Source organism: Bufo gargarizans, chromosome 8 (genome assembly GCF_014858855.1).
Source record: "Bufo gargarizans isolate SCDJY-AF-19 chromosome 8, ASM1485885v1, whole genome shotgun sequence".
Classification (NCBI taxonomy): Eukaryota; Metazoa; Chordata; class Amphibia; order Anura; family Bufonidae; genus Bufo; species Bufo gargarizans.
Genome location: NC_058087.1, coordinates 48,498,449 through 48,733,182, shown reverse-complemented (window position 1 = coordinate 48,733,182; position 234,734 = coordinate 48,498,449). Strand labels below are relative to the sequence as shown.

At 45.2% G+C, this 234,734-nt stretch overlaps 1 protein-coding gene and 1 long non-coding RNA gene across 4 annotated transcripts; one reads left to right on the top strand and one right to left on the bottom strand.

Moving 5' to 3' along the window:
- Positions 1–35,912: 35,912 nt before the first annotated feature.
- HDAC4 (histone deacetylase 4) lies at positions 35,913–212,520 on the bottom strand. 3 transcript variants are annotated; one of them, XM_044302919.1, is made up of 27 exons: positions 212,398–212,520; positions 183,229–183,402; positions 97,571–97,642; positions 86,659–86,903; positions 86,418–86,568; positions 84,761–84,875; positions 76,533–76,654; positions 73,984–74,115; positions 72,745–72,854; positions 72,487–72,603; positions 71,130–71,310; positions 70,817–71,043; positions 68,462–68,710; positions 68,184–68,370; positions 67,593–67,726; positions 67,373–67,478; positions 62,578–62,624; positions 59,847–59,954; positions 59,224–59,279; positions 59,048–59,135; positions 58,847–58,966; positions 57,034–57,131; positions 56,339–56,457; positions 47,548–47,681; positions 45,184–45,268; positions 42,275–42,413; positions 35,913–40,493 (listed from the first exon to the last, which is right to left on the bottom strand). In XM_044302919.1, exons 2-27 carry the CDS (start codon positions 183,248–183,250, stop codon positions 40,454–40,456), a joined length of 3,204 nt encoding a protein of 1,067 aa, XP_044158854.1. In that variant the 5' UTR covers positions 183,251–183,402; positions 212,398–212,520; the 3' UTR covers positions 35,913–40,453. The 3 variants fall into 3 exon arrangements, with proteins under 3 accessions (XP_044158854.1, XP_044158855.1, XP_044158856.1); XM_044302920.1 differs by lacking the exon at positions 97,571–97,642; XM_044302921.1 differs by lacking the exons at positions 183,229–183,402; positions 212,398–212,520 and adding an exon at positions 130,069–130,142.
- Positions 125,074–126,128, top strand: LOC122944529. The gene is made up of 2 exons (XR_006391027.1): positions 125,074–125,440; positions 125,742–126,128. It is a non-coding gene; the product is annotated as an uncharacterized LOC122944529 (long non-coding RNA).
- Positions 212,521–234,734: the final 22,214 nt, after the last annotated feature.

Sequence of the window (234,734 nt, the reverse complement as noted above, 5' to 3'; positions counted from 1 at the left end):
GCATGATGAGGGAGCTGGGGCAGGTGGCGCATTACCGAGGGAGCTGCCGGTCTGTGCCGTCCTAATGCTATACATACGGTACTACAGTAAGTACAGAACAGTGCGGTATACATTAAGATATGGATCGGATTGAATGTACTTAACAGCTGCGGGGCCCGATGTATTAGAGTAGAATCACTGCACCGTGCCCCGCCATGAGTGTCTCCGCCTCCTCCCTCCACACTGATGCATCTGATGGGGGATCTGTAGATGACACTTATGGGGATCTGTAGATGACATAAGTGTCATCCACAGATCCCCCAATAACAGTGCGTCTTTCACAGATCCCAATAACAGTACATCATCCACAGATCCCCCAATAACAGTGCGTCATCCACAGATCCCCCATTAACAGTGCGTCATCCACCGATCCCCCCCATAACAGTGAGTCATCCGCAGTTTTCCTCCTCAAAAACCTAGGTGCGTCTTATCAGGTGCATCTTATAAAGCGAAAAATACGGTATATAGTCAGGTCTATAAATATGGGGACATCAACGCAATTTTAGCATTTTTGGCTCTATATGCCACCACAATGGATTTGAAATGAAACAAACATGATGTGCTTTAACTGCAGACTGTCCGCTTTAATTTGAGGGTATTTACATCCAAATCAGGTGAACGGTGTAGGAATCACAACAGTTTGCATATGTGCCTCCTACTTGTTAACCCCTTAAGGACCAGGCTCATTTTCACCTTAAGGACCAGGCCATTTTTTGCAAATCTGACCAGTGTCACTTTAAGTGCTCATAACTTTAAAACGCTTCGACTTACCCAGGCCGTTCTGAGATTGTTTTTTCGTCACATATTGTACTTCATGACACTGCTAAAATTGGGTCAAAAAAGTTAATTTTTTTGCATAAAAAAATACATTTTTTACCAAAAATTTTGAAAAATTAGCAAATTTCAAAGTTTCAGTTTCTCTACTTCTGTAATACATAGTAATACCCCCAAAAATTGTGATGACTTTACATTCCCCATATGTCTACTTCATGTTTGAATTGTTTTGGGAATGATATTTTATTTTTTGGGGATGTTACAATGCTTAGAAGTTTAGAAGCAAAATTTGAAATTTTTGAGAAATCTTCAAAATCCCACTTTTTATGGACCAGTTCAGGTTTGCAGTCATATTGTGAGGCTTAGATAATAGAAACCTCCCAAAAATGACCCCATTCTAGAAACTACACCCCTCAAGGTATTCAAAACTGTTTTTTCAAACTTTATTAACCCTTTAGGTCTTCCACAAGAGTTGATGGCAGATGGAGAAACAATTTTGAAATTTCTATTTTTTGGAAAATTTTCCAATATAATCAATTTTTTCCAGGAGTAAAACAAGGGTTAACTGCCAAACAACACTCAAAATGGGTTGCCCTGATTCTGTAGTTTGCAGAAACACCCCATATGTGGTCGTAAACTACTGTTTGGCCGAACGGTAGCACATAGAAGGAGGGGAACACCATATGGGTTTTGGAAGGCAGATTTTGCAGGACTGGTTTTGTTTATACCATGTCCCATTTGAAGCCCCCTGTTGCACCCCTAGAATAGAAATTTCAAAAAAGTGACTCCATCTAAGAAAGTACACCCATCAAGGTATTCAAAACTGGGTTTACAAACTTTGTTAACCCTTTAGGTGTTCCACAAGAGTTAATGGCAGATGGAGAAACAATTTTGAAATTTCTATTTTTTGGAAAATTTTCCAATATAATCAATTTTTTCCAGGAGTAAAACAAGGGTTAACTGCCAAACAACACTCAAAATGGGTTGCCCTGATCTGTAGTTTGCAGAAACACCCCATATGTGGTCGTAAACTACTGTTTGGCCGAACGGTAGCACATAGAAGGAGGGGAACACCATATGGGTTTTGGAAGGCAGATTTTGCAGGACTGGTTTTGTTTATACCATGTCCCATTTGAAGCCCCCTGTTGCACCCCTAGAATAGAAATTTCAAAAAAGTGACTCCATCTAAGAAAGTACACCCCTCAAGGTATTCAAAACTGGGTTTACAAACTTTGTTAACCCTTTAGGTGTTCCACAAGAGTTAATGGCAGATGGAGAAACAATTTTGAAATTTCTATTTTTTGGAAAATTTTCCAATATAATCAATTTTTTCCAGGAGTAAAACAAGGGTTAACTGCCAAACAACACTCAAAATGGGTTGCCCTGATTCTGTAGTTTGCAAAAACACCCCATATGTGGTCGTAAACTACTGTTTGGCCGAACGGTAGCACATAGAAGGAGGGGAACACCATATGGGTTTTGGAAGGCAGATTTTGCAGGACTGGTTTTGTTTATACCATGTCCCATTTGAAGCCCCCTGTTGCACCCCTAGAATAGAAATTTCAAAAAAGTGACTCCATCTAAGAAAGTACACCCCTCAAGGTATTCAAAACTGGGTTTACAAACTTTGTTAACCCTTTAGGTGTTCCACAAGAGTTAATGGCAGATGGAGAAACAATTTAGAAATTTCTATTTTTTGGAAAATTTTCCAATATAATCAATTTTTTCCAGGAGTAAAACAAGGGTTAACTGCCAAACAACACTCAAAATGGGTTGCCCTGATTCTGTAGTTTGCAAAAACACCCCATATGTGGTCGTAAACTACTGTTTGGCTAAACGGCAGGACATAGAAGAAGGGGAACGCCATACGGTTTTTGGAAGGCAGATTTTGCTGGACTGGTTTATTTACACCATGTACCCTTTCAAGCCCCCTGATGCACCCCTAGAGTAGAAACTCCATAAAAGTGACCCCATCTAGGAAACTACGGGATAAGGTGGTTGTTGTTTTGGGACAATTTTTGGGGTAAATTAGATTTTTGGTTGCTCTATATTACTCTTTTTTGAGGCAATGTAACAAAAAAATGTAATACTAAAATTGTTTCTACATTCGCTATTTAGTTTTGTGGAACACCTAAAGGGTTAACATAGTTTGTAAAGTAATTTTTGAATACCTTGAGGGGTGTAGTTTCTTAGATGGGGTCACTTTTTTGGAGTTTCTAGTCTAGGCTACATCAGGGGGGGCTTCTAATGGGACATGGTGTAAAAAAAAAAAACTGTCCATCAAAATCTGCCTTCCAGAAACCGTATGGAGTTCCCTTCGTTCTATGCCCTGCCGTGCGGCTATATAGCCATTTACGACCACATATGGGGTGTTTCTGCAAACTACAGAATTGGGGCAATAAATGTTTAGTTTTGTTTGGCTGTTAACCCTTGCTTTATTACCGGCAAAATGGATTTAAATTTAAATTTTGCCCAAAAATAGGTGTTTTGGCACCGTTTTTATTTTATATTTTTAACACCGTTCATCCGAGGCGTTTGGTAAAAAGTTATTTTTATAGCGACGACTTTTACGCACGCGACGATGCCCAATATGTATGGCTCTCAGACTTTGGAGACACTAAGCAGGCATCCTAAAACTGCGGCCCTCCAGATGTTGTAAAACTACAATTCCCACCATGCCCTGATGATGGCTGTAGGTTGTCTGGGCATGCTGGGAGTTATAGTTTTACAACATCTGGAGGGCCGCAGTTTGAGGATGCCTGCACTAAAACTAATATTTTTTGGGGAAAGAAAAATTGTTTTCGTGTCTCCAAAGTCTGAGAGCCATAGTGTTTTATGTTCTCTAGTGAACTGTTGGGGATTATAAAAATTTAGTACTCCATGGAAGTGTGATACTCCCTGAAGCAATCGATAATGCAGAGGCCCGGATGATCGGGGCACGTGTCACATTGAGTTGTGGTGTCCTTCCGTATCCCCCTCTTGTGACACACTCTGCACTTTTTTTGGGTTCGTCCCTTCTTTCCAGTATGGGGGACCACACCTGGAAAGTGTTGGCCAGGGACGATCCGGGCGCCTCCAGTTCCCGAGGTACTCCGGCCTGCTCTTTCCCGGTCCGAAAAGATCAGGTCTTTGAGGACTGCCTCATAGAATTGGAGGAATGTCCCTGTGCTGCCAGCGCTTCGGCATAGTACAAAAGAGTTGTACATGGCAACCTGCACCATGTAGACCGCAACTTTTTTGTACCATGCCCGGGTTTTGCGCATGGCGTTATATGGCGTGAGGACTTGATCAGAGAGATCAACTCCTCCCATATACCGATTGTAGTCGACGATACAATCGGGCTTGAGGACCGTTGCCGCGGTACCTCGCACAGGGACTGGGGTGGTGCTGTTACCGTGGATTGTGGACAGCATAAGGACATCCCTCTTGTCCTTATACCTGACCAGCAACAGGTTTCCACTGGTAAGTGCACGGGTCTCACCCCTGGGGATAGGTACCTGGAGGGGGTAGGCAGGGAGGCCGCGTTGATTTTTCCGCACGGTCCCACAAGCGAACGTGGATCTGGCGGCAAGGGACCTGAACAAGGGAATGCTGGTATAAAAGTTGTCCACGTACAAGTGGTAACCCTTATCCAGCAGTGGGTACATAAGGTCCCACACGAGTTTCCCGGTAACACCCAGAGTGGGGGGACATTCTGGTGGTTGAATCCGGGAATCTCGCCCCTCGTACACACGAAATTTGTAAGTGTACCCTGAGGTACTCTCACAAATTTTGTATAGCTTCACGCCATACCTCGCCCGCTTTGTGGGAATGTATTGGCGGAAACTGAGTCTCCCCTTGAACGCAACGAGAGACTCATCAACCGCGACCTCCCTTCCAGGTACGTAGGCCTGCTGAAATGTGGCCCCAAAGTGATCGATGACCGGCCGTATCTTGTACAGCCGGTCATAGGCAGGATCACCTCGGGGGGGACATGCTGCATTATCGGAATAATGCAGACATTTCCGGATGGCCTCAAACCGGTGACGTGTCATGACCATACTGTACAGTGGGGTCTGGTATAGGACGTCCCCACTCCAGTATTGCCTGACACTGGGTTTTTGGACTAGACCCATATGCAGCACGAGGCCCCAAAATGTCCTCATCTCGGCTGCACTGACCGGCGTCCAGCCACCGGGTCTAGCCAAAACTGAGCCTGGGTTTTGAGCGACGAACTGTTGGGCGTACAGATTCGTCTGCTCCACCATCAAATTCACCAGTGGGTTACTGAAAAAAAAACTAAAAAAGTCTATTTCAGTAAACCCCACTGTGGGAATCTGGATTCCAGGATTGCCAGCGAAATCCGGAATCTCAGGCTCAAAGTCCACTGGGGGACACCAGCTAAGTTCATCGGCAGGGGGCTCCGGTGAACTTATTTGGTGGGCCGGGAAACCAGTACGAACCCCAGGGCGGCTCGTACTAGGGTGGGCCACAGGATCCCTAGCATGTGTGGCCCCTGGCTCCGCCTGGCGGCGTCTCCGCTGCCTTGGTGGCTCATCGTCATCCGATGATGATGAGGAGGATGCGGATGACAAAAGGAACGTGGGGTCATCCTCATCCTCACTGGGGCTCTCAGAGTCGGAGGCAATCTGGGCATATGCCTCCTCGGCTGAGAACACCCGGCGGGCCATGGGTGTGTGTGTGTGCGTGTGTATGTGCGTGCGTGTAAACCTTTATTCTATGTGCGTGTGTGTGGGGGCACGGGTGTTCACGTACTAAAAAGTCCAGGCAAAAAAAATGTGTTAGGAAAAAAAAAAAAAAAAAAAAGTTCAAACTTGCTGATCTGCGGTTCAACGCTGATCAGCGGTCGGTGGGGTGGTGGGGTGGGCGATGCGCTAACAGTGGACGGACGCTAAAAAGTGCCGGCCAGTCAGCGCACGCAGAAAAAAAAAAATGTGGTGGTGGGGGAAGGGTCTGGTGGTGGGGGAAGGGTCTGGTGGTGGGGGGAGGGGGTTGGTGGGTGGGGGGGGGGGGCTGGTGGTGGGGGGGGGGGCTGGTGGTGGGGGGGATGCGGGGGGGGCAAGTGGCGTGGGGTCTGGGGTCTGAAAGTTGTAAAAAAAAAAATTTTGGAATAAATGTGTTTTTTTTTTTTTTTTTTTTTCTAACTTTTCCCTTCTTTCCCTGCCTAACGGTGCCTCTCCCTCACTGACCCTAACCTACCTGGGTGGCGATGGGTGCAGGAGGGTGATGGATGCCGATTTAGGGGGACACAGGAGCTGGTGCTGGACGATGCTGCACGGTCAGGGTGCTGGACAGGAAGAGGAGGGGAGAGAGGAGCGCAGGAAGTTTGAATCTCGCGCCTCTCTCCCCTGCACCAATCAGCACCCTGGACAGCGGCGTTCAGCACCAGGGCCAGCTCCGCCTCTGCAAATCCTCGGACTGCGATTGGTGGTGTAAAATTACGCCACCGATCGCAGTCTTTTTCCGGTTCATCGGGTCACAGGACACCCGAATGGACCGGAAACGCAGAAAACCGCAGGTCTGAATTGACCTGCGGTTTTCTGCGATCGCCGATACGGGGGGGTCCAATGACCCCCCCCTGCGTTGTTACGGGATGCCGGCTGAATGATTTCAGCCGGCGTCCCGTTCCGATTAACCCCTGCGGCGCCGGAATGCAGATTTTAAGTCAGGACGTACCGGTACGTCCTCGGTCCTTAAGGACTCGGGAAATAGGGCGTACCGGTACGTCCTCGGTCCTTAAGGGGTTAAGGGACCAAAAGTAATGGGACAATTGGCTTCTCAGCTGTTCCATGGCCAGGTGTGTGTTATTCCCTCATTATCCCAATTACAATGAGCAGATAAAAGGTCCAGTGTCCATTTCAAGTGTGCTATTTGCATTTGGAATCTGTTGCTGTCAACTCTCAAGATGAGATCCAAAGAGCTGTCACTATCAGTGAAGCAAGCCATCATTAGGCTGAAAAAAAAATCAAAATCATCATAGAGATAGCAAAAATATTAGGTGTGGCCAAACAACAGTTTGGAACATTCTTAAAAAGAAGGAAAGCACCGGAAGACCACGGAAAACAACTGTGGTGGATGACCGAAGAATTCTTTCCCTGGGGATGAAAACACCCTTCACAACAGTTGGCCAGGTCAAGAACACTCTCCAGGAGGTAGGTGTATGTGTGTCAAAGTCAACAATCAAGAGAAGACTTCACCAGAGTGAATACAGAGGGTTCACCACAAGATGTAAACCATTGGTGAGCCTCAAAAACAGGAAGGCCAGATTAGAGTTTGCCAAATGACATCTAAAAAAGCCTTCACAGTTCTGGAACAACATCCTATGGACAGATGAGACCAAGATCAACTTGTACCAGAGTGATGAGAAGAGAAGAGTATGGAGAAGGAAAGGAACTGCTCATGATCCTAAGCATACCACCTCATCAGTGAAGCATGGTGGTGGTGGTGTGGGCATGTATGGCTGCCAATGGAACTGGTTCTCGTATTTATTCATGTGACTGCTGACAAAAGCAGCAGGATGAATTCTGAAGTGTTTCAGGCAATATTATCTGCTCATATTCAGCCAAATGCTTCAGAACTCATTGGACGGCGCTTCACAGTGCAGATTGGCAATGACCCAAAGCATACTGCAAAAGTAACTAAAGGAGGAAAGAAGTGGAATGTTATGCATTGGCCAAGTCAATCACCTGCCCTGAATCCGATTGAGCATGCATTTCACTGGATGAAGACAAAACTGAAGGGAAAATGCCCCAAGAACAAGCAGGAACTGAAGACAGTTGCAGTAGAGGCCTGGCAGAGCATCACCAGGGATGAAACCCAGCGTCTGGTGATGTCTATGCGTTCCGGATTTCAGGCTGTAATTGACTGCAAAGGATTTGCAACCAAGTATTAAAAAGTTTAAGTTTTATTTATGATTATTATTCTGTCCCATTACTTTTGGTCCCCTAAGTGGGAGGCACAAATGCAAACTGTTGTAATTCCTACACCGTTCACCTGATTTGAAAGTAAATACCCTCAAATTAAAGCTGACAGTCTGCAGTTAAAGCACATCTTGTTCGTTTCATTTCAAATCCATTGAGATGGTGCATAGAGCCAAAAATGTTAGAATTGTGTTGATGTCCCAATATTTATGGACCTGACTATTTTTGTAGGAGAGGATTCAGTTAAACCTGTAGTTTCTGCTGTTCTTTCTGAGTTGAGTTGTACACAGGGACAGTCTGATCAGTGACTGACAGCTGTCTATATGAATACACACAGGCTACTTTCACATAAGCGTTTTGGCATTCCAGTTTTGAGACCCAGCAGAGGATTTGTGGCGACAGGTTCTCTTAATGTTGCAGGTCTTAAAAAAAACAAAAAACTTATGTATTTATACTAAAACAATTACATCCCCAGGAAATCTATTAATGATAGGTCCTGGTACTATTGCTGACCTGCATGGAAACTGTTCGAACTATGGCTGTATCTCTGCAATCATGTAGTATCCGATATCCTACACCTTCAGTGTTTTACATTCGTTTTGGCACAGTTCCATTGAGATGGTGAAGTTACGTCAGTGACAGAGCTGTTGGTGACAGCTGCCCCGTCTGCTGTTGGCATCTCATCAGCTGCTCTTGACTACATCTATTGTGGGTATCAGACATCTATTGAACAATTAAGAGAAATCTTGTCAATCTACAGAAGAAATTCTGGTCTGTTCTTCAGGTAGCACAGAGATAGAGTCATGGTTTATCCCAAATATAACATTTTCATATATATTTCCATATATTTTCCAAGTCATTAAATTGGTTTTCACACAAACAACATTTATCACCTGTTCACAGGACAGATTATGTATGTATTACTTGGATCACAAGAACAGTGGGGTACCCAAGTCCCCAGCGATCATTAATTTTTTTTAACCTATTTTGGGACTAAATGTTTGTTTTTGGGGAAAACCCCATTAACTATAATTTCATTTTCTACCATCTTAGTGCCCTTTTTTTTTTTTTTCCTTTGACAAATGTGGAGTTGAAAAAGTTCAGACACAAGTGCACTTCATTGTACACTTCATTATCCCTTAAAGGGATATTCCAGTTAAGTGACTTTAACCCCTATCTGCATTAGAGATTGAATTTTTTTTTTTTTTATAAACAAAGGATATTTCTAAAGTGAAAGGAGGCATACGCCAAGCATACATTTAAATAAATTGCAGATGTGAACATGAAATGATGTACAAATGAGGAATGGACTCGAGCTAGTTAAACAATCTCTTCTAACATTTTCTTTGACCCTCAAAGGGGGGGGGGGGGGGGGTCATTTGTTAAATACACCTATATTAGCGACTTCACCACGACACAGGTCTAAAAATGTGGTGTCAGCAGGCCTGTCTCATATACCATTTTCTATGCCTGGTTTAGGTGTAGAAAATGGTCTAATTGTAGGACAGCAAGGAAGCTGCCTTACATTTAGGCTGACGCCGATGCCTCTTTATAACTTTGGCGGATCCAACGCAAGCCCAGGGGCTTAAGACCTGCGTCTAAAACGCAGGTCTAAATAAATGTGCCCCATAACTTTTACCTGCATAGTCTTACTGTAACAAGATATTTAAAAGGGAGATATATTCAGCACTAGAATTGGGAAAAGGGCGGATGATCGAAGGGAGTAAATAGAAAGAACATAAAAGTGAAGGCGTTTTAAAGGGAAGATAGAGGACCCTCAGATTACTGGTATAGGGTTGTGAATCTCAAACCTTAGTTTTGGCTGGATTGACCTGTGTGCTCCTGAGCTTGAGGTGAGTTTTGGTTGAGTTCACGAATTGGATCAAGTAGAACTACCCTTTTTCCACTGCGGAGGAACGTTACTTGTTTGGAAGGTCAAGCAGGCAAACCATTGTGTAATAGAGCGCTTGTGGACCTTGAAGGAGAGGGGAGATACATGCCTTGTCTGCATTGAGCAAGTGACGTAATAGGGAGTTTTCAGTAATTGTATAGCAAAATACTGCTATAATGGAGGAAGACGAGCCCCAGGTCTTCAGGAAGGGAGTAACACGTTTGCTCAGAAGTATTCCTGCGGATTTTCCTCCAGAAAAGTGCCTAAAGCTTTACAGGACCTAACGGTGTGAAGGATAGTTCCCTCTTCTGAGGGTGAAAGAGGTGAAAGAATGTTACTTAGGAGGAACCAGTTGATCAATAATTTATAATTTGTTTCTTTAAAATAGTTAACATTTTTATGAGCTAGGGTCATTAGTCATGTTTTTTCTTCTGTTGTCCAAGTGAACTAGAGGACTGTTTCCAATTTATAAAATAAACTTGTGGACCAATTCTGAGAGTCTGTGAGACAGCCATAGGTATTAAAGAAAAATGTTGCACTGGATCCAAAGAGAATAGTTCTATAGTGCTTATAATTAGAGGAAACCATGTCCTTTGGGGCTAGAAGGGTAGGGCTGCTATCACTGTTGTTTTTTCTTACATTATTTTCTGCAAAAGATGGGGAAAAAATATACACCACTTTGTCCTATTGACAGGTCGACCATCCAGAGCGTAGATTGGTCTCATCAACTGAAGTAGCAGGTTTTTTAACTTCCTACTGTTTGCCTTTACATATAGATCCAGCATGCTCCATTTCTCGGTGATCTGATGAAAACTTGAGGACTGAGGTTCCATTTCCCTGGATAAACTAAGGCAGTCTTCCTTGACATTCACGCCTCTCCTAATATGGACTGCTGATAGGGATTTTATGTTGCTCTATGCCCAGGTCATGATCATGCTGCATTCTTGTGGCCAAATTCCACGTGGCTCCCTGTTTATTAAGATAAAAGACTGATTCCATATTGTCCGATTTGACCTTTCAGTGAGCCAAGAGCCAACCCTAAATTGAGGCCTTCCTGAAGAAAGCCAAGAGGATGAAAATGATGGCATTTGCTCCAGTGAAAAAAGGATCTCCATGTGTTATAGTATATCTGAGAGGAAGAGAGCTTCCTAGTTCTTAACATAGTCCTTAAAGATAGTGGTTTCAACCACCACGCCGTCAAATGAAAAGTGTCCGAATGCAGGTGGAAGAGTGAAACTTGTGAGTGCAGATCTTCTCTGAGAGGTAGGGGCCAAGGCGTGTCCGCTAACAAAGCCATCAGATAAGCACACACGCCCATCTTGGCCAGTCCGGGGCAATGATGTTTGCCGGTACTCACTTTCTTGAGCACCCTGGGGAGTAACGAAAGGGGGGAGAATATGTACATGAGCCAGAACTTGTTCCAGGGAATTACCAGGGCATCGCTACCACTTGGAGGTCTCAAGATCAGGCAACAAAGCAGGTTACCTTATTGTTTAATCTGGAAGCCATGAGGTTGATGTCTGGCATTCCCCATCTGGTGCAGTCTCCAGGATCCACTGGTTACCTGCTCAGGAAGTCTGCTATCCAGCTGTCCATACCTGGTATGTGGACCACTGGTACAGTCTTCTCTGGCCACTTAAATATCTGCACCATTTCATCCATCGAGGCCTGGCTGCGAGTGCCTCCCTGTTAGCTTAGGTGGGCCACCGCAGTTGCGTTGTCAGAATGAATACTGACTGGAAGTCCCATCAGAAGTTGAGTCCATTGGCTAAGAGTCAGCCGTATTGAACGAAGCCGCTTAGACTTGCGTCTGTGGTAAGGACCGACCAATTGAAAAGAAAGGATCTGGCCCTGGAAAGTTTGGGAAGGTGGAGCCACCAGCGGAGGGACTGGCAAACTGTCGCCGAGAGAAGCTTGGGACGATCCAGGGAGGACACTGTTTTGTCCCAAGTTCGGAGAATCGCCTGCTTGAGAGATCTAGTGTGGAACTGTGGGAGCAGCACTGCCTCCATCGAAGCCACCATAAGACGTAGAGAGTTCGCATACATTTGTGGATTGGGACAGGATGGCAAGGAAGAAGGGCCTGGACCACTGTCCAGAGAGACCACCGCTTTTGTGTACAACAGCATCCCCAGAAAGGTTATTTAAGTGGCCGGGCAGAGACACTTTTTGTGGTCGACAATCCAACCGAAACGAACTAGAGTGTGTAACACAATTTGGGTGCTATATGAGCTAGCCAACTGTATGCATGCTTTTATTAAAATGTCGTCAAGGTAAGGGATGGCCTTATCCCCCTAGAAAGGAGAAGAGCCATGACTGGCACTAGAACCTGGTTTAAATGACAGGCACTTCTTTGTCTCCTGGGTCTGCCTTCTAAAGAAAGTGGCAGGGCGACAAAAGGAACAAAAACGCAACCTGGGTGCCCAATAAGATCTTGACCTTGTGAGATTTGCTGGGGGCAGTAGTACCTCAGCAGTTACATGCATGAATAGACCAGGGGAGGGGGTATCTATTATAGTCACCCAACTCCTGTTCCCAGATGAATAGTGGCCTGTCCGGCCTCGAATCCAGCAGGCTCCTTCAGCCTCCAGGTCTCTCCCTTTGGTGGGGGGAGGACTGGTGACAGGGCATTGAAGGTGTATGGCTGGGGGGGCTCTGGAGGATTTAGTGGTCCTCCACGTCACAGCTTCTTCTGTTTAGGCTGCTAGGGATGTTAGGGGGAATCCCGCTGCACGCCATGGGGTAATCGGGGGATAATTCCATCCTATATAAGATTTTCTTTCAATAAAAAAATGAAGGACGGAACCTGCAGAGCAGATGTCTGCCTCCTACGGACACTAAACAAAAACCAATGAGCTCAGTGCCCACTGGAGGGTTAATTCACTTAAAGAATTAAATAAATAAAAAATGTAATAAATTAATAAGATTTTTTTTTTTTTTTTTTTTTTTTTATAGCAATAGTTACTAGTATTAGCAATACTATAGCAGACTACTTACACACCCATACAAACATCCTGCCTCTTTTTCGTAAAAAAAAAAAAAAAAAGGTAAAATATATATATTTATTAGTTTTAGCAATATAATACTGGAATGTGTGTGTGTGTGTAAAATATACAAACATACACACTTATTTAAAAAATCTAGGTATTTGTGTTAGCTATATTTTGTATAGCAGTTTTTTTTTGTGTAAAACATACAAATGCACCTACATATTAACTGAATATTTTAGGGGAATAACATAAAAAGTCAATTTGAAGGGGGCATGTAACGTTTTGGCACTGTAAAAGATTGTTCTGGCAGTACAGTGCTAGAAGAATCAGCAATAGAAAAATAGGCCGCCAAAATCCCAAAACGTGCTCCAGTCTTTTAAAGTCTTCCAGCCAATAGATAAATTACATAAATAGCATCCATTTTAGGGATACAATTGTACGTAATGGTTTAAGAAATGTTTTGTCTTGAAACCTTTTGTAATAGAAAAAAATTGGATAAGAAAGGAAAAATATATTTTTTCATAACTTAGTTTTTTCTTAAATATTTTAAAATATTATATCCATTGTCTAATAGCACAAAAGAAAGGACTAAGGTTGTGTAAGCTTATTCATTGTATAATCTTTTGAATTCACGTTAGGTTACAAAGGTGTCCCATGAAAAATAATATCAAATACATGTAGGCTTGCTCAGAAATAGGGTACTTTCACACTAGCGTTTTTCTTTTTCGGCACTGAATTCTGTCAAAAGGGCTCAATGCCAGAAAAGAACTGATCAGGCATATCCCCATGCATTCTGAATGGAGAGTAATCCGTTCAGGATGCATCAGGATGTCTTCAGTACAGTCATTTTGACTGATCAGGCAAAAGATAAAACCGCATATGCTACGGTTTTATCTCCGGCCAAAAAAAACTGAAGACTTGCCTGAATGCCGGATTTTCCATCGGAATTTATTAGTGCCGGATCCGGCATTCAAAATAATGGAATGCTGGAGCCGTGAAAAAAATAAATGCTGGATCCGTTTTGCCGGATGACACCGGAAAGACGGATCAAGCTTTTTAATGCATTTTTCTGAGTGATCAGGCATTTTTAAGACTAATCAGGATCCTGATCAGTCTTACAATTGCCATCAGTTGGCATACGTTTTGCCAGATCCGGCAGGCAGTTCCGGCGACGGAACTGCTTGCCGGATCACTCTGCTGCAAGTGTGAAAGTACCCTAAATCAGTTAATTGCAGTTAGATTGGCCCTTTGCTACACCTGAAAATTGGCCTGATAAGGAAGGGGGATAAACACCCCAGCAATGAAGCTGGTAAAATATTTTTTAACAAAATAGGATTTAAATAATAGGTAATTTTCTGATGACACACTCCCTTTAACAATCTACTTCTGTAATTCAATTTGGTAGTGAAATGTGGGGCTTCGTTTGAAAAAAAAATTACTTTTAGCTGCTCTGTTTGCAGCTGTTTTGGTGTGAGCCAGTGCTGCTTGGCTTACCTCAGATTGTGCAAAGTAAGGAATGGACAAAGGGGCAGCTCTATATTGTTGAATTTTGTATACTTAAGGCGTCTGAATAGAAACCAGTAGCTTTTATGGAGGCAGTGGGATCAGAGTACAATGCCATACAAATAAGTTGATATATGTTTCAGGGATTGGGCAAGGACTTCCCATTCCCCCTATCAAAATCACTTTAACCATGAGTGAATAGGAGAAACATTGGGAGGTTATGGGTGTGGGCTGCATGTTCAGCTTTCAGTACTTCTATGGTACTGTCCCTTGCCTCTAAGAAATTCCACTTCATGTTTATGGAACGCCAATACGTTTGCAGTTTATATACAAATCTAGTAAAGATATGGACTAATAACTTGCACATTGCATATGATGTTCTGATCTTTTGCATTAATAAGTTGAGTGTGAATTAAGTTTTGTGAGAAGGTATGATCTTCCATTAAAAGCACAAAGAAAGCTTTGAGAGAAATATTTTAGAATATTGCAGTCTAAGGCCTTCTAGACCTTGGGACAATACTTATCCGAGTATAGCAGGGACAGGAGCTTCTGCGCATGCGTGCCGACGCATTGTCCCATAGTCCCTGCCACCAGAGAGGTCGGTGCTTTTCCCTATAGTGTGCAAGCATGATTACCAATGCTGGATTGCGGCGTTGTTGTAACCCCTGGATACGAGCAGTGTGTGAATTGATGGAAAAATGAATCAAGTCAGCAAAGGAGGCAATATGGATAATAACAATACATTAGTAAGTGCCTTGTATTAACTTTATCTACATAGAAACATAGAATGTGTCGGCAGATAAGAACCGTTTGGCCCATCTAGTCTGCCCAATATACTGAATACTATGAATAGCCCCTGGCCCCATCTTATATGAAGGATGGCCTTATGTCTATCCCATGCATGCTTACTGTATTTCACTGTATTTGCAGCTACCACTTCTGCAGGAAGGCTATTCCATGCATCCACTACTCTCTCAGTAAAGTAATACTTCCTTATATTACTTTTAAACCTTTGCCCCTCTAATTTAAAACTATGTCCTCTTGTAGCAGTTTTTCTTTTAAATATTCTTTCCTCTTTTACCTTGTTGATTCCCTTTATGTATTTAAAAGTTTCTATCATATCCCCTCTGTCTCGTCTTTCTTCCAAGCTATACATGTTAAGGTCCTTTAATCTTTCCTGGTAAGTTTTATCCTGCAATCCATGTACCAGTTTAGTAGCTCTTCTCTGAACTCTCTCCAAAGTATCAATATCCTTCTGGAGATATGGTCTCCAGTACTGAGCACAATACTCCAAATGAGGTCTCACTAGTGCTCTGTAGAGCGGCATGAGCACCTCCCTCTTTCTACTGGTAATGCCTCTCCCTATACACCCAAGCATTCTGCTAGCATTTCCTGCTGCTCTATGACATTGTCTGCCTACCTTTAAGTCTTCTGAAATAATGACCCCTAAATCCCTTTCCTCAGATGCTGAGGTTAGGACTGTATCACTGATTTTATATTCTGCTCTTGGGTTTTTATGCCCCAGGTGCATTATCTTGCACTTATCAACATTACATTTTAGTTGCCAGATTTTTTACCATTCCTCTAGTTTTCCTAAATCCTTTTCCATTTGGTGTATCCCTCCAGGAACATCAACCCTGTTACAATTCTTTGAGTTATCAGCAAAAAGACACACCTTACCATCGAGGCCTTCTGCAATTTCGCTGATAAAGATATTAAACAATATGGGCCCCTGAACAGATCCCTGAGGTACAGCAATGGTAACAAGTCCATGGTCTAAATATACTCCATTGACTACAACCCTCTGTTGTCTGTCTCTCAGCCACTGCCTAATCCATTCAACAATATCGGAGTCCAAGCACAAAGACTGCAATTTATTGATAAGCCTTCTATGTGAGACAGTATCAAAAGCCTTACTACTGCACCTCCGCCATATATTATTTTAGTCACCCAATCAAAAAAAAAAAAAAAAAAAAAAAAAATCTATAAAAGATTAGTTTGACATGATCTCCCTGAAGTAAACCCATGCTGTTTTTCATCTTTTAATCCATGGGATTTTAGATGTTCCACAAGCCTCTCAAGTATGGTTTCAATTAATTTCACCACTATTGATGTCAGGCTTACTGGCCTATAGTTGCCCGATTCCTCCCTACTACCTTTCTTGTGAATGGGCACAACATTTGCCAATTTCCAATCTTCTGGGACGACTCCTGTTACCAGTGATTGGTTAAATAAATCTGTTAATGGTTTTGCTAGTTTACCACTAAGCTCTTTTAATAGCTTTGGGTGTATCCCATCAGGCCCCTGTGACTTATTTGTATTTATTTTAGACACCTGACTTAGAATCTCTTCCTCTGTAAAGACACATGCATCAAAAAGATTCATTAGTCTTCCTTCCCGAGGTCCTTTTCCTTCATTTTCCTTTGTAAAAACTGAACAGAAGTATTCATTGAGGCAGTCAGCTAGTTCTTTATCTTCTTCCATATACCTTCCTTTTGTTTTTAATTTGGTAATTCCTTGTTTTAGTTTCCTTTTTTCATTTATGTATCTGAAGAATGTCTTATCGCCTTTTTTCACTGACTGAGCCAATTTCTCTTCTGACTGTGCTTTAGAAGCTCTTATAACTTGTTTGGCCTCTCTGCCTAATCTGAAGTGAGACAACTCCTTTAATTTTGCAAACTGTGTTTTCATGTTAGAGGTCTCTAACTGGCATATTTTGGAGAGCATATCTTGGGATTGCCGAGTGCATTTTCGTTTTAGCTATGCGCTTTCAGCTATTAAGATACTGTGACTATAGCACTTGTATGCTTTGCTAATTAAAAAAGGGTTTAGAGGGATATCTTTGTTAATAGTTAAAAATCAGATAGTTCAATTTCAATCTTTGTGAAGAATCACAACCCATGTTCCCTTAGATTTATTTTTCTTTTGCGTCTCCTGAAACATTGGTCCTGTTCCTAGAGAAGAGACTTTTCTGAATATCACCTTCTCTGACACCATGAAGTGACACTTCTGCAAATGCTACTTTTAATATGAACATGCTCCATACTGTTTTCACTTAGGCATGATTAAAGTTAATAGAAGTGAAGTTGTTTGCAAAATTCAGGACAATTTCCATGCATAGAGGTTGTGATCCCAATTACTGAGAGACATAAGAGGCTCACATGTTCCTGACAAGCTCCTCTAAATATCCAATCTCCCTCTGCTATCCAGAACACTTCAAGTTATCTCTTACACCCCCTACCCATGTCCTATACACCCCATCATTAGTTTCAAAGAGAAAGTCTATAGAAAAGCAATGAGATTCATTGACAGGCTCTGAAAAGAAGTTTCATCCTCTAATTAGTTTAGGAAGAACAACAATGACATTAAGAGCCAGTGAGTGGCTGAGGTGTATTTAAAGGCAACTGCTAGGAAATTCTCCCAGACTGGTCTTCTCCATTTAACACTACATCCTTCTTGCGAACACATCACCCCAAATACAATGGAGGATTTTGCGTGGTACCAAGAATCTTCAAGTGAAGAACAGTTGTGGAGCCAGTTAAGCAGTAGTTACCCTTCTGAAATGGACTACAACATGGATTTTGAGGTCTCCACTGAACACTTATCTTCGTGGCTTTCCACCCCTCAGTTCACACCTGACTTTGAGATACCTATGCCTGATCTTGATGCTGAAGAGAGAGGTTCCTGTGAAGGTCAAAGCTTTCAGGGTCCTTCAGAGAAGGTACACAGACACTCAGCCAACATTAGAGAAAGGAAAAGAATGCTGAGTATTAATTCTGCTTTTGAACAGTTGCGTGGTAAGGTACCAACTTTCCCTTATGAAAAACGCCTATCAAAAATTGATACCTTAAGATTGGCTATTGCCTACATTGCTTTATTAAGTGATATATTGGCATCCGGGATCGACCCCAAGTCCTATGTTGATGAATTTGTAAGAAATGGATCTCAAGGGCCTAACAGCATGACCTGGAACACAAGTGGTAAGTTGTATATATCAACATTGTACTGTAGCCATAAGGATTGTGTCTACAGTGAAATTTCAGAAATGCTCACACACATCCGCATTTTTATTTGTTCTCAAATTTCATTCACATTTGTAAACTTGGTCTGTATTAGTAAGCCAAATGTAAAAGTGAAACACTGAAAAAAAAAAAAAAAAAAAGGATAATGAAGCCCTTATTCACGCATATTATATCCTGCTCCACCCAAGTTCTTCTGAACCAAACTTAGAGGAACATGCATCCCTAAATTATCTCCAGGTTCTTAAAGTGTTTAGATTTGTTTTAAAACACTGCACTGTTGGCTAGAAAGCAACTGGTGTGCTTGAGCAACATGCTTAAAATTGTAGCACCATCTCAGTCCTAGGATGGCATATCTCCTGTACAACTAAACATTTGTGGAAGTGGAGGACTTAATTTATTAGTGATTAAAATTGGTCATACAAAAAAATTATAATAATCAGTTATCATTTCTCAAGCTATTAAATGTAAAAGTCTATCGTATGAGTTATGATCAAATTTACATTAGAAAATGGCAAAGTGTGGACCACGAAGGTGATATTGTAAATGTCCAATCAACCAAAAGCTTTACTTTTGCGATTCCTGCACATTGGGGGAGAAATTTATCAAATGTCATACAGGGCATAATAAATGAGGCAGAGAAGTGTTGCAACATTTTTACGCCAGTTTGTGGGAGAAGAGCAGGAACTACTTTATATAGTGGCGGCTCTGCAGGACCCTGCGACTTTTTAACACGTAGTCAAGTCAGAATTTCGCTTACTTCATGCGACTTTTCATGAGCTTATGCTTGTCTGGGGTATGTTTACAGCATCCTCTATATTTGCGCCTGTTCTCTGATAGCACATTCATAAATGTGATGGTGCTAATGCCACTTTATTAACGATGCCCTCTTTTCCTAACAGATTTCCTTGTTGGAGTGAATGAAAACGTATGCATGTGAAATTTGGTGCAATGTAGTTTACATGTAATATTGGCACTTTTTGCGTTACTTTAATTGCTTAGATTGCCAAATCCCCCACATTGTCTTTGCATCATGCAAAGACTTGATTCTTGCACCATATTTGCCAGCCTCCAATGCGAGCACAGTAGTGACATCTTTTAGGTTTACTTTCTTCACTACGGAGTCAGTTAAGTGATCGAGGGGTGAATGTTTTCCAGTTAGTTTTATTTCCTAGCACTTCTTGTAGAATCACTAACGCCTGCCACGTATTCCTTCTTTTCAGATCTCACTGCCCGACTGTCTTGGATTAAATGGGACTGAAGATGCAGTATTTAGCAGGTGCAGAGTTCTCACCATCGACAGGCCTGGGATTTATAGTACTTGCCATTCCCAGGGACTATGAGAATGAAGTACTTAACTATCACACAGCACCTCATGGGAATGCTTCATAGGAACAATTAGTAATTTATTCAGTTTACACAGATCTTCTCCATAAGTGTTAGGAGACACCTGACATTAAAGGTGTCATGTGCTTTGAGTGGACCAACTGTTTGATCTTATGTAGAGCTTTCTAGAGACAGATTATGAATGTTCATTGGTTGCTTTATAAAGTATGTCAACTTTAGACAGTGCAAACGTAGATTACAGTCTAAAAATGTGTCAGATTTACCAGTTGATGCCAAGTGATGAATCTGGTGCATCTCTAGACTAAGTTTATGCCAACTATTCGATGCTTTACTTTGTACCAGGATTATGCACCAAGATTCAAGTGCACATTTTTCGCGTTTTAAGCCACACCCACTTTCCATTAAGCCGTGCCCCCTGGTATGTGGCACAAAGTGTCTATTTAATAAATTTGGTTTCAGAATTCTGCATTAGTATATAAGTTGCATTGTGTCTGACATACAGATAAAAAGGATGGAATAAATAATTTAATTTTTTTTGTAGTTGGATCTACGATTTATTTATTTTTTAACCACAAGCTGGTCCAATATCATTTCAGCCCACTCTAGCCCAACTAATGACACAATACCCTGTGCAGCAGATAAAGTGACAGAAGGTACCAGAGCTCCTCAGAAATGAAAAGTGTAGTATCTGTTCTTATAATTTCTGGAGGTAGGACCGGACCACCAGAATGTGAGGCAGAGAACCACATGGCATCCCTAGGGTGTACGGCTTGGGCCATTAGTGTCCTATGCTGGGTGACCAAGGGCCCTGCCGGATCGGAGCCGAGATGTTTTAAAGCCCGAGGTGCAGAAGTGCCCCAGGATTGGTGACCCTGCGGTGCCTGAACTCACTGGGGGTGGGAGCCCACTGAGTGACAGCACATTTGCACGCACTCACCTATTTTTTGCCCGGCCATTTCACTGTGGGGATGTTGTTCTTTGGGTGATGTGATGTGTTGTGTTTGCGCCAAACAGAGTTTTCTTTGATGGCCGAAAAGTTACATTTTAGTCTCATCAGACCAGAGCACCTTCCTCCATACATTTTGAGAGTCTCCCACATGCCTTTTCACAAACTCACAACATGTACAGATACTCCATTCTCTGCTGTGGAACTCTGCAGCTCCTCCAGGGTTACCTTAGGTCTCTGTGCTGCCTCTCTGATTAATGCCCTCCTTGCCCGGTCCGTGAGTTTTGGTGGGCTGACATCTCTTGGCAGGTTTGCTGTTGTGCCATGTTCTTTTCATTTGGTTATGATAGATTTGATGGTGCTCCTGGGGATCATCAAAGATTTGGATATTTTTTTTTTTTATAACCTAACCCCGACTTATACTTCCCAAAAACATTGTCCCTTACTTGTTTGGAGAGTTCCTTGGTCTTTATGGCAGTGTTTGGTTAGTGATGCCTCTTGCTTAGGTGTTGCAGCCAATGGGGCCTTTAAAAAATAAAATAAAAAAAAGTGTGTATATGTAATGACAGATCAGGTGACACAGGTGGACATCATTTCACTAATTATGTGACTTCTGAAGGTAATTTGTTGCACCAGAGATTTTATGGGCTTCCTAACAAAGGGGGTGAATACATACGCACATGGCAATTTTCTGTTTTCTATTTCAAAACAATAGTTTTATTTATATATATTTTTCTCATTTCACTTCACCAACTTAGACTATTGTGTTCTGATCCATCACATGCAATTCAGATTAACAAAACATTGAACTTAAGGCTGTAATGTAATGTAACAAAATAGAAAAAAGGCACGGCACTGTAAATCGCCAAGTAAAAAAATATGTCTAAACTAGAAATTACAGGTTTTAGGAGTAATAAAAACATAAAGGGATTAAGACTATATTAGATAAATGAGGAACCCTCTGCCTCCTCCTTACTGCACAATTCCTGGAGCAGCAGGAGGTTATTGAAAAAACACAACCATAGCATTAAAAGGAACACGCTGATGAAAACGGGAGTTTAAGTTTTATAAACTCCTTAATGAATAGTCTATGCAATCTTTTCCCATTGAGCTTTGTAAAAGAAGGCAAATCCCCTTACTCCAACACTAGAGTAGAAAGAAGTAATAAACAAATTACTAACTTTTAAACCCCCTTTACTATCACTGTCGGTGGCTCCATAAATATGAAATTTTAAAAATAAAAATTAGTTCTACTGGGGCACTAAAAGGGGGCATTTTTGTACTGGCACACATAAGGCGCATTATTTTGTACTGGCACGTTATGAAGGGAGCATTTTTCATACTGGCACACAAAGGGATATTTTGCACATTATAAGGGGCATTTTCGTACTGGCAGACGCTATAAGGGAGTAATATTTTCTACTGGAACACACAATTACTATTGGGTGGGCATTATGGTAACTTTATTACTTCTGGGGGACTATGGGGAACATGATTACTAGGCTTGAGTGAATGGACCTTCGGATCATAGATCAGAGGTTGATCTGTTTAAATACTTTGATTTTAATGCTGTATCCATACAGTATTAAAATACATTGGCTTCTGGAACCAAAAGTTCGTCCCACCCGAAGTCGAGCAAGACTTCAGTTAATTCTTACTGTATGCATATCTGTGTATTGAAAGTAGGATTTAGACCTACCGGTAAATGTTTTTCCAGAAGTCTGACATAAAAGCAGCACATAGAGGATGTCCTTATTGACCTCTAAGGGACAGGAAGCACAGAGAAGTTAAAAGCCCCCCCCCTCATAGAAACATAGAATGTGTCAGCAGATAAGAACCATTTGGCCCATCTAGTCTGCCCAATATACTAAGTACTATGGATAGCCCCTGGCCCTATCTTATATGAAGGATGGCCTTATGTCTATCCCATGCATGCTTAAACTCCTTCACTGTATTTGCAGCTACCACTTCTGCAGGAAGGCTATTCCATGCATCCACTACTCTCTCAGTAAAGTAATACTTCCTGATATTACTTTTAAACCTTTGCCCCTCTAATTTAAAACTATGTCCTCTTGTAGCAGTTTTTCTTCTTTTAAATATTCTCTCCTCTTTTACCTTGTTGATTCCCTTTATGTATTTAAAAGTTTCTATCATATCCCCTCTGTCTCGTCTTTCTTCCAAGCTATACATGTTAAGGTCCTTTAATCTTTCCTGGTAAGTTTTATCCTGCAATCCATGTACCAGTTTAGTAGCTCTTCTCTGAACTCCCTCCATCACCAGTGTTTTTTCAATCACCACACCAGGATAGATGCAAATCAATTTTTTTTTACATGCAATCCATCACCAAAGAAAAACCGGGAGGGAATAAGGAGGGTGCTGTCATGTCGGTCTCCTGGAAAACCATTTACCGGTAGGTCTAAATCCTACTTTCCAGGACGTCCTTCAATGACAGCACCACATAGAGCAATACTAGATCAATTTTCTTAGGGAGAGACTACGACCTGGCGGACTTACCGTCCAAAGGCCAAATCACTATTGGCAGCAAGGTCCAATCTATTATGTCTGCAAAAAGTATTAACACTGGACCAGGTTGCTGCTCTGCAGATTTGTTCAACTGAGGCATTCACCCAAGAAGTCGCCGTTGCACGGGTAGAATGGGCCGTAACTTTTAAAGGGAAAATCCATTTCTCAAGAAGAGTAGGCATGAAGAATTGTAGCTTTTATCCATCTTGAAATTGTGATTTTTGATACTTGTTTTTGTTTATTCTTCCATGAAAAAATAAGGCCTTTTTTTTTTTTTTTTTTGAAGGGGGAAGTAGCGTTCAGGTATTCCAGGACTGAAGGTCTGACAGAGAGCATGACATTTTTCTTACTAATTCTTTGGCTCTGTACAAAATTAAGGAAGAATTAGTTCCCGATTTCTATGGAAAGCTGAGACTACTTTTGGGACAAAAGCTGGATCAAGCTTAATATTATTCTCTCTTCCAGGATTTTCAAATATGGTTCTCTGATAGATCCTGTATCTCTCCTACTCTTCTAACCGAGCTTATAGCTAATAAAAAAAGCCGTTTTCATAGACAACATTTTTATGTTACACTCATTAAGAGGTTCAAAGGGAGGATTACATAGGCAATTTAGAACAGACATCCCAGGGAGGAACAAACTTCTGCATGGAAGGGCGGATTCTGGATATGGCTCTAGAGAAAATCTTAATCCATCTGTGTTCTGCTAAAGAAAAGTCTAAAAACAAGCTTAATGCAGAAATCTGTACTTTAATAGTACTAGGTCTAAGACCCCTGTCGAAGCCTTCTTGAAGAAATTCAAGAATATTCTACACAGACGGAGAAGAGCCCTGTTGCAAAGAATTATACCAAGAACAAATTTTCTTCCATACCTTACCATATATAGCTGAGGTTACTTTTTTAGGACTATGTTGCATAGTAACAATGCCCAGTCTGAAAAGCCTCTGGCTTTCAGCATCTGTTCCTCAGAAGCTATACTGTTAATCTCAGTCTGTGCACCTGAGGGTGTTTTAGAGGGCCCTGCATCAGAAGATCTTCCTCTGGAGAGAAAAAAATATGGCTCTGCCAAAGTCAGCTCCTTTAACACTGGAAAACATGATTGTTTTGGCCAAAAAGGAGCTATCATTATTAGGGTCACAGGATCCGATCTGAGCTTCTTTAAGACTGCTGGCTTCATATCCCATTTCTGAGAGAGCTCATCCACCGCTACTGGATTGTCCCCCGGTTTAGAGAAAAGAATAGACGCAGTTGCACGTTTTTTTTCTTGTGGCAAACAAGTCTGGGGCTTCCCCCATTTCTTGCACAGAAGATGTCTTTTTAGAGACTCCATTCTCCTGGACTGATCGGAGACCTGCTCTTTTCTGCGGTTCGCCAAAAATGAATAGCTGAAATTGAAAGGACTTACAGTCATGTGAAAAAATTAGGACACCCTTTGAAAGCATGTGGTTTTTTGTAACATTTTTAATAAAAGGTTATTTCATCTCCGTTTCAACAATACAGAGAGATTAAAGTAATCCAACTAAACAAAGAAAACTGAAGAAAAGTCTTTTCAAGATCTTCTGTAAATGTCATTCTACAAAAATGCCTATTCTAACTGAGGAAAAAGATAGGACACCCTCACATGTATTCCCTCTTAAATTGGCTCAGATCTCACACAGGTATATCACACCAGGTGCACATAATTAGTAGATCGTTACTCTGCATGTTGAATGAGGCTTGCCCTATTTAAACCTCAGACATTTAGTTTGGTGTGCTCCTGACTGTTGAAGTGAGAGTGAGCACCATGGTGAGAGCAAAAGAGCTGTCAGAGGACTTCAGAAAAAAGATTGTAGCAGCCTATGAGTCTGGGAAGGGATTTAAAAAGATCTCAAAAGATTTTGAAATCAGCCATTCCACTGTCCGGAAGATAGTCTACAAGTGGAGGGCTTTCAAAACAACTGCCAACATGCCCAGGACTGGTCGCCCCAGCAAGTTCACCGCAAGATGCTAAAAGAGGTCTCCAAAAACCCTAAAGTGTCATCTCGAGAACTACAGCAGGCTCTGGCTACTGTTGATGTAGAAGTACATGCCTCTACAATCAGAAAGAGACTGTACAAGTTTAACTTGCATGGGAGGTGTGCAAGGAGGAAACCTTTGCTTTCCAAGAGAAACATCGAGGCCAGACTGACATTTGCCAGAGATAAAGTTGACAAAGACCAGGACTTCTGGAATAATGTTCTTTGGACAGATGAGTCCAAAATTGAATTATTTGGACACAACAGCAGAGGACATGTTTGGCGTAAACCAAACACAGCATTCCAAGAAAAGAACCTCATACAAACTGTGAAGCATGGAGGTGGAAGTGTCATGGTTTGGGGCTGCTTTGCTGCAGCAGGACCTGGTCAGCTCACCATCATAGAATCCACGATGAATTCTACTGTGTATCAGAAGGTGCTTGAAGAACATGTGAGACCATCAGTTAGAAAATTAAAGCTGAAGCGGAACTGGACCATGCAACATGACAATGACCCAAAACATACTAGTAAATCAACCAAAGATTGGCTGAAAAAGAAGAAATGGAGAGTCCTGGAATGGCCAAGTCAAAGTCCAGATTTGAATCCCATTGAGATGCTGTGGGGTGACTTGAAAAGGGCTGTACGTGCAAGAAACCCCTCAAACATCTCACAGCTGAAAAAGTTCTGCATTGAGGAGTGGGGTAAAATTTCCTCAGACCGATGTCGAAGACTGGTAGATGGCTACAAGAACCGTCTCACTGCAGTTATTTCAGCCAAAGGAGGTAACACTCGCTATTAGGGGCAAGGGTGTCCTATCTTTTTCCTCAGTTAGAATAGGCATTTTTGTAGAATGACATTTACAGAAGATCTTGAAAAGACTTTTCTTCAGTTTTCTTTGTTTAGTTGGATTACTTTAATCTCTCTGTATTGTTGAAACGGAGATGAAATAACCTTTTATTAAAAATGTTACAAAAAACCACATGCTTTCAAAGGGTGTCCTAATTTTTTCACATGACTGTATCTTTCTGCCCAATTCAATATTTGGTCTGTCAAGAACTGAAGGGGCAGGAATTTTGAGCCCCTTGTCTTTTTAGATGATAGACAGTTGTCATTGTCAGACAATACTCTTACAAGGTGACCCTTTAGTATTTGCGCTACTTTTCAAAAGGTCTCCACGAACGCTTTCAATTATCTGTAATTTGAGGACCGGTGAGATAGGTCCTGATTCCAGAGTCTCTGGAAGTAAGTGTCCTGGACTTGCGCACCCCAACCTTTTGCTGGCATCTGTTACCAGGATCTGTGGTTAAAGAGAGCATGGGACACCACTTCATAATTTTTCGGTAATTGTCCACCATGTCAGGCTGTATGTAGATCACTCTGTCTGGTAGTTGTATTTTTAGGTCCAAGGTTCTCGAATCCTTGTTCCTTCTTGTCAGAATTATTTTTTGAAGAGGTCTGGAATGGAATTGACTCCATGGAACAGTCCGTATACAAGATGTCATCAATCCCATTATTCTCATGGCTGTTCTCACTAACCAGATCTTTTTCTTTTGTAGGATGGAGATCTCCCTGCAAATTAATACCCGCTTCTCCTCTGATAGAAACGATCTCTGGATCTTGGAGTCTAGGAGGGTACCCAGAAAGATCTTTTTTGTTTCTGGAAGCAAATTAGATTTTTCCATATTGATTATCCAACCTAACCAAGAAAGGGTTTTCAGAGTGAACTCTAGATGATCTTGAAGGATGGTGGAAGAGAGAGCAGTTACAAGGAAATAGTCTAGATATGGGATGATCACAATTTCCTTTTCTCTCCGTAACCAAGAAACTACTTCTGCCATAATTTTTGTGAATATTCTTGGTGCAGAAGCCAGGCCAAATGGAAGACACTGAAACTGGTAATGCAGTATCGAGGATCCTTCTTGAATTGCAAATCTCAGGAATTTTTAACTTTCTGGGCATATTGGCACATGATATGCGTCCTTAAGTCCAGTGTACACATCACTGCCCCCAGACGGATGAGTTGGATTCTCGATTTTACGGACTCAATCCTAAATCTCTTGTATTTTACCCACTGAAACAAAAATTTTAGATTTAGAATGGATCGGAATGTGCCATTGGGTTTCTGTATCAGGAATATGCTTGAATAGTGACCTGCAAAATATTCTTCTGGGGGTACCGACCTGATGGCCTGGAGAAATAACAGATTGTTGAGCTCTTCTCTGAGCTAGATTCTGATCTGGCTGACCGAAACTGGTCAAGATGAAACTTTTTGGGGCAGAGTCAGAAAATTCTATTCTATACCCCTTCTATATTATCCTGAGGATCTAAGGGTTGTCTGTGATTTCTCTCCACTGTGGGAGAAAACTTTAGTCTCCCCCCCCCCCCACAGGAAGAGTGTCATTGCTTATTTTGGGATGGACTTTAAGGAGAAAGACCCTCCCTTTCCCACCTTTGGGAAAACTCCACCTGTTCATCTTATCCTTCCCTCCTTATGTCGATGACTGGTAACAATGCACTGGTTTCCGAAAGGACCAAATCTTTCTAGATTTCTCGCCTGGAAACCCCTTCTTATCCGTAGCCTTTTCAAAAATGGAATTCAGGACAGGGCCAAACACGTAAGTGCCAGAAAAGGGGATGGTACACAGTTTGTTTTTAGAAGGGATGTCACCAGACCAGGTTTTAGGCCATAAGGCTCATCTAGTGGAGTTAGACAGTACACTGCCTCTTGCTTCGAACCTGATTGACTCTGCGGAGGGATATGCAACAAATGCGGTAGTCATTTTCAAAAGCGGTATTGATTCAAAAATTTCCTCTCTGGAAGTTTTCATCTTTAGGTGCTCTTTTAATTGGGTTAACCATTAAAATAAAGATCTGGCCACAGATGTGGCAGTAATGTTAGTATAGATGAGGGTAAAAGAAGTCTCAAGACTTTAAGATACTGTCCATTTTTCGGTCCATGTGGTGTTTTAGCTGAGAAGAATCCTCGAACGGTAAGGTAGTCTTTATTACTTGGCTATAGGAATGTCAATTTTCGACCCATAATTTAGTGTATTCTGGATTAAATTCCAGACGATTCTTAAATTCCCAAGAGACATGGTAACTGGTCCTCCTGGACATCCTGGTAACTGGTGATAAAAAAATATCTTCTTCAGACTATTTGTTTTATAAGCTACAAACTCTGCAATTTGACACTGCATGTATAGTATGTAAAGGTTAGTTTTTGACTACTGCAGTATTATTTATTCCCTGGGTGGCAGTGTTATTTAGTCAGGAGTGCTATTTTGCCAAACGAGTTAGAATGAGAATTCTATGAACATATTAATATTTTGTCATGTGTTGCAGTACATTAAAGCAGACACTTCAGCAAAGGCGTTACAATTTCTGGTGTATTTGTCCAAAAAAGGAGATTTTTGTATAACTTACCAGTTAAATCTCTTTCTCGCTCTTCCTTGGGGGACACAGACCTTGGGTATAGCTCAGCTCCCTAGGAGGCGTGACACTAAGTAAAACTGTTAAGCCCCTCCTCCATCAGCTATACCCTCAGCCTGGAGATAGAGGCTACCAGTTGCGTGTCCAAGTAGTGAAAGGATAACAACCAATAACGGAAACAACCAGCCAGCAACCCAACGGGGCGCCAGACCATAACCCTGTAACCAAACACAGAAGGGTGGGTGCTGTGTCCCCCAAGGAAGAGCGAGAAAGAGATTTAACTGGTAAGTTATACAAAAATCTCCTTTTCTCGCCCATTTTCCTTGGGGGACACAGACCTTGGGACGTTCAAGAGCAGTCCAAGAAGGGAGGGACCACAAACCCAAGGCGGAACACCACCAGAGCATCAGGAAACCGCTGCCTGCAAAACCAGGCGGCCCAACGCAGCATCCGCTGATGCATGCGTATGCACCCTATAGAACTTTGTGAAAGTGTGCAGAGAGGACCAAGTGGCTGCTTTGCACAACTGTTCAGCCGAGGCCCGATGCCTCTGCGCCCAGGAAGCTCCGACTGCTCTGGTGGAATGAGCAGTGACGCCAAAAGGCGGAGGTCTGCCCTTGGCTCGATAAGCCTCAGACACCGCCAGTTTAATGAAACGGGCAATAGCCACCTTGGAGACCGCCAACCCTTTGCGCGAACCCTCCGGAACCACAAACAGGGAGTCCGTGCGCCGAAAGGACCCGGTGACCTCCAAGTAAATCCTCAACGCCCTGACCACATCCAGACGGTGCAGTTCCCGTTCTCTGGGGTGGGAAGGAGAGGGACAGAGCGACGGAAGGACGATGTCCTCATTGATGTGAAAGGCGGAGACCACCTTTGGCAGGAAAGTCGGGACAGGCCGAAGCACAACCTTATCCTGGTGGAAGATCAGGAAAGGTTCGGAGCAAGAAAGAGCCGCTAACTCCGACACCCGTCGGAGAGACGTGACGGCCACAAGAAAGATGACCTTGCAGGACAGAAGGCGAAGGGAGACCTCCCGTAAAGGCTCGAAGGGGGCTGATTGGAGCGCCGAGAGCACCACATTCAGGTCCCAGGAAGGAACTGGAGGGCGGTACGGCGGAACAGAGTGAGCCACCCCTTGTAAAAAGGTCTTAATTGGCCCTAGAGGGGCCAGGGGACGCTGGAGAAGAATAGACAGCGCCGAAATCTGACCCTTCAGAGAACTGAGGCACAGCCCCAGGTCCAGACCCGACTGGAGGAAGGACAGGATTGTGGGAAGAGAAAACCGGAGAGGTGGGATGCTCCGGGACTCACAGAACCCCAGATAGGACCTCCAAACCCGATAGTAGATCCTAGAGGATACGGGCTTACGAGCCCGGATCATGGTGCGGACTACGTCCGCGGAGAAACCCCGTCGCGTTAAGACGGCGGTCTCAATAGCCACGCCGTCAAACGTAGCGAGCCTAAATGCTCGTGGAAGATCGGTCCCTGAGAGAGAAGGTCTTCCCTGGAGGGCAGTGGCCACGGTGCGTCTGCCAACAGCAACATTAGGTCGGCGTACCAAGACCGGCGGGGCCAATCCGGGGCGATTAGAATCGCGGGGACGCCCTCTGCCGCGATCCTCCGAAGAACCCGTGGCAGGAGGGGAAAAGGAGGAAAGACGTACAGAAGGGAGAATTCGCGCCACGGAAGGACGAGCGCGTCGGCGCCGTATGCCTTCGGGTCCCGTGCCCTGGCCAGGTATAGGGGGACCTTGTGGTTGAATTTGGAGGCCATGAGGTCCACGTCGGGGCGACCCCAGCGAAGACAAAGGGCTTCGAACACCTCTGGGTGCAGGGACCATTCTCCCGGGTCGATGGTGGACCGGCTGAGGAAATCCGCCGCCCAGTTGTCCACCCCCGGGATGTAAATCGCAGATAAGGCCGGCACGTGCGTCTCCGCCCAGAGGAGAATGAGGGTCACCTCTTGCATCGCTGCGAGTGCCTCCCTGATGGTTTATGTATGCCACAGCCGTGGCATTGTCCGATTGGATCCGAACAGGGTGGCCCCTCAGCAGATGGGTCCAGTGTCTGAGGGACAGAAGAATCGCCCTCAGTTCCAGAATATTGATTGGAAGTCTGGACTCCGATAGAGACCAAACGCCCTGGACGGACCGGGGAGGGAAAACCCCCCCCCCCACCCCCGTAAGCTGGCATCTGTGGTAATCACCAGCCAGTTCAGTGGAAGGAAGGACTTCCCCCTTAGAGGGATATGCAACCACCAGCCGAGGGAAGCTCGAGCCAGGGGAGGCAGAAGAAAGGTCCTGTCCAGACTCCTCAGTGATTTGTCCCAGGCCGACAGAATTGCCCTCTGAAAGGTGCGGGATCGGAATTGTGCGAACGGCACCGCTTCGAAACAGGCAACCATCTTTCCCAACAACCGCATGCTGGATCTGAGGGAAGGGCGGTGATGACGGAGGAGACTGCGAACCGACCCGCGAAGGGCCAGACGCTTGTCCGATGGAAGGCGGACCTCCGCCAACTCTGTATCCAGGAGCATCCCCAGGAAGATCAGCCGTCTGGAGGGGGTAAGGGAAGATTTGGGGTGGTTGATAATCCAACCGAACCGCGTCAGGGTCTCCAGAGTGAGTTCCACACTGCGGGATGTCTGAGAGAAGGAGGGTGCCTTGACCAGGATGTCGTCCAAGTATGGGAGAAGAAAAACACTTCTTGAACGTAGAAGGGCCCAGACAGGGGCCAGGACCTTGGTGAACACTCGAGGAGCAGTCGCCAGACCAAAGGGAAGGGCGACGAATTGGAAGTGATCGTCCCCCACCGCAAAGCGCAGGAAGCGGTGATGACATGGAGCAACCGGAACGTGGAGGTATGCATCCTGAATGTCGATTGAGGCCATGAAATCCCCTCTTTCCAGGGAGGCCACTGCGGACCTGAGAGACTCCATCCGGAATCTCTGCAGTCGGAGAAAACGGTTCAGGCGTTTTAGGTCCAAGATCGGACGCACTGAGCCTTCCTTCTTGGGAACCACAAAGAGGTTCGAGTAGAACCCCCTGAACCTTTCCGTCGGAGGCACGGGGGCGACGACACCCTTGTCCGTTAGAGAGTGAATGGCCGCGAAGAAGGCGGCCACTCGTACGGGATCTCGCGGAGGACGGGATCGGAAGAAACGGTCTGGCGGAATGGACGCAAATTCGATTTTGTATCCGCAAGATACAATCTCGAGCACCCATGCGTCTGAGATGTGGGCCCGCCATACGTTCCTGAATAGGAGAAGGCGGCCCCCCACCCGGGTGGGTGGGGGTGCACCTTCAGGCAGAGGGCTGCTGGCCTGTGGGAGCCCGTGCAGGCTGGGACTTGCGCCAGGTAGGTTGCGTCCGAAAAAACGGCTTCTTGCGTCTATCCTGGGCTGGGCCAGAGGAAGAAGAACTGGCCGCGGGTCTAGACCCGGTGGGCTTGCGAAAGGACCGAAAACGGGACGAACCAGCGCGACCACGGGGGGTGCCCATTGGCCTGGACTGGGGGAGGTGAGTACTCTTCCCACCCGTGGCCTCTGATATAAGTTCGTCCAGACGGGTTCCGAACAGGCGGGAACCCGTGAATGGTAGGCCGGCCAAAGAGCGTTAGGAAGCGGCGTCCGCCGCCCAAACCTTCAGCCAGAGTTCCCTCCTGACAGAAACTGCCAGGGCAGAGGAACGGGCAATGAGGGCACCCGCATCAAGGGAGGCCTCACAGACGAATTTTCCGGCCTGAACAATTAGTTGGGCTAAGGAACGGAGGTCCTGAACAGGGACGTCCGACCCTAACTCCCGTTCCAGTTGCAAACCCCATTCAGAGACCGCTTTGCCAACCCAGGCGGAGGCAAAGACCGGTCTAAGGGCCGAACCAGAGGCAGTAAATATGGCCTTGGAGAGGGATTCCGTACGACGGTCCTCAACAGACTGGAGGGAAGATCCGTCCTGTACAGGAATAGTAGTGCTTTTGGACAGGCGAGCCACGGGAGGATCAACCTTAGGCGGGGATGTCCACGTGGTCACAGAATCCGCTGGAAAGGGATAACAAATGTCCAGCTTTTTGGGTGTAATAAAGCGGACGTTAGGCCGAGTCCAAGCCTTGGATACCACAGAAGAAAAATCAGCGTGTATGGGAAAAACCTTGGAGGCCTGTTTGGGGCGGAGAAAGGACACGCCGGCCTGTTCAGAGCTGGGGGGGTCATCGTGTAGCTGAAAGGTATCACGGATGCTAGTGACAAGATGCCCCAACGCGGACGCCAATTTGGACGGAAGCTCTGAGTCCATGTCCACGTCCGAATCCGCCAGTTCTCCCTCAGAAAGCGTATCCCTTTGAGAGGATAGACTTGACTGAGCTCGCACGCATGGCGGAGAGAGCGAAGCATCTGGAGAAGATGTGCGCTCAACCCTTGAACGTTTCTGAGTATGCCGGGCCCTGGAAGATTCGCTGGGAGGCAGGGAACCAGTGGGGGCGGCAGAAACGGTAGTCCCAGCGGGTGCAACAGGGATTGTGGCAGCCTGCGGGAGAGGCGGTCTATCCACGAGACGGCCCACTACGTGTGTAAGGCTTTCCACCGCCTGAGACAGAGACCTAGCCCAGTCAGGGGGTTCAGAGGCACCGGGGGGCGCAGCGGGAAGCGGGCCCTGCACCGGGGCCTGACATGCAAGGCAATGCGGCTCAGATTGCCCACGCGGAAAAAGTTCCTTACAGGCGGTACAGGCATGGTACCAGGGTTTGGGGGCACCTGTGGGATCTGACATGCTGAAGTGTGGTTGTACTCTAATATAGAGACCACAAAGGGTTATAGCAGCTATGACCAGGAGGGTTAGGAGAGGGTTAACTGTCCTACCAGTGCCTCAGAAGAACGTCAGGAGATGGCCCAGATCAGCAGCAGCAGAGAAGCAGTGAACAGCAGTGAGCAGCAGAGAGCAGCAGAGAGCGCCCACAGAAGCCGAGCAATGTACACAGGAGGTTAGAGTCCCCCACCGTGTCCCAGCTTCCTGTCAGGAGTGAGGAAGCGCGGGAAACCTCAGCAGAAAGCGCGGGGAACAAGCTCCGCCCCCTCCAGCGCTTGAAATGTCTCCTGTGAAGGAGAACGTAGCTCCGCCCCCAAAATGACGCGCGGAAGCCCCGCCCCTTGCCGGGACCGCTAAGCCCCGCCCCCCGTTCTCGGCGGGAAGGGGGAGAGAGAGAAGAGAAAAATGGAGTCAGCCCCGAATGAGGGGGAGGGGGGGGGGGGAGAAAGATAGCAGCGTGGGGGGGAAAAGCGTGGGGGTGCTGAGGATGCTGCTGTGCTGCATTGTCCTGCAGATGAGCGCTCAGAATGAGCGACCACGGGTGCCCCCCTTACCCAGAGGGGTAGATGCTGCAGATAGGGACGGGGTATGGGCTGGAATAGCCATCTCACCGTCCGACGTCTTCACCCTCAGTCCTTTCCAGCAGGGTCGCCCCTTCAGCCACTGGCACCGCAGTGGCAGGAAGCTGGAAGAGGGGCTTGGCGTGCGGGCGACCCCCTAGCTGGCGGGATGTAGGGGAGCCATTGCTGCCCAGATCCTCCTATTGCTTCTGTGGGGGAGGCAGCAGTGCAGATAAGTTGGCACTGGCGCAGCTCAACCCCGGGAGAGCAGAGAGGTCTAATGCGTCTCTGGTATCCCTAGGAAAAAATAAAATAACAAAATTAGAAGAAAAAGTAAAAATAACAAGGAGAAAACAGCCCTGCAGTAGCAGGGAGTGTCTTGCCTCCTTGGACACTAAGCTAAAACTGGTAGCCTCTATCTCCAGGCTGAGGGTATAGCTGATGGAGGAGGGGCTTAACAGTTTTACTTAGTGTCACGCCTCCTAGGGAGCTGAGCTATACCCAAGGTCTGTGTCCCCCAAGGAAAATGGGCGAGAAAATCTGTCTCTAACGTGGAGTAGATTTGTGCATCTAAGGTTTTTCTAACCTGCATGACAAAGGAGGGGGTCTTAAGATGCGCCACAATTCTGACATGAAAATTTGCCACTGTAATAAATTTACAGCCTGTCTAAGCTTACGCCATCTTTAGGTTTAGTCAATTTTAGCCATTGTCTCCAAGTATTAATTTAACAATATAATATTGTAAATTCTGAGGTCCTTTCTAAATCAGTAATGCCAATTTTCCTTTGCCTTAGACAATAAACTGATCAGTGGATAGCGTCTTGAACATTACCAGGTTATTGAAGCCCAAAGTTACATAAATAAGTATGCCTGTTTGGATACGCTTGTAATGAAAGGGGTACCTTATTTCTGTCTTTGCACCCCGGTAAAGAGCGCATTTCCGCTTTGTTCACATTGAGCGCCGATTTCCATTTCCTCCACTGCAAGGAAGCAATGCTACGCCATCAGCTCCATAAGTCTGCATCCAACACACGTCTCCTTTCCATACAAAGATCGCCGGCCTATACCATATTTGTAACACCCACTCCCTGCCCATTCGGCTCCCCGTCCCGCCCACAGGTCCAACTACACCCTGCGCCATCTTGGAACTCCCATGGCAGCGATGGTAAAGTGTCAGATTACTGTGGCATGTCCTGTCTCTTTCTTACAAATACATTTTTTATATATCAATGCCCACATTTATAATACAGCATCTCCATATACAATACGTAGCTATACACACATACTGCATAAACATTTTTTGGAGCCCATGTATAGAAATTTCTTTATTCATATGGCTACCCGCCTCATACAGTAGAAGAGGGGACCAGCTGAATGAAAAGATCTATCACCTGCAGTTACGAACAGTGCTGCAGCTGATCTGTTACTTCGCTGGCCAATCGACATGTACGGCTTGCGCATGCGCAGTGCAAGCCGAACATGTCAACAGGGAATAGCAGAGGAGTGGGAGTAAGAGAAGGAAGGTTGACTGGAAGGAGCGGGGGGCAGAGTAGTAGTAAACAGGGGAGGAGCGGGGAACAGTGGGAGTATACAAAAATAGTTGATGGGCAGGACCAGCAAGGGGAGAGTGGAAGCAGCGTTGATGACGATCCGTCGACTTCAGTGCTGGGGATTACGCCGACTCTGTGAAGCAGATGTTATTGAGTAAAGTCGTCTCATGCGTAACGTGACGTTACTGTTATTCAGAGCGTGTGAAAGGGGCCAAATTGAAACAGCAAGTAAATTGCAAAGTTAAATGGGGAAATACGTTAAGGCTATCTAACCAATGTTTTAGGCCTTGGATTACCTTTAAGGCCTGGTTCTCATCACCTTTTTTTTTGTTCTTTTGATCCAACAGAAGAACAGAAAAAAGAAATGGATCCATTATTTTTATCCGTTGTGATTTTTGTCAGTTCCGTCTGAGATCCGTTATTTTTGACGCCATACAGGACATTTTCCCCTCGTCAAAAATAACTAAACTTTGACAGAACTGACAAAAACGGAAGCAAAGTGAGCCCAACGGATGCTTAAAGGATCCATTTAAAAAAAAAAAAAAATTCTGTTCTTCTGATAGATCAGATGAACGGTGAAGTGACCCAGGCCTAGGATCGTTATGGACAGACAAGTCGGAGACAGGGAATAGGTAACATTTCTTTTATTTACATCACAAGAGTAACACGCTGCCATCATGTGGTAGAAAATACTGCACTGCTAAGAAAGTTCAAATCCAACATCCTTGTCACAGAAAAAAAAAATACACAGTCAGTGGAAAAAGTAGATAAAAAATAGCAAACAATATAAAATAAAAAGGAAAAAACAAAATCAGTGTTCAGCTTCTACAGAGGAACAGAAAAGTGGCAGAAAAACGCCCAGATTTCTGTAACAATGGGCTGAAACCTGACAAAGAAAATGCAGGTGAATGCAAAGTGTCCCAAAGGATTCATAGTTATAAAACTGTCAAGACAGATCTGCATGAAAGACCTGGTAAATGATGCATCAGATTCTCTAAAGTTTATAGTTTTATATATATTTATATTATGTATATATAATTATATACACACGCTTGTCACCCTCAGAATATGGAAAGTCACACCCCAGACACATATGTAATCCCTTTTTCCAGTCTGTATGAGAAAAGCTGGCCCCATTCAGGACGCAGCACACAAATCAACTCTTTGCTAGAGGGGTTTCATTTTCCTTCCTTTAAACACAGTGCGTTGGCAGCGTGGGGTGGGCATGGTCACACCCCCATGTAAAAAATAAAAATAAAAAAGGCAGCGATTGCTCCTGCCCGTTATGAGAGGGTCACCTCCGAAGTAAACATACAGTCACAGACAGACAAAAGGTGGCAGCTCATAGCCATGAAATGTCAGGGGAGGAGACGGGCAGGCAAACCTATTCATTGTCTTCTATTATGTCAGGTCATAAGTGTTTCTGATGATGCTGGGAATAATAAAAAACACAAATAGGGAAAAGGGGATGGGGAGACTTGCTGGCACCACCTGAACTAGTCATTCTCATGGTGACAATAAAAGAACATTGGAGTAACATTATCTGTACTGCCAAAACTGCACCATCTCCAAAGGGGCGCACTCCACAAATCACTAGCACCCTATGAACATAGCGATGGTCACTACGACTGGAGAACGCACAGCAGACCACCTTAAGAAATAGGAAACAGCACATGATAGAACAATATGGCAGAGAAGGCGTGCAAACGGATGCAAGGGACTTAAGTATCGAACATGCTCTCTGGCTGCTAAGAGAAGGTGCACAGTGTCTACCACAGGGCCGTAGCCTCTACTACCTGCCCCTTATAGTGTTTTAGTCTAGAAACTCATATATGCTCATGCCATTACAGGCACAAAGTTGCAATACTAATGCAATTCCTTGCACCAGCGCCACCTTCTTTCTATGTAAAATGTCCACTCATCTCCATATCCCTGCGTACATTGAGCAGGAATATGTTTTTTTTTTAATTCATGCCATGTTCAAATATATTTGCAGACAGTTAATGTTTACTTAAAGGGGTTGTTCAGCATAAGAAAAATTGGATATTTTTTTGTTTTAACAGAAACAAAGCCACTCCTGTCTATACGCTGTGTCTGGTATTAGAGCGTATCGGCGGGGTGGTGCAGTTTCTGGAAAAAAACTTTTTTAAAAAACTTTTTTTCCCTACTACTGGACAAACCCTTTTTTTTTATTTAAATATAGAAAATAAAAACACTCAGCCTAACACAATACTCTGAGATTGAGCCACATAAAATAATAAAACAAGTGCCTTTCTCAATATGAGGTACAGTCAACTCCCCCATATTCTCTGCCCTTTCCTTTCCGTCTCGCACAGCAATGTGACCGACTACACAACATAGGGCTGAGCTGTGCTTGATTCATGCAACCTCAAAGTATATAGTAAAATCTAGAAAAATAGATTCATATATATATATTTCTATATATAATTATCTTTATATATATTTTATTTTTTATCTATAGGGAGGTCAATGCCCAGAAATAGGAGTGTGGCCCCTCCCTTGCACACACAAAATGATACATGTGTAAAACATGGAATGAGTGGAAATGTAGCGTGTGCAGGGTATAAAAAAATATAACAAAGGAAATAAAGCAAGGAATGAAATTCAAAGTGAAAGAAAAGGGTAATGTCTAGGAAAGTAGCCCCCGATGCACCTCCGACATCACCAGAGAAACGGACCCACTTTTTGCATGCCAACTGTATGACGCCCACTACGAAACCGGAAAACACTTCTTGGGAGCTTGAAAGATACCCTGTAAAGTTATCAACTATCCGAGCTCTGAAAGATGTATTCGGTATAGAATTTATGAATAATAATAATAATAAAAAACATTCCAGCATAAAGCCTGGTTATGATGCGGTCTCTAGCAATGGATATGACTATTTTGGATGTTTGTGTAATACAAACAATGTGGAAATGTGTTGTCCGGCACATGAATGGACTACAATCAGACACCTGTATACACCTTTCAGAGACAGTCCAGTGTACCCTCTGTCTAGGCGTACATGCCATAAGCATGCGTAATACATCAGGACCTTAAATGCAAGAAATTCAATGCAGAGCAGTCAAAACCTCATGAGCTTAGGTGACATTGATGACAATACTTTGCATGTAGTTTTGGGCTCAGAAGGCAAAAAAAATGGGTGCATATGAAGCGGAGGAGGGGACTGCAAGTACCACACACAGTGAGACCAAAAAAATAAAAATAAAAAGACTGTTTGGTGCAGTGCGGTGCTGTTTTGTGCAGTCACAGGCTGTAGTGTAGTTACAGAACGGCCATGAAATTAATAATAAATACACACAGTAAGGGCACAATGTGAAAGTCCCGACACACAGAGCAGGGGCACTCGGAGGCCCCCTGGCTATCACTCCGAAACATGTCATGTGTTACCAGGACAGGAAACAACATATGTAAAGGTGCAGCCTGCAGCACAGTCCCTGGAGAACCCTTCAAAACACAGCCAAATCCAAGAAGCAGCTGTCGAGGAACACAGGAAAACTGCTGCTGCTAGGCAGCACGGCGCTGTTCCCCTTACGGTAAGGGGGTTCATCCCAGGAATCTGTTAGGCAATGGGTGCGAGTCACATGCTGCTGGAAAATTCAGCCACAACTCTCAGTATGGATAATAAGTGCTATATTGAGGTTATATCCAAGACTGAGAGCACCCTGCTCCCTACATGCAATCCCAGGAGCAAGGCTCACGTACAGTACATTGTTGGTCTCCTTAAGAAAATAAAAGTCTCAGTAACAGCTCTCTGATCTGGTAACAAGTGAGGTAAGGTGTTCCCCCCCCCCGTTACCCAAGTACAACCGGAGGAGCGCTCCTAATCAGTCTTTATGGTCGTCCTTCCATCGCCCCCGACACCATCCCCACATCGCAGATACATACAGGAAGTCTCGGTGGGAAGATCAGAGGGCGTTATTTGGAATCTAAATTATCCCCCGAAAAAAACTAAAAAAAAATAAAAAATACCTAAAAAAAATAAAAATACCACGAGAAACATTCCTCACATTAAAAAAAATTAACGTGAATAAAGCTTTGAATTACTACTAAAAATGAAATGGGAACTGGAAATGAACTGCTTGATGGCTGCGATGAGCTTGCTCAAAGAGTTTTCCCCAACGTGATATAAAAAAAAAAAAAAAAAAAGCCATTTAAAAAGGAATTGGCGCAGGCAGTGCATGCTACCTGCACAGTGAGAGGCCATATCCTCCATCTCCACATGGTGAAATGCACCTAAACAAAATACATCGTCAGTTGCCATTAAAGTTTCTGTTTGCAGAGACCAGTTCACAGGTGAGGACACAGTCCGGTCATCGTATGTTTTTTACGACATGCAACTTGAGAAATGAAAAAAAAAAAAGAATACAAAGACGACTGCCGTTAGCCATCACTACCACGTCATAGCATCGGATCAATGAGAGCACACAAGGGCTCGTGTAACGTTACTCCACATCTTCTGTGGGTTACAGATGTTATATTAAGGCAAGTCCTTCAACTCCTTAGAAACAATAAAGGAATAAAACCATTCAAATGGAAAAAAAAAAAAAGTGTGTTCCATCCATGGACAAGGCACAATCCTTCCTCCCGCTTCTGTTCCAGAGTCAAACGTCCCCCATTGTGATAAACAGGCTCCAGAGGATCTCTTTAGTCCACTGCATATACCCCATTATGAAGAAAAAAAAACATTTGAAAAACAGGCTAAACCGAGTGGTTTATACAAGTGCCCGCGCAGCATGGTCACCCTCCTTTCAGCGCACACCGGATCCTTCTAAATCTGCTGCAGAAAGTTAAAGCACCAAAACTGTTTGTGAGGACACCTGCAGAGGTCACTTTATCCTTGTTTTTCTTTGAATTAGTATTTGTTAAAAAAAAAAAAAATCATGAAGAAAATAAAATATTTTTGGCAAGAGCTGCCAGTGGCTCCTGAAAGAGCAGTGCCTCTTGCATCCAGGAACGGCACAGTGCGGCTGTGCATTGTACAGTGCGCTGCCATTTGTGGTTCTGTGGATGTGATGTACACAGAGTTCTTTACATCCATGTCGCTGCTCGTCTTCCTGCAGACAGAGCACAGGCGGAGAAATTGGAGGGGGCAGCCCCCAACAAATGTACGGAATTACACAACGGACAATCACCAGTCACTTTGCTACAGTGGGGGTTCTTCATCCATCGGTTCATCCTCAGTCCTAGAATGGAAGAAGAAAAATGCTCAGCAAAAGATGTAAATAAAATCGGGCAAATACTCAAGATAACACTTTTTTTCCATGTCCGTTCCGGTTTTTTTGCGGCCCGTAAGAGGAACAATTCGATTCAACGGGTCCGCAAAAAAAACGGAAATTACTCAGTGTGCATTCCATTTCCGTATATCCGCTCCGCAAAAAAAGATAGAACGTGTCCTATTCTTGTCAATTTTGCGGACAAGGATAGGCATAGTTATAATGGTTCTGCAAAAAAATGGATGCAATACAGATGTCACACGGATATCAGCCGTATTTTTTGTGGATCCGTGTTTTGTGGACCACAACATATATTACGGGTGTTGTGTATGAGCCCTTAGTGCCAAATAACACAGTGCTGCCAAACTATAACCTGCTTCCTACAGCTGTGGAGGTGGTCACTTCTGGCAGAGAACAGCCTGCCGGAGTTCACTGGATCCGGCATTGCTGGATTCAACAGATCGCCACCGGATCTGTATTGACTATAATGGGATCCGGCCACTTTCCGGCATAAATGCTGTGTTTCAGGCGGATGAAAACAGTTGCATTCAGCGGTTTTTGGTCTGGCCGTCAGCGGGAACATCTTGATGGAGATGTGAATGTGGCCTTAGACTTTCATTGCATCCTTGTATGGCATTTTTATTATTTTACTGTTAAAGAACATATATTAGTAATGTTTAATTTAAGGGGGTCTGTAAAATGAGATACCCTCCAATCACCAGATCAAAGCAGCTATAACCATGGGCATTTCAGCAAATGAAGGCCACCCAAAATGACATGTCTAAATAACATGTTAGAAGATTAAACTGTATCTCCACAGTTGTCTTAGATCCTCATGTACATTACTTATGTAAAACTTTCCTTCAAAGTTCCTTTCATCTGTGCTGCAAAGCTCCCCTTCCTTGTAATTCATGTACACAAAGCTATGACCGATAAATTGGAGCTGCAGTCCTGTACCTCTCTCTACAAGCCTCCTACAATAATTCAGATTACTCTGGACACTCCCCAGTCTCCTCTTGCACTGCAGAGAGCACCTGCATGAACCAGTGCAGAGGCTGCTGTAATCACAGGCCTTTATTTACCAACAAGTTCTCTGTGCAAACAGACAGCTTGCATTTCCCAGCCTCTCTCAGCAGAGATCAAGAAAAAGGCTGCAGTAATTGAAGTCTCCTCCAACTCTGTCCTTTAGGCCTCATGAACACTACCGTATTTTTGGTCCACATCCAATCTACATTTTTTTGCGGGAAAGATGCAGACCCATTCATTTCAAAGGACCCGCAAAAAAAATGTTGACAGCATACCGTGTGCTGTCCGCAACCATATCTATTCTGCTGTTCCACAAAAAAGAACAGTCCTGCAGACTAGAATAAGCATTTTTAATACAGTGCAGGATGGACATAACGGGAAATTGTGGAACACACGGCCTGTATCCGCGATTGGCAGACTGCAAAACAGATATGGTCGTGTGCATGAAACAGTACCCAAATGAATGGAGCCTGCATCCTGGCTGTGCTTGGTGTTGCAGCTCAGGTCCATTCACTTGACCGATGAATGAGACATCACTGATCTAGGAAGAGACCTCAGCTCTAAAAAGAGCACTGTGACCTCTTCCAACAGCTGATAGATGGGGGTGCCGGGAGGCAGTCCCCCACCAATCAGATATTGATGACCCTTCCTGAGGACAGGTCATCAATGTTCTATGCAGCAAGACAGCTTCATTACTACATACATAAACTTTCTGCAATGCTCACCTTCGCTCTGGATGGACGCCCACAGACAGGGACGCCATCGCCGTCACCGCGTCCGCTTCTTCACTCTCGCATTTCTGAGCCTCAACAAGTGAATATGAGACGGAGGAGGAAAGTTGATGCAGACAAGGCCAGTATTCACCTTCAGAAAATAAAACAAAATTTGTAGGTAAAATAGGGTGCCATACAATAAAGACTTTGGGGGGAAGGCGTTGCCATTATTTGTGCCAAATTTATCAAACATCACATATTGGGGGATTTTTACCAAATTCCAGCCTTTTACGCTTGTCTTTGAAATCTCCTGTGCTGTAGGAGGATGCAAATAATTTATGACGAGGCATGGGACTCGACATAAATTAGACACATCTTCTAGAAGTCCATGTGCCAGAACGAAATCTATGTCAGCTCAGAGCTGCCATTAATTTGTGCACGAATAAAGATAAATGTATCGGGCCCTCGCACCATGCCCTCTTTTCAGGAAAGATGCAAGGGAGGCGCAGAACTGCTATATGCAACAAATTTTGGCACAACTAGCTTTTAAAAAGTTGCACATATTTGGTTGTCAAAAAATGGTGCAGGCAGATAAATCTCCCCACTGTTTGATAAATTTGGTGCATCTTTAAGAATAACACTTCTGTCTAGCGATGTTACTCCACTTTTTATGCCACCCGCTACTAGTACGAGACTGACATTTTGTCACATTTGTTAAAATTTGACATATACCTACTCTCATATCTAACAAGACCCACTTTTCAATAGTGATGAGCGAAAGTCATAAAATGTAAAAAAAATTAACAAAAAAACATGGTGTGCTCCAAAGTTTGCGTCTTTTGTTACTTAAAAAAAAAAACATTCAGTATCGCTAGTAATAAAAAAAAAATAAAAAAAAAAAATTGTCAAAAAATAAATAAATAAATCACATTTTGTCTTATTCGGGCCAGTGGGCAATCAGTGGGAGTACTGAGCAAAGTGTGAGTGTGTCTAATACAGGTTGTAACCGAGAAGTACAGCACTGCAATGTATTTGTTACTGTGTTCAACTTTTAATACAGATCCTAGCTTTAGGGGTCAATACATGAGTAGTTGTGCGATACAGTCACAGAGTGACCATGATAATGGGTTATTTAAAGGGAACCTGTCACCATGAAAAAGCAGTATAATCTGCAGGGGCGACATGTCATAGAGAAGGAGGAGCTGTGCAGATTGATATATAGTTTTAAGGAAAAAGTCCCGAATTTGCAGGAACTGGCCCTAATTTTCAGATATAGTCCCAGTAAGTTCAGGCTTCATACAACTCCACCTGCCTGGTCGGTGTGTCCCTCAGATCGGCAGATGCCGATGTCCTAGGCGGAGTTGAAAGAAGATAGGATATTGCATAGGAGGGAGGCGTTAATTTAGGTGCAAGAGGAGGCACTAGGAAGAAGAGGCTCCTGGAACCATTAATCACTCCCTGCTAGGCACTTTGAGGCTCCTTAGCATACCAAACAAAGTAAATTTTTTGGCGTTTGGAAATATGGATAACCCTAAAAAAGGTACAGTTTTAATTAGGGTAGACAGAACTACAGTGCATTGCCATAGTTCAAATACAGTGGAAGTGGTTGAGAGATTCTCTTTAAAGTCCATGGGAAGACAGCAGAGTGCTGTAACTGGTAATCTACATCAGTCCAATGGACCTGGAATAGGGTGCCAGCGTCCAAACTTCACCGCCACTCCACTAAAGCTCTATTCAATACAAGACCCCCGTTATCTTCTATGTCTCTGTATCTATGTGATTGATGGAAGTCCCAGCAGAGGGTATCAAAGCAGAGAGACACGTATTACCTGAATTCTGTGGATAGGTGATAAACATTTCTCCTCAAAACAGCTCTTTAAATTAGGCTGCCATTGACAGTTTAATGTTCATGGATTTATAAACTTATCAGAAATGCAGCCTGGAGTTGAAGCACCTAACCTGCTCCCACAGCCCAATGTTCTCTTGTAAGGTCTGGATGCTCCTTGTGGAGATCCAACCAGTAGGGAGACTTTACAGTAATGTTCTCCACTAAAAAGTAACATTAGCTCTCCTTCAGAAGGATGGCTACCTTAAAGTCCCTTTCAAACGAGCGAGTTTTCCGAACGGGTGCAATGCGTGACGTGAACGCATAGCAACCGCACTAAATCCTGACCCATTCGTTTCAATGGGTCTGTGTACATGAGCGTTGTTTTTCACGCATCAGTTCTGCGTTGCGTGAAAATCGCAGCATGTTCTATATTCTGCGTTTTTCACGCAGCCCTGGCCCCATAGAAGTGAATGGGGCTGCGTGAAAAACGCATTGCATCCGCAATCAAGTGCGGGTGCGATGCGTTTTTCACTGATGGTTGCTAAGAGATGTTTGTAAACCTCCAGTTTTTTATCACGCGCGTGAAAAATGCATCAAAACGCATTGCACCCGCACGGAAAAAACTGAACAACTAAACGCAATCGCAGACAAAACTGACTGAACTTTCTTTCAAAATAGTGCGAGTTTCACTGAACGCACCCTAAACGCATCTGGACCTAATCCGTCACGCTCGTGTGAACCCAGCCTAAAGGTCAGAAGAACCTTAAAACATGACTAGGGTTATTAGCTAAACCTGAGAGACCCATCGGTGGAAAGCAGAGTTGTGTCAGTACATCGTAGTTGTGTGTGAGATGCCATGTAAAATGCCGCCATGTTACGGTATATGACTGGTCAGGGTTGACAAGGTTTAAGGAAGAGACAGACAGAAGCTGTCCGCTGCAGCCTCCATTCATTTGCCTGACTCCTCTTTATTTCTCTGGTATATTGAGGGGCAGATACTGAATATAATTACTACACCTTTAAAGAAATTCTACAGACATTTCAGACCACACATCATAAATAACATATCTGCCTCATGCAGTTCTATACTTACTCTGGATCTGAATGACTTTCTCCATGGAGCTCACGGCGTTGCCGTTTGGTCTCTGCTGTAACACAGCCTCGGGGAGCGGCTCCAACTGTTCATATACAAGCAGAAGAAAGCTTCACGTTAATGTCTCCTCAGTGAAACAGGGGCCTAAGCCATCATTGCTGCATCATTTTCACCAGAAAAGCCCATTTAAAGGGGCATTCCAGCACAAAGAGAGGGGTCCCGCATTATGTAAGAAAAAAATAAAATAGTTCTACTTGCCTCACCGATTCCCCAATGTTCCCAAGGTCCCAGCTGTGCTCCACCGCCTGTCTTGACACGGCAGGAAATGGCTGTAAATGCTGCTCAGCCAATCACTGACTGCAGTGATGACCTGTCTTAGCTAGTGATTGGCTAAGAGGCAATCCCAGCCACTTCCTGCTGAGTCAAGACAGTAGCAGGAGGAATTGAAGCACAGCGAGGACCACGGGGATAGCAGCGGCGGAGGATCGACAAACATAGCAGATAATATTAGCTCTCCTATGCACGAAGAAGGCAGGTCCTTCGTTCACACTCCTTTGCGTGTTCTCAGGGAAGCCGATTCTGATGAATGAAGTCCCAGGTAAAGTCGGTGCTTACGGATTACCATTTCGTCAGGAAAGTGCTATAATTCTACACAAGCAAGTCCCTGAGAGGAAAGGCCAAGCTTGTGTCAGAAGGGCTTGTCTCAAATTCCTTTTCATATTGAATGGGCACACTGGATAAATGTCTGACAGACGCGAGGCCCACCACTGGGACACTGGGACTTGGCTCTGCTTCTACAATGGGGTCCCTCCAACCCAATTGGGGACACAACAATCACAGGTGGTCAGGAATATGGATAAACAGCCAGGCTGACTGTGCTGCGTAATTTCCATAACTCCCATTAACTTGTATAGGAGTTACAGAAACCGCAGCAAAGGCCACTTGGCTGTTTCCGTCATCCCAACCGCATCCAGGACAAAGTCCTGAGTAACCACATCTACCAGACATTTATTGCATGTTATGCCATAAATGTCTGAGATGGAAATAACCTTTCAAAATGGGATTGCGATTACCCAAAAATTGGCTGCTTGGACACCTAGTAAAAGAGCCTTTATTGCCAGTGAAACAAGCAAAATGCTATTCAGTACCTTAAAAGAAAACTTATCCAGATTTAAAACTTGTCAAAATGATAGCCAAATAACACCTTAATGACATGAAAAAACATTTCAGTTCAAACACATTTTTATAGTATTTTATAGTATTTCAATTCTCTCCCAGTAGGTGGGGCTGCATTATCAGTTCTCCACCAGCAGGTGGCGCTGCATTATTTGTATAATATAACTGCCTACAGCATCAGAATGCTAGTTTGTGATTCTCCTTGGCATTCCTAAATGTCTTTCTACATGATCACATAACCAGTGCAGTGTGTGCACTGAAGAGTGCAGGCGGACTGTAAGCGGATTCAGCCGTACCGCCAAGTCACTAGCTGGTCTGACTCTTTATTGGCATTGTATTGCTGAAGTGATTTAAAGTGCAACTGTTTCAGGTCAGGTGCGCGTTAAGAAAATCAAGGTTGGATTCACACCGGCTCTGTGACATGGGGCCAGATGTAAATTTGTAGTGAAGTCCTATCCACGCAATGTGGCACAGGGCTGCAGATTTTATGGCACGCTATGCTTGGTGCTTTAGTGATGTTATTTAAAAAAAATCTAATGTCACTATCTATATTTGAAAAAAATAAATAAAAAAAATGTTAAATCCTGCAGTTTTTGCACTGGGCTACTAGGCCTAATAACAGGAAAAACTTGGGATGTCATTTAAGACCAGGCGTAGAAAATGGTAAATGAGACGGGCCATCTTCCCCGCCCACGTTTTTAGAAGTGGCGTGAGCGGACAGGGAAGAGTCGCAGATTGCAGCGCAAAGAACTTTTACGCCACATTCTTCGCCAGAAATACACCTCATATAGGCGCATTTCTGGTTAGTAAATTACCCCCTTGGTCTGTACAGATCACTTTTCATCATTAGCATAGGCAGAATAATGATGAGAGATATCCCCTATATATAGGTAACACAGGATCCACCAATCACAATAGGTGATATCACAGCTTATCTCCTCCCTCCTGACCTCTGCACAGGTCACAGAGCGTGCCTAGAAAACTCTCCCATAGAAGTCAGTGAGGTCTCCTCATGACCATAGTGTCTATGGCAGAAAAAATATAGGCGACACATTGCCTTTCATAGCAGCAGTCCAAGACAAGATGCCTAAAAATACACTGGAGCCAGCCGAAAAATATTTATGTATCTGAATATGACTTGGGCATTGACCATTATGTATAGTTAAAGCATTTCATTCTTCATCTTACCTCATTGCCAAGCAAAGCAGACACACAGGCTTCAGAAGCATCACAGATCGCTGTCAGATCATGGCCCCCCTCCAGGGCGAGGATAACACGATCTCCAGCCAACCCCATAAGCTGTTTTGTCAGGTATCCAAAACCTTGGGGAGAAAGGTTAAGTCATTAATGCTCTGCACTAGTGATGATCGAGCATGCTCGGCACATGGCGGTACTGGGCCGACTACCGCATGTGCTCGAGCACCATGCAGTTATGTACTGCCCTCACTGTAATGCCAGTAGCCATGTTGACTACTGGCATTACAGTGATTAGCTGGCCGGAAAGCATCAACGGGTGCTATATAGCATCCGATGACGCATGTTCGGCTCATTGTTAGTCAGGGAGGGCTGAGCATAGGAAGGGACAGAGTGTAGGGAGTGCAATTTAATATTTTGTTTTGTACAAAAACTTTTCATAGACCCAAAAGTCCTTGTAAGGACTATTGTGTGTGACAGCAGCAATATATGTTTGTAGCGCAACCTGCACCGTGTTCGGGAGAGCTGTGCATAGGAAGGGACAGACAGTGTAGGGAGTGTAATAGGAAGATTTTTTTATACAAAAAACTTTTCGGAGACCCAAAAGTCCTTTTAAGGACTATTGTGTGCGACAGCAGCAATAAATATGCGCTAAATACCGTGTAATAGGCCACTGCGGACAGTTAAATTATCAGCGCCACATGTCCTGTGTAAAGTGTGCACATCCCTAAAATATCAGTGACATCCAGTGCAGTTTTTCCCTAGACACTGCGAACTGTGACAATACCTGTGGTACCTGTCCTGTATAACGTTTCCTAATCACAAATACCTTTGTAAAATTTTTTGCGCATACACTTCCAAATCCTACGCTACTGTACGTGTGACATACTTTCAAGCATATATCACATTTAAAATGAAGAAGGTGAGCAGTAAGGGACGGGGAAGTGGCCGTGATGCTGATGGTGCACGCAGAGGCCGTGGCCCTGGGTGCGGAGAAACTGTGCCTGCTGCCAGAGCACAAGAAAAACAATCATTCACGATATCTAGCTTCATGTCCAAGTTTGCAGGGCGGCGCAGGACACCACTCTTAGGCTGGGTTCACACCTGAGCGTTTTACAGCGCGTTCCTACGCGCTGTAAAACGCTTAACAAGCAAGAACCAATGATCCCCCACATAACAGCGTCCTCCACAGATCCCCCAAATAATAGCGTCCTCCACAGATCCCCCACATAACAGCGTCCTCCACAGAACCCCCACATAACAGCGTCCTCCACAGAACCCCCACATAACAGCGTCCTCCACAGAACCCCCACATAACAGCGTCCTCCACAGAACCCCACATAACAGCGTCCTCCACAGAACCCCCACATAACAGCGTCCTCCACAGAATCCCCCACATAACAGCGTCCTCCACCGAACCCCCACATAACAGCGTCCTCCACAGATCCCCCACATAACAGCGTCCTCCACAGATCCCCCACATAACAGCGTCCTCCACAGATCCCCCACATAACAGCGTCATCCACAGAGTCCCTCCACATAACACACATAACAGCGTCCTCCACATAACACACATAACAGCGTCCTCCACAGATCCCCCACATAACAGCGTCCTCCACAGATCCCCCACATAACAGCGTCCTCCACAGATCCCCCACATAACAGCGTCCTCCACAGATCCCCCACATAACAGCGTCCTCCACAGATCCCCCACATAACAGCGTCCTCCACAGATCCCCCACATAACAGCGTCCTCCACAGATCCCCCACATAACAGCGTCCTCCACAGATCCCCCACATAACAGCGTCCTCCACAGATCCCCCACATAACAGCGTCCTCCACAGATCCCCCACATAACAGCGTCATCCACAGATCCCCCATAACTATGTCATACCCAGCCACGTCAGCGGCTCATATGGGAAAATCCAAGCAAATAGACCTCTAGCACAATTCCCTTAAAATATCGCATCGCATATCGTTCTCACAATTTGAAAAAAAAAAAAAACACACAGGAAATAGCTCCGCAGGAAGTCTCTTTTCATTGGACACCTCAAGGCAGTTTTTCATTGGATGCCTCTGTTGTCAATCACACAAACGCCCCAAAATACGCCTCAAAAACGCCTGTAAAATGCGCATACCGAATACGCTCAGGTGTGAACCAAGCCTCAATGTCAGACCAGTGCGACCAGGTGGTCGGTTGGATTGCAGCAGATAATGCTTCCAGTCGGTTAAGTCTTCCACCAAGTCCAGTCTCAGTAGCCAGGAGTCTGGTCAACACAATCCTCACCCTGATCCTCCTTCCTCCCACCATGTAGTCTGGCCAAACAAGTGATCCCACACTCGGATATTCCGAGGAGCTCTTTTCATTACTTGATTTGGCCCTCTCGCCAAGCACGCTTGAAGAGGGACATGAGATCTTGTGCCCCGATTCCCAACCTCTTGAGCATCTACAGTCACAAGAACATGATGGTGGGGATTGGCAATTAGTGTTTAATGAGGTAGATGATGATGAAACATAGTTGCCAATGAGTCAACCGCAATTACTGTCTCAAGAGGTTGATGAAGAGCATGAGACACAGTTGTCAATTACTGAGGTTGTGGTTAGGTCAACAAAATAAGGAAGATTATCAGAGTGAGGAAGTGGAAGAGGACTTGGTAATCGATGAGGTCACTGACCCAACCTGGGAAGGTGGAAAGCCTAGTGAGGACAGCAGTACAGAGGGGGAGGGATCTGCAGCACCACAACAGGCTGGAAGATGCAATGGGGTGGCAAAAGGGAAAAGGCGGGCCACACCAAACAGGCCCGCAACTGTTCCACGGAGCACCCCCTTGCGGAAATCTCCCTTGCCAAGCGGTAGATGTTCCGCAGTATGGCGCTTTTTTGAGGAAAGTGCGGACGACAAAAGAATAGTAGTTTGCAACCTGTGCCATACGAAAATGAGCCGGGGCGTGAACACTAGCAACCTCACCACCACCAGCATGATCCGCCACATGGCATCCAAGCATCGTAATAAGTGGGACAAACGCCTGAGTCCACAATCTGTGTCTGCGGGTCACACCACTGCCTCCTCTTCCCCTATGTTACGTGCTGGCCAATCCCCTGTCAAAGGTACAGGCCCGGATGCCTCCCGCCCTGCACCTGGACCTTCGCAAGCACCATCAGCGACCACATCCACGTCAGTGTCCCAGCGCAGCGTCCAAATATCCTTACCCCAGGTCTTTGAACGCAAGCGAAAATATCCAGCCACCCACCCACAGGCCATAACACTAAATGCGCAGCTTTCCAAATTACTGGCCCTGGAAATGTTGCCATTTAGGCTAGTGGACACTAAAACTTTCCGCAGCCCGATGTCGGCGGTCGTCTGGCGTTACGCAGTCCCCATCTGCCACTATTTTTCAATGTGTGCCGTGGCCGCCTTACACCAACATGTGTCCCATAACATCACAAGTTCCCTGACCAACGCAGTTACTGGGAAGGTCCACTTAACCACAGACACATGGACAAGTGCATTCGGTGAATGTTGTGGAGGCCGGGAGCGAGTTGTACTGACACCAAGGATTGTGGGCCCTACGTCGAACAGGGTTTTCGCCAGCACCTACGTTAGTGGCTCCCAACCCCACTTCTCCGCCTCCTCCTCCACTTCCATCTCCGATTTATCCGCATGCAGCACCAGTCAATCATCAGTCGGTAGCTGGAAGCAGTGTAGCACTGCAGTGGGGAAGCGGCAACAGTCCGTGCTAAACCTGATATGCTTAGGGGACAAACCGCACACCGCCGCAGAGCTGTGGCAGGGGATAAGAGACCAGCCTGTGCTGCGGCTCTCGCCACTAAACCTACAACCAGGCATGGTTGTGTCTGATAATGGCCGTAACTTGGTGGCGGCTTTGAAGCTCGGCAAGCTAAGACACATCCCATGCCTTGTCCACATATTCAACCTTGTGGTTCAGCAGTTTCTCAAAACCTACCCCAATTTGCCTGAGCTACTGGTGAAGGTGCTCCGCTTGTGAGCACATTTCCGCAAGTCATCGACAGCTTTAGCCGGTCTGTCAAAGCTGCAGCAGCGAATGAAATCGCCAGCTCACCAGCTGTTGTGCGACGTGAGCATGCGCTGGAACTCCACGTTCCACATGGTGGCCAGGCTTTGGGAGCAGTAGAGGGCGTAGTGAAATACCAGCTGCAACATGGTCGTTGCCTTTCCAGTCAGCTTCCGCTATTCACAAGCGAGGAGTGGGCATGGATGTCTGACCTCTGTGTGAGGTTTTAAGAAACTTTGAGGAATCAACACAGATGGTGAGCAGCGATAACGCTATTATCAGCGTAACCATCCCACTTCTGTCTCTACTGAAATTCTCTCTGCTCACAATTAAGACCGACGCTTTGCATGTGGAAGACGTGGAAATGGGGGAAGACATTACACAGGGTGATAGCCAGACCACCCTCAGTTCGTCTTCTTAGCGCAAATTGGACGATGAAGAGGAGGAGGAGGAGCAGGAGACGGTTGCCTCCGCTACAGAGGGTAGTACCCATGGAAGTTTAATTCCATCTGTTCAGCGTGGGTGGGCAGAAGAGGAGGAAGAGGATGAGGAGATTGAGAGAGATCCTCCTGGTGACGACAGTGAAGTCTTGCCTGTTAGTACTCTGGCACACATGGCTGACTTCATGTTAGGCTGCCTTTCCCGCGACAACACAGATTACTGGTTGTTCATCCTTTTCGACCCCCGCTACAAAGAGAACTTCTAATCTCTCATTCCTCTGGTGGAGAGGACGAGCAAAAACGGTGCAATACCAGAAGATCCTTGTTGAAAAATTGCTCCAAAAATTTCCATCTGACAACGCTGGTGGCAGAGTGCATAGTTCCTTGGCCAACCAGGAGGAGAGACAAGTGGAACACACAGCAGTTCCAACAGAGGCAGGGCAACACTCTCCGAAGCCTCGGACAGTTTCATTACATCCCGCCAGCACCTCACCTAGTGTCACAAGGAGGGAAAAGTTTTGGAAGACAGTGAAGGAGTACATAGCACACCGTGTCAGCGTCCTCAGTGCCTTACAACTACTGGGTGTCCAAGCTGGACACGTGGCACGAACTGGCGCTCTACGCCTTGGAGGTGCTGGCCTGCCCTGCCGCCAGCGTTTTGTCAGAGCGGTATTTAGTGCTGCTGGTGGCATTATAACAGATAAGCGCATCAACCTGCCAACTAAAAATACTGTCAGGTTGACTTTTATAAAAATAAACAAGGCCTGGATTGCCCCTGACTTCTCTACTCCACCAGAGGAAAGCGGCTGAACATAAAGGGACTTTAAATGTGTTGTTTATAAAGTACTGAATACACTGTATTAGGGCTGCAGTAAACAAATATTTTTGTAATCGAGTATTCTATCGATTATATTTCTCGATTCATCGAGTAATCCAATAAGAAAAAGCTACTTAAAATAACGTACGCAATTAGGTATGTATAAAGTTATTGGTTTGAAGGGGTTAATAACTTTATACATGCCTAATGCCAAGGTGCTTCCATTAACCCCTCCAAACCAATAACTTTATACATGCCCATTGGGTTTGGAGGGGTTAATGGAAGCACCTTGGCATTAGGCATGTATAAAGTTATTGGTCTGAAGAGGTTAATGAAAGTACCTTGGAGGTGCCTTCATTAACCCCTCTCTAAACCAATAACTTTATACATGCCAAGGTGGTGCTTGCAGCCTCCATTAACCACTCTCTCTCCATCTGCCTCCCCCCAGCCTCTGATCTGCTTGCCCCCGCCTCTGATCTGCCCCCCCCCCCAGCCTCTGATCTGGCTCCCCCCCAGCCTCTGATCTGCCTCCCCCCCAGCCTCTGATCTGCCTCCCCCCCCCCAGCCTCTGATCTGCCTCCCCCCCCCAGCCTCTGATCTGCCTCCCCCCCCAGCCTCTGATCTGCCTCCCCCCCCCCGGCCTCTGATCTGCCTCCCCCCCCAGCCTCTGATCTGCCTCCCCCCCCAGCCTCTGATCTGCCTCCCCCCCCAGCCTCTGATCTGCCTCCCCCCCCAGCCTCTGATCTGCCTCCCACCCCAGCCTCTGATCTGCCTCCCCCCCCAGCCTCTGATCTGCCTCCCCCCCCCAGCCTCTGATCTGCCTCCCCCCCAGCTTCTGATCTGCCTCCCCTCCCTCCCCCCAGCCTCTGATCTGCCTCCCCCAGCCTCTGATATGCCCCCTCTGGTAACACAACCCCCCCCCCCCTCCCTCCCTCCCCAGTATTAATCATTGGTGGCAGTGGCCACAGGGTCCCCCTCCTCCCCCCCATCATTGGTGGCAGTGTCAGTTCCGATCGGAGCCCCAGCAGTGTAATGCTGGGGCTCCGATCGGTTACCATGGGAGCCAGGACGCTGCTTAAGTCATAGGTCTGTGCGGCGCATTGCTAATGCTGTAAGCATTAGCAATCCGCCGCACAGACAGAAGGAGCGACCGCCGGCCACAGCGCACGTGGTATCTGCGCTGCTCTCTGCTCCTAACATACCATGGCAGCCAGGACTTAAGCAGCGTCCTGGCTGCCATGGTAACCGATCGGAGCCCAGCATTACACTGCTGGGGCTCCGATCGGAACTGACACTGCCACCAAGGATGGGGGGAGGAGGGGGACCCTGTGGGATATGGCCGGCACATTCATGGGGCGCAGTGGCCACGTCCCTCCCCTCCTCCGCGTCCCTCCCCTCCTCCTCCTACTTGGTCTTCAGCGGCAGCCACGCACAGTGGGGAGGGAGAGACTCCCTCCTCCTCCTTCCTCCGCTGTGCCGGCCGCTCAGTCCTGCCTCTCTGGCTCCGGAGGACACGGAAGCGGTGAGTGAGACGCTTAATTTCACTCCCGCTCCGTGATCTGAACGATTCCTCGATGCAGGGAAACTGCATCGATGAATTTTTTGACTCTATTTAATCGAGTTATTCGAATAATCGTTTCAGCCCTACACTGTATTCCCATGCACCCCTACCATCACAAACAAGGGCATATGGTTGAATCTTCCTTTTCGCATCCTGCTTCTCCTCTTCCATCATATCAACACATGCTTATTCGTAGCATGTAATGCCCTCGCACATATGCCCTTCGCATATAATATTTTACAGGGTCAGCTCAGCTGCAGGCCCTCATCACATATAATTTATTAAAGGGTCAGCTCAAAAGCAGGCCCTCGCATATGTTTTACAGGGTCAGCTCACCAGCAGGCCCTCACCTACAATCTTTTACAGGGTCAGCTCACCAGCAGGCCCTCACCTACAATCTTTTACAGGGTCAGCTCACCAGCAGGCCTTCACCTAAAATATTTTACAGGGTCAGCTCACCTGCAAGCCTGCACCTAATTATACCTAATAGGCAATTTGCGCAGATGCTGCCTTGCTTGGATGTGGTAGCCATAGCTGTTTCTCAGGCTCCCCCTTTGGAATCGAACGCTGATTCTCCGTTACCCATAGTCACCATGGTTTGCGCTGACAATAACATCGAAAGTTGATAGGCCAGACATACGAATGGATCGTCGCCGTCATGGGGCCCAGGTTATCTAGAGTCACCAAAGCGGCAGCAGGCCCTCGCCCCTAATGTTTTAGATGGTCAGATCAGCAGGCCCTTGCTCCAACTGTTTTTGAGGGTCACCAGCAGGCCATCAATCATAATTTTTCAAGGCTGCGTATGATGCCTTCCTTTATGTGTAATAAGGGGTGTATTGGAGTGCCGGTTCCTTGTCATTTTTGGCAGCCCTTTCCCTTAGTGCATAGGCTTTATGAGTGTAGGAGTCCCACTACCTGAACAATTGTACCACAATGTGAATGAGGCCCTCCTTTATGTGATATACAGGTTGTATCGGAGTGCCTCTCCCTTGTAATTTTTGGCAGCACTTGCACTTTATATAGAGGTAAATATACAGTAAAAGAATCTTTCCTAACAATTTTTTTTATCCAAAATCGATTTTATCTTTGGATTTATGCGTATTATTGTCAGTCTGTAAAAGTGGCGTACTACTCGGACTTCCAGGTCGCTGCTGGGAACGATGTTGCCCAAGATGCATCCAGACATCCTCCCCATGCTGTTCCCGAACCATTTTGGCTGGTGTTGAAATCAATTTCTGACCTTTTCCTATTAACCAGGCACCCTCTCCTTGGGGGTGCCTTGTTTTAATGCTCGGGTTCTCCCATTGAGTTCTATTATACTCTGCCCGAGCCCCCAAGTACTATGGTGCTCGATCAACACTACTCTGCATGCAGCGCGTTTTTTCTGGCCAAAAAAAGGACACCTCAGCAGAATCTGTCAAACCCCATTATAAGTCAGTGGGGATCATCGAGTGGAGCTGGTGTCAGTCATGTTTTAAGCATAAGCCACAAAGCAAATGTGACATTGCCTTAACAAGAACATATTCAAGGGGTTATCCCATTATTCATATAAACAAAATAAAAAATAGAGGCAGAGCTCCCCTCCCTTTCATTGCGCTGCGACATTGTCTTCAGGCTGGTATGTAGCTCAGGGGAAGAGTCCTTTCTGGTGCAGGTCTCTGTGTAACAGTCACAGATAGATATGGCTGGTGGCAGTTGAAGGATAGAACTGAGCATGTTCGACCAACTCTGTGGGTGGACGTGCACATTATACAAATTATATACCGGGGGGGGGGGGGGGGGGGGGGCACCATTATAATGAAGAGGTGGAGCATTTTTGTAACAGAAAGTAAATTACAAAAGTCACTATATTTTCATGCTGAATTATGTTAAAATAATAATTGATGTTGGCACTCTCTTTAAGTTAAGACATCATGTCCTCAACAACTTACATTTGGCAGAAACCATGTACCCTCCCAGAGGAGCTGGATGCCCTTCTACAGCATCGAAACCTGCAGACACCAGAACAACTTCTGGGGCAAACTCCTTAGCGATCGGCAGCACCACAGTCCTAAGGGAAAAAAAAAAAAAAAAAAATGTTTTCAAGACGCCCATTTATATATTTTACACACTTATATAACGCTACTATATTCCTTAGAACTTTACAGACATCAGCATCAAGCTATCCCCAAAGGAGCTCACCATCTAAGTTCCCTATCAGGATGTCTTTGGAGCGAGGGAGGAAACCGGAGTAACCCCACGAAAACACGGGGAGAACATACAAACTGTATGCAGATGAAAATAACACTTTGCTACAATGAATACCCAAAAATACCATAGATCTAAAAAAAATAAAGCACATGTTGACATAAAGGTGCCTGCACAATGTGCTGAACGTATCAAGCACTTCTTTTTGTAGCTATCCACTGTGTCACTACATGCCAGCCGGTGTTAGCATCCAGTGACACTCAAACGTGGGTCTACCATTGTCACAGTGGTCCAAAAGAGGGTGACCTAATAGAACTGGTCATATAGCCGATAACTATGAAGTCCACATGGAGTCACAGGCTACATATTAATTAGCATTTTTGTATCACTAATTAACATGGGGGAGCATTTAAAATCAACTCTAACAACTTTATCCTACCTGAAAGCGGCCAAGTACTCTGCATCACCCATGGGTGGATTTAAGCCGCCGGTAAAAGCCATGTTCACATTGAACCCCACACCAGCCCCAGTGCCGACCTGTACACAAAGGAACAAGTAAATACGGTTAATAAATCATAAAAAATATCAGTTCATACTAAATACTGAAGCGAGTTGGTCAAGTACACAATGTGGAGGCAGCTGTTCTGTGGTGGCTGAGTGGGGGGGGATCTGTCAGCCTCCACACACATTAGATCATCAGCAACTCCAAGCAAATAGGACATGATTAATGTGTACGGAGGCAAGAAATATGAAATCAAGAGCTGCTACATTATTTTCCATAAACTTTATTCATTTCAAATTAAAATCCAAAAACAGGTAAATGTCATCAAATGGTACACAGCTACGGCTATAGTAGGGAGCATTCACACTACCATATTTTTTGTGGTCCACAAACTACTAAAGGAACACTAAACCTAGAAATGAATCCTAGAAGCAAAACAGGACCTCACTGTTTGTCAGTGTGCAGCATTTTCTGCAGGATTCTGAGAATCTGCAGAGAACACAGAGGCTAATTTTCGGGCGATCTCTTCCATCTTCTGTTGGTGACTAGCTGAGGTGGAAAGGCTTAACAGTGTTGTTGTCCTGCTGCAGACAGGGCATAGGAGGGAGGCTCCTGCTGCAGACAGGGCATAGGAGGGAGGCTCCTGCTGCAGACAGGGCATAGGAGGGAGGCACCTGCTGCAGACAGGGCATAGGAGGGAGGCACCTGCTGCAGACAGGGCATAGGAGGGAGGCACCTGCTGCAGACAGGGCATAGGAGGGAGGCACCTGCTGCAGACAGGGCATAGGAGGGAGGCACCTGCTGCAGACAGGGCATAGGAGGGAGGCACCTGCTGCAGACAGGGCATAGGAGGGAGGCACCTGCTGCAGACAGGGCATAGGAGGGAGGCACCTGCTGCAGACAGGGCATAGGAGGGAGGGCACCTGCTGCAGACAGGGCATAGGAGGGAGGCACCTGCTGCAGACAGGGCATAGGAGGGAGGCACCTGCTGCAGACAGGGCATAGGAGGGAGGCACCTGCTGCAGACAGGGCATAGGAGGGAGGCACCTGCTGCAGACAGGGCATAGGAGGGAGGCACCTGCTGCAGACAGGGCATAGGAGGGAGGCTCCTGCTGCAGCCAGTTGTCTTACAGCCACGCACCAGACAGTGAGGAGGAGGAGGAGGAGGCATGGCTTAGCTCATGGGACACAGTGAAAATGTCTTCACATATTTCTCATTTTAATTGTAATATGAGACAAATCAGGACCAAGGGAAAGGATGGGACGAAGAAAGGTAACAGTTTCAGCATATTCTCTGTTTAGTGCACCTTTAATGGAAGAAAGTATTAGAACTGCTCATGCAGAAGGGCTCATGCACACAAATGCATACACACACTTTTTTTTTTTTTTTTTACAGGTCCATGCGATACCATTCATTACAATGGGGCTTGAACAAAATGGAAATCACTCCGTATGCATTCTGTGTCCGTATGTCCATTTATAGATAGAACATGTCCTGTTGTCCGTTTTGTGGACAAGGACAGGCACTGTTACAATGCCTCTGCAACACTGACGTCACACGGATGTCATCCGTATTTTTGGAGGATCTGTTTTGCAGACCGCAAAATACATACGGTCGTGTGCATGAGCCCTAAATCTGAACGTATCTAATGCCTATGGAGGCAACTGGCTGTCTGCCAAGTGCAACAGTCATATTCCTTTCACAGTGAATATCTCCTAATAAACATTGATATCATAGATGTCTAAATACCTCATCAGGTGCCCCACTGCCGGGGAAGAAGTTTCCGTCATCGTAGCGATGAAGTGATATGTAAAGGACACTAGGGTCTGCGTAGAAAGCCTGCTGGGTACCATTACCATGATGTACATCCTAAAACATACAAGTCAATGTTCTAACACCAGTTTGTTCCGATAACGTTACTCTGACAGTATAGATTTAGTAGCTGCTCACCCAATCCACAATCAAAGTTTTCCCAACATTGAACCTTTGCTGGAGAAGCTTCGCTGTTATTGCCACAGAATTGAAGTAGCAAAAACCCCTACAATGTAAGTGATACTGTTGAGAAAACAAGGCAATCCAGATTACCCCCGTAACCTTCCAGATGAGATTCTCAGGACAGAACTTACATTGGCGTGCTCTCTTCTGCATGGTGACCAGGAGGTCGAACCACAGCAAAGCCATTCTGCGACAAAGGAGAGAGGACAAAATCTGTTATTCACAGACATAGGTGTGAGTATAATGAGATGGAGGGCAGTAAACTATGTTTTTTCATAACTTTATGATGTTTATAGTGGCATTCTGGTTTCTGGAAAATAAAAAACACACAAAAATAAAAAAAATCCTCTGCTGAAACAGAATAGATGTTCTGGCATTCCGTCACCAGTCTTTCATTAGCATCCCTCAGCACCAGATTGTGACCACTGCAGCCAATCGCTGGCCTTTTCGGTCACATGCTATACCTACTGGCATCATGCCCAGTAGTGTGTGGCAAGTGCCCGTTAACATCACTGACTGGCTGCAGTGATTAGTTCTTGCATCTTGTAAATCAAGACTGACAGTGACTGCTGAAGCCAATGTGCTGTATCGGTGGGATGCTGAAGAGGTAAATAATGTGTTATTCTTATTTTATAATATTTTCACCAGTGGGGGGTTTCATTCCATTTTCTGTTCTTTTGACGTTATATAGATTTTTTTTTTTTATAAAATAACCCCCTTTAGCTCAAAATCACAACACACAACAGGTTCTCACCTTCAACTCTCCAGCTACCACCTTGGAAGCAAGTTCCACAACGCATCCCACTGCGAGTCGAGCGGCCCCAGAGGAGTGGACCTCATTCCAAATGGTATCACTGTCCACCTAAACACATTGAGGCATTAGGACATCTATCCCGTAAAACAGAAAAGTTCTGAAAAAACCTACCATATTTTTCGCTTTATAAGACGCACTTTCCCCCCTAAAAGTCGGTGTGTGTGTGTGTGTGTGTGTGTGTGTGTGTGTGGGGGGGGGGCTGTGCGTCTTATAAAGCGAATACTAGTGAGTGCTTCCATAATGGAAGCGCTCACTAGTATGCATTAGGTAACGGAAGCAGGGAAGAATTGCTGCAAGCGCTTCCAATACTCACCCTGCCTGGTCTTCTTTGCTGGGGCCGGCACTGCCCTGTCCTGACCCCGTACAGCGTCAGGACGTAGTGCGCGCACTATGACCTGACACTAAAAGCTGTCAGGTGACAGGGCAGCGCGGGCCAGAGAAGAAAGGGGAGCGTGACCTCTGCCGGGGATGAAGAGGAGACGCGGTGCAGGAGAGGTAAGGAGTTTTTTTATTTTATTCTGATCTGAGGTCTGATGGGAGTCAGAAATAAAGGGCTTATTTAAGGTCTGATGGGGGTATGACATTAAGGGCTGATCGGAGGTCTGATGGGGTTCTGACATGGAGGGCTAATATGGGGGTCTTATATGATGTCCTGATATGGGGGTCTGATGTGATGTCCTGATATTTATTGGGGTCTGATCTGAGGATCTGATATGAGGTCTGATGAAAAATATTTTTTTCTTTTTTTACTTCTCTAAAATCTGGGGCGAGTCTTATCATCAGGTGCGTCTTATAAAGCGGAAAAATACGGTAATCTCACAACCAAAGGTCTTATGTGCGTGGATACAAATAATGAAGAATGTTGTATTTAAAAATAGGGATGAGCGAACCCAATGTTTTCAGGATCAGCGTTCGGGTGGTGGATAAATTCGTTAGCACGGAATAGAAGGGAATTCTATGGTAGAAGGCAAAACGGAAGCCTTTAAGAGGCATTCCATCATAATAGAAGTCTATGAGCAGCATAATGGATCCGTCTGGTTTCAGTTATGCAGGACTTTGTTTTCTGTCCTGCATAACGGAAATCAGACGGATCCGTTATGCTGCCCAGACTTCTATTATGACAGATGGCCTCTTAAAGGCTTCCATTTTGCCTTCCGTCATAGATACCCTGTTAACGGAATCCATAACGGAATTCTTTCACTGCTGAACATGTTGGGTTCGCTCATCCCTAGTCAAAAACCTTAAAAATTCTGTATCGGAATTAGAAGTCTGGAACACCTGTCACACAATCACTACCTTAATTATCGTGTGCCCAGCTTTATAGGGGCACATTCATAAAAAAGGGATATTACTTTAAAAGCACTATTTACAGAAATCTTTTTTTCAATCAATGCAGCCACGAAGGAGCTGGCCACAGAGAGGAGCAGAACTTAGGTGCAACAAGAGCATAGACGACGCCATCGCTGCACCAAAGGTCTAATCTACATATAAGGCTACTTTCACACTCGATTTTTGTGCGGATCCGTCATGGACGGATCCGTTTAGATAATACAGCCATCTGCATCCGTTCAGAACAGATCCGTTTGTGTTAATTTTAACATAGCCAAGACGGATCTGTCTTGAACGCCATTGAAAGTCAATGGAGGACGGTTCCGTTTTCTATTGTGACAGATTGTGTCAGTGAAAACGGATTGTGTGCCAGGACGGATCCGTTTGGCTCAGTTTCATCAGACGCAGCGTTTTGGTGTCCGTGTCCAAAGCGGAATGAAGACCGAACTGATGCATTCTGAGCAGATCCTTTTCCATTCAGAATGCATTACAATGCAAACTGATCCGTTTTGGACCGCTTGTGAGAGCCCTGAATGGATCTCACAAACAGAAAGCCAAAACGCGAGTGTCAAAGTAGATTTAAAGGGGTTCTGCAGTTTGTTTAAATTGATGATCTATCCTCTGGATAGATCAGCAGCATCTGATCGGCAGGGGTCCGACACCCGGGACCCCCGCCAATCAGCTGTTTGAGAAGGCACTGGCGCTCCAGCAGTGCTGCGGCCTTCTCACTGTTTACCGCTGGCTGAGTGATGTCACGACTAGTATCAACTTGCCTGGGCGCGGATAAGCTCTGTTCACTTGAATGGAACTTAGCACTGCCCAGGCCAGTTGATACTAGTCGTGACGTCACTGGGCCGCCGGTAAACAGTAAGAAGGCCGCGGCACTGCTGGTGCGCCATTGCCTTCTCAAACAGCTGATCGGCAGGGGTCCCAGGTGTCGGACCCCCGCCGATTAGATGCTTATGATCTATCCAGAGGATAGATCATCAGTTTAAACAAAGTGCAGAACCCCTTTAAGAAAGAGCCTCGGATCAACAGAAGAAAACTAGCGTTTTAATCAGGTGTCTATGCAAACAGTTGTATAGGAAGGTTGCCGGCGACAGATTCTGTTTCAAGTCCAAACAAAGAGGAAGTTAAAAGAGCCAAGGCAGGAAGCAAAGTATATGGCGTGACATTAAATTATATCCAGAAAACCATCCACTTCCAAAATTACATGGAATATTCACATATAGGCTGTTAATATTTGATGATATTTCAAGGAAGTGTCCCTTTACCTATAGGTGCCCATGTATTATATAGAAAATGCTGAATGCACTGTGAGCATTACTGAATGACCACTCACCCCAACCCCTCCACATGGGAGACGGACGAAGATGGAGGTCAAAGATCCTGCATGAGGAAAGAGGAATGGTAATAGAAGATCAGTTAGTGGGACACTACAAGAATGCCTCAGCATAGAAACAACAGCACAACCACTACATCCCAGGACGTCACATAGCAGAGGCGAATACAGATATAAAACACAAAAGGAAAGGAACAGTATGCACTCAATACATATAAAGAAGCCTAGAAACACACATTATATGTAGAGACACAAAATGAGAAGTAATATCAGTAAAAAGGGTACATCTGACATTTAAGGGGTTGTCTCAATGCAGCAAATGGCATTCATCATATAGACAAAGCAAACACAAGCCACTTACTAATGTATTGTAATTGTCCGTATTGCCACCTTTGCTGACTTGATTCATTTTCCCACCACATTATACTGTTTCCTGCGGTTACAACCACTCTGCAATCCAGCATCAGTGGCCGTGGTTGCACACTGAAGAAAAAGTTGTTAGCAAGCATGACCACCACTGCTGGATTACTGGGTGGTCATAACCCCTGGAAATGAGCCATGTATAATTTGATGAAAAAAATTAATCAAGCCAGCAAAGGCAATATGTGCAATCACAATACATTAGTAAGTGCATTGTATTAACTTTGTCTACATGACAAAGTGAGACAACCCCTTTAACCCCTTAACGACCCAAGACGAGAATGCTCGTCCTCAATCGCCGGCAATTAGCGCTCGAGGACGAGCGTTCTCGTTCTGCAGTCGTTCCTCCCCCCGATCAGCAGCAGAGATCCGCTGGTTACTGACCATCGAGTACCCGCCACAGCAGCGCGGGGACCCGATGTATGAGGTGAGGGAGCGCAAACCTCCCATATGCCACGGTCAGCGCTGACCGCGGCATATGGGAGGTTTGCGCTCCCTCACACATCGGGTCCCCGTGCTACTGTGGTGGGTACTCGGTGGTTGCCATGGCAGCCCCAAGCCAGTCCAAGGCTTGGGGCCTGTCATGTACGGAAGCCTAAGAGGCCCAGGATCAGACCCTGTATATATAAAATAAAAGTTTCAAGTAAAAAAAATAAAAAAATTGTTAAAAATAAAATAGGGAAAAGACAGACATATTAGGTATCGTCACGTCCGTATCGACCAGCTCTATAAACATATCACATGAACTAACCCCTCAAATGAACACCGTCAAAAATAAAAACTGTGCTAAATAATTTTTTTGTCACCTTACATCACAAAAAGTACAAACCGCAAGCAATCAAAAAGGCGTACACCCACCAAAATAGTACCAATCTAACTGTCAACCTCATCCCACAAAAAATTAGCCCCCACCTGAGACAATCGCCCAAAAAATAAAAAAAAACTATGGCTCAGAATATGGAGACACTAAAACATCATTTTTTTGTTTAAAAAAAAGCTGTTATTGTGTAAAACTTATATTAAAAAAAAGTATACATATTAGGTATCGCCGCGTCCGTATCAACCGGCTCTATAAAAACATCACATGACCTAACACCCCAGGTGAACACCGTAAAAAATAAAAACTGTGCTAAATAAACAATTTTTTGTCATCTTACATGACAAAAAGTGTAATAGCAAGCGATCAAAAAGTCATATGCACCCCAAAATAGTGCCAATCAGTCATCTCATCCCACAGAAATAAAAAAATAAGACCCTATCTATGTATACATATTAGGTATCGCGACAACCTGCTCTATAAAAATACCACATGATCTAACCTGTCAGATGAACGTTATAAATAACAAAAAATAAAAAATGAATAAAAATGACGTGAGGGGCACACCTGCACCTAGAAATCACATGGAAGGCCAGCCAAAATGTATGTGTAACAATGATTTTATTAACACACACTATATGTACAAAATGTATATAAATATAAAATGAGGATCCTCAACTTTCACATAAATGAATACATAGATATTAAAAATGCATAGAAATTGAAGTATCTGTGCAACAATTTAAAATTGACTAAATGGTGCAGACTTGTTATGTTTCGAATGCACAAAGATGGAGGCGCACTGACTCTGTTTAAAGTTCTAACTATGGTCAGTGATAGTATCCAATCCTGATTGAAAATGTTTTCACAGCTTATATGGCTTGCTTTGCTGAAAAACCGCTCTGTGTAGCTGGTGTATAGTCTAATAATGCCGCACCTATGTGGCCGGTAAAGATGTTTGTATGAACAGTCTTTATAGTGAGGTTTCTTCACAGCACATGTCCCTGAAACTGCTGTTAAACCGTACTTAATGTACCCACATTACTCACTGTTCTGATGTGGTACAATACCCGATCCTCCGTGCTTAGCGTAGCGTCCCACGTGTTACAGCATCGGTGGTCTGGGTTCCGGTCCGTTCTTTTTAACTGACGAGCGGATTGTTGGGACAGGATAAGCAGTGATTGAGTGGTCACTGAGGAAGGAGTCACTGCCAACTCCGAAACGCGTCTGGTATCAAGTCTCAACTAAAAAGGAAAAAAGCCGCAGCGGATTTACCTGCGCACCACTACAGAACTTCCGGAAGCGCTTATCCACACATTGGACAGAAAGGAACACAAGCGGTGAAGTGGTGAAGTGCCTTGAACTAAAGACACTAAACAACGCCGAAATCTACATCGGGTCCCGAATACGTTTGACCCCGGCGTCTCAATCACTGCTTATCCTGTCCCAACAATCCGCTCGTCAGTTAAAAAGAACGGACCGGAACCCAGACCACCGATGCTGTAACACGTGGGACGCGACGCTACGCTAAGCACGGAGGATCGGGTATTGTACCACATCAGAACAGTGAGTAATGTGGGTACATTAAGTACGGTTTAACAGCAGTTTCAGGGACATGTGCTGTGAAGAAACCTCACTATAAAGACTGTTCATACAAACATCTTTACCGGCCACATAGGTGCGGCATTATTAGACTATACACCAGCTACACAGAGCGGTTTTTCAGCAAAGCAAGCCATATAAGCTGTGAAAACATTTTCGATCAGGATTGGATACTATCACTGACCATAGTTAGAACTTTAAACAGAGTCAGTGCGCCTCCATCTTTGTGCATTCGAAACATAACAAGTCTGCACCATTTAGTCAATTTTAAATTGTTGCACAGATACTTCAATTTCTATGCATTTTTAATATCTATGTATTCATTTATGTGAAAGTTGAGGATCCTCATTTTATATTTATATACATTTTGTACATATAGTGTGTGTTAATAAAATCATTGTTACACATACATTTTGGCTGGCCTTCCATGTGATTTCTAGGTGCAGGTGTGCCCCTCACGTCATTTTTATTCGTATTTAATTATTCTGAAAGATTGGGGATATCTTTTTTTGGGGGAGCACCCTTGCGTTGTGATTGACAGAGTGAGCCAATCCATCTATTTAAAAAATAAAAAATGTCTTGTTACCTTGCCTCAAAAAGTGTAATATAGAGCAACCAAAAATCATATGTACCCTAAACTAGTACCAACAAAACTTCCACCCTACCCTGTAGTTTTTAAAATGGGGTCACTTTTTTGGAGTTTCTACTCTAGGGGTGCATCAGGGGGGCTTCAAATGGGACATGGTGTCCAAAAGAACTGTCTAGCAAAATCTGCCTTCCAATAACCTTATGGCATTCCTTTCCTTCTGCGCCCTGCCGTGTGCCCGTACAGCAGTTTTGCGACCACATATGGAGTGTTTCTGTAAACTAAAGAATCAGGGCCATAAACATTAAGTTTCGTTTGGCTGTTAACCCTTGCTTTGTTACTGGAAAAAATGGATTAAAATGATAAAAATAGAAATTCTGAAACTTCATCTCTATTTGCCAATAACTCTTGTGGAACACCTAAAGGGTTAACAACATTTATAAAATCAGTTTTGAATACCTTGAGGAGTGTAGTGTGCCCGGGCTACTTGAGAAACCTTGACGTGGTGCCCGGGCTTAGACATGTTCTACACTGTAGGACATGTTGACTAATCTCTCAATTTTAAAATCAGTTTGAGGGTTTAGTGAGACCGCAGAGTGCACCTGTATTTGTTATTGTTTTGTTATATTGATTATTACATCCGCACTTGTTACCTTGTGTGAGATGTCCATTGTGGTACTTGTGGTTCGCCGCGGGCATCCTCCACCGTATGCATTTTGCTGGGGATCGCCATTAGCAACGGGCCACAAGTGCAGGATTTGCTCCCCTATATATATGCACGACTGCATGTGGGTTTGAGCACCTCCTGCTAATGCCACCTGGTCTTTTTGGAGTGTAGTTTCTAGAATGGGTGGTTTCTATGTAAGCTTCACAATGTGACTTCAGACCTGAATTGGTCCTTAAAAAGTTGGTTTTTGAAAATTTCAGAGAAATTTCAAGATTTGCTTCTAAACTTCTAAGCCTTGTAACGTCCCCCAAAAATAAAATGCCATTCCCAAAATGATCCTAACATGAAGAACACATATGAGAAATGTAAAGTAATAACTATTTTTGTAGGTATTAATATGTATTATAGAAGTAGAGAAATTGAAACTTGGAAATTTGCAAATTTTTAGCAAATTTGGTATTTTTTTATGAATAAAAATGATTATTTTTTTTTTTTTACTTCGTTTTACCAGTGTCATGAAGTACAATATGTGAAAAAATAACTATCTCAGAAAGGCCTGGATAAGTCAAAGCGTTTTAAAGTTTTCACCACATAAAGTGACACTGGTCAGATTAGCAAAAAATGGCCTGGTCCTGAAGGTGAAAATGAGCCTGGTCATTAAGGGGTTGAGGCAAGTAAACATCATATTGACATCAACATTTACCCTCCAACTTCTGTCGATTCAAAGGGTTAGTGCCATAGAGCAGAGAGTGTGCCTCCGAGTGGACAGTCTGAAGCTCTTCCAAAGTGGCTTTTCTGCCCCGTATACACTACATGTGAAAATGGATGTAAATAGGAATTAATGCATAGAAAAGATTATAAACATTTTTTTTAAAGGGCACACTGTATAAAGGTAAAACTAAGAACACTAGACAACTGCTCACCTCGCACATGCTCCTAAGACCAGTCTCTTGTAGCCTTGACCAGATGCTTTGTATACGGCCAGCATGCTCAGGATGGCTATTTGTGTTCCCGCAGATGCACTGATGTTTCAGCATCAACGTGTCATAGACAAGGCCTGCAGGAAATGTGAACGTCACATCGTCAGGCTAAGTTAAAGGGGTTCCGATATGTTAATACTGATCTGGATAGGTCATCAGTACTTGATCGGTAGGGGTCCAACACCGTGGACTCTCGCTGGTCAGCTGTTTGAGAAGACACAGGCACTTGCAGTAGCGCTGCAGCCCTCTCGCTGCTTTCCCTAGGCAATGTGACGACATGTTTATCGGTCACATGGCAAACGCACAGCTCAGCCCCATCGAAGTAAATGAGACTGAGCGTGATACCAAGCATGGCCACTATACAATGTACGGTGCTGTGCTTGGTAAGCTGCGAGGTGGTCACGTCATCACTACAGCCAGTAATTGCTGGTGTCTGGTAAACAGATCGGCAGGGACCAGTGAAGCGTTGGCAGGAGACTAGTGTGAAAAAAAAGTTTTTCTGCTAGATCTTCTTAAAGGGACAGAAAAACAAACCTGTAGTGAATCGTGGTTTGGTGGGCGTTTCTTGAACAGACATGGGAAATGATGCAGAAGCTGGAGAAGATTGGGCCCTTGACAGTGGTCTATGTCCGCCAAAATGTACGACAACACCAGCAGCTTCCATGGAGGCTTGATAGTTCCTCAGCTGGTGTATGCGTTGCTGCTCCAACAAAAGCGTTTGCTGCAATGTCAAGATGATGATACGTTTCAATAACATACAGAAGAAGCTTAGAAAAATACTACAAGTCATGCAATATGTATGGGTCACATGCCTGTCTGAAGAGAAGGTCTTGCTCAGCATAAGGTGAACTCTGTTCTAGCTCCTGCGTGCTGGCTTCATCTTCGCTTTCCTCTCTTTCCTGCTTCACACGCACAACACCTCCAAGGTTCTGCTCCTTATGATCAGATCCATGCTCTATATACGAGTCCTCATGGATGGCCTGATGCTCACGCAGCTCCTCTTCGGTTTCCTCAGGGTGGCTTTCATGTTGTCGTGAAACCTCATTGACTTTAGGAATCATCTGAAACAATACAAAATATACAGATCCCATCAGTTCATCTCCATGAAATACTTAAACAAAACTGAAAACACCCTGAAACTTAGAAATAAGACACTTAAAATACAATTACAACACAAACTGAATAATGATAAAAGAGAAATAGGTGGCCATGATGGAGCAGAAGAGAAGACTGACACCAGAGTGTCAAAGGATGGATGAAGAAGTTCTAGAATAAGAATAGGTGGTGGAGGATTTAGAAGCATTACCTTATCACAGAATTTTCATAAAACATTAGATATGTCAGAGACATATCAAAAGTTTGATTGATGGGGTCTGAGTGCTGAGACCCCCCACCAATCGCTAGAAGTGGGGGATGAGAAGTGCATATCCTCCTCACTCTAGGGGACCGAACAGAGACCAGCCCTTACATTTTCTATTGAGTCGTCTCCATTCCACTCCCGCGGCAGCGAGAGAGCGCAGGGTATGCGAGCGGTTCTCTCTACTCATTTAAGACCTCAAAGGGGGTCTGAACACTCCAACCCCACCACCAATCAATATCTTTGATATATCTCTTTGAAATATCAAAAGTTTTATGAAAACTCAGTAACCCTTTAATGACTGTTAGGAAAAAGGACAAAATCCAAGATTTATTTTTCCCTTTTCAGATTTTTTAAGCCAACATTATGAGAAGTTAATTTTTATTAGGCTTCTTTCAGACGTGTCCTGTGCGGCTCTCACACGCTGGGTAAGGCTCCATTCAGACGTCCGTAACGCGTTTTGCGTATCCACAAAACACGGACAGCGGCAATGTGTGTTCCGAATTTTGCGGACAGCACATTGCCGGCACTAATAGAACATGTAGTATAAGGTTGGATGGTACTCCAATATGATAGCGTGGGTAATAGGAGATGGTTCCCAAACCAGATAATGATAGAATTTAGACTCCTGTACTCCACTTGATTTTCAAGAATAATGCTTTATTAGTGTGCGGTTCCAGTCAAAAAAGGTTTTTCGGATTATAGCCTTCTTCAGTACAACCGGTTCGAGCTGCATAGATGAGAGAAAAAGCGTGGAAGTAGTAAGCCCTCAGTGGGTAGCAGGAAGCTGCGTTATAAGGGGCTCTATGGCCCTGTGTGGCGAGCGTTATTATGAGGCAGTAGCCTGTATGAAAAAGCGCCATGGCCCCTTATAATGCAAAAGGCTATAAGCCGAAAAACGTTTTTTGACTGGAACCGCACACTAAAAGCATTATTCTTGAAAATCAAGTGGAGTGCAGGAGTCTAAATTCTACTAATAGAATATGCCTATTCTTGTCCGCAAAATGCGGACGTGTGAATGGGGCCTAAGAGCGTGATTTCTTGTTATAGACACTGCTCGTTTTGCAGGAGTGTATAGCATTATAACGATTTATAATGCTGCGTCTCTGCATGACCTTCTACAAAATTATACTGATGGCATTATGCCGGTAGATACAGGTCATGCAGAGATACACAGAATTATAAATCATTATAATGCCCTGCACTTCTGCAAAACAAGCAGTGTCCATAATGGGAAATCGCGCTCATACACGGAGCAGGATTTCCGCACAGGACACGCTCATCTGAAAGAGGCCTTACGCTCCCATTTGCTTTGCTGTAAAACTGTGTCCGTTTCGCTCTCAAACTATAATGAAGAGAGTCACACGCATGCCTGGCTGTCACCCCACTTTAAATACAAAAAGGCTTGGTGGACACCTATTCTCCCGTTTTTAGTGTTTTTTATATATATTTTTTTGCTTCTTTGCTCATAACATCGCTGTTAAGAATATAACATGTACAGTACAAATAAGTCTTCTGAATAGGACTGAGCTGTAGTACTGCACACAACCACATTCATAAATGGTGCTGTGGAGCATCACACCCCTTCATTCTGCTGATGGCTGGTAGTTCTGGGGAACAAACCCCTCACTAACCAAATACTGATGGCCTATACTTAGGGTAGGCAATTTAGTCCCAAACATTTGCTTTAAAATTATATTTTAAAAAATGTACACTGTGCCCCAAATGTATGCAAATAATTAAGATTAGCTTTCAGAGAGAAGGAGAGAGATAGTTTCTGGGTAAGGGCATGAAGAAGTTGGGCACACACCTTGTTGAGGTGTAGTTGCTGCTGCTGCTGGAATTGCTGTTTGTGCTTCTCAAGGAACTGCTGGTGCTGCTGCTGGATGACCAAGTGCTGCAGAGCGTGAGAATTTTGAGGCAGCGGCGCAGACTGTGTACGGCCCAATGGGCGGTGCTGACGCAACTTGTGGATAGTGGGGGATACGCGATCAGTGGACACTAAGGACTGGGAGTGAAGAGGAAGTGCACCCAACCCTGAAAACAATAAAACAAGTCTGCTAAAGCTGCTGGTGCCGATTCATGTGCAGTTTATAATGGACACACAAGTTTGGGATGATTACCTGTCACTAAGGGGCTCTGCGCATTGGGCTGCTCCAGAAGGACCATATGCTGCAGAAGGGAGTTATGGGAGCTTGCTGCGTCGGCACCAAGGTATGGAGTAAGGTGAGCAGCAGGAAATAAGGAGAGTCGTTGTTGGATATTAGACAGGGAAAGGCGTTCAGAGTCCTGTCCAGAAGCACCCTAACAAAATGGATCGGGGAAGACAAAAAGAATAATTACAACACGGTAAAGCATTGCGTCCATGAATGTATAATGAAATTTACTTGTATCTCAAAACCTTGAAATAAATGACTGAATTAAATGCATTGCTTTAATAGAGACCATTATTAGACTGCTGAAATCCATTCAACTCTATGGGGCTGCCGGAGATGGCTTGTATTTGGCTACCTCCGGCAGTCCTATAGAATTAAAGGGGTTCTCCAGGTTTCCTATATCAATGACCTATCCTCAGGATAGGCCATCAATATCCGTTAGGAGGCTGCCTGACTGCCAGCACCCCCACCAATCAGCTATATGAAGAGAACGCAGTGCTAATACGAGCGCTGTACTCTCTGCACTCGTCACATTGTAGCAGCGAGAAGGTGTAATTACAGCTTCTCTGTCCCAGTCAGTGTAATGGGAAGGCTCTGTCCTAGTCATCATCATTATGGGAAAACCGGACAACCCCTTTAAATGGAGCAGCAAACATGCATGTGTGTCTGCCACCCCATTCAAATGGACAGCATGGGCCACACTGCTGTAATGACCGGTGGGTACCCAGCGGCCAGGAGCTTGCTGATCAACCACTTATCCCATATCGTGTGGATAGGCGATAAGTTGTCTAAATGGGACAACGCCTTTAAGTAGAGAGAGAAGAGTGTATCGGCCACAGCTGGCACTGGTTAAACTAATGATACCGCACTGTTTGGTTGCTCTGTATTGTTAATGACTGCGCACCAACTTCAATGCCACGAGGTCATTAACAATGCAGACTGACTAAACAGTGCGGTCTTCATTAGTTAACAAGAGCCTGCTGTGGTTCCCTAGACCGCATAGAGGCCACATCACTACCGTGACAAGACCCCGCCGTGAGATTGTACCCAAAGTGGGAAGAAAAAAAGCGTGGATAGAAATGCACAGACAATATATATCACAGAGTGGTGGCATAAATAATTTCAAAATCCTCTGACAGTATAGAAAAGACTATGACGTGGCGCATTTGGCCTTCAAACAGTTGGTTGACGGGGTGCTGACAGATAGACCCCAAACCATCTAATACTGAGAACTTATCCTCACAGGAAAGCCCCTTTAACTGTATGACAGGAAGGATATGATCTAAGATGCATTGTGATATGAATGTATGATTAAAACACTTACATTGGCAGATCCACTGGCAGGCAGCCCAAGGGTAATGTTGGGTAAAGATGGTGAGGTATAGAGCGGCAGCTGGGTGACAGACCCCTCTCTGCTTACCAGCCTGTGAGCCAATGACACCTAGGAAAGAAAGTCAGCTATATGTAAGCAATGACTAACATGAGTCAGTGGCATCCTGCAGCTTTATATATCTATATAGCAATCTATATAATGTTTATTTCCTCTCAAAGGATTAAAGTGGGCAAATTTAGCGGTGGATACCTCAGACTGAATGCCTAAAGGCCCAGAAATGCCGTTCTCAGTAGTGATGTTGCTTGAGCTGTTGTTGGGAGAGCTGGGGCCGGAACCAGGAGCGCTGTTACAAGCAGAGTCTACAAGAAAACATATGAGATCTAAACGGATCAAACACAAGGCAAAAATGGCTTTCAGCTTCATAAATTACATTCTAACCCCTGAGCCCACGTCTGGTTTTGCAATTCAATTTTTTCTTCCCCACATTCCAATAGCCATAACTTTTTTAAATCTTTCTGTTTATATAGCCATATGAGGGTTTATTTTTTGCGGGACAAGTTGTATTTTTTAAGGGCACCATTTAATTCACCTCCTAAATGCATGTGAACCCGCCAGCAGTGCGATACTAATAATATTTTTCATCTTGCAGTCCGATGCTGCATAACGTAAACCAAACGGATCCGTTTTACAGGCCATAGACTTCAATTATGACGGAATGAATAACGGAATGCCTCTAAAGCCATTCCGTTATGCATTCAGTCATGGAATTGCGTTATGGTCCGTGGTAACGGAATCCATAACGCAATTCAGCAAATACCACAACATGAACCCGCACACAAACTTAAAAATATAAAATTTGCTCATCCCTACACGCAGTAAAACAGAGACGACACCGGAAAGACGGATCTGGAAGGATTTCAATGCCTTTTCTGACTGATCAGGCAATTTTAAGACTGATCAGGATCCTGATCAGTCTTGCAAATGCCATCAGTTGGCATACGTTATGCCAGATCACTCTGCCACAAGTGTGAAAGTAGCATTAGGAGGCTAGAACCTGGGATCTCTTAGGAATTTCACATGCTCCCTGCTGCGCCCCGCTTTGTGCACAGCTTAGCAGGGAGCTTACCATGGCAGGATTGGTGAGCTTCAGAGGTGTCCAGGCTGCCACTGTAACTAATCGTAGCCCTGCAATTTTTCTGCTGGGGCTCCGATCGGAAGGCAAAGGGAGTAGCAGCCCTCTGCCTTGACTCACAAATGCCGCGATCCACGCTGATAGCGGCATCCGAGTAGTTAAATGACAGGGGTTTGGCGTTATTGCCATTCCCCGTCATTGCGGCCGGGTGTGTGCTGTATGATACCACTGCAGCCCGCTCTATACAAGCCCTCAACTACTGAAGTATCAGTACGTCACAATGGTTGAAAGGGTTAAAGGGTACAGGTAAAAAAATAAGTATGAAAATCATGAATGTGGCTAAAGACGACACTCACCGGATACATCCAGAGGACGCTTTTTCAGAGTAGTGACACCAGGACCATCTTTCCGTCTTAATAAAGGGCTGCTCCTGCGCTCTGCCACCTTTTGTTTCAGTCTTGAGCGCAACTTCAAATTAGGTTCAGATGCTAAAAAGAACAGGAGGAAACCAATAAGAATATATTGTATGAAAATATATAATCAGCATTTTTCTAATACCACTTCCAAAAGCATGGCTTAGGCTTATAATTCTGGGGAAGCTTTAAAGGCGTTTTCCAGGATTCCCATATTGATGGCCTATCCTCAGGATAGGTCATCAGTATGAGATCGGCAGTGCTGCCTGGGAGTCAGACCCCAACCAATCCCATATTGATCGCTAGGCCATCAATATCAAAATCATGGAACACCCCTTTAAAGGGCAATTAATTTTTATTTATTTTCTAAACAGACTCAGCTTGGTGTAAGATAATTAAATAAGCGATACTCCGCTTGCTAGAGCCCAATTGCTACAGTTCTAACGATTCCTAGTTCCTAGTCAGTCTCTAATCCCTATTACTATTACTGGCTGAGGATACTCACTGCTGTGGCTGGACAGAAAATTCCAGTGTCGAGAGGGACCATGAAGGAGAGACCACCGAGCGACCAGGAAGCATCAAGAACAGGAGCGGTAGCGGATTGGTAAGCGGAGCATGATCTATTTTATTTTACGCAGTTTTGAAAAACTTTCATTGACCACACAATCAATTTAAAGGGGTTTTCCAAGCTCCTAATATTGATGAACTATAGAAGCCTATGGGGGTCATCAATATCCTATAGGTGAGGATCAAACACCACACCCTCACCAATCAGCTGTTCACTGCAGATCCAGCAATATGCATGGATCAAGATGCCCAGCTCCGTTCAATACGTAGTGACTGTGCTGGGTCATTGAAGTGAACGGGTGCTGAGCTGCAGTGACCAGGCAATGGCCTCTGAACAGAGCTGTTCTTCCTGCTCTGTTCAAAGTGCTAGTGCCAGAGCTAGAGGCTGCAGAAAAGCTGAATGGCGAGGGTGCGGGGAGTCGGTCCCCCAACGTTCGGATATTGATGACCAATCTTGAGGATTGGTCATCAATATCGGGAGCCTGAAAAACTCCTTTAAGCTACTTCTCTTATGGAGGACGTCACTGAGGCTGGCATTTACGTCACAAAGAGGGGCACCCATGTCTACAAAATGTTTAGGGATGGCATAATCCAGAGACTGTTCCTAACCTGCACAGCACAGTCTAGGTCTGATCCATAAAATCCTCATCCAACAATATGCTTTGAGGTTATAGAGCCGAGATTAGCAACCTCTAGCACTCCAGCTGTTCAGAAACTACAACTCCCAGAATCCTCCTTTCGCTTCTATGAGAGTTACAGGAACAGCAGAGTAAAGGTGAATGCTGGGAGTTGTAGTTTCACCGCAGCAGAGTGCCAGAGGTTGCTGATAGATGTTCTAGAGCCTTCAAGCTCTTATTACAGAGTTTTTAGGTATTCTTTAGTGTTCTGAGCTAGACACGTGGACGGGCACTTTGCTGGTCTGCGTAATCTTCCGCCACACATAACAGCCTCGGACCGCATTAAGCAGGCCATGTTTCACCAGCATTAATAACTTGACACACTGCTGTAAATCCAGGGGGTTCTCACACACGAGTGGCCACTAAGCTTGAATCTCAGCATCCACATTAACTTCAATCGATCGCTCTAATACTGGTAGAAAGCTTCCGCTGGTACCTGCCTTAACCCACGGAACCAGCTCAGTCCACCGCCTGAGAAGACCACATCGAATAAATATACTACTGCCGCATTAATTATTTACAAGCCTTCCTGTAACTACTTGTAAAGCACGCGCAGGGAAATGGAGGCTGTGGGCGGTGAAGAGGCAAAGGGGCCAGGAAAATAACAAATGTATAAATACGGGAGTGGGAAGAGTGAAGGGAATCAATGAGAGCAGTGCTCCGAGGAGGAAAACGCTATTAAATATGTAATTAATGCACTGGCCGACCAGTCTGCACCACATGCACAGTAAAAGCACAGTAAATAAATATAGACATACATGAGCACATAAAGATGTCTACCAGCCACTCAACGTGCACCACAAACTACTCCAGCAGACTCAGGCTACGGTCACATCTGCGCTTCGTATTCCGGTTTTGAGATCCGGCAGCAAAACGTTTCCGTTCGATTTAATACATCAGGATGCATCCGTTCCGTTTGTATTAAATTTGTATTATTAAATCGAAAATGAACAAACCGGATCCATCACTATAAACAATGTAAGTCAATGGGTGACGGATCCGTTTTTTATTTAGAATCCGAAACCATTGACTTGCATTGTTTTTAGTGACAGATCCGGTTTGTTCCGTTTTGCAGACTGGACACAAAACGTACATCGGAACACCACATGATGTACCGGTATGTCATGTGTCCTTAAGGACTCGGGAAACATGCCGTACCGGTACGTAAGACGTTAAAAGAGAAAAAGAAGTTTAATGAGAACAATCCTAGTGTGCACAAGGCATAATAGGATCCTCTTAATTCCTCACCTGTCTTTCTTAATGGAAAGTCATCCTTTGAGTCGTACATTCCAAGAACAGGATGGTGGTATGAGCCGGACACTCCGCCTTGAGGTGGGGGACTCTGGTCCAGAGAGCTGTGCTGCGTCTTCCTGTAGAGTTAGGACATACAAAGTATAAGGACTGGATTACAACACAGACTAAGGGGTCATTCAGACGACCGTATGAATGAGTCCGCACTCGTTCTGCAAAATTTCAATGGGGCAGTAAAGATGCGGACAGCACACCATGTGCTGTCTGCATCCGTGGTTCCATTCAGCAGCCCTGCAAAAAAAGATAGAGCCTATCCTATTTTCATCTGCAATTGTGAACAAAAATAAACATTTTCTATGACAGTAGCGGCCATGTGCGGTCCGCAAATTGCCGAACACACTCGGGTCGGTATCCGTATTTTGGGGATTCGCAAGTTAACCACTTCAGCCCCGCTAGGTGAAACCCCCTTCATGACCAGAGCACTTTTTACACTTCGGCACTACACTCCTTTCACAGTTTATTGCCTGGTCATGCAACTTACCATACAAATGAATTTTACCTCCTTTTCTTCTCACTAATAGAGCTTTCATTTGGTGGTATTTCATTGCTGCTGACATTTTTACTTTTTTTGTTATTAATCAAAATGTAACGATTTTTTTGCAAAAAAATGACATTTTTCACTTTCAGCTGTAAAATTTTGCAAAAAAACCGACATCCATATATAAATTTACACATCTGGTATCGCCGTACTCAGGAGAAGTTGGGGAATGTGTTTTGGGGTGTCATTTTACATATACCCATGCTGGGTGAGAAAAATATCTTGGTCAAATGCCAACTTTGTATAAAAAAATGGGAAAAGTTGTCTTTTGCCAAGATATTTCTCTCACCCAGCATGGGTATATGTAAAATGACACCCCAAAACACATTCCCCAACTTCTCCTGAGTACGGCGATACCAGATGTGTCACACTTTTTTGCTGCCAAGGTGGGCAAAGGGGCACATATTCCAAAGTGCACCTTTCAGATTTTGCAGGCCATTTTTTACACATTTTGATTGCAAGGTACTTCTCACACATTTGGGCCCCTAAATTGCCAGGGCAGTATAACTACGCCACAAGTGACCCCATTTTGGAAAGAAGACACCCCAAGGTATTCCGTGAGGGGCACTGCGAGTTCCTAGAATTATTTTTTTCTTGTCACAAGTTAGCGGAAAATGATGATTTTTTTTTCTTTTTTCCTTACAAAGTCTCATATTCCACTAACTTGCGACAAAAAATAAAAAATTCTAGGAACTCGCCATGCCCCTTACGGAATACCTTGGGGTGTCTTCTTTCCAAAATGGGGTCACTTGTGGGGTAGTTATACTGCCCTGGCAATTTAGGGGCCCAAATGTGTGAGAAGTACTTTGCAATCAAAATGTGTAAAAAATGGCCTGCGAAATCCGAAAGGTGCACTTTGGAATATGTGCCCCTTTGCGCATCTAGGCTGCAAAAAAGTGTCACACATCTGGTATCGCCGTACTCAGGAGAAGTTGGGGAATGTGTTTTGGGGTGTCATTTTACATATACCCATGCTGGGTGAGAGAAATATCCTGGCAAAAGACAACTTTTCCAATTTTTTTATACAAAGTTGGCATTTGATCAAGATGTTTATCTCACCCAGCATGGGTATATGTAAAATGACACCCCAAAACACATTGCCCAACTTCTCCTGAGTACGGCGATACCAGATGTGTGACACTTTTTTGCAGCCTAGATGCGCAAAGGGGCCCAAATTCCTTTTAGGAGGGCATTTTTAGACATTTGGATCCCAGACTTCTTCTCATGCTTTAGGGCCCCTAAAAAGCCAGGGCAGTATAAATACCCCACATGTGACCCCACTTTGGAAAGAAGACACCCCAAGGTATCCAATGAGGGGCCTGGCAAGTTCATAGAATTTTTTTTTTTTTTTGCATAAGTTAGCGGAAATTGATTATTTTATTTTTTTTTCTCACAAAGTCTCACTTTCCGCTAACTTAGGACAAAAATTTAAATCTTTCATGGACTCAATATGCCCCTCAGCAAATACCTTGGGGTGTCTTCTTTCCAAAATGGGGTCATTTGTGGGGTGTTTGTACTGCCCTGGCATTTGAGGGTCTCCGCAATCATTACATGTATGGCCAGCATTAGGAGTTTCTGCTATTCTCCTTATATTGAGCATACGGGTAATGAGATTTTTTTTTCCGTTCAGCCTCTGGGCTGAAAGAAAAAAAATGAACGGCACAGATTTCTTCATTCGCATCGATCAATGTGGATGAAAAAATCTCTGCCAAAAAAAAAAAAAATGGAGGGGAAAGGCGTCTGCCAGGACGTAGGAGCTCCGCCCTACATCCATACCCACTTAGCTCGTATGCCCTGGCAAACCAGATTTCTCCATTCACATCAATCGATGTGGATGAATAAATCATTGCCGGGATTTTTTTTTATTTTTATATATATATACAAAGTGTTTGCCAAAGCATAGGAACGCCGCCTCCTCCTCAGCTCGTATGCCTTGGCAAACGTATCTGTCACTGCAGAGGAGAAAATCCCGTCTTGCAGCGCCGCATACACCGACTTGCGTGTAATCTGACAGCAGCGCAATGCTTCTGTCAGAATGCACATCGGTGCTGCAGCTGGTCGATCGGTTGGTCCACCTGGAAGGTAAAAAAAGAAAAAACCAGGCTGCAACGCAATAATTTTATTAACTTTGCAACAGAACATATAAACGTTAACTTTTTTAACTGAACATTAACGTGTTTGCTTACTGGTGTGTTTTTTTTTTTTTTTTTTTTTTTTTTTTACCTTTATAGAACAAACCTCTCCTTCCCCATGGGTCAATGTGCAAAGCGCAAATCGCCCAAAGATGTGGCGAAGTGCGTTATGCACTTTGTCCCATGTGAAAGGAGACGTTTGCAGCAGCAGTGAGTGAATGGGCCCTAATAGCCCTGTGTGCCTGTCCTGGTGAGATGATCCCTATGCTAATAGTGTACCTGTGAGTGGTACTTCCGGAAACACTCTCCAAAGCATAGGGCAGGGTGGTCCGGACAGTCAGGACAGAAATAGCGGGTGTCACGCCTTATTCCACTCCTGCTACAGACACGACATCTTTTTCGGGGTGACTGTTGGGTTGAGGTACCAGGAACGACATTGGGGAAATGTCGCTCGTGTAGACGGCTAACTACACTGGTGGTTGGGGCCACGGAACCTCCTGGATACAGGAGGTTCTCGATGATCTCTTCCTGAAATTTGAGGAAGGATCCAGTTCTCCCAGCCTTACTGTAGAGAACAAAACTATTGTACAGAGCCAATTGAATTAAATATACAGACACCTTCTTATACCAGCGTCTGGTGCGTCGGGAAACTAAATACGGAGACAACATCTGGTCATTGAAGTCCACCCCTCCCATGTGGAGGTTATAGTCGTGGACTGAGAGGGGCTTTTCAATGACACGGGTTGCTCGCTCAATTTGTATTGTCGTGTCTGCGTGAATGGAGGAGAGCATGTAAACGTCACGCTTGTCTCTCCATTTCACCGCGAGCAGTTCTTCGTTACACAGTGCGGCCCTCTGCCCCCTTGCAAGACGGGTGGTAACGAGCCGTTGGGGGAAGCCCGCGCGACTAGTTCGCGCGGTACCACAGGCGCCAATCCGTTCTAGAAACAAATGCCTAAAGAGGGCCACACTTGTGTAAAAATTGTCCACATAAAGATGGTACCCCTTGCCGAATAAGGGTGACACCAAGTCCCAAACTGTCTTCCCACTGCTCCCCAGGTAGTCAGGGCAACCGACCGGCTCCAGGGTCTGATCTTTTCCCTCATAGACACGAAATTTGTGGGTATAGCCTGTGGCCCTTTCACAGAGCTTATACAATTTGACCCCATACCGGGCGCGCTTGCTTGGGATGTATTGTTTGAAGCCAAGGCGCCCGGTAAAATGTATCAGGGACTTGTCTATGCAGATGTTTTGCTCTGGGGTATAAATATCTGCAAATTTCTGGTTGAAATGGTCTATGAGGGGCCGAATTTTGTGGAGCCGGTCAAAAGCAGGGTGGCCCCTGGGACGGGAGGCGGTGTTGTCACTAAAGTGCAGGAACCGCAGGATGGCCTCAAAACGTGCCCTGGACATGGCAGCAGAGAACATGGGCATGTGATGAATCGGGTTCGTGGACCAATATGACCGCAATTCATGCTTTTTTGTCAGGCCCATGTTGAGGAGGAGGCCCAGAAAAGTTTTAAGTTCGGAAACTTGGACTGGTTTCCACCGGAAAGGCTGGGCATAAAAGCTTCCCGGGTTAGCGGTGATAAATTGTGTGGCATACCTGTTTGTTTCGGCCACAACTATGTCTAAAAGCTCCGCAGTCAAGAACAGCTCAAAAAATCCCAGGGCCGAACCGATCTGAGCTGTCTCAACCCGAACTCCAGACTGGGCAGTGAAAGGGAAAACTACAGGTGCGGCTGAAGTTGGGGACTGCCAATCAGGGTTTGCCAGCACCTCTGGGATTCTAGGGGCTCTACGGGCACGTCTTTGCGGTGGCTGCGACGGGGTCACTACTGCACGTGCCACCGTACCAGCTTCAACTGCCCTTCTGGTGCTCGCTACTTCACCAGGTTGTACGGCAGTGCTGGTACTAGGTCCAGGGAGGGCTGGGCTGCTGGTGTATGCCTCACCACGTAATCCGACAGCACCAGCCCCACTCTGCTGCTCTTGAAGCGGATCCTGCGCAACCTGCGGTCTAGCGACACGGGGCCGGGTACGCCTGGTGGTATCAGGGACCTCAGCCTCCTCGTCCGAACTTTGGGTCAGAGAGCCACTGCTTTCTACAGGTTCGTATTCTGACCCGCTGGATTCATCAGATGAGGGTTCCTACTCCTCATCCGACTGGGTCAGAAGCCTGTAGGCCTCTTCAGAGGAATACCCCCTGTTAGACATGTGGGCAACTAAATTTAGGGGTATTCCCTGAAACTACCCAAGAAAAAAAAAGCAAGCCTGTCTTACAAAGGGGAGGCTAGCGAAGTACCGGAGGCCGCTGCGGTTGATAAAAAATATCAAAACAGATTTTTTTTATCGCCGCAGTGCGTGTAAAGTGAATGTGCAGTGATCAAAAAAAAAATTTTTTTGGTCACTGCGGTGGGGCGGGTGTGGGCGAACGCACGTGTGGGCGACCGATCAGGCCTGATCGGGCAAACACTGCGTTTTGGGTGGAGGGCGAACTAAAGTGACACTAGTACTATTATAGATCTGACCGTGATCAGTTTTGATCACTTCCAGATACTATAAAAGTACAAATGCTGATTAGCGATACGCTAATCAGCGAATAACAGACTGCGGTGCGGTGGGCTGGGCGCTAACTGATCGCTAACTACCTAACCAAGGGACCTAAACTATACCTAAAACCTAACGGTCAATAACCGTGAAAAAAAAAAGTTACAGTTTGCACTGATCACTTTTTTCTTTTCACTTGTGATTGACAGGGGTGATCAAAGGGGTGATCAAAGGGTTAATTGGGGTTCAGGGGGGTGATCAGGGGCTAAAGTGTAGTGTTTGGTGTACTCACTGTGAAGCCTGCTCCTCTGCTGGATCCAACCGACGAAAAGAACCAGCAGAGGAGCAGGCAGCCATATATCAGATCATATTTACTAATATGATCTGCTATCTGGCACTTTGATTGGATTTTTTAAAAATCAGCAACCTGCCAGCCACGATCATTGGCTGGCAGGTTGCTGACGAAATACTGCTGTGCGAAATGCCGGCGCGAACTGCACATGCGCATATTCGCGTCATCTCGCGTCTCGCGAGATGACGCGTATATGCGTGACTGTGCGCAGCGCTGCCACCTCCGGACCGCACATCTGCGTTAGGCGGTCCGGAGGTGGTTAAAGACTGCAAAGCACTACAGTTGTGTGAACGCACTTTAAAGGGAACCTGTCACCTGGATTTTGTGTATAGAGCTGAGGACATGGGTTGCTAGATGGCCACTAGCACATCCGCAATACCCAGTCCCCATAGCTCTGTGTGCTTTTATTGTGTAAAGAAAAAACTGATTTGATACATATGCAAATTAACCTGAGATGAGTCAGAGCTTGAAAATATGACTCTTCTCTGGTCACACAAGTAAGATATGACTCATATTAATTTGCATAAAAGGCGGGAAGTACAAATATTAGGGGTGCACCGAAATTCCGGCAGCCGAAAATATTGGCCGAAAATGCACCTAATCCATTTCGGCCGATATTTGTACATATCGGCAGAAAATAGCGGGGAGGGACTGGGAGGAGGAGCTGGGGGCCGGTGCGTTCACTGTGCTCCGGCCCCCAGCTCCAGTAGTTATAAAAAGTGTGCAATTAATACGGATTCTATTCATGAGGCCCCCTCTGCAGTAGAACATTCAATATAGCCACATCCTACTCACAGGGCTGTTATCTTAATGCTGGCCGGCCGGGCAGACGAGCGGCAGCGTCACGACTGACGTCATGTGCCCGGCCTACTTTCTGAATGAAGGAGGCGGCGCAGGCATGTGACGTCAGTCGTGACGCTGCCGCTCGTCTGCCTGGCCGGCCAGCATTAAGATAACAGCCCTGTGAGTAGGATGTGGCTATATTGAATGTTCTACTGCAGAGGGGGCCTCATGAATAGAATCCGTATTAATTGCACACTTTTTATAACTACTGGAGCTGGGGACCGGCCCCCAGCTCCTCCTCCCAGTCCCTCCCCGCTATTTTCTATTAATTGTACAATGGGGGGGGGGGGGGGGGGGTGTCTGTGGATGGCACTGTTATGGGGTGGGTGGGGGTCTGTGGATGGCACTGTTATGGGGTGGGTGGGGGTCTGTGGATGGCACTGTTATGGGGTGGGTGGGGGGGTCTGTGGATGGCACTGTTATGAGGTGGGGGGTCTTTTAAAACTATTTGGGCAAAAAGGCAGTTTCGGTTTCGGTCAAGGGGTATCCTGAATTTTCGGTTTCGGACCAGAATTTTCATTTCGGTGCACCCCTAACAAATATGCATAATACTTATTGAATTTGTCTGCAAATTAAAAGTGTAATTTATATGTTAAGGGTAACAATAAACATTTAGAAACGCTCAGTGAGGATAGCATAGTAGAGGTGACAGGTTCCCTTTAAGGGACAATTGTTCCATCACCTAGTCATAGCTATGAATGGTCCACTCTCTGGTGGGTCAGCTTGAACCTTTGTCACTTGTCCTAGAAGTATTATTCAGACACCACTACAAAGCACTGGATTTTGGCACTGTGTGCACTGGTACAGTATGTGTTTGCGATATACCACTATGATGTAGTCATTATATGGCAGTATAATTCGGGCACTCTATGCTGGTAATGTTGAAAATGTTAAGATTTAGACGGTATCGGAGAGAAATAGAAGCCTTTAATATTTTTGGCCAAAGAACCATCAAAGTTCTATTTCCATCACTGCAAAGGGTTCAACATGCTAGCCAAGGCTGGTTTCACACTGCCGGCAGGAGTTCTGGCAGGCTGATCCGGCAGAGCTCTCTGGATCTGGCATTGCCGGACGGTACTGGAATGCCCGCCAATCCTATTGACTATAATGGAGATCCAGCCACTACTAGGCAAATATGACGGGATTTAGCCAGACAAATACAGCTGCCGGAAGTGTGATGTCAATGGTCAATACCTTGTACCTACCCAGAAAGCTTCCTTGCTCTCTAATATGCACATCATTGTGCAAGACTGTCCCAACTTCTGAGGTGAGTCTCCAATGCAAAGTCCTCAATCCGCTAGTCCCAGTGAATGGCGTTTTCCTGGTCCGCTAACCCTACCTATTAAAGCAGCATGCGACTTAGTGGCTTAAGTTCAGCCTAGTGGTCATGACTTCAGTGCTAGGGTTGTCGGCCTAAATAAAAACAGGGCAACGTTAATTTTTAAAAAATTTCCAGCGCTTGTCTGGGCTCCCTCTAGGTCAGTGATGGCAAACTGTTTAGAGACCGAGGGTCCAAAGCGCAACCCTACAACCCACTTATTTATCGTAAAGTGCCAACACGGCAATTTAACCTGAGTACTACAGTCCAATATAGTATATCTTCCATGTACTTTATCATTTAGCTATAATAGCCTGCCTGCAAGGGGTTCTCTAATGTGTCACCTATTCCTCAAAAGAATAGTTTTCAAACTGGTAAAAGGATATCAGCATTAGGCTAAACAGGTCTGACAAATGAGGTCCTATCACTTACCAAAAGCGAGGGTCACTAGACATACAGTGATTGAGGCTCCGGTGGGCGAGAGCTTTCTTCTTATTCAGGACAAATTCCTGCAACTTCATTTTGACTTCAGTGCTTGCAACGGCGCCTGCAAATAATGTGCAAGAACTGAAACCATGAATCGTGAACCTGCATCTGAACAAGCAATTTAACAGCAACGCAATCAGTACGCCCCATTCTAAACGAGCACAAGAAAAGTAGTCAGAAATAAAAGGGACGGTCAGAGGATTAAAAACAAAAAACATGGCTTCTTTCTTGTCCATGGGTTGTATCTGGTATTGCAGCTCAGCTCTACTGAAGTAAATGGGAATGAGCTGTAATGCCACACCCAACCTGTGGACAGGTGTGGTGCTGTTTTTCAAAGAAAGTAGCCATGTATTCGCAATCTTGAACAACCCCTTTAATAAAACAAGGCAAACAATATGTAAGCAACAAGCAATAATAAGCATAACCAACAATCATACTGTCTCATCCTAACAACCACTTTCCATATTCCCGGTTAGGTCCATATACAGTTGTAATATCACCTTCCTCCAAGAAGAGTCCCCTAATGAATCAGGACTCAAGGGGGCAGTATAGGGATTGTGTAGGGTGCAACTAGGGATAGGTTCCAGGGTTTCCCCTAACAGAGTGACCTGTAACATTAGGATATCTAGGCTGCAGGTTAGGGCCAGGAGGTCCCTCATCTTTCCTACCCTACCGTACCAGTAAAGCCAGTTTTAATATCCAACATGCATTCCCCTACTGCACCCACAGTTTTTACCTATGGTTCATACCTAACCAGATTCTAGTCCTTTTTTTTTTACCTTTGCTCCCACATTTCCACTGCGGGTGAATGAAACTTGACTACATCTTCCCCCAGCAAAATCATCTGCTTGCGGGGGTATAAGGCCACCTGCACACATCGCGGAATAAGTTTGTTTTTTTCCATGCAGATTCCTATGCAGAAAAACCGTGGTGAATTACAGCACCAGTAAAGTGTATGAGATTACACAAATCTCATGGACACTTTGCAGTTTTTTTTTCTGTGCGGAAATTAACCTGCCTAATGGATTTCCAAATCTGCTGCATGCCAATTATGCTTTTATATAATTTTTAGCTGCGGATTTCACCCTTTACAATGGAAGGGTGAAATATGCTGCAAATCTGCATCAAATCCGCACCAAAAACTGCTGTTAGACATGGTGGATTTTGGTGCGGATATGCTGTAAGAAACGCACATAAATCTGCATGGAAATTCGTGTGGATCATCCGCACCCGGCATTGCTAGTGGAACAGCATTTTCTTATTCCATGACCCCCATTTCTGTCATCTTTGCACGTTGATCAAGACGATGCCATCAATTAATAAGGTTTCTCCCATGAATACACCGGTCTCGTAAACCACGTGTTCGGTGTATTCTCTATCATTCCTTTTCCTAAGCGCAATAATTTGTTGGGACACTTTGGCCAATTCAAAAGCAGACCTGTCCACGTACTGTGCTGCCCTTACACAGGGCAGCAGAGTCTGATGGCAGATCCCCTTGAAGGAGCCTAATACTGAGGTGGAAGAATGGGGCCTACACAAGCCAGTCTGTAATCTCCTGGCACACAGCTTTGCATCTTGAAACCTCAATCTGTCGGCTACTCACTTTCTTTTCCCTTCTCTTTATTCTTTAGCTGCATGAGTTTTTGTTCCCGTTGCTGTTTTTCCATCTCTTGCTCCTGCCGATGTTGCTCCAGTTTCCTCTGGTGCTCCAGAAGCTCCTGCTGATGTTTCATAGCAAGAAGCTCTTGTTGCTGCTGTTAAGTGACACCCCAATCGGGTTAGTGACCAATCAATATCATCAGAACGCTCTCGGGAGTGCAACTCATTGATTAGCCATCTCTTACCTTTACATGCTCGTGTAATTGGGCTTCGTGTTGTCTGGACAACTGCTCATGTTGCCTCTGAAACTCTGCTATGAGAAGCTGCCGCTGGATTTGCTGCTTCTGCTTCAGTGCCAGTAGTTCTTGCTGCAGCTGCTGCTCCCTCCCGATGCCATCTGACCCAGAGATGGGATATTGGGGATCCAGTCGAAGGTCCATAGGAAGAGTGCCGGAAGCCACTTGGAGTGGCAATGCAGCACTTACATCAACTGTAGGGAAAAAAGAGAAAACAAGACTGCATGAAGACCCCGAATCTCCCCCAAATTTATGACCAAATTATCAGATCAGTTGTAACCACTCCATCTTTCAGACCTCCAAGGCATTAGCTCAGGACATTAGGATTTTACCATGAATCCACGAAATATTTGTGCTGTAGCACTTGTCTGATGTCGGCTGCCATGTACGATGTTCCCCTTTATAGAGAACACGGCATGTCCAATATTGCATCACAATTAAGGCTGGGGTTACATGGAGACATGTCTCAAAAAGGTCTTGTGACTATGTCAGAGCTGCAAAATATAGCCGAGACTGTAAAAAAATAAAAAGCAAAAAAAAAAAAAAAAAAAAAAAAAAACACGGAAAAATTTCAGAAAGGTTGCACACATGAGAGGATAAATATAACAAAACTGCGTGCAACTTTCAACGAAAAATCCAACAGGGGTGGACAGTCGTGCCAAGATGCAGCGCCGCACCATAGACAAAAATCACATGCGATGGTGCAATGTGACATGGCGATCTTCATGTCGCCATCCAAGCCAGATGCTCAACCGTGAAAAACAAAGAACCTACCCAATGAAAAACACAATGAAACCAAACAAAATCGTATTTGCTACAAGAACTTTGCGCTTGGTGCCAAGCTGAAGATTCCAGCGTGTCTGTTCTCTGCAAGATGCCAGTAGAACCGGTTGGGACTATTGGCAGAAAAAGTGTTAATGAGAGGAAGTGAAGCCATTGCAGCATGCTGTCCATGTGGAGGATGAGATCAAAGCTGGAAGGCTCCACTAGATGCCAGGAGAAAGTTCACAAAATTATAGGCATTATAAGGGCACGCAGCTGCATAGACATGATGCACAATCAGAAACCATTGTGTTCAGCAGTTGATGCGTCACTTGTGACTCTCGTTCACCAAGCACCCCGAAGAGTAAACTTGTTAGAAAGAGTTGACAGGAAGGCGGGGGTGGGTCAGGCATGTCAGCGGGGGGACTTTGACACTGAGCCCTCCTGAAAACAAAGCCAGCTTCTCTTTTTCCCAGGGGGAGCTCCCCCCAGCTCCTAGTCCCCAAAGCTGCTCTGTTGGGTTGATCTCCCGAGGCTTACGAAAGTAGTTGGAGTGGTGACGTTAACGGGCACACAAAGGATGTATTCAGCATAGCGAAGGGAGCCTTCCGCAGTGTACCATTATAATAGGGCCCATTTCCCCACACCGACTCTTCCCACAATCCAAGACACAGCGGCCTCTCAAGGAAGGATGCTGATGCAGTTGGTGGTTTCTGGGAAACTTAATATGGGAAGAAGTGAAGAACTGAATGGAGACAAAACATCAGTTATCAAAAGTAAATGACCCAAAAACCGTACAAGAGTATGAGAGCAGTGCTGCCTTAGGGAAACAGTCAACATGGAAGCTCGCAAAATAAGTATTCGTTCTGCGGTATGTGCAATGTAACAGATGTGAGAACACGTCACAGGTTACACACATGCAATACAACTGAACTGCACAAATTTTAAGGACATTGTCAGCAGATTTGTAGCTATGACACTGGGTGACCTGTTACATGTGCACTTGGCAGCTGAAGGCATCTGTGTTAGTCCCATGTTCATATGTGCCCGCATTGCTGAGAAAAAGTACGTTTTAATATATGCAAATGAGCCTCTAGGAGCAACAGGGGTGTTGCCATTACACCTAGAGGCTCTGCTCTCTCTGCAGCTGCCGAATTCTCTGCTCCTAGAAGCTCATTTGCATATATTAAAACTTCATTTTATTTTGCAATACGGGCACATATGAACATGGGACCAATACGGATGCCTTCACCCACCAAGTGCACATGTAACAGGTCAGCCAGTGTCATAGGTACAGATCTGCTGACAGATGCCCTTTAAGAACACTAAAACACAGTCTTGCATAACTAAAGAGACTTAGTGCCAAGTTTTACACCTATAAGTCTTATCTGTGGAGTCTGACCACTGAACGCAGACCATGCTGCCCTTCTATCAATCTGTGGGACCGCTGAAGAGGAGTATGGCGCTCGGCAATTTCTGGCAGTGTCATGAAGATGAATGGAGCAGCAGTGCACATGCTTGACCACTGCTCTGTTCATAGTCTGTGGGAGTCCCAGTGGTCAACCCTGTCCTCCATCCTGTGGAGAGGGAGAAGTTTAAAGGGACATTTAAATTGGGCAATGATGGGCCACATGACGAATGGACACTAATTTGTTACTGAACACAACAGTTATGCGCAAAAAAGGAATAGCCGAATAGGATACAAACTGTACGGGGGCGAGCAATCTATTGTCCAAACATACTGACAATAATTGCATCCTGTAAGAGGCAGTAAACGGCAAACAACTTGCTAAATTGTCAATTGCCGCTCGCCACGTGCTGTCTACCTGTGCAAATATGTCCTTGTATGGGTTCACACATGCAGCTGTTTTGAGCCAAAACACAGACATGTATGTGAAAGAAGATGTATCAGCCTTTCTTTACACTGGCTGAGCGACGTCATGTTCATCAGTCACGTGGCCTAGGCAGAGACGGAGCAGAGATGTGATAACAAGCACAGCCGCCATCAAATGTACGGCGCTGTGCTTGGTGAGCTGGGAGAAGGCCATGGCACTACTGCCAGTGCCTTCTCAAACCGCTGACCATCAGGGGTCCTGGGTGTCAGACCTCCCCCCATCAGATACTGATGACATATCAAGAGGATCAGTAAAAATATCTAAAAAAAATTATAAACTTTTGAAGGCTATGGACATCTTTTTGTTTTTTTGCATTCTACTTATTTTGGGCTAAAAATTATTTTCAACAATTGGTTTTCTACAGTTTTCAGTTTCACTGCACTTCGAAGTGAATCCATCAGAGAGCTGCTCCGATGGCTCGATCTTAAGCCCTTATCTTTACTTTCCTAACAGCTCATAAACATTAATTTAAAGAGGACTTGTCACCACTCCCGACATGCCTTATTTAATAGCTTCGTGCATTCCCCACGTACTAACAATTCTAAAGCATCTGTTCTTATGGCTCTATATGTTGTGCCATTCCTTTATTATTTGCAGTATAAGATATGAATGAATTGCTTTCAGCCTTCCGTAAGGGTACAGAGGGGAGGTAACCAGTTGGGGGGGTGTACCTGCACAGCCTGACTCTATCCAATCAGTGCTGCCATTCTCAGACTGTGCAGGTACACCCCCAACTGGTTACCTCCCCTCTGTACCCTTACTGAAGGCTAATAGCAATTGATTCATAACTTCAAGTGCAAATAAAGGAATGACACAACATAGAGCCATACGAATAGATGCTTCAGAATTGTTATTACATGGGGAATGCATGAAGCTATTAAAACAGGCATGTCAGGAGTGGTGAAAGTTCCTCTTTAAGCTAAATTCTTATCAAATTGCTAAGAATTTAGCTTAAACGAGTGTTTATGAGTTACCAGGGAACTAGAAATAAGCGCTACAGACCGAGCTGCAGAGGAAATCTCAGACAGATTCACCGAGAAGGAGACCTAACAGAGAAACCGAAGGCTATAAGGCTGGGTTCAGACCTGAGCGTTTTACAGCGCGTTCCTACGCGCTGTAAAACGCTCAACAAGGAGAAACCAATGATTCCCTATGGGAATGGTTCTCACCTGGGCGTTTTACAGATCTGTAAAACGCGCTGTAAAACGCCCGACGCCCCAAGAAGTACATGAGCTTCTTTCGGGCGTCTCGTCGCGCGTTCCCGTACATAGACTTTCGGGAACGCGCGACAATGGGCGTTCGCTTGTCTCTGTAATGCGCGATTGCAAAACGCCGGTACAATCGCGCATACAGAGCGCTCCTTTCAGAACGCTCAGGTCTGAACCCAGCGTCAAAGACAAACTGCAGAAAATTTTTACTCAAGACCAATTGAAAAATTTAATTCAAGCCCAAAATAAATAGAATCCAATAAAAATTTATTCCAAAAGGTGTCCATAACTTTTAATCATAAATGAATTAACTTTCCTGTTAATTTGGCACAGGGCGATGTTTGTTTCATGCCAGGTTACCAGTATTTGAGGACCATACATACGTACCAAACGTCCGCAATTGAACTCTGCAGTATGTGCACGGCAAGCTCCTATCTGACATGAATGGGACAGTTGCAAAAATGTATTCAATAAATAAATAAAAATTTATAGAGTGGTTTAATTGGCTGCTAACTTTTCACAACAAATAAAATTGTGTTATGCACCTAACCGAGGCTGGATTTCCAGAGTCCTACAAAAACTACAATCACACCAGCGTAGATAAGTTCGGTCTTAAAAGGGTTGTCTTATCTCAGACAATGGGGGTATATCGCTAGGAAAGTGGTGGCTGGAGGACTCCGGTCCGGCCACCACCAAGCGCTTTCCCCGTAGTACTGAATGGGAGCGCACCACGCATGACCGGCCACTGCACCCATTCATGGGCCCGACGAAGTTCTAGACTTCTCACATGAAACCCCTACCGGTTTCTCCTTCTTTCTAAGAGACATAGAACTAGAGTCTAGTAAGAAATACTACACTAGAAGATAAACGGAACGCACTCATTAGTAAAAATATGAGCACAGTAAAAGCCAGACTGTGGGGTTATTTCCGTCAGAGAAAGGCTGCGAGCTCAACCTGTTGTCACCGTATTGGTGTCATCGGAAGCTCATTCATGTCCCCGAAGCAGCCGCCCACTCCAGCCTGTCTTCTGCTTCCCTCATTAGACAGGATAACGTGTTCCAAAGATGCTCCGTATGGTGCTGCACGCCTCCGTCGGCAGGAAGGTGACTCACCACCGCTCGGCAGGTGAATCACACACCCTGGAGACACTCACAGATATGATCCCATCAAGAGCTTCTCCTGCCGCACACCGGTTCAAAACCCATAGACAGAAGCACAATTGGATAATATTTCTCTGCCCTGGGAACAGATGCAACCTGTGATCAAATGACAACTTCAAGTGCTGAGCACAGAGTTATTTCATGATCGGGCACAGGAAGCCATGAATTGCTTCACCTCTAGGCAAGGGTGGACAAGAAAAGCATCAATTTAGGAGCCAGCTTAAGCAAGAAGGTGATATGTGAGGATAAGTGGTGCCCAGTGATGGCACTCAATAAACTCATGATTTGCCTGGGTCAGGACGTGTCTGCTGTCAGCAAGTACCGGAACTACAATTAAGTGTGGATAAATGGGTCATTTTATAAGCTGGTAGCTGTCGATTAACAAATTCTTGCTACTTCTGACGCTTTTCTATCAAAGGCATGCCAGAGGATAGTATGGGTAGAGGTCTGGGCGATGGGCCACCACAGAGAACAAAGGAGGGTGCTAAGTGCCTATTCACCTCATAGATAACTCCAAACTAATGGCATCAGAACAACAACTGAGTTTTTTATAGTCCTTATAGTAATTTAGTTTGTAAGGGGGCATTCACAGGACCCTAAGTGTTTTGCGGGCCGCATAGAGCGATCCACAAAACACAAATACCGGCCACATGCACGTGACATCATAGTGCGGACCCACTGACTTCAATTGGTCAGTGGTTTGCATGTCGCAGTGAAGTATAAGACATGCCCTATCTTTTGCGGTGTGGCAGCTGATGGCATATTGGGGGGGCTGATGGCATGGAAGGAGCCTGATGAGTTTTTATAAAGGAAAACGTTCTTTTAATTAGTTTTTTTTTCTTATTAGAGCACTCGATTAATCGTTGGATGAATACTTGATTACTAAAATAATTAATAGCTGCAGTCCAACTTACAACAGATGGTAGATTAGCGGTCTATAGTTTCCAGGCTCTGTTTTTGACCCCTTTTTGAATATTGGCACCACATTTGCTAAGCGCCAATCCTGTGCGACAGATCCGGACATTATAGAGTCCTTAAATATCAGAAATAAGGGTCTGTCTATGACAATACTTAATGCTTTTAGGAAACAGGATTGGGTATGCCATCTGGATCCAGTGATTTGTCAATTTTAATCTTAAGACGCTGCTGCATTTCTTCCTGGGTATGACAGGCCACTTTTTTGGTACTATATTTTGGTGATAACAATCATAATTTTACAGCTTACAGTAAATTATAGCAATGCCTTAATATCAGTATACTGAGCTATAGACATGTATTACTTATAATCATCATTCATTATGGTTTTCTGGTTTGTCTGTAAAAAATGTTGGCTGTCCGGGATTTTGGGATAAGTTGTCCAGAAAAAAGAAAAAGAAATATTCTGGTTGGCAACTCTGGTTCCCGATGCAGTCCCTTCTAAACGTAGACACCATCCTGATGGAAATATAATCCATCTGGAAGGGGCCTTTTTGGTTCCTTTTCGTATATTTACACGTGCCCGAGGCCGTAGGCAAGTCCAACACGTATTATCTATAGGATCTGCAGCAGAATTCGGAGATATGTAGTTTGATGCCCTTGGATCCGATGAGAACGAGTCAGATTTTTAGGGGCTAAACCACTCGCTTTCCTGTGTGGAATCTGTTAATGAAGCAGTATACTACTTAGAACTCATGCACACGGCCGTGTTTTGAAGTCCGCAAATTGTGTATCAACAAAACGCGTATCCCGGCTGAGTACATGCCACCAATTATTTTGGTAGAAATATCCTATCCTTGTCAGCATCTTTAACGACCCCATTGAAATAAATGGTCCGCATCCCATCCGCAAAAAATGCAGGTCGGATGCGGACAGAAACTACGGCCGTGTGCATGAGCATTTATTCTCATGGATTTCATTTTCGGAGGTATGGAAAAAAAAAGTACACAAAAAATTTTATTTTATTTTTTCCTGGTACATGTGAATGGGTTACCAAAAAACTAAAACAAAAAAAAAAAAAAAAAAAAAAAAACACCCTCTCTCATGCACTGGATGTGAATTGTCAGCAGATGTGATAACGTGGGTGCCTTTAACAGAAAAGGAAAGTCATTCCAACATGGAAGTACCGTCCATAGCTCACTTCCATTACATTTCCAAAAAACTAAGAGGTTAATACTAATTCTATATAGCAGTAACGAAAATAGCAGGACAACTGCAGTCACAGTCGTCAGATACTCGCCTGATGAAAACACGATAGAGAATCGAGATTACGGTTTGGCAGGGAAAGTGCGCTGGCACAGAAAAATAATAGCAATCAAAAAACCAATCTGGTCATAGTAAGCTTATCTGGGGTCAAAGTAACCTCGCCAAGAAGATATGTCAGTCATTGATAGCGTTAAATAAAGTCTCTTGCTATTTCACAAACGTATCAGATCTCTCCCTTTATAAATTCCTTCATGCAGTCCGGGTCACCACGCACGCCATTGCATTGTTATTTTTAGGTCCCAAATTCTGCGCCAGTGAATGGTGTCGGCCTTGAAAAAACAAAACCCTTTTCTCGTCTGGTCTGCTTAGCCTGTATCTTTCAGGTTGAGTGGTAATCTTTGTGTAGGGCAGCAGTGTTGTACTCGAGTGTGTCCTACATGCCATGTGCAACTCATCCAAGAATTGCCATAGTGGAGGCTTATGGATGTACATGTTCATTTAAAGAAACGCCTTCCATATGTTGCATATCATTCAGTGGTTGTACAAACCGTATTATGTCTATATCCAGTGGCTGCGACCACTTCATTCTACTTTATTGTACTGGATCCTGCTATATTTTCTCGTTAAAAGATTTAATAAAAAACAATGGAATCAAAAAGAAACACCTTCCCGCTCCAGCCAAAAAAAAACAACGAAGAATACATGGTTCGGTGCGGGTGGCAAGTGAATGTTCGCACATCTGTCTTATAAGAAGTGGGAAGGAATTCATGTGAAAATTATCTCAGCAGGCGCACGTCAGCAGAACAATGCTAACGCAAATTTACGAATACTGTCTAATATAGTGTAAACCGACTAGGCGGTCTAAAAATGGGCCAGCTTCATCTTAGTTGGCTGAATCTGGATGACAAATGTGGCGTTCCTTTCGCGTGAACTGGAGCTGAGCTGAAGTACTCCAGGACGGCGCTGTGTGTTCCAGCTATATATACAGTTTACATCCGGAGCCACAGCTGATTAGCAGAGGTGATGGGAGTAGTCCCCTCCACCAACGGCTGCATACTGATGACCTATCTTAGCGATAAGTTAGTTTCGGAAAACACCTTTAATGTACAGAGTACGCAAGGAGCTCCTAGCTCCCCCTAGTGGTGGCCAAATACAAGCAGAATTTTATCATCATTCACAAGGGGTATATTCCCACCTTGGCCATGCATAGTTGTGAATCCAGAAGGTATTAGTGTAGTCTGCTAAATAACGGACATCACTGCAGGTCCTTAGGCAGGCTCTTAAACCGCTTTTTCAGTTTATGCCAACGAGAGATATTGATGGCATAAGTCTACCATCAGATGTGAAAGTCTACCAATGGAAAACCAAAAGCACATACAACTACCCTTACTAGCTTCTGGTCATTAAGCTCTGTTAAATAGCCCAATAGTTGGTACTCTTAATCGGTACCTCGAATTATACAGAAAAACAGCTATATTACAGACGTGCACAAAATAAGATGGAATAGTGGATTCTGCTTCCAAATAGAAGCGAGGACCACAGCCACGGATTTCAGGAAAATCTGCATCAAAAATATGCACGTGAAACTCCAACTTGTGACGCACATTTGCATGTGGATTTTGCACACAGATTAGCTCCACTCAACTTTAATGGTGCCCAGTTTCATCTATTCAGCTCAGAATCTGTCCATGGAGCATAGAATAAAAAAACTATTCATATGCATTGCTGGCAGAGTTGCAGGGGATTCTCTCTGGATTCTGGAACAGAATATGTGCATAAATCCAGACATACTCCACAATGTTGGAACAAGACCTTAACATTTTAGGCCTCGTGCACTTGACAAAACTGTGGGTCCGTGTCTGATGCGCATTTTCTGGGAATCACATGTGGAACCATTCATTTCCATGGAATGAGTGGAAAGGCCTCTTACACATTCAGTGATCAGAAATGTATATTCATGGGATCGTTCACTTGGCTGATCACCGCCCTTACCAACACTCCACCATCAGTTGACTATTGTGCGTTTGTGCATTAAAGTAGCTTTACACAGCCCGCTTGTTAGCGATTATGAAGGGGTAATGGGCAGCCGATTACCCGATGAAAGGGCGAAACCCTCGTTCATCGGGAAATATGATAGTTTGTGAGGTCGCCTAAATAGCTGTTCGCTGGCACAGATCGTGCCGTCTAAACAGCCTCTGCTTTCGGAAAACGAGTATGGGGACGAGCGATGGCCTTCTGATCATTTCTCCCCATACTGTGGAGGAGACCGCTGCATGTAAATACAGTGGTCTCCTCCACTTACTAGCAGGGACGCTTCCTTCTCGACAGCTTGCAGCGGTTTTGTGTCCAGTCACAATATGGAACACTACTGGAATGGAATGCATCCTCAATGGAGCATGACCCATTCAGAATACATTGGCCCTTAACGGAACTATTTTGGCCCAGTTTTGATAATGCAGGATCTCAAAACTGGAATGCCAAAACGCTGGTGTGAAAGTAGCCTAATGCAGATTTTTTTCGAGCAATCGCAGTCGATTTGCCACAAATTTCTCTCTCAATTGCAAAGGGTTAATTCCCGGCAGATATCTGGTACATAAATTGATAGGGTGTGGATTTAAAGTGTCACTGTACTTTCACACAATTTAATTTCATTTAATAGAGAAGGGTGTAAATTTCTATATCACGTCATTTGAAAAATCTGCCTGCATCCACCTGAAAAAAATCTGTAAAGTCATGGCCACTAGGGGTCTCACTTCCATCTAAGTTGCAGTCCACTGCCTGTTGTCAGGCAAGATCTGTCCCTGGTAATAGAGACTGAGAAGACAGTTCACAGGAAGTGGGAGCGTGTCAGAGTTAGCTGAGCTTCTGAGCCAGATAAAAGAACTGTTTCTACACAGCTTGTGATCACCACAAGAGCCTCCTGCTTTTAGTTAAGTGTGATTTATCACTCCTTATGTGTTCTATGAGCTCCGGAGCTGAAAACATAGTGGGAAGTAAGGGAAAGGATGTCACAGTAGTACAGGGCTGGCAGAAGGGAGAGGCCCCTTGCTTCTGAGTGAAATCAATCTAGCTGTGCAGCTGAAACAGGGAATAATATAACTGAAAAAAACACTATGGATGCCCATATATAACTGTTCCTTCAGAGTTATGATTGTACAAAGAGGCATAGCCATGCAAACCTTTTCTGAAAACCCAGGAATGCTTTAAAATCCTCACCGCATGTCAGGTTATGTGTGGATTCTGGTACAGACATTTTCTACAGTGTGGATTAGATGTGGGAAAGGCAAGATCACCAATGTATAAGAAACCACAATTAAATGGGAATATGACAGGACTCCCTGGCTACTTATACCAATCTCAACCGATTTCTATTAATAAATGGATAAGTACCCATAGAGAAATAGATTCGGGTTACAGAAATTCTACATAATGCCCACATTCAAACATCTACTAGGCAGTCTTAACAGTTGCCTCCAGCTGTTACCCTGAGGGGGGAGATAAGTTGCAGTTATGATTTAGAAATAGTCTCTCTTCAAGCTCTGAACCATCTTGAATTGCCGATCAAGCAAGGCATTTTTCTCTGTGGAAATGCTTAGAAATATGCCAAAGAGTCTCAATATCGCTGCTACCGGCAGCGTACACCGCTCGTACTCACCAGTGCTTGGCATGTGTTTGGCACGAGTCTGCGTTAGAAGCTCCACTGGTTGGTCCCGACCAGATATTCCATCTGCAGAGAAAAAGGAGAGGGTGTAAGATCTGCAGCTTTAAGTCACGGCATAAGAAAAGCAACCGACACAACAGCGATCTAGAGGAAGAAAAAGACTGAAAACGTATGAAAAAAAAAAGCTCACAAATCCTGTCTGAAGTCTAAGAGCAACCCTTGAGTGAATCTGAAGGGCTTGATCGCAAAAGAGATGACTCTAGGCCAGAGGTACCTTAGACGGAGGAGAGTGCAATGTGCCAAGGGTCTTGGAGAGGGTCGAAAATTCAGGGGAGCGTGAGGAGAGCCCCCTTCCCTAAGCTTGAGGTGTTTAAGGATTCAGCATATGAATTTCATGCAGTCTCGGTGGAACACCTGCCTCATCCAAATAATTCATATATGTTTATATAAAAAAAAAAAAAAAAGGATCTGGTTGTTTTGAATTTGGAGCGGAGGACCTGCGGTGAACGAGACCCCTCTAGGAGGAGGGGGGAAAGAAGCAGAAAAGGCTATTCATTCCGGGGCAGTTTGATGACAATACGGTGCAGCTGCCGACTGGAATAAAAACCCAGGAGGCGGAGGCTATAAATAGCTCAGAAAGACGGCGCAGGGAGCCGACAGATTAAAATGCAGGAGCACGCAGAGCGAGGAGAGCGCGCAGTTCCCAGGTCTTCAGAGAAGAAAAGACAGCCAGTGTAAAGGCGAGAAATAACATAAAGCTACAGGAGGAGGAGGAGGAAGAAATGGAGAGGACGGTGGGAAAATCAGTCTGTAAGCAGACCTCGTCTGGTCAGCAGCACTTTTATTCTGGGCATCTACATGTTAATGTTATGGGCGTCCAAGTAATGCTTTCAACTCCAGCCAGGGATCACGACCCCATCTTCACTTTCATACTGGTGTAAATATATGGACGTCTGGAGAGCACGGCTATACGACTAGAGGCGGCAACGCACCTGGTGTAGTAAAGGCAATTACAGTAGATCACCACCAAATGCTAATATGAAGCCTCCGGTCTAAGGACGGTATTACACTGGCCAATGGTCGGCCAAGATCATTGCTACCGGGCGTTAGTAGGAAAGCTCGTTAGAGATGATCTGGCTGTGTAATACAGTCCTAAAAGTGCCGCCAATTACCCTAAGAAGGAACACACACTTGGTTATCACGCAATCGCGATTTTTAGGCAGGCTTAAAAATCATTGCTTGGTGGCGACAGATCGTGCGGTCTCATCACACTCTGCTGTCGGCAAACAGTGATTCTGCATGGGGACGAGCGATGGCATTAGCCATCGCTTCTCCCCATACTGTGGAGGAGATTGCTGCATGTACTAGCAGTGGTCTCCTCCACCAATGAGCAGGAGATTGCTCGTTAAAACGCTTTATTCCCGACAAAATCTAATACAGCTCTAAAGGTGGATTTAGATGGGCAGAATGAATGTTCCCTATAACGCTGGTTTCCGACAATCTGTCCATGTAAAGGTGCGGCTGATCACCCGATGAACAAGCAAAACGCTCGTTCATCAGGTGAAACTGTCCTTAGTGCAGGCACCTAAATTATCGTTTCCGGACAGCAGATCATGCGGTCTACACAGCGATCTGCTGCCCAGAAACAATGCAGCTTGAGTGATTGCAATAGCGACCGCACGTCCTCATACTGGGGAGGTGATCACTGCATGTAAATGCAGGGCTTCACCTTCACTTAATGAGCAGGCAACTGTCGGGAAGGTAAGCTTCCTTCCAAACAAAATCTGCTGCTGCTCGGCGCCTTTAGGCCTCCTGCGTGTTTTGGTCCACATCCGAGCCGCAGCTTTGGCGGCTCGGATGCGGACCCATCCGTTGCTTTCTTCCGTGGCCCGCAAAAAAATATAACCTGTCTATAGGCAGTTATATTAAAGGCTGTCCGTGCCGTTCCGCAAATTGCTGGACGCACACGGACGCCATCACTGCGGATCAGTGATTTGCGGATCGCAAAATACACAACGGTCATGTGCAGGTAGCCTTAGAATTATCGAGGAAAAAAATATGGCTGCACTTTTGCCAGGTAAATTACATTTGTTTCACTTGTAAAAACTGCAACAGCAAATAGAAGCGATAAAATGTTGGTCCAGCACCAGGATATTGAGAAATCACATTAAACAAATTCCTGTACCGCACTGCCAGACACCGTTTCTATCATAAAGTTGATACCAGGGGTGTGTCCCTACACAGTGACACTGGAGGCAATGATAGGTCAGTTTCAGACTGTGCAAGGACAAGCCCCAAATGGTAACACCCATCAGGACCTTCACTGCAAACTGCTAGCAATTCATTCATAACTTCCAGCAGAAATAGTAAAGGAATTGCATATCCGAGTCAATAGAATAGATGCTCCAGAATGGACATTACAAGGGGGATAAAAGTAGTTTCTAAAACAGACAATGTCAGGCGAGGTGACAGCTTTTCTTTAAGCTCCGGATGCAGCATCACATACGAATAACCCCATCGTTTTACCCGATTTTCCATTGTAAGCAGCACATTTTCAACTACTCTCCTGTCTGGTTGGGTCTCATTAGCATAGGGTTCGTTCATACCTCTGGTGTGTGTTGAGCAGAGGAACAGACTGACGAAGTACACCGGCATAACCGGACACCGCTGGGCACTATAATGTGATCCAGTGTGTTTACCGCATAAATGGCGGCTTTCTGCTGGAGAAATACAGCTGCATGTATTTATGTGGGAAATACGCCGGATCCCATTATAGTGAATGGGGATCCGGTGGTGCCAGGCTATGTTGGATACGGTAACTCCGGTAGTCTGTTCCTCTGCCAGAACAGACTACCAGAGTACACACCAGATATGTGAACCTAGCCTTATCGGGAGACTCATGGTTCATGAATACAACTTAAGAACTACAGTGAAGACTGACACTTGGGCACAACAATGGCTGTGCGAAAAGGAAAGGAACAGATATTTGCCAAATCAACCTCTTTCAGCCATGGTAAGACAGAGTCACATTTGTTGTAGAAAGTTCTGCAATCAAAAATCAGTCCCATTTACTTGAATAGGATCGGTATGGCGGCGGTGCCGAAATCCGGTGACATCACATGAATTCTAAATAACAATACCGCTGCGAATTACTGCAGGGACATTGTGCTGATAACATTTCTGCGCAAGTTCTTATGAAAATTGGAAAATCACGGGCAGAACCTTAATAAATGCATTCAGCCGAGTGCGGTGATGACCCGCACAAGCAGGGCAGGACCCACAACCACCTGCCTCGTCCCGGGCGCAGGCCGCTGCAGTGGATGTCTCTTTCTGGAGGCTGTGATCTCCGCATCGCTCGGGCGGAAGCTGCTCTGCTATTTATAGAGATCCCCACAGACTGGACATCACGTGCTCCCTGATGGCATTTTAATAAGCCTTGCATCAGAATACAACCTGCTTCGTAATGCAGAAAAAAGCTTTTCACATATAGGGCACAGCTGGCGCGAGGATAACACTCTACCTCATGTGCACGGTGAAGAGCCTCAGTCCAAAAATACATCTGCAGCTTTTCTATTTTTACCCGCGGATAAATCTCCTGTGGACGCGTATCAGGAATTTCCTTATAGCACACGTGGGGCGGTCTTCTGCGTCGTCGCTTGGTTCAGGATCTGAGACATCTCAGACACAATGAAGGGAGCCTGATGCAACTGCAGCCCCGAGACAGACTGCACCCGCTCACCTAGCGCGTGTAAAACGGTGCAGAGAGGGAATAAAGCGTCCGGAATATCCGAGAGTTAACACAACTAACAATGCATGGGCACAATGGGATTGATGGCAGAACAAACGTGCCCCAAAACCCTTCGGAACTAGCCACGCACATGACTGTATTTTTGGTCAGCATCCCATCTGCACTTTTTTTGCGGATTGGATGTGGACCCATTCACTTAAATGGGGCCCCAAAGGATGTGGACAGCGCACAGTGTGTTGTCCGCATCTGTATGTCTGTTCCGCAGCCCCAGAAAAAAGATTAGTGTCCGTTTTGCGAACAAAAATACACATTGTTCCAATAGGTCCACAAAAAATAAAAATTATATATTTTTTTTTTTTACAAAATCTTCGTCTTGCAGAGTGCATAATACATATGGTTGTGGAAATGCACCCTAAAAGCGAAAGGTAACTCTTTCATACAATACACATTTCCTTAAAGGAGTCATCCCTTGAGTAATGCAAAACGTGAAAACCACACAGTACACAACAGTCTCTTTCTAACAAACGTAGAACCAGCCCTGTACCTCCCATGGATCCAGAGATCTGCCCATTTGTTGCTGCAATTGTTCTACTAGATGGAGCTGGCATCTCGGGGGAAGGGAACTTTCTCAGGGGGGAATGTCCTTTCTGCTGCAGCTGGAGACAGCTGAAGGATGGAACTGAGCCTGTACTTCCATCTCCGTTTTTATTTATTTTTTATTAGCCCCATAGAATGGAGTGGCATGGGCACCTGCCTGGAAGCCGATCCATTGAAATACCTTCCTGCTGCACTCTACAGCAGATCCGCAAAATACAGTGGTGTGCATGACGCCCAGTTTTCAGATTAAAGGGATTCTGTCACCTGGATTTTAGTGACAGAGCTTTTAACATCAGTCTGCTCGTTTTGTATTAAAATATACTAGTATTACTACGCTAAGTGTTGTCCTTTGTCTAGAAAACCACTTTTATTATGGTAATTACCTGAGTAAGGTGCCCAAGGGGCTGTTCCTCCGGCGGTTGGTGCCCAGCCGCGCCCCTTCTCCTGGAGCCCAGCACCGCCCCACTGCTAATTTATTCACTCCTCATTGCCGGCTGGCGCATGTGCAGTGCGTCCCATGAGGCAGATTCCAGGCGCTGACATGTGTATCCACGGAATGCGTTTGCGCAAGCTTATGGCTCAGCGAACGCATTCCGTGGATACACAGGTCAGCGCCTGGAATCTGCCTCATGGGACGCACTGCACATGCGCCAGCCAGCAATGAGGAGTGAATAAATTAGCAGTGGGGCGGTGCTGGGCTCCGGGAGAAGGGACGTGTCTGGGTACCAATGGCCGGAGGGACAGCCCCTTGGGCACCTTACTCAGGTAATTATCATATTAATAAAAGCTATTTTCTAGACAAAAGGACAACACGTAGGGTAGTAATACTAGTATATTTTAATACAAAACGAGCAGACTGATGATGCTAAAAGCTCTGTCACTAAAATCCAGGTGACAGAATCCCTTTAAGGCAAGATTCCTGGTGCAAAGATGGAATGGTGGTGATGATTTCAGTTCTGATCTCTACAGACCTGTAGAAGCAACGAGGGAGAATAGTAAAGGCTGTAAGTCAGGATCAGCACAAGATAAGGCATGGATTTACCAAGTTAACAAAACATTTAATGACTTAACTTCAACCACTTGGCACATGACAATCCTACCTGAACATCAGGTTCAGAAGGAAGCAGACCAGGAGAACGTCAGAGATCTTATACATAAAAGTAAGGTTCTGTTCACATCACATTTGAGCCTTACGTTTGCCCTTTATATAGGGAAAGTGCCCAGTGTATAACAATTCACCCCACAGAGGCCAATTTAACTTTACCTTTCTGAATGCACAGGCAACCCACAAGAAAAAAAAAAAATGAATACCGCCTAGTGGACTCTGGCCCGGATTTACTAATCCTATAGATGGCGTAATGCACCAGATTTATCACAGGGGCTCAGGCTGGATTTTCATGCCAGGATTGTGGTGATTTTAGAACAAAATGGTGCATCTAAGGCCTCACCCCCTTGTCAAGCATATGAGAAAAAAAAAGTGTAGAAGCCCAAGATGCGCCAAATTGCACCACTTTTTAGACAGATTTTAGGCGCAGACAAATTCACAAAGGCTCATACACATTTGTGGTCCCCAATGCACGGGCACCATCCGTGAGGCTGCGGTGACGGATCCAGACACATTCAACTTGAACGGGGCTGTGATCTGCCCACACCACAAAAAAAAAAAAAAAAAAAAATGTATAAAAATAGAGCAAGTTTTATTTTTTTGCGGTGTGGAGGCACGGAGAGGAACCCCACGGAAGCGCTCCGTAGTGCTTCTGTGCCTCCGTTCCAGATCGCACCTTCCAGATTGCGGACCTCTTCAAGTGATACGGTGTGCACACACAGCCGGTGCCCGCATATGGCGGACCCGCTGTTTGCCAATACACCTGGCGTCAACGCCCGACGGAAGGCTCAGATGTGATGTGAACAGCGGCCTAAGATTTTACCGGATGGGAGATAGTCAAGGAAACTGAATTTTCACTTTCTGCCCGGAGTTACTCTTTAACTAACACACCGTCATCGGTTTAAACAAGTACCTTTCAAATACGTGTAATCTGGCGCATACATTTGCATAAATCCTCAGTAAAAAAGGCCACTGTGAAGGTGTTATCCATGGCAACACATACACAGGCAAATTAAAACGTCTGAAGGAAGGAAGAAAAAAAGGGGGGGGGGGGACTTTTTTTTACAAAGTATTTGCTAAAGAGGAAAAAAAAGAGGGAAAGGGTGACAAGGCAATGAATGCCCTCCGCCCAAGAATAGGCGTCTCAATGAGTTCTGATTAATCAGAGCATTCACCACGCGTTTAGACAGAGGTTTCAATGAATCTAGCCGCTAAATTTCTGACAGAAAAGAGAAAGAAATCCACCATGTTCATTACTAGCTATTCACGGCTTTCATCTAAGAGAAGTAAAATGCTGTAATTGAGCAGCTGGGAGTATTATCCACCGCACCGGGAGGAGAATCCTGCGAGAGACGGCAAGGCAGCGGCAAGAGACGCCCGAGCGGTCACCTGTGTGCTGAAAACATGCATATGTACAAAGGGTCTACTCACAACGAGGGTCATTTATGAAAGCTAGTCTGGTGTAAAAATAGTCACAAAGGGCATTTTTCTGCAACTATTTTAACCTTTGTGCGTTAAAATGGGTGGGATTGGGGTGGAATGGGGACCAGAACTTCAGCCGCCGGCAAATTTACTAGTTTTTATTTATTTTTTGCCAGGAAACAGGTGAAAAAGTAGACAAAAAAAAAAAAACTACGCCAGCCAGGGGCAACTAAAACTGGACTAAAAGGACGTTACAGATGCATGCAGGGTTTGGCCAAGCTTGCATGTGTTCTCAATGAAGAGAGGGGACTAAGGCACAGCTAGGAACATCAGCTTGTGCCCAATCCTTTGTCCAATGGAGATATTAAAATTCAGCATGCCGATTATTCTTTCAACCCCCATAGGAGAGTCAATCGGTCCCACCCCTCTTTCCTACAGTGTGAAAGCACGGCCACCACTGATTGATTGCAGGGTGGTCGTAACCATGGAAACGAGCGAAAAATGAATCCAGCCAGCAAAGGAAGCAATATGGATAGTAACAATACATTAGTAAGTGGCTTGTATTAAGTCCAGGACCCCCAATGAAGAGATTGGTATAGTGAGCAAACGCCTGAACTGCTGCTCCATCAGGACTGGGGAACGGGTCCTCGTTCTTGGGATCGGTAGGCGTTCCAGCAGTCTGATCCCCACTGATCAGTTAGTCATCCCCTATCCCATGGGGGATTATTAATCATGGCACAGCCCCTCCATTTCTTACCGCCTATGTATTCTGAGAGGACATCAGATGGAGGCTTTGGTGATCTTGTCAAAGTAGTTATCCGGGTGTTTAAGACTGATGGCTTAAGCCCAAGTTGTCCTTCGGATGCAGACCTATTCATTTCAATGGGGCCACAAAAAGCAGACAGCACAAAAAAACAAAAAAAAAAAAAAAACAACATGTCCTCTTCTTGTCCGTTTTGCGGATAGGTAGAGGACATTTCCACAGAAGGGAGAAAGAAAATGGAGGCAAGCACATGTCCGTGCTGTGAGGATCCGCAGTTTGAGGACTGCAAAACACATAAGGCTTTAACTTTATCCCTCTGGCACATCAGCCGTTTGAAGTGGCGGTGATGCTTGTGCGAGTGCTGCGGCCTCATAGTTTGCAATACGGACAGATTTCAATACCCTTGTGCAGGGGTCAGCAACCTTCGGCACTCCAGGTGTGGTGAAAGTGCGACTCCCAGCATGCACACTTGCTTGGCTGTTCTCAGAACTCCCATAGAAGTGAGTGGAGCATGCTGGGAGTTGTAGTTTCACAACAGCTGGAGTGCCGGAGGTTGCAGATCCCTGCCCTTGTGTGAAGAACCCATGAAAGGGAACACTGGTGGATAGATCACATTGCTGAGGCAAGCAATACCACGTCACCTACAACACATGCACTGCTGCAGCGGCCCCGGGCCAAGTCTGATTAAGCACTGCTGTACGTAGTGATGAAATATGGCGACCTGTGGAAAATCAAGCACTTATCACATTACTGCAAAACAGGAAACACTGAGGAATTCTCTGTATGGAGAACTAGCCTACAAAGAGCAAAGCCAAAAACCAAGCAAGGAAAGGCAAAGCTGCAGCATAAGTAATATTTGCTCTGAGAGACCGGACACGTCCTGAAATATTAGCAAGTGTCTAATGTACAACAACAACAAAAAAAACTCAGCCCTAAACTCAAAGCCTCGAAATCATAACAGTCCTGTGATTCATTTCAATATATCTCTACATAGAGGTTAGAGTACCCCTGGCTTCCTTTACACAGCCAGAGACACACAATTCTGGCTGCCTGCAGTCACCAGTAGGGGGAGCTTAGGAGTACACGGTATACAGATTTATTACTGAGCTCAATGATAGATACATACACACTCAGGCCCACATCTGCCGCACCTGAACTCTGGAGCAACTTGCAGCGAAACTTGGCACATTTATGTCCATCTCATTTCCCCCCCCCCCCCCTCCCCCAATGCCTGGGCACCTCCTATAGATTATACTTACCCCAGGGCCGCCGCTCGTCGCGTGGATCACAACATCCGGCACTGGGGGGAGGGGTTGGGGGACGTAATAGCAGGCCACGATGGGGGAAGAGCCTCCCTGGCATCACCGGCTGATGAAAAAAATGTTTCGATGGAAGGGTCCCTTTAACAAAGCACAAGGAGTAAGCACTTCTTTCATCAGCAACCCGCTTGGCACCGCAGATCACAGCCACGGCTCGGCCATGCAGAGGTCAATACATCGGTCTTATGGCTCTGACTCAAACTGCATCAAAAACTGAGTGTGTGATTTCAGCATTAGTCTCGGATAACCCCATTAGTGCGAGCTGCCAAGACCGCTCCAGAGAGCCGGGCGATTTTCTTCCCGTACACTAGGATATCGCACGGCCTTGTTGTGCCACCTGTGTTAAAGAACGTTATCCAGAGACGAGCTATGTACTATATCACTTGGCAACAGAACAAACAATGCCGTCTACCAAATAAATAGGTAGCAGGCCAAATCAAGTCATAGAAAATAAATCAGGGAATACTATAAAAGCCACGTCTGTGAAGGTTCTCATTTATCCAGGTCATGGTATATCTGTAAAGAATAAATCAATCAAGGCAACTGGACGTACCGTAGATTTCTTGAAAACGTTTCACTCGTTCTTCCAACGAGTTTTCTCAGTCACTCAGAATGGAGAACGAGTGAAACGTTTTCAAGAAATCTACAGTAAGTCCAGTTGACTTGATTTATTCTTTACAGATATATAAAAGACACAGTTCTAACTGACCGCATCATAGATTGGTATAGTAAAGACACTGGCTGACCTGTTAGGTGCGGATCCGTCTGGTACCTGCACAGACGGATCCGCACCTATAATGCAAATGATTGTATCTGTTCAGAACGGATCCGCACCTATAATGCAAATGATTGTATCTGTTCAGAACGGATCCGTATGCATTACCATGAACAAAAAAAAAAAATAATATTTATGATAATGCAAACAAATCCGTTTTGACTTACACTGAAAGTCAATGGGAGGCGGATCCGTTTTCAATTGCACCATAATGTGTCAATGAAAACGGATCTGTCCCCATTGACTTACAGTGTAAGTCAGGACAGATCCGTTTGGCTCCGCATCGTCAGGCTGCAAGCAGCGTTTTGGTGTCCGCCTCCAGAGCGGAATGGAGGCTGAACGGAGGGAAACTGATGCAGTCTGAACGGATCCTTATCCATTCAGAATGCATTGGGGCTAAACTGATCCGTTTTAGGCCGCTTGTGAGAGGCCTGAAACGGATCTCACAAGCGGACCCAGAAACACCAGTGTGAAAGTAGCCTTACATGTGCACTTGGCAGCTAAGGGTACTTTCACACTTGCGTTCGGAGCGGATCCGTCTGGTGTCTGCACAGACGGATCCGCACCTATAATGCAAACGCTTAGATCCGTTCAGAACGGATCCGTTTGCATTAACATGAGCAAAAAAAAAAAAATAAATAAAAAAATTATATATATATATATATATATATATATATATATATATATATATATATATATATATATATAATTTTTTTTTTCATGATAATGCAAACCGATCCGTTTTGACTTTACATTGAAAGTCAATGGGAGACGGATCCGTTTGAAAATTGAGCCATATTGTGTCAACTTCAAACGGATCCGTCCCCATTGACTTACATTGTAAGTCTGGACGGATCAGTTTGCCTCCGCACGGCCAGGCGGACACCCGAACACTGCAAGCAGCGTTCAGGTGTCCGCCTGCTGAGCGGAGCTGAGGACAAACGGTGCCAGACTGATGCATTCTGAGCGGATCCGCATCCACTCAGAATGCATAAGGCTGGGTTCACACCTGAGCGTTTCTAAAACGCGCGTTTTACGCGTGTTTTTGTCGCGCGTGTTTTGTAATAGTAGACGCGCGTTTGTGTGATTGACTGCAGTGTCCTATGGCCACGTACGCGCTGTAAAACGCCCAGGTGAGAACCATTCCCATAGGGAAGCATTGGTTTTCATGTGTTGAGCGTTTTACAGCGCGTTTGAACGCGCTGTAAAACGCTCAGGTGTGAACCCAGCCTTAGGGCTGGACGGAACCGTTCGGGGCCGCTTGTGAGAGCCTTCAAACGGAACTCACAAGCGGAGCCCTGAACGCTAGTGTGAAAGTAGCCTAAAAGGGATCTGTGTTGGTCCCATGTTCATATGTGCCCGCATTGCTGAGAAAAATTATGTTTTAATTAGGGCTGCAACGATTAATCGATGTAATCGATTATATTCGATAACTGGATTCGTTGTCGACGAACCCAGTTATCGAATAATCGCCGATTCGTTGCTATGCGGGCGGGCGGGCGGTCGCTGCATCTTTATTTTACCTTTTTACAATGACGCTCCTGTAACAGCCAGGCAGAGCGGACGGCGGCGTAACGTCACTCACTCACGTGACACGCCTGCTCCGCCTCCTTCATTCATGAAGTGGGCGGAGCAGGTGCGTCACGTGAGTGAGTGACGTTACGCCGCCGTCCGCTCTGCCTGGCTGTTACAGGAGCGTCATTGTAAAAAGGTAAAATAAAGATGCAGTGATTAGTCAGACTTATAAGCATTGGGGCCGGGGCTGTTATGGGGAGGGGGGAGGATCTGTCTATGGCACTGCTATGGGGAGGGGGGGTCTGTGTATAGCACTGCTATGGGGAGGGGGGTCTGTATATAGCACTGCTATGGGGAGGAGGGGGGGGTCTGTGTATGGCACTGCTATGGGAAGGGGGATCTGTGCACTGTTATGAGGAAAGGGATCTGTGCACTGTTATGCCCATAACAGCGCCACCCACAGATCCCCCTCTCCATAACAGCGCCATCCACAGATCTCCCTCTCCATAACAGCGCCGCCCACAGATCCCCCTCTCCATAACTGCGCCGCCCACAGATCGCCCTCTCCATAACTGCGCCACCCACAGATCCCCCTCTCCATAACTGCACCACCCACAGATCCCCCTCTCCATAACTGCGCAGTCCACAGATCCCCCTCTCCATAACTGCGCAGTCCACAGATCCCCCTCTCCATAACTGCGCAGTCCACAGATCCCCCTCTCCATAACTGCGCAGTCCACAGATCCCCCTCTCCATAACTGCGCAGTCCACAGATCCCCCTCTCCATAACTGCGCCACCCACAGATCCCCCTCTCCATAACTGCGCCGTCCACAGATCCCCCTCTCCATAACTACGCCGTCCACAGATCCCCCTCTCCATAACTACGCCGTCCACAGATCCCCCTCTCCATAACTACGCCGTCCACAGATCCCCCATAATAGTGTCGTCCACAGATCCCCCATAATAGTGTCGTCCACAGATCCCCTATAATAGTGTCGTCCACAATTTGTTTTAATATGGCCTTTGAACATAATTTTTCAAGTAAGATCATATAAACCTCTCTGTTTTGTAATTTTGTCGTTTTTCCCGATTAATCGTAGAAATTAATCGGCAACTAATCGATTATTCAAATAATCGTTAGCTGCAGCCCTAGTTTTAATACATGCAAATGAGCCTCTAGGAGCAACGGGGGCGTTACCGTTACTCCTAGAGACTTAGCTCCCTCTGCAACTGTGGCGTCCTCTGCACCTTGATTGACAGGACCAGGTGTCATCACATTTACACTGCCTAGTCCTGTCAAAGTGCAGAGGGCGCAGCAGTTGCAGAGAGAGCAGAGCCTCTAGGTGCAACGGCAACGCCGCCGTTGCTCCTAGAGGCTACTTTGCATATGTTATAACTTCATTTTACTTAGTGATGCGGGCACATATGAACATGGGACCGACACAGATCAGTCCGTTTCACAGGTACAAATCAGCTGATCTGCCCTTCAAACTTTGGTTCCACACAGCAAGGGATTTTATAATATGCACAAAAATTTGGTAAAAGCAACAAAAAAGATGATTAAAGTGCAGAGGGCTAAAGGATCAATGTAAGAGAAAAATATAGTGCATGCATATGCTGATATACCGTACAAGGCCCAGACAGGAAGAAAAAAATCCACTGCAGATTTTGCACAGATTCCATTAAAACCCCCCCAATCAATTTGCAAAAACATTAGCATAAATACTACATGTGGATTTTGTTACAGAATTCCAAACAATCTGCAGTGGGAAAATCTTATACATTAGAATGGAGTTTCAAAATCCCATTTACATGTTGCATTGTCTGAACATGGTTTTACGGATCTTCTGCATATACCTGTATAATACGCTCGCTGATAATCGGCACATTTTGTGGAACTGCTGCAGAAATTGTCCCACAGCAATTCTGCAAAGAAACCGTGCACCAAGGTGCAGTCACATGTGGCTCAGAAGGGCAGAGACCGGCATGGGAGAGGGGCCACCACCAGACACCTCTCCCGAGAACACAATAATGACAAGCCTGATCCTCCCTGACAGATTTCACACTGGACGTGAGTGCGCACTCTGCAATCCCACAATACAGCCAAGACAATATGAAAATAAAAAAATATAGCTTATAACTTGGGTAAAATATCTGGACAATACCATGCATTCGGTAATCTTGACTACCAATAGTTTTATACTGTATAGGTTAGTACCAAAAATACTAAAACAAACACAGATGTAAAGCTACACAGTGACGTGAACTCAGCCCTAAAGGGGTTGGGACACAAAAAATATTTTTCAAACCAATGTCTGGATCTAAATACTTTTGTAACTACATGTAAATAAAAATGTAGTATAGCCACCAAATAATTCGATAAAATGCATCTGTATAGTGCCACCTGCGATGTGTACTTTTCCTTACTTCTGTCCTCAACATAATCACCGGGGTCACACATGCTCAGTTCCATCCTTCAAGTGTCAACAGCCATATCTACTGTTAGAAGCAGTGACAGGCACTGCAGCAGAAAGGACATGCCCCTGAGCCGAGACTGGGGGGGCTGCAGCACACAGGACAAAACCCCTGAGCTGAGAGAGGGGGCTGCAGCACACAGGACAAAACCCCTGAGCTGAGAGGGGGGGATGCAGCAGAAAGGACATGCCCCTGAGCTGAGACTGGGGGCTGAAGCAGAAAGGACATGCCCCTGAGCTGAGACTGGGGGCTGCAGCAGAAAGGACATGCCCCTGAGCTGAGACTGGGGGCTGCGGCAGAATGGACATGCCCCTGAGCTGCCAATTTGAACTGAATCTAGCAGTGCAATAGGAGCAATGAATGGGGGGGGGGGGGAATCTCTGAATCCATGTGAGGTGCAGGGCTGAGTCTAGCTTTGTTACAAATAGATTAACATGTATTATATGATGTCTGATTTTCATTTTTTTTTTGTTGTTTTGTTTTTACATCATGAGATAACCCATTAATTTTAGCCATTTAAGGAGAATCCATTTGACGGATACATTTCTATAGATAACTGGTCTGAATGGGCTACCAGCACTAGGTCAGCATTTACCACAACCACATATAGCTCTGTAATCAGACACCACGAATAAAAGATCCACGGAGACCTGACAACAAGGCTGAGAATGACGACAAAGCTCTAATGTGTAGAGTAGGGCGATTTCACTGGGGCCTGGTGGAATAACCATTCTGCGTCATCCTGCTCCCTTGACATTACGCTGATCAGATACCCTTGACATTATTAAAAGGTACTGTAACAAAAAATAAATAGATTCTTGTGACTTCTTTCGGAAAGCTGTACCAGTACAGGCTGTGTAGTCTCTTCAGTCTGGCTGCCCACGCAGACTCCGCACAGGTATAGGTGCCACGGATCAAGGCGGGAGGCCAGCATTCAGGCAACACACCAGGCACTCCTCTGCAGGGCTGCAGCTCATATGTTCTGCGTCATTAAAAAATGTGTGCGGACAGACCAGAGGCTGAGGCAAAGTGAATACGCAGGGATGTGCACATGCGCAGTAGACAGCACCAGACCGGCTGCTGCCACCATTTCCATGGAGGCCATCAGTCACTGAGCAGGAGGTGGACATCAGCAGCAACGAGGCCAGTGAGGAAGATGTAACGATCACAGCTCAGAAGTGCGACAGCCTGTGGGGGACAACCTGTGTGCATGTGGGCTCCAGTATGAGGCTCATCATGTGACATGGTCCCCCTATGTGAAGTCTGGGCCCAGTCATATAGTGTCATTACTTTTAGCAGTTGTCGTTTTTATAACGTCCTGTGTTTAATTGTGGAGATTTTTATTTATTTTTTGTTCTAAAAACAATTGATTTTTATGGCATATCCCATTGAAACTCACAAAAGGTTAGGTGTCTGGTCAACCATTGGGACACAGGCTAGTTCACACACAGCATTTTGTTAAAAACTGCACTTTGATGTTTCAATAGTAAAATTAGAAAACAAATACTTCCTTTTTTTATTTGTGGTGCTTTAGTACCTTTTTTTGGGTCAGTGACTACCTTTTCAAAATGCAGCAACCACTTCGTATTGCATTTTGTTCTGGCGTTTTTTTGATTATGCTTCTGTATAGGACTTGGGGGGAGGGGGGGAGCGCACATTACAAATAAAAAGTGCTTGAAAAACATTCATGGTTATTCCAACTAGAAATGTATGAATAAATTAACAAGTGGGCTTTACCAGTTGGGGGCATGTCTGTGCTCAGTCTGACACTGTCCAATCTGTGATGACTCTGTATAGGGACATACCCCTTTGACAAGGCAATGGTAACGCCTAGCTGTCGATTTATTTAATTTTCTATTAGGAATAACAGAGGTTGAACATAAAGAAATGATGCAAGTATTGGGGGAGTTCGGGTTTCCTTAAAGGGAACCTGTCACCTGGATTTTGGGTATAGAACTAAGGACATGGGTTGCTAGATGGCCACTAGCACATCCGCAATATCCAGTCCCCATAGCTCTGTGTGCTTTTATTGTGTAAAAAAAAACGATTTGATACATATGCAAATTAACATAAAAGAGTCATATCTTACTTGTGTGACCAGAGAAGAGTCATATTTTCAATCTCTGACTCATTTCAGGGTAATTTGCATATGTATCAAATCGTTTTTTATACACAATAAAAGCACACAGAGCTATGGGGACTGGATATTGCAGATGTGCTAGTGGCCATCTAGCAACCCATGTCCTCAGCTCTATACACAAAATCCCGATGACAGGTTCCCTTTAAAACATACAAAATATGGGCCTTTACAGGATCTAACTCATTTTGGGCTAAAAACAACTTTTTCAATTGGTCTTCATAAAAAAAAAAATGTTCAGCTGTTTTCCCTGTACAGCCATTAGTTTCTGTGTATTTGTAGAGTAGCAGGCTTTCACAGACACAGTGTCATCAGAGAGGACTGTAGCTCTTATCTCTGAACTTCTGACAGCTCATAAACACTCATTATAGCGCGATTCTTATCAAAATGATAAGACAATGGCTTAAAAGGGTTGTCAGCTTTCAGATATTGATGACCCATCTTCAGGAGAGGTCATGAATATACAGATTAGCGGGGCCCAACTCCCGGCACCCCCGCCGATCAGCTGTTTGAGGAGAATGCAGCACTCTTCACCGTTTACCTGCTCGCCATCGACAATGCAGCAGCGAGCAGTGTAATTACAGCCGCTCCGTACCCATTGGCTTCCATGGGATGGATGGCGTGCAACTAAAACTGCTCCTTCCCATTCAAGTGAATAGGATGGCTGACATGTAATTGCACGGCGAGAGAAGAGATTGCAATGTTTGCAGGAAACACCTGGTCGGCACGGGTGACGAGACGGGCATTCACTGATCTGAAACAGATGACCTATCCTGAGGACAAGTCATCAATATCGGAAACTGGACAACCACTAAGTGTTTATGAGCTGTCATGAGTTCAGAGATAATGGCTACACATCAGCCATCAGAGCTGCTGTCTGACGGGACTCTGTACACAGAAAGCCCGCTACTCTACAAATACACTAAAGCTGACAGCTGTACAAGGAAAACGGCTGAAAAATTATAACAACGGCCGATTGAAAAAGCTAAATGATTTTTAGCCCAAATGAGTAGCTGCATTAAAAAATAAAAAAAAAGTGACCTCAAAAGGTCTCCACAGCTTTTAAAAAACAGTCAGCTCACTGTGCAAAATCACTAGAAGTCAAAACTAGGAGGAGAAAAGCAGAGAGGTTGTAAGGAACATGCTCGTGTTTGCTTTTTCCTCAGCATCCATTTAGTCATTAACTTCAGGCTGTGGGATGTGTGCTTTGCTGCGTGGGTGGGAAGAGAGCAGAAGAAAATACTCCATCACACGTTAACTCTATGCTTTATAGTCATTCTGGGGCAGACTTCGTTACATTACAAAAGGGTTTTAATTAGGCTGTATTCTTAAGAAAACTGACAAGAAGACAGCTGCGAGACACTAGACAACATGGACACAGATGCCCATAAGGACAGATAATGTGGTGCTCAGGCAAACGAGCAGAAATCTGCTGATCTGGCATGGTAGATGACCATGTTAGAAGACAGTCTGCCGAAAGGAGGACAAAAGCTTCCAGGACTTGCCGTAAGGCCTCAAATACTCGTGATCGTACTCCGCTACTATAGTAATTCCCAAGAATAATCCACAAACTTAAAATTACTATTCTGGCTGGTTGTCCACCATTTAACAAAATTCTGTCTGGCTGAAGGCATCTAAGTTGGTCCCATGTACATATGTACCCGCATTACTGAGAAAAAGGACATTTTAATATATGCAAATGAGCCTCTAGGAGCAATAGGGGCGTTGCTGTTACATCTAGAGGCTCAGCTCTCTCTGCAACTGCTACGCCCTCTAATTGACAGGTCCAGGCAAAACATCACGCCTGGCCTTGTCAAAGTGCTGAGGGTGTGGAAGTTGGAGAAAGCTGCGCCTCTAGGAGTAAAGGCCCCATTGCTCCTAAAGCACAGCATTACTCACCTTACACCGGATCCAGTCACTGCTGTTCCAACGCTCCCCGTGTCCTGGTTCTACACAGAGGAAACATAGGGAGAATCCTGCTCAACCAATCACTGGCCAAAACAGTGACATGCCTCCGCCAGTGACTGACTTGAGCAGGCATCGCCAGGCATTTCCTTTGCACCAAGCCAGGACCAGAAAGCAGAATCCAGCAGGGACACAGTTACCATCGGAGCAGCAGTGGCGGGGAATTTGTGAGGAGAGTAATGTTTTGTGTGTATTAATATATAAATTCTAATCCTCAGCTTCTATACAGGCTGTGCCCGGCACTGCAGCTCAGTCCCATAAATGGCTTTAGCACTTTGTTTTGTCAAATTTTGGATCCCCAACAACCACACATTAATGGTCTATCCTAAAGATGTGATTTTTCCATTTGACCCCAGTAAGAATGGCAAAAAAGAGGCGCACACTGGCAGCAAGTTTCCAAAACAGATTAGGGAAATATTTTACACACACAAAAAAAAAAAAGAAAAAAAAAAAAGGATGTTCAGACGTAAGGAACACACGCATAAAAATAAAAAAATACATAACCTAGCACTTCCTGCCTAAAAGTTTTTTTTTTCCATTGCTAGAATATGCCATAAATGTCAAAGACCTCCACCAATCTCCAGAATGAACCCCAAAGAGAATGAAGCACGCATGACCGCCCTCTATTTACTGTTATGGGACTTCCAAAAACAACCGACTATTTACAGACGTCCCGTAAAGGTGAAAGGAATGGTGGCTGCGCTTGCGGGTCTTGCTCTCCATTCACTGCTATGGTTCTTCTGAAAACAGCTGAGCGCACTCGCTTGGATGTTTTTGGGATTGGTCATTTTCGGGATTTGGACACCCATGACAGGCTTTCACAGTTTGTTTCCATCCCGTAGGTAGCACTTCCTGACGCTGTATCCCACCAAACCCATGATGCACTTCTCCTTCCTCTGCCACAGCTCCAGCACCGCCCTAACAGCAGCCAGCTAGTTTATAGCTCCTGCCACCAGCTAGTTACATAGACACTCCCCTAGCACTGCCCCTAACGCCCAGCTAGTTTATAGATCCTCCCACCAGCTAGTTACATAGACACTCCCCTAGCACTGCCCCGCCCATGGACATAACATCACAGGAAATAAGAGAGCTGCATGGACATGGTCATGTGACCACAGCCCAGAACGGGAGATGGGAGCAATAAAGGTACAAGAAATAAATTACAAAATTAGAGCTGCCTTTATAAACGATTTTGGATTAGGTTGATGCAAGCTGGAAACCCCCTTTAAGTAGAGAATCTAAAAAAAAAATTTATCACTAAAGTACAATATCCCTAGTGATATTCGTGATACATATACTCACACATACATATAATGCTGAACACTGCAAGGGGGGGGGGGGGGGTGAATGTGAAAGACAGGGCAGGGGGTCACATATTTTCTCTTTGTAACTACAGAGAGTGTTGTCCGCTAATGGTCTGGGGTTATGTGGGGGAGGGGTGGGGTATTAGTTTTGTAACATAACGTAAGACATATGAGGGGAAGGAGAAAAAGGAAGCAGTTGCATGCCAATGATCCGTATCTCCCCCCCAGACCCTGTGCCGAGCAGACGAGAAGACAGGAAGGTTATGCTTTGCTGTGAAAACCGCACACATTTCCTCCCAACTATTTATCTGAGACCACCAGAAAATTCCACAAGTGATGTGTCTGAAAAGTGCACACTGAGCCACTTAATGGGGGGCCCAGCATTCCAGGCCGGGCACGGTTCCTCCTACATGTGGGCATGAGTGACGTGGGTTAGGAGAGCCTCAGAACTCAGGGTTTTCATAGAAACACATGGCCATAGAGCTGAACCATCCGCTATACTGTACACTGTAGGAGCTCATTAATTGCTTCATGGCAGATGAGGTTCAGCTGACCAGAAACACTTTCTATGGACTATGCCCAACAGTCTGACAATGCGCTTTAATGGGGTCATTATAATGGCTCGTAAGACTTCAAATGTGGGGTCGGCATGCAAAAATAAATAAACAATTAAAGCAAAGTAATGGTTTCACACCAGACGTTTGTGCACAGTTGTTCTATACAGTATATGCTGAGAAATCTCCTGATGTGTGCAGGGAACATATAGTATAACACTGTACTATATACTGTACAGTTGTATACACTGCACACCGACTCCGTGTAGACCACGGCTCCTGAAAATTTCTACTGTGGCTGTCAGGGTCTCAACAGCAAATAAATACTAACATACAGCGCTAAATACCACTGTGCAGAGCCCATACCACCACTAGCAGTGCCAACTAAATACCACTGTGCAGAGCCCATACCACCACTAGCAGTGCCAACTAAATACCACTATGCAGAGCCCATATCACCACTAGCAGTGCCAACCAAATACCACTGTGCAGGGCCCACATCACCACTAGCAGTGCCAACCAAATACCACTGTGCAGGGCCCATATCACCACTAGGAGTGCCAACCAGATACCACTGTGCAGAGCCCATACCACCACTAACAGTGCCAACTAAATAACACTGTGCAGGACCCATATCACCACTAGCAGTGCCAACCAGATACCACTTTGCAGGGCCCATACCACCAGTAACAGCACCAACTAAATACCACTGTGCAGAGCCTGTATCACCACTAGCAGCGCCAACTAAATACCATTGTGCAGAGCCCATATCACTACTAGCATTGGCAACCAAATACCACTGTGCAGAGCCCATATTACCACTAGCAGCACCAGCCAAATACCACTGTACAGCACCCATATTCACCACTAGCAGCGCCAACCAAATACTACTATGCAGTGCCTATATTAACCCTCTGTAGTGCCAACAAAGTACCACCAGGCAACAAACATAACCCCTAGCAGTATAACATGCCTTACCATCAACACCACGGTGCAGCACTAAACCCCCCCCTCCCCTTCTCACCCCTCCCCCACAGTTATGTTCCCCATTTCACACCATCCCCCATTGTTCCCCTTTTCTCATCACCCCCTCATCAGCAGAAGCACTGTCCCCTTTTCCATGCCTACTTGCTGGCAGCAGCATTTTTCCCTTTTCACCTCTCCCCCACTGGCAGCAGCACTGTCCCCTTTGCCACCCTTCTCCACTAGCAGCAGCACTGTTCTCTTTGCCACTCCACCCCACAGGCAGCAGCATTGCTATCCTAACCACCATTTCTATTGGTAGCAACATTCTCTCTTCCCTCCTCTCCTTCACTGGTGGTAGCAATTACACCCCCCACTAATAGCATCAACATCAAACCCACCCTTTCCCCTCTGGAAAGAGCACTCAAACTGTGGGAAGTCTTTCCTCACTGGGAGCAGCATTTCTCTCTGAACCACATCTCCCCACGGGCATAAACACTTTCCCCATTCCCAAACCTCCCATACTGCCAGCACCATCCCCACAACAGAGGGCAGAGACTGGATGGTGGGGCAGTGTCAGAAGAGCTCCTCTACTTACCTACTGTGCAGACTCCTGATGAACTACTGGGTGAAGGACCAATGCACTAATGGTCATGTGATCAAGATGTCACACAGGTCCTTCACCCCTTCTGGGAGCAGTTTCCGATTTAAAGTCCCTGCTTTGTGTCAATGCCCAGGGACCTGCTGCTCACAAATCTGAAGAGTGCTGGTCCAGAACATGCAGGTCAACACATTTACATGGAGGTTACCACCAAATTGGCGACACAACCTTACGTCATACATATGCGGCTATTACAAGATGATGCATCCACAGCAAGGACCTCAGGGTATTTTAGAAATGCTGCCCATAACTACTGAATCCATGAGATAACTGTGCTCACAGGCACCGCTCGCCCCATATTCTAGCCTCCCACATCACACATACGTTGCGGCTACAGTCGTCAGAGTGCGTAATCAGAGGTGAATATAACACAAGTAAAAATTAGACTAAATTTATGGGCTGTGAGAGCGCTAAATCAACTTTCCCGCTACCTGTAACTCAGGCTGAAATATTAGCAGAAGATCTTAACGTAATTTTCGCCTTTCTACAAACTTTAATAAGTAGCCCGTTTTTATTTTAATCGCTCTAGTGCAGGATTTAAGGGCTCAGTCACTTCTACACCATTAATACAGCTGTACTGTACGCGGAGCTCCATATATAAATGGCGGCAGATTTCTGGTAGATTCTTCCAATGTACAGCACAATGTTAGTTTTCTGCATTCATATAAGGTTATTTGCTGAAGATTTTCAGCTTGCATTCTGAAAATCTGCAACAAGTACAGTACAAGGCAAATCAATAAGACCGAATCTTCGCCAACTCACATCCCTATTTCCCACCTGCTGCAGATTTCTGTATTTGACCCACTGCAATGAAAATGGTGAAATCAGCAGCCAAATCCGCTGTAAAATCGCTGTGACGTTTACACGTTGAGGTCATGTTCACACCTAGTGTAGCTGCTGTGGATTTTTTTTGAAGAGTAAAAATCTGCAGCGAATCGGTGTAAAAACGGCTGCAATTGGCACTTTTTTTGGGGGGGGCTTCATATCAGGTCTTTCACTATTTTAACCTCTGCATTGCAAAAGGTTGAGAGCCACAGGTTAAACCCCCAGCGACAACGGACATGCTGCGGATTAAAAGCCTGCAGCCCAAGTCAGCTTATGTTGTTGGTTTTCTCTGCAGCATGCGGGTGAGATTTAAAAAATTCCATTCCCTCTGCAGTTAAAAGTATTTAGGCCAATGGGGCCGCCGAAAATAGCCGAGTGCTGGCTCGGCTAATTCCGTCTGCCCCATACAAATGAATGGGAGCAGGGGCTGCATGTGTGCGATGCGCTCCCATACACTTGTATGGGAGCAGCGCTTGGTGGTGGACGGACCCAGGGAAATCTGGGGTCCTCCCGCCACAGCTCTCCCCGCTCCGTTCTCCTTGTAGGTGCGGGTCAAAGAGGTGGGACCCGCACCTATCAGACAATGGGGGCATATCCTGCATGTGATGGGAATACCCCTTTAATGGATCTTGCAGAAATCCATCAGCGTGCTGCCCCATTCAAATGAACAGAGCCGGTTTTCAGTGGCAGAATTTTTCTGCCACCTGTGAAGGCACCCTTAAGTGATGCCCGCAGCCTGCCTCCACTATTGAAAGATTCATAATACAGTGGTCCCTCAAGATACAATATTAATTGGTTCCAGGACCACCACTGTATGTTGAAACCATAAGTTGAGTAATTGGTTCCAAAGACCCAAAATGCCATCCAAGATAAGAGAACAAAGTTTAAAAAAAAATAAGCAGATAACTAAGGCTACTTTCACACTTGCGTTCAGAGCGGATCCGTCTGGTGTCTGCACAGACGGATCCACTCCTATAATGCACACGCTTAGATCCGTTCAGAACGGATCCGTTTGCATTACCATGAACAAAAAAAAAAAAATTTTTTTTTTTTGTTCATGATAGTGCAAACGGATCCGTTTTGACTTTACATTGAAAGTCAATGGGGGACGGATCCGTTTGAAAATTGAGCCATACTGTGTTAACTTCAAACGGATCTGTCCCCATTGACTTCCATTGTAAGTCTGGACGGATCCGTTTGCCTCCGCACGGCCAGGCGGACACCCGAACGCTGCAAGCAGCGTTCAGGTGTCCGCCTGCTGAGCGGAGCGGAGGACAGACGGAGCCATACTGATGCATTCTGAGCGGATCCGCATCCACTCAGAATGCATTAGGGCTGGACGGATCCGTTCGGGGCCGCTTGTGAGAGCCTTCAAACGGAACTCACAAGCGGAGCCCTGAACGCAAGTGTGAAAGTAGCCTAAGACTGATAAAACAAGTCCTTACCTATAACAGTCAGGAATAGCTGCTGACTAGCAATTAATCCAGCTATTTTACCAGAGAAGTGACCTTGATTGGTTGGATCAGAGTCTGATTCCCGGCTTGTTTACTCCCGCCAAGCATGGTCCTCTGTTCTGCTGCATCCAATAACTGGCTTCAGCTGTGAGGTGTACCCAAGCCACATGTCACTGCTGAGGCTGCAGCAGAGCAGGTGACCATGCCCGACAACCCAGGGACAGGAAGATGGACAGAAGCGGAGAGAAGTCGCAGATTGCAGGACCTTTGTTCAACAATCTGCACCAGAAATACACCAAATTTAAACATATTTCTGTTTGAAAAATGACCCCCGGTGAGTTTATCCTTGATTGGCAAAGAACAGTTCTTAGTTTTTGAAAAAAGCATGCATAAAGACTTACTGTTGGACAGAAGGACACAACCATTGGGTACATAAGAACATAACATTAAAACGGTTAACAATGACATTATGGCAACGCAGAAGCATTATTATATATATATATATATATATATATATATATATATATATATATATAATTAAAACAGGAAAAGCACCAATTACCCCTTAACAAAAAAAAAAGGCCACCCATGCACTAAGACAGTGACCCGTTGTTTTATGCTTTTGTACACACTGAAGGAAATGACAGCTCACACTGATTACTTTGTGTGAGGCTCTTACAGCATGTCCTTACTGTATGGATGGAGTCACGTTTTTGTGGTTACAGTACAAGCTCCGCAACATTGTCAACTGGTAACATCAGTAAGACACAACTGAAAAAATTAGTCGTTAGTTCACGTAATGCATCAATACACACATACAAGTGACAAAAGTAATAGCAAAGGCCAAGTGTAACTACAACTACTCCCCGTATTTACCAGCAAGGAACCTACAGTAGTCGTCTGCTGGAAACCATGGTCCAGTGAGAGACAAGAAAAGCCTAAACGCCAGTTTACATGTAGTAATTCTAATTACCAAGCAAACTGTTGTTACGAGCCTTCCTAGTGCTAACTGCTCTTGTTATATTGGTTGTTAATAGTTTTGGGAATAAACAATCACACAATCATAACGATCAGTCAGCCCAGTCTCATGGCTACATAGTATCAGGGGTATTCCAGTTGTGACAAGTTATCCCACATCCACACAATAGGGGAAATATATTAAGCTACTTTCACACTCGCGATTTGGCTTTCCGTTTAAGAGATCCGATCAGGGCTCACAAATGGTCCAAAACGGATCAGTTTGCATTCTAATGCATTCTAAATGAAAAAGGATCCGCTCAGAATGCATCAGTTTGCCTCCGTTCAGTCACCATTCTGCTCTGGAGGCGGACACCAAAACGCTGCCTGGGGGACGGAACCGTTTTCTCTGACACAACAGAAAACAGATCTGTCCCCCATTAAATTTTAATGGAGTTCATGACGGTTCCGCAAAAAAACGCTGGTGTGAAAGTAGCCTTAGATTGGCGTAGGTCCTATCATTGGGACCCCATAGATCATGAGAACAGGAATCAGTTATCCCTCAGGGACCCCCAAAATGATGGGAGTGGCAGGTCAGGCATGTGCACTGCAGCTCCCTTCATCTCTATGGGAATTCCAGAAGTAGCCAAGAGTTGTACTCCCCCATTTCCGGAACCGCCATAGAATTGCCGACCTGCCGCTCTGTTCATTTTAAGGGGCCCTGAGGGGTAGTCTGTACCCATTCTTATGATAAATGGGGCTCCAAGCTGTAGGACATCCACCGATCTAATAGTTATCCCCCATCATGTGCCACTACCAGAATACCCCTTTAACATGCACAATTACCAACAATACAAACATTATTGCTAGTAAAAAATGATTGGTCATGTCCAGTGATTGGCTGCGGCGATGTCAAAGCAGAGGTTGACATCGATGGAGCCCAAAGGAGCACCGCTGGCCTGCAGGAGAAGGGAGCGGGGAGCCGGACGCAGGCAAGTCATCTTCCCTTTGCAGGTCCGGCAGAATGAGGGGTTGCCCAAAATCCCCTGATTCTTGCAAAACCCCTTTAATGTCAGGGATAACTCCACAGAACTCCACAGTCCCATACAGTGGCCATGAACAGTACTGTAGCACTAGTCCCTTTAAATTCAATGGGCGCAGCGCAGCATTCACAGCCACTACCCGGAGTATGGATCTGTGCTGTCACATTGGTAGGGGTCCGACATCCTGCATGGCCGCAGATCGGGAGTAGCACCGGCTTTAGAATTACACAGGTCTGTCCATTGGGTAGTGGCCGGAGCTGGTTACTGAAGCGCTGCTCCCATTTAAAAGTCCTGCTGCCCCTGTGCCGCCACGCCAGTCCTCACAGCGTCCATGTGGCGTTCATCGGTTAAGCGACTGCACAGCCAATCACTAGCCTCAGTGGTCACATGATGTTCATGCACACGCAGCCAGTGACTTCACTTCATACAGCCTCGTGCCCCCTGACGTTTTGTGAAAATTCTTGGACAATCCCTTTTATGAGGTGCCGTCATTTCTACTATTATTCCTACTAGAAGTTTATGAAAGAATTGCCAGCAGTCTGTAATAAAGGTCCATGTGGGTGTTACCAGTTGGGAGGGGTGTCTCTGCACAGTCGGTCATCATCCAATCAGTGCAGTCATCAATATAGGATAGGTCATCAACTCCCTTAAGCCCCACAAGTTGCCACTGCCGCCTATTGTCGCCTTCTCTAAAGAAGCTCCATGGAGGCCTTGTGCTGTGACATAACATTGCTTCAGTCATGTCAGGAAGCTCTAATCAGATTCTTGACAAAAGACTGTCAAATCTGTGGAGCACATTGCGGAGGAACTTCAGGTTCTGCCTCAGTGATTTACACACAAACCACAGACACGCCGTTGTATGACCTGAGGAAACACTGTGGTTTCTCTCTAGTAGACACTGTGGTTGTGAAAAAGCCCAAGTGTAACACACATCCCAAGAGATCGCCGACGACTGCTCGTCCACAAAGAGCCCATACAACTTACCTGGTTATTAAAGAGGAGCCGTCACCTCTCCTGACATGTCATTAGTAACTACTTGCATCCCACATGTAATAACCGTTCTGGAGCCTCCATTCTGTGCCATTCCTCTATTATTCCTGCTAGAAGTTTAGAAATAAATTTCCTGCAGTCAAGGTACTGATGGGTGCTACCAGTAGTGAGTGTGTCTGATTCTGTCCAATCAGTGCTGCTGGTGTCAGACTGTGCAGGGACACCCCCTAACTGGTAACACCCATCTGGACCTTTACTGCAAACTGCTGACAATTCTGGAAAAAATATAAATAATAATAAAATAATGACACAACACATTGTCATAAGAACAGACTCCAGAATAGTTATTAGAAGGGGAATGCAAGTAGTTACTAAACCAGACATGTCAGGAGAGGGGACAGATCCTCTTTAAGTGCATCATTATAATAATTACACCTAAGAACCCCTCTCTAAGTTTCTGATAATTAGGACAAGTTATAGGGAACCTTTTATATACCTACATACAGGCCACAAACAACTTCGAACAGTTTTTTAAAGGAGTTGTGCCACTAATATAACGGTGTCCCGCTCAGCAGATATCGCTGTTATATCACTTTCCCTAAATACCACCATTTATCAAAACCGCCTTATTCTAAAGTTACTTACTAGCCCCCCATTGTGCCCCGAATTGATATTGAGTTGCTGTAGGTTACGTCCTGCTTTGGAGCCTTGTAATGTAGGACGTAGGAAGAGTCATTGGTAAGAACAAGGGGTGCGGTTAGTGTCACATGATCTGCTGATGTCAGGACACATCTCACTGCCCTAAGGCATGATGGGACAGCAGTCACATGACAAACCAGGGTGTAGGATTCAAGCATGGGGGATAAGAGAAAACAGCAAATGAGGTAAATGTTGGGGGGGGGGGGGGACTATCCAAGGAGGAATGTGAGCTAGAGTAATAGATGAAAATACATTAGAATGAAAAGCAGTGTACGGCACAACCACTTTGAGGATACTGGCCATATGGGATCCGTGCCTCAGAGAAGGGGTGGTTAGTGTTGTCAAATTGTTGTTCCTGGTGTTCTCAGCATGTTTGTGTATGTTCAGCGTACTCCTGTGGCTTCTACAACCTGAAACATCTGCACATTTCACAGACGGTATTAAAGTAGATATTGCTTAGGAATGCGGTGCAAAAGTGAAACGTAACATGCTCATCGAACATCCTTAAAGGGGCTGTCCCTTTTCAGGAGGAAACCAGACAACCCTCAGGAACCAACAGCAATAAAGAACTGATCAGTACATGACAGTTCCGGTAAGTGTGACAGATCTCGCACCACCGCTTCAGGTCTCCTGGCCGGACTTTATTTACAGAGCCGTAGCAGTGATGTCAGGTCGACAACATGACCACTGTACACAATCAGTGGCCTCGACAGGTGCACCACTAAGGCCAGTGATTGGTTCGAGTGGTCACGTGTTGTCAACCTGGCGTCACCACTACAGCTTGGTAAAATAGAAAAAACTCTGCCCAGAAAATTCTCTATTTACCTAGCTGGGGGAACGGGAGTAGCAGTGTGGGATCTGCCGGGTATGTACTTACTAGTTCTTTTTTGCAGGAAGATCCCAAGGGCCATCAGACAACCCCTTAAATTCTGTAAATTTACAAGACTGAGGACATGCAAAACACAAAGCAGCGACCACAGAGATAAACAACGTTTCTGGACTTCCTGAACTATACATAATATATTTTTGTGTTACCTCAAATCAATAGCTGTGTGGACAAATACACTATGGATTTAGACGGTTGTTTTCTGAAGGACTCATTCATCGATGGTCTGTAAATGTTCTTGTTTTAAACAACGTCAGAAGTTAAACTGACATCTCCAGAGATATGCGACTACTCAATGACAACACCTGACAACGACTAAAAAAAAACAACCCAACACAGCAAATCAAATTTTTTTATGGATATCTGCCTTTCACCTGCCATAAAAAGGATGCAAGGGTCAGAAGAAAATGCTCCAAACTGGAGGTCTGAAATCTCTAGTGTGTGGCCAGCTGAAGAATTCAACCACCAAAACAAGTCTTAGGCCTCTTTCACACAAGCAAGTTTTCCGCTCAGGTGCAATGTGTGACGTGAACACATAGCACCCGCACTGAATCCTGACCCATTCATCTCAATAGGTCTGTGTACATGAGCTTTAAATCAGCACATCTTTATTTTACCTTACAATAAAGTTCCGGTAACAGGCAGAGCGGGCGGCGGCGTAACGTCACTTACTTACGTGACGCGCCTGCGTCATTAACAAAGTGGGCGGAGCAGGCGCGTCACGTGAGTGAGTGACGTTACGCCGCTGCCCGCTCTTCTCGTTACCGGAGCTTCATTGTATTTGATTTTGGAAGGTATTAAAGATCAATTCACAGCGCTGATTTAAAGTTAACAGGGTAACGGTTAAAGGGGTTCTGCACTTTCATTTAACTGATGATCTATCCTCTGGATAGATCTTCAGCTTCTGATCGGCGGGGGTCTGACACCCGGGACGCCCGCCGATTAGCTGTTTGAGAAGGCAGTGGCGCTCCAGTAGCGCCTCGGGCTTCTCACCGTTTACTGCCAGCCCACTGACGTCACGACTAGTATCAACTAGCGTGGGCGGGGCTAAGCTCCATTCAAGTGAACAGAGCTTAGCCGCGCCCACGCTAGTTGATACTAGTTGTGACGTCAGTGGGCCGGCGGTAAACAGTGAAAAGGACGCGGCGCTGCTGGAGCGCCACTGCCTTCTCAAACAGCTGATCGGCGGGGATCCCGGGTGTCAGACCCCTGCCGATCGGAAGCTGATGATCTATCCAGAGGATAGATCATCAGTTAAATGAAAGTGCAGAACCCCTTTAAGGAATATTCTTTAGAAATTGCTGTGAGCGGTGGGGCCGGTGTATTGGGACTCGGGAGACACTGTTATGGGGGAGATCTGTGGATGACACATACAGCATAAGATGCTATATAGTGTCAGCCACAGATCCCCCCCATAGCAGTGCCACTGCCATCCACAGATCCCCCTCCCCATAACAGTGCCATCCACAGATCCCCCTCCCCATAACAGTGCCATCCACAGATCCCCCTCCCCATAACAGTGCCACTGCCATCCACAGATCCCCCTCCCCATAACAGTGCCACTGCCATCCACAGATCCCCCTCCCCATAACAGTGCCATCCACAGATCCCCCTCCCCATAACAGTGCCATCCACAGATCCCCCTCCCCATAACAGTGCCATCCACAGATCCCCCTCCCCATAACAGTGCCATCCACAGATCCCCCTCCCCATAACAGTGCCATCCACAGATCCCCCATAAAAGTTAAACTTGCAAGATCATACTTGTCTATCCCAAGAACATCCACACCATCGGAACGCCTCTTCTCTGCTACAGGCAACATAGCGTGTAAGAAGAGAGCTAGCCTCAGCCCTGACCATGTCGACATGTTGTCTTTTTTACATTGCAATGCAAAATTTGTATAATTATGTAACTCCTAAATTTGTTTTAATATGGTCTGTGAACATAAATTTTCAAGTAAAATCATATAAACCGTTTTTTGTCATTTTTGGTGTTTTTTCCCCCGATTAAATTATCGACAACTAATCGATTTTTCAAATAATCGTTAGCTGCAGCCCTAATCCGGACCTAATCCGTCACAGTCGTGTGAAAGAGGCCTTAAGGTAGGACAGCATAAGATCATGGCATAAAACAGACCTCCTGTTGTAGTAACCTTCACATGTCCTGAAAGACATATAGAAGAACATTCTTAGGGCCCTTTTACACTGCCCGATTTTGTGTCAATTATCAGGAATATTGATATCGACTTGTATAATTGATCAGCTGATGAGCAGGCAAATGCTAGTTCATCTGCTGATCTGCATCTTCTATCAGAATGAAAGATGCCCAATAATTGGCAGAACATCTTCCTGTATAATTAGAGATGTGCTGCCGACAATGAATAGGACAGAATGAGGGAAGGAGGACTACGGTAGTGATCCTTCCTTCCTTTCACATTCAGCATGCATCAGCGCAGACAAGCGCGAATGGATGCGTTATCTTCAATTGGCGCTAACACTACCCAAAAGACCAAGCAGTGTAATATCACCCTATGTGGTTATCATACATTATGCATCTATTTTCAGTTAATGTATTAAAAGGGAAACTCCAGGGGAAAAATATTGTTCCCATTGTAATTTACCAGGAAGTCTCTCAAACTGACTCCCAAATGCCTCATCTCTGAGCAACGGCTCGAATATTCATCTGTACCATTGGGACCCAGTGATTTATCTTAAACAGGCTCAGAGTGTGGCTTGGACATGAGAACCCCCCCCCCCCCCCCCCAAAAAAAAACTGTTCTAGTAACAAATATCTCCTGATAATATCAATACCAGTTAACAAATCCCTCGACACTGGTATTGTGTGACCATAATAGTCTTAAATGCAATCAGTGACTACAGTGTCAAGGGCCCCTAATCCATTTTAGAAGATTTTCCTATGGGAATCTCTAGATATTTTTAGTCAAACGTTCCAATTTCTGAACTCCCATTTGATTAAATAGCTTCATCTATGACTTTTACCTATCAGATGGTCACAGCACACAACATACCTGACTGACAAACATGCCTGGTACACTGATCTACTCCAAAGCCTTCACCAAATTAGAAGAATAGTGTCCACCTCCGGAGCAGAACATCCATTAGGCATCAACATCATCATAGCAGCCCGTGAGCCACTTAACATTCTTTCTTGCACTTCCAGAAAATGTTTAATAAAGTATTCATACATTATGTCCCGCTAAATCATAACAGTATAAACAGGTCTATCTCCAAAAGTTAAGACATTGTAACACTGGATAATCATAAAAGAATCCTTCATGTAGTTACAGGTTTATAAACACAGCACTGCATAAACCAGATGATCTGGCCTCACATGTAGAAGCATGGTGTAGAGATGGAGGAGGTGGGACCATAACAATTAATCACCACACAAAGAAAAGAAGCTCGATCTGGATCCAACACATCAAACCTACTAAAACATTTATGCTTCACCATTAGCAGGAGGGTAAGGAGTGGAGAGGGAGAGGGCGCGCTGCAAAGCTAATATTTCTGTCGATAGGAAAACGATAGGACCTTCCATCCCCACCCTTCCAGGAACTGCTCTTACCCCTGCACAATAAACATGCCTCTCAGCAGAGTCCGCTTCTTATAGATCATCCAGTAGAGCACATTCTTTCCAGTTTCGACTAATAATTGGGAACAGGGTCTTGAAATCTCAATGGAATGACGGTCGTAGGTTTTTATGACTTGAGAAGGGACCACTTCCTCGAGTAATAGAAAGCAACCATTCACATTTCCCCATCTATCTACAAATGTTAGGAGTGGTGGAACGTAATTGGTTAACCCCTTCAACTGCAATGGGGGCAAAAATGTGCGCGTAAGAATCCATGGGGGGTTCAGTTCTATAGACTACATAGAACGAATCTGAATACAAAATAATGCAAAACGAGAAATTTAGTATATACAGCTAGGCATCAAAACATAGTACAAACACACATCGAACAAAAAGCACACACCGTCAAAAGGGCAAATCTAACCAATTCTGTGTTTGATGGCCAAGACAATTTCAAGATCGATACAAACAGCAACCTAGTAAAGTAGGAATACAAACCATCTAACAAAATCTGTATACCAAGGCAAAGACAATTTCAAGACGGATAGAAACAGCAACCTAGTAATCTAGCAATACAAACAATCTTGAAATATATTATTAAGCACGTAATATGCTGCGTAGTGCAAACAAATGCAGATTTGTCAAAGCAGCCATACTGAAAGTTGCCGTTTAGTTTGACAATTCATGGACGGCAGGAAAGATGGTGCACAACATAAACAATATAAAAGTAAAGATGACTTACAGGCAGTCGCCAGTCCCTAAAGAAGAAGCCCTCTTATAACCAAGCACCCAGAAAAGAGGTCAGGCAAGAGCGGCAAAAACCTGTGCGCTCAAAAGATGCAATATAATGGGCAAAAGCAATCCGTGCAAGTGTAAGGCTGTCTCTCTGGTCTCCTGCTGTGTGGTGGAGCAGAACTGTGTGTGTATGTGCTGCACAACGCAGAGCCGCTTGATTTGCTGGCTGAGCTCTGGGGGCTGGACACAGTTGTATACAGGACACCAGCGTCAACAGCTGGGAGAGCAAGCACAGCCTACGACCATGCTGGAGAAATGGCACAAGCATGGGCTGCGCTCCATCCTCCTCCTCTGGAATGGAGTGCCTGTCTCCTCCTGCAGCAAGGAACAGGTTAACTAGATAACAGGGCTGCTCCTACAGGGATCAATAAATGGATGCCGAAGTAACGTTAAACATACAGCTGCTAGTGAACTAGAAGAATTCATGAAACGTTAATGCCCCCATTAGATCATTGGGGTGGAGGGTGACAGCGGCGCGGGAGCGAACCGGTTAAGTTTGCGCGGAGTGGCTGCTGGCTGGATAAAATAAGCCTCCGTCAATACAGAGCAGATGTGAGTATGTCCAGGAAGCCTTCCTCGCACAGCCTGCAGCGCTGAAGATTAACAGCTGCCTGCTGCATTTCCCTCCAATTCAGCAGCAGCTGCTCTTCTGACAGCCCCATTTTTAGAAATGAGGAGGTGGATGCTGGTAACAACTGCTATCTAATCCTGCGCGGCGCAGATCAATTACCTGCACACAGTCCCTGCATTGTCTGGAACGCTCGCCTATAAATAACTCCTGCAGCACACAAACAGTCCGAGATCAAAGCTCGCAGGTAGGCTGGACACCTGTACCGACAGTGGATCCCTAGAGGCCACATAACACCCCAGCGATGTCTGCATATCACATGCTTATATCCGTACAAACCAGCAAAGCATCTCTCTGCGTAAACCATGGTTCACCTAAACAGGGCGTATGTATGAATAGTGCACATAGGATGAATTTTGGCACTTTGACATATGCAAGCTTGAGGCTGCAGGCTCATGGCAGCATAGTTTAGGTGGATCGTGCACCAGGATGTGACTGGGTCCCGCACCAAAATCTCGCAGATTTTGGCACGGATTTGCCCCAGATCTTACTCTTTGCAATGCGCTGAAGATCTGCACAAACAATTGACATGCTGCGGATATCAAAGTGCACCCTGAAGGTCAAGCTCTGCACAGAAAACAAAACAAAAAAAAATATTTATTATATTATACATACATATACACACACACACACACACACACATACATACATACATACATACATACACATTTGAAAAGGGGGTATTCCCATCTGAGACGATGTCTGATAGGCACCCGCACCTACACAGAGAACGGAGCGGGGAAGGTGGTGGCCGGAGGACCCCGGGTTTCACCAACAAGCGCTCTCCCCATAATACTGAATGGCAGTGCACCGCGCTTGTGCGTCCACCGCTCCCATTCATTTCTATGAGGCCAACGGAAATAGCCGAGCCAGTGCTCAGCCATTTTCGGCGGCCCCACAGAAATTAATGGCGGGCGGCCTTCGTTCTCAGTGTAGGTGCGGATCCTAGCGATATGCCCCCATTGTACGAGATGGGAAAATCCCTCTAACTTTCCTGGTACTGTATTACACGGCAGATTCTCTGCACATAATACTCATACACCTTTAGAAAGTCACTTCCGTCAAAACGTTTGCTTTCATATATTAATGAGTAATAGGTGATTATAATACATCATTTGGGGGGGAAAATGGTGGACTGTTTTTGAGCTGTCATTTTCACTCTCGGTTATCTAATTCTTGTCTTTTAACTTCATCTGTGTGCACTGTGAAGGTGGCAGGAGGCACACTTAACACTCTGTCAGACCACCAGTCAGACCAGCCTGCACAGTGTAAACCTCCAGCTCTTGCAAGTGGTCTCTTTACCGCGAGGAGGCTCTGCAGCCACGCAACACCTCTCCAAATTCTCACACTGATCAGCACCCCGAATCTGACGTACTCCCACAACTTTGCTGGATGCTCTAATGACCGCAGCAGCACACTACTGAGCTGTAACCCAGCTTGGGTCAGGCCAGTTACTAAACCAACCCAAGCAATGGGAAACCTGGGTACACCTAGGTGACAGTAGTTTTTTTTCCATCTAGTTCGATGACGTGTATAAGACCCCCAAAGATTGTTGATTTTGGACTAGCACCATTTTTCTGGCGCAAAGTGCATGCATGCCTACACGTCAGCCATGCGGTGACATACAGACATGTGCCTAGCATGGTTGTGCTACATGTATTAGGCTATGTGTACCATCTTGACAGATTAGATGGAAATTAAGAGGTGTTAGTTTTTATTGTGTATTTTTCCTGTCCCCATCACAATGTTGCACGTGAAGGCAGAGCCGAGGAGCGGTACGTCCATATAACAAATTACCGATACTTTAATCCTGATGGTTGGTGAATGAATAAACTCATTGTAATATCCCGTGGTAATCAAAGACAGAGTCCATGACGGGCTGAGGACCACACCCTTAACAGAGCAATCAATACTGCACAGGACAACATGAATTGAGCGCCGAGCCTCCCCCCCCCCTACTGTATTATCTATGCCATATCCTGTAATAACCAGTGCAAGTCTAACCACAGGAATCAATGGGAGGGGGTACAGGTCGCATCCCCTCGCATATTGGAAAGCTTCCTGAAATCATTGATCTTACAAAGCTAATTACCATCAGGAGTTAATAGGGCGCAGTGAGCATCAAAAGCTCTTTGCTATCTCCATATATTTAAACCAACATGTCGAGCGAAAATAAAGCGCGTTATTGGTTTTCTACCTTTTCTAAACGAAGCGGCTGCACATCAGCGAAATAATCTATATTTTGTTTACCGCTTGTGGTACCCAGTGTCAAGAAAGGAAGAGAAGGAAAGCATTCATCTTCTAAGGCTACTTTCACACTTGCGGCAGAGGATTCCGGCAGGCAGTTCCGTCGCCGGAACTGCCTGCCGGATCCGTCAAAACGTATGCAAACTGATTGCATTTGTCACATGGATCAGAATCCTGACCCGTATGAAAAATGCACTGAAATACTAGTCTCTCTGGTGTCATCCGGAAAAACGGATCCGGCATTTATTTATTTTTAAATGTTTGTGGTCTGAGCATGCGCAGACAGCAATCCCGAATCCGTTTTGCCGGAACACTTGGGGCTGGATCAGGCATTATTGCATTTCAATGGGAAAGTGTTCCAGAATTTTGGACGGAGATAAAACCGCAGCATGTGGCAGTATTATCTTCGGCCTGAAAAGGCAAAAAAGACTGAACTGAAGACATCCTGAACGGATTACTCTCCATTCAGAATGCATGGGGATATACCTGATCAGTTCTTTTCCGGTATTGAGCCCCTAGGACGGAACTCAATACAGGAAAAGAATAACGCTAGTGTGAAAGTGCCCTAAAGGCCAGATTTCTAAAATAATCGCCAATAAGCAACTGCTAAGTAGCGAGATTGTTCCTTAAAATTAATTAAAACCTCTATGTACACCTACCAGAAAGTCAGACTTCCATTTACGCAATGTATTCGTTAATTTACACTCAGATTATTGCTTTAGGTCCCTCAGGGTGCCTGCACGCTGTGCAGATTTGAGCGAGAAAATCTACATAAAATCTGTACAAAAAAAAAAAAAAAAAAAAAAAAAAAAAAAAAAAAAAGCACGTGTACTATTTATTGCGGGTTTTCATGTTTTTAGGTGCAGATTTTCTGTTTCTGTTAATAACCTCGCTGAAGTCACACAAATCACACAAACAATTGACATGCAGCAGATTTTAAAATCCGCATCGCAGGTGAATAATTATATATATTTTTTTTTTACAAATTCAAAAATATTCAAAATGTACATGAAATTTGGCAAATCTCGTTTACTTTGCTGGTACTGTATTAGGCCTCGCACAACAATACTCACAACCGCTCCGTTTTTTGTGGTCCGCAAACCGCGGATCCGCAAAGAACGAAAGCCGCCCGTGTGCCTTCCGCAATTTGCGGAACGGAAGGCCCATTGTAGAAATGCCTATTCTTGTCCACAAAACGGACAAAAATAGGACATGCTTTATTTTTTTTTGCGGGGCCACGGAACGGAGCAACGGATGCGGACAGCACACCGAGTGCTGTCCGCATCTTTTGCGGCCCCGTTGAAGTGAATAGGTCCGCATCCAAGCCGCAAAAAAATGTGTCTCGGATGCGGACCACAACAACGGTCGTGTGCTTGAGGCCTTTTGCTGTGGTTTTTCCCACATGAAAAATCAGCAAGTAAGCATACACATTGTGTGCAGTTTCCCTAAAGGAGTGGTCTGGTTTCCCATATTGATGCACTGAATGGGACGGAGGAAGCTGTAATGACACCTGCCTACGACTGAGATGTTGACGGTGGTAAAGAGTAAGGAGACGGCAGCGCCGTAAAAACTTTGTGGCCTCTTCATACAGCCGACTTGTGGAGGTCCTGGGAGTTGCAACCCTGCCGATCTGATAGTGATGACCTATTCAACGGACAGGTCATCAACATGGGAAACAAGACCACCCGTTTTTGGTGGATGTGCTTTAATTTTTATTTTAGCAATTTTGTTTAAAGGAAAGTGTAAAATAAAAATAAAAATGGGGGGGGGGGGGGGGGGAACAGCCTGTTTTTCATTTTTTTCATTTAACAAAAAGTTTAACACTACAAAGTGCAACTTGAAAACGGTTTTAAAAAAGGTTTTTTAATTACACCCCTTTTCCATAAGGGACATATATGCTTTATGGTTGCCGGTGGTAGGGCTAGAAGCTGTGGCATTTAATTATTATTATTTTTTATTATTTTTTTTTTTTTTTTAACACTTTGGCCATTTCCCCCCTTCCCCAAAGGTTTTGCATGACTGAGGGACACCAATATCTCCTGTAACTGTGGCGGGCATATTGTTCCCAGTTACAGGGGGATTACAGCCCTCAGAGGCTCTAACAAAGCTGCAGAGCTAATTTGGGTCTGCAGACCCAGCAGCTCATGCAGATATCCGGTCCCCAGCGATAACATGATGCTTCCTGATCTGTATACACTGAGCGCTGTGTATACAGCGATGGAGAAGGGAGAGACGGTAAAAATAAAAACATCCCCTGCCTTCTCTACGGGGAGGCCAGCTGTCACTGACAGCGGCTTTCCCGCTCCCACAGCTGCTAACTCTGCAAGGACATTCAGGAACATCCTCGCAGAGTGCCGTGCAGACCGCCTAAATATTTATAGTCAACAGGCGGTCTTAAAGGGGTTGGCTGCTTTCTGGCTCATGTTAAAGGGGTTGTGCAGGCCAAGTATATTGATGACCAATCCTCAGGATGGGTCATCAATATCAGATCTGTGGGGGTCCGGCCCCCGTGCCAATCAGCTGTTTGAAGAAAGTGTGGCGCTTAAATTTTCATTACGCTACGTGTCGTCTCCTCTGGAGCACTGGCGTAGTGTAATTACAAGTACTCGCTCAATTCAAGTGAACGGAGCGAGTACTTGTCACTTCTGAGACGATGGGCAGTGTAATAAATAGGAGGCAACGCTCGCATGGAGTGACCCCACCTCTTCGAACAGGTGGTGACGGGTGTCAGAGTCCCGCCATTCAGATATTGATGACCTATCCTGACGATAGGTCATCAGTACATATGGTCTGCCCAACCCCTTCAACCAATGTTTATGTAAAATGACTAAGGTGGTCGCACATGCTCAGTTCCAACCAGCCATACTGTTAGAAGCTGTAAACGTTACAGGGAGGGAGCTGCAGCAGAAAGAACATGCCCCCTAAACGGCAAGCCTGAAGAGAATCTAGGTGAAGCGGTTTGGATCCTGTGAGGTGCAGGGCTGGTTTTTTTTTACATGAATTATGGCATAACCCTTTTACGTACAAAACCATATCAGTACACAGGTCTACAAAAACATTCCCTACTGGTTCAGTAATTAACCATAATCTATTTTGCTTATTGCATTTCTCCATGCTACAGCTGACTAGCAAAAAACGTCGAGACCAATGCCACGGTATAGTTTGATATATATATTAAAAAAAAAAAAAAAAAAACAACACACCCTGATTTTTTTAAATCCTTTTCACCACTATGGAGCAGCTGCCAGCCACCTTCATATGATTGTGAAACCTTAATTGGATAATCCCAATGGCAGCTTCAATTGGACGCATAGTCCCGCACTGACCTCCAAAAGCCACATAAGAATGTGAAGTGCATCTCTTCTAGGCACATCAGTAATCTTAGTCACAAGACAGTACAACTTTCGGTAAGGTAGACTCCCTACAATTTTCTTAGGGTCGATGACCTCTGTTGAGTCCTAAAGCTGTTCCTTCAGCTTTGTGTTATAGCTGTAGTGATTGGACAATTACATCCCTCAATTCCCATGTATACATCTAAGGCCCCGTTCACAGTTCCGTTTTTTTATTCCGGTAGCTTGATCCGGCTGAGGATCAGGCTACTGCAACCCACTGTATGCGGCATTGCCAGATACGATCGTGTATCGCCGGATCCTCATTGACCAAAATGGGATCTGGCGGAGATCCGGCTGGGAATCGTTCAGACAAAAAAAAACTTGCATTTATTAAAAAGAAAGAAAATAAAATTTTCCCATGGACATAAGTATTCGGATCCTTTGGTATGACACTTGAAATCTGGCTCTTTTTCACTCTTGATCATCTTTGAGATGTTTCAACACTTTGTTTGAAGTCCAACTGTGGAAATTCAGTTGACTGGACATAATTTGCTAAGACACAGCCCTGTCTGTATAAGGTCTCACAAATGACAATGCATATCAAAGCCAAAACCAATCCATGAGGAGGAAAACTGCCTGTAGAGCTCACAGACAGGATTGTGTGGAGGCACAGATCTGGAGAAGAGTACACAAAATGTATTCTGCAAGTTCCCAAGAGCACAGCGGCCTCCATAACTTTAAAATAAAAGATGTTTGGAACAACCAAGACTATTCCTAAGTAATCAGGGGAGAAAGGCCTTGGTAAGAGAAGTGACCAATAACCCAATGGTCATTCTGGCTTAGCTCTAAAGACCCTGTATGCAGATGGGAGAAACTTCCAGAAGGTCAACCATCATTGCAGCACTCCACCAATCTGGGCTTTGTGACAGTGTGGCCTGGAAGATGCATGAAAAAGCACCTAAAGACTCTCAGAGTGAGAAACAAGATTCTCTGGTCTGATGAAACTAAAATGGAACTTTTTGGCCTCAATTCTAAGAATCATGTCTGGAGAAACCAGGCACTGCTCATTACCTGCCCAATACCATCCCTACAGTGAAGCATGGTGGTGGCAGCATCATGCTAAAGGGGTGGTTTATTAGTGGCTAGGAGAGGAAGACTAGTCAGTGTTGAGGGAAAGCTGAATGGAGCAAACTACACAGAAATTTTTAATGAAAACCTGATCCAAAGTGCTCTGGACCTCAGACTGGGCTGAAGGTTCACCTTTCAACAAGGCTTAGGCCCCTTTCACACGGGCAAGAATTTCGTGCACCCGCACTGAATCCGGACCGGTGATTTTCACGCATCACTTTTTTTTTTTAAACATTTTGCACAAGGCTACAATATAAAGAATGTGCAAAAATAGTGAAAGGGTCTGAAGGGTCTAGGCCAGTGAGCTGTCCGGAGGCAGCGGGAGTGGAGATGAGCGCTTCCAATGTGGAAGCGCTCATCTCCATATTCACTTAAATCGTCGTCCTCAGGACAGCAATACAGATGAATGGTGCGGAGGAGCAGGGGAGAGGAGTCTCCCTTGCCCGTTCCTCTGATAGGCTACAGGCACTAGGCCTGTAGCCTATCAGAGGCTGGCGCAGACGTCATTGCGCCGCCTGAGCCGCACAGAGCAGGACACAGGCCGGAAGAGGCCTGCATCGCATCACTGACAGCAGCAAAAGATAAGTATATGTGTTTATTGTTTTGATTATTTATAGTATACTGTGGCAAGAAGGGGGGTGGGGGCCCTATATACTGGCATAATATGGATTGACACCATGGAGAAGAGGGGAAGCACTATGGGGCCCTATATACTGGCACAATATGGGGGGCACTATGGAGAAGAGGGAAAGCACTATGGGGGCCCTATATAATGGCACTGTATCTATTCTGCAAATTACAACAAAGCTAACTCGCCTTAGCAAAAAAAGGGTGAGTTATACATACTATGTTATGAAAGAAATAAATTGCATAGAAGTTTTGTACAATAACTCTTTTTATGCTTTTCTACCTTGAATTAAACTAAACTTTTAATGTTACGGATTAAATGTAATTTATATTAATTCACACAAACGCCCCATCCATCTACTCTTAGTCCGGCCCACAAGTCCAATATATGAACCCATTGTGGCCCACGAGTCAAAAAGTTTTCCCACCTCTGGTCTAGGCAATGGGGTACCCACAATGTAGATAGACGGTCAGACCACATTTTTTTTCTTATTTTCTTTGGTTTCTGCAGCTTCTACATTGCAGTTGGACCTTTTTCACATTCTGTTATGTTGTGGCCTTGTGCTAAATAAAAAAAAGTTGTCCCTCTATTCTTTTACAGCTGCCATTGCATTCAATGGTAACTTCATAAATACCTATGCACTGAGCTCCCTCTAGTGGCCGCTGCAGGCAGACAGGTTTATATTACAGTAAGTGAGGAAAAGAACAGGATTTAGAGCTGGATGAGGGATGGAGCTTTATCAGTGTACGAAAATTTGCTGAAAATACACTGAAATATGGTGTTCATAATTTTTTTATTAATAAAGTATGAGTTCCTCTTTTTCCTACACAAAAATCTGGTAAAACGATAACTCTGGCTTCAATCAGCTCGACGGTCTAATCACATCCCCTTTCCCAAATTGCAGCGAGTGGTGTAAAAAGGCAATATGTTGCCTTTTGAAACCTGGATAGCTTCAGAAAAAGGCCAAAGAGAAAAGTATTTAGCAAAGCAAATGGGGTGGAGGGTGGGAACATCTGATCACAGAACTAGATATTTCTCTCTGATAAGATATATTGCGAAGTTTCTTATGGTCGCTTGTACTATTGATGCAAAGCTGTGTGTAAAGTTAGTGACCATTTAACAGTACAGTTATCCTCTTATTTGGCCCACTTGCACTGATGACATTTAATTATTTTCCGTTTTGACAGTTCTGATAAAAAAAATTGCGGCGACAGTAATCATCTAAATGTAAAATGGCAACTAACTTGCTGTAATCAGTCTCATGTGTGGCATCTTCCCAATACATTGTACATTGAAAAACTTTTAGATGTCATGATGTTATTTTATTTTAGTCTCTATCTAAAAAAAAAAAAACACCCCTCATTGACAAGAGTTTGAGATTATTCTACAAACAGTTAATATGGTTCCATAGCTGGGTATAATAATTCTCTGGGACCTTTTAGCAAGAAAGAAATCGACCTCCTGCTGCTATGTTTTTCTCTGCTGTTTAACAGCTGGCAAACAGCTGCAGCCGTCATCAAGCGAGTGAAGATAGGAGGGCCGTGCAGCCCACTGCCGAACACTGTTCCTTCCTTACATATGTGAATAATATCATTAATAATTTATGGCTCATCAATGTGCATTGTTCCACATGGTTATAAAATCACATTAACAAGGGAAAATAGAGAGAACGGGGGAACGACTAATCGGTGGAAAGAATGAGAGCAAATATGGAGAGTACAGCTCTGGCAGATTACAAAACTATTGTATTATTTACAACAACAAAAAAAACATATCTAGCGCTCCGACGTCTCTAGGTCTACAACATTACCCAACCCTTGACTACGTGAGGTCGGCCATTTCTTGGCCAAGATCAAGTTTAGTGTTTGTTCTTTTTGGGCCATATGTTAAGGTGTCTCATACCTGGCTATAGGCAGGACTAGCTGTAGGCAACTTGTGGCCACCTGATTAATGGCAAGTCGGTAATTTGAAAGCCTGAGGTATGTAGTGCTCTCAACGGTTGGCATCTGAAAATCATCGACGGATGGCAAACCCATTTGATTAGTAGGGTGCAGTGATGTTTCAGCTTTCACTTGAGCACATCCCTCGATTTCAGGCTGTGCCTTAGGCTTCATCCGGCCATGCCCGTGCTGCGGACCGCAAATTGTGGTCCGCAACGCATGGGCACCCACCGTGTGGCTGCTGTCTGCAATAGTCCACACTGCAAAAATGCAATGCATGCACTACTTTTTTGTGGTGCGGAGGCACAGACAGAAAACCCATGGAAACACTCTATAGTGCTTCTGATCCGTGCCTCCGTTCCGCACCGTATAGTCCGAATTTTGGAATGGGTTATGAGGGCTGCAATTCGGCCTTAGGGCTCATGTACACAACCGTTGTTTTGCAGTCTGCAAATTGCGGATCCACAAAACACAGATGCTGGCCGTGTGCGTACCGCATTTTGCAGATCAGGATGGCCGGTCTATAATAGAACAGTTCTGTCCTTGTTCGTAATGTGGACAATAATAGGACATGTTTTATTTTTATTTTGGGACGGACATGGAACGCACATGGCGTTATTTCAATTTTTTGTGGCCTCATTGAAGTGAACTGTTCCGCACAGGCTGCAAAAAACCCGACAAAAAATATGTTTGTGTGCATGAGCCCTCAGGATGAGGAATTTGTGCACTACCTGCCATTAGGTCATTAGCTATTTGTTTATTTTCTCTTCATTTTATGTTTCTTTTGCGTATACATTTTGCTGCAAGGATTTTTCTGACTATGTACATATGCCCTATCCATCTATCATTGCCTTTAGGAATAACCAGAGCTTTTCCAAGTAGACGCTTTATACCCTGGTTTCTAGTCCAAAGAAACATTTCCCTAAGAAAGTGCATTATAAATGTATAACGTCCAGGTCTCTACAATACATAAAAAATAAACTGAAACACTTACACTTTACATGTACAAGACTGTTGTGTGTTTTGAGGTCCGCAAATTGTGTGTCCGCAAAACACAGATGGCGTTCGTGTGTGTTCCGCAATTTGCGGAACGGCACAGACAGCCTTTAATATAACTGCCTATTCTGGTCCGCAAAGCGCGGGCAAGAATAGGACAGGTTATATATTTTTTTTGCGGACCACGGAACGGAGCAACGGATGCTGACAGCATCTTTTGCGGCCCCATGGAAGAGAACGGGTCCGCATCAGAGCTTCCAAAACTGCGGCTTGGATGCGGACCAAAACAACGGCCATGTGCATGAGGCCTAACATGTAGTTTTTAGGTTCCTCAAGGTGGATTTATACTGCCCGATTTTTGGGCAGATTATTGGGAACGCCTGTTCCCAACAATCTGCCCATCTAAACGTGCCACGATCACCTAATGAATGAGGGAAACGCTCATTCTTCAGGTGATCCTGTCATTTGTGCAAGCACCAATGACCATCATTCCTGGGCAGTAGATCTGCTGCCCAGAAAACAATGATTTTGTATGGGGACGAGGGATTGCAATAGCGATCCCTTGTCCTTATACTGTGAAGGAGATCGCTGCATGTAAATGCAGCACTCTCCTTCACTGAAAGAGCATCCAAACGAAGCATTCCTTCCTGACAATCGGCTGTAACATTGTACGGTGTAAAGCCACTTTCACTCTAGGCTTTGGTTAGCAGTGGTCTGACCCCATCAAGCTTGTTACCAAAGAAGAAGTTATGATGACCATTGGTCTTGAAGAAATGATGGCAATACCATTTGTTTTGAGCAAACCATACCTAGTTTCAATGATTTTACTTCTGGGCTCATGTATGTGCCAGATGAGCAGGGTTATAGGACCACTGGGTACTGACTGTGAAGACATTATTGCATTCCACTCTGAATAAAGAAAATTATTAGAATAGGAAAAGCACAGCTGCCACACATTGTCTAAAACTTTATTTCCAGAACGGAGCAGCGATGACTCCAGAGACATTTCCAGCCTTTGCTCGGCCAAAATAAAGATCATAAAAAAGTTTACTCTCATTATCATACAATTTCCTCCGCTGGCAACTGAACTGCAGCACTGATTAAGCTTACTAGGAAGAATCCTGTTACAGAGAATCTGTCACCATGCCGGACATGTCTGTTTTGCTAAATAATTTTACTCCCTATGCAATAACAATTCTGGAACAGGTTTTCTATGTTGTTCTGTTCCTCAGTTATTGCAACTAGCAGTTTATTAATAAATCTGAGTGTTTTCGGTGGGGGTCTGTCCTTGCACAGTATGACATTAGCCAATCGGTGCTGCCAGTGCAGCGATTGCATCCACAGGTCCGTGTCATTCGTTGCCTATATGGTCGTGTGACATCACATCCTAAGCACAGGACTTGAGGGAAACAAGCAGCCGTGGCAATGGAAGTCATCTTTTTTAATACCCTGCTTGAAATATTGTTTTTCTACAAAATGCAACTTGAGTGCCATAAACAAAAGGGAACACTACAGCCTATTTGAGATCTGTCATATTAAGGGTTAAAGGGGTTGTCCGGTTTCAGGAAGAAACCAGACAACACATGGCATCCCTCCCCCCAAAAAAGGACTACTTACCTGACAGATCCCGCTCCACCACTCCGGTACACCTGGTCGGGGTCCGTTTACCCAGCTGCAGTAGTGACATCAGGTAGGCAACATATGACCGCTGCAGCCAATCACATGTTGTGGACAAGGCATCACCGCTGCAGCCGGGTAAACAGAGCCCAGCCGTAAGAACTGGAGCGGTGGCACAGGGTCTAAATAAAGTTCAGTTCTTTCTGCTGGAGGAACCCATGTGTTGTCCACTTTCTTTCTGAAATCAGTCAATCCCTTTAAAGGAGTTATCAAGGAATTAATATTGATGACCTATCTGCAAAATAGGTCAATATTAGATCGGCGGTGGTCTGACACCTGGTACCCCAGTTGATCAACTGTTAGAAGAGGCCGGGCGCTCGGCGAGTGCCACGGCCTCTTCTCTGGCCATGTGATGTCACCGTACATCGGTCACATGGCTTAGTTACAGCTCAGTCTCATTCAAGTCAATAGGGCTGAGCTGCAATACCAAGCACAGGCACTGTATGGCGGTGTGCCTGGTAAGCGTCTGGAAGGCTGCCACGCTCACCAGAGTGTCGGGACTCAGACAACTGTCGATGTGATAATGATGACCTGTGGATAGGTCATTAATATTATTTCACCGATAACCCCTCTAAGTAGTAGGCGTTTTAACACGCCATCATTAGAGAAGAATGAAACCTGCCATTTTACACATGGCGAGCAGACAATTGGTAATTCATAGGTGTGATTGCAAAGAAGGAAAGGTGGGTGGTAGGAATGGGGCATTATGTATGGGTTAAATTGTGCAAACCCGGAATTATCCAACATACAGAAGCAGCGCTTGAACACGGAATACGTGATGCAAGAGCGCAGAGGAACCAAACACCCTTCTAATGCCAAACCCTCTAGCACTTCTGCAGGTGTGTCTGTGGCAAGAGAAATGTCGCTTCCTGCAATTACATAACTAAGTCATTTCAACACTTCTCCAACCGCTCTATCCCGTTCCGCATACATGGAATTTTCCTGTGCAATCACACAGCAAACTCCATAGAAAAGCTGTACAATATGCTGAGGTTCCATGAATTCAAGGAATGCAAATCCCCCTTACCATTTTGTACGGAGGCTTCGTGATAACTGTGGAGGTTTGCAGTTTGCTAAAGACCTGCATAGAAACATCCCCAGAGGCAGTAGAGCGGACTACACCTACCATATAAATAGCAGTATATCGCAACGTGAAATAATGAATGAACTGCAGCAATTTAAACACTAGAATGGTTTTCCTGGAGCACAATACTGATGACCTTGGTCGTCCGCGTAGGATCGGTGGGAGTCCGACTCTCGGTATTGGCACTGATCAGCTGATTGAAGAGGCCGTGGTCCTCCGGTGAGTCATGTTCATCTGTTACCTACATGCAGACTTCGTCTCCTACAAGTGAACAGCTCGGCTTCCAATTAAATTTTCCAGCGCCGGTGGCTGCCCGAAACAGCTGATCGATGGGGGATGCGGATGTCGGACCGCCACCGATCTGATCCTGATGACCTGTCTTGAGGATAGGCTATCAATTCCCAAGTCATGGACAACCCCTATAAAGTCTATGGGTCTGGGAACCAGGAAGAGCATATGGATGTGTTCAGTCTGGTTTTCGTGGACAGTTGCTAGAAGACAGCGTGGAAATCACCTTTATGACCTAGCATTATATGTGAAAAAAAGCAAACAAAAAACTGACAACACACTGACTGCAAAAAAAAACAAAAAAAAAAAACACATACATGGTCACAGATAAAAATAAAAAAAAACTATTTTTTCACAGATGGAAAATGAACTTGGAAATGTGAAGGCCTTCGAATCTAAAAGTATAGGGTACTTTCACACTTGCGTTGTTGGAAATCCGCATGCAAACGGATAGCATTTGTTTACGGATCCGGATGACAAATGCATTGCAACACCGGATCCGTCTCTCCGATGTCATCCGGAACAACGGATCCGGTATTTATTTTTTCACGTTTTTTTATGTGCAAATCAGGAAACTGGATCTGGTTTTCCGAAACACTTGGTACCAGATCTGCCATTTATACATTTCAATGGAAATGAATGCCGGATCCAGCATTCCGGCAAGTGTTCCGGAATTTTGGCCGGAGAAAATACCGCAGCATGCTACCGTAAGAGGGAATGAACTGAAGACATCCTGATGCATACTGAACAGAATGCTTTCCATTCAGATGCATTAGGATAAAAACGGAAGCGTTTTTTTCCGGTATTGAGCCCCTGTGACAGAATTCAATGGTGAAAACTGATAAATGTACAATAAATTAATGTTTGTTCTCTACCTATTTTACCTGCAGATGTGAATTAAATGGGTTTTCCAGGCTCCTGATATTGATGACATATCCTCAGGTCATTAATATCCTATTTGAGAGGGTCCACCACTCTGCACCACCACCGATCAGCTGTTCTCTGCAGCCTCGGCCTCTGGGGCTAGCACTTCGAATGGAACAGGAAGTACAGCTCCGTTCAAAGTGTAGTGGCCGAGCTGGATTACTGCAGCTCAGCTCCCATTCACTCTAATTGGAGCTAAGCTGCAGTAACTCAGCACGGCCACTACACTTTGAACGGAGCCGTTTGCTTCCTGTTCCATTCAATGTGCTAGTTCCAATGTCAGAGGCTGCAGTGAACAGCTGATTGGTGGGGTGTCGGACTCTCACCGACTAGACATTAAAGACCTATGATGAGGTTAAGTCATCAATATCGGGAGCCTGGAAACCCTCTTTAAATAGGAAGAAATAGCGCTAAACACCATAAAACTGAAAATCATAATAAAACTGTAGATAAACTTCATCCCGCATGAAAGGTTTATTCTACCACATCACCGGTGCCCAGCAGAGCACAAGTGCATTGCTTACTGCATCACCAAAGTAGTGACATTACACAGGCTGAGATCCACTCTCATAGCAGATCATGATTATAAAAAAAAAAAAAAAAAAAGAAGGTCTTTGAAGCCAATCTAATAAAAGCAACAATAAGACCAGTAGAGAACACAAATGTCATTTTATCATCATTTACAAAGCATAATAATTCAGCTTAAACCTAAGTACTAAGATAAAATGACTTCTTTATGCCCAATGGGCACCAGGGAGCCTGCAACAGTTGTAGAACACAAGTGTACGCCTATTGCCGATATCAAGGTCCCTGCTGATGTCATCGACTGGAAAGGGTACAGAGCTCATTATACAGCGGTACCACCAGGAGCACATATGGTAAGATCTTCCTCTACAGAAAGAGAGATAATCATATGTATTACTACAATATGGTGTCACCCTGTAAAGTAAAACCTAGCAGATTCTGGTAAACAATCCTCGACTGAAGGATGAAAGCAACTTCACTAAAAAGTATAATAGGTTTGAGGACAATAACAGAATACAGGCGTCAGAGATCGTCGATGGACGGCGAGGTGGAAATACGAGCAGCTAAAGCAAAAAACGGAGGCGAGAACGTCATCGTAAAATGAGGGTCCTGTTATAAAAAAGGCAAAAAAAAAAATTATATAAATAAATTGCACAGAACACTTTTTGTCCAGCATATATTCTATGGGCACAAACATATTTCTTGGGAAGGATCCTCAGGTAGTTTTACTATTGAAAATGCGGCAAACTGGTGAAAACTGACACGCACACCACGCATTACATTTACCAAGTGTTTTACACACTTTTCCAAGCTTTTTATGCCTTGTCCGACAAGGGGGCAGTGCTTCGCAGGAATTGGATGTGGTTTCGTGGGAAAAAGATATGTGGCCTAAATATGCACCAAAATTTAGGCTAATTCTTGGAGTAGAACTATGCTAACTTATAGGTGATGTAAAATTAGAGTTTTTTTTTTTTTTTGGTGCACGGCCAGAATTCTAGCGCAAATCTGGCGCAAGATTTACGATACTCCAAACAGAATAGTAAATTTGTCTAATATCAAGACTATGATTTGTATTCTTAGGCTACTTTCACCACTTCGTACTGCGGATACTTGAATGGGTCTGCGATCCGCAAGATACGGCCAAAGATAGGACATGTCCTATCTTTTTGCAGAGCGGAGGCACGGATCGGAAGCCCACGGAAACACCACAAAGTGCTTCAGTGGGCTTTCGCGTCCGTTTCTCAGCACCGCAAAAGATGAGACATGTGCTATCTTTTGCTGTATTGTGCGTATCGTGGGCAGATTCACGTCAATGGGTCAGCATCCGCAGCATGGAGTTCACACGGCCGGTGCCCGTATATTGCTGGTCGCTATTCGTGGTCCGCAGCACAGGCACGGAGCCCTTACATTTGACTGCATGAGCTCACATCTTGTGCATTGCTGTAGCAAACCAACCACAAACATAATCAAGTACATCAACTGACAGATGAAAAGCTCATGAATCAGGTTATGTTGTAAACAGTGTCTTGTTTTCTTAAACCCCGTTTTCCCTTCTAAAAGTACTAAAGCGGCCCTAGCTGCTGTATGTTACTGGGCATAGGAAATTAAAAGGAACCACCCCCCAGTTATTACCAGCTGTAACAGTACATATTCGATTCCTGTAGGTCTTATTGCATATTTCAAATACACAGCGGTAAATATCAGCTCCGTGCCAACATGATCTTAAAGGATTTTGATATTAAAGACCAATACTATATAAAATACCCACAAAAATTTGGGATATTTGGCGCGTGGGTGAAATTTCAGGATGAACCTAAAATGCACTCTAACCTATACAGGTGAACATATTGTGACCTTCTCTAAACTTTTGAATGCACATGTCCAACTGTTCAATGTTTCAATACTTTTAGCACAACTTGCTGTTCTCTAAAAAGGAGCTTAATGGCAAAATTCACAACAGGTGTTTGATCCATGAATCACCTAATACATTTCCTGGTTCAATTAGAATTGGTATTTAAACAGTCCTCCTCATCATGCTGTTCACATTTTGACATCATGAGACCAAGACAACAACTAAACAATTGATCAACAGTACCTCGCCATTGCGAGGCTTCAAGCAGGATGTTCTCAGACAGAAGTGGCCAGTAAGCTTAGAGTGTCACCAGCAGGTTGCAACAGATACAGAGAGACTGGAAGAGTCCCAGAAAGGCATAGAAGTGGACTTCCTTTGGCCACATCCCACACTAATGACCGCTTCATTGAGAACAATGCCCTGCAGAACCAGATGAGGAATGCCACACAACTTCAGGCACATTTAAAGGGTTTCTACCACTTGGATTTCACATAATTAGGTGTCAGACACTAGCGCTCCGCTAGTGTCTGCTCTGCCAAACTATCCTGCTATAATAGCTTTTGGGGCAGCCGTTTACCTAAAAAAAGAACTTTAAGGGAAGGTGAGAGGCACCCAAGTGTCACGTCAGAGTCAGACCATTTGAAATTACAACAGCATGGTCTGCATGATAGACGACCTGCAAGGATACCTGACCACACCACCAGGTACAGGCGTGATCGTCTTGCATGGGCCAGGGAGCATCTACGCTGGACGAGTGTTGTTCACTGATGAAAGTCAATTCACTCTGAGCAGAAATAATGGCCGCCAAAGATGTTGGAGACGTCAAGGAGAGCACTATGCATCAGCCACTGTTGTCACCAGACGAACCTTTGGTAGTGGTGTTACAGTGTGGGCAGGTGTGTCAGTCAATACAGAACTGCCCTACACTTTGTAAATGGTACAGTGACAAGCCCATACTACTTGAATAACATCATGAATCCAGTCATTGTGCCTCTGCATGAACAACACAGGCCTAATTTCATCTTCATGGATATGCTCAGCTCATCGAGGTCACATCATTAGGGAAGGGCTGCTGGAGACTGGAGTACTTCAGCTGGAGTGGCCTGGCACTTTCTCCAGACCCGAATCCCATTGAAAACCTATAGAATCAGCTGAGTTGCTGTGTAGAGGCTTGTAACTCTGTACCCCAGAACTTCAATGACCCGAGAGCCGCCCTTCAAAAAGAGTGGGATGCCATGTCTCAGCAGACAATAAGTTGACTTGTGAACAGCATGAGCATCAATTATAGTAACATAGTAACATAGTACATAAGGCCGAAAAAAGACATTTGTCCATCCAGTTCGGCCTGTCATCCTGCAAGTTGCCTTCCTCTGGATCAACTTGCAGGATGACAGGCCGAACTGGATGGACAAATGTCTTTTTTCGGCCTTATGTACTATGTTACTATGTTACTATAATTGATGCTCAAGGCCACATGACAAGTTATTGAAACACTGACATTTTTGTGTGGGTATACCCACCACTGGGGTCAGCTTTTGTTTGAATAAATTGTTTAGGATGAGGAAATAACCATTGCTTCTACTTAAAGGGGTTGCCTCATCATGGACAATGGGGGCATATCGCTAGGATATGCCCCCATTGTCTTATAGGTGCGGGTCCCACCGCTGGGAGCCGCACATATATTGAGAACGGAGCCCCGCAAGTGAAGGAGGGCGCACTGCGCATGCACAGCTGCCCTCCATTCATTTTCTATGGGGCCGGCGATTTCCGTCGGCCCCATAGAAATGAGTGGGAGCGGGGGCCGCTCCCATTCAATTCTATCGGGAGCCGGCTTAGTGGTGGCAGGACCGGAGACCTCCAGCCACCGCCTTGCAGGGCTCCGTTTTCTATATAGGGTCCCCGCACCTATAAGAGAATGGGGGCATATCCCAGCTATATGCTCCCATTGTCTATGATGAGACAACCCCTTTAAATGCCCTACTTCCATAATGTAATATCACTGTAGCAGGAACTTTTTACGTTTTCCATAAATTTCACCTGAAAGCCAAAATATCGCTAACTTTTACTGAGTAGTATACAAGTCATCAATATGACACTAGTGGGGTTCCAACACCTGGCAAACCCACCCAATCAGCTTCTCCCAGGAGCCACGTGCACTGGCACACAGAGAAGTGTTGAGGACGTGGACAGAGCCATCAGGGCTGTGGAGTCGGTAGGCTGAACACACTCTGGCTCCAACTCCTTCATAAATGGGCATTCATTTAGTAAGATATATACTGTAGTAAAATGGTAACATTTCTTACCATGAAGTATCAGGCTACGTAGATAGGAGTCTAGGACTCAAACCATATTTATCGGAATAGAATTTCTGAAATTCCTGACATTTTCTAAATTCCTGTAAGCAAGTATGTAACGCACTGTGCATTTAATAACTAGTAAACACTTATACAATTAATAATTGAAAGAAATCTCTGAATTTATGCTCATAAAAAGTTAGAAAAGTTCTATATGTAGGTCTTGGAAATGCAGAGAATCATATGCACGTCTAAATGAGAATAAAACAAACATAAAAAGTGAAGCTGCTAAATTCAGTGCTGCCATAAAAGATATGCCTGGGAATGAATAACTTTCCACAGGAGCCCAAAATGGTAGGAGGTCTGCAATGAAGATTCATACTTACCTGCAGCTCCTGTCCTGCATACTGGCTCCCGGCTGTCTATCTTGCAGTCCACAGCTTCTTTACTACCTCTCCGGCACGGGCATCATCATCTGCTCTGCTGCAGCCAATCACTCCACATCACCACCAGTTTTTGGCTAAAGCAGAGCAGATGATTATGCTCGTACCAGAGACAAATTAAACAAGCCTTGGACCAAAAAATTGACACATAGGAGCCGGGGGGGGGGGGGGGGGGGGGAATAGGCAAGTACAATTCTTTCCATAGCAGAGACAGGATGCGGACCCTGCGAAAAATTTCTGACTGCAGACTTCCTCCTCTGGTCTCCACTACTGAGCATGTGCAGCACAGTTGCAGGCACAGTAGCAAAGGGCCTTGAAACAATATGAAGACACCTAGTATGAGGGTCAGGAGAGAACACAAGAGAGGCGAGAACTGATTATCTATCACCCCACGCGACCAGCCTGCCGATTATTGGTTTTGATACATAAAATAAGGGAATTTAATTGATAAACATAAATATATTTTATGTTCTAACATTTAAAAAAATAATAATTTTTAGGCTGGTTTCACACGAGCAAGTTTCACGCTCCGGACTTGCAGCGCAGCACCCGTCCTGAACTTCCAGCACTGCCGGGGTCGCAAAGCATTATATTGCTTTATGATGCTATGTTACCCTTACAGTTCTGGAATGTATTGGATAACAATGACAGCATTATGTCAGTGTTATAAAAATAGCAGAACTGCAAGGTCTCATGCACACGACCGTTGTGTGCATCCGTGGCCGTTGTGCCGTTTTCAGGGTTTTTTTTTTGCGGACCCATTGACTTTCAATGGGTCCGTGAAAAAAAAAAAAAAAAATAAATAAAAAAAAATGAAAATGCACTGTTTTGCAGCCGAGACCGTGATCCGTGTATCCTGTCCGTCAAAAAAATAAGACCTGTCCTATTTTTTTGACGGACAACGGTTTACGGACCCATTCAAGTCAATGGGTCCGTGAAAGAACACGGATGCACACAAGATTGGCATCAGTGTCAGTGATCCGTGGCCGTAGGTTACTTTCATACAGACGGATCCGAAGAGCCGTCTGCATAAAAGCTTTTTCAGAGCTGAGTTTGGGCCCCCCCTCCCTCCCCTGTAGTTAACTCGTTTGTAGCCAGCCCACCCCACTCCCCTGTAGTTAACTCGTTGGTGGCCTCTCCCCTCCTTCCCCCTCCTAATCAAAATCTCCCCCCCTATAATTGGTGGCAGTGGAGAGTACCGATCGGAGTCCCAGTTTAATCGCTGGGGCTCTGATCGGTAACCATGGCAACCGGGACGCTACTGCAGTCCCGGTTGCCATGGTTACTTAGCAATTTGTAGAAGCATCATACTTACCTGCGAGCTGCGATGTCTGTGTCCGGCCAGGAGCTCCTCCTACTGGTAAGTGACAGGTCTGTGCGGTGCATTGCCTAATGATCTGTCACTTACCAGTAGGAGGAGCTCCCGGCCGAACACAGACATCGCAGCAGCAAGCAGGTAAGTATGATGCTTCTACAAATTGCTAAGTAACCATGGCATCCGGGACTGCAGTAGCGTCCCGGTTGCCATGGTTACCGATCGGAGGCCCAGCGATTAAACTGGGACTCCGATCGGTACTCTCCACTGCCACCAATGATAGGGGGGGGAGATTTTAATTAGGAGGGGGAGGGAGGGGAGAGGGCCCACTGGCCACCAATGAGTTAACTACAGGGGAGGGAGGGGGGGCCAGCTGCACTGGCCACCAATGAGTTAACTACAGGGGGGGGGGAGGGTCGGCCGCACTGGCCACCAATGAGTTAAAAACAGGGGGGGGGGGGGGGTCTGCAGCAGGGGGCAGTCATGTACACAGTTTTTTTGTATATTCTAATCTGAAGCGTCCCCATCACCATGGGAACGCCTCTGTGTTAGAATATACTGTCGGATCTGAGTTTCACGATCTAACTCATATCCGACAGTATATTCTAACATAGAGGCGTTCCCATGGTGATGGGGACGCTTCAAGTTAAAATATACCATCGGATTGGAGAAAACTCATATCTGATGGTATAAAAGGGACTCCTGACTTTACATTTAAAGTCAGTCAATGGGGGACGGATCCGTTTGCAATTGCACCATATTGTGTCAACGGATCCGTCCCCATTGACTTGCATTGTAATTCAGGACGGATCCGTTTGGCTCCGCACGGCCAGGCGGACACCAAAACGACTTTTTTTTCATGTCCGTGGATCCTCCAAAAATCAAGGAAGACCCACGGACGAAAAAGCGGTCACGGATCACGGACCTAGTTTTTGCAGACCGTCAAAAAATAAGTCGTGTGCATGAGGCCTAAGGGTTACATAGCATCATAAATCAATATAATGCTATGCGACCCCGGCAGTGCTGGAAGTTCAGGACCGGTGCTGTGCTGCGAGTCTGGAGCGCGACGCTCGCACGTCTGAACCAGCCTTAAGCTGCAGTCTGTACACTTCTACAGACTCCACCAAAAACTAGCTTCGACTCCACCTTTCAAAGCCCTGAGCGCCAGACACCTTGCAGCTCAGCGTCCATTATAGTGAGAGGAGCTCTAGTCAGGTCGTGTAAAAGGACCCTTAGGACACAGCAATTCAAACATAACAGAAGTACACTTTCTTATAAAGCTGGGCACACACACATATCAGTTCCTCCGACCCGACAGGCATATCTTTCACGATCAGGATGCTGATCATTAAAAGGACATGCAGTGCAGGATAACCACAAAAATCATAGTGATTTTCCACATAGAAACATTGCTCCAAATGCTATTAATGCACTGTTTAGTAAACCACAACTGAGGAAGGCCAAACAAGTGACAACCAATTTAAAACAATTGTTTAGGATTTGGCGTTTTCACAAAGAAATAGCGCCACTTTTATCCTAGGGTTGTACCTGGTATTGCAGCCAATTGCCATTCAAGTGCATGGACCCAAGTTTTAATACACGACCAGCCCCACAAAACAACAGTGAAGCCGCTTTACAAAAGGACTTAAACTCGGTTATATTCCACAAACATATTTAAGATTCATAAAAAGATTAGTCGTATAATCTTTAACAGCATTTCAATTTTATTAGCAAAATATTTTTACTGGCAAATATAACTGGATTAATTTGACATGAAACATTATTTATAAAGAAATCCAGATCGATTTAATTAAATGAGAATTTAAATATGTAATAATCGGCATTGTTTTGGAATAAGGAATTAAAATACCATAAAGAGTCTTCTATTTCATATGGGCAAATAAGGTTCACAGCACTTACAACAACTGGTATATGGACATCGCACCAACATAGCACCCAGAAAGAGTTTTCAGATGGCCTTAGGCATAATTTTTTTTCCCCTAAATCAAATGTTAATTATTATTTTTTTTTTTAAACCTTAGAAGTTTTCACTCAGGCCACTGAGCCTCATAATAGGCTGACACTTCCTGTTCTGCAGACATCATTTTTCAATAGACATCTTATCACAGGCAGGAATCAGGATTACACCGAAAGAGAATACCGCTATACAGATTGCACAGGATCAAAAATCCATAAAAAGGTGATGACCACAGCCCACTTCATGATCTTCCCAGCATGACTGAACATGCCCACAACATCCTCCCATAAACGTTGATGTGTCACCTCAAAACTACAGGTTTCTATGGTCCATGGTGACTGCTGTAAAGCGTCTCAGTGAACTGCTGTTAATTGCAGCTCAGGCAAAAATGGCTACCCCCATAAGCATGTTCAGAAAATAGAATTAAAAAAAAAAAAAAAAAAATCTACAATTTGAAAATAAAAACACATTAGAAAAAAGGAATTTCTATCAGTATCTGGTTTTGAGTAGTAAAAATATATAGGTCTCACATTCCCTTTGAAGATTTAAACTGAGCACGTGCGACCACTCAGGTAGGTGGACAAGAAATAAGGAAAAGGATAAAACAGCAGGTGGCGCTGTACAGATACATTTTATTGAATAATTCAATGGCTATCCAAACTTTTTAATTACACTCAATTACAAAAAGTATTTAGACCCAGGTGCTGGTTTGAAATACAGGGGAATTTTTTTCGTCGTAGAACCCCTGTAAAGGGCTAAACTCCAATGAGGTTTTCCATTTGGTTGTTCAAATGTAACTGTGCAATACATTCAGTTGCAGGATCCATAACGGACGCCAAGATATTTCCATGAATCTAAATATAAGCCCATTCTTCAAACCCTGTTAAATCAGTAAAATTCAGAGAGGGAAGCTAAGGGGGTACGGGGCGACATGCAGCAACCCCAGGCCTCCGATGAGGGCCGGAGAATGCATCTTTGTGGACACACATCCAACTCTGTTGTGTAAACAGGGGTCTGTCAACATTTGCACGGCCTCTACCACACTCTGACGTCAATGACACAGCTACACACACAAGCCGCCGTTTCCTGGCTTATTTTTAAACAAGAGCAAATTTTGAGAGGCCGTTTTTTCGTAGGGGTCTGTACCGGAGCCTGGCATTCCTGAAGGTCTGATGAAAAGACACAGACGGGAAAGGGCTGCAAAAAAAAACCCTCTCCTGCTACTTCCAGACGTGAACAAGATCCCATTATTAACACGCTCTAGCAAGTTTCTATTGGAGAGAACACTGATGTAAACATCTTTTTGTGTTGACTCGGGGAGAGGGGGGGGAATCGCTTTATCACCGAGCCTTGTTCTAAAATAGCCACAGCATTCTTCTTTCAGTTATCTAAAGCCCTTCACAAAAGCACTGACTGTATCTCCTGCTAGAATCTAAACCCCAAAGTCATGACACCATTTCAGATGTTGCACTACTTGCTGATCGGAGGGCTTTACGGCCCTGAACATGCAGGAGATTAAATGGAAACCTCACAACACAAACCCACATTTCACCGCATTGTGTACTTACAGCTACCGAGCCGCACAATGGGCTATATATAACGGGGTGATTGCTGCCCCGTTAGGGTCCATTCACACGTCCGTAATTTGGGTCCGCATTCGTTCCGCAATTTGCGGACCCATTGACTTTCAATGGGGCTGGAACGGATGCAAATCTGCATTTTTGGGATCCGCATGCGCATTTTCGGGATCCGCAATTCTGTTCCTGAAAAAAAAAATTTGAACATGTCCTATTGTTGTCCGCAATTGCGGACCAGAAAAGGCATTTTCTATTATAGTGTCTGCAATGTGTGGTCTGCAAATTGCGGATCGCACATTGCAGGTGTCCGTGTTTTTGCGGATTCGCAAAAAACACTTACGGACGTGTGAATGGACCCTAATACTATAGCATGGGAGTAATGACAACAGCGAGCCATTCATAACTCATGTACATCCTTCGCACCTAGGTCACAGAGGGGATATTCCTATATAAAAGCATCTGGAACAGGGGTACGCAAGCTGCAGCCCCCAAACCATCTGGTGATACAACATGCTTTTCTGTGTAGCTGTATTTTGTATATTAGGGAAAAGAGGAGTGGACATCTCAGGGACACTATATATGGACAGAGTGGGGGGCATCTCTGAACCAGAGAGGATGAGGTGTCCAAACACGTCTGTGATTAATGAAACGTGGCACTTGGACCATAAAAGACTTCTCATCCATTAGGTCGGCAGTCGGGGCCCGCCACACGCCTCGCACTGCCCTGTGAGTACGGACCCCGCGCTACGCACCCTGCCACAATCCGACCCCGCTCTTCTGTCGGTGGCGCTCCTAGCCACCATCATCCTTGACAGTGTATGCAGGCTACTACCTGTGCATCTTCTGCTAGGCCCCCCCAACCTATCCTTTGGACATGTGAGCGCTGGCCCTTTAAAGGCCAATTGTGAGCATGCACTAAACACTTCCCCAGCCAAAGCTTGGCTGTCCTTGGGTATTTTAGGCAGCCTCCCCAGCAGGCTTTAGGTTAATAGTCTGCTAGTGTTCCAGTGAACAGGTGCTTTCTGTTGTCTGCCCGTGTACCGTATCTCTGCCTGTTCATCGACTCAGATTATCTGCTGCCTGCCTCGACCATAGCCTGTCTACCGTATTGAATCATTGCTGTCTGCCCTGACCTCAACCTGATGCCTTGGTGCTTTAAACCGGTGTCTGTGACCCTTGTGGGTCAGCTGCCGACTACACAGGGACTATTCCAGCAGGTAGCGGGCTGGTTGGTCCAGATCCCTGTATAGGGGTTAAAGGGTGAATACCTGGGAACCCCCAGGATAATGCCCTTAGGTTTAGCCCACTGTCCGTCACAGCATCCCTGATCTATAAGGGGTTCTTATATGGATTTACAGGTAGGTGCAAGGCCCCTATGAGCAGTCCCCAAACTCTTCTAACAAGTCTGTACACATTCGTACCAAAATCTGCATGTGATACATGAAGATTTTATTGCAGATTGTGCTACAGATTTCACCCCTGCTACATTACACAAGAAAACAGAATCCACAACTAAATGAGCTCGCCGCAAACGTGAAGAGCTGCAGCGTGCTTATTTTTCCGCAGGGATGTGAAATCTCCTCCACCTGCCTGCCACGTCTGCTGTAAATGTTACCTGCACAAATCCGCAGAAAAGGCTCTAAACCCTAATAAACGGGCCACGCACACCTCACATTTTCTTATTTTCTACTGAAATCGTCTATGTACACGATGTGAATTAGGCAGAGATTTTCATGAGAATATCTACACTGTGTGGAAATGTCCTGCATGGAAATTGGCCCATGCTGTGGAATTTGAAATCTGTGCAATGTTAATTGTTTGTGAGGATTTTTAGAGCAATGCAAAAGGTGAGTTCTGAGGCAAATCCACATCAAAATCTGCGCTAAAATGCAGATTTTGGTGCAAAAATGCTGCAAATACCACATGAAAATCTTCATAAACTACAGTGCTGTGAGTAGGTATCCTGAAGGTTCCTATAGCCAGCCGCTACAGGATATATGCACAGGGTAGTGTAATTCATGTGGATTTTTGCTTCCTTTCTGCGCAAAATTTTGATTTTTGGAAATCCCATCTATTTTCCACACAAAAAATCTACATGTAATGTACCCAGAGGGCATATACCCTAATGTCTGCAGTATTAGGATTCATCATAGATGTTCGTATTATACCATGCTGGGGTGCATGAGACTTTAAAGGGCATCTGTCAGCAGGTTTGTATGACACTGGTTGACCTGTTACATCTGCGCTTGGCACCTGAAGGCATCTGTGTTGGTCCCATGTTCATAGGTGTCCAAATTGCCCCAAAAAAAATGATATTTTAATATATGCAAATGAGCCTCTAGGAGCAACGGGGGCGTTACTGTTACACCTAGAGGCTCTGCTCTCTCTGCAACTGCTCCCTGCAATTTGATTAACAGGGTGGTAAAAATATAATCATGTCTAGCCCTGACTTCTCCTAGAGTCAAAGTGCAGTTGCAGAGAGAGCCGAGCCTCTAGGTGTAAAGGTAACGCCCCCGTTGCTCCTAGAGGCTCATTTGCATATATTAAAACATTTTTTTTCTCAGCAATGTGGACACATATGAACATGGGACCAACACAGATGCCTTCAGCTGCCAAGTGCACATGTAACAGGTCAGCCAGTGTCATAGCTACAAATCTGCTGACAGATGCCCTTTAAGATCTGCTGCAAGTGAAAAAAATAAAATAAATCTAAAATATAAGAAATTATATTATAAAAATAATATTTATTCTAATGTGCTCAAACTCAGTAACACAAGCATAACTGGAAACTCATGACTTCAACATTTTGACAAATTGGCAGCATATTACATTTGCTGCATGGAGGCAGGGATTGACAAGGTAATTAACGGCACTCAGTGGGGGAGTGAAGCCTAATACAGGGGCTGACCAAAAAATATAAAATCCAGAAGAACACTACAAGCGGCATAAGCTTTTAGTCCCAGGGAAGATCTTCCACCAATACCGTACCATTGGCAAATGGGTGGTGGGATTTTGCCCATGTGGTCACAGCCATCCATCCGTTTAAGGTCTCTTGCAGACGACCGTATGTATTTTGTGGTCCGCAAAAAAGGATCTGGAAAAAATACGGACGACGTCCGTGTGCATTCCGTATTTTGCGGAACGGAACAGCTGGCCCCTAACAGAACAGTTCTATCCTTGTTCGTAATGCGGACAATAATAGGACATGTTCTATTTCTTAGCAGAACGGAAATACAGACATACAGAAATGGAATGCACACAGAGTAAAAAAACACTAGAAACCAATCAGTACGGCTGTTTTTCAAGAACAGAATACTAAATGAAGCTGTGCTTGGCTGCTAGGGGCAAAAAAAAAAGAAGGAAAAAAAAAAAAAACACTGTTTCCTGTCCACTCAGTGTTTAGGTCCATTCAGTAGAGCTAAGCCTCAATGGTTTCAGCGTCAATGAAAAATCACAGCAGAATCCGGAGAGGTTACTGCAACAGAACATGCAGCAGATTTTGCCTTTGCAAAATTCACTGTGTGAATGGGGCTTAAGGGCACTGCTACAGTTTCCGGTTGTGTGTGTGTGTGTGTGTGTGTGTGTGTGTGTGTTTTTTTGGAAAAAAAAAAAACTCTAAAACAAGTCCAACTTGATCAGCTTTTTTTAAAAGTGTTTTTAGGCATTTTGCCCATTTTGCTTATTTTCCCACCTGCTATTTTTAAATAGCATTTTTTATATGCTTTGTGTTTTTTTTTTTTTATAGGAAAGTATGTACCCCCCTTTCCCAAAATCTCTGATACTGAGATTATGCAGCTTGGCAAGGCCTAGAGAGAACTACACAGCAGTAAACACACACACCACAACCAACCCTTTCCCAAAAACTCTCGCAAAAAATTCTAAATAAGGCATGCCCAAAATTTGCAGTTAAAAAAAAAAAAAATTGCACGGAAAACAGAAAACCTATCAAAAATACACAAATAAAAAACCTGTGTGACACCAGCCTAAGGCCCCTTTCACACGGGTGCAATGCGTGACGTCAACACATAGCACCTGCACTGATCCATTAATTTCAATGGGTCTGTGTACATTTGTTTTTCATGCATCAGTTTTGCGTTGCGTGAAAAACACAGCATGTTCTATATTCTGCGTTTTTCACGCAGCCCTGTCCCCATAGAAGTGAATGGAGCTTCAGTGAAAAACGCAAGCAAGTGCGGATGCAATGCGTTTTTCACTGATGGTTGCTAAGAGATGTTTGTAAACCTTCAGTTTTTTATCACCCGCGTGAAAAACGCATCAAAACGCATTGCACTCACGCAGAAAAAACTGAATGCAATCGCAGACAAAACTGACTGAACTTGCTTGCAAAATGGTGCGAGTTTCCCTGAACGCATCCGGACCTAATCCGTCACACTAGTGTGAAAGCAGCCTACGGCCTCTTTCACATGGGCGTCCCGGATTTGCTCCGGATGTGTCGTGTGCGCATTGCAGGAAAACCGCGTGAGTAGGCACGCAATTGCAGTCAGTTTTGACTTCGATTGTGCTCCGATGTTCAGTTTTTTCCGTGCGAGTGCAATGCGTTTTGCATGCGCATGAAAAAAAACCTGAATGTGGTACCCAGACCCGAACCCGGACTTTTTCACTAAAGTTCGGGTTAGGTGTTCTATTAATTTTATTATTTCCATTATAACATGGTTATAAAGGAAAATAATAGCATTCTTAATACAGAATGCTTACTAAAATGTGGATTGAAGGGTTAAAAAAAATTAAATAAATTAAATCACCTTATTCAATTGATCGCGCAGCTGGCATCGTCTTCTTGCTTCTTCTTTCAGGACCTGCCAAAGGACCTTTGATGACATAATCATGCTCACCACGTGGTAGGCGCGTCGACGTCAGCGCAGGTCCTGCTGAATGAAGATAGAAATCTTCTATCTTCATTCAGCCGGGCCTGCGCTGACGTCACTGCCCTCACCACATGGTGAGCGCGATTACTTCAACAGTCCTTTTGCAGGTCCTGAAAGATGAAGAAAGAAGACAATGCCAGCTGCGCGAATAAGAGCATGAGGTGAGTTAATTAATAAAAATGCCATTTGCCTTTATAACCATGTTATAAAGGGAAAATAATAAAATGAATAGAACACCTAACCCAGAACCGAACTTTAGTGAAGAAGTCTGGGTTCGGGTCTGGGTACCACATTCAGTTTTTTCTCACGCACGTGCAAAAACGCATTGCACTCGTGCGGAAAAAACTTAACATTGGAACGCATTCGCAGTCAGAACTGACTTCAAGTGCGTGCCTACTCATGCGGGTTTCCCGCATTGCACACGCAACACATCTGGAGCAAATCCTTAACGCCCATGTGAAAGAGGCCTAAAAGTTTACTCTCTACATATAATTACAATGTCAGGAGGCTGGATTACAATGAGCAAAGACAGTCGTGTTATAAGACTGGAGGTAGATAACAGGATTACTCCAATGACACTGCTCCTCCTCCTGCCCGACATAGCACGCTCACAACACATTCCCATATTAGATGGACTTTAATTTCTTTATTACAGGGGGAAAAAATTCCTTTCATTTAAAAATAAATAAATACTGTCCAAACCAGTGGATCTCTGTAATTGGGTTCAGAAGAGCCCCAATAAAGTTGTATTCAGAGACTGTGCACATAGCAGAGTGAAAGCCAATAAGGGTCCATTCACACGTCCGTAGTGCATTGCGGATCCGCAATACACCCGCTCGGCACCCCCATAGAACTGCCTATTCTTGTCCGCAATTGCGGACAAGAATAGGACATGTTCTATTTTTTTCCTGAGCCGCGGACCGGAAGATCGTCGGCGCACTCCCAAAATGCAGATGCGGATAGCACACTGTGCTGTCCGCATCCATTCCTGCCCCATAGAGAATGAATAGGTCCGCACCCATTCCGCAATTTGCCCGAACCCATTATTACGAACGTGTGAATGGAGTCTAAGGCGACCGTGACGGCTGCCATATGCGTTAAGACAACCCAGGCACATCTAATCCCAGGTACTGTGTTTTCGTTTAGGCGGAAATGCTCTTCAAGCATACCTCATGATCCCAAGAATTTGTTCCACTGGCCCAACATCTGCGTTGAATTATCTAGAACGCTGGAATCTCGACATGACGACATGCATCAGAGCTACAAATGCTTCCCCCCTATGACCATTATCAGGGAAAACGAACAGAACGCAACAGAAGTCGAAAGCAGACTCCTCAGAGGATTTCTACCAAAGACAACCCGTTCACAGAAGATACCCAGAACATACCCAGCAGATACACACAGCTCCATAATGTCAGTGATCTGACTGTTTTGCGTCACAATGTTGCGGGTGGCTGTGTCAGATAGGCAAAGGTACAAGTTGGTAGTATTCCCGAGATCTTCTTTGAGTAAAGCTTCCACCACAAGGTATAACGCTACACTTGATGGGAATCTGTCAGATCAGATACACCCCCACAAAACTCCGATAATGGATGGATTCCAAATGTGTAATTTATGATCTTGGTAATACAAAGCATTCCCCTGTAGTAAGCACGCTACCAGTCCGGGTGCAGCGCCATCTCCGACATCCCATAGAAGTGAATGGAGGGGTGGTCATCTAAGTGCACTGCCATTCACAAGGGGACCTCCGTTCTCATGATCACTGGGGGTCCTACAATATTTTTTTTTATCGTGGAGAAATGGATTCCTTTTAAAGGGGTTATCCAGCTTATTAATATATACATTTTTGTTTGCTACATGCCTCTCCCCCTAAGGACCTGTGGTGGGAAGCACACTGCTTGGTTCCAGTTCCTCTTCTGTCCAGTCCTGCGGCCATTGGGTCACGTGCCACTTGGGGGACAAGTCACCACCACCAATCATTGGCTGCAGCATCACACTTGACCCCCGTCTGTGTCAAAAGTTTACAAGCAGAGACTGGAGAAAAGAGAATGTGGCGGTGGACAGAAGGAGCTGGAACCATTTAAAGGGCATCTTCCAGCAGACTTGTTACTTGTGCACTTGGCAGCTGAAGACATCTGTGTTGGTCCCATGTTCATATGTGTCCGCATTGCTGAGAAAAATTATGTTTTAATATATGCAAATGAACGCCCCTGTTGCTCCTAGGGGTTCATTTGCATATATTAAAACATTATGGGTACAAATCTGCTGACAAATGCCCTTTAAAGGTTTCTACAACGGGAGTCAAAGGGCAAAGTACGACACATTATGGATACACAGTGGAATATGTGGGACCCTTAGGCTACATGCACACGACCGCGCCGTGGTCCGCAAAACACGGATGCCGGACGTGTGCGTTCCGCTATTTGTGGAATGGAACGAGCTGCCCATGCTTATTCTTGTCCGCAAAATGGACAAGAATAGGACATGTTCTATCATTTTTATTTTTTTTGCTGGGCCGCAGAACGGAGCAACAGATGGGGACAGCACGAGGCCTTACTCGGGTATATGTCAGGCAATGCTTCCGATTTATACGTCTGAGGGAAGGCTCGTCTTACAGATACACCATGTGCTGGAAAAAAGTTACTTTGCATAAGAGAACAAAGTGAAAACCATTACAAAACAAGAGAACAAAATGACAGTAAATGGGTTTGTTTTCCAGAAATTCTATGGAACTGGTAGATAAAATGAAGGCTAATTACATGCTGCTCGTGTTCACAGCTTGTATAGTGGTAATCTTCACACTTCCGGCTCACTTCATGCCCACGTAGACTCAGATACTGAGAATATGTAGCTTGGCAAGGCCTAGAGAGAACTGCTCAGCTGTAAACACACACCAACCATCAGAAAGGACTGTGGAGAAGAGTGGTCCTCTCTCCTGGCAGGTCTCGCTCGGTTATCGACCACTTGGATTCACCTCTTCCTTTATAATAAGGTGCGTCCCTGCAAAGCCAGTACTGAATGGACACCCATCATCCTACACAAACATGTCTGCTGTATGGGACAAATGTGATAGAAACCGAATTTCACACTGGTGGCGTGTTTTAGGTTTACATGACAAATCTGTGACCCATCATGGTCAATTATGATCCATTTAACAGTTCTCATGGATATATTGTCGCTAGTATATCACAGCAGTATTTTATAAAATTTTAAGGAATTTGTAATGTACAATCGGAATTTGCTGACGGAATTTTGGCAATTTAAAGCCACAGCAGCACCAAAAAGGGACAGGTCCCTTCCTGGCGCATTGTGAGGACAAGCCGCTGTGGATGTCCACTCGAGGTTTAGCTCCATTTATTCGAGCTAAGCCATGAGCAGGTCGGAAGCATCCTAAATGAACAACCATGGCAGTTTCTGTTGAGGTATACAGGGCGGATTTTGACAGCATCAATATCCGCTGTGTGAACGGGCCCAATGCAGGGATATGCAGCTATGGGTACAAAGGATAAAACATGTAATAAATCAAAACAGATTCAAAACATAGCAAAGCAAAATATACGCAAAAGAATACTCCAAAAATAGCATAATGGTATTATTCTGTGAGAAGCCTTACATACACACACACATCATACTGCTGCACCATAGGACACAAGGAATGTCAGCATCATATTCACTTTTTAACTGTGCACAACGCCTGGTAGGGCTAGCTTCTTATAACATACCCAGACATTTAGGTGCCAGAAGTGATCCTGCAGTCTTCATCCATATGCGAATAAGCACTCAAGTGCACGGAGGGCGGGCCCGAGCCACTCTGTGCACTACGGCTCCGGCTCCTTCCCCTGCCAGCACCTCTCGGTCTTGCTTAACGGGGCCAGGTGCAAGGAAGCAGGGCTCAGTCAGTCAAGCAAAAGAAAGAGGAGAAGAAAGGACCACCGGTGCACCAGAACGCTTAGGCCCGCCTTCAGTGCACTTAAATTTGCATATGGGTTAAAAGTGTGTTTTCTCAAGAATGCTAAATCTGCTCTGGAAGTTAAAAAGTACAGGTGTAATATGGGGAGGCAACCCTTAGTGGTGCTGACAGACTCCATTTAAAGGGGCTGGCTAATTTCCAATATTATTTGTCAAAATGCTATATACAAATGGTACGTGACTGTGCACTGCAGATGTCCTAATGCAGTCCCCCCGCTGCATTGGTTTTTGTGAAGTAAACATACTCCCTTGTCTCTTTTTGTGCCCATAGGCTGCAAGATGGCGTCCGCCTCTTCCTCTGGCTGTTCCTGGGCATCTTCTATTTTGTGCAAGTGGACACGTTCGGCGCATGTACAGATCCAGGGGACTCTTGCCTGTATTTGCCCATGAGCCAGATGTGCCCATTTACTGTTCAGCACCTGGAATAGCAGGTACCCAGGAACAGTCAGAAAAAGAGGTCACCGCCATCTTGCAGCCCATGGATGCAGAAGGTAACTGGTGAGTATGTTTACTTCACTGAAACCAGGGCAGTATACACTCATGCATGGAGCGTATAAGCCTGTATATGGCATTTTTACAATTTATATTGCCACTTTCAGCAAATGGTGTTCATCATGCAGAGAAAGTTAATATAAGGCACTTACTAATTTATTGCGATTGTCTACATTGCTTTCTTTGCTGGCTTAATTCATTTTTCCATCACATTAAACAGTTCTCGTTTCCATGGTTACGACAAGTCTGAAATCCAGCAGAGGTGGACGTGCTTGCACGCTAAAAGAAAAAGCGCTGCCTAGGCGTGAATTCCCTCCGTGCTGGCCACCAGAGAGGTCGGCACTCTTTCCTATAGTGTGCCAGCACGGCCACCCCTGCTGGATGCTAGAGTGGTCATAACCATGGAAACTAACAGTGTATAAACACAATGGAAAAAGGAATCCAGCCAGCAAAGGAGGCAATATGGGCCATCACAATACATTAATAAATGCCTTGTATTAACATTGTCTACATGATAAATCCAATTTGCTGAAGTGAGACCACTCCTTTAAGAACTGATGATCAAAAAAGGTTCCAAATGCCCAAAAAAAATAAAATAAAAATCTGCTGATTATTGGAAGGCCACCGTATCACATGATTTCTGGAGCTTCACCAGTAAAAATAATAGTCCACAAAGATAACAGCAGCACCTCCCGACTGCTCGGTCTCATAAATTCTGCACAAACCCCAAATATCATGGAGATGTTAACATCTGCTGCTCTCAGAGGAAGCTAATGCCATTATGGTTTCTTTCCTCGAAAGCCTGCCTCAGAAAGTTTGGATGATTACCCTCTCTTTTCAAAGTATCCTCAACAGAAAAACCTGGGGAGTGTTAACAGCGAAATTCCTGCAGATCCAAAAATCTGAAGCGTGCAAAAGTAAAAACTAAACCAAGCAATACAAAGCACCCCACGTGCACACCCACCGAGCGGCCTCCACGCTTCTAATAAACACTGCCACACTCCAAAAATCCCGCTGGGCCCGATCCAGAAAAGATCCAGGGGCACATCTGGTGACTGGACAAAACAAAAACCTGAACCATAAATTCCAAATGGAGTTAAATACGCAATTACCGTCTGCAGTAAACCGGTTACTGACTCAAGTTATCTAGCAGATTTCCTCTGCTCATTTCCTGCAAGCTGCAATTTCCAGCGCGAGCCGTTACCATAGGAGGCAATCAAACACAAGGATGTCTTCTGCTGCCGACGGGAAGCAAGCTGAGCTGCCAAGGAGGACAAACCAGGTGACAGAGTGCACCGGGCGACCAATGCCAAATGTGCCATTTCAAAGGACCCTGAATCCATGGCCTTGATTGTACATGTTAAAAAAAAAAAAGACCCTGGCACATTCACAGGAAACTTAAGGTGGCACGGCAAGATCCTCCAGAGCCAGGTCGAGGAAGACGCCAGGCAAAAGAGCGCTCCATCTACTTAGCATACTGTCAACCAAGGACACTTGGGACGCCCAGAACGACTGACCCAAGTGTTACAGTAAGAACGTAATCCTAACACTACATAAAATAACTTGGCACATCACTTGGCAGCAACGTAATGCGTGCGGATATTTGGCAGAGATCAGACATCGATCCTGGACAGTCATTGTGAGGGAACATAAATATAGGTTTTATGAGGTCCACCGACCAGGCTGGCAACAATGGTGTCACTGTAGGGGGCATACTTTCAAGGCAGAACTTCAGCAAGGCAACCTGTGGCACTCCAGCTTTTGTGATAATACAACTCCCAGCATGCACACTTGCACAGCTGTCCTCGGCACATTCATGGGAGTGAATGGAGCATGCTGGGAATTGTAGTCTTACAACAGATGGAGTCTCAGAGGTTGCTGACCTGCACTAAGTCAAATCACAGCTGTTCTTCAGAAAGAACAATCCATCTAAAATCTTCTTGGCACGATAGACAGATACAGTAGATCGAAAACCAATATCTGACAAGTTTAAAAGGTCTCCATGTCTAACTTCAGAACCAACAATTTGTCACACACTATTCCAACCAGAAAGTGCATTTCATAACAGCGATTCTCTTGGATTAGAAGAACATGGCTTAATGATTAATTCTAAAAACAGCCCCACCCTTGTCCACAGGTGGTGTGTGGTATTACAGCTCAGCCCAGTTCATGTCAAAGCTGAGCTGCACACTAGACACAACCCACAGAGAGTTTGTGATGCTGTTTTTAGAATTAAAAAGGTTTTTCCAATATACAGTATTTTTATTGATGACCTATCCTCTGGACCCCAGCCGATCAGCTGTCTGAGAAGGCACTGGTGTTTGCAGTAGTGCTGAGGCCTTCTCTCTGCTCACCAAGCATAGCGCCATCTGAAAGTGGCTATGCTTGGTATTGCAGCTTCACTTGAATGGGACTGAGGCGTGCCTAGGCCATGTGACTGATGAGCGTGACGTCACACGGCGTAGGGAAAGATGTAGCACAATTGCAGGTGCCAGGGCCTTCTCAAACAGCTGATTGAAGGAGGTCCTGGTGTCGGACCCCCTCTGATCAGATACTAATGACCTATCCAGAGAATAAGTCATAGGTAAAAATATCTCGAGAAGAGATGTAAATCCAGAACAACCCCTTTGTTACTTACCCACCCATGATTTCAGAGCCAACCAAGTGATGGCGCTTCACCGTAATGGTCAGCATGGTCGTCAGATTCCAAACCTAATGAACATCTGTGGGATTTCCGTGAACCCCTTTTGCCAGAGGATCACACTACAATCAAGGCAACTGAAACGGTCGGCTGCTTTTCCTCCTTTATGGGAACGCACACTCAAGAACCCTGAGGGCCAAGCAAGTGATGCCACTTTACTGTAACAGCCAGCATGGTCGCCGGATTCCAAACCAAATGAACATCAGGAGATGAGCCTGAAACCCTTGTGGAGGAACCACCCACTACAATGAAGGAAACCGAAACGGTAGGCTGCTTTACCTTCTTTATGGGATGGCATTCCTTGAGAAACCTAAGGGCCAAGCATGGTCACCAGATCCTCAACCAAATGAACATCTGTGGGAGGCAGGAGATGACGATGAATAGACGTCCCAGCGTGTAAGGAGGGAAAATTTTGATATTCATTAAGCGCTACATAAGCAACATGTATACTAGTACGAGCCTATGCTGGACATGGCCATTTGACTAAAAAGGAGAGCCAGAGGTGGAAATGCTGAATATACCTGGAGGAGTGAGGGCAAAAAATAACCACAATCATCTCCTGATCCTGCAGCTTTAAAACTCTTTAACAACCCCTGGCCTACATTCAGCTGGGCTGAAGTCTGGCTCTGTGTTTATGTTTCATCCAGACAGCCAGCGGTTGATGACGACCCATTGACGCAAGAGCTACTCCACACTGCATGCCTGAAATTAATCAGGAGGGAGGAATTCTTTTCAAGCAGCTACTGGAGGCCGGGCGAGCCGAGCGGTGGTTTCAACTGCAAAGCAAAGCATCAATAGCAGGCACAGCTCTGGCTCTTCCTCACCAAGGTGCTGGCTATGGCTCCTTCCTCCTCATGAGGTAGCGCAGAGTTTACACAAGGTTAATCCCGAACACAGAAATATATTCATTTACAAACAAGCTGAAACTGTTCGGAGACCTCAACTCTGGAGCCTCGGACCTTCTCCTACCAGGGGAAGTCCAGCGGCGGCAGCTTCCTACATGTGTAGAGGTTGAGCTAATTAGGCCTCATGCACACGACCGTATGTATTTTGCAATCTGCAAACGGCGGATGAGCAAAATACAAGTACCCTCAGTGTTGTATGTGCATTTTTTGCAGACCCGCTGAATTCAAATGGGTCCGTGGTCCACATTTTGCAGCCAAGTATAGGACATGTTCTATCTATTGCAGAACAGATGCACGGATGCAGAAAGCACACAGATCGCCAGTCCATTCTGGAAAAAGATACAGAGGAATATGTCTGCAAAATAACAAAATAAGGATATCCTCCGTGTTGCATCCACACCCGGACTTCAACCTGTCAGTGGGCTGCATTTCGCGGCGAAGTATAGCTCATGTTCCATCTTTCTGCAGACAAACGGATGATCCATGTGCTTTCTGCATGTCCTTTCTGCAAAAATAAAAAGAATATATATATATATATATATATATATATATATATATATATATATATATATTAGAAACGCGGACATGTCCTGTAGTAACCAATACACCCCTCATTTATAGGTGTGTAGTGGTATCTTCCACAATGAGTGGGGGATCATGTGTTGTGGAGCAGGCCACTGTATAGAGGGGTTCTGACTACACAGAAGTTAGGGTCCCCACACACAAAAAGTTGGCTGTTTTTTTCTTTTTACCACTAAAAACCCCAAATTGTGATGCCTTTTGTTTTTGCCTCCTGCTTTTTTTTATTTATTTTTTCTTCACTCAAACGACATGTTTGCCCTCTAGGATTTTTTATGGCATCTTACCCATATTTAAATTAAAGTGGAAACACACACAAAAAAAAAAAAAAAAGTGTCAAGAGCTACACTGAACAAAAATACTTATGTGTCCTGCATTTCATATTTCCCATAGACTTTCAGCTAAAATCCTGAGTTTTCAATCGCTAATCACAAAAAATGCCAATGTTAAAAAAAAAAAAAAACGTGCAGGGAAATGCCAGCAACAACTACTTGAGAACCCACCCCAAGGCCTCGTTCACATTTGTGTCCCTTTCACGTCCGTGAATAAATCAGTCCGTGTTACATCCGTGAAGAGGTCGGTGAAGGATCCGTGTGCCATCTGTATTCCACGGACACTGCTCAGCTGAAAACTAATTTCCAGAACATCTCCTATCATTGAAAAATGGAGTCAACATGGATGCCATCCCTGTTGTGTCCGAGATTTTCACGGACACAGACTTCAATGGGCGTCTTTGGTCCACATCACAGACCAAAGTAGAGCACGTCTCTACGCTTTCCCCCCCACACTTTTTCCGGAAATTTGAATGAGACCAAAGATTTACTAATGTATATGTGCCAAAAATCTTAATAAAAATAGTGAGGAAAATGGTGCATCTACGGTTTCTACACCTGCAAATCTACACAGAAAATATGCATAAACTACACTGCTGTGTGCATGCATCCTTAGGGTCTTTTCACTCTGTTTCTAGTGCACGTTAATAGGTATGCATCGGGAGGATTTTTAAAACTGCTCCCTGCTTGTGAGAAATATATCTAGCTGTGCAGCTGAAGAGAGGAAAAATTAGACTGAAAAAAAATATTAGGGAAGGCTAAGGCTACTTTCACACTAGCGTTCGGGCGGATCCGTTCTGAACGGATCCGCTCATAATAATGCAGACGGAGGCTCCGTTCAGAATGGATCCGTCTGCATTATATTAGCAAAAAAAAGCTAAGTGTGAAAATAGCCTGGGACGGATCCGTCCAGACTTTCAATGTAAAGTCAATGGGGGACGGATCCGCTTGAAGATTGAGCCACATTGTGGCATCTTCAAACGGATCCGTCCCCATTGACTTACATTGTAAGTCTGGACGGATCCGCACGGCCAGGCGGACACCCGAACGCTGCAAGCAGCGTTCAGCTGTCCGCCTGTCCGTGCAGAGGCGAGCGGAGGCTGAACTCCGCCAGAGTGATGCAGTCTGAGCGGATCCGCTCCATTCAGACTGCATCAGGGCTGGACGGCTGCGTTCGGGTCCGCTCGTGAGCCCCTTCAAACGGAGCTCACGAGCGGACACCCGAACGCTAGTGTGAAAGCAGCCTAAAAAAGACCTAAAGAACTCAATAGTGTAGCGATAGCTGCCATCTTAGATACAAGTTCTGGTATAGAGTTGCCTTGAGAATTTTCCAGTGCTAGTTAGAAAACAGGAAGGTAGTAATCCAATAGGTTGTGATCAGCAACTGCTCCAGTTTTCCTGTACTGGTCATCATACACAAGGCCCTTGAAGTTCAGAGATTGGCCCCTGGTGCTTTTAGATTTACCCAAATACACTGAAATAACCATACAGCAATGCCTTCACACAACTCCTCCTCCGCAGCATGTCTTGGACAGGGATTTTATGAGGATTTATTGAAGAATTATGGGAGGCCGTAGAAGATTACTGGCGAGATTTTATTAGAACCTTTCCACCTTTAAATGGAGCAATTCTAATAGTGATAAAATACCAAGAAATTATGAGAATTGTAATACATATATTATTACATAATCCTAAAGGGGCATAAAAATACCCAAAACCAACAACGAATGCAGAATCTACGGTTACCATATATAGCTTATATACATACACTGACCTTAAACAATGGATGGTATATTTGTATTTTCTTATCAAAAGGGGTTTTCTACGAATAAATATCATTCATTGTATAGATCCTAAAATATAATAAAAGCCTATTTGCAACTGACATGCAGTAAAAAAAAAAAAAAAAAAAAAAGGAAATAAAAAGAAGCGACATTTACTTACATAGTATGTCGCCACTTGGTGTACAAACTATAAGGCAGGCATCCTCAAACTGCGGCCCCCCAGCTGTTGTAAAACTACAACTCCCACAATGCCCTGCTGTAGGCCGATACCTGTAGGCTGTTCAGGCATGCTGAGAGTTGTAGTTTTGCAACAGATGGATGGCCACAGTTTGAGGATGCCCGGTATAAGGCAATATGCATGTCCACCCAATGAGCAGTGCGCTGGTGGACATGCAGACTCTTGCAGTGATCTTCTGCAAACAGCCAATAGAAATAGCCCTGCTCGTCACAGAAGGATCAGAGCCTGGCAGTAACACCCGATCATAAATATTTAAGATGAATAAACGAGGAACAGCATGATGCAGAGCTGTAAGTAAAGATGACCCAGAATGAGTGCCAGGAGTGGCGACAGGTCATCTTAAAAGGGTGCTAGCAACGGATAATCGCTAGGGGTCCAACCGTGGTAATGCAGGCGCCCTACTGCACCACTCACACGGGGTATGTGGGACCCCTATTCTCGTGATTGTGGATCCGAATGCTAGGACTACCACCAATGATCTGTTTTAGTACCTGCTTTCCACATAATAAATGTGTAATGTAATAATTCTGGAGCATCTATTCTTATGATCCTATGATGTGCCATTCCTTTATTATTCCTGCTCGAAATTAAGAATAAATTGCTAGCAGCTTGCAATAAAGGTCCAGATGGGCGTTACCAGTCTGACATTATCCAGTCAGTAGCGCCAGCATCAGACCGTGCAGGGACACCGCCCAGTTGGTAACATCCATCTAGACCTTTAATGCAAACTGCTAGCAATTCCTAACTTCTAGCAGGAATAATAACGTAATGGCACAACCTAAGAAAAGATGCTCCAGAATTGTTATTACACAGGGAATGCAGACAGTTAACATGATGGACATGTCAGGAGAGGCGACAGGTCCTCTTTAAGCAATGGTGGACATTGTTAAAGCTACGCATGCAGCTACAGCCGGACTGCGGCTAATGGTATGTGACAAGTTGTAATGGGGTCATTTGCACACATAGTCAGCGTAGCCTACCATCACCGCCGTGCTGTATTTTCTACCATTTACACTTCATAAAAGGGACACCTGCTGTGACTTCTGAAACATTAAGTTGTTTTTCTAAGGTATTGTGCGGCTGAGGAGTAAAATACCTGCTGACACTTGAGAGGGAAGAGAAAGGAGGGGTCTGACGCAAGCAAGTGCGATGGGAGCAAGGTGGAGGAGGGAGAGCTATTAATATAAACGCTGTGAATGAGCTCATCCCACGCCGCTCGTGAGGCTGTGACATCATAATGACATCTTAGCGCGCTTAGCACCTACGGTATGCAAAGAACAACACGGATTAGAGAGGAGGAGGAGGAGGGTCGTACGATTAAACTTGAATAGATACAAGAGAAGAATGAAAAGCCGCTTCTCGGGATGCGATTCCGGTGCCAACAAGCAGCTGCAGATACAACGCGGAGCACAATGGCGTTTACCTGCTTGACACAGAGGAGATAGGAGGGAATAAACAACCGTTCATTGTTCAGGTTCATTCACAAAGGTGAACCCATGCCTATGTCTTCAGGATATTCACCAAAGACCAAATAAGGCTCCTATGGGGACGCCCAAAGGACAGTTTCCCATGCTTACCTTTGCTGTGCAGTGCAAAACAGTCCTTTGCTCTCTGTCATCAGCCGAGTGGGAGGCTGGCACTCCGGTGTTTTAGGAATTACAGGCACAAAATCAAGAAGAACGTCTGCCTTTATACTCATACTTCTTTATCTTGCACATCTTTACTTAAAGGGGCTGTTCATCTTCATACTTTGCTCCCTGCTGCTGGGTTCCAATACCTGCGGTCCCCACTGCCTTGCTCAGGTCTAAACATCCTGTTTCACGTGGCCGCTATAGCAGTAACGTATCCCCCATGTGTCACGTGGCTGGATTATATGGCGAACAGACAACGCATCACTGCTGCAGCCATTTATTGGCTGCAGCAGCCATGTATGCAGGATGTTGGCTTGCGTAGACTGGAGCGAGGCATCGGCTGGTCATTCATGTGTTGAGAGAAAGGCGCCGTCACAAACCTCTAGCTCAGGGATCAGCAACCTCCGGCACTCCAGCTGTTCTGAAACTACAACTCCCAGAATCCTCCTTTCACTTCTATGGAAGTTACACGAACAGCCAAGTTTGCATGCTGGGAGTTGTAGGTTGCTATCCCTGGCTTGCATCCTCAAGAAAAGAAAAAAAGGCTTGGGAATGCTTTAATCCGAAGGTGTGATCCTTCTTTGCCCCTGCCATCGAAGAAAGTTGGAGGGCCCCCATATGCATTAAATGGTCAGCTGTTTTCTTACCGAAATCGCAGCTTCAGCCAACATACATTTAATATATATGGCCAGCTTTACCGGCACGAACATGCAGCACTAATAGAGTGATAGTGCTCGATTTAGAGGAGGCGCCTGATCCTATTAAGTTTTCCTCTAATGTGCTCCAGTGACTACAGTCTGAACACCGCCTCACGCCCTGAGCTTAGAGAGAAAACTGTACGCAGCTCCCATCCGCCCAGTGCACAATGAGGTATAGAGACCTGTCAATCACAGCAAGCTAATGTATCAGTCTGGAGTCCTGGCTGTTTTTTTATGCAGTTTTTGAAGCCAAAAATCAAGAGTGGGTGACAAAAGGCGAGAAGATATACAGGACAGATACAACTTTGCATCTTTTTTTTAATCCACTCCTGGTTTTGGCTTCAAAAACTCCATAAAACTGAACACATGGGAGCATCCGTACATCAGAGGCCTTCCTAGATTTTATACAGCTGTATACATTTTGTCAGCGTAGAGCAGGACTGGGTATGTACCAGTATGTAAGCTAGGGCGTGCTCGCCTGCCGATCAGATCATCGCTTGTTAGTGATCTGGCAGTGTAATACTGCCGCCGATTTCCCCGATGAACAAGCAAACGTTCATTTATAGGTAAAAAAAATAAAATCCTTGTTTGCCGCCAGCAATAAGTGCTGTCTAATCACACTGTGCTGCCTGTAAATAACAATGGCATTAGTGATCACTCCTCCCCATGCTGCGGAGGAGATCGCTGCATGTAATAGCAGCGGTCTCCTCCACTGACGAGCAGGTGATTGTCGAGATGGAACGCTTCCCTCCGGACAATAGTCAGAAACATCTGCAGGTACAATACCAGCCTTAGGACTCATTCATGTGTCTGTGACATGACAGTCAGCAGTAATTCATCTTGGACGCAAATGTGGACTAACGCCTATATGATACCTGCGCACACATGTAGATTTCAAAATTCTGCCCCGATTTTCATGTGGATTTCAGCGCTTTGCCGTTTTTGATATGGATTTTCATGTGGATTTGCCACAGATCTCACCCTCTGCATTGAGAGATGAAATCTGCACTAACAAATTGAGATGCTATGAATTTTAAAATGCGCACAGCAGGTCAATTTTCACACGGAAAGCTAAACCGAAGTGCACATAAGGTTGTCTGATCTCATACCCTTTTGCTGGCACTGAGTTAAGCTGCATTTTTCCCACATGAAAAGCCACGTTGGGGGGGGGGGAAGAGTCTACAGGTACTCAGGATTTATTCACATGCATCAATTGCAGCACAAAAGTCTGTGGCAGATGTGCCACAGGTTATCCTTCAGATTTCACCCAATGTATTGCTAAGGGTGAAATACATGGCGGAAATGGACATGCTATGGATTTAAAAACACAGCACAGGTCAATTACCAGGCGGCTTTTTTCTGCAGTGCATGCATAGCATTTCATCAAATGTCATCCACTGTGCCGCCATTGCAACCAGCTTTCTACCCTGTGGCTAAAAAAATTGCAGCAAAACCCATAGCAACATACCCTTAAAGTGCCATCATAAAACAGAAAAATAACTCGCCACATTTGCCCTTTCCTGCTGCCACATTTTTTCAGTGAACAGCTACTCCTCCTGACTCCATTACATATATGCATGCTCAGCTGAACTGAGGATGCACGTGTTCTCAACAGGGTGAGGAAAAAGGCTGCTGCCAGACACCTCTGATGGTCACTCAACTCCCTTAAAGGGTTATCTCGCATCTATATCAAGAACGGAGCCCCAAAGGTGGTGGAGGCAGCACTGCACGTTCGCAGCAGCCCTCTATTCATTTTCTATAGGGCAGCCGAAAATAGCCAAGCACTGGCTCGGCTATTTCCATCGGGCCCATAGAAGTGAATAGGAGCAGTGGCCGGTCATGCACGGTGCGCTCCCATTCACTTCTATGGGGAGAGCACTTGGTGGTGGCCGGACCAGTGTCCTCCAGCCACCACTTTGTGGGGCTCTGTTCCCGATATAGATGCGGGTCCCAGCAGGACACACACCTATAAGACAATGGGGGCAGATCCTAGCGATATGCCCCCATTGTCTGAGATGAGACCATCCCTTTAACAATAAAAGGATCGGGCATGTCGAACACAACTAGCCGATCTTTAGTTTCCTTCCAACATCTGCCATCAGAGAAGAGTCGGAATAAAGCCATACACATTACATGGTTGGTCAGTCCCGCAACATTATCAGCATCCTTTAAAATAATCGCTGTTATTCTGTAATGTATTTCTTTTACCTTTATCGCTACTATCTCCTGTTCTGGGCCATGGTCACATGACCATGTCCATGTGGCTCTTTCTTATTTCCTGTGATGGTATGTACATGGGCGGGGCAGTGACAAGGGAGTGTCTATGTAACTAGCTGGTGGGAGGAGCTATAAACTAGCTGGGGGTTAGGGGCATTGCTGATGCTGTGGCAGAGAAAGGAGAAGTGTATCATGGGTTTGGTTGGATACAGCAACAGGAAGTGCTACCTACAGGGTGGAAACCAATGTAAACACTGGTCAGGGGAGTCCAGGGGGGGGGGGGGGGGGGGGTACATAAGGTACATAAGGTAAGCAACTACATGAGCATATCTGTTAAAAAAAAACATGGTAATCCTGGAAAACCCTTTTTAGGCTGAGTTCACATCACCGTTCAGCCTTTCCGTTCTCCTGTTCCGTTTAGGAGCAGGAGAACAGAAAGGACGGATTCGGCACACAACTGAGCCGAACAGAGCCTACGGACCCCATAGACTATAATGGGGTCCGTTAGAGGAAGATTTTTGAATCAGAGACAAAAGTCCTGCGCGCACAACTTTTGTCTCCGCTCCAAAATAATCTTCTTAGCGGAAACCTAACGGACCTCATTATAGTCTATGGGGTCTGTAGGCTCCGTTATATGCCAAGTCCGCCCTTTCCGTTCTCCTGCTCCTCAAACGGAACAGGAGAACAGAAAGGCTGAACGCTGATGTGAACGAAGCCTAAGCCGAAAGGAGTTAAAGATGCCATTTCCCCATGGTCCTTCAACCCTGTTTCTAAGTAGACAAAACACGCCAACGCCTTCAGACCACCTCCTCCTCCTCCCTTGTTCAGCTATATCTCAGATTTCTTGGTAACACAGGAGTTAATAAGACGGCTACTGTTGGCATAGAAAGGCTTGTATTGACAGTACAGGAAATCTTGGAACATTCTGCATTTCACCACGGAGACAAAACTAGGTGTGTCTTGGTGACAACATTACCTCATGTGCCCAATTGTCATCCAAAAATCACACTTGCACATTCCAGAGCGTAAACAGCAGAGGCCTCAAGCAGACGGGTCCTGAACGTAGACCTCTCATTTGGATGAAGAAGATGCAGGATTCAGGTTTTCCAGTTCTAGAGATGTATACAATACACTACCCAAAGAACGAGCCAAAGTAATGTGCTGGTAAATGAGTTGGGGGGGGGGGGGGAGAGAATGTCACCAGGAACTGTGGGTTCCAGGCGCTGAGACTGGGCAATAAAAGCACACCTGCAGTAGCCTCTAACCTGCCGTGTAACATAACCACCAGAGACCTCGAGGAGAGGTGAAGACAAACGCTCGTACAACTTGTGGGAAAACCCCAGCTGTAACCTTAACCCTGAAACTTCCCACGGAGGCTGGAACGCAAACACAGGCTCCAAAAATACAGAGAAGGAGCCAGCGTCTGCGTATCTCACTAACGCCGAGCATCCTGTGACAGGCCGCTGCGCAGCAGAAGAGACGCCTGCACCTGCTGACACTTCCAGGTCAGCACCAGTGTCGGGTGGCCACAAACAAAGTCAATGACTAGACTGAAAAACAACAGATGTAGTCAACTAATACTACATCGTACTAAAATAAAAACTAAGCCCCTCGAGTGAAGTTCCAGGAAATTGGTAAAGTTTGGCATGTAACCAAAAAGAAAGATTAAAGGGGCTGGCCACCTTTTTTTTTTAACAAACCCTCCTTCCTGGGCAGACCCCCCCCCTCCAAATCAGGTCAACTGGTCATATGACGGAACGGGATTTGGCTGCCGCAGTGTCAGAGTGGATGCTGACAGTGGGGGACTCGAGTGCGAGGCAGTCAAGGATGGGAAGTGAAAAAGCCTGGACCCAGCAGGTGGAGAAGGGCGCCGGTAAGTATGCTTCCCTTTTGCAGGTCTAACCATGAGTGGGGTTTGCCAAAAGCCAAACAAAGATGAACAACCCCTTTTAGGCTGTGTTCGCATCTCCGTTCGAGATGATCCGGCTGCGTGATCCAGTCTAAATGCCGTCTTGTCCAGCAGAAACCCAGCATTTATGCCGGAAAGCGGGCGGACCACCCCAGGACCACATTACAGTCCAGCAGTGAACTAGAGGTGTGAACACAGCCTAAACCATTTGGCTACAGTGTCAAATCCCTTTGGATACTCACAGCTACACAATGTCAAACAGAATCTGTATACCACTATGATCGACCATGTGTGTCTAACGTTATACTGGAAGTAACATTTTCACAGCTAAACCGTACGGCCTTAAAAATGATAAATTCAGAATAATATCTGCAGGAAACTATTTTATTCCCGGGTTCACTGATAAGGGAGAGCAATAGCAGAATGTGTACACATGATTTAAGAGCTCCTGCTCTCATTAATGCAGGAACTGGAATCCGCTCTTATTGCCATTATCCAGATAACAGAAGCTGATCTGCGGCGAGAGCAAACTCCACAGTGCTTCCCTGCAACAGGTGCCCGTCTACGTGCCAGCCTTGAGGGCCTTCGATAATGACGTTCAGCTACGGTCAGAAGGTGGGCTTATACAAATAAAATAAAAAAAATGCCAAAATAGCGCCGAGTGGCCAGGGGCGCTACATGCAGTGCATCCTAGTTGTACCCTATCCAGCTGCCTTCTGCTTGAGTTTGGACCGCACAGCAGACATATGGGCCATGCACTGCTACCTGGCTGCCTGTGTCCGTATTGTGGTCCACAAGGATGCAAAATATGGTCGTATACATCAGCCCTAAGATGAAGGTAGACAAAATACACTGTACCTGGTGCACAGCATTTTGTCCATGTGCTGCTGGGTGTCAGGCCATGTTCAAACGGCAAATACGTAGCGTATAGAGATGAGCGAACTTCTGTTTTAAGTTCGGCGTCTAAAGTTCGGGGGCGGGTTAGCGGAGAATCCCGATCTGGAACCGGATATGGATTCCGACTTCCGTTGTGGTCCGTGGTAGCGGAATCAATAATCGGCCATTATTGATTCCGCTACCACGGACCACAACGGAAGTCGGAATCCATATCCGGTTCCAGATCGGGATTCTCCGCTAACCCGCCCCCGAACTTTAGACGCCGAACTTAAAACAGAAGTTCGCTCATCTCTAGTAGCGTATTTCAGCACATAAAACGCTCTTATTACTCTCCGAAATACACGTCTAAAACCCTTGATAACAGTTTCATGGTTTCAATTACAAATACGCACGGCCCATGCTGGGTCCTTGCGAGTCAATAACACTTTTTGCAGCCGCTCTTTGTTCTAGCTAATAGATGGCTGTCATACAAGGCAGGGAGGGAGGATAGAGATAACTTTCTATTAAAAAACACTAAGGGGGCTAAGGGACACAATGCACCAGAATCGGTAAGAGGCAATAGTTCTTGCACATCACTTGGAGATCTATGCCCCCCCCCAAAAAATACATTTATGCCGGAATGGGAGCTTGCATAGATTTCTGGTCTAATGTGTGCCAGTTTTCTGGTGCACATGTTGTGCCAAGTTCTGAAGTTATCCCCTATCCGTAGGATAGGGATTAACTAACTGATCAGTGAGGGTCTTGACTCCCGAGACCTTCACCAATCCTTAGAATGTGGGATTCACTCCCTGGGTATGATGGAATGGCCGGTCGACACTGCTCCATTCATTTTCTATAGGACCACTAGAAATAGCTGAGTGCTTCCGGTGGTCCAGTAGAAAATGAATGAAGTGGCAGGGCACATGCACGACCTGCCTCTCCATCAGACCCATGGAATGGGACCCGGCCCCGCTCTCAAGATCGGCGGGAGTCTCAGCAGTCAGACCCTCACCGATCAGTTAGGCTACTTTCACACTGGCAGTAAGCCATAATGGGGACTGGCCAGAGATCCGGCACAAACACGGCAAACATGCCGAGGGGCAGCTGGACAAAAAATGCAGCGGGGAAGAAAAAAAAGAAAAGAAAAAGAAGAAGAAGTTGCCTTATTCCCTATCCTGTGGCTAGGGGAACACTTCAAAACTTGGCACAACCCTTTTAATTATTCCAGGCAGCAGAGGTCCACCTCCTCCCATCCACATTTTGTAAATATGAAGAGGGTAGCAGAGAAAAAAAAAAAAGACACGGAAAAGTAAATGGTGAGGATCTCTAGTGACATTTGGACGACATAAGAACTTCAACTAGATCCTTCACACATTTTCAGCTTTTCTTTACAAAGACAATAGCGTAAAAAATTCCATAAATCGTCACAATCAATAACAATATTCACACTCGCCACATATAATATTACTATGTCAGAAGTGCAGCGGACAAAAGAACGTATATGGTTAGTTTTAGTAAAAAAAATAAATCTGACCGTACAAATAAAATAAAAAAAAGGCATTATAATAAATGCCTCCAGCAATAAAGGTGTTAAATCCGCTGTATTGTGGTCCTTTTTATAGTTTGTATAGTAATAGTCCTAAAATCCCAGGATTTTTCAAAAACACTAATCTTTACATAAGCCACACCTATATGAAAGCATCTTGTCCCGACAAATCCAAAGGAAATATTCACTCATACAAGTTCTTCTCTCCCAAGTACTTTCCTCCAGCATAGGAAGAAGACAGCACTGCCTCGGGCAAGCAACGTCACTGGAGCCTCTTGGAAGAGGATTAGAAGAATGATGTTACTGCCTTGCTGGAGAGAAGTACAAGGGAAAAAAATAAAAATAAAGGGAGCTTTGAGCAGGGACCTTCTGTTCCGAGATGTCAGAAGGAGGATAACCACCAGCATGTACATAAAGGGGACTCAAACTCAGCCATCGATATTGGTCTAATGTCACTTGTATGACAAGATATGAATCAGCTTATTGCATACATAGCAATCCCTTACAACTACCACTATTGGGATCTATTGCTCTGTAGATGCATCAGCGTTTTGTAAGTGAGCACGCATGGCTGTGAGGGTTTATTAAAACCGTGCCTACAGACCCATTAGTCAATACAGGCAGTGGCTGAAAGCATATGCTCCTCTTAGCAACCCCTAGTATTGCTTTTAAACATCAGGAAAAATAAAAAAAATGAAACAGTGCAAATAGCTTGGATTAAAAATAAAAAAAATCACTTGCCGTTTTGTGTATACAGTCCCTATGCAGAGCTATGTGCGACTCCATGGTCACAGACTACAAACAAATCCTGGGTTTAGGGTGCCACTTATTGATCTGTGTCATCTTCTACTGTGTAAGTTAAAGGAGATCTCCGGGCTTTCTTAAAAAAATCTTGCTGTGTGATGGCCCGTGGGGGGGGGGAAGATAGTCTGCTCAGTACTTACCCCTCCTCTAGCATGCCACCGATGCTGCATGACCCGCATGGAAGAGTGCACAGCCGTTCTGAGCACAGTGGAGACTGGGGTATGTACTGACCAGACTTTATTCTCTACACAGGCCGGTGCTATGAAAGATATATATAAAAAAAAAAAAAAAAAAAAAAAAAAGCCTAAGAACACCTTCTACAAAAAGTGGGGACAGAGGGAGTAACACATGAGTGTGGGATCAGACTAGACAGGGCTCGTTTGTAGTCTGTGACCATGAAGATACGTAGATCTGCAGCAGAATGAGAGGAGACCTTCCACTGCAAAAAACTTCGAAAACTGGCCGGTCTTTGCAGAAGCATTCCTGCAAGGATAGCAGGGGTCCCTCACTGCTTTGGACTATAAAAGTTGAAAGCTGTGGGTAAAACCTGCAGCATAAATTGACATGCTATGGATTGAAACCCCAGTCTCTGGGTCACGTGGCTGTTGTAGCCAACGACTGGCTGCGGCGGCCATGCGACCGGTTTCAAAACTGGATGCTGACACAGGGAGACCTGAGGGCTGCAGAGGCTTGGATGGGCTAGTCCAAAGACTGCACAGGTCTCCTGTACAGCGGAAAGCTGCTCTCACATGAGAGCGAGGCTCATGATCTGCCAGCAAGGATGGGCAGACGCCCTGATCCGGGCCATTTACCCCTTAAATGCCTCGGCCAATAGCAACCTTGGCATCTAAGTCGTTTAGAGGAAGGGAGGTCCCTCTTTTAGGCATGAGCACCACCACAAATACGCTTTTCCATGAAAAAAAAAAGTTGTAAAAATAAAATTCACTCCACGTATTGTCACATTTGTAAAAACACACTCTATACAATTATAATGCAAATTTAACATGCACAGTGAACATTTAAAAAAAATAAAATGTAATAAAAAATAAAATGCCAGAAAAGGGTTTTTTTGCGCTCGCCAAAAAAAAAAAAAAAAAAAAAAAAAGGAATGCCAATCAAAAAGTAGTATGCACCCAGAAATTATACCCATTAAAGAAGTAGAAGTCCCACAAAAGAAAGAAAGAAAAAAAAAAAAAAAAAAAAAAAAAAACAATCACAGCTCAGTAGAAAGAAAATCAAATCCTGGGCCTTGGGATGCGGCCATGCAAAAAAAAAAAAAAAAATATATATAATTTAGATATAATTTTTTTTTATTAAAAAAGGGGGTTTAATTGTACAAAAACTTTTTTTTTTTTGCAGATCTAATTTTATTTTTACAAATGTCGCAAAAATTGCTACGTAAGAAACTAAATGGCAGTACTGATTATTATTATTTTTTTCCCTATCCTCCCTTTAAAGAAAGAGTTAATAAGATAATAAAATCAGAGAGCTATATGAACCCCAGAACGACGCCATTAAAAACTACAACTTGCCCTGCACAAAACAAGCCCTCAAATGGCTACACTGACATGGAAAATAAAAAAAATAAAAAACAAAAGGGCGATAAAAAAAAAAAAAAACGCTTGGTCATTGAGACACAAAACAGGCTGGCCACTAAGGGGTTAAACCTCTTTAGGTAAACAGTGTTTTTATTCACTGACAGCAAGCGGTAAGGAACTGAAACACAAAGTACATTGTAAAAATACTGAAGGTTTCATTATACAGCAAGACGACAAGAAAAAGCATCAAGTGCCTGCCTGGTTGCATTGAATTTTCCAGAGACAGAAGTAAACGCTGCAGAGCGGGCGGCCTACCTCGCTGCCTGTTAACACGAGGGAAGGGTATAACCAATCTTCATGAAAACAGGGCCGATCCGCCACAGAACAGCCAGTTCACCGCCGCCTATAAATAGATATTGTTTCATCGCTCTCAGGATCAAAAGGCACAGAGCAAGCAACGAACAGAACCTAGGAAAGGCATTATCACAAGTCAGCCATCAAGTAAAGCTTGGGATTCTCACGCCAGTCTGAAAGCACTAGCTAAAGCTTCGAAAAACTGCTGACATCCTCCTAAATTATCTCTACCCCCCCCCCCCCCCCCCCCACACACACACACACCCCTCATTAAACCTTTTCAACACCAGATGGATTGACCGAATACAATACAAGCCTGGGGCGGGAAACGGTTAGGGCATTCCCTGCTCTCCATTGTTATGGCGAGCCTAACGGGCGGCCCAATTTATTATTCATCGATGTACAATGGAGAACATAACTTTTACCGAGTTTCACGTGCGGAACAGGGGGGTGCGACCATTGGGTCTGGAGCTAATGTGGCTCCTAAAGAGAAGCACAAAAACACGCTTAGGACCTCAGATTACAAAAAAAATTAAAATAACAAAAAATTCGCCAGATACCAAATGCATTCAGCATATTTCCAGCCATCTGTTCACTGTCTGTAGGTGGGACGGCACCGCGGGCACAGGGTTTATTATTCTACCAGGCGCCATGCTACTAGAATTGTGTTTAATTCATGAACGCTACGAAGCGCATGTGCAAAATACCTGAAAGCGACACAGTTGTTTGACACAACAATAAACCTTTGATCCATTTTCCGGCAATTCATACTTTATTTATTTTTTAATATACCTGGATGAGTCTGGGAGCTCATGTCAGGCCAAGAGGAGTCTTCAAGGAATTACAACCAGATCCAACGAGCAGGAAAGTGGCTAAGGGAAAGTACATGAAAGAGCCACCGCAGGGTGAAGACAATCCAGGATCGCCAACATGAAGCCACTAGAGAGGGTTTCCAAATGAGACGACCTGTAGAGGGAGAGCAGAGGTTACCCAGACACCAAAGAAGTCAATGCACCAGGGATCTGCAACCTTTAGCACTCCGGCTGCTTCGAAACTACAACTCCCAATATGCACACTTCTGGGAGTTGTAGTTTTAGAACAGCTGGAGTGCTGGAGGTTGCTGATCTCTGATGTACACCTTCAACAGTGGTTGGTTGAATGCTTATTCGGCCAACCCCCACCCCTTTGCCATGTATATACACACTTGGTCCTGCAGAGAGGAGAAAGCCACAGCCATACACAAGTCAGGCATGCGGCCTATCTCCCGAAAGAACAAAAAGGATCGGGTGCTGAAAGTGCCCCGATACACATTAGATTGTTCTTACCAAAATCAGCAGGATTGGCCACCAGCAGCCTCATGTGTACAGGGGCCATTCGCCAACATTTACACAGCATACAGTCTTCGGCGCACACAATCAACATATCTACAGGGCCTCATTCACCCAACGGAGGTGAAATGCGTACCATTTTTGGCTAAAATGTGTCAATATACCATCCGTATACCACACACACACACACAGGATAGGGAATAAGTGTCTCTTCGCCTGGGGGATCACGCAGGGACCCCTGAAACAAATACAGAGGAAATCCCCTATGAGAGTGGAACAGATGTAGTATCACGTGAGGGGCCCTAATGAGTGATGGCCTACCCTGTGTGTATGTATACACAGATAGCCGCCAGTCACTGGTTAGGACCGTCCACTGGGCTCCTTATCTCAGAATCAGAGATTTAGATGTATAAGATACAAGTTATACTGAAACTTTTCCTATAAAACTCTATATAAATCTGCTCAGCTCCTCCTGCTCTATGGCATGAGGCAGGCAGCTTGCGGTGTATTTTTATACTGCAATTTGCGGTCCGCAGCACGGGCACAAAGCCCTTACGCACAAAGCCCAAATCTCAGAGCTAACCTGAAGTTTGCTGGTTATGATCGGGTTATATTGTAGATCGTCATGAACTCATACAGACGACCAATGTTGTTGACTAACATGTCAGTAGATACTAAGGTACTGAAATTGTATTCATTGGTAGAGGTCCAATACAAATAGACACTAAAAAAACATCACTGCCAGGCTTCATGCACATGACCGTGTCCATATTGCGGTCTGAAAACCGCGCATCCAAAAAATAAGGATCGCTTTAATAGGTCCGTAGTCTACATTTTGAGGGTGTATCCTTTTTTCAATCCGATAATTTTTATTGTTTTTAAACATTTTACAAAAAGCAAGAAAACATTGAGGGCGCGTCCTATCTCTTTGCGGATCAGACATACAACGTGCTCAGAACACGTCCTATATTTGCTTGAAAAATGTTCGCAATTTGTGGACCGCAAAATACATCGGGTGTACGAGGCATATACAAAATTCTTGCTGAACTACGGTATATGAGATCTATTTACAGGATGAAAAAAGTTTGCATTGAATATCGCAAATGAAAAATTATAGCATGTAAAGCCAGCCTAAGCAAGCAACAGTCATACACGCACCATAATGAGATATAAAAGAAAAAAAAAAGTCATAATCCATGTCTAAAATAAAAAGGAAAAAAAAAAAACTTCTATTCAAAAAAAAAAAAAAAAAAAAAAAAAAAAAAAAAAAAAAAAGCAGCTTCTAAAACGGCACAAAGCACCAACGCTAAACAAATAATTACGCATTGGCTGTTTGGTACTAGAAATTATATAGCTGCAGCACAAAATGTATCAGGTTTATAATTACGGGTTACAAATAATTAATGCAGCATTCTTGACGAGGCGCCATTTCGATTGAATGGAAAAAATAAAAATAAAAAATAAAATAAAAGGAGCATTTTACAGCACATACACACAAGCATCTCCGCAGTGCTCCTGCCCTACTGGGCCAGTAAATATTCAGAGCTTTCACACTGTGACACATACTCAGGACCAAATTACCAACGACTATCACTGCAGTAAAAATCTGAGAAAGAGATATTATATGCGAGCCTGACAAATCCATTCAAAATGGAGATTTCTTTGAATCAAGAGGAAATCTTGTGGATCGGGCTGCAAGGCTTACTACGGTTTTAAATCAATTATTTAAAAACGATGCTTTTCATTGAGATGCACACACTAATCACTTGGAAGATCAGAAGGACTCATTAGTGAACTGAATCCTAATTTAACATTTTTGCATCATTTTATGGTTTATATTTAGACAAATCAGACTCTTAAAAGGGGTCGTTCACCCACAGGGACTTTAACTTCCATCTGAAATAATGGATCTCAAACAGATTCCAAATGTGGATAACAGACGCCCAGGATATACCGTATATATATTTTTTTACAAAATCAATTTTTTACATTTTTTTTCTATTATTCTGACGAATCAAAAGAACGGAGAAATAATGGGGATGTGATCTCTCCCTTACCTGATCCCCTTCGTTGCTGCCAAGCCGGCTTTTCCTTCGTCAAACCGGATCACATGACTGTTGCAGCAACGGTCACACGTCACCCATGCATCAAGTGACCCAGTGCCATATCTGCTGCGGACAGTCTCTTTAGAATGACTAGACACTAAAAAGAGGCTTCCAATTTATCACAGTGGCTGGAAGATAAATTTGGTACACCTTTAGGCCTCTTGCACGCCCCGTTGCCGCATTGCGGAACGCATTTGCGGCTCCGCAATACATGGGTGCCGTTCCGTGGGCATTCCGTATCGCGGATGCAGACTCATTCACTTCAACGGGTCCGCAAATCCAGAGATGTGGAATGGTGCGGAACAGAAGCACGGAACAGAACCCTACGGAGTGCGCTTCTGTGGGGTTTCGTCCCGTACTTCCGTTCCGCAAATAGATAGAATATGTCCTATCTTTTTGCGGAACGGCCGGATCGCGGACCCATTAAAGTGAATGGGTCCGCGATCCGCTGCAGGCTGCCCCACGGACAGTTCTCGTGTATTGCGGCCCGCAGCACGACCACAGGGCGCACACATTCGTGTGCAAGAGGCCTTAAAGAGGTTTTCCAAGATATTTCAACTGATGACCTATCCTCAGGATCGGTCATCAGTATGTGATTGGTGGGGGTCTGACACCCGGGACCTCTGCTGGTCAGCTGTTTGAGAAGGCACTGGTGATCGCAGTAGCGATGCAGCCTTCCTCTCAGGTCACCAAGCACAGCGCCGTACATTGTATAGAGTCTGTGTTTGGTATTGCAGCTCAGCCCCTTTCACTTCTATGGGGCTCAGCTGCGCCTAAAGTCTAGACCAGGGATCAGCAACCTTCAGCACTCAAGCTGTTGTGAAACTACAACTCCCAGCATGCTCTTTCCACTTGTGTGGGAGTTTATAGTGCAGCCAAGCAAGTGTGCATGATGGGAGATGTAGTTTCACAACACCTGGAGTAGTGCCGGAGGTTGCTGATCCCTGGTCTAGACCAGTGATAGGCAAACTGCGGCTCTCCAGCTGTTGCAGAACTACAACTCCCTCCCAGCATGCAAAGACTGCCTACAGCTTTCAGCCTAAAGCAGGGCATGGTGGGAGTTGTAGTTTTGCAACAGCTGGAGAGCCGCAGTTTGCCTATCGCTGGTCTAGACCATGTGATTAAACATAGGGAAGGCTGTGTGAAGGCCGCTACGCTACTGCTGAGCGCTAGTGCCTTCACAAACATGTGATCGGCGTGGTACGGTTTGGTATACCGATCTCGAACAAATTAACGGGGTTTTTCCCAAGATGTTTATACTGACGACCTACCCTCTTGCAGAGGTTATTTGCATCTGATTGGTGGGGGTCCCACTCCCAGCACCCTCGCCGATCAGCTGTTCAAGGCACTGGTGCTGGCAGTAGCACCGCGGCCTTTATGCAGCTTTTACTAGGCCGTGTGATTTCACGTTCGTCGCACTATACAATGTACAGCCGTGCATAGAGAAAGCAGCGGTGCTCTGTGCCTTCTTACAACAGTTGATCAGCGGGGGTCCCAGATGTCGGACCCCCCACCGATCAGATCAGTATGAACATCTCGGGAAACCCCCTTAAAGACATTTGTAACTTTACACAACCCTATTGGTTTGGCTTACTTTTCATCAAAATTTTGGATCAAATTGGCGCATCCAAAGTCACACCGTTTCCTGCAAAGCGATGCAAAAAGTGTCTAAAACACATAATAAACCTGATGCAAAACATGTTTACCACTCTGAGGTGTAAATGGAGATAGCAGATTGAACAAAACTGCTTTGTATACAGGGACATCAGACAGTTCTTCTACACTGAGGTTTTTTTTTTGTTTTGTTTTTTAATCCGGGGTACTACAATTTCTAAACGCCCCTCCTTTGAGTCCCCTCCCTCCAAAAACAAAAAATAAACCAAAAAAAACCACTCTGGGCAATAGGTAGAACAAACAGAATGATGTCTGCGATCAACACACATGGCGCAAACACATTACCGCCTGTTTTGTTCTAGGGGAAGCATTTACGTGGTGCCGTGTAGACAATGTCACCAACTCATTACATCTCTTTCACAAGTGCTGGATGATCTGTAAACCAGCCCGGCTCTGCCCACTCACCATGAGAAATGTGCACCTCGTCTGTACAGAAACTTCACACCGTGCCAAATAATTATTTTGAAGGTTTAAATTGCAGCCTGTCTGGGGGGGAAAAAAACTGGATTGAAGCAAATAGTTTTTGGTCACCCTGGCAACCGGTTTCGAGAGCGGAATATAGCGCGGTGTGATTCCAGCCATTATTGAACGCGATCATCCAACTGCAGAAGCTCCCCGGCAGGGAGACGAGAAAGCTGGGCCCGCTACCCACACAAGGACGCTGGGGCATCGCCCCCAGTGTAGAGCACTCGCAGCAGTACAGCGCAGCATAGCCTATGCCCACTGCTGAAAGTCCGCGATTCTGCAACCTACAGACCAAGGAGGTCCTGATTTCTGAACACTTCATCCTACAGTTTGGGAACGGTATTATTTTCCCCAGTATGAAGTTACCAGTGCGACTCCAGTAACTTTCAGCAGTCTGCTTTCACCCCAGCGACCCATTATCTAAATTATAGGAAGTTAAAAGGGGCTGAAACCAGAAGTAGCAGAAGTTCGTAGCGGGTGTTTTTAAAGAACATCAAGTCGGTAGGTTTCCAGCACTTGTCATCAGGACACACACGACCTGTCGTACTGTCCGTACCTTTCCAGCTATAATCCCCCGCTCGCCAAATACTAATCATCACAATTTCAGAGACAATGAAGGAACCAGTGCCATCAGCTGCACCATGGAGACACATGTCAAGAGAAGACTTAACCGGCAAGTGACCCTTCGCAGAACATTTCCACCCATTACTTATTTACACAAGGATACGATCAGCGCCCACGCAGAAACAAGCGGCGGCCACTGAAATGTTAAAGAGGACCGGGCAGCGCTGCTGACTTGACTGGTTCAGTAAACACTTTTAGTCCACATGAAATGACAAATTCTGAAGCACCTTTACTTAGACTGCACCTTTGTGCTGTTCCTCCTATTACTCCTACTAGAAATTTAAAATGAATTGACAGCTGGGTGTTACCAGTTGGGGGGGGGGGGGATGTCCCTGCAGAGTCTGACGCTGGCCAATCAGTGTTGACATGATCAGACTGGGAAGGGAGATTTCCAGTTGGAAGAACAAAAGAAAGGAACAATGCAGAGTAATTAAAATAAAAAAGTAAGTATTACTTTATAGTTTTTATTAAAAAAAAGCCAAGTCAGGAGAGCTCATCTCCTTTCCAATAATTTAGCAAGTGTTTGCATAGTAGGAGTAAACTTGAATTCCAAAATTTAAAAGGGGTCGTGCAGTGGTAGGATATTGATGACCTATCCTCAGGACAGGTCAATATTATCAGATTGGTGGGGTCTGACTCCCAGCACCCCAAGGATCAGCTGTGCAAGCGCTGCTTCCTCTTTAAAATTACCTGCGCGTCGTCTAGCGATGCAGTGTAGTTACAACTGCTTGTACCATTCAAGTGAATGGGATGGACAATTGTAATTATACTGTGCCGCCACCGATGTGATATTGATGACCTATCCCAAGGATAGGGATCATCAATATTGTAGCACTGCACAACCACTTTAACTGAGGGGGGGGAATTATATGAAAAAAAAGTTTTAGTCCTCATGCATTCTGAATGGAAAGAGATCAGTTCAGGATGCATTAGGGTGTCTTCCGTTCCGGCAGCATACAGTTTTGTGACCGGACACAAAACCGCTGTAAGCTGCGGTTTTGTGTCTGGTCAGAAAAAGGGATCCTTCAATGAGGGTCAATAGTGAATGATCAGTTTTTTTAGGAGCCTAAAAAAACGGATCAGTCACCCACTGACTTGATGCATTTAGTGACGGGTCCATTTTTTTCCGTTTTGATTTCACACAAGAATCCTAACTGAACGGATGCACCTTGATGTGCAAGACCAAAATGGATCCGTTTAATTCCGGTATTGAGATCCTCTGCTGGATCTCAATAGTGGAATTAACACCACAAGTGTGAAAGTAGCCTACGCGGAGAGACAACTTGACTCCACATCACAATCCCCTCCATCTGGGTGCACAATAGGGGGTCACTGATGTTGTCAAGGTCTCCAGGTTTGGAAGTCTGCTGCCATAACATCTAGATGGGACACTATATAACCAAGACCATGTGCTATCAATTTCCTATTTAAATGGAATAACTCTTTGAGCCTCATTCACATATCCGTGATATTATTGACAAGACAGTCAGTGGTTCATCCATGAAGGATCCTTGTTTGGTCCGTGCGTCTGTTTTTTTCTCTCTGTGCGTTATCCGTATTCCACAAACACTGCTCAGCTAAAAATTTATTTCCAGACCGTCTCCTACCAATGGTCAGTGGCACCTGTGTTGTGTCCATGGTTTTCACGGATCCGTGCACTTTAATGTAAATGAAGGATCTATAAATCACGGACAAAAATAGAGCCTGCTTCCATGGTGTCACCACGGTCTGTGGAAAGACACAGATGCGCAAATTAAGTCAACGAGTACGTGTGCTGTCAATGCAGACCGCAGACAGCACACATCCACGCTTCACTGACATCTGCAAAAGGTCTTAAAGGGGTTATCCGGGAATTAAATTGATGATCTATCTTCAATATCAGATCGGTGGAGGTCTGACACCCAGGACGCCCGCCAATCAGCTGTTGGAAAAGGCAGGGTGCTCTGCAAGTGCCGCAGCCTCTTCCCAGGCTAGTTGCAGCGCGGTCCCATTCAAGTCAATGGGGTTGAGCTGCAATACCACGCACAGCCGCTATATGATGTATGGCACTATGCTTGGTAAGCACCCAGGAGGCCACAATTCTCACCAGGGCTTCGCTGAGTGCCGCAGCTTCCAGAAACAGCCAGCCAATCAGCGAGGGTGCAGAGACTCGGACCAGCACCAATGTGATATCGGTGACCTATCCAACATACTTTGACATAAGCAAGGCTCAGAGATAGGGGCATGGGCAGAAGCTGGCATAAACGATAGCTCAAATCTCTTATAGCTCATAGAAGGCAGAGATTTGGCTTTTTGTTGTACGGAGTGGCAGAAGTGCTCTTCATTTATTAAGAGGCTTGTGCCTTTTAATAAAGTAGGTGCGAACTAGATCAAGACTGGCACATGGAGCGCCCGTCCTGATAAACTCTGCCATTTAAATATTGCTCTGCTCCAGTCCCTGCAGATTCTACAGCAATGACATCATGTTCATGGTTTACATGACCGCCACAGTCAATCGCAGGCACCAGCCGTCACCTGCCATTCAAATAGGAGCTCTGAGACCAGTAACTGGCTTCAGTGATCAATACTTATCGATCAGATGGAGGAAACAAAAAGGTGGTCACCAGTAATTTTGACAGACAACATAATGGCTTAGCAGTGTCTTTAAGGCCCCCAAAAGCTGCTGCTTTTCTAGGCAGGCCCACATGTGAGGACTGTTCACATCTAAGCTCCGCGTGGGTGTACCATGGGGGAGGAGCTACATAGGTTATCCATTGTCACATCAGGCATCAGATCTAATAGGTGTGAAATTACTAAATATTAGATGGGCATTGAAAAGTAACTAGAAAGTCATCATTCAGCACTCAGGCCGAGTTCTCATTGGCTTTATTTTTTTATTTTATTTTTTTAAATAAAAACTGGAAGGAAACTGGCGTACCAAGGACATGTCCCATTCAGATGCCAGCCTTCCAGACGTCATCTAAAAAAACATTCGGTATTAGGGTACAGCCAAAGGGCTCATGCACACAACCGTATGTATTATGTGGTCCGCAAAAAAAAAACAAACACACACATGTCTGTGTGGATTCCGTATTTTGCAGAACAGAACAGCTGGCCCCTAATAGAACAATACTATCCTTGTCCGTAATGCGAACAATAATAGGACGTTCTATTTTTTGGAGGAACGGACATACGGAACAGGGATGCCCAACCAGCTGTGGCAAAACTACAACTCCCAGCAAGCCCAGACAGCCTACAGCAGGGCATGATGGGAGTTGTAGTTTTACAACAGCTGGAGGGCCGCCGGTTGAGCATCTCTGGTGTGCACCTATTGAAATGGTTCCGCATACGGGCTGCAAAAAAAGCCCACACAGTGAGGTTTCCTGATGCAGTTTTGGAAGTCAGAATCAGGAGTGGATCACAAAAAAAGAGAAAGTATAAGGCTAGGTCTACACGACGACATGTGTCGCACGACAATTTTTATAATGATAGTCTATGGTGTCGCAATGCAACACGCGACTGCGACAGTTGCAAAAAAAATCCATTCGAGATGGATTTTTCTGTGACTGTCGCGTCGCAGCATGTCGCATTGCGACACCATAGACTATCATTATAAAAATTGTCGTGCGACATTGGTGCGACAAATGTTGCAGTGTAGTTGTGCCTTATCCGTCGTGCGACTTATCGTCGCGTGACACATGTCGCCGTGTAGACCTAGCCTAAAGGACCGATCTGAAATCTCCTCTTCTTTCAATCCACTCCTGGTTTTGGCTTCCAAAACTTCACCAGGAAACCTGATGGTGCAGCCATGCCTTTATACTGCAGTCCTGCGCAGGAAAGGTTTCGGATTTACTGGTAGGTCTGAGACAGGCTCTGTACATTATTTTGTGGATATAATAGAATAAAATAAAAACAAGAACACAAGTGTATAATGTAAATCAACATGTAATATCTCTAACAATCTTGTGCTGATCCTTGGCAACAAACACAACAAGCTGCCACAAGGACTAAAAATATACCCTTGTAAGTAAATTATAGGTTATTTTCTTTTGAGGAAATGGTTACACCTACACTTTGCACCTTTAAAAGAACAACCTAATTCCTAGATTTGTTATCTCCCGCAAGGTACACAATTTTGACCAGTCATGACTAACTTTCCAAGAGGAATTCAGAAGTGAAGATTTTTTATTTTTTTTTATTCTTCTTATAAAAACATTAAGGTTTCTGCAAAGCAGATGAGGAACAGGCAGAATTTGCAGAAGGCAGCACAAGTGGAGGCTTTACGCAAACAGCAACGACGGATTTTAAAAAGGCAAAGTCACAGGACAGACCCCGCAAGAGTAGGCCATCTGTAACACAGACGTTAAACCAAACCAGGATCTGAATACTTTTGTACTTGCACGTAATTAAAAATTTAGTATAGCCACTGTGTTATTTAATAAAATCTATCTGTATAGCGCCACCTTCTGCTTGATCTTTTGCTTATTTCTATGTCCTCCACTCCACACACGCTCAGTTTCATCCTTCAATGTGGTATTAGTATTAATGGTTTGACATGACTGATGTTGGTGACAGACTCCCCTTATTATTAATGATGGAATAACCCAGTTAATGGATACGTCTTATGCGTATGAACCCAAGCCCTCTCCGCAACTGACGAACTTTCACACACATACATTTGCCAGCTGTTTGAGGGCACCTCGGAGATGATGGCGAGCCTCTTTTTCCAATAGAATACCCAGTAAAAAAACACTGAACCAGTGGACACCATGTCATACAAGAGACCCTTTAATCCATAGAAGATAACTTCTTGACTATTCAGACCAGGTCAGAAGAGACAGATCAATAATTATAAGTAATCATTGTGATGGGCTTAATCCTTTACTTTTTGCCTAGGGCACCACCAAGCCAACACCACAGAACTGGTCTCAGTGTGGAAACACGTCTCACCAGCACAGATCTCAATGAGAGAGAACGTGCAGCAAACTTAAAAAGGGTTTTCCCGAGAATTTTATACTGATGAACTATCCCTCAGGATATCTGAACAGCAACTGTAGACCAAAATATTACAAAATGTTATACATGCAAACAATAGAACTAGGGATTGGGGATTACTCTGGATTAAAGTGGTATTATACCTACTATACATGAAAAATGGAAGCTCTTTTAGCACATTTATGATTAAGCATGCGTCGGGCCCATCTACCAATGTCAAGGTGGCTTTTGCAGATGGGTACCTAACACTAAGAGAACTGCCTCTCTTGGGCCTAACCTAAGCCTACAATGTCCAGGGCGGTGTAGGAACCAGCTACATTTATACTCTGCTCAGAAGCCCTGGCCAGATGGGCGGGCAGCTCAGTTAGTGTTAGGTATTCATCTGCAGTAGCCACCTTGATGTTAGTAGATGACATCTGATCAAAAATGTGTGCAAAGAGATTCCATTTTTCATGTATAGTAGGTATAGTACTACTGTAATCCAGAATAATCTCAAATCCCTAGTTCTATTGTTTGCATGTATACCAGTGTGCTGCCATATTGTTTGCTGTCTGCATGTTAGCTTTTTGGATGTGCACCTGTGACTTGGATGTGCTAGTCTAAAATTTTCTTGCACAAAATTGCTAATGAAGGTTATTAGTAATTTTACTTCAGTTTTCTTTTTCGATGCATTAGAGCAGGGATGGCCAACCTGTGGCTCTACAGCTGTTGCAAAACTACAACTCCCAGCATGCCCTGTCTACAACTATCTGCTTACAGCAGGGCATGGTTTGAATTGTAGTTTTACAACAGCTGAAGAGTCATAGGTTGGCCACCCCTGCATGAGGCCTCGTGCACACGACCGTTCCATTTTTTTTGCGGTCTGCAAACCGCGGATCTGCAAAAAAACGGAAGCTGCCGTGTGCCTTTTGCAATTTGCGGCCTATTGTAGAAATGCCTATTCTTGTCCGCAAAACAGAACGGAACAGAGCAACGGATGCGGACAGCACACTGAGTGCTATCCACATCTTTTGTGGCCCCATTGAAGTGAATGGGTCCGCATTCGAGCCGCAAAAAATGCGGCTCGGATGCGGACCACAACAATGATCGTGTGCATGAGGCCTTAGAGGAATAAAAAAATAAAAAATAAAAATGGTTGAAAAATTGTACACAGCTTTAATGTATGGGATAAGAGGAATAAACGCGGTGTGCAAAGGTTTTATCGTTCAGAAAGGTCCCAAAACCTAAATACCAATGAGATTAAAAAATATAACCAATACCTTCTACCTAACCGGCTCATACAGACAATGGATGATATTCAATGCGACAAGATGTAACACCAGAGGTGCACAATGCCCATGTACTACAAGAAGAACGCCAACCCCCTTCTTACATCATCCAGTCACCCGAAACGGCACAGTTTGTTTACTACATGACACACTGGGAGACAAGGTTATTTCTACAAAACTGAGTCACCACACACACACACACACACACACACACACAAGTTTAGTATTAAAAGGGACTGCAAGTACATGATAAGCACCCTTCCCCAATCTATTTTCTGCTTATCCCCAACAAAACCACATTACACATTTCAGTTCTGCATTTCTAATATGTTTAGTGGAAGTGCATCATCATAATCCAGATAGAAATTCTAGTTAACAGTGACAAAAAAAAAATAAAAAAAAAAATAGCCATGCCCAACTCCGCATCCCAGGCATTATCATAAAGGGTCTTTCCAATCTGGGTTCTGCTCAGCGGACACCACCAGGCACCTGCAGGCACCACCGAATTAGAACAGGGAGCTGCTGAACCATTATTACTATCCCCTAAAATCTGTCACAATGTTCCATAGAGGCTGCGAACACAGCCCAACAGCACCGACGTCAACACAGCCCAACAGCACCGACGTCAACACAGCCCAACAGCACCGACGTCAACACAGCCCATAGAGTAAAGTTAGGAAACATTCTCATATAATACGAGTTTCTATTCAATTTTCAAGATCTCCGACTTCAGTCAGTGAAGGAAAACATTCTGCCTACTCTCAAAGTTGTAGAGCGTTTTGGAGAAGAAGAAAAAACCTGTTGTACTGTAAATAAGACTTCTCCATTCACTGACTACAAACTAGGGGGGGGGGAATTATAATACCAGTGTTGCTGCTATTTTCAGTACCCCCTTGCAGCGCACCTGTTACAACTACTACCCGGGCATCCTGCATTTGTCAGGGCATGATGGGGGTTTTATCTCTGCAATGGCTGTAGAGCCACCAGTTAGATACCACTGCTCTACAGTAGTCTTCTGCTTCAGACAGTCTGCTCACAAAGCTTAGGTTTTTATTTACGTAAAATCAAAGAGATTTAAAAAAAAAAAAAAAGAGAAAGAATAAAAAAAATATATATTAAACTTCTCCAAGTGTTTTAAAGCTAGGGAGGCGGTCACATTTACCTAACCTAACATATCCCCTGGCGTGCACACAGTCATTTACACCTATGGGCTATATCAGGAGAAGCATTTTAAACACTTTCACATTATAAATGAGATTAGCACCCAAAAAATAAATAAAAAAATTAAGTAAAAGATCATTAAAATGCACAGCTAAGACCCCAAATTAAATATTAATGTCGCTTACTTCAGAAATACGCAAGTAGGAAGTACTTGGAAAATGTGTGATGAGTGTGCTATGCGAGTAGTACAATACCAGCAGGCTACATAGTAATGCATATCATACCGGGTCTGTTTTAAAGGAGCTGTCTGAGTTAAAGGGGTTTTCTGCATGTAGAATACTGATTGCCTATCCTCAGGATCCAACTCCTGGCATCCCCGCCAGTCAGCTGTTTGAAGAGCCTCCGCACTGCATACCAAGCACAGCGCCGCATATCACATAGTGGCCGTGTATGGTATTATAATCCAGGCCCATTCATATAAGGCCTCATGCACACGACCATTATTTTAGTCCGCATCTGAGCCGCAGTTTCACTTCAATGGGGACGCAAAAGATGCGGATCCGTTGCTCCGTTCTGTTCGCCCAAAAAAATATAACCTGTCCTATTCTTGTCCGTTATTATCAATGGAACGCACATGGATGCCATCTATGTCTTGCAGATCCACAATTTTCAGACCGCAAAACACACAACGGTCGTGTGCATGAGGCCTAATAGTAACACTATACAGGTGCCTAGGCACATTACAGCTTTAGGGCTCATGCACAAGAATGTATTTTCTGTCCATTCCGCTTTTGTTGCAGACTGTATGTGGAACTATTCATTTCAACGATGCTGCAAAAAAAAAAAAAAGTTAATCCATGTGCATTCCGTTTCCGCATCATACATACGGTCGTGTGCATGAGCCCTTAGGGTATGTTCACACGTGTCGGATTTGCCCAAGGCATCCACGGTAGACATTTGAGGCTACCACTTGGATTTCTACAGCAAATACTCAGCAGGAGATGAGCAGATAGCTTTCCAGGACAAGCAGATCTTAAAACTCCTGCTCATTCTGGGCTTAGGAGTCCAGTGGGCGGTCCTACGCAGTGACTGACAGCCATGTCTGCATGACTGTGCACACACAACTGGTAATCAGTAACGGGACTCTTCATATGATGCCTAATGCTAGTTTCAGATCCACAGCTCAGCGGCAGGCTGTGCCGGATGGTGCCGCCTGCCCGCCAAACACTACTGACTATAAGGCCTTATGCACACGGACGTTTGTTTTGCGGTCCGCAAAAACGGTTTCCGTTGTTCCGTGATCAGTGTCCGTTTTTTTTCTTCCGTGGGTCTTCCTTGATTTTTGGATTTCATTGACTTGAATAGGTCCGTGAACCGTTGTCCGTGGAAAAAAATAGGACAGGTCATATTTTCACGGACTGGAAACACAGATCACGGATGCGGATGCCAAACGGTGCATTTTCCGATTTTTCCACGAACCCATTGAAAGTCAATGGGTCCGCAGAAAAAAACTAAACAGAAAACGGAACAACGGCCGCGGATGCACACAACGGTCGTGTGCATGAGGCCTAACTCCTGTGGTGTCTGTGTTAGCAACTACTTACAATCCCCATGCAATAATTCTGGAGCGACTATTCTTACGACTTGGTGATGTGCCATTCCTTAATTATTCCTGCTAGAAGGTACGAATGCATTGCTAGCAGTTTGCATGAGTGTTACCAGCTGAGGGGGTCTGATATTATCCAATTGGTGCTGCCAGTGTCAGACTGTGCAGGGGCACAATCCCAACCAGTAACACCCATCAGGACCTTCATTACAAAATACTAGAAATTCATTCATAACATCTCGCAGGAATAATAAAGGAATCGTACAGCACAGAATCATAAGAATAGATGCTCCAGAATTATTACATGGGGAAGGCAAGAAGTCATGAAAACAGACATGTCAGAAAAAGGCCTATTGCAGTCAACCGTATGGCTTTTTCAGTGTTTTGCGGTTCGCAAAAATCACGGATGACGTCCGTGTGCATTCCAATTTTTTGCGGAATGGAACAGCTGGCCCCTAATAGAACAGTACTATCCTTGTCCGTTATCCAGGCAATAATAGAACATGTTCTATCTTTGAATGGAACGGAAAAACTGAAATACGGAAATGGAATGCATACGGAGTACATTCCTTTATTTATATTTTTTGAGGACCCATTGAAATGAATGGTTTCGTATATGGACCATATACGGAACGCAAAAAATAAATAAATAATAGAACGTTTGTGTGCATGAGGCCTTAGGCCTCATGCACACGATCTTTTCCGTTTTTTGCAGATCCACATTTGCCGATCGGAACACCCGGCCCTATTATAGAAATGACTATTCTTGTCCGCAAAACAGAAAATAGAAAATGTTCTATTATTTTTTTTTTCTTGCGGGGTCGCAAAACGGATGCACGGATGCAGACAGCACACTGTGTGCTCTCCGCATCTTTTGTGGCCCCATTGAAATATATAGGTCCACAAAAAAGGCGGATCGGATGCAGACTTAAAAAATGGTCGTGTGCATGGGGCCCGAGCAAAATCTTCATTCTTCTTGCGGATGCGTTGTGTATAGAAATCCACAGTGATAATTTTTTTTTCCACTGCATGTCAATTGGGTAGAAAATACACAGCTTGAGGCCCCATGTACACGACCGTATGTATTATGCGGTCCGCAAAAAACATGGATGAAATCCGTGTGCATTCCGTATTTTCCAGAACGAAACAGCTGGCCCCTGGTAGAACAGTACTATCCTTGTCCGTAATGCGGACAATAATAGGACATGTTCTATTTTTTTGCGGAACGGAAATGCAGACATACAGAAACGGAACGCACACAGTAACTTCAGTTACTTCAAAAAAAAAACTGAACCGACACGGAAAGAAAATACGTTTGTGTGTATGAGGCCTACACTTGTACCTCATCGAATCGAGGAAGTGTGAATGGCCCCCAACACAGATACTACATTATGTTTTATACAAATGTGTTAAAAGTGATCCTGACATGACCCAACCAAACGTAGGCCACAAGGACTCCAGTTCGGGCACAGACTAAAATCTAGGGCCACAACAGCAAACTGGTCGGGAACATTTACCAGCGTGTACGCCCAGAGTACATGACGAACGCAGTGTGAATTCAGCCTTGAATTGATCCAGGGAAATAACCCACCTGCCTTTGTGAGGTCAGGAAGGAAGTAACTAACGTGATGACACGATTCCCCATCTGTAACCTCAGACAGCGAGAAAGTAGAACATTCGTCATACTAACGCCTCGTCTAGCAGCGGGCCACAGAGATTCTCTTTTTACAGCCATTTCTAGCAATGCATAGAGGGTGATACACGGAGAACATAATCTAACGCACAGCCTAAGCGCCACTACACAACAGAACGGTACAAAAATTAATAACTTCGGTGCCACCTTAAGCAACAGGACGTGAATAATAACAGTACTCAACATCGCAGCATAGAATTAATCCCTTTAAATCAGGCAGGCGCTTGGAATAAAGTAAGGATGTAATTGTTGTGTGGTCTGTCAGCCTGGCACTGTGATAGTGCGGCGATACCTGCTATTAAGAGCACGGTTAGCCACAAGGTGATTGCTCCCTGTGAGCACGCTGCAGTTAACATCTGCCACTGCGGCCAGAGCTTTTACTACGTATTCATTACAGAAGATGGGAAGAGCTAAACATGGCGAAGAAAAGACGGGGCGGTAGGGGTAAGGCGATTAATCGAAAAAATAATACAAAAAAAAGAAATAACAATCTTGCCCATGTTGATTATTTCCAGTATTCTGGTTACAGCTGGCGCTGCTCTACTCTGTGCCTCTCCTGCGCTTCAGATGCTTGTTAGGCTCCTCCCACCGAGCAAACTGCAGCCGCTGCTTCCTTCCATTGCGCCAACAGCAGCCACACCTCCTCCCACCGTGCCAACTTGCCTCAGAGTTGTGGCACAAGTTTGGAGCAAAATGGAGATTCTTAGGCCTTATCCAATTTCCATTAAGCCACACCCCCTTATGTCTGGGGGAAGAAAAAAAAAGCGTGGAAACCCTAGATGCGCCAAATCATGACACTTTTTAGACAAATTTTTGGCACAGACACATTAGTAAATCAGGACAATGGAGTCCACGTGGAGATCATACACACAATGCACCGACTTCGCTCCTTTCACCTATATGGTCAGCAATAAGAAGGCTGCCCTTACCTGGATCCGGGCATCTGAAGTTATGGTTACCTGCATAAGAGAATATTGCCATGTAGAACAGCAGGTGTTATATTTCGTAGTTGATGGGATACAGCATGTTGCTGCGCTATTCTTCCCGCAAAAACTGCTGCCACTTTGGCAGAACCCAATGGACCCTGTTGTAAGTTAATAGGGTGCAGTGGAAAATGTTGTGCGAAGCAGCTGCCACTTCTTTATGGTTTCCATTATAGATGGGAACCACATCGCAGACATGAACAGACGTGGCCTTAGTTCATACAAACGAAGGGGGCGGCAGAAGGGCGGGCCGCACGCCCGGCTGGCGCGGCAGAAGGGCGGGCCGCACGCCCGGCTGGCGCGGCAGAAGGGCGGGCCGCACGCCCGGCTGGCGCGGCAGAAGGGCGGGCCGCACGCCCGGCTGGCGCGGCAGAAGGGCGGGCCGCACGCCCGGCTGGCGCGGCAGAAGGGCGGGCCGCACGCCCGGCTGGCGCGGCAGAAGGGCGGGCCGCACGCCCGGCTGGCGCGGCAGAAGGGCGGGCCGCACGCCCGGCTGGCGCGGCAGAAGGGCGGGCCGCACGCCCGGCTGGCGCGGCAGAAGGGCGGGCCGCACGCCCGGCTGGCGCGGCAGAAGGGCGGGCCGCACGCCCGGCTGGCGCGGCAGAAGGGCGGGCCGCACGCCCGGCTGGCGCGGCAGAAGGGCGGGCCGCACGCCCGGCTGGCGCGGCAGAAGGGCGGGCCGCACGCCCGGCTGGCGCGGCAGAAGGGCGGGCCGCACGCCCGGCTGGCGCGGCAGAAGGGCGGGCCGCACGCCCGGCTGGCGCGGCAGAAGGGCGGGCCGCACGCCCGGCTGGCGCGGCAGAAGGGCGGGCCGCACGCCCGGCTGGCGCGGCAGAAGGGCGGGCCGCACGCCCGGCTGGCGCGGCAGAAGGGCGGGCCGCACGCCCGGCTGGCGCGGCAGAAGGGCGGGCCGCACGCCCGGCTGGCGCGGCAGAAGGGCGGGCCGCACGCCCGGCTGGCGCGGCAGAAGGGCGGGCCGCACGCCCGGCTGGCGCGGCAGAAGGGCGGGCCGCACGCCCGGCTGGCGCGGCAGAAGGGCGGGCCGCACGCAGGGCTGGCGCGGCAGAAGGGCGGGCCGCACGCAGGGCTGGCGCGGCAGAAGGGCGGGCCGCACGCAGGGCTGGCGCGGCAGAAGGGCGGGCCGCACGCAGGGCTGGCGCGGCAGAAGGGCGGGCCGCACGCAGGGCTGGCGCGGCAGAAGGGCGGGCCGCACGCAGGGCTGGCGCGGCAGAAGGGCGGGCCGCACGCAGGGCTGGCGCGGCAGAAGGGCGGGCCGCACGCAGGGCTGGCGCGGCAGAAGGGCGGGCCGCCCAGGGCTGGCGCGGCAGAAGGGCGGGCCGCCCAGGGCTGGCGCGGCAGAAGGGCGGGCCGCCCAGGGCTGGCGCGGCAGAAGGGCGGGCCGCCCAGGGCTGGCGCGGCAGAGGGCTCAATGTAAAACCGTGTGACAGGTTTTGACAGTAATTTCCACAATTCTGTTTGCCAATGTACCACTTGGGCTACTGCCAGATCACACACAAGGGATACCACCACTGACCAGCAGACTCCATATGTGGAGAGTATAGAGCCCTATAAGCAGCATACATTGCTGCTTCCAACTCCAGCTAGTAAATATATGAATCCATATACAGATGTAGCAGGGTTAACAGTCGCAGCCATACCGCATTAATTAGATGTGATAACTCACCAAGTGTGACAGTTAACTCAAGTCTGCCAGAACAAGAGTAACTCCTCGCTGGCAGCTCTCTATTTTGGGAACCCAAAGTCCCAAGTGAGGGGCCACCACTTCTGTGATGTGCATATGCCCTAATTTTTTGCATGTTTCGCAATGTCAGAAAAAAGTTGGCATGACCCGACAGGATTCTGACTAATGGCACACACATAAGGGGCAGGAGCAGGTAAACTAGTTCTGCTCCACCACTTCTACAAACTACTACACCCGCCACATGGTGCACACGGCAAACACACCAGTCGTGATGGAGATCGCTGGCTTCTAAGGTAAAAGCATGTTGTGATCGCACAGGAAACGTCACACAGTAGATGCTGCATTTCAGGTGCATCCTGCACTTCAGCGAGTGCAGAGGACATGTTTAGCTTCTGGCTGGATGAAGCAGAGAGGGAAAGTGGGAGTTATGAGACTGTTGGAAATCTCATCCAGCCGCTCTGGACAGTCTCTGCAACAACATCCCCACATAACTTGATATGTGGTGTGGATTTAGAATCTGCAGCATGTCAATTGTGGTCAATTTTGTCCAGATGAATAGGTGTTCTTTTTTGTTCTGCAGAAAAGCAGCAGTTATGCCAAGTGGAAACTTACACTTAAAAATAATTTCAGAAATATTAAAACACACACACACACAAAAAAAAAAAAAAGTTTAAAAGGGCACCTGTCAGCAGATTTGTACCTATGACATTGGTTGACCTGTAGCTGAAGGCATCTGTGTTGGTCCCATGTTCATATGTTCCTGCATTGCTGAAAAAAATGAAGTTTTAATATATGCAAATGAGCCTCTAGGAGCAACGGGGGTGTTGTCGTTACACCTAGAAACTCTGTTCTCTCTGCAACTGCTGTGCCCTCTGCACTTTGAGTCACACACCCAGGCAGTGATTATTTTTTCACTGCCTGCTCCTGTCATTCACAGTGGAGAGGGCTCAGCAGTTGCAGAGAGAGCAGAGCCTCTAGGTGTAACGACAACACCCCCGTTGCTCCTAGAGGCTCATTTGCATGTATTAAAAGTTAATTTTTCTCAGCAATGCAGGAACATATGAACATGGGACCAACACAGATGCCTTCAGCTGCCAAGCGCACATGTAACAGGTCAACCAGTTTCATAGGTACAAAACTGCTGACAGATGCCCTTTAAAATCAAAAACAATCAGGCAATTATTGATAGGGTGCATTCCTGTGAACTCTTGTCCCCGATAATTACCCAGTGTAAGAGAGCCACCTATCACCCGAGGAACGAGCAAATGCTCGCTCATTAGGTGAAACCATCGCTGACGCGGTCACCGAAATCATCGTTTCTGAGCAGCAGATCGTGCTGTGTGAACAGGAACCTGCTGCCCAGAAACACTGATTTTCTATGAGGGTGAGCAATGACAGCAGCAATCCCTTATCCCAATACTCAGGAGAAGACTGCTGCAAGTAAATGTAGCTCTCAACTCCTATGATGAGAGCAGGCAATTATCGGAAATTAACGTCTCACTCCCGATAATTGCCTGCTGTGTCAAGACCATGTACAGAGGCCTCAGGATGGGTTCACACATGACTGATTAGCGGCAAATCTGCAGCTTTGTACAGCACTAGCAAAGTAAAGGAGCTTTCAGCAATTCTTAGCCACAGGTGGCAGAAAAATCTAAAGCAGAAACTGTCCTGGGGTGCAGATTTTAAATATGCAGAATGTCAATTTGCAGATTTCACCCTTTCCAATGCAAAGAATGAGACTGTGTAATCTGCAGCTTTTCTACAGCAAAATCCGCAGCATGTGAACACACCCTGTGGTGCACTTTTTCTGCTGCAGGTTAGAAGCAGAAACACTGCAGAGCCTTAGGGCTCATGCACACAAATGTAAGGGCATCAAATAGAGGTCTGCCATGTACGGGCACCGTTCGTGTGCACTCCGTGCTGCCAATGTGGATCTATTGACTTAAATGGGTCCGCGATCCGTCAGATATGGCAAAAGATAGGGCATGCTTTATCAATTGTGGTGCGGAGGCACGGACCCGAAAGCGCACGGAAGCTCTTCGTAGCGTGGGCTTCTGGTCCATGGGTCTGCTCTGCAAAAGATAAGACATGTACCATTTTTGGCCGTATCTTGCGGATTGCGAACCCATTCAAGTCAATGGGCCCACAGCTGCAGTACGGAGTACACATGGCCAGTACTCATATGTTGCAGACCCGCCTTTTGCGGTCCGCAATACGGGCACAGAGCCCTTACGTTCGTGCGCAAGAGGCCCTAGTAACCTCATGCATCCTCCCTGTAATAACAATATGGAAGCATCTATTCTTATGGCCCTGTGATGCGCCATTCCCTTATTATTCAGTTATCAATGAATTACTAGCAGTTTGCAATGACGGTCCAGATGGGCGTTACCAGATAGGGAGTGTGTCCCTGCACAGTCTGACACTGGCAGCAGCGACTGGATAGTGTCTGTGCAGGGACACATCTCCACCTGGTAACACCCATCTGGACCTTTATTACAAACTGCCAGCCATTCATTCATAAACTTCTAGCAGAAATAATCAAGGAACGGCACATCACAGAGTTGCAAGAATAGATGCTCCAGGATTGTTATTCCATGGGGGGATGCAAGTAGTCACTTAGACATGTTGGGAGAGGTGACAGCTCCACTTTAAAGTCACGTTCACAGTTAATACATTTCCGCAGGGTGTCCAGGACAGATTCCGAACTGAAAGCTTGCAGCAAAGTACAGTACAAGCAAACGGAGTTACTGAAAGCCCGTTCGCATGATGCAGATAAAATATATGCCCAGATTTGAGGGTATGCTGTGGAATTGAAAATCGCCATATTCTGGCATAGACTTGTCCCCAATTCCCTTACTAATTTTACCCTTACAAATGGTGACATCCATGGGAAAATACTAATTCTACACAGGTGGATTATGTTGCAGATATGGGTTTCGAGTGTGTGAACATGGCCTTACAGACAGCTACTGTGGATAAGTGGCGCCTACGTATTGCCGCTCAGCTCTGTATAAAAGGCAGAAAGCAGTGATAATGCATGTAGAATTCATTGCATAGAGGTCAATGAAAAAGTCAATATATACGCACGCACTATAAAGTGACACTTCTATAGAGGCATTACATTCTAGGAGGCCTGGTACACCGCAGCCCGCTCCCATATGTCGTTTTGTACCACGTCTCCATTATGATGCCGTCCTTGTTAAAGAGGATAAATTATGCTCCTCGCATCTGTGTGTGAAGCGCCGCGTGGTGCCCGAGTTGGGGCACCTGAGGCGCTGAGCAGTGGTCTACATGAGGTGTCCTGCACATCCACTCTTCATGTCACACGTGATCATCACACATGTTCAGCAGAAATCCCATCTGGTATTGCAGATGATCATATGTAAAGCTGCAGAGGCCCAAATCCCCAAAGGTGTGGAAATGTCTCTATGCTTAAGAACCCGGCACGAAGGGAACACATGAGGTCTCAGATTGCCAATTGGGTTTTTCCCTCCTGAGCATCATTAAAGGGGTATTCCGGTTACTTCCAAAGGAGTTGTCTCACCTCAGCCAAAAGGCATTTATCATGTAGAGAAAGTTGATACAAGGCACTTACTAATGTATTGTGATTGTCCATATTGCCTCCTTTTTAACGCCTGGATTCATTTTTCCATCACATTATGCACTGCTCGTTTCCAAGGTTACGACCACCCTGCCATCCAGTAATTTTTCTCAGAAATGACAGACATAAATAAGCATCTTTCAGCAGGATCAACACTATTAAACCAGCCATAGTGCCTATCAGGGTTGACCCTGCTAATTCAAACGACACCTTTCTTCCCACAATCCATGTTTTTATTTAAGGGAGTAAACAAAAAAATGTAAACTGAAGCTTTTTCACCTATCCACAGGATAGACGATTACTATACGACACGCATGCTCAACCTGCGGCCCTCCAGCTTTTTTAAAACTACAGCTCCCATCATGCCCCGGAGTTGTAGTTTTGCACAGAGATTAGTGGAGCAGCAGTGTGCCTGCTTGACCTGCCGCATCCTTCATCTAAGTGAGGGGGCATGCAGGATATAAGGCACCCATTTTTGTGATGGGTGGGGGGTCCCAGTGGTCAGACCCTCAATCGAATATTTATCTCCTATCCTGCAGAAATAAGCAGAATACCCCTTTAAGTTCCGGAATCCCGATGCCGAGCAAATCAGCGTCTTGGCATCAGCCACTGACTCAGACACACCCATCTCCATAAACCGCAGGTACCAACGGCTAACCTTTCCTCTACCAACATGTCTCATAACAAGGCCTTCCAGCAAGATGACATCCAAAACCAGCTCCATATTTATGTGCCGCATCACGCCATTTTCCCTCAAAAAAATAGCGCCTACGGATTATTATTTTTTTTGCAAATGAAGGTTTCCGTCAGAAGCACTGAAAAATAACGAGAGAAAAAATGATCCGTTATTTGCAGCATCACTGATATGTCAGTTATGATCAGTTTGTGACACTTCCGTCAGAGATCGGTTATTTTGGGAGATCGTGAAAAAAAAAAAAAAAAAAAAAAAAAAAAAAAAAAATAATGATCTCTGATGGAAGTGACACAAACTGATCATAAATGGTGCTAAATAAAAATAAAAAATAAAAAAACATCAGTTATTTTTTGTGCGAACTGATGATCAAAATAACAGCTCAGTTTTCACACTAGCGTTTTTGTTTTCCGGTATTGAGTTCCGTCACAGGGGCTCAATACCGGAAACCAACAGATCAGTTTTATCCTAATGCATTCTGAATGGAGAGCAATCTGTTCAGGATGCATCAGTTCAGTCCCTCTTACGTATTTTGGCCAGAGAAAATACCGCAGCATGCTGCAGTTCTCTCTCCGGACAAAAATCCTGAACACTTGCCGGAATGCCGGATCCGGTTTTCTATTGAAAAAAATATATATACCGGATCCGTTTTCCGGATGACACCGGAGACGATCCGGATCCGTCTGACAAATGCATTGAAATACCGGATCCGGTATTTATTTTTTTCACAAATTTAAAAGTCTGCACATGCGGACCGGAAGAATTCCGGATCCGGCACTAATACATTTCAATGGAAAGGTAAGGCTACTTTTACACTTGCGGCAGAGTGAACCGGCAAGCAGTTCCGTCGCATGCCAACTGATGGCATTTGTAAGACTGATCAGGATGCTGATCAGTCTTAAAAATGGTTGATCAGTCAGAAAAATGCATTGAAATGCCGGATCAGTCTTTCCAGTGTCATCCGGCAAAACAGATCCGGCATTTATTTTTTTCACCTTTTTTCAGTCTGCGCATGTGCAGGCCGGAAGGACGGATCCGGCATTCAGGCAAGTCTTCAGTTTTTTTTCGCCGGAGATAAAACCATAGCATGCTGCGATTTTATCTTTTGCCTGATCAGTCAAAAAGACTGAACTGAAGACATCCTGATGCATCCTTAACGGATTACTCTCCATTCAGAAAGCATGGGATATACATGATCCGTTATTTTCCAGCATTGAGCCCTTTTGACGGAACTCAGTGCCGGAAAAGAAAAACGCTAGTGTGAAAGTACCCCAAGTGTTCAGGATTTTTGGCCGGAGAGAAAAAAATGCAGCATGCTGCGGTATTTTCTCTGGCCCAAAAACTTAAGAGGGACTGAACTGATGCATCCTGAACGCATTGCTCTCCTTTCAGAATGCATGGGGATAAAACTGATAGTTTTTTTTTTCCAGTATTGAGCCCCTAGGACTGAATCCAATACCAGAAAAGAAAAACGCTAGTGTGAAAGTATCCTTACTGCATCAGTGGCGCCAACACCCCTCCAACTCACCCGTTAAATAAAGAAAAATTCAATGTACCTTTCTCAATGCAAGCACACCAGTTTGTTGGTGAATCTGCACCAAAAAGAATGGTTCTCAGGTTGAACGCAGCAATGATGAAACCCGGAAAACAGCTAAACGTGGTCTGCGCACAACAAGGGAGCATCCATGGGCTTCAGCTGACCAGAAATAAGCTAGAAGAGAGCTGGTAGGCTTCAGCTGCATAGTACTAATAAGCATGGTTGACTGCACCTTTCACATAATCCTATCTTTTGCTGTCAGCACAGTCTATTGAATGGCACTGGTGGGCACAGCTGGAGACGTCACTTACCCGTGTCTGCCCGCAAGTCTACGTTCACACTAGTCCATTTATCACAGAGCCATGACCGCTACACTGGATCAGTTTTAAAGGGAACCTGTCACCAGGATTTTGTGTATAGAGCTGAGGATATGAGTTGCTAGATGGCTGCTAGCACATCCGCAATACCCAGTCCCCATAGCTCTGTGTGCTTTTATTGTGTAAAAAACAAACAAAAAAAAAAGATTTGATACATATGCAAAATTAAGCCAAGATGAGTCCTGTCTTTGACTCATCTCACGGACAGGACACATCTCAGGTTAATTTGCATATGTATCAAATCGTTTTGGGTTTTTTTTACACAATAAAAGCACACAGAGCTATGGGGACTGGGTATTGCGGATGTGCTAGCGGCCATCTAGCAACCCATGTCCTCAGCTCTTTACCTAAAATCCTGGTGACAGGTTCCCTTTAACCAGTTGCCACCAAAACCTGATGGACCCCACAAAATTTAAATGGGGTACCATTCGGGTCATACAGGGTTTCAGAGTCCCCTGAATGGAGCGGAGGCGGGCTTTACCCCCATTCTACTGACCTTTAAGGACTGCCAGAGATAACGTGCTGTACCCGCCATCCCATAGACCGTGAATGGAGCGGCTGTCATGGATGTGCAGTAACACTCCATTCACACTGGGGACTCATGATTGTGGGGAGGGAGTAAACCATTCAGACATCCCCCCCCCCCCCCCCCGCCCCCCCCCACTGCGGTCATATAGTGGGCCCAGCAGCAGGACCCCAGCCATCATGTAGTAATCACCTATCCTGTGGCTTGGAGAAAATGTTGTTCTTGGGTTAATCACTTTAAAAGGGTTTTCAGAGATTTTAATACTGATGAGCTGTCCTCTGGATCAGTCATCAGTATCTGATCGGTGGAGGTCCGACACCTGGGACCACCACCTATCAGCTGTTTGAGAAGGCACTGGGGCTCCTTTGAGTATCGCAGCCTTCTCTCTGCTCACCAAGAACAGTGCCATACATTGTATAGAGCAGGGATCAGCAACCTTCGGCACGCCAGCTGCAGTGAGACTAGGGGTGGGCGATATGGCCTAAAATCTATAATGCAATATAATTTTAAAGGGTTTCTACCACTTCGTCTGCCCCTATTTAGCTTTCAGACACTAGCGATCCGCTAGTGTCTGCTGTACCAAACAATCCTAATCTAACAGTTTTTTGTCCAGCCGTTTTGCTAATAAAAAAGAACTTTTATGGATATGCTAATGAGCCTCTAGGTGCTATGCGGGCTTCTTTTCAGCACCTAGAGGCTCCGTCTACCTTCACATAATGCCGCCCAGCGCGTCCCTCCAGCACGCCCATCTCTGATGGAATCTGATCCTCCCTCTGTTCCAGCCGTACGAAATCTCGCGCATGCGCTGTGCGTGTCTGTAATCGGCGCAGTGAACGTCTGACCGCTGCCTGCTCGGACATCTCCGTGGGTGCCATTACAGCTTTCATCGGATCCAGGGATGCAAGTACCAACATACATGCATGCTGAGCCCACTATATACTTCTCCTGGAGCCTTGTGTGGCTGTCATGGCCCATAACAGGTAGGAACTAGTGTTAGGGACCACTCATGGAGGCGACCTTGACGTGGTGAGTGGCTTATTACGCTTTGGCCAAAATGTACACTAATGCCTCATTCAACATCCAGCATAGAGGCAGGGCAGAGTGCTGGTTGCAGAGTGCGATTGCATTTGTGTTTTTGCGTTTGTATGTGTATTTCGCCATAGCAATGTGCACCTGCATACAGGGTTGTGCTGAATGAACCCCCCACATTTTTTTCTTTGTAGTATATATTAGAGGCGTGGCGATCTCCAAGCAGTCATGCACACCTGACCAGATAGTCTGCCCTGGAGGCTGGTTTTAAAGTCAGTATAAAACTGAGTCTGCTTTTATAGCGCCTACCAGTAGCCATTTGGCTCCAGGAGAAGTGTATAGTGGGCTAAGCATGCATGTTGGTACTTGCATCCCTGGATCCGATGGAAGCTGTGCCTGGCGTGCATGCTGTACCTGCGCTCCCTGGACTTTGTGTGGCTGTCATGGCTCATAACAGGTAGGAATTAGTGCTAGGGACCACTCATAGAGGCGACCTTGATGTGGTGAGTGGCTTATTATGCTTTGGCCAAAATGTACACTAATACCTCACTCAACATCCAGCATAGAGGCAGGGCAGAGTGCTGGTTGCAGAGTGCGACTGCATTTGCGTTTTTGCATTTTAAAATCCTGCACGCAATTCCACAGAGGAAAACCCACAGAAATTACGCTACCTGTGGCGGTACCCTAAGAGTGCATGCTCTATACAGAAATGACCCCTCAGGAGTCACGTGGGCGGTAGCATTCAGATCAAGAGTCGCCCAGTGCCATGCCCCTCCTGCCTGCGCCATGTACAGCGAAGCAAGGTGACTGACTTACGCTTCAACTGCACATGCGCTCAAAGGCACCGAAGCTGACTCGGAAGGACGTATCCCGACCCCCAAGATGTCAATCAAGCCAAGAGATGCATGGGACTGCAGGACTCTTCACCCAAAAGGGACCATCAAGACGACTATTGAGGGGTAATTGGCATATGACATATGCACTATTTGAACTTCATTTTCATCACAGGGTTAAAACACAAACTTTACAGGGGGAGGGGGACGAGGATAATGTTGAGAAAGCTACTACAAGAAGTGTACCGTTATGGTAGTGATTTAGGCTATGTCCACATACGCCTAAATAGAGCTGCAAATTCCACTGCTGTTTTTGCTGGGCTTCTGCACCAAAAAACGGAGGAAACTAAATAAATAAATACAGTTTTTTGCCGAGCAAATGGCTGTGGATTTCAATCCCTCTATTGCAGGCATGCTCAACCTGCGGCCCTCCAGCTGTTGCAAAACTACAACTCCCAGCATGCCCGAACAGCGTACAGCTATCAGCCTACAGCAGGGCATTCTGGGTGTTGTAGTTTTACAACAGCTGGAGGGCCGCAGGTTGAGCATGCCTGCATTGCAAACAGTGAAATCCGTTTAGCATGTTTTGGGCGTGTTTTTTGTTGCGTATTTCCATGCAGATGTTAACAACCCCATTGAAGTCTATGGGAAAACCCCTCTACAGAAGATTTTAAAATCCACACAACAGGTCAATTTCTGCACAGAAGAGAAAAAGCAAAGTTTGCATAAGATTTATCAAATACTCAAATCCCATTCACTTTGCTGCGGTTTTTCTGCATGTAAATCCGCGTGGAAAAAACGCATGTGATCCGCACTATGGGCTGGTACCGCGAAGGAGTATTCATGTACAATATCCGCAGGATAGGGGATAACTATTAGATCGCTGGGGGTCCTAACCCCATACTCCTCTTGCCCCTCCAAAAGAACAGAGCAGCTGATCAGGAATGATGTCAGCCTCTCCATTCATTTCTGTAGGAGTTGAAGAGATGGCCGAGGTGCCTGCTACTCAGTGGAGGAAGGACCTGCATTTACCTGCCCCGATCTCCTCCACTCTATGGCGACGACCTATGGCTATTGCCATCAGTCGGCCTCATCCAGAGTCCCTGTAACTTGGCAGCAGATCACTGTTGACATAGGACGACCTGCTGCCCAGAAACTATGATTTCTCGTGCCGCATGAAAGATCATGCTTTTAGTATCAGGAAGCAAACACAAGAATGTTCACATTCACTGACAGCAAACAGAGATCTTGGGGGGGGGGGGGGAGTCTAGGAACTGCAAGAATTACATAAAGCTGGAGGGGTTGTCCACAGAGCTAACACTTCATCACATGACATACATAGTAACTGCAGGTATATAGTGTGATCATAGGCAGCAGATCCTGAGGTGTCAGATGCGATTGTACAATCAGATCGCTCTGTGTTGCCTACCCTGACAGCTCGCACACTCAGACTCAGAGCACACTCTAGTCCGTTTTGCTGGATGGACGCGCACACATGCACAGTGTATCCGCACACATGCACAGTGTATCCGCACACATGCACAGTGTATCCATGCACAGTGTATCCGCACACACGTGTTCCAGCCTCCATAAACATACACACACATGCAGCACACAGCAGGGCTGCGCCTCCCCACAGGCCATTCATTTCTCCATGTGTGCACAGCAGTGACGAGGTGCTCCCGCTCATGACACGACAGAGCTCCGGGAAGCAGACACATACATGCCCGCAGCACTGGAGTCAGCAGCCAAGGATGCACATGTCGCAGCCCTTCTCCTCTCACCTGTACAGCGCACTCGCAATCCCGCCGGTCCCAGCGAACTCCCCGAGCTCCCAGGCCTAGCTTCTGTCTATCCCTGGTCTCTCACAAATCCTCCTGTTCTACCCGAGGCTCCGAGCGGCCGACATCCCGCGCTCCTCCTAACACTGCGCCCTACTTTGCACTGAGCGCTCATTGGTCAACCTGTCTGCCACTCTGGAAAAGGATCCGCCCTCCTGGAAATCGATGACCAATAGAGGCAAAGAGGGATACCGAGTCGCTCGCCTATTGGACGCTCGAGATGTCAATAACAAAGAGAATGGCAGGCTTCATCCCAGTGATCCCCAACCACTATGTCACCGCCCTGTTTCTGAAATACGCCAATCATTTTGACCGGGCGGGGCTAGAGGTCAGATAGAGAAGGCATTGGGTGAGGAAGCTGTCAATCTGCCGATAGACCGCCTAATGTGGGCCCCTGAGAGCCTGGAGAACTGTCATTGGCTATTGTGTGTCACGTGTTCTCTATTTGTTTCCTGCGGCCAATGAGCTTACGAGTTATTTATAGAACGCTAGGTTTTGCTGTCAGCATGAATCTGACCTCCCAGAGGGGCGGGGCTCGGCGGCTGGGAGAGTGAGCGCTGGCCGGAGCGGCGCGGTTTACACAGTGCATGTCCGCTGCGGTAGTGTACGCGTGCCTCACCTTGTTTATGCGGTCAGACTGCACATACAGCGAAAGTAATGCACGTGTAGTGATGGGCAGGTATTGCCCTCATTAATATGGTGCTGGCCAGGGAAGTGTTAACATTGGTGGCTCCGGTGCACAAATGTAACTAATGCCCCCAATATAATAGTTATTATTCCCCCTGAGTGCCTGCTTCACAATAAAATTCTCACTTAGTACCCCCCTCACATTAGGAATGAACCCGCCAGTGCCCCCTTACAATAGTGCTGCTTCTTAGTGGCCTTTACAGTAGTGCTGCCCCCTTACAATAGTGCTATTGCCTTAGTACTCCCCCTCCTTAGTGCCCCCTTACAATAGTGCTGCTTCTTAGTGCTTCTTTTTACAGTAGTGCTGCCCCCTTACAATAGTGCTATTGCCTTAGTATTTCCCCCCCTTAGTGCCACTTTACAATAGTGCTGCCCCCTTAGTGCCTCTCTTACAATAGTGCTCCCTCTTTAGTACCCTTCTTACAGTAGCGCTGCTTCCTTAGTACCCCTGTTAACAATAGTGCCGCCCACTTAAAATTGTGCTGCCTCTTTAGTGTCCCCTTACAATAGTGTTGCCCCCTTAGTGCCTCTCTTACAATAGTGCTGCCCCCTTAGTTCCTCTCTTACAATAGTGCTGCCCCTTAGTGCCCTTCTTACAATACTAGTGCCCCCCTTACAATGGCAAAGCCCCTGTAGCTTTAATACAATAAAAATGTAACCCTTAGCCCGGTTCCTCCGGTGAATGGAGCACATCATCCCCCGGCCTGTGCGCACTCCCGCTCAGCAGACGTGATTGCGTTGCGCCTGCCTGCAGGCTCTCTGCTTCACCATTGTGTTCATCTGTTTAGCTGCCCGCTCAGGATACAATTGAAATCAGGACAGATGCCGAAATCTGATCCAAGTTGGGAAGCTGCCATGTTGTGCCCTGCTGCCGGGGGGCCCGATGCATTTCCACCATTTGCTCTATGGTGCAAGCGGCCCTGGTGACATTAGCAATGAACTTGTTTTGCAGTTACAGCAGAAAATGTGTGACTGCCCCAATTCAGACGGGGTTTCACTTGCTATCAGGGTGGGACTGGCCCACCAGAGTACCAGAGGATCATCCCGAGGCCCAAGCTCTGACAATAATGGACCCCTAATAAAACAGGGCCCTTAAGGTCCTATATACACAGAGGGTGGGCCCTCAGAATCATTTTTTCTGGGGGGCCCCAACAGACTTCAGTCAGACACTGCATGCTGTCACTGATGGGGCCTTGAGCTGTGAGACCCCAACCGTTCCCCTGAACAAAGCTGCAGCTTTTTTCTATGTACAGCGCCACATCCAACAATATCGATGACCCATGCTCAGGACATCATCATTGGGGGTCCGACACATGACACCGATCAGCTGTTTGAAGAGGCTGAGCCCAGTGACCTTCTCATAGCAGACTAAGCGCAGCGCCATACATTGCATAATAGCTGTGATTGGTATTGCAGCCCAGGACCTTTCATGTGACCGATAAATGTGATGTCACTGACCTATTTAAGAGGTCGGTACTCCCACCTTAGTGCGCCCCCTTACAATAGTCTTACCTGTTTAGTGCCCCCCTTACAATAGTGTTGCCCCCTTAGTGCCCCCCGTACAATAGTGCCGCCCCCTTAGTGCTCCCTACAATAGTGCTGCCCCAATTACAATAGTGCTGCCCCTCTTACAATAGTAAGAGGTCAGAGCCCCACGGCCTCTTCAAACAGCTGGGGTGCCAGGAGTCAGACCCCCACTGATAAGACATTGATGATAGGTCATCAATTTCCTATTCTTGGAAACCTTTAAAGGATATGGAGTGGAAGTACTACAGAGCATTTCCGGGGTATTTCGGTCCGTCCTCCGCACTGCAAAAATAACTAAATCTTGCGGATCTTGGACTAATTTAAGTGCATGGGTCCACAAACAGTGGGCACACAGCCGATTCCCGTGCATTGCAGACCGCTATTTGTGGTCCACAGGCACGGGGCATACACGTTTGTGAGAACAGCCCATATGTCAACTACACATTCGATGAGGCTGAGATACCATTTCCCTATGGCCTCTTACAAGTCATCTTAGGATATGTTCGCCTTATGCTAAGATGCAGTCTTCCTTTTGAACCAAAATTATGTACATGTAATAGGTCTACTGACTGTGATATGAAATAGGCCTGGTTTAAAGGGCATCTGTCAGCAGTTTTGTACCTATGAAACTGGCTGACCTGTTGCATGTGCGCTTGGCAGCGGAAGACATCTGTGTTGGTCCCATGTTCATATGTGTCCACATTGCTGAGAAAAATTATGTTTTTATATATGCAAACTAGCCTCTAGGAGCAACGGGGGCGTTACCTTTACACCTAGAGGCTCTGCTCTCTCTGCAACTGCCACCCCCCCCCCCCCCTGCACTTTGATTGACAGGGCCAGGCAGTATAAGGGTCCATTCACACGTACGCAAAATGAGTCCGGATCCGTTGCGCAATGTTGCCGATCCGGACCCATTTATTTTCAATGGGGCCGGAACGGATGCGGACAGCACACTATGTGCTGTCCGCATCCGCATTTCCGGATCAGCAATTCCGTTCCCTAAAAAAATAGAACATGTCCTATTCTTGTCTGCAACTGCGGACAAGAAAAGGCATTTTCTATTATAGTGCCGGAAACGCAGAACGCACATTGTGAATGGACCCTAAAGGTGATCACACCTGGCCCTGTTAATCAAAGTGCACGGGGCATGGCAGTTGCAGAAAGACCTACGCCTCCAGGAGTAACGGTTACGCCCCCGTTGCTCCTAGAGGCTCATTTGCATATATAAACACATCATTTTTCTCAGCAATGTGGACACATATGAACATGGGACCAACACAGATGCCTTCAGCTGCCAAGTGCACATGTAACAAGTCAGCCAGTGTCATAGGTACAAAACTGCTGACAGATGCCCTTTAGGCTACTTTCACACTTGCGTTCGGAGCGGATCCGTCTGGTGTCTGCACAGACGGATCCGCTCCTATAATGCAAACGCTTAGATCCGTTCAGAACGGATCCGTTTGCATTACCATAAACAAAAAAAAATATTTTTTTTTGTTCATGATAGTGCAAACGGATCCATATGACTTTACATTGAAAGTCAATGGGGGACGGATCCGTTTGAAAATTGAGCCATACTGTGTCAACTTCAAACGGATCCGTCCCCATTGACTTACATTGTAAGTCTGGACGGAATCCGTTTTCCTCCGCACAGCCAGGCGGACACCCGAACACTGCAAGCAGCGTTCGGGTGTCCGCCTGCTGAGCGGAGCGGAGGACAAACGGTGCCAGACTGATGCATTCTGAGCGGATCCGCATCCACTCAGAATGCATTAGGGCTGGACGGATCCGTTCGGGGCCGCTTGTGAGAGCCTTCAAACGTAAACTCACAAGCGGAGCCCCGAACGCAAGTGTGAAAGTAGCCTAAAAGGGGTAGTCCAGGCTCAGAGCTGAACCCGGACATACCCTTATTTTCACCCAGGCAGCCCCCCTGAGGCTAGCATTGGAGCATCTCATGCTCCAATGCGCTCCCTTGCCCTGCGCTAAATCGCGCAGGGCATGGGCTCTTTTGTTTTCAATAACACACGGCCGAGCAGAAGCTTCCGCCCAGCATGGTGTTCGGTGACGTCACCGGCTCTGAGGGACGGGCTTTAGCTCTGCCCTAGCCGTTTTACTGGCTAGGGCAGCGCGAAATCCCGCCCATCAGTGCCGGTGACGTCACCAGGCTTCCTGGCAGCCCCATGGAGAGCCCCAGTATGTTACCGGATCTCCAAAAAATGCCTTTGCCCTGCGCAATTTAGCGCAGTGCAAAGGATAGCATCGGAGCATGAACTGCTCCGATGCTCAAGTCAGGGGGGCTGCCGGGGTGAAAATGGAGGTATGTCCGGGTTCAGCTCTGAACCTGGACAACCCCTTTAAACACATACTAGGGCCAGTTCATCCTAATCAGGTTTCGTACACATGGAGAACATACAATCTCCATACAATTCTATATATGTCCACCTCTTTCAAGAGATGTCTGCCATTCACACAATCAAAGAAGTCACTGCAATCAATAGTGTAATAGTGTTACTATAGGCCTCCAGTGAGGTGATGCATAGATCATCTACCTTAGAAATACCCATACTGGACCTTCCATATTTGTCCAGTACTAAAATGAAATAAAGAAATTGCCTAGAATATTTAAAAACCGCAATAGTTGTACCTATGAGACATTGAAGAGATCAAAGGTTTCCCATTCAGTCCTCTGCCAACGGAGTGTGTTGTGTTTGGAGTGATTATAGGGCATCCTAGGTCATAACTATTAGTTTGTGCCCTAGACTGCAAATAAACGTCACTTGTCTAGCGTAGGTGGTGGTACCATGCCGAAGTTTTGGAACAAGGCTGGAAATTAATGATTGTTAAATGGCCACTTATTAAATGGCAGATTTGTATCTATGACACTGGCTGACCTGTTCACTTGGCAGCTGAAGACATCTGTGTGGGTCCTATGTTCATATGTGCCCGCATTGCTGAGAAAAAATGATGTTTTATTATATGCAAATGAGCCTCTAGGAGCAAAAGGGGCGTTGCCATTACACCTAGGGGCTCAGCTCTCTCTGCAACTGCCGCACCTTCTGCACTTTGATAGACAAAGGCCAGATATTATGACATATTGACAGCCTGGCCAAAGTACACACAATAAAGAACTGAACTAAATCAGTATTACAAGGAATATGTACATATGAGGGGAAGTAATAGCATCAGAAGACCATCGCCTGATTGTGTTGTTTGTCTGATCAATTAAGGTAGAGCCTGAGACTACGGAAATGAGGACCAAAGAGTGTTAGGCTACTTTCACACCTCTGGTGTGAATTCTGGCAGAGAACAGCCTGCCAGAATTCTCCAGATATGGCGCTGCCAGATGTGGACGGAATGTCTGAATGCCCCTTTAAGTATAATGGCGGAGATCCGTAAGCATTTTGGCAGACAAGCGGAGACCCGGGCGGACACAAACCGCTGAAATCTGGGGTTTGTGTCTGGCCGATTCTAGGCTTGTCTGCCAGAACAGTAGCCTAAAAGTCTCTAAGAGAGTATACAGTGTCAGACTTGGGTTCCTTGGGCCCCCCGGAGAAGAATATTCTCAATGCCCAACCCTCATATCATCAATAAAGTCTAACAGGTTTTGAATCTAAGAACAGACTCTAGTGGCAAGTGATTGACTCCAAAGGAAGCCATATAGATTTTTTTTTCTCCTGCACCTTTGGGGCCTACCAGAGGATCCTCTGGGCCAATTCGACCCACATTTTCTTGAATTTAGAGGGACATCTCCTGTGCTTGACGGCCATGAAGAGTTTCTTGAAAAAATTTGGGTATGGTGTGGCCCCTGATCCTCCTGTAGTAAACCAAATAGGTAAATTTGAGCAGTTAGGGGAAATGGCCTTCTAGTTATTATACTACTGGTAAGCACATCAATCACCTTTTTCCAAAAAGACTATGTATACGAGCATTCCCACATCATGTGACAAAAAATCGGCCCATGGGTGCGGGCATCAATGTCATTGTGCAGAGGGGGATCTACCCATTCTATAAAGCCTCACTAGGGTCAAATAACTGTAAAGTACTGTGTTAATTTGGATCAAATTATAATTATTCTAAGGGGAGATGGATATAGGAGATGCGAGAACCTCCTGTGTCAAATTGCGAATATGTATCTGCCAGCAATGATCTGCAGGGAGAGGAGAGCTCAGAATCGTAGCCTGCAGCAGATGTGTGTATGTAACCGAAATGAGGCCTTTAGGACTTTGACGTTGGATAATTAGAGATCCTGTATGCTTCCAGGGCTCTGGAAATACAAAAAATGTAGCATGTCTCAACGGCAAAAAACTTGTCTTGCGGAATATTGTATTCCTCTTGTAATTGGTTAAAGTGGTTTGCCGAGAACTTTTTACTGACGACCTGTCCTTCTCAAACAGCTGATCGGCATAGGACATAGATTGTTATAATACCAGCCCAATCACTAGACATGCAATAACTATGGCATGCAGTTGCCACAAGGGCACTTCACTTATTAAAAGAAGAAACTGTGAACACAGTTCACACAACTGTAGGCAGATGGTCAAAATAAAAATGCGGGTGCCGTTAAATGTGGCATCAAGGGCCCTTGCAGTTACCAAAATCAACCAAATAGCCAAGAAAGCGTGTCCTTGAAGGGGACAGGTAAGGACTAAGGGGTTTGACACCCTACCGAAAAGCTGTATGAGGAGATGCAGTGCGCACGTGCCGTCTCACCACTGTTTTACCATAGACAGCAGCGGTGAACTGGAAGAGAGAAGGGAGACGGCACAAGCGCGTTGTCTCCTCATACAGCTGAGCCGGAGGAAGTGCCTAAGTTATGTAAAGGCGACGGCATCTACATACGTTTAACGCTTCATCCGGCAAGCCGTGCAACAGACTTTAAGGGGTTTCCCGAGACTTTAGAACTGATGACCTATTAGTATCTGATCAGTAGGGGTCCAACACCTGGGACCCCCACAGATCAGCTTTTTGAGAAGGCAGTGGTGCTCGCAGTAGCGCCACGGCCTTCTCACAACTTTCCCTAGGCCAGTGAGGACACATTCATCGGTCACATGGCCTAGGTGCTGCTCAGCCCCATTCAAGTAAATAGGGCAGAGCGCCATACCAAGAACAGCCCCGATACTATGTACGGGCTTGGTGAGACAAGGCCGTGGCGCTCACAGGTGCCATCTCAAGCAGCTGATCGGCGGGGGTCCCGGGTGTCAGACCCTCACCAATTAGATGCTGATGACGTATCCAGAGGATAGGTGATCAGTTCTTAAGTCTTGGAAAACCCTTTCAACTCTTTGCCAGCCCTCTTGTTGGTGTAAATTTAAACCATTTTCCAAGCCAAAAATCAAACTCTAAAACAATAAATGAGCCGGGCCTGCCGGTTTCTCTGCCCACGTCACTCCCTCTTTTCTTACCCCTTGGGAAAAGTCGCAAAAATGGCCTGCGACTAAATTTGCGGCCTATATATGCAAAAGTAAATAGGTTACTGAATGTCCCCACTTTGTGCCAAACGTTTGGTTCAAAATGCCACATCTTAAAGCGATATTCCAGTGTTGAGTTATTGATGGCCTATCCTCAGGGCAGGATTGTGCAGTCATTCGTGGGGGGTCATTTACCAAAGACCAGAGCTTGATGCCAGTCTTGGATACCCCCCACAACACTAGAGGATGCCCTAAGTTTGCAGAAGATCAGGCCTGAACAATAAAATTCTTTATTTATATATATTCTTTATTCATGTATTTATATGATATTTGTCAACAACCGTTTTTTAATCTTTTATCAATGCATGAATATGAATGCTGCATTTATCGTCTGTGTTCAGGGGATGACATGAATACAGATACAGTAGGATTCTGTTCATTAGTGCTTCATGATGTCCCACCAGTAATTAGGCGACGCCGCATTTGAAATAAAATAACTTAGCACCACCTACAGGGTATTAGGCAGCACTGCAACCTTACAGGCTCCAATAGCGATGCATCATACAGTATTTTTTTAAGCTCAGACAGTGGAATCAACTGCTAGAGCCACAGGCAATTGAAACCTGCTCACTCAGCTCGTAGCCTTCCTTAGGGAACGTCTCTCTTCTTTGTACTAGGATTAATTTCCACTTCAACGTGAAAAGCACTGACAAGAAGATCTCTTGAATCTAACAGAAGGCAGCCTTAGGCCTCGTTCACATTTCCATGCCTGTTTGACATCAGTGGAAAATCCATCCTATGTTTCATCCGTTTGGTCTGTGTGTCCGTTCTTTGGCCTCCGCGTTTTATCCATATTCCATGGAAAATTAAGCTCAGCTAAAAATAATTTTCAGAGTATCTCCTATCAATGGTCTGTAAAAAAAAAACAAAAAAACTGACAGAACAAAAATGCCATCTGTGTTGTGTGTTTTTCATGGACCTGTAGGCTTCAATAGGCGTGTTTGTACCACATCACAGGCCAAAGTGGGGCATGTCTCCATTGTTTTTCCACTGACTCACATTGTGATGGCGGCCATCACAGCAAGCCTGTCTTATGCCCGGTGTTATGTCGCTTCGTGCCACATGAAATGCAGAGCTGGCAGGTACAGCCAGCAGGGCCAGCTCATTTACACTTCAGAATTTGACCAGCATTTTCATCTATTTTTAAAGGACACCCGTCAGCAGATCTGTACCTATGAAACTGGCTGACCTGTTACATGTGCACTTGGCAGCTGAAGGCATCCGTGTTGGCCCCATGTTCATATGTGCCCTCATTGCTGGGAAAAAGAAAGTTTTAATATATGTAAGTGAGCCTCTAGGAGCAATGGGGGCGTTGCCTAGAGGTTCTCTGTACAATTGCCACACCCTCTGCACTTTGATTGGTGGGGCCAGAAGCCAAATTGTTTCCACTGCCTGGCCCTGTCAGTCAAGTGAAGATTTATGTGTGGGGTTTTTTATATGGTTGTTTTGGCGCAGGTTTTCTGCATACAAATCTGCAGCATGTACAGGTAACCTAAGGCCTCTTTCACACAAGCAATGCAGATTGTGACAGGATCTGCTCAGGTTAAAACTGATGCATAAGGCGATCCTTTGTACCAGAGGTTTAGACTGGCTACGCTCTCCTGCAGGGCGACTACATGTAATGGTGGAAGAAGCGATGTCAAACCTTCCATTGAGGTCACTACTATTTATGGACCTGTCAAGGGTCAACAAGATGCTTATTACATATAGCTCGATTACCAAACATACAATAACTAAATGGTGTACGCTGAATATGCTGCAGAAGTTGATACCAAATTATGCTTTATTAATGCAGGTAAGGGACGTCCTGTGCCAGTCGAATTTGTGTTTCTGGAACACGGTTAAAGAGAGCGAAAAGAACAATGGGACACCGATACTGTCCTTGTGCCAGAATGCTGATTTGCCACCATTGGCAGCACTGCAGAGTCACTCTGCTTTGGAACAATGCACTACGTTCCAAATTATACATTGTTACCATACATTTAAGAAATTAACTAGGGCATCAATATGGGGCACCGATCACACGATGTTTGAGAAGATGGCCCTACAAAGGCAGGAACCCAAAAAGAAGATATCCCTACTTTATTATTTGATTAATTCCTCTGGCGATCCAAGTAGATGCAAATTTATAGATAAGTGGGAAGAGGAACTAGACATTAAATTCGATAACAGAGAATTGCCAAAATTACTAACAACTCCAGTGAAGGTTTCTAAATTACAGGAGAATAGTTACAAAGTGCTCACCCACTGGTATTATACGCCACAACGATTACACATTATGTACCCGGAGGTCAGCTCCGTCTGTTGGAGGTGTGAGAATACTTTAGGGACGCAGAGCCATATCTGGTGGTCATGTCATAAAATACAACTGTATTGGAAAGGAATTTGTGAAATTCTTTCACAGGTATGTAAAGTAACCATTAAAGCATCACCAAAACTGTGCTTATTTGGTATGGTGGGAGAGTCAACTAATTTGAGATCGAAAGTATCTTCTACTGTATGTGGAATACTGTTAGCGGCTGCCCGCTTACTAGTAGCAGAATACTGGCGAAAGACAGATCCCCCTCCTTTGCAGCACTGGTTTATGAAAAGTGACCAGATTTATAGATTGGAACAAATTGCACATTGGGACTCTAGGTCACCCCAACGTTTCAATGATATATGGGGACCGTGGAAATTGTTTAGAGGGTTCGCTGAATGATCTAGCTGTCCTGTGAAAGAGATTGAGTCCTCAAACTTGATACGATAGAATGTAAGAGTATGGAAGGTAGCACCCTTCACCCTCATCCCCTCAGACTCCCCCCCCCCCCCATGGTTTCTATTTCTATTCTTTTCTCCACCTCTTTTTGGAGTTGTTCTCCAGACCAGGATTACCTCTGTAATCTACAGGTTGTATTTATATTTATGTCTCCAACATTTAGAATGCTGTAAAGGCTTGCCGAGGTATTTTTGCTTTGGAAATTGTTAACTTTGTTATGCCTATCGGTGTATACTCATATGTCTATGAAACAATAAAAACATTTATTAAAATAAAAAAACTGATGGTTTTACACCCAATTTCAATCAGTTATTTCTGCGTTCAGTGTTTCTGTTGTTTCTTTCCGGATGGCATGCGTTTTTCACGTGTGTTAAGAAAACAAGTATAACAGTCTACATCTCCTAGCAGCCATCGGTAAAAACCGCATTGCATCCGGATGCCTTCCTTTTTTCACACAAGCCCCATTCACTTCTATGGAGCCAGAGCTGCACGAAAAGCACACAGGATAGAACATGCTCATGTACACAGACCCATTGAAATTAATGGGTCAGGATACTATGCATTCAGTATACGCATCACGATGGAGCACTAAGGGTTTATTTACATTGCTATATGTGAATAAACCCTTAATGATGATGATGGTGACCACTGTCAGGGATATAGAGCAAAAGGCTTTATATAAAGGAAAGGATTTAAGAAAAGATTTCAAAAGATCATTGATCCTTGAGGTGGACATATATAACACCTCAAAAAGAGTTTGATTGGTTATTTAATTATATTGTGTATTAAGTAAAACAAGGTACAAGCGTCTATGCAAAAATATAACTGATTTATTATACAATAATTTAAAATACAATCAAAGATTAATCAATGTGAAACTCAATAATCTGCAATGATACACATTGATATGCAGTACATAAAATTCACCACTAGATGGCATCAACCAAACCAGCGTATAGTACACAGTACCGCTCAGACATAAGATGAAATATAACGTCCCGACCACACTTTTGAGATATAAAAACTCAATAACATGAATAAAAGATACGAATCCTTGCTCTGCACAAACTATGATAAATCTCGGATAATGGGGTAGCAATATAAATTATCAAGCCTGACTTTATTTCACATTCTATACACATAACCATTGGAACCTTAAATTAGAGCTGAGGGATTATTTTGACACTTATACCAATTAAAACACAGATGTTTGGGCACCATTTAGACTTTTTCCATACACTCAGATTTATGTACCGATAAATAATATAATGAACACTTTACTCTCACAGATATCTGTGCCTCCTCTGCTACTCCAATGGGTGATTGATGGTTAGGTAAAATAACACATCTTTCCCTGAACAGAGACTCTTTAACAAGGTTTACACTTTAAATTTGTGCTTTAGGAGTATGTGTGTTCCTATTGAGAAATATATATGATGACAGATACATATATGTCCTTAAGAATACGTAACAATATAAAACAATACATAGGTCCTATTGATTTTCTTATACAAACAAAACTAAGGTTGATTATACGCATACATATACATCACAGATTTCCTGCTTCATTAATAGATACCAAACTGTAGAGGTAATTAGTACCAGCTACTTCTAGATAATATCCTTATCTAAGTCATAAATCCATAAGGAGACAAGAAGGCCTCTTTTCAGACTGGTACAGCCATGAGAAGAAATATTATTAACAGCGTCCTTCCCATGACCCTCTCTTGGCCATATAGCAATATGGCCTCTTATAGGTCTATTCAAATCCACTATAATTATGATAATTAGATAAATGTTTTATACACTTATGAAAAAGCACATCACCACCAATGACAAACATTTGTAATTCGCTTTTCTCACAGGGACTCAAAGCACAGGGACAGTCGTGTGGCTGGGCGACTCCCTGGGAAGTCAGTGGCTGCCATATAGGGCCTTGACCCCAACACACACTAGGGTCAATTTCGTAGGAAGCTATTTGTATTTTTTTGGAATGTGGGAGGAAATCAAGGAAAACTATGCAAACACACGGAGAACATACAAACTCCATGCAGATGTTAGGACAACAGTGCTGCAAGGCACCAGTGCTAACCATGGAACCACTGTGCTGCCCCACCAGTGCTACTGTTAAAGCTGTAGAAAATACATAAATGATCTAAACCCAACCTTTAGTTGGGTGTCACTAGAAGGCCTTTAATTTTCAGCAGTGAAAATTAAAGGCCTGAAAGCACAGGTCCACATAGACAGCTAGATGCCCTATTAGGGCTCATGCACACAACCGTATGTTTGGTCCGCATTTGTTCCGCAGAAGCGGACCGATTCATTTCAATGGGGCCGCAAAAGATGCCGACAGCACACAGTGTGCTGTCCACATCTGCACGTCCATTCCGTGGCCCAGCAAAAATAAAAAAAAGAACATGTCCTATTCTTGTACATTTAGTAGACAAGAGTAGGACATTTCTATTGAAAAAGAAAATGACAGGATGCACACAGCCGGGATCTGTGTTTTGCAGATCCGCAATTTGCAGACTGAAAAACGGATGCGCTCGTGTGCATGAGCCCTTATTCTTAGAGCTCATGCACACGACCAATTGCAGTCCGTAAATTGCGGATCCACAAAACACGGATATCGGTCGTGTGCATTCCAGATTTTGCGGAACAGAACAGCTAGCCCCTAATAGAACTGTCCTATCCTTGTCCGTAATGCGGACAATGAGCCCTTAGACTGCCCATCCCGATTAAAAAAAAAAAAAGAGCTCAGCCATCAATATCCCATTAACATTTGTCCATTTTATCTGCTGTGGATTTGAAGGCATGATATAAACCAGGGGTCAGCAACCTTCTGCACTCCTGCTGCTGTGAAACTACAACTCCCAGCATGCACACTTTCTTGGCTGTTCTTGTAACTCTTACAGAAGTGAAAGGAGGAATCTGGAAGTTGTAGAGTTTCAGAACACACATGTTTATTCTTCATGTTGCAAATTTTATGGCAGAAAACGTTCATGGTGTCTGACCACACCCTAGGACAGTGGTTCTTAACCTGGGTTCGATCGAACCCCAGGGGTTCGGTGAGTCAGTCTCGTGGGTTCGGCCGCCAGCCCTGGGGGGCCGCTTTGATAGGTGGCTGCCACAAGACAGGAAAATATTTATTTCCTGTTACTCAGACTCCTTTTGCACCCGCTGCGGCTCATGATCAGAAGAGCCGAGCGAGCGCAATGATTTTGCTTCCGCCAGCCGCCGGATGTGAGCAGCATATAACAACATGACGTCATATCCAGCGGCTGCGGATCTAGTGACTGCACAGCATGTAGGCGGCGGCATCCTGTCCCTCCTGCACACAGACACCGGCATCACTGAGCTAAGCTGACCTGTTGTACTACAAGTAAGAGTAAAGGGGCTTGGAGGACCTATTGTGTATTGTATTTAAGGGGTCAGCATTGTATTGGAGGGGGGTTAGCAGTGTATTAGGGGAAGGGGGTTAGTAGTGTATTAGGCAAAGGAGGGATCATCAGTGTATTAGATAGTGGAGGGGGGGGGGGCAGTAGTATATTAGGCGCAGTGACTTATGGGGCTGACATAGATTTTTTTTTTCCAGGGCTGCTTTGTATCCCCAGTCCGGCCCTGGAGGTCAAGACACACACCCGACTCGCCCCGCTCTTCCATCATTGGCTGCAGGTGATCACGCAACATCGCTTGGCCTATCCCTTCATACTAACTATGTCGAGCAAAAAAAGAAAGTGGTCGGACGAATATGTACAATATGGATTCACATGTATAACGGAACGTGATGGGAGTCAGCGTCCTAACTGTATGATTTGCAATGCCAAGTTGAGCAATTCTAGTCTAGCACCGGCAAAACTAAGAGAACACTTCCTTAAGCTGCATGGAGATGGAAAATACAAGAACACAACACTCGCTGAATTTAAGGTGAGGAGAGCCAGATTCGATGAAAAGGCTAGTCTGCCTGTTCTCGGCTTTGTACCCATCAACAAACCGATCCTCATAGCATCGTACGAAGTTGCTTACCTGATCGCAAAGCAGGGCAAACCCCACACCATTGGTGAAACACTCATAAAACCAGCTGTGTTGAAGATGGCGAATATCATGCTGGGAAAAGCGGCTGAAGTTAAGTTATCCCAAATTCCTCTTTCAAATGACACCATCAGCGACAGAATAGAGGACATGAGCAAAGACATCTTGGCTCAAATAGTTGCAGATCTGATTTCAAGCCCGGCAAAATTCAGCCTTCAACTCGACGAGACCACAGACGTCTCCAATCTAAGCCAGCTTGCAGTATTTGTGCGCTATGTGAAAGACGACGTGATAAAGGAAGAGTATTTATTTTGTAAGCCTCTTACAACAACAACTGAGGCAGCCTATGTGAAGAAACTTGTGGATGACTTCTTCAAAGACAACAATCTTTCGTGGGATATGGTTTCTGCAGTTTGTTCGGATGGAGCTCCAGCCATGCTGGGAAGAAAGTCTGGTTTTGGTGCGCTAGTGAAAGCCGATGCACCACACATCATTGTTACGCATTGTAATCTGCATAGGCATGCATTGGCAACAAAAATCTTGCCTCCAAGTATTAAAAATTGTAGTGGAATGTGTGAACTATGTGCGAAATAGTGCTCTGAGGCACCGCATCTTCAGGGAGCTGTGTAAAGAAATGGAATCTGAATTTGAGGTACTTCTGTACCATTCCAACGTTCAATGGTTATCCCGGAGACAGGTGTTGAATCGTGTTTTTGCCGTGCGTGTGGAATTAGCCCTGTTTTTGCAAGAGCACCAACATTGTCATGCAGATTGCTTCAAAGATTCTGAGTTCATTCTCATTTTAGCGTACGTGACTGATATCTTTGCAGCTCTAAATCATCTCAATCAACAGATGCAGGGCGGTGGAGTCAACATCATCGAAGCGGAAGAAAACCTGAAGGCTTTTCAAAAAAAGCTACCGTTTCGGAAACGACGAATAGAGAACGATAACTTCGCAAACTTTCCCCTGCTAGACGACTGTGTAAGTAAGATCGAAGATGTATCTGGAATTGGAGACATTTCTGTACCCACGGAACTGAAGCAAGCAATTGCCACGCACTTAGATGAGCTTGCAACGTCTCTTGATGGATACTTTCCTACAAGAGAGTCATATCCAGCATAATAATATTCATTATTATGTTTTTATTTTTGTGTGAAAATCATGTTTTAATGGTTTTGTTCTTTAATGGTTTTATTCACTTTGTGCACCTATGTATAAATATATACCTATGTTTTGAATTTGAAAAAATCATATTTAATTTTTCCAATTAAGAAGGGTTCAGTGAATGCGCATATGAAACTGGTGGGGTTCAGTACCTCCAACAAGGTTAAGAACCACTGCCCTAGGACCTTATTCACACACTAAAGAATTATTTAGTATTTTGCATCTGCAGTTTGAAGGCAAAATGAGGACTGTATCCTAAAGCTGTATAATACAGTATATAGGGCAGTTATAGTATATTACTGTCCCTATATACTGTATAACAGATTACCCCTCTCCCTGCATTCCCAGTAGCCGGCACTTACCGCTCACTCAGGCATCGCTCCCAGCGGCCGGTTAATTACATAGTGTGCCGGGAGTACAGGAGGAGAGCTCACTGACAGCGCTGGCCACGCTGATCAGTGAGCAGGACCTAAGTGTATAAATATATATTTCATGTATAGTTATTATTGTACTGTCCCCAGTCTGTGAGGGCAGACGCCCAGCAGCTCCCATCCCAGCCCGTCTTACTAGTCAGCGCAGCTGTTAGGAAGATGGATGTGAGAGAGCGCTGCTAAGGGATATTTCAGCCCAAGTTTTCTACTATGAATAAATGATTTCCCTAAATAAAGTATGTTAGAAAAATGTTCCCTGTCACTATCCCTGCACATTAGAAGAAAAAAAAACATTGGTGGTTACACTTTAAAGGGGATAAAAATCAAATTTTTATGTTAAGCATTTTTTTTTTCATTTTTGATGAGTTTTTGTTTTATATGCCACTATCTATAGTTAAAACATGTATATAATCCTGCAGTTTTCACACTGGCCACTAGGCCTAATAAAAGGTCATGATTTCCTGTTCTGTACAGATAACTTCTCAGTGGCTGTTATCAATATCAGGCAGAATAAGAATGACAAAAAAAACACCTCTATGTAGATAACACAGGATCCACCATTCACAATAGGTGATTTTGCAGCTTACCTACTCCCTCCTGACCTCTGCCCAGGTCACAGACCATGCCTAGAAAACTCTCCTGTAGAAGTCAATGAGTCAGCCCCGTCCACTGTGCCAATGGCCCATGTAGCTGATCTCAAAAGACAGGAAGTGTTAACATATAGACCTTGTGGCCAGTGTGAAAATTGGAGGATTATGTACTATTTTCTAATATAGTGTAAGGGATCGCTTTCTCTCAGGGGTCGCAATCACAGACAATTGGATTTAATGTCCAAACTGGTGCTTTATTTTGGCACTTCAGCACCCGCACCAACATAAAGCATCAAAACAAACACCTGCCCGTCTGGGCTCTAACTAATCCATAGTAGTTTTCCCTGACTCACCTCTAAGAACAGGGTCTAAGGCTCCAAGCCTTAGCAGGTCTGCTCCTCAATCATACAAATGCCCAGACAGGGAAGAGATCCGGCTTCACATAGCCTCGTGGCCCCTCAGCCACATACGGTCCAGCAGCCTCCAGGCTGTGACCACACCAGCACCCTTGGGGGAAGATGGTCCAGAAGTCCTCCCGACTCTGACCGTGCGACCCTCTTTCTGTAGGCGTCGCTAGGCCCATAAACTTCAGGCTTTACAAAGCCTTGTGGCAGCTCAGCCCTCCTGTCTGAGACCACACAGAGCCTCTGTAGGCCTCTGTTTCCAAGTTTTCTCTCTCTGACTGACACACAGAGGGTTGGTTTTATCCCTCCTTGATTACAGCAGACCTCACCTGCAATGACCTCAGGTAAAAGACAATACATGTACTGCAAGGGTGTGGACTGGCAGATCCCACTACCAGGACTTTTACTGTACACATCGCCACAATAGGTAGTGAACATGGAAATAAAAAAATGTTTAAAGTGAGTCTTTCACGCAGATTCACCCTATTAACCTAATAACAGTGTTATGTCCACGGCATCCCCTCTATTAAAACAGTGCTTACCGTTTGTTCCTTGCTAGCATCGTTGTGGATAAAAACACTTTTAATCCTCATGCAAATTAGTCTGTGAAGGTTACCACGGCCGGTGCCCAGGCCCCTGGGTCATTTTTATACGAAGGCACTCCCCTCCGCCCCGTCTGCCTGCCCTTAGTCTCTGTTCTTACCTCCCTCCTCCCGTCCGTAATCCCGCGCATGCGCAGGCTAAACTGCAATGCCCCAGCCAGACAGTGCTCATTCGATGTGCACGCGCCGATATCGCGTTCATCGACGCATGCGCGGGATTCCGGACGGGAGGAGGGAGGTTAGAACAGAGACTAAGGGCGGGCAGACGCGGTGGAGGGGGAGTGCCTTCGTATGAAAATGACCCAGAGGCCTGGGCACCGGCCATTGTAACGCCGCCCCTGGGCACCTTCACAGACTCATTTGCATGCGGTTAAGGCCTCTTTCACACTTGCGTTGTCCGGATCCGGCGTGTACTCCACTTGTCGGCATTACACGCCGGATCCGGAAAAACGCAAGTGAACTGAAAGCATTTGAAGACGGATCCGTCTTCAAAATGCTTTCAGTGTTACTATGGCACCCAGGAAGCTATTAAAGTCCTGGTTGCCATAGTAGGAGCGGGAAGCGGGGAGCGGGGGAGCGGTATACTTACAGTCCGTGCGGCTCCCGGGGCGCTCCAGAATGACGTCAGAGCGCCCCATGCACATGGATGACGTGCCATGCGATCACGTCATCCATGCGCGTGGGGCGCCCTGACGTCACTCTGAAGCGCCCCGGGAGCCGCACGGACGGTAAGTATACTGCTCTCCCGCTCCCCACTACACTTTACCATGGCTGCCAGGACTTTAGTGTCTTGGCAGCCATGGTAATCATTCAGAAAAAGCTAAACGTCGGATCCGGCAATGCGCCGAAACAACGTTTAGCTTAAGGCCGGATCCGGATCAATGCCTTTCAATGGGCATTAATTCCAGATCCGGCCTTGCGGCAAGTGTTCAGGATTTTTGGCCGGAGCAAAAAGCGGAGCATGCTGCGGTATTTTCTCCGGCCAAAAAACGTTCCGGTCCTGAACCGAAGACATCCTGATGCATCCTGAACAGATTTCACTCCATTCAGAATGCATGGGGATAATCCTGATCAGGATTCTTCCGGCATAGAGCCCCGACGACGGAACTCTATGCCGGAAGAAAAGAACGCAAGTGTGAAAGAGCCCTTAAAAGTGTTTTTCTCCACAACGATGATAGCAAGGAACAAACTGTAAGCACCGTTTTAATAGGGTGGATGCCGTGGACATAACACTGTTATTAGGATAATAAGGTGAATCTGCGTGAAAGACTCCCTTTAACATAAAAACACGATTTATAATTTTCTGATGACACATTCCCTTTATAAGAATGGAATGTAATAAAACGTTTGCAACATGCATAGCTGCTGCATTAGCCAAGAAAAGCAGGATGTTGAGCGGCAGCATAATGGAAAGAAATACCCTTATTTCAGCTTCTCGATCCCTTCTTCGCTAGTTTCCTGCTTGTGCATCTGAATTCAGATGGCCTCTATAGTGTACGAAAGCTTACATGATGATCGTTTTCTCCATTTATTTGATGATACATTAAAAGTTATCAATGCACAAACAACTCTGTTCTCCCTGGGACCAAGAGTGTAATGTGAGCACATTATTGTCTGTTGAATTATGCAGGGTACTTAGTGGAAAACCTGTTTACAACTTCAGCGAAGGCAAATTAGCGCAGAACCCCAAGAGCAAAGGAAGGGAATAAACAAAAGTTAATTTGATCCATCCTGCAATGATCTTTATCTGAAGTAAGACGTTATGCATAGCAGATGTAACCACAATCTGCACTAGAACGATGAGGCCCAATATATCTGCGACTATGCCACTGGCATCATGCGAGTACAGTCCATTACACCCACTACCAGATATGAACTAACTGCACCATAAAACACTGTGATACAGTCAGTTCGGGTCAGGGGAGCCTTGGTCGGCCTGGGAGATACGATCGACATAAGGATCGTGTTTTCCAGGCCGATCACAGTCCTTTAAATCAGCTCTAATGCATTATTCACAAATCAGTGTTTTAGTCAGTGATTTCCATCAGTGATTGTGAGCCAAAACCAGGACAGGAGCCTCCACAGCCATAAGATATAAGGGAAAGATCTGCACCTGTTCTGTGTTTAAGAGCCGCACCTGATTTTGGCTCAAAATCACTGATGGAAATCACTGACTGTGGGGATAAGGGTCCATTCACACGTCCGCATCAGTTCCGCAATTTTGTGGAACGGGTGCGGACCCATTCATTTTACCATGTGCTGTCCGCATCTGTAGGCATAAGGCATTTCTATCATAGTGCCAGCCATGTGTGGTCTGTAAAATGCGGAATGCACATGGCCGGTGTCCGTGTTTTGCGGATCGCAAAATACTTGCAGATGTGTGAATGGACCCTTAGAGAGAGGGGTTAACTATACTTGTATCACCTGTGCAATACTAAGGAAACCTTGAAACCATGACCTGTTAGGGGTAGTTGAAGGCTGGGGTTGAGAAACCCTGGTCTAGACCATGAATGGTAGCCTCCTAGTACAACTATGTTAGTCTAAGGCCTCTTTCACACGACAGTATGTCCATTTCAGTGTTTTGCGGTCCGTTTTTCACGGATCCGTTGTTCCGTTTTTTGCTTCCGTTGTGGTTCCGTTTCCGTTCCGTTGTTCCGTTCCGTTTTTCCGTATGGCAAATACAGTATACAGTAATTTCATATTAAAAATTGGGCTGGGCATAACATTTTCAATAGATGGTTCCGCAAAAAACGGAACGGATACGGAAGACATACGGATGCATTTCCGTATGCATTCCGTTTTTTTGCGGACCCATAGACTTTAATGGAGCCACGGAACGTGATTTGCGGCCAAATATAGGACATGTTCTATCTTTAAACGGAACGGAAAAACGGAAATACGGAAACGGAATGCACACGGAGTACATTCCGTTTTTTTTGCGGAACCATTGAAATGAATGGTTCCGTATACGGACCGTATACGGACCGCAAAAAACGGCCCGCAAAACGGAAAAAAAAAAACGGTCGTGTGAAAGAGGCCTAAGGCCTCTTTCACACTACAGTATTTTGCGTTCCGTATACGGTCCGTTTTTTGCGGTCCGTATACGGTCCGTATACGGAACCATTCATTTCAATGGTTCCGCAAAAAAACGGAATGTGTTCCGTATGCATTCCGTTTCCGTTTTTCCGTTCCGTTGAAAAGATAGAACATGTCCTATATTTGGCCGCAAATCACAGTCCGTGGCTCCATTCAAGTCAATGGGTCCGCAAAAAAAACGGAACACATACGGAAATGCATCCGTATGTCTTCCGTATCCGTTCCGTTTTTTGCGGAAGCATCTATTGAAAATGTTATGCCCAGCCCAATTTTTAATATGAAATTACTGTATACTGTATTTGCCATACGGAAAAACGGAACGGAACAACGGAACGGAAACGGAACCACAACGGAAGCAAAAAACGGAACAACGGATCCGCGAAAAACGGAACGCAAAACACTGAATTCAACATACTGTAGTGTGAAAGAGGCCTAAGGCTGAGTTCACACGGGCGAGATTTCCGCGCGGGTGCAATGCAGTAGGTGAACGCATTGCACCTGCACTGAATCCTGACCCATTCATTTCAATGGGGCTGTGCACATGAGCATTTTTTTTCATGCATCACTTCTGCAATGCTTTAAAATCGCAGCATGTTCTATATTCTGCGTTTTTCACGCAGCCCTGGCTCCATAGAAGTGAATGGGGCTGCGTTAATAACGCATTGCATCTGCAAGCAAGTGCGGATGCAATGCGTTTTTCACTGATGGTTGCTAGGAGATGTTGTTTATAAACCTTCAGTTTTTTATCACGCGCGTGAAAAAAGCATCAAAACACATTGCACCCACGCGGAAAAAACTGAACAACTAAACGCAATTGCAGCCAAAACTGACTGAACTTGCTTGCAAAATGGTGCGAGTTTAACTGAATGCACCCTGAACGCATCCGGACCAAATCTGTCACGCTCGTGTGAACTCAGTCTAAGGCCTCTTTCACACGACCGTTTTTTTTTTCCGTTTTGCGGGCCGTTTTTTGCGGTCCGTATACGGTCCGTATACGGAACCATTCATTTCAATGGTTCCGCAAAAAAAACGGAATGTACTCCGTGTGCATTCCGTTTCCGTATTTCCGTTTTTCCGTTCCGTTTAAAGATAGAACATGTCCTATATTTGGCCGCAAATCACGTTCCGTGGCTCCATTAAAGTCTATGGGTCCGCAAAAAAACGGAATGCATACGGAAATGCATCCGTATGTCTTCCGTATCCGTTCCGTTTTTTGCGGAACCATCTATTGAAAATGTTATGCCCAGCCCAATTTTTAATATGAAATTACTGTATACTGTATTTGCCATACGGAAAAACGGAACGGAACAACGGAACGGAAACGGAACCACAACGGAAGCAAAAAACGGAACAACGGATCCGTGAAAAACGGACCGCAAAACACTGAAATGGACATACTGTCGTGTGAAAGAGGCCTAAGGCTGGTTTCACACCTGAGCGTTTTACAGCGCTGTAAAACGCTCAACACATGAAAACCAATGCTTCCCTATGGGAATGGTTCTCACCTGGGCGTTTTACAG

Excerpts from the sequence above, each read along its gene's own strand:
- HDAC4 (XM_044302919.1), bottom strand. The coding sequence starts at position 183,250 with ATGAGCTCCCAGACTCATCCAG. Across the intron at positions 86,904-97,570 it reads CAAACACATGCCAAGCACTG|TTGATGTAAGTGCTGCATTG; the intron begins GTGAGTACGAGC and ends TTTTCCCTACAG. Across the intron at positions 76,655-84,760 it reads TCTAGTGACCCTCGCTTTTG|GAAGACGCAGCACAGCTCTC; the intron begins GTAAGTGATAGG and ends CTAACTCTACAG.